The 285,832-nt window shown below is 38.3% G+C and overlaps 36 protein-coding genes across 54 annotated transcripts; 16 read left to right on the top strand and 20 right to left on the bottom strand.

The window, feature by feature from the left end:
* Positions 1–2,512: 2,512 nt before the first annotated feature.
* Positions 2,513–2,893, bottom strand: RB195_008707 (uncharacterized protein; the record flags this gene model as incomplete). Its single annotated transcript, XM_064195341.1, has 2 exons — positions 2,513–2,702; positions 2,796–2,893. The coding sequence occupies 2 exons, from the start codon at positions 2,891–2,893 to the stop codon at positions 2,513–2,515; spliced, it is 288 nt and encodes a 95-aa protein (XP_064046486.1).
* A 1,256-nt stretch (positions 2,894–4,149) lies between these two features.
* Positions 4,150–4,473, bottom strand: RB195_008708 (uncharacterized protein; the record flags this gene model as incomplete). Its single annotated transcript, XM_064195342.1, has 1 exon — positions 4,150–4,473. One exon carries the CDS (start codon positions 4,471–4,473, stop codon positions 4,150–4,152), a length of 324 nt encoding a protein of 107 aa, XP_064046487.1.
* Positions 4,474–8,326: 3,853 nt separating this feature from the next.
* RB195_008709 (uncharacterized protein) lies at positions 8,327–13,562 on the top strand (the record flags this gene model as incomplete). 2 transcript variants are annotated; one of them, XM_064195344.1, is made up of 11 exons in its annotated part: positions 8,327–8,416; positions 10,541–10,620; positions 10,740–10,896; positions 10,950–11,041; positions 11,201–11,261; positions 11,742–11,867; positions 11,984–12,130; positions 13,028–13,120; positions 13,231–13,285; positions 13,375–13,386; positions 13,452–13,483. In XM_064195344.1, the coding sequence occupies 11 exons, from the start codon at positions 8,327–8,329 to the stop codon at positions 13,481–13,483; spliced, it is 945 nt and encodes a 314-aa protein (XP_064046488.1). The 2 variants fall into 2 exon arrangements, with proteins under 2 accessions (XP_064046488.1, XP_064046489.1); XM_064195343.1 differs by lacking the exons at positions 8,327–8,416; positions 10,541–10,620 and having other exon boundaries at positions 10,741–10,896; positions 13,375–13,562.
* A 2,868-nt stretch (positions 13,563–16,430) lies between these two features.
* RB195_008710 (uncharacterized protein) lies at positions 16,431–19,076 on the bottom strand (the record flags this gene model as incomplete). Its single annotated transcript, XM_013448320.2, has 4 exons — positions 16,431–16,486; positions 17,023–17,119; positions 17,211–17,311; positions 18,986–19,076. The coding sequence occupies 4 exons, from the start codon at positions 19,074–19,076 to the stop codon at positions 16,431–16,433; spliced, it is 345 nt and encodes a 114-aa protein (XP_013303774.2).
* Positions 19,077–23,825: 4,749 nt separating this feature from the next.
* On the bottom strand, positions 23,826–31,756 carry RB195_008711 (uncharacterized protein; the record flags this gene model as incomplete). 2 transcript variants are annotated; one of them, XM_064195346.1, is made up of 7 exons in its annotated part: positions 23,826–23,878; positions 25,232–25,328; positions 25,417–25,508; positions 28,384–28,515; positions 31,181–31,344; positions 31,500–31,588; positions 31,727–31,756. In XM_064195346.1, the coding sequence occupies 7 exons, from the start codon at positions 31,754–31,756 to the stop codon at positions 23,826–23,828; spliced, it is 657 nt and encodes a 218-aa protein (XP_064046490.1). The 2 variants fall into 2 exon arrangements, with proteins under 2 accessions (XP_064046490.1, XP_064046491.1); XM_064195345.1 differs by lacking the exons at positions 31,181–31,344; positions 31,500–31,588; positions 31,727–31,756 and having other exon boundaries at positions 28,384–28,483.
* Positions 31,757–32,952: 1,196 nt separating this feature from the next.
* RB195_008712 (uncharacterized protein) lies at positions 32,953–34,951 on the bottom strand (the record flags this gene model as incomplete). 2 transcript variants are annotated; one of them, XM_064195347.1, is made up of 8 exons in its annotated part: positions 32,953–33,007; positions 33,120–33,207; positions 33,269–33,457; positions 33,573–33,661; positions 33,726–33,943; positions 34,054–34,208; positions 34,665–34,720; positions 34,797–34,951. In XM_064195347.1, 8 exons carry the CDS (start codon positions 34,949–34,951, stop codon positions 32,953–32,955), a joined length of 1,005 nt encoding a protein of 334 aa, XP_064046492.1. The 2 variants fall into 2 exon arrangements, with proteins under 2 accessions (XP_064046492.1, XP_064046493.1); XM_064195348.1 differs by having other exon boundaries at positions 34,797–34,834.
* Positions 34,952–44,546: 9,595 nt separating this feature from the next.
* On the bottom strand, positions 44,547–47,387 carry RB195_008713 (uncharacterized protein; the record flags this gene model as incomplete). The annotated part of the gene is made up of 1 exon (XM_064195349.1): positions 44,547–47,387. One exon carries the CDS (start codon positions 47,385–47,387, stop codon positions 44,547–44,549), a length of 2,841 nt encoding a protein of 946 aa, XP_064046495.1.
* Positions 44,547–47,873, bottom strand: RB195_008714 (uncharacterized protein; the record flags this gene model as incomplete). The annotated part of the gene is made up of 2 exons (XM_064195350.1): positions 44,547–47,734; positions 47,837–47,873. 2 exons carry the CDS (start codon positions 47,871–47,873, stop codon positions 44,547–44,549), a joined length of 3,225 nt encoding a protein of 1,074 aa, XP_064046494.1.
* A 1,783-nt stretch (positions 47,874–49,656) lies between these two features.
* Positions 49,657–71,910, bottom strand: RB195_008715 (uncharacterized protein; the record flags this gene model as incomplete). Of its 3 annotated transcripts, XM_064195351.1 has the most annotated exons (10): positions 49,657–49,836; positions 51,097–51,184; positions 51,311–51,411; positions 52,386–52,483; positions 52,560–52,763; positions 54,164–54,292; positions 68,622–68,816; positions 68,905–69,010; positions 70,134–70,259; positions 71,545–71,568. In XM_064195351.1, the coding sequence occupies 10 exons, from the start codon at positions 71,566–71,568 to the stop codon at positions 49,657–49,659; spliced, it is 1,251 nt and encodes a 416-aa protein (XP_064046496.1). The 3 variants fall into 3 exon arrangements, with proteins under 3 accessions (XP_064046496.1, XP_064046497.1, XP_064046498.1); XM_064195352.1 differs by lacking the exons at positions 68,622–68,816; positions 68,905–69,010; positions 70,134–70,259; positions 71,545–71,568 and adding an exon at positions 54,630–54,696; XM_064195353.1 differs by lacking the exons at positions 49,657–49,836; positions 51,097–51,184; positions 51,311–51,411; ... (1 more) ...; positions 52,560–52,763; positions 54,164–54,292 and adding an exon at positions 71,847–71,910 and having other exon boundaries at positions 68,614–68,816; positions 71,545–71,789.
* A 10,213-nt stretch (positions 71,911–82,123) lies between these two features.
* RB195_008716 (uncharacterized protein) lies at positions 82,124–86,879 on the bottom strand (the record flags this gene model as incomplete). The annotated part of the gene is made up of 6 exons (XM_013448316.2): positions 82,124–82,186; positions 82,275–82,400; positions 84,618–84,692; positions 84,755–84,874; positions 86,181–86,291; positions 86,760–86,879. 6 exons carry the CDS (start codon positions 86,877–86,879, stop codon positions 82,124–82,126), a joined length of 615 nt encoding a protein of 204 aa, XP_013303770.2.
* A 17,492-nt stretch (positions 86,880–104,371) lies between these two features.
* Positions 104,372–106,866, bottom strand: RB195_008717 (uncharacterized protein; the record flags this gene model as incomplete). Of its 2 annotated transcripts, XM_064195355.1 has the most annotated exons (7): positions 104,372–104,550; positions 105,191–105,298; positions 105,372–105,494; positions 105,715–105,817; positions 106,469–106,569; positions 106,659–106,778; positions 106,848–106,866. In XM_064195355.1, 7 exons carry the CDS (start codon positions 106,864–106,866, stop codon positions 104,372–104,374), a joined length of 753 nt encoding a protein of 250 aa, XP_064046499.1. The 2 variants fall into 2 exon arrangements, with proteins under 2 accessions (XP_064046499.1, XP_064046500.1); XM_064195354.1 differs by lacking the exons at positions 106,469–106,569; positions 106,659–106,778; positions 106,848–106,866 and having other exon boundaries at positions 105,715–105,763.
* Positions 106,867–108,658: 1,792 nt separating this feature from the next.
* RB195_008718 (uncharacterized protein) lies at positions 108,659–110,990 on the bottom strand (the record flags this gene model as incomplete). Its single annotated transcript, XM_064195356.1, has 7 exons — positions 108,659–108,820; positions 109,396–109,470; positions 109,598–109,696; positions 109,799–109,904; positions 110,554–110,639; positions 110,708–110,800; positions 110,871–110,990. 7 exons carry the CDS (start codon positions 110,988–110,990, stop codon positions 108,659–108,661), a joined length of 741 nt encoding a protein of 246 aa, XP_064046501.1.
* Positions 110,991–112,892: 1,902 nt separating this feature from the next.
* Positions 112,893–114,521, top strand: RB195_008719 (uncharacterized protein; the record flags this gene model as incomplete). The annotated part of the gene is made up of 7 exons (XM_064195357.1): positions 112,893–112,949; positions 113,010–113,148; positions 113,426–113,513; positions 113,849–113,933; positions 114,044–114,117; positions 114,271–114,379; positions 114,444–114,521. 7 exons carry the CDS (start codon positions 112,893–112,895, stop codon positions 114,519–114,521), a joined length of 630 nt encoding a protein of 209 aa, XP_064046502.1.
* A 2,838-nt stretch (positions 114,522–117,359) lies between these two features.
* Positions 117,360–120,260, top strand: RB195_008720 (uncharacterized protein; the record flags this gene model as incomplete). The annotated part of the gene is made up of 7 exons (XM_013448313.2): positions 117,360–117,416; positions 117,502–117,640; positions 118,516–118,603; positions 118,954–119,038; positions 119,139–119,212; positions 119,473–119,581; positions 120,183–120,260. The coding sequence occupies 7 exons, from the start codon at positions 117,360–117,362 to the stop codon at positions 120,258–120,260; spliced, it is 630 nt and encodes a 209-aa protein (XP_013303767.2).
* A 265-nt stretch (positions 120,261–120,525) lies between these two features.
* RB195_008721 (uncharacterized protein) lies at positions 120,526–126,337 on the top strand (the record flags this gene model as incomplete). The annotated part of the gene is made up of 14 exons (XM_064195358.1): positions 120,526–120,638; positions 121,165–121,215; positions 121,273–121,378; positions 121,644–121,759; positions 122,639–122,769; positions 122,857–122,932; positions 122,989–123,062; positions 123,140–123,292; positions 123,504–123,667; positions 123,722–123,856; positions 123,937–124,014; positions 124,130–124,222; positions 125,201–125,304; positions 126,271–126,337. 14 exons carry the CDS (start codon positions 120,526–120,528, stop codon positions 126,335–126,337), a joined length of 1,461 nt encoding a protein of 486 aa, XP_064046503.1.
* Positions 126,338–126,788: 451 nt separating this feature from the next.
* On the top strand, positions 126,789–131,601 carry RB195_008722 (uncharacterized protein; the record flags this gene model as incomplete). The annotated part of the gene is made up of 18 exons (XM_013448311.2): positions 126,789–126,983; positions 127,319–127,426; positions 127,485–127,614; positions 127,671–127,797; positions 127,859–127,956; positions 128,119–128,195; positions 128,266–128,376; positions 128,444–128,577; positions 128,642–128,712; positions 129,197–129,312; positions 129,840–129,997; positions 130,058–130,151; positions 130,256–130,369; positions 130,430–130,571; positions 130,891–130,982; positions 131,044–131,132; positions 131,188–131,295; positions 131,352–131,601. The coding sequence occupies 18 exons, from the start codon at positions 126,789–126,791 to the stop codon at positions 131,599–131,601; spliced, it is 2,214 nt and encodes a 737-aa protein (XP_013303765.2).
* A 1,517-nt stretch (positions 131,602–133,118) lies between these two features.
* RB195_008723 (uncharacterized protein) lies at positions 133,119–135,989 on the top strand (the record flags this gene model as incomplete). The annotated part of the gene is made up of 10 exons (XM_064195359.1): positions 133,119–133,158; positions 133,281–133,342; positions 133,661–133,759; positions 133,820–133,917; positions 133,974–134,139; positions 134,341–134,463; positions 135,275–135,395; positions 135,464–135,546; positions 135,608–135,773; positions 135,940–135,989. 10 exons carry the CDS (start codon positions 133,119–133,121, stop codon positions 135,987–135,989), a joined length of 1,008 nt encoding a protein of 335 aa, XP_064046504.1.
* Positions 135,990–136,215: 226 nt separating this feature from the next.
* Positions 136,216–138,318, top strand: RB195_008724 (uncharacterized protein; the record flags this gene model as incomplete). Of its 2 annotated transcripts, none has more annotated exons than XM_064195360.1 (6): positions 136,216–136,355; positions 136,408–136,538; positions 136,870–136,970; positions 137,056–137,217; positions 137,889–138,020; positions 138,109–138,318. In XM_064195360.1, 6 exons carry the CDS (start codon positions 136,216–136,218, stop codon positions 138,316–138,318), a joined length of 876 nt encoding a protein of 291 aa, XP_064046505.1. The 2 variants fall into 2 exon arrangements, with proteins under 2 accessions (XP_064046505.1, XP_064046506.1); XM_064195361.1 differs by having other exon boundaries at positions 136,342–136,355.
* Positions 138,319–141,143: 2,825 nt separating this feature from the next.
* RB195_008725 (uncharacterized protein) lies at positions 141,144–142,061 on the bottom strand (the record flags this gene model as incomplete). Its single annotated transcript, XM_064195362.1, has 3 exons — positions 141,144–141,163; positions 141,216–141,394; positions 142,042–142,061. 3 exons carry the CDS (start codon positions 142,059–142,061, stop codon positions 141,144–141,146), a joined length of 219 nt encoding a protein of 72 aa, XP_064046507.1.
* On the top strand, positions 141,263–141,481 carry RB195_008726 (uncharacterized protein; the record flags this gene model as incomplete). Its single annotated transcript, XM_064195363.1, has 1 exon — positions 141,263–141,481. One exon carries the CDS (start codon positions 141,263–141,265, stop codon positions 141,479–141,481), a length of 219 nt encoding a protein of 72 aa, XP_064046508.1.
* A 31-nt stretch (positions 142,062–142,092) lies between the features above and the next one.
* On the bottom strand, positions 142,093–148,286 carry RB195_008727 (uncharacterized protein; the record flags this gene model as incomplete). Its single annotated transcript, XM_013448309.2, has 16 exons — positions 142,093–142,245; positions 142,656–142,772; positions 142,899–143,048; positions 143,221–143,285; positions 143,349–143,503; positions 143,562–143,783; positions 143,843–143,964; positions 144,943–145,043; positions 145,096–145,219; positions 145,275–145,389; positions 145,444–145,612; positions 146,421–146,499; positions 146,567–146,660; positions 146,741–146,825; positions 146,880–146,958; positions 148,191–148,286. 16 exons carry the CDS (start codon positions 148,284–148,286, stop codon positions 142,093–142,095), a joined length of 1,926 nt encoding a protein of 641 aa, XP_013303763.2.
* A 538-nt stretch (positions 148,287–148,824) lies between these two features.
* RB195_008728 (uncharacterized protein) lies at positions 148,825–169,191 on the bottom strand (the record flags this gene model as incomplete). Of its 2 annotated transcripts, XM_064195365.1 has the most annotated exons (23): positions 148,825–148,914; positions 149,711–149,861; positions 149,952–150,148; positions 150,357–150,470; positions 150,540–150,677; positions 151,235–151,302; positions 151,402–151,543; positions 151,609–151,774; positions 151,839–151,969; positions 152,448–152,526; positions 152,582–152,719; positions 152,776–152,915; positions 153,171–153,351; positions 153,404–153,507; positions 166,010–166,092; positions 166,190–166,342; positions 166,394–167,690; positions 167,760–167,867; positions 168,270–168,368; positions 168,512–168,561; positions 168,803–168,885; positions 168,964–169,031; positions 169,114–169,191. In XM_064195365.1, 23 exons carry the CDS (start codon positions 169,189–169,191, stop codon positions 148,825–148,827), a joined length of 3,858 nt encoding a protein of 1,285 aa, XP_064046509.1. The 2 variants fall into 2 exon arrangements, with proteins under 2 accessions (XP_064046509.1, XP_064046510.1); XM_064195364.1 differs by having other exon boundaries at positions 166,190–167,690.
* A 1,529-nt stretch (positions 169,192–170,720) lies between these two features.
* RB195_008729 (uncharacterized protein) lies at positions 170,721–172,655 on the top strand (the record flags this gene model as incomplete). Its single annotated transcript, XM_064195366.1, has 3 exons — positions 170,721–170,877; positions 172,174–172,272; positions 172,459–172,655. The coding sequence occupies 3 exons, from the start codon at positions 170,721–170,723 to the stop codon at positions 172,653–172,655; spliced, it is 453 nt and encodes a 150-aa protein (XP_064046511.1).
* Positions 172,656–174,402: 1,747 nt separating this feature from the next.
* Positions 174,403–198,430, bottom strand: RB195_008730 (uncharacterized protein; the record flags this gene model as incomplete). Its single annotated transcript, XM_064195367.1, has 12 exons — positions 174,403–174,629; positions 174,691–174,839; positions 174,933–175,053; positions 175,124–175,259; positions 175,337–175,406; positions 176,164–176,281; positions 176,354–176,506; positions 177,477–177,621; positions 180,545–180,680; positions 190,452–190,514; positions 190,580–190,770; positions 198,365–198,430. The coding sequence occupies 12 exons, from the start codon at positions 198,428–198,430 to the stop codon at positions 174,403–174,405; spliced, it is 1,575 nt and encodes a 524-aa protein (XP_064046512.1).
* Positions 198,431–202,770: 4,340 nt separating this feature from the next.
* On the top strand, positions 202,771–203,007 carry RB195_008731 (uncharacterized protein; the record flags this gene model as incomplete). Its single annotated transcript, XM_064195368.1, has 1 exon — positions 202,771–203,007. The coding sequence occupies one exon, from the start codon at positions 202,771–202,773 to the stop codon at positions 203,005–203,007; it is 237 nt and encodes a 78-aa protein (XP_064046513.1).
* Positions 203,008–210,507: 7,500 nt separating this feature from the next.
* Positions 210,508–213,751, bottom strand: RB195_008732 (uncharacterized protein; the record flags this gene model as incomplete). Of its 2 annotated transcripts, XM_064195369.1 has the most annotated exons (4): positions 210,508–210,574; positions 210,673–210,845; positions 213,433–213,541; positions 213,624–213,751. In XM_064195369.1, the coding sequence occupies 4 exons, from the start codon at positions 213,749–213,751 to the stop codon at positions 210,508–210,510; spliced, it is 477 nt and encodes a 158-aa protein (XP_064046514.1). The 2 variants fall into 2 exon arrangements, with proteins under 2 accessions (XP_064046514.1, XP_013303758.1); XM_013448304.1 differs by lacking the exon at positions 213,624–213,751 and having other exon boundaries at positions 213,433–213,540.
* A 2,276-nt stretch (positions 213,752–216,027) lies between these two features.
* RB195_008733 (uncharacterized protein) lies at positions 216,028–226,155 on the top strand (the record flags this gene model as incomplete). Of its 3 annotated transcripts, none has more annotated exons than XM_064195372.1 (20): positions 216,028–216,078; positions 216,203–216,286; positions 216,343–216,423; positions 216,517–216,618; positions 216,675–216,743; positions 216,837–216,959; positions 218,538–218,600; positions 218,694–218,841; positions 218,898–218,984; positions 219,061–219,211; positions 219,752–219,952; positions 220,022–220,148; positions 223,726–223,837; positions 223,897–223,982; positions 224,110–224,292; positions 224,855–224,938; positions 225,036–225,161; positions 225,219–225,247; positions 225,301–225,329; positions 225,962–226,155. In XM_064195372.1, the coding sequence occupies 20 exons, from the start codon at positions 216,028–216,030 to the stop codon at positions 226,153–226,155; spliced, it is 2,130 nt and encodes a 709-aa protein (XP_064046515.1). The 3 variants fall into 3 exon arrangements, with proteins under 3 accessions (XP_064046515.1, XP_064046516.1, XP_064046517.1); XM_064195370.1 differs by lacking the exon at positions 225,962–226,155 and adding exons at positions 221,740–221,859; positions 222,195–222,272 and having other exon boundaries at positions 225,219–225,317; XM_064195371.1 differs by lacking the exons at positions 216,028–216,078; positions 216,203–216,286; positions 216,343–216,423; ... (14 more) ...; positions 225,219–225,247; positions 225,301–225,329 and adding an exon at positions 225,837–225,855.
* Positions 226,156–227,923: 1,768 nt separating this feature from the next.
* Positions 227,924–229,703, bottom strand: RB195_008734 (uncharacterized protein; the record flags this gene model as incomplete). Its single annotated transcript, XM_013448301.2, has 4 exons — positions 227,924–227,940; positions 228,008–228,139; positions 228,205–228,283; positions 229,626–229,703. The coding sequence occupies 4 exons, from the start codon at positions 229,701–229,703 to the stop codon at positions 227,924–227,926; spliced, it is 306 nt and encodes a 101-aa protein (XP_013303755.2).
* Positions 229,704–229,845: 142 nt separating this feature from the next.
* Positions 229,846–236,824, top strand: RB195_008735 (uncharacterized protein; the record flags this gene model as incomplete). Of its 2 annotated transcripts, none has more annotated exons than XM_064195374.1 (13): positions 229,846–230,019; positions 230,089–230,202; positions 231,905–231,989; positions 232,044–232,181; positions 232,255–232,397; positions 232,455–232,558; positions 233,380–233,487; positions 233,556–233,699; positions 233,773–233,874; positions 233,946–234,039; positions 234,231–234,334; positions 236,574–236,642; positions 236,752–236,824. In XM_064195374.1, 13 exons carry the CDS (start codon positions 229,846–229,848, stop codon positions 236,822–236,824), a joined length of 1,452 nt encoding a protein of 483 aa, XP_064046518.1. The 2 variants fall into 2 exon arrangements, with proteins under 2 accessions (XP_064046518.1, XP_064046519.1); XM_064195373.1 differs by having other exon boundaries at positions 232,255–232,325.
* A 2,199-nt stretch (positions 236,825–239,023) lies between these two features.
* RB195_008736 (uncharacterized protein) lies at positions 239,024–239,254 on the top strand (the record flags this gene model as incomplete). Its single annotated transcript, XM_064195375.1, has 1 exon — positions 239,024–239,254. The coding sequence occupies one exon, from the start codon at positions 239,024–239,026 to the stop codon at positions 239,252–239,254; it is 231 nt and encodes a 76-aa protein (XP_064046520.1).
* RB195_008737 (uncharacterized protein) lies at positions 239,096–250,927 on the bottom strand (the record flags this gene model as incomplete). Of its 5 annotated transcripts, XM_064195378.1 has the most annotated exons (19): positions 239,096–239,176; positions 239,497–239,575; positions 239,635–239,701; positions 240,101–240,253; positions 240,309–240,432; positions 240,534–240,626; positions 240,734–240,814; positions 245,429–245,588; positions 245,660–245,799; positions 245,852–245,956; positions 246,440–246,538; positions 246,644–246,814; positions 246,902–246,988; positions 247,594–247,643; positions 247,814–247,883; positions 248,016–248,132; positions 248,330–248,419; positions 248,480–248,534; positions 250,869–250,927. In XM_064195378.1, the coding sequence occupies 19 exons, from the start codon at positions 250,925–250,927 to the stop codon at positions 239,096–239,098; spliced, it is 1,881 nt and encodes a 626-aa protein (XP_064046521.1). The 5 variants fall into 5 exon arrangements, with proteins under 5 accessions (XP_064046521.1, XP_064046522.1, XP_013303754.2 ...); XM_064195379.1 differs by lacking the exons at positions 239,096–239,176; positions 239,497–239,575; positions 239,635–239,701; ... (2 more) ...; positions 240,534–240,626; positions 240,734–240,814 and adding an exon at positions 245,158–245,271; XM_064195376.1 differs by lacking the exons at positions 239,096–239,176; positions 239,497–239,575; positions 239,635–239,701; ... (2 more) ...; positions 240,534–240,626; positions 240,734–240,814 and adding an exon at positions 245,314–245,340.
* On the top strand, positions 242,332–244,679 carry RB195_008738 (uncharacterized protein; the record flags this gene model as incomplete). Its single annotated transcript, XM_064195380.1, has 7 exons — positions 242,332–242,436; positions 242,496–242,565; positions 242,628–242,734; positions 242,789–242,911; positions 243,684–243,784; positions 244,417–244,561; positions 244,617–244,679. 7 exons carry the CDS (start codon positions 242,332–242,334, stop codon positions 244,677–244,679), a joined length of 714 nt encoding a protein of 237 aa, XP_064046523.1.
* A 996-nt stretch (positions 250,928–251,923) lies between the features above and the next one.
* Positions 251,924–254,874, bottom strand: RB195_008739 (uncharacterized protein; the record flags this gene model as incomplete). The annotated part of the gene is made up of 5 exons (XM_013448298.2): positions 251,924–252,023; positions 253,180–253,360; positions 253,454–253,637; positions 254,621–254,704; positions 254,764–254,874. 5 exons carry the CDS (start codon positions 254,872–254,874, stop codon positions 251,924–251,926), a joined length of 660 nt encoding a protein of 219 aa, XP_013303752.1.
* Positions 254,875–257,932: 3,058 nt separating this feature from the next.
* RB195_008740 (uncharacterized protein) lies at positions 257,933–263,405 on the top strand (the record flags this gene model as incomplete). Of its 2 annotated transcripts, XM_064195382.1 has the most annotated exons (10): positions 257,933–257,938; positions 258,107–258,215; positions 260,351–260,480; positions 260,541–260,643; positions 260,704–260,814; positions 260,990–261,127; positions 261,183–261,256; positions 262,193–262,361; positions 262,424–262,525; positions 263,313–263,405. In XM_064195382.1, the coding sequence occupies 10 exons, from the start codon at positions 257,933–257,935 to the stop codon at positions 263,403–263,405; spliced, it is 1,035 nt and encodes a 344-aa protein (XP_064046526.1). The 2 variants fall into 2 exon arrangements, with proteins under 2 accessions (XP_064046526.1, XP_064046527.1); XM_064195381.1 differs by lacking the exon at positions 257,933–257,938 and having other exon boundaries at positions 258,200–258,215.
* Positions 263,406–267,668: 4,263 nt separating this feature from the next.
* On the top strand, positions 267,669–275,827 carry RB195_008741 (uncharacterized protein; the record flags this gene model as incomplete). Its single annotated transcript, XM_064195383.1, has 20 exons — positions 267,669–267,722; positions 269,042–269,258; positions 269,384–269,491; positions 269,550–269,644; positions 269,921–269,992; positions 270,044–270,082; positions 270,819–270,992; positions 271,076–271,152; positions 271,822–271,960; positions 272,029–272,142; positions 272,592–272,672; positions 272,741–272,836; positions 272,933–273,042; positions 273,622–273,678; positions 273,756–273,875; positions 274,492–274,627; positions 275,148–275,243; positions 275,420–275,474; positions 275,546–275,669; positions 275,734–275,827. 20 exons carry the CDS (start codon positions 267,669–267,671, stop codon positions 275,825–275,827), a joined length of 2,058 nt encoding a protein of 685 aa, XP_064046528.1.
* Positions 275,828–282,418: 6,591 nt separating this feature from the next.
* RB195_008742 (uncharacterized protein) lies at positions 282,419–285,600 on the bottom strand (the record flags this gene model as incomplete). Of its 2 annotated transcripts, XM_064195385.1 has the most annotated exons (7): positions 282,419–282,482; positions 282,555–282,664; positions 283,000–283,155; positions 283,788–283,850; positions 284,957–285,133; positions 285,247–285,425; positions 285,516–285,600. In XM_064195385.1, 7 exons carry the CDS (start codon positions 285,598–285,600, stop codon positions 282,419–282,421), a joined length of 834 nt encoding a protein of 277 aa, XP_064046530.1. The 2 variants fall into 2 exon arrangements, with proteins under 2 accessions (XP_064046530.1, XP_064046529.1); XM_064195384.1 differs by lacking the exon at positions 283,788–283,850.
* Positions 285,601–285,832: the final 232 nt, after the last annotated feature.

The following is a 285,832-nucleotide window of genomic DNA, read 5'->3' on the forward strand; positions in this document are numbered from 1 at the left end:
ACCTTTTTAACCTCGCCTCAACAGTGAGCCGCGCTTTTTTGGTCGCGTGGGACAACGCAGACCCGCACGGTTTTCAACGGTTATTTTCCGTGACTTCCCAATTTTTTAGTTTTTTGTACTTAATTGGTTTATTATCTTCGAATAATATAACACACAACATGGGCATGGAAAAAGGTTCTTGTCCTTTGAAAACAAGAAACAAATTCAAGCGTTAGTTGTAAATCACACTTTTTGTGCATTGTTCAGAAAAAGCCAATACAAAATTGGCTTTTTCATTCACTACAGATAATCCAGTAAGATTTTTGATCTCAGCGCCATATGTCATTAAATTTGAGAGCCTTTTCCTACTATTCTACTCCTACTCTTTTCTTCGACAATTACTGACAACATTTCCTTGTCCAAATAGAGCCCGTAAAAATCGATTGTCGAATAGAATTGATTTGTGACAGCTAACGACTGATCATGTGGCCCAAGCTGTTGAGAAAATTTCCAGTTATCATGAGTTCCTGCGCCGCTTAACCATTCGTCTGTTCGCTCTTACAATCGGGCACCGACAATTTCTCATTACTTCTCGAATCAGACTCATTATGATTTGTATGCAACTTGTATAGGTTCGATTTCTGTTTTGGTTTTTTTTTTTTTTGGTTTTGCTATCTGTGTTTTACAGTGTTATAGAACAGGCGCGGCACCAGTTTTGCTGGTGACTTTAACTTTTCAGCTAAATTTTCCGGGTAAAGTGTAGTTGGGGCCTAGAGGGCCCAATAAACTGCGCTCTTATTCTTGGAGGCTCTTCTCTTTTTCTCTTAGTATCTTTAGCCGGAAAAAACATAGTTGGACGGATGGGGGGACGACCTCGGTTCATCTTCTCATTGAAGTGTCGCATTATCATTTCATTATCATTATTATCATTTCTATGAACATGCGCTAATATTATACCGTTTTTATTCCAGATCTTCTCCGTCCTCGCAGCTATGACACGTCCAGAAGATGCATGGATGTATCGTACCTTATGGTTTGTAGTCAACGATGTTCTCTGTGCCAGTAATGCTCCAGTTTTACTAGCTTTAAACAAACCTACGAAGTGTATATATGCGAAAAATTGGGATGGAATCTAAGGAAATACACACAAAAGGCTCTTTGCTTAACAATATTTGATTGAGTTTCTTTTTTTGAACGTTTAGTTGTGAAACTGCGCCGCGATTGCAAGAGGGGCGGCGTCGAAACACAAGACGGCACGGTTCTAATAAGGAGTGAAATATGTGCTTGTCATTCTTCTCTAGCAATTTAAAGGAATTACCCCAAGAATCTGAGGTGGTATGGATTTCAGGTGGAGAATTCGTATACGGGATAGTAGATTATGGAGAGGGGTGTGGTTCCGTCCATTTCTTCCTAATTGCTGTAAAAAACGGCCCGCCGCACAAGGCTGGCGCGCTCCAATCGAACTCGTTGTAGAAAGTAGCGCGCCGGAACTCTCGAAGCCGTACGATTCCGTACACGAATACTCCACCTGAAACCCGTACCACCTCAGATTCATGAGGTGATGCTCTTAATTGAATTAAGGGTGGCCGGCCAATACATATCTTCTTGGTGCACGATGCCGCAACGAAAAATTGTTTCTGAGCTGGGTAGGGTGCAAGGGGAGGGAGAAAAGGCGGTAATCCTTTCAAAAATTGCGAGGAATTTTGCAACATAACTCTTCCCAGAAGTTTTTAGGATGAAGTAGCTTTGGGTCATTTTGATAGTGAACTTTGCGTTAGTGATAGTTTGAAATCTCTGAAGTTGAATTTCTCATAACTGGTGAAGTAGTCCGTAGTTTATTATTAATGACCGGAATTCATTTGTGGTGCCTGTCCATAATTGTCATTACATGCTTATTAGTCGATTTATGTCTCTGAATGAGTGCTCGTTGGTTTTCCTTTGATCTCGCTTCAATTAACCTGATCTATTGATCTTTCTAACGGTGAAATAAATCAGAGATTTTTATTCACTTCTCTTTTGTTTCTTTTTTTTTTTCGTTCTTCTCTGCCGAGAAGCTCTTCTTCTTTCAAGATTATTGTTAGGTAAGTTGAGTAAGAGGTTAATTGCGGGGAGTCACTTTGGTAATTCTCCATGTCAGTTGTCCTCACTGAACTCGGAAACTATTATTGGTTGTGCTTCTCCTTTGAAATGTAGTATTGAGGGTACAAATAAGTTGTAAGGGTTTTTTATAACCTTGAAGCTGTGTTTATAAAAATTGGCAAGATGTATTTTATTCAAAGTACTAAGGGCGGGTGTAGCGTAGCGGTTAGACGCTCCGCTTCTTGCACGATCGATCGGAGGTTCGAATTCCCCCTAGCGCTCACCAAGCCTTTCATCCCTCCGGGGTCTATAAATTTGAACGAGACTTGTCTGCGAGGATAAAAACGTATAGGCCAGTTACACGTTCATAAACCTTAAACAATTCTGAATTGAAGTGGATGTGGGGCGTATCCTAAGCGGATTGATTAACGCCAGAAACTTTATCCTTTAACTTTTATTCAAAGTACTGTCCATAATTAGCTACGAGTTTACTGCATGTTTTCGCCAGCATACGGATTCCGCGTCGGAAACGTTCCTCGTCTATTGAGGCGATCCAAGAATCGATCCAATTCTTGACTTCTTCGTGAGTAGTGAGTTGCTTTTCAGGGCCAGGCAACGAGTCATCGACCGGTGCATGTGATATTCTTAAGAAACAATGTCTTGGGAATACAGCGGGTGGAATAGAACATCTTATCACTTTCTCATGTCCTAGGGGGCGTTTGAAGTTTAATGCTCACCTCATTTGGATTAATTTTTGTTGGTGACGTTCCCCAGTGCTGGTTTCGTTAGGCTGAAGTAGCTCACAGTTAATCACTCCGAGCTGATTCCACCACATCCACAGCATTAGCTTCTTCCCATGAATATTCGCTTTGGCCGTTGAAGTTGATGTATGACCGGGCTTACCCCATGATTTTTTTTGGGTTGTCGTTGTGAATCAACCTTTCATCCCCCGTCATGATTCGATGCAAAAAATCCTTCCAATTTCCCTTCGGAGCGTTTGTTCGCACGTAAATAACGGCGTTCGACTTCTCTTGGCTTGAATTCATACAGAACCCATTTCCCTTGTTTTTGTACCATACCCATAATCTTTGTACGCTCTGAAATCGCTTTTTGAGTCACTCCCAAGCCCTCAGACAGCTCCTCGTGAGTTTGACATGAATCTTTGTCCAATAACGCTTCCACCTCGGCGCCTTCAAACTTTATTGGCCTCTCTTCGCGTCCTTTGTCGTTGGTTTCAAAAATCGCCACATTTTAAATCCCATGATCACAACTCATATATTTTTATTGATGGAGCATGTTCTCTATATCCTTCACACAGCAATCGATCTTCATCACCTGCATTTTTCTCCAAATTGAAACAAAAAAAAGTAGCGCTTCCCGCAAATTGTGTTTTGTTGATACAAAGGTTGACATGGTTAGAGTACAAACAAAGTGAATTGTTTACTCTCCTGCAAAATGACATAGACTGATTTTTAGAGAGAGATGACGATGCCTAAGATGAATTTAGCTTAAAGATGGTCCCCCCGCGATTAAGTGCTAATTACGCCATCTTCTGTGAGTCCCTGAAGTTTCTTTGAAACTCCAATAAAAATGGCACTGTTGGTGGATTCTCACTGTCAGTAATTCTTGCCTATTTGATTAATATGTGTTTAATTAATTATAAACATATCACTTACGAATATCCAGAACTATTAGGTTGGTGCAAAAGAAATGCAGGTTTTTCTACCCAAAATCTAAATTAATATAACTCAGATCTAACAAAATTTATTTAATCAAAGTAATCTCCATTACAATTAACGCACTTTGGCCAACGAGAAACGAGCTTCTTAATGCCAATATCATAAAAGTCTGGGGTTCTGGAAGCGATGAACTCATTGAAGGCAGTTTCTGCATCGTCTTGGTTTCTGAAGTGTTTCTCCCACAAGAAGTTATCAAGGTGCTTGAAAAAGTGAAGTTCAGTAGGCGAAATGTCTGGCGAGTATGGTGGATGATCCGGAGTTTCATAGTTCAACTCATGCAGCTTTTGCCGTGTGATCAATGAGACGTGAGGTCTAGCGTTGTCATGAAGTAGGATTGCTCCTTTTCTATTGATCAGTGCCGGGCATAAACTTCGCAGTTTCTGCTTCTCCTCCTTCCGAACTTGAGCTTCCTGGCAATATCTCGTGTGGTTTTGCATGGATCAGCTTCGACTGTCGCCCTCAATAAGTTGTTATCAAGTATTGGTGGACGGCTGCCATGTGGTTCGTCTTCGAGGCTGGTGTTGCCGGCACGAAACTTTTGGAACCAACGGTGTACTATGCATTCGTTGATACTTCTCTGGCCCCATACTTCGTTGATATTTCGAGCGGTTTGAGCGGCAGCTCGGCCCAGTTTGAACTCGTAGAAGTAAATTTGACGAAAATTGCGATTAGACATCTGAAAATAAAAATCAAATTATTTTTATAATAAGCGACTTGAATTAAATTCCATATACATATTTAAAAAATTCATATAATAAGCTTTCCAACAATGTATAATACCTCGTGAAAAAAGCCTTAGTTTATCAAAGAAGTAGTGATGAAACTAATAAAACAAAGAAACCTGCATTTTTTTTGCACCAACCTAATAAATAGAATAGAATACTTCAAGAATTTTCCAAATATGCTTGTATTTAGCCTGTCTATATGATCTCTATGAAATGTTTATTCCGTATCCATGCGACTATGCGAGTCCTTTTCTTCCTTTATTGGATTTATATATGGCTAACTTTTGCTTTTTATTTTCATTCGTTCCTCTCCATTGAAAAACCTCGCGAATGGAATACTCTTGTCTATCTTCTTAACATTGCGGTTTCTGTTCTTTCTGCTCTCTGAAGGGTATAGGTGAAATGGAAATCTATTCACCTCTAACACTTATAAACTTTAATTGTATGAAAAAAGCTTTCATTCAATGTCAAGACCGAACTCAGCTGAATACCTACAAGGAAGTAACGATTTAAAATGAAGTGAATGGGAACCAGAGTGACTGAGTTATAGTATCGCGTCTACGAGAAGGCTTTATTGAAATTCTTGTTCCCTAACATTGTGCTAACGTAAGTAGATGTTTATGCTGGAAGTCACAGATGTAGAAGTCACTCAGACCCACACTCCGCCAGCCTGTTATTTCAATTTACCAAAGAAAACGGAATGTTCTAAACACATTATGTTGCGGCGGCTCGATGGGAAAAGGAAAGCGATATGTTCATGAGTTTGCAAGTCTCTATCTTGTAAATACATTCATGATCGCTGAACACATCGCAGCACGAACATGATCACATGCGCAATCGCCGATTTTTCGTCTTTTTTTCTTTTCAATAGAATAAATGATTCGTTACATTATAGAACTAATTGGGAACCAGTGCAAGCATGAAACTTGCTCTGGCTTACATTTAATCCACGTCCTTTAGATAATGGATAAAATTTCTGGCGATAATCCGCTTCGCCCCCACGATCACTCCAATTTAGAATTGTTTGAGGTTCACGAACGTGTAACTGGCCCCATACAATGACTTGCAGTGGTTAGCCGATCTGTCAAGTCAGTGTTTTCATCCTCCCAGATAAGTCTGGTATCAATCTATCGACCCCGAAGGGATGAAAAGCTTGGTGAGCACTAGAGCAGGTTCGAACCTCTGATCAATCGTAGATAGAGCGGAACCTTTAACCGACTGCAGTGCAACCGCTCGGTGCGTTAAATGGACATCCCTATTCACCGGTCAAGATCATGATTTTTTAAACAAAGTTTAATATTTTCGCGAAAAATTGTCGGTTTGGAGGTGCTGCTAAGATCGTTCACACCCTCCAATTCAAAGGGTATGAGGAGTTTTCATCAATTACTGTAGTTGAAGAAGAGACCGTTGCATTAGTTACGACGCCTGCTCCCAATGGCCCTGCTCATACTAGATCCAACGAACATTCGCGCTTGGGAACGCTATATAATTTGGACGGTTTTATGATGAAAGTTGCCCGGATTTTGGGCAAAGTTGAGAGTATTATTATTTGATTCTATTAATCCGAACCGAAGTAGTTGAATGACCTAGAGAGAGAGTGAAATCCTTGGTAGCAACTTTATGTTTCTCTACGCTGAACTGCTAGAGATGGTTCGAACCATTTCTTTTTCCATTGTAAATTGGAATGACAAGCTGGCGAAATATGGGTCTGAGTGACTTCTACATAGGTTACTTCCAGCCTCCAGAATCTGCCTACTGCACTACATTGTTCGGAAGTATGAATTTCAATGGAACCTTCACGTAGAAGCAGTAACCTAGGTACTCACGCTTCCGTTCACTTCACCTTAAGTCGTTGCTTCCCTCCAGGCATATAATTGAATTCGGTCCTAACAGTGAATGAAAGCTTAGAACAGAAAAAAATAGTGAATATAAGTTAGAATTAAAAAGTTCCCCGTTTTCGTTTTAACTGGATCTCCATTTCATTAGATGGAGGGAAAGATTAGAAACCGCAATGTTAAGAAGGTGGACAAGAGTATTCCATTCGCGAGGCTTTTCAGTAAGGAGGAGTGATCAAGAACAAAGTGATAACGAAGAAGAACTATATATGGCTTCAATAGAGCAAGAAGAGGGGTCATATAGTTAGAAGGGTAGAAATATATCGTATAGATCACCACAGCAGGATAGTTCCCAGCATCTTTGAAGAGTTCTTAAAGTTCTCTTTTGTTTAGTTCTGGATAATTCACTAGTGGGCGAGTGTACCGCAGTCGGTTAGAGTTTCCGCTGTCTGCACGATCGGTGGGAGATTCGAATACGCCCTAGTGTTTACCGGGCTTTTCATCCCTCCGTGGTCGATAAATTGGTACTAGACATATCTGGGAGAATAAAAACACTACCCTGCAATTCATTGTATAGACCAGTTACACGCTCGTGAACCTCGAACGATTTTGATCGAAGTGAACGTGGGGGCGCGTCTCAAGCGGATTGATTAACGCCAGACACTTTATCCTTTCATTTTATTCATAATTGTTTATTATTGATTAAACACTAAAAAATAGTATGGTAACTCTTGTCATATTTTGATGCAATTAGAAACATAAGCATATTATTTAGTCTATCATAGAACATTCATTTCATTTAATTCATCTACATTGAAAATAGTTAGACTATTTTCAATGTAGATGAATTCTGTTTTCATATAATATTACTATTATAATACTCATTCGCTGGTACACTGAGCAACGACAAGTATGTGCAACCAGCCGCCGCACATCTGATGGAACAGTGCCTAACATTGCTTTCGATGTATACGGCTTCCGTTTTCACTACCTTGAACGATTATCGAAACACTGACTTAGGATGGTGTGAGACGTGACGGAATAAACATAGTATTGTTCCAATAAACCTCTATTTAGACCTCTGAAGACGGCAAAAAAGCCAAAGTGTCAGGCAGAAGGTTCCATCTAAAAACCTCGCAGGCACACTTACAAAACCTATAAGTACTGTCTAGAATATAATTAACAACTCTCTATTATCTGTACTCAATAAACAACCCATACATTTGAATTTCTTCCTAATTGCCGTAAAAACGGCCTGGAATGTGCGGCTTCGAGCGTTCTGGCGCGCTATTTTCTACAACGAGTTCGATTGGAGCGGGCCAGCCTTGTGCACACGCCGCACCTTCCGGGTCAATTAGGAAGAAATGGACGGAATCACCCCCCCCCCCCCCACCTCCTTTATCTGCGATCTCGTATACGAATACTCCACCTGAAATACATACCACCTCAGATTCGTGAGGTGATGCCTTTAGGTGCCCGATACACGCAAGTGCTGCTGCTACTAATTTTGACTATAATTTTGACTTTTTTTGATTTAACGAATCCTCACGTGATTTTGCCTCAATGTCACATTCTTTGCTCCACTTCTGCTGATTTTCATAAACGGAGTTGGCTATGCTGAAGGCAGGAAAATCAAAAGAATGCGAAGGAAATCAAAAATTTGGTAGTGCCCTTGGAAAAATAGCAAAGATTAGAAATATTGTTTTAAGACGAAAAAATGACAGAGTAAGTTTAAAAAATTGAAAATGTTAAAATTTTGTTACCGGTAGAAGATTACAGGCCTTTCTTTTGCTACGTCAGTCTTACTAATATTAGGAGAAATAAGTTCTCTACCTACTGCATCTTAAACACTGTAAACGCTGGTTAGCGTACGAAGAGATCCCAGTTAACGATAGTCCTTTCTTCGCACTCTGGACTTCGCGGCTTTCTTTTCTTTCCATGTGATATAGAATCTTCCTCGGAGGAGACGATGGTCCGATACCGTATAGAACTTGGGCACAACAGCGACATCCGTCAAACAAAACCTTTTACTGAAGGTGGTGTGGTCATTTTCAACATGGTACCCTGCATCGAGTGAGTTCCACGTCCGGTGCAGAGAAAAGCGCTTTTCTAATTGTGAGAATTTCCTTTGTGGGCTTAGTGTCATTATGAACTCGGAAATCCTCTCTAACCTGTTCAATCCACAGCAGGCCGTGGGTCTTGATGTGAAGTTCCTCAAGCGTTATTCTCGGGCCACTCCTGGCATTAAAATCATCATGACCTTGTATGGTATGATATTGTCTTCTCTCTAGAACTTCTCTAGGTCCATATAGAAAGCTTTGTCTTCTTCTTCTTCTTGTTCGTAGCTTGATGTTGAAGCGTAAGCGAAGAAGATAGTCAAAGCTGGTGTTGAACCACATCTTCTCATCCGCAGATGTCCGATTTAGGTCATAGGTTGCAAGATGTTATAAGCTAGAAAACCATAGAATCCTAGAATGTGCTGCCTGTTATCTGACCAAATAACTGTCGAATTATAGTAGTTCCACTGAAGACGTCTCAAGTTATTATTGTCTACCTTTCTCATCGTTTCTACGTTACCATCACTAGAAAACCTATGAGGACCTTATTTGAGTACGCAACACGACAAAAAAATAAACAGATACAACAAAAAAGATACAACTTTGACTTTTTATAAAAGGAGATTCAAACATACTGATAACTTACCATGATTGCCTTTTTCTTATGTATAACAGCTGTGAATCAGGAACAATTTCCACTGGTGCAATTAGCATAAATTTGGTTCTGAAACTGGAACGTGCAGTACACATCCTAACGCTACAACTACCGTTCAAGATCCACTCACTGTACACTCATTTACAAGTTTCGTTACGCCTTCTCTTGAACTATCTGGGTACGAAGCAGCTCTCAGCACCAGCATATACATCCTGACGAGGACGTGTAATTCTCCGTTCTACAATCACACATCAATAACTCTGAGAGCTATTAAAGGCATCACCTCACGAATCTGAGGTGGCATGGATTTCAGGTGGAGTATTCATATGCGGGATCGAAGATTATGGAGAGAAGGGTGATTCCGTCCATTTCTTCCCAATTGCCGTAAAAAACGGCCCAGACGATACGGCCTCGAGCGATCCGGCGCGCTGTTTTCCACAAGGAGTTCGATTGGAGCGCGCCAGCCTTGTGCACGCGCCGTATCTTCCTGGCCCTTGTTTTACGACAATTAGGAAGAAATGGACGGAATCACCCTTCTCTCCATAATCTTCGATCCCGCATATGAATGCTCCACCTGAAATCCATGCCACCTCAGATTCGTGAGGTGATGCCTTTAAGACAATCATCTTGGTTACCATTTTATGGGTGAAGATCTTTCAAGATGTGTTAAATAAAGGTTTAATTTTAATTTTTAATTCAATTTCAAAATAATTTTAGAAGATTTTCACCCTCAGCAATATGAGCGGGAAATACTTGAGATTGTCCGTGGTAGTCAGAGTCGTAACGCAGCCCGTATTCGTTTACAGTTGATGTGTCCGTTTCTGGCCGAAGCAGGTGATTCCAAAGGGATTATTATGAAAAACATGAAATGATGTGGACAGAACAGTACGCGAACAGTTTCACTGAAATAAATCCATGCAGAGTGGTCTATTGAAACAAAATAATTAAGTGTTGGAAAGTTTGCACCACCCCTGCAGATAAAGGAGATCTGTAAGATTATCGGCCTAACAAGGTGTACTGGTGCTCACCGAATTGAACCGATTTCATGCACTGCAACCCTTTTTTCCTGTATTCAGTACATTATTTGCTGAAGCAGCGCTCGGAACAAATTCATATCATCGGTAGGGGGTTGGTGATGAAGTTGTTCTACTGCTGAATTCTTCCATCACTAAGAATTGTGCCAGGACCAAACTCCGTTAGTATATTCGTGAGAGAATAAAGTCGTTAATATTGTCAAAAATGCTCATCTGGAAAAGTTTCACTTTGATGTTCTCGTGGATAACTAGTGCTGGTTTAGTATAAGATCCTCTATTTGATCACTCAGTCGGCCTAATGAACTGCAGGAGCGGTTTGTGGCTAAAACGCCAATTATCACTCAGACGGATAATCCCAATTATTTTTCGTACATGTTGCTGGAGGTTAAAAACTTTTAGAATTCTAGTTTCATTCATCCACTAAGTATATATTTCAGTTCCTCACATGTACAAGAGGTCAACTCTTCTCTTCATATTTGTATGAGTGTCATCAGACTGCCCTCCTGTCAAGCATCACGTAATTTTTCCCGAACTTTTTTTCTTCAAATTAGCTTTCCTTCAAGTCTTTATGTTTGAAGGAAGAAACTCCCTTTTCAGCACATTTTGAAGGATCGTCATTTATAACGTGCTGTTCAGGATGATCGTCCTACTTGGTTTCATACTTATTGCGCTATGTAGTTGCGAAGGGTCGAATTACACAGACGAATTCGCCAGGAAGTATATGTACATTCTGAGCGCTGCTGCGTACTCAGATGCTCCAAGCAAATGCATGGAGAGATTTGAAAATGCTACAGTGAGTGGACATGAAATGGTATCTGTTACGTTAGGATTCATTACACTTTCCAGGTTCACAATCAAACTTATGCTAACTGCACAGGAAATTGCTCAGGGTTCACAGCTGTTATACATGAGAAAAAAGCAATCGTTCTTAGTTTCCGGTATGTTGGAATATCCTTTTATGAAGAACCAAAGTCTTTTTGTTTAATTTTTTTGATGGACTGCACTCTCGAGTAAGTTCCCCACAAGTCCAATTTTTTTTCTTGATGGTAGTGTAGCATGCAGAAATGCTGAGAAAATATAATGTAAGACGTTTCCAGTGGAACTACCGACATGCAGCAGCTGTTTGCAGAGATTAAAGATAGCACATTCAAGGAATGGGTTGGTTTTTAGATTATAACTATTTAGGGCGTTGTAATTATGATGAGCAATTATGTTTGTAATGGTCCTGTACTTTATACGGGATTTTAAGAGTCCTGTAGGATTAATGTTTTGTAAGTGAAACTTATGTAGCATACAATGGGTTTTAATCTTTCACGAGTAACAAAATTTTGAAATTCCTAATCTACCAAACTTGTCACTGTGTCCAGTACACTTGAGCTCCACTCATGAACGTCAGCGGGACTCATCAGAGGTGCAGGGTGTGATTTTGAGGTAAATTAAGGTGGGATTCATAACACCAAATAATGTTTTTAAAATTATACAGTAGCTCGAGTGTGTAGCTTCACTTGAGTTATAAATGGACTGTGGTTTAAATAAACTGTAGCATTCCACACCACAATTAATTCCACAAGTTAAATTGGCATCAAAAATTTTCTGGAGGTGAAATACTGAATAGAAAGTCCTGTTGTAATGTTCCAGAGTAATTGGACTCATGGAGGCAGGGTATCCAAGTACTTCAGCGATGCCTTTTTGAGCCTCTGGGAGGGAGGTATGGAGAAAGATTTCGAAAATCTAACGACATATTATCAAAACTACGAGATTTGGGTGAGTTTATTGTGTTGATTTCTTTTTCCCTTTAAAAAGCGTTTGGTAAAGTACTGAGGAGTCCTCACAAGTAAATGCATATCTTTTTAAGCTGGCCACTCAAATAAAAGTTTTAGGTTACCGGTCACTCACTTGGTGGTGCTCTAGCTACATTAGCTGCATCCGTGGTGGCCGGAAAACATAACCGAACTAATGTGAAGCTGGTCACATTTGGTCAACCGAGGGTTGGCGACGAAACATTTGCAAAGAAACACAATGAAATGGTATGCCTAAACTTCATTAGTTTTACTGATTAATTTAATTAGTAAATCTCAAACGGATGATTATGAACGGATGAATAATAATTGAAGTGACCTCTGCAATAGTTTTGTGGAGACGCACAAAGAGATACTACAAGAAATAAACTCTTTCCGTTTGTGCGTCTTCCAGTACTTCAAATATCCCTCATTCGAAACCTGAGGTTGTAGAAAAAAAAGTAAGAAACGTTTCCTTTTTGGGTATTGGATTGCTCGAAAATGCGAATAATTGGGTTTTTGCTTGTGATCAAACGCTGGCAGCAGAATTTTCATCGAAAATATCTAAGCTATGGAGATAGGCAAGACTAGGATACATCACTAAACAGAAATTCTTCCTCTTCTAATCCCGCGAAACATACAACGAATTACAATTTTCGTCGACTGCGCTCTAACATTAAGCTAGGATGATGTGGAAGTCGTGCTAGATTGAATCTGAACATCTGAGAACCTGACGTCAGTACACATCAACTCCTTGACCAATGACGCTTGCTTAGGGCTACCTTATTCTGGAAGAGGAGGGACTAGAAGGAAATCAGGAAGTTCTCATTAATTCTCTCGACTGTCATTGTTTTATTTGAGCGAGAAAATCCATTTGAAGACATGTACCATAAAAACGAAAAAACAGTTTTCCTATTCAGAAAACACACAGAGAAGATGATTCAAATGATAGACGAAGAGAAACCTGCTTCTCTTGACCTCTTTCTCCAAAGCTAGGATGTCCATTCGAACTTCCCTCTAGGTTTCTCCTCTAACTGCATTAAACAGTGTGATTCGTGCTCTAGTAGGCCATGTTAGCACTTTCCTGACATTGAATTGGAGTTGAGAAGAATCCATACTTTCTTTTTGTATCTTCTTCAATCTCAGGTAAACTTCTCCTACCGAGTTATATACTGGAGTGACGTGGTCCCAACTGTCCCATGTTACTTCGTCCAAGGTTTTCGTCATCAAGGAATAGAGGTGTGACTCTCGTGTGCAATACATACACAATTACGATTTTCTGGAAAGAACTTCTTAATTGCATATTGATCACTGGAACAAGAACTAAAGTAAAATAAATAAAATTTTAGGTTTTCTACTCTGACATGGATTCAACTACCAACTCGAAGCACACCGTTTGTAAAAGTGAGTAAAGAATACTTTCTTTTTTTGAAATGTTGATGATCCACGCTGTTCTTTATTCAAGTTTTCACAATTCTTCAAACCTTTTTAAGGAGGAGAGAATTATGGGTGCAGCGGATTCATGCTTTATCGTACTGTTCGACATCACGTAAATTACTTTGGAAAATACGTGAGCTTCTATGGAATGGACGGATGCAATGATACAGTGCATGCAGGAAGAAGCATCGTGAAGTCTTCACTCTCTTGGGTTTATAACAGCTTCGAGAGTTGGTTCGGTTGAAACTGTACCTAATAAAGAAGGCAAAATGTGCTGTTCTTCTCAATCACACTATGTACAAGTTACCATTATCGCACTAACATCGGCAACATCGCTTCCGCTGTTCTCTCATTTGTGATCTCGGACCACTGGCATCGTTCAAGCTCTACATACAAAAATTTTATTTCCAGAATGGTTCTCTAACATTTAACGAAAAAAATCTGAAAACATTTATTAGAAAAAGGCATTTCTTGTGTTGAACTACCTTGTCCTAAGTGTCGATGATTATATGAAATACTAAATAATTTCAAAATCGATCCCCTCAATAATCAATCAATTATCTTCAAAATGTATCAGTTTTAGGTTCACCAACTAAAAATTAGTCTGTGTTATCCTTTAGTCATGAACAGGCTAGTTACGCGTTTGAAAACTTCAATTGATTCTTAATTTGAGTGAACGCGGTGGCGCATCCCAAGCGGATTGATTGACGCCAAGCACTTTATCCTTTAAGAATAACTGAAAAATAGCAAAAAGATAAGGCACTGACATCGCCTCAGGCGCTGTAAAGCTTCTAAAACCCATCGTCGTCCCTCAGCTTTAGGAAAAAGATAAGTTGGGAACTATTTTTACCTGAAGACATCGAATCCTTAAGAACCCGAGAGCTGCAGATTCAGATTTCAGAAATAAAATACCAACTTGCGACGTTTCATACTTCGTATTTGTCCAAGGAATCTCATAAAGACTCCGATACAATCATCTACTATTTTTTTAAGCCTTGTTGTTGTATTGCGATCAAATATTGAAGTTTTCTTCCTTTTTTGACCACTCAATCATTTCATGTGCACCTTCTTAATAGTAACTTTTCAAGGAACCGAAAAAAGTATACGGGAAATTACTAGACAAATATGTGAATCGCTGCGAATTTGTCGACTTCTCGATAAAGAAAGTGCTTCCTATTCATATCTATAGAAGGGACTTGCACAAACCAGCGTATTGGACCCACCTCCGCAAGATGTGTATTGTATCAAAAGAATTTAGCGTTTGAAAACATTATTTTGCATGAACTGTGTTGGTTAGAGATTTGTTTGATTATCGGCTTAGCCATCTGCATTTGAATTCGACTCACTAAACCATGTTAACACTTTATTCTTGTTCATTCTCAGAGTTTTAACCGATAATTGGTGTTGAGTTGGATTTTAATGAGTTGTTCGTTGACTTTCGCTCAGAGGCCACATCAATTTTTTTGTTCTAACGCTATGCACAGACACTACACTCTTGCTATCTTCTTTCTTTTCTTTCTCTTGTTACCTTCTTTCTTTACCTTAGACGCCATCTTTCTTCGCTAAGCGCTAAATCTCACTTTCACTAATGACTGATCTCTTTATTGCCAATTCTAGGTTACTGTAGATTGCATTTGTCTGGATCTCTCTAAAATCTTCTTTAGAATACGAAAGCTTCTTGCGAAGTACTGTGAGAATCCTGAAATGGCTGAGCTTCACCGACGATTCCAACCATCTCGCCTCCTCTTTTCGTCTATTCTGATATATTCCAACAATTTTATGTCAGAGAGTTAACTTTAAGATTTTCAGAAACTAACTGACCTCACATGGAGAAATTTTCCTAATGAAATCTCAGGAACGATCTCCTTTAGGTGCTGATTTGAACCATCACCTTTTCCTATTGTTATTTACATCCACTATTTTCCATCTTGGTTTGGCTTGGAAGAAATAAAACGATCCATCTTCCCATTTCTTAACCATTAATCTTGTTTCTCTTGTTTATATTGTTTACACTGTAGTTTGGAATTGTACGTGTTTAGTGCAGTAATATAGCATTAATAACGACTAATTTGTTCATAATGTTAATAAAAGTTTTAAAAAAAATTCGAGTGATCGCAGCCACGAGGGCCAGAATCACCTGATTGGTACCGTTTTCATTATATAAACGGATGAATGTTCTAGATGTTCCAGATTTTTCAACTAAAAGATTGCATTTTTGAACTAAATACTAAATATTAAGCAAAGGGACAAAATAATCAATAATAATCAGTACTAATACGGTTTTGTTTGCACATTTATGCAGGCCAAATGCAACTCAACAACATGGAGTAAATTTTTATCAAATATTGTCAGATAGAAGTGATATATCTTCCGCAAACGTACAAGTTCAATCTTCCTTGAATCGTGGCATAAAGATTTTATCACGCGGTGATCAAATAACATAACAGCAACGTGACCGTCACATCTATTCGGGCTTTTTTGGTTTCGATTTTGGATGTAGCATCTTGTGGAACGATGGATGAGGCACTTGAGAAGAGCGAATAAATAAATATTTTCGCTGCTAATCGGTCTCGATCCGGAAGTGCTTAGCAAACGGCTTAAAGGCATCACACCAATGAATGTGAGGTGGTACGGATTTTCAGGTGAAGCATTCATATACGGGGATCGTAGATAAATGAGAGGCGGGTGAGTTCGTCCATTTCTTGCTAATTGGCGTAAAAGACGGCCCGGAAGATGTGGCGTGTGCACACGGCTGGCGCGCTCTAATCGAACTCCTTGTAGAAAACAGCGCGCCGGAAGGCTCGATGCTGTATCCTTCAGGCCGATTTTTACGGCAATTAGGTAGAAATAGACGGAATCACCCCTCTCTCCATATTCTACGATCCCGTATACGAATACTCCACCTCAAATCCGTACCACCTCAGATTCGTGGGGTGATGCCTTTAAATGATAATCCAGCCACCAGCCGGAGGAAAAGCTAAAGAAGAAACTTCAGTTGTTGACAATTTGTATAAAATCACTTTATTGGTTTGAGCGAAGCATAAAAGCATTGGCAGTGGAATTCATAGTCGATGATTACTTCAACACTTCAACACAAGTTTATCAACGCAGTTCAGGCATATTTTGACACGCATAAAGAGAGTTTCCGAGTGCCGTCATCAGTATAACCTGTTCAGAATTTTTCCTTAAACATCATTTCTCAATCACAGTGATTGGAAAGGTTTCAAAAAGTTTCCGATCTTATCTTTAGGTCTCAGTTTCGTGCACTTCACACTCATTTTAATCCTTTTTCTGAATTTTAAGACTTCTTCTGATTTTTTCTGTGAAAGAGACATTTCGATCAGTTTGATCTAATCTAAGAAGAGAAAAATTGCAGTTTAAAAAGACGTTTTGAATTTTTCCTCAGATGAAAAACCAAGAAAATCGGATTGAAATCAATACATAATAAAACAGCACGGTTGCCGAAAAATATCTCCTCTCTCAGATTGGGAAGCTACTTTGTGGAAATAAAGGGGAACGATGAAGTTATCTCATCACAAAATTCGGGCCAGACATGGTTAAGGAAACCGGATCTTCTAATTGCGGAGAGCTTCAAAATTATGTGTGTCGTTATTTGACTACCGTGAAATCCCCTTAGGATTTAAAAAAAATACTTCAAATAGTCGGAAACTATTTGATTTTCTGGAATTTGTAGGAATCAGTACCTATTAACAGATACGTCTCATCACGATCAAGCCCAGTGCATTCACAACTCGAAGGTGACGTATAAAGCTCGTACGATTTCCCATATTCCATGTCACCCTTAAAGAAACTATCATACAAATCTGGAAAGAAAAAAACCAAAATTTTATAAGAATTACATGGGGTTGAAAAGAAAACGTTCATTAGTGACCTTATAGGTTTCTTCGATTTCCACTTTATATATGAAACGACCTTGCGGATAGGCGGGTGTACAACAAGCAGACGAAACTCTAGTCACTTTCGCTTGAACCGCTGCAAAAAAAAAAACGTGGATTTCCAATAACATTCTTGGATTGAGTTAGTGTACACAAAATTCTTCCTTACAGCTTATCCAATAATTATGCGTAGCTGCTTTGATAAGATGTTTTCTAATAGTGTAACTACGAAGTTTTTCAGATGGAGCCTTTATTTGCCTGACATTTCGGTCTTTCACCGTCTTCAGACGCCTAATTGGGAATATTTATTGAATCGAATTGAGTGGGCCAGCAATGGGTCAACGATTAGCACCAGTACTGGTGACCTGCTTCATGAGCAAATCTAAAGAACCTGTGCTGTCGCGTACACCAATAATGTATTGCAGATACATTGATGACTGACTATCGCATCATAACAGCAACACAGTCTGAAACGAACGAGTGTTTCCGAATAACATATATCATTCATACAAGTACATGTACGTAAGTTCGTCTTTCACAGCTTACTTTACCTATATATTTTCTAATATCCCTCATATAGTTATTGCTAGAAACATCAAATAGATTATTAAAATATATATTCAAAAAAAAAGCACGTAAAGAGCTTACCTGTGCTCATAGACGCAACGTACTTTGCTTCAATGTATTTACTAGATAAACAAGCCAAAGCCTAACTATAGAAACTATAAGATATATGACTCTACAACTGTACCCGAATTTATCCTAAACACTAGCTTTGAACGAAAGCAGTTACGCTTCTAATCCTTATAGGTCTATAATAATTTCATATTTAACCCATAATGAAAATGTATTCTGTACTTTTTTCTAGATGTGTGGATAGTTTACTGATTACAGATACTAGAGAGGGAGTTGTTAATTATATTCTAGATTATTATTATTCTTCTAATAATGTTCCTGCAAGGTTTTTAGATGGAGTCTTTTGCCTGGCAATTCGGCTTTTTCGCCGTCTTCAGAGGCCTAAATAGAGGACGACTGGAGTAATGCGACGTTTATTCCGTCACGTCTCACACCATCCTAAGTCAGTGTTTCGATAATCGTTCAAGGTAGTGAAAACGGAAGCCATGTACATTGAAAATAATCTTACGTACTGTTCCATCGGATGTGCAGCGGCTGGTTGCACATACATACTTGACACTGCTCAGTGTATCAGCGAATGAGTATTGCTGTGTGTGGATCACCAGCGACGATACAGATGATTTGATCTACACACAGAATATCAGGCAGTTATAAATGATTAAATCACAGAGCGGTATAACTGGCAAGAACTCATTCGTTATCGACAAGCATTCGTTTGTACAGTTCATTAAAAGGTTTGTATTAAGAAACCAAAGCGCCTCTAACGTCTTCCTTGTTTAAAAAAAAATCCATAAAATCGTATTACCAGTACGTAGTAATATAATTTCACATAATCGCATTTTGTACAGCTTTGATAAGAGCATATTACTCAATATGCACGCGTTTTCAGGAGGTCTCGAGAAAAACGTTTCCCATTTATGAGATCACACCACATCATTCCCTATGCGAGTAGCCAATGCATCAAATTAGCCGTATGAGGTCGGTTTCGTATTCTTTGAGAGAAATCTTTCGCCAACAGAAAACAAGTCTGCGAACGTTTTTTATTTCTGAAACGTTGGAATTATTGTGTTTCTTCGAAATGTTTGCGAATTTATATCATAGATTTTTGATGCAATAAAAAAAAAAACAATCTTACCAAAGCCATAGTAACGACAAACTCCACTTGACTTGCAGCTGCTTCTATAAGCTGAAGAGAGACAGATTACCAGAATTAGCAATCCTTTCATTCAGTTCTTTTTCACTACGAAAGTAGTGGATTCTAAACATAATAATTATAAACAGAGTCGTGGGAACGCATTCATCATGTTTCTGACCATTTACTCAAAGTTCAAGCTGATCAACAGGGAAACGGAACCGAATTTGTTGATTAGTAGAGAAATAGAAAAAAATTTTGAAAACCACATGGTTTGAGAATTTCAAAGGATGAAATTATCCACTGACACAGAGAGTTTATTAATGGTAAGTGGATCTAGAATGAAACAGAGGACTTACCAAGAAACCCTTATCATCGCTAGGTTTTTCTATCGAGTTTGGCTTAATATTCCGGATGCTGAGGGAAAAAAGTGCTTTGTTACACAGTAATGAAGGTATTCTTCCTAATACTATAAATATTATATATTACATGGCAGATATTACATTCACATATTTCTTACGATAACGCTAACCATTTGATCAAACTTATTTAGATATGTATATAGGAAAACTAGTACTACTTTTTAGTAATATTATATTAATTAGGTAAGTATGAAGTAATACTACTAAGTAAGTACTAGTATTAAGTAGTACGTATTAAGAAATACTACTTAGTAGTAATTAATAATAATAATAATAATAATAATAATAATAATAATAATAATAATAATAATAATAATAATAATAATAGTAATAATAATAATAATAATAAGGTGCTAATAATTGTACACTATTAAATATTGTATCTTATTATTCTATTAAATATTCCATCCGCTACCGACGAATCTGCGAAAAGTATTTCTAGTCGCTTTCTAGTCAATGGGATAATCAACTACAACTTTATCCGGTGATAATCTTAGATTTTGACTTTCTTAGATTCCAATTATGAATCTAGAATCTTCCAACCATTTTATAGAGTTTTCTTCTTTAGTCGTTACGTTCTTGCTTGAAGATTTATTCGTGGGCCTAGACCTAATATGAGGTATTACAGAGGATTCATATAGTCATTTGATTTAAAATTTAATTTTGACGGTATTCCCTTGTTATGACTGAACTCGGGGAATGTTCATCATAAGGATACAAATAAAACAAAGTAAAAAATGAAAAACCCTTGGTTGGCTAATTCTTCTTTCACTTGATGTTATTGAAAGAATGCAATTGACTTATTGATTAGATAAATCTACGGTTTGTCTGAAAAATAAGAGAGAGAAACTTTAATCAGGTCGGTTCAACTCTCATCCGAAAATCTAATCAGAATATATTTAATAAAGCAAAATTTGTACTCAACAGAACACTAAAATGATATTTTTGCTCTTTGCAAAGAGAAACGAAGTAAATCAAGCACTAAACGTGACTGTCAAACTAAGAATTACATCACTTTTGACACTGAGTGAAAGTAGATAATTTTTTTTTCGCTTGAAATAGAGTTTAGATCCATTTTTAGGGATTTAAGGTGAGATTCTCAACACAAATCCGTCCACGAGAGCCATGAGAAGATAAGCTGGATATTAATTTAGCTGAAGAGACCACGAGAAAAAAGACACGAAATTTTTTTCTGAAGGAGTTAGAGCGCTCTACGCGACAGGACTGGCCATGTCACCCTGCTCTCGGTCACTGAGTTATCGAGAGGAGAAAAATGTTATGGAAGGAGTAGGGCGAACTAAACACATGCGCCTATTTATACGTACATACATCGACGTTCTGGCCGTAACGTTGCAGTTCTTCTTAGAAAAAAAAGGCTGGCATTATTAAATCTTTTCAGTCCAGTCCAGTCAGGCACATGGAACACCAGCAACTCCAGCACTTTTCTGTTACAAATGGTGCCCTAATTCTAAGTCATGTAATTTATAAAGCAGAAAATACAGTCATTGCAATGCTATTTATTTGTTGCAAACACCATTACTTGCTAGTTTTAGTTTATAATAAATAGTAAAAGGGCGGGTGTGGTGCAGTCGGTTAGAGGTCTTTTTGTAACGACACGATCGATGGTTCGAAGCCGCCCTGCTGCAAACCAAGTCTTTCATACCTTGTCGATAGATTGGTACCAGACTTGTCTGGAAGGATAAAAACACTGACTTGACACTTCGGCTAGCCATCGCAAGTCATCGTATAGGCCAGTTACACGTTCGTAAACCTCAAACGATTCTGAATTGAAGTGAACTTGGGGGCGCATCCTAAGCGGATCGATTAACGCCAGACACTTTATCCTTTGTCCCTATTGGAACGAACTCAGACTAAGGTAAACATTGCCAAAATCGGTGGTTTTCAACAGTTCAGGACCACTTCTAAGGATTTCTCTGTTACCTAAATTAAAGAAGACATTATTGGAGGATGTTGATCACCTCGTACAGAAGAATCTGGCATGTACTGTCGAAACTATTCGGTTTATGTTGCAATAGAACGTAGGCGGTTGCATCCGATGCACCACGGCTTCCATGCGCGTGCCTTCATCCTGCAAATGTCCAGTCCAGACCTGAGGACAAGATCAGACGACGGTCCTACGGTGGTACAGATATTTGCGGTCTGTTTGCCGTAGGCACAACTGAGCACAGCACAGAAATTGTGGATCATTTACTTTACCACCTGTTCTCCTCAATGGTCACAATATCCGTTCCATTGGAACAAAGAAAAAAGATGGACGAATTTTTTCAAGAGCTGACGTCTGGGAAGTTTTCTGAACTGCAGAGTCCCGTGTCAGAATCTTCGCAATGACGTATAAAAATTTGTGAGGTGGCAGTCACGATTTGAGAAGAGGTTCATTTTTCGAACGGTTCCATACATCGTTTCATTCTTATAATCGAACTAAATTGAAAAGTGGTCTTTTTTGACTCATTATCTTGATAATGAGTCAAAACTCGTTTCTATCCGAATGTGTTACCCTCAAAACTTGTTGTTCGTTTTCCTTCACCTTGTTCCTTCGCTTATGATTCTGCCGAAGGAGAAAGGTTGTCCGTAAATCGAGCGCTCGAGCACTGAGCACTTAGAATCGGAATTCGGGACCGGATAACTCTATCCTTCTCATTCTCTTACCTTCTCAGCTTAGACTCTTCCACCTGAACTTCCCCTTTGACTCATTAGCCAACTTCTCATAGTGTTACTCTTTGCATTTCTTGAACTACTCTAAAATCCCGCAGATGGGTAGGCTTGACAAAATGAGCGCTATCAGTAAATTGTTTAACTTAGTTGTTTTTATTATACTGTTTTTTTTTGTTTAGAATAAAAAAAAAAAAGTTAAAAAAGTTAAGTTAAAAAACCATTGTCAAGAACAGAAAAAAGGGGAAAGGGTGGAGGTGACAAAAAAAGCATGCGTCTTCCCGCAAAAATAAAAACGGACTTATCTACGGGATTTCAGCGGAGTTAAAATAATTTGTAATTTACCATATTTGTAATTATAGAATATAGAAATCGTAATTTACCATTTCTTCCTACTTATTAAAACATAATCCTATTCGAGTGTGAACGTAAAGTCACAACGCGAATCTGAGAATTCTTTATGGACTTCGCCTAAAAGTCCATGCTCCATCTTAACTGGCGAGAAAAAAAAAACTGTCGCAGAATTTTTTTCGGTTATGATGAATCAGGCTAGGTTACTGTCTGCTTAACGATTTGCAGCCCTAAATGCGAAGGTTAAGCTGTCGGTTCAAAATAAAGATCGACTGTCAACTCGCGCTATTTCGTCCCTCCCTCATACTTGGTAATTTATGCGGCTCCAGTGTGATGTCCCTTCTATTTTTTGCTTTGTAGTTGTATTTCGAATAAATAAGAAAATTTTCTACCAGAATAATCGTCTTGTAAAATCCGTGATCCATTTTAACTTACGGAAAAAAGAACTGTTGCAGAACTTTTTTTTGGTTAAGATGTGAAATCGTTTATCGTCCACTTTTCCACTTTAATGTACGTTCCTGTAAAAGCAGTTTGTCAAGAAACCGAAGAAAGTACATGGGAAATTATAACATGTAGATATTTGCTGACAATGGGTACGAATTTTTCGTTTTCCAAATAAGGCAAATATTTCCGCTGAATCTCTATGAATAGAATCTGCATGAAGCATTCATCAGAACAGAATCTGCATCGAAAGTACAGAAACAAATTAATTGAAAGATAAAGTGTCTGGCGCGAATCAATCCGCTTGGGACCTACGCCAACACGTTCACTTCAATTCAGAATCGCTTGAGGTTAACGAACGTGTAACTGGCCTATACAACAACTTACGGGGGCTAGCCGATGTCCCCGGTCAGTGTTTTTATCCTCCCAGACAAGTACGGTACCAATACCACGATCCCGGAGGGATGAAAGGCTTGGTAAGCTAGAAGTGCTAGGGCGGATTCGAACCTCCGATCGATCGTACAGGAAGCGGAACCTTTTACCGACTGCGCTACTCCCGCCTAACAATAAAGGATGCAGGTAAGTAATGCTGAGGTCGACTGTATTGATCCTTTTGACACTGTTCGAATAGGATTCAGAAGGCAGCTGCAATCATTCGTATTTTCGTGTTCGTATTAGTATTTTCGCTGTTGTTCAGCTTCGATTTGGAAATGCTCAGCAAACTGTCAATATCGCGTTATATTTCTACGATTCACACTGACATGAAACTCTCTGGGATTTGCCTGACGAAGCACGTGAGAGGGGAAAACGCTGAAGAACATATAGGCGTAAACAATCTGCATAAAAATCACTTTACTTTGGTTTACGCGGAACAAGAAACCATTGGCAAAGAGACTCATAGTTAGTAGTTACAATTACTACTTTTAACACGAGTTTAACTATCTATCTCAGTCGATGATTCACAGAATACGGCACAGAGAAATCTGTTTTCGATCGTTGTCATCAGAAGTACCTAATCAAGATTTTTAAAAATATTATAACCCAGTTACAGTAATTACAAAGGAATCAAAAAGTTTCCGATCCTATCTTCCTGTCTCAACTTCGTACCGTTTACACTCACTTCATGTTTAACTTCAAACGTCGCCGAGGTATTCTCTGACAGAGGGGTTTTGATTTCATGCACAAATAAAAAATTTGCACTTTAAACAAAACCCTTAAAATTCTCCTCCATGGAAAATTTTTTCTAAGAAATCAAAATCAAATCAAAATCAGCTAGCACAATGGTACTAGGGTTATAGTTCTGTGAGTAAGTAAACGTTTTTCTCCGCACGTTCTCAGCACGGATGATAGTCGATGATAGTGATGGAAAGAGGTGTATCGTATGCTGAGACACCATGAACAAAAACACCTCGGTTACCAAACATTTCCTATTTCGAAAGATATAAATATGTTTCTGGGAATTAGAGGCATCACTCCACGAATCTGAGGTGGTACGGATTTCAGGTGGAGTACTCGTATACGGGATAGTAGATTATGGGGAAGGGTGATCCCGTCCATTTCTTCCTAATTGCCGTAAAAAACGGCCCGGAAGATACGACTTCGGGCGTTCCGGCGCGCTATTTCCTCCAAGGAGTTCGACTGGAGCGCGCCAGCCTTGTGTACGCGTCGCATCTTCCGAACTCCGGATTTTTTACGGCAATTAGGAAGAAATGGACAGAATCATCCTCCTCTCCAAGATCTACTATCCCTTATAAGAATACTCCACCTGAAATCTGCATCACCTCAGATTCGTGGGCCTTTGAAGGTAGCATACCAAGAGTCTGAATCTGAATAAGACCAAGAATCTAATATGGTTAGGGAATCTGCTGGAAAGCTAGAGATGCGGTCGTCCGCGATCGAGGATCAGTGGTGTCTTCTCAACATCTTATCCCAGTAAAACCAATGAATAAGCTGCTGAGAGGACCGGATCGTGTATATAGAGGAACGTTCTGACGTGTCTCGTAAGAACTAAAGCGCGCGAAGGTCCCACGCCGTTTTTTACGTTGATGAGAGAGAGAGATGAGCGGAACCACCCCGGATCCCCAATCTACAACCTCATCTCTAGTTTTTCCCGTGGTGATGAGCTTCACCACGTCAGATTCGTGATATGGTGCCTTTCGAGGAGAGCTCAAGTTACCTTGCGATACAATTCGAAGATTCTGTTGTGCATTATATATATATATATATATATATATATTTAAAAAACAGATTTTTTTCTTAAAGGGCTCTGAAATTATGTGATTCGTCATTTGATTACAATAAAATCCCCTCACAATTAGCGGAAAGTATCGGAAACTATTTGATGCCCTTGAATTCGTAGTGATACCTGCTAACAGATAAGTCTTTCCAACTGTAAGTCCAGCACAAGACGAATTTGGATATGACATGGAAAGATCATACGATTTTCCACGCATCATCTCACCCTGGAAATGTGATCTAAAATTGGTCAAGGACAAGAAAATCACAATTTTATCAGAACTTCAAAAATAGAAAAAGAAACTCAACACGAACCTTATAGATTTCTTTGGATACCACTTCATATTTGTAATAACCTTTGTCACCACCTCCTAAAGCCGTTTTACCAACCACATCCGCCCAAATTGCTGGAAATAATTGAACCTTTGCAATATTCGTGGATTAGGCTAGTGTTTACCAAAATCCTTCATACGTCTCTATGCTAACGTACTGACTATGTATAGTTGCTATCATGAAAAATTGCGATCCGTCATGCAAAGGAGTTCCAGAGACTTCAGAAGATCTTCAGAAACATTCAAAAATCTTCCCACGCATGAGATCACATCATCATCTTTTCTCAAAGCATTCATGAAAAAAAAACCAAGGGATTTTTTTCGTGTTTGTTATTTCTTTTTCCGGTATCAAGGGATCCACATCCTGCAAGGTGAACTTCAAATTGGTCGCTGGTTTCTGGAGTAATGCTGTCGTGAAGCATTGATTATCCATCATTTTGTACATCCAACAATCACTGGTTATTTTGCTGACACAAATTCGGTGCAACGGCATTTCTGCTGTGAAAACTAGCCGTTTTGTTGCAGAAACATTTGCTGTGGAGACAAGTGGAAACTTCTTCTGTCCGCTACGGGATAAATTAGCCCGCAGATAAATTTCTATTTGATAGCATTGTATCCAACCAGAGTACATTTCCGGCTGGAGCGTGTTTATCCAAATGGAAAGATTTTGTTGGATAGAAGCTGTGGATATGCCTATAATGATGATCCGCTCCACATTTCCATTTCACGCCCACTTTATTCGTTCATATCTCGGATGGAGGCCAGGTGTGGTGTAGTGGTTGGAGGTTCCGTTTCCTGTAGGTCGATCGGAGGTTCGAATCCGCCCTAGTGCTCACCAAGATTTCATCCCTCCGGGGTCGATAGATTGGTACCGGACTTGTCTGGGAGGACGAAAACACTGAATTGACACGTCGGCTTGCCCCCGCAAGTCATTGTATGAGACCAGTTACACGTTCGTGAACCTCAAACAATTCTGAATTGAAGTGATCGTGGGGGTGCATCCCAAGCGGATTAACGCCAGACAGTTTATTCTTCATCCTCTTATATCGGGCGGAGAACTGTGTATGAGAAAAAGTAGTACTTACACGGCCCGCGGGCCATCCCTTCCCAGCACAAGATGTTCCAAGCCGCGACGAGGTCCAGCTCAGCGCAGCGGTCCACGCAGCGACACGCACCCATCCTGGTGGTCCCCGGGGCGTACTGGGTCACAGGTTTTGTCCATCGTCTTCGGACCGGCCCACATTGCGAACATATTCCGCAGGTCGCGAGACGGGACTTCCCAGCGAGCCAAGACCGGCAAGGTGGCGCCGGTAAACCGGAGACATCCCAGGGCGTGGGAGGAGCCAACGGCCGCGGTGTCGCCCAGTCCCGCGCCAGAGCGCGGAGGCGGGCAGAGGCACAGACATGGTCCGCAGTGGCCGTGCCACGGCGCGATGCGCCCAGCGCCCATCCATAGTCTCCCAAGCGTTCCAGTCAAGACGTCCGAGGAACGAACGGGTTCCCGATTGGCCCGGTCCCCGCCCGCAGTGCGCTTCTAGAACGTTGTTATGAGTCCATTCCCGCGTCAATCAGCACGTTCGCCATGGTACGCCGAAAAGAGACGATGTCGTCCGCGAACGAAGGTTCGAAAGATCTTCCACAACACGGCCCCTTCCCAGAAGGATTTATCCATCCCCACAGCCGGCAAGCGCCGTCGTACCCCCCAAGGGAGGAGAGGCGAACCCAGCCACGCGGCAACAGCCCACAACACGCGTCCACCCACACCACCACAACAGTTCACGCGTCAAAGGCTTAAGTCCAAGTAACAAGGCAGGCGGCGGCAAACCCAACCCCGACACAGCGGGGGCCAAGCAGCACCCGGCGGACCAGCGTCGGCGGCACAGCCCAGAGCGGAACTAACACGCCGCACAACGGAGTCCGAGGCCCCGACCCAAACGGCGCAGGCACGGCGGGCCGAGGCAGCGCCAGTACAGAGCGGGGCACCAGCCAAAGCCTAAACAGGCCGGGGCGGCAGGCCCGAGCACACGGGCCGGGGGCCGCAGGGGGGCCAGGCGGGCCCCGGTCCACCACCAAGCCCCCCAGCAGGGCGCGGCGCGGCCCCCGCGGCGCTCCGCCTAAGCCCCGCCTTTCTTTTTTTTTTTTTTTTTTTTTTTTTTTTTTTTTTTTTTTTTTTTTTTTTTTTTTTTTTTTTGGTTTTTGGGGGGTTTTGGTTCGGTTTTTTTTTTTTTGGGGGGTTTTTTTTTTCTTTTTTTTTTTTTTCTTTTTTGTGCCTCCTTTGGGAGGGGGGGTCCTGGATACCTATTGTGGGAGACTTTTTTTCTCCTTCGTTGCCATTATTAGAAATTTATTTTATAAATTTGAGCTTTTTCAGCTTTTACCGTAGTCGTTTACTAATAAATTCTCGCGGAAGACTCACGAGAGAAAACAAATACGAATCTCATCATGGACATTGCGCTTAAGCAACAAACTAACGCTTGAAATTACAGTCGGGTCAAAACGACATGAAGCACGTACGCAATTGCGTACTCCGCTTCTCTCGACGCGCTTCGGTGGAGCGCAGCGGTTAGGAGCGTGGTGAAAACTTTGCTGACACCACCTACCGCTGCAGTTTGCGACGGTCCCACCTCGCTTCCGACTGCTGCCTCCACCGCAGCCCACCGCTTTCGAGCGCGTACGCAAATGCACCGCAACTACACTCGTGATTCATGTCGCTTTGACCCGGCTATAGCTTAATGCGGAGCGGCTCACACCAGTTTGAGAGGGAAACTTTGGAGCCTGAAATAAGCATCAGCGAACTTTTCATTCTAAATTTATTTATTTATTTTATTTATTTTTTATCTATTTGTTGGAAAAATTTACTATGTCCATGGTTAAGTCGTCAGAATCCTTGTGTTTCTTCTAATATTCCTTTTTGTAGGGAAATTTTTTCAGCAATTAAAAATAATCTTACCAAAATCATATTCACGAAAAACGTCACTGAACGTCTTTGGCATACAGCTGCCTCTATAAACTGATGAGAAACATATCATCAGAATCAGTAGTCCCTTCATTCGGATGTTTTTCAGCACAGAACCAGAGAATCCTGAACGTAATAAGGAGACAGAAAATAACGCTTTCACAATGTATTCGACCGTTTACTCGGAGCTCAAGACGGATTATCAGATCAGGCGCAAATATCGACTTGTGAAGAACAAACACGATGTGAATTTTATCCAAAAAAAGGTGGCAATTGCGTCTTGGGAAAAATTACCCGTAAGGGCCCAGGACCTTTTTTTTTGCAACGCGACTGCAGCCCATATGTTATTTTATCATCATTAAAATTCAGAATATAAAAGGTTTCTGAGATTTCCACGCAGTGTATAGCCTCTATAAGGCCAGAATTAATTACTCGAGAAGAAAAAGTGTCAAAAAAGTGGAAATATAGCCAAATCAAATTAAAAAAAACAAAAAACAAGAAAAAAAAACAACTGCAGTCCACAAATGTATTTGTTTATTTGTTTATTATTATTTCTGCATTATTTCTTATTATATTATATTATTGTATTATTTGTTCATTTTTTATTATTTATTACATCATTGTATTCTTTGTTCTCAACGTGTTAAGAGAAAAGAAAATTGCTTTGAAAATTTGAAAAAAAAAATGAAAAAATTGAAAATTGAAAAAATAGAAGATTGCTCAATGATTAGGAAGTATGACATTGATGTGAGATAAGATTTCCAGGGAAAATCTGTTGTGAAACTGCGAGTGCAGAGGGGTGCGAAATAAGCGTAGCTGATGAGACCGGGTAAAAAAAAACAGGGAATTTCTTTGAAAAGAAAATTGAAGAAAATTGACACGGTGGGCGGCGGGCCACAATGCCACCCTGCATGTGAATTGTTATGGTGAACTATGCAGCGTGTGTGCTATTTTTACATATATATCGACAATGCCGAACCAATAATTTTACAGTTCTACTAAAAAAAAGAGAAGGCTGCCGGAATTAACTGTCATAATTCTCATAATTCGGAAAGTTTGAACATCAATATCGGCCCACCTACGCGTCGGTCGCTTTCGCATGGATACCATTGCATCCGCTGTGGATAGCCGTTCTATGGCTACGTATAGAACAAAAACTATGGCTGAATAGCAGCGTATCACGAAATTGACGTAGTGTAGAAACTTGATGGAAAATAGAAAGTTTGGGGTGTAAATTACAAATATGCCATGAATTCTCCTTAATCATCCTAGGAGAACGATGTCGGAAAAACGGCGTTCGTTCCTACGAAAACGCATCACATTCGCTCGCCGACGCACCGCGTCCACGAGCGGGCGGTCGAGGATCAATGAAGTCCCCTCACCAGTTTCTTCAGGTAAATCAGCTCGCACAAAAGTGGAGAGGCTTATCTCGCAGGAACAAACGAGATTTCCCCCACCGTATTTCAGGAAGATTAGGGAAAATTGAGAATCCCAAAAAATCGGTGTAGGTGTTTGTTCCTGTGAGGTGTAGTAGCGTCAAAACGGCACGCAACACGGTCCAGCTGCGCTCGAAGCGGCGCAGTGCAAAAAGAGGTTCGAATCGACGTGAGATCATCGTGGACTGCACCGAAGAAAGACTACCAAGGCTACCTCGTCAATCCTAAGCGCTGCGCTATACCGCACCGCTTCGAGCGCAGCCATTTACGCAACTGCATCTGGCTTGATGCAGTTCTGACCGTACCGTATAGGTTGGATTCGACTTTTATTCCCACAATTTTTCCCGCTGCACATAATTATCTATGGATAGGTCGCTACAGTTCAGGCAAACAGGTTATGTTACGCTCATTTTATACTTTCTGTTTGTATTCCGATGTGGTGTTTGCGCTTCGTAGGCAGCATATTACGAAACTGACAATGTTGTTGTCTATTATATGAATATAAATCCATTATTATCCATAAATCCATCACGTAAATATTTATTTCGGGGTGTAAAGTGCGAGTATAGTACGGTGAAAACGACATGCAGCACGTACGAAATTGCGTACGCGGCCTCTCTTGAGGCGTTTCGGTGAAGCGTCGCGGTTGGGAGCGCGGTGAAACCCCTGCTGTCACCATCGCTGCAGTTTGCGACGGTCCCTCCCTGGTTCCAACTGCTGCCTTCAAACCGAGCCGTTTCGAGCGGGTACGCAAACCCACCGCAACTACACTCGTGATTCATGTCGTTTTACCACGATCCTGGAAAACGGCGTTTCCTTCTACAAGGTACGTGAAAAGGCACTACCCTCGTGTGCGCGCCGCATTCACGCACGAGCGGTCGAAAATCACTGGTCGAGTCTTCTTAGCAAACCATTCAAGTAAATCCAATGAATAAGCAGCTGATGGGACCGGAGCGAGTACAAGAATGACGTGTTCTAATGTACCCGGTAGGAACAAATCCCGTTCCCACGCCGCTTTTTTTTTAAAGGACGATTGGGCGGAACTGGCTGGAGCCACGTCCGTAATCTACATCTCGAACCCTCTATCTTCCATAAGGTTTTCACGCTACATCAATTTTGTGATATACTACCTTTAAAATATAGTTTCTAGCTTTTTTTTCTGACGAAGTTTGTATGTCTCTCTCTATTTTTCTAAATTCCACTGAGCTTCGAGCATATTCATGTAAGATGAAGCAGTTTATTGGCGCCACTTCACCCTATGTAGAACTTACAAAATTAACAGAGAACAGTTCAGCACCGTTCCTAAAGATTTGTGTGTTATCTAAAATGAAGCACCATCGGAGAATGCTGATTACCTTGTCCAGGCACTGACATCTGCCCGACCCGACATAGCCGAAACGACTTGATAATATTCTGCAAAATGGCGCAAACTGTTACCGTCCGTAAAAATGTGATTTCCAAACGCTTGCAGGCGACCGGGTACGTGCTGGTGCAGTGCAGCTTGTGACTTGTTCCAGACCTGAAGACGGACTTGAGCGAAGGTCCCAAAACGCAAACGCCTTATCCTGAGCACAACTGAGCTAAACTAAACAACTAACTAAACTTACACAACAACTTTCAGTTTGTTTTTATTCCTCTCGAATGAATCTTCTTCAGATGTTTGTTCATTGTTACTGTTGTTGTTCCTCATCTTGTTTGTTTGAACCCATCAAACACCCCTGCCAAATCGCGCGCTCGAAAATTCGATTTTTGGCGCCAAAATTCTGGAAAGAATAGCTTTCTTTCTTATCTCTTACACATCAAGCAGTGATACCATTGCTTTAACTTTTCCCTTGTTTCCAAACATTTCTAGCCAATTAATCTGTGTTTCCGAATCATAACATCAAGCTCGGCCCACCCACCTTCTTCTGTATAAAAGGGCTGCAGCTCATCACTGTTCCATTATTTTTTTCTCTTCTTTTTAACCTCGTAGTTGTAGTCTTGCATTGTCACTGATTTTTCTTGAAACATTATCAATTTAATTATCCAAGTTTGATGTTATGAAGAGGTGGCATTGCGTTTCTGTCAATCGTTGAACAATAGATCTGTGTGGGAGCGAGAGTCGATCATTGCATTATTACAGATCCCACGTAGAGTACAGTTGCCAACCTCTAAAACGTTACCGTACCGATCGAAAGTGTATTTCATGCATCTTCTCGGTCATAAGAGTCACGCTTAGTTTCTCCCGGATCGCATGATTGACGATGAAATGATTTAAAAGCATCATCCCACAAATCTAAGGTGGTACGGATTTCAGGTGGAATATTCGTATACGGGGTCGTAGATTGTGGAGAAGAGGGTGATTCCGTCCATTTCTTCCTAATTGTCGTAAAAACGGCCCGGAAGATGGGGCGCATGCACAAGAGTGGCGCGCACCAGTCGAACTCCTTGTAGAAATAGTGCGCCAGAACGCCCGAAGTCGTATCTTCCGGGCCGTTCTTTACGGCAATTAGGAAAAAATGGACGGAATCACCCCACTCTCCATATTCTACTATCCCGTATACGAGTACTCCACTTGAAATCCGTACCACCTCAGATTCGTGGAGTGATGCCCTTAACATGAATAAGACAAACAGTACCCATCTATTTGAGGTGACTACTCATTGACTGGATTATAAATATATAAGTTTTCATTACTTCGATATGGAACATAATATGTATCTCGATGTGGCAACATGCTAAATATAACCTGATTTAGAATAGAACTGGAAACAATGGTGCCGAATAAATAGTGATCATATAGTAATAAGATCTAAATCACCAAAACAGAAGACAATCAACAGGCAAACAACAGCAAGAAAGAACAACTCGAAAAAAAAAACATATCAAAAAGCATTGTTGCTTGCAAGGATTTCAGCATTTCACTGTTATCATTTCATTTAAGAAGTGAAGAAACTCAAGTATAAATGAAAAGCTGTTACAAACAACAAAATCATAGGTATGGCATTCGAATCCAGAACTCGACTTAAAAAAAAACAACGACAGTCATGAGGCTGTGAAAACAACGGACGACCGGAATCGAAGAATAATGTCAATAACATAAATTAATTAATAGAAACAATCAAAACTTCTCTTCAAGATAAACCAGCTAATCTGAGCATCGTCGATTAAGATTAACGTAGTAATGAGAGAGAGGCAGGCGTCTGGAAATATCCTAATGAAACAAGTTACAGTACACACCACTTCCATCTAGACGACAGTATTATCGAGTAGAGAAGGAGTGGAGAAACTGACGGATTAGAAAGGAAAACTTACTCAATAGTATCTAATCCAAGCTCTGATGAACACGTAGTTCTCGAGAAATTCTTAGAGCGTGGTGATATGTATTGATACATGGAGCCATCTAAAATGCACCAAATAAAGTATATTTCCAAGAAGAAGCTAAATGCTAACTCTTAAACTACCTTGATCAATGCTAGGTCCACTTGCTGCGCTACTAATTTTCCGTATGACATCATCGTGATAATTTCTGGAATCCTTTTGATTCGTTATGGAACTATGGGAGCCGACAACATTTCGAATAATTCCGGACAAACGTCGCACAACACTACTTTTGTTGGGCACTACTTCGTGGAATGACGATGTTATATGATCTACAAAAAAGTCAATTAGGAGAAAATAAGTGTCAAAATGTGTATAGTAAAGTCAGGTGTCAAATAATTGAAAAAGTATTCGAAAATGAATTTCTTGTATCTGACTGGAACCTACAATATAAGGGACTTCTCGTTTCGAATACCAAATCGTCTTGGATAGCAGGTGCAGAAGATGGTAGTCCTCGACGAATGCCATTTGTTTTACTAAATAGAATCCGGATAGAAACATTGTTTCAAGAAAAAAATCAGGGAAGAACATAAAACATACTGTGGAAGAGAGCCTGAGGCTACGCTCGGTTTTATCCTCGAATCACCTTTGCTCGTAGATGCTTTCCATTGCACATATCGAGGTGTTCCTCCTAATCGTGGGGTTGACGTTGCAGCTGGAGGAATTGATGAGGAGCTACAGGACAATGGCTGCGCTACAGCAATGAATTCGTGACCGTTATGACGATCAACACAACATTCAAGACATATAAGGCAATCCTAAAGCAATGTATAAACAAAAAACTACTGTAGTTGGAATATAAGAGAAAAAGAAAAATCACAGATAGAAGAAAAAGAGAAATCACAGATAGGATAATAAGGAAACGCACCAACGTACAGCCAATGGACACATGTTTGCCAATATCGCGAACACAACTAAGACAACGTCGCATTGTGCTCAATGGACGTCGTGAATCGCATTCGTCGCATCTTCGCGACTGTCCTTCCATCCATTCACGTCGCTGTCGTACACGTTCCACTACTTCTGGAAATGTTTTTGATACTGAATTTGTTTATGAAGCTAAAAAAAACTACATAATTCTTAAAGACGTTTGCAAGTATTCCCGTAATGCAAATCTTTGAGTTTTTAAGATAGAACGCAGAGTTTTAGGTAGAAATATTTTTGACAACTTCTACGTATGATTTAACCCATGCCAGGTTAAGGTCAGTGTCTAGTTCAAAACCAGTCATCTGCAGCATAATTTTTGATTTAAAATCATCTTTGAAAAATGCATTCTGCAATTTCAAAACGGGAAAACATCAACTAATGGGAAACTCTTGGATAAAAACAACTAATAAAGCATCCACATGCAGGAAACACTCATATTCTTCTCAGGAAAAAGTGTTTTTATAACGGTAAACTGTTCATACAAGAAGATCACGAGGTGCACATGAAAACTGAGTAAACTACTACCGCTAATGTGCAAAAAAAGAAGCCTACCTGCAAGAGTAACGTTTAAAATGAACGATGAATACTTCTTCTGACAAGACGGGCACCTGGAAAGAAAAGTGGATCGCTGAAAGGAAGCATCTGGCAATATAAGAAGAAATGAAAGAGGATTATCAAATATACCTCCGTCTTTTTCTTTGCTCATCCTTACTAAGACACATCAGACAAAACGTATGTGCACATGGAAGTGTATGAGGAGCACAAAATCGAAGATCGTACGTCGCACCACATTTGCAGTTCGGAATCAGTCCGCCAAGAGCATCAATTGAGGACCACATCTTTACACTACAAAGAAATAACTGGTCCTATACAGAAAACAATAAAGAAGACGAAGAAACAACTCATAGTTGTCACTAAAAACCACTTTGTATATAACTAAGGTTATGCGAAAAGCCTCTAAAAGAAAAGAAGAACAAAATTGTAGGAAGCGATTATTCCGAGAAAAAATAGGATTGAATATAATGACGTAATTTGTTCATGGCAGTAAACCTTTGAAAATCAAAAATGGAAACGGACAAACAAATCAATTTGAGACTAAAATAAAGGACCTAGAAATGCCGCTAGGAAAGGATCTGTGACTCATACTGCTAGTTACAAAACAAACACTAAAAACCCCATTCACCACCAGGAAGATAAGGAGCCATTGGAAACAATGATGTCAAATATTACTCGATTATATATGTGATGACATACGTTTTCTATGATTGGCACTCCCCAACACAATTAAAAAGGACGCCCGCCACATTATATTGATACCGAGAACAATAATCAATTAGTGGCGAATTGCCCGAAGTAATAGCAGTGGATAACATGAGAAAGAATTTATGGCAACTTCCCAAACGGTGGTGAAGATTAAAAAAAGCCGCCGACGAGAAGATAACGAATACTTTGACTTCAACACAAAAAGAGCTAAACGAACAGTTTCTTTCGAACAATCCAAAACGACTAAAGCGGACAGAAAGAAGATTCCAGAAAAAAAGACAGAAATCACGAAAAAAAAAACTCACAGTCATAAGTGAAATCGGAACCTCCAGCAACAGTCAGGATTTGAAAAAGGTTGGTGGCAACAATTAACAGTTGAACGCAAAAGAAATTTGAATATCCGTCTGAAATGATGGTGTTAAAAAAGAAGAAACCATAGTGATTTCTACAGTATGCGGCGGATAAAAAGACCATCCAAGTGCTAGGATTTTTCTAGAAAGTACTCAGAATACTTAGAGGACACTGAATATATACTAATTTCAGGGAATGGAAAACATGGCTAGAAATCCTATCCACAACTATTCTTCATCTTTTCGTCGTTCGTGAATCGTCTAGATTTTCTCTTCATCTTTTCATCGTTCGTGAATCTTCGAAAATTTACTACTTGCTTAACTTACTTTATTTATTTAATCATGTGTTAAGTACACCACAAAGTGCGCATACGAACACCATAAAAGGTAGTAATGTTAGAGAAATGAACGAACGAAAAGAAAGAGAACAGGGGAAAGAAATTTAAAAAGAAAAAAACATTTACTTATCTGTTACACTCAACAGGGTTCCAAAAAGGATGTGGCAAGGACAAATACAAAACAAATACAGTAAATAAGTAGTGAAAAGAAAGAAGAAAGAATGCTAACTAGCAGGAAACAGTTCTGTATACGATTTCGCTTTAGGGATTTAATACTTATTTAAAAGAAGGGAGGGTAGTTAGATATCTGACAGCTGAGGAGTTGTCAAAGCAGGGATTAGATATTAGTGGCATTCATTCTTATCAACCATTAAGTTGCCCTCCTCCATAGAGGTCATAGCTGTGGGACCGACAGTTGGGTACACTGGATCACTCTTGTGCCAGATAGAAGCATTAATGTTATAAGATTGCCAAGAGAAGAGTTGCCAGGGAAATACCACTCCTGCTGAAGCAAATTTTTCAAGCCCAAGGCTTTAGGGGGTGAAATTTAGTTGGGGGGGGGGCACTCTCTGGCGCCCTTCGAAATAAATATTCAGATCACTCGGGTCCCTAAGGCATAAGTATAAGTCTTAGAGTATCTATGACATGTAAACTAAAGTAAGTAAGAGAAAAAAGTAAGTTAGAGCGTCGGGAAATGAGGGCGCAATTCCCCCTCCCCCAACTACATTTTACCCGGCTTTAGGAAATAGTGGAACAATCTCATCTTTATTAATGAAGTATAAAGTAAACAGTTTGAAGTTTAAACATAAAACGTTGGTAAAACAAAACACAATCTAACTGCTAGAAGAAATTTTTAAAAAGCTTTCAAAGAAAAAGCTCAAGATCGATAAAGCGAAGGTACACAGATAAAAAATAGAAGTAGATTAAAATAAAGACTAAGAGAGTAGTAGATAGAGTAAGATTAAGACACGGCAAAAGTGTACATACGAAACACAATAAAAGGAAAGAATAAAGGAAAAAATGAATGAAAAGAAAGAAGACAAAGGAAAAAAAAAACAAAGATCTCAATGAAAAAAAGTAAGCGCAAGATCGATCGAAAGCGAATGTGTACAAATAGAAAATCGGAGTAGATTAGAGATTTGACATGAAAACCTCGAATATTTTAGCAAGTAGTGGAAAACTGAGGATGGAATCCATGGAAATAGGTGAGCACGTAGCCCAGATAGCAGATCACGTTCACAGACTGGTCACCGTGATGTCACCTCGGGACCACGTTGTTATCGAAATTCTTTCCTCTACCGAAACTTCTACTGTAATGAGGTTAAAGCGGAGTTAAGTTCAAAGCTTCCATTGATGATTCCAAACGATGATCATCAATTTGGCTTCTTAGTAGTAGTCAGTAATATTTTTGAATGAAACTTCTAGAAATCTCCATAGTTTCAAATAGAACTTATTCGAAACAAAAGTTACAAAACAATCATTTATATAAAAGCACCCTCTCCAGCTATTTCTTCTATGATCCTAATAGATATATAACATATAATATAACTATATAACTTGAAAAAGTCTAGGACTACACATAACAGCACATAAGTTAGTGTATTTCCTAGAAATAGTCTTTTATGAGTTTACTATTTCACAAAGTAAGAAACAACGTATGTTCACGATCAATAATAACAAGAACCGAAGGGCAAAAGGCAACTGAAGGGATGCTCAAGAACATAGACATGATGAATTCCTCACTAAAATCAATATTCAAAAATCTTGACTGCGTTAACTCGTCGGCTGAGCAAGCGTCGCTAACCCCGGCTCGTACAAATATCCAGAGGACAAGGAGATCTGACCTCCTGGTCAAGGATGCGTCTGCGAGCAGAGTTCGCTTGACCCACCATCGATTACAAGGGTTTCCAGTCCTCCTCCACTGTCTAATCTATTTTTTTGTTGGCTCTTGCTATGTTCTTTATTAGAGGATCTTTATTTTGTTTGATCTTGAATATATATGTGCAATTCTAGTAGTACTAAAACGGTAGTATCCTGTTATTTCTTTTAAAAAAGTGTTAAAATATGCTAAATATGTTGAGTTTTGTTCCCGAGTTAACAAAGTTACTTGAAACTATTAATAGATTAATTGGATTTCTGTTAAAAGTTAAAATATAAAGATAAAGTGAACAGTAAAGTAAATAGTAAGTATAAGTATAAAGTAAATATAAAGTTATAACCGTATTTCAATAACTTGAACTAACTAACGAATAACTTACTAACTAATTTTTGACCTCTATGTTCCGACCTCGGAACTCCATAACTAATAATGCAATGTTGATAGTTTATATTATTCGATATTCGCCTCCTTGCCGACCATATGGCAAGGAGGCGGCACGTTTGTGGCACTCGTGGATCCTCTGGCCGAGAGAGCCGACTTGTCTGTTCTGTGTTCTTTTATTATTCTATAATAAACATTTGTAATATACCACTGAACCACTACATCTGCATTCTTCTGGGATACAATTCCCATATTATCATATTGTCGTTAGCTAACAAACTCACACGCACAATTTTCTGGTGCATCGGCCGGGAAAAGGCATTTCTCCTTGACCATTTGGGGGTTTATACAATACTGAAGGACCCTGTGCAGTTTGAGCAGCGAAAGCAGATCCACTACCAACATAAAACGAGCAATCCTCCCGCAGGATTGATGCTACCTTTTTGAGCGCATCGTATTCAGGACCACTCAATTGTGGAAAGTACGCAATTATGTTGCGTTTCCCCGTCGTTCCCTACAAACGCCGTCACAACTAATGGTCAACTCCCTACTCGTCTCCGCCAACCCAACTACAAGCTCACCGCTCGTCAACTCAGGCTTACGCTGGATTCGACACACATTTTCTCTCGTAATGTATTGAGGTATTTTTTGCTGTGTCGCCGGAGTGTTCGGACCTCGGAACTCCATAACTAATAATGCAATGTTGATAGTTTATATTATTCGACATTCGCCTCCTTGCCGACCATATGGCAAGGAGGCGGCACGTTTGTGGCACTCGTGGATCCTCTGGCCGAGAGAGCCGACTTGTCTGTTCTGTGTTCTTTTATTATTCTATAATAAACATTTGTAATATACCACTGAACCACTACATCTGCATTCTTCTGGAATACAATTCCCATATTATCATATTGTCGTGAGCTAACAAACTCACGCGCACACTCTAGGCTTTCTTTCCGTGCAAGTACATGAGGTCGGTAAAGTTGAAATCGAATTTCTGATCGTTATTCGTGGTCGTTTATATTGGGATCAAAACGACATGAACCTCGGTGCAATTGCGTAAGCTTCTCCTCTCAAGGCGGCACGTTGGAGCCAACGGTCGGAATCGAGGTGGGACCATCATCAGCTGCAGCCATGAGTGGTGCTTCCAAGGTTATCCTCTCGATTCCGACCGCTACGCTTTACCGCACCGAGTTTCATTTCGTTGTTATCCGACTATATGTATTTACTGTTCAAAGTGGTCCATACATTTTCGGTTTTCCCTTGCACTCTCCGGCCATTTGAAGATTTTAGCCAGCTGCAGTGTTAAACTGGTTAACTGAACTTCGGTCTTCAATTTGAGGTTAAATATGGGGACTTTGCTAGTTTCACCACCAATTAATGCAGTAATTAATCACATACAATTGTTTAAAAGATTTTATAGAAAGAGCCGAAAGCTATTGTTTCATCACGGTCATGTTCATCTTCATCATCATACCGATGATGGTCACTTATAGTGACATCACTGCAACTCGGGCATTAGTTGCGGGCATTTTTATAGTAGCTCTTGATTGATGTGTGTTAGCTACACCCTACACAATCTTGGTCATTTTAACTCTTCTTACTCCATTCTGATTATCAGATATAAACCGATGGCCTTGCCGTTTCTGCGTGACTGTTACAAAATATACTTTTTGATTTTTCTGAAGTTCCTAATTATGCCTCTTCCCTCGAGTGCCACCACCAAAACATCGCATCAAACGAGTCACTTCCTTATGGTCCTCATTATGCACAGTCACCCGCAATTAAGGTGCAGTCAGTCTGTGGATTGGTAATAGTGTTCCTTTTAAAAGTAAGTAAGCACGCACTCCCCTAGATATAAGGACTGATGCGGATGGTGAGCACTGAAATGCAGTAGAGAGATAAAGCGTTGTCACCCCCCTATTCCACACTGGACCTGCAGATATTTCGCCACATACACCACTGTGGTCACCCTTTTGTGGGCAACATGCCTGCTCCTCTACTTGGTGGGTTTTTATAAAATCGTTCGCTACTCTTCTTTGCTTTACTGATTTTGTTCAGATCCGGCTGCCGCTTCGGCTCTGTAGTAGTATCAGATCCAGATTATCTTACATATTCAATATAAAATGTTCATTCAAGTGCATAATAATACTATGGTTAGAATTATAATAATAGTACAATAATAATAATTAATACTACTATGTCATCAATACTATTAATTTTTTTACCAATTGTATGCGAAACTGATCTTAAGCAAGCAATTTGAAACTACACTATGGTATATAGAAGTGTGGATAATTTGAAATGGGTGGAGTAATATTATAATTCTAATGCAACCACCTCAAGGTAGAACCATAGTGTACTGTTAGTGACTACCGGGTGAATAAGCGTTGATGTTTCAAAACATGAGGTCACCGCAGCAGCATTGCGAAATCCATCCTAAAGTCATAAGACGTACAACTAGCTGAAATATCGTTCCCAGAGACGAGGGCGTCACAGTAGAGGTTATTGGTGCCAAGCAGCAGCACAGAAGTAGGCTGCTGAACACATTGTTTCATATCTATTTTCTTCTTTCTTGTTTAACGTTTTCCTTCACTCCTCTTAGTTTCATTTCATTTTTCCCTTATTCCTACCTATAGACTAGTTCTTGTAGATGTATGCAATTGTGTTTTGAATAGGCCGTATCTTCAACACTTGATGCATTGTTTTCAGATTTTCATTATGAATCACGATTCCGGAGTATTAATGATGTATCCTGCTGAACTAAAGAAAAATATCGGACGTCCTCACTTGCTGTGGAGTTGGTGAGGATTCGTTGTTGAGGGTTGTTAGGGCTGCCAACGCTTGAAATTGCAGCTGCAATAGCAGTCAGATTCTTGATTGTGATTTGTTGCTGCACATGAAAAACAAATAGAGAGGCCTTGCATTGGGCCTTCACTAGGAGAAGACAACGAAGCGTCCAATAAATTTGTTTTCAAAGTGTTTCGTGTAGCAAAATCTCTATCTCTGTCAGATAGGAAGTTATCTATAGCAGTGTTATGTTCCGTAATTATTCAAATTATATTTTTATGTTGGTTGTAGTTATACTAGTACTAGTGTTGTTTTAAGTAAGAAAAATGACAAACTCCGATGTTCTCTACGAAGTGATGGGATGCCCATCGAATTCCTCGACTGGTTACTCAGTGGTGGGTTCATTTAAAGTTTCAGCAAATCGGTTTCTAAGAAGCCAATGGAATGGTTTGCATAGGAAACTTTCTATATGATTTCAAGCTGGTCGCGACATTTTTTTGTCGCGTTCCTACCAGTGCTAAAGGTGGACCTTTTTGCAAACGCCGTTATGATCCGGAAGTATCCTTGTCAGTATCGTGTATTGGTGTATATAGAATGTTATGTATTAGTTGCATGTTGTCACTGTAATTTGTCGTTTCATAATGTAAGCTCTCTCGATTTCGTAAGTTTGAACTTGAATTGTAGTGGGCAGTCATGTGCGCACCAGTCACGTGAGCGGCAGCCATGTGACATCAGGCGGGAAATCCGTCTATGCAAAGAACTCGCTCACAGTTACTCGGTTGGTCTAGTCAGGTGTGTATCATATATTTTGGTAAAAGCCTCATTCGACTGTGAGTGGCTGCGGGTTCCAACCTCAACATCCTGCCATTTCATCGCGTCTGGATCGAATTCGTCAGGATATGGGAGGTGTACTCCTTTTTAAAGCCGGATTTGACAGATACCTGGAAATGCTGAGTCCAGTAATGCCCTCGCCGTTGTCTTGTATTGTTTGATGTGAATGAAGTAAAGCTTTCTACAGAACGTATGCTGTATCAAGTGCAATTTACGCCCTTAAGCACATCCCACACTCATTCGGCATCTGCGCTGAATGCACCTCGCGTCGCTATGCACTCTATCTTCTGGGAGATAATTCTAAATAATGTGTTTAGTTGGAAACCTATCAATAGAGTGAAGAGTACATATTCGCTCTAAAATTCTTCAGTCTATGCAAAGATAACTCGCTTCACTTGCAAATGTGCGTAAATTTTTCAGGAAGGGGGGAGGAGCACGTTATCGTTGGCATGCTCCCCCCGGTACCCTTAATCATTACTGGACAGCATGGGAATTTGCGCGAGCAACTGCGCGTGCTCGTCCCCTTCTATCTCATCGGAACAAAGAATGCCCCTAACACGGTAATATTTTCTGATAAAACGTGAAGGTTCTGTGGCAAATTCTCTACTCTATTTGCGTATTCTATCCATTTTTTGATTCCTTGCAAAGTAATGGGCTTGGAACTGAAAACATTCATTTTTTAATGACTAAACTTGGATGCCAATTTCGAGTTTTCGCCATGCTCTAACTATACGTTCTCGCTCTGTTTCTCGGTGATTCCTTTCAGGACTGCCTCCTTATTTCAAAGCTTATTGCGTTTGTAAAGTTACAAAACAAGTAAATTAGCAAGATTCTATTCTCGTACATTATTTTATTTTATACGGTAATTACCAATGAATATTTCTTCTTTTTCTCATTGTTGCAGTGAATGCCTGGGATGAAAATATTCGACTTTGCAATACAATACAATACGATGCAAAGTGATCTGAGATACGTCAAGTTTGCTGGTTCAAGTTTGGAAAGGAGGCTTGCAATCACTCTTCAATCACTATTTAATTATTGTGTTCAGATAAACTAAGCAGAAATTTTGAAATTCCTCACTAATATTAAATTCAAAAACTTAAATCTAGGTTTTCAGATATTTGAGAATTTGAAAAAAACAAGCAAACATACGAGGGATGGAAACTTTTTTATGCTCGGAGTAAATCTTATGTTTTTAAAATCGTTTCTACTTTGCTCTTTCTGGTCCAAGATCTCATTCATACTCTCATTTCACTTTTAAAGCACTCGATTGTTGGTACTGCGTTAAATTTCGAAGTTAACTGAACATTCTTGTGCGTTTGATTTTCTACGTTGCTTGAAGAAAACTAGTCTTGAAGAAAATTCACATTTCATTGGATGTGGATCATTCATAGCTAGCTTAAAAATGTCGCTGCGACACTGCTTTTGATCTTTTGCGGTTTTCGAGCTCTTCTAGTACATCTATACTCAATTAGTTATGTAGAATCAATTTTTTTGCATGAGTTATTTGGTGTAAGCGGCAGCTGTCGTCTTTTTTGCTCCAGCTACCGTATCATCGGACGCGACGCGATAGATCAGATGCAGATTTCTTCTCGAAGCCTAGTGACTTCATTACGTTATTGCATCTTTTTAATTGACGTTTCTAGAACTTTACGATTTTTCACAATATTTGTCGGTATTCTTAGAGGTCTTGGACTTTTTCTGACTTATTTTCCTTATTTTTAAGAGACTCACTGGCGAATAATCTTTCAATACCCCTAGTTCACTATATGCTCTTTATGAAGTTACTCTACTTCCTCTCTTTATGTAGTTACTCTATATAGTCTCTTTGTCATGTAAAACGAGAGGGTTGTCGCTAAACTACCTCTTTGCGTTTCCAGCATGAAATTCTAACGAACCCCTTCGCCGTTTTCATTCCGGAGTACAAAAAGCATTCAGAAGAATGAAAAACTGTCTGGAGCAGTTGAGAGTGGACTGAGGTGAAATTTTCGGGAATTCTCGACCCTTTTCACTTACTAGAGGTTTACTTTTGCTTTAGATATGGCCCGGAACGAGCATCTTGTATGATTTTAGCAGTTACATGTCTATATAACCACAGCAATATACTTTAATGAGCCTCACGTTGATTTCGAACGTAGATCTCAGGGCGAATGTGAAGGTTCAGGTGGTAGCGGACTGTCTGTCTGTAGAGCATGAACTTTTGGTTTTATAGCTAGAGGTGCCAATACTTGTACTACTCTCTGTCTACTTGGCGACACCAGCGCAAGTTCGCTAAAATCCTGCATGTCTGTATACCGCGCACCGCTTGCTGGACGCGTAGCGGTCGTCCGGTACAACACAGCTACAGCTGTCTATATATGCGTGTAAATTGATCTAGTATGTCACATAATTTCAGATAACATTTGAAGATTGCTCAAGAGTGAAATTTTCGAGAATTCTTTCTTTCATTTTCCTTCTCAAAGTGGAATAATTAACTTTTACTGATGGTATTTCACTTTTTTTTTTTGAAGAAGAAGAGGTTCCGTTGTACAAAGACAGGGCCATCGTCCCATCGTGGTCCTTTTTTAGTTCTTCCGAGGAAGTTTGCATTTGCAAATCACCTTGATCACCTTGACTCCCGTTGGTCTTCGAACCGGTCGAGCGGGCGCCAGTAATTCTTCCATTTGTCCCGGTCGCGTGCCAGAGTAGCCCAGTGGTTCCTCCTTTCGCGTGGGACACGAAGAGCATCGTAATTTTCTTTGAAGGACTTCGTGAAGAAATCTGACCATCGGGTCGGCGGTCTTCCTGTATTGCGCTTAATATCGCGGGGAATCCAGTCGCTCACGGCTCTGGTCCAACGGTTGTCGTTAAAGCGCATCACGTGTCCGGCCCACCTTATTTTACTTTCCTTGGCAAACGCGGCGGCGTCTCTGATCTTCGATCGCTGACGTAGGAGAGAACTTCGAATCCCGTCTCTCACTTGCTTGAAACGGGATACTCCTAGCATCACTCTCTCAATTGCGCGTTCAATGACGCTCACCGCGTTTTCTTCCTGCTTGCGAAGTGCCCAGGTTTCTGAGGCATAGGTCAAAGCAGGAAGTACGGTGGTGTTGAAGAGGTGAGCACGGAGCCGGGTGTTCTTGGTCTTCTTCACTACGTCCTCGATGCTCTTGTACGCTCCCCAAGCCGCTCTTCTCCTCCTGCCCAGCTCGGGGGCCAGGTCGTTCATCATGTTCAATTCCCGACCCAGATAGACGTAGCTGGTGCATTCGGATATGTTCGTTCCGTTGAGCGCGAATGGGGCATCCGAGATCCATCCGTTCCGCATGAACATCGTCTTTTGAAGATTCAGCTCAAGACCGATGCATCCACATGTTTCGGCGAATTCGGTCAGCATTCGTTCCGCTTGGCTGATGCTAGGTGTTATCAGTACGATGTCATCAGCAAAGCGCAAATGGTGTAGCTGCCGACCATCGATCTTCACTCCCATGTCGTCCCATTCCAACTTTCGCATTGCGTTCTCGAGGGTGGCTGTGAATATTTTGGGTGAGATTGTATCACCCTGTCGAACCCCCCTCTTCACGTCAATGATGATATTCTTGTAGAATGGCGAGATTCCGGTCGTGAAGTTACTGTACAACTCTCGAAGCACCTTTATGTACTGAGTGGGAACGCCTTGGTTGTCCAAGGCTTCCACGACCGCTTCCGTCTCAACTGAGTCAAAGGCCTTCTTCAAGTCGATGAAAGTGAGACAGAGCGGCATCTTGTACTCTCGTGATACCTCGATGAGTCTCGAAACAGTGTGAATATGGTCGATCGTGCTGAATCCTTTTCGAAACCCTGCTTGCTCGCATGGTTGTCCTTCATCCAAGACCTTTTCAATCCTATTAAGGATCACTCTTGTGAAGAGCTTGTAGATGACGGACAGTAAGCAGATTGGGCGATAGTTGCCGATGTCATGTGGATCTCCCTTTTTATACAGCAACACGGTCTTGCTGGTCTTCCACTGTTTAGGGACCTTGCATTCCGACAGGTAACGTGTGAAGATCCTCGCCAGGGTGTTGATGAGTACTGGCGGAAGGTTCTTCAGGTGTTCTGGTTTTATTCTGTCGGGACCGGCTGCCGTACGATTTCTCACCGACATGATAGCATGTCGTATTTCGGACGGGAGAACCGCTGGAATGACATGTCCATCTTCCCTCAGATGGTGAGGAGGCAAGTGGGCACGGCTGTCGAAGAGATCAGAGTAGAAGTCGTAGATGATTTTCTCCATTCCCCTTCTCGATGCAATGGTTGTTCCCTTCGGGTTCCGGAGAGCTGTCATCCTTGTCTTGCGACTGGCGAAGTCTCGGCGGGCATAGCGGATGCTTTTTCCCGCCTCTGCTGCTTCAGCCAGCACTTCTGCTCTTCTCTCTTTAAGGTCTTTCTTTATCGCCTCTCTGCAAAGCCTTGCGAGCTCGGACGTAAGCTCTTGGTTCCCTGCGGCTCGTGCTGCTCCACGCTGGCGTATCAGCTCAAGAGTTTCAAGAGACAGGCGTCTCTTGGTTGTTTTAATACTCTCAGCCTTCTTCGCGCAGTCATGAAGGTGTTTGACAAGCCGGTCGTATTCCTCGTCGATGTTGTCCATTGCGGAATCTTCCCAAAAGCCGGCTAACGTAGCGAAGAGATCCCAGTTGATGGTAGTTCTGGGATCTCTCTTGCTGAACTTGGCGGCTTTCTCTGCTCTCCGCGTGAAAGAAAATCTTCCTCGGAGGAGGCGATGGTCCGATCCCGTATAGAACTTTGGTACAACAGCGACATCCGTCAGGCAGAACCTTTTATTGACGATGATGTGGTCTATCTCATTACGGTACCCTCCACCGGGTGACTCCCACGTCCAGCGTAGAGAGGAGGGCTTCTGGAATTGCGAGTTCCCATGGATGGTCTTAGTCGTCATGATGAACTCGGAAAGCCTCTCCCCCTGGTCATTCCATTGTAGGCCGTGGGTCCCGATGTGAAGTTCCTCCGGCGTTCTTCTTGGGCCAACTTTGGCGTTGAAGTCGCCAATTATGACCTTGTAAAAGGCATGATCTTCTCGGTAGAACTTCTCCAGGTCCATATAGAAAGCTTCGACTTCTTCTTCTTCGTAGCTTGATGTTGGAGCGTAAGCGACGAAGATAGTCAAAGCCGGTGTGGGACCACATCTTCTCATCCGCAGACGTCCGATTCGGGTCGTGAGTTGTTCGAAAGAGTCGATGTTCTGTGCCATACTCGTGTTGACGAGGACGCCAACTCCACCAACACCTCTACTGTCGCATGTTCCTAAGAACAGTTCTTCTCCAGTTTCAAATACAGCGTTGAGAGAGTGACGTCGTCTCGTCTCGGTCAGTCCGATGACGTCGTACTTGATCTTCTTGGCTTGCACCATCAGATCTTCGATGGCCGCTTCCGATGCAAGCGTGCGTGCGTTATAAGTACAGATCGTCATCCTAGTCCTTTTCCGTTTCGGTAGCCTACATGACTCCTGCAACCCCGTCCTACCTGGCGCTACCGTACCAGGCTTTCTACCGGAGTCAGGAGACTCTTTTCTATTACTGTTTTTTGCATGAAATTTAAAACCCACGGGCAGGTTGCAAGCCTCTAGTCCCATGGGTTTTTGGGAGAACTTCCGTTCTCCCAGAGTGGACATGTGGAGCTTATTTGTTGGAGGCGACTCCAAACCGCCTCCCTTGCACCTCCCAGTCAATTGATTGCAGGCTTTTGGCCGGACCGACGTGCGGGATACAATGATTTTACGAGTCAGTCCTGGCACAGCAGAAGCAGGGAGTCCATCCCCTGAATCCACCTGCGTCTCTGGGCAAGCACAAGGTCGCTTTTGGTCCGCGGTTAGCCCCCTATCCGCCACCTGGGGACGCGCCACGTAGCCTCGCGACTAACCGGCTGTGATCCCTCTAGTGAGGGAGATCCGTGGCATTTGCAAATATTTAATACTAATTCGAATACTTTATTGAATCTCCGCATCTTTTGAAAAGAAAGTTCCTTTTCTTTAAAGGCAGCGCATTACGATTCTGACATGGTGTGGAATCCACTGCGAAAGAAAGTTCTCGTAGAGTTCGGATAGTCGATTGCGGAGCCAAACTCGATTCCGTTCATCCTTTCCCATCATCGTAAAAACTAATTCGTCATCGTCACAAAAACGGTGAGGAAGGCACCGTTCCTGTACGTACGCACATTGGGGCCCGTTCTAACGTACCTCGTAGGAATTAAAGCTGTTCCCACGTCGTTTTTCTTTTTTTAGGGGAAGACGAGTGGAACCACACAGGGTTCCACAATCGACTACTCGAACTTTTCATGCTTTTGCTTTCGCACCGCGTTATAATGGTGATACGGTGCCTTTAATTGTGGTAAATTGAAGAAAGGTTTTCAGGAAGGAAACGCTTTAGGATGTCAGTAAGGAGTATTGAGAATTTATAAGTTAAGAAAGAGATTTAATTTTGTGAAATAAATGTTTGAGCACTGCAGAAAGATTTTGCTATTCTTATGTTGTGCTTCTTAGTGGTATAAACTCCAAAAGAAAAGAAAGTGGCCATGATCCAAGGGATCCAGGATGGAGAGGTCCGACTATGCAGAAATGCTTCAGTACTGTAGAATGCTTGCGAGTTCTGCTAGGATCCCTCTCTCTCCTCCTCACCGGTTGCTCCCCTCTGAAATATTCACACTGAAAATGAATGGGAATAGGAACTTGATGACAGCACAAACAAATACAATTCGATAAACAAATGTTTATTTGGGAAACACATACAAATATATTAAATTAACCACCACAGATAAACACATCACATCGGATCACAATTTCGGATCATAGGTCCTACAAATCATCATAATAATAATAATATTAAATCATACATAATTATAGTTTATACAGGTAAAGCACTTGGGCGGATCAGTTATTTAAGAAAATTTTTTTTTAAAGTTTTAAGAATAATAAAAGAATTTTTCAGTCATCTTTTCAATGACCATTTCAGCGAAAAAAGAAACAACAAGATCATGCAGAGAAGAAAATCGATAATATCGATCAAAATTGATCGGATGGTTTGCACTTTGAGAAACATCTTAGAACGGAAAGAACGAACGAACGCTAGCGCGTCTAGATGGACCGACAGGGACACAAAACACGATCAGCTACGTATAATGAAACTATTATAGGTATTGATGTTAAAGTTTGCTTCATAAGGGATACTGTATGAAATCTCAACAGGCGGTGAGAGTTTCCTCTACGTCTCTAACGGTTCTCCAACCTCTCTCTCTCTGTAATTCACTGAAACAGGCTATTCGGACCGCATTTAAATGGTTGAAAAAAGAAATTCCCCGGCGTAGGGCGTGAACTGGGCGGAAAATGCGGGTGGTTCCGGTTTTTGTCGGGATTTTTGAGGTTTTCCCCCTCGGAGACTGTTGAGGTAGAGAAAAAAAATGAACTCTAACTACAGTATTTCTTTAACAGAGGGCTGCACTGCGATTTGGCTCTATATATAGAGATGAGAGACGCAGACACAAAATTGAATAATTCTTTTTTTCTAAAATCAAACTCAATCCAATTTTACTGGGACAATTGCAAAAATATATGGAAGCTCGATTCGGATCCAGGCAGCAACAATCCCTTCGTCGCCTCGTGAGTAACAATTTTTAAATGGATCACTTAATTTACTAACAAACAAAAAACACTCCGTCTGAATAACACAAGTGTGATCTACTAGCGCTTAAGCATCTACGGAGACCTTAGATGTGTTCTCCTTTAACTCCTTTTTCGTTTCTGGAACAGTTTTCAACGGGGTTTTCGGTGACGCGACACGAATCTCTTCGCTGAGGGCGTTCGGGCTTTCCGGATCCTCAAACGCATCCGAGCTAGCCGAATCGATCCCGGAGTCGAATGGAGAGTCCTGGAAAGTGTTGATGATGGTAGTTAGTGTACGGTAGTTGTTCGAATGGTTCAGGATCGAAAGAGTGTCATGCCACTCGGAAATTTTCCTCTAAAATGTCTAAGCTATACAGTTACAGCTCATGATGTTACGGTATAACTTTAGAAATTTGGACCTTAGGACGAGCAGGCATCAGCTATGACCACCAAATGCTTCCTCGACTGAGCTATTCCAACTATCATCACTATGAGATGAATCGAGTGAAAATGAGAAGAAGAGAGAATCATTTTTCTGGGGGGGGAACCTTTTTTCGAGAGAGAATCTTCTTTTTTTTCTTTGATAATTGAGTTACTGCTTGAGGCTGCCATCAAACTAATCTGATTCTCTGAAGTTTTATTGGATTGAGATATAATATAGCATATTTATATATGATTTTATTTTTACGGTTTCATATATTTTTAGTATTTTCTAACATTTTTCTTTGACATATTGTTATATATATATATATATATATATATATATATATTTGCTTCTATATATACAATATATATTTTGTATTTATCTGTATGTATCATTTATCTGTACGAGACAGCTATCGAACAAAATCGTTGAGAAACCTGAATTAAGAGAACTAATTTTTCCATATTTGCATATGTTTGTGTTCTTTCATCACAAATTTTGTTTTTTTTTAGTATCTTTTCTTTCTGAGATAGAAGGATTATTTATTTATTGGAATCGAAATTACTTCGTAAAGTTAAATTATCTAATTTTGATAAATATCAATCAAATAAATAACCTGTTAGGATGAAGGCAAAAAAAAAATTCATTTGCTCCTCTTTCATCGAAAACTAACTTCCATTCTTCTGCACAGGGGTAATAACTGTCCTAGCAAATATTTCAAGTCAAATCTCTGTCATTCATCAATAATAATTCGACTAATTTAATTATTTACTAAATTTAATTACAATAATTTACTTGATAATGGTGATAATTTACTAATTTTTCAAAATTAAAATTATGATAACTTAGAAGAAACTGGAGAGTTTATTGAACAACTCTATGCAGAGATTTTTCTTTCAGAAACTACTCTCTTTTCACTTTTTTCTTGACCACTTTTTTCCCAAAAAATGCAATCGTTGTTCATTTATTTTTGTGAATTTTTCTTAATTATAACTCCTAACTCCTCTACTATAATTCTAACTTATGATCATTCTTTGTTTTACTGTGAGATAATTGCTGAGGGAGGTGTTCCTAACGATTGCTAAAGAACTAAAACAGCACCTGTAACGCATCCTTTGGGACGTCTACGAACTGATAAACAAGACGTTGTCCATCGACTTTTTGTAGAATTCCGCGTTGATAGTAGTATCTAAATTATTAAATTTAAACACAATTGATTTGTAGCTTTGATCTCCTTGTCGGGAAATTAAATTCGTGAATCAAAAATTTGTAAAATCAAAATAAAAAAAGAAAATTCAAATCCTAATGATCTCACCTTAGCGCTCTTCCCATTGTTTCATAATTCATTCCCGGTTTGTTTTTGTGCATTCCCCATAGTCTTGAAACTGCTTTCGAGTCCACAAGTTTAAAAACACCCTGAAAAATATTTCACCCCTTGTTGTTGTTGTTGTTATTTGCGTCTACAATTTGTACAAATTTCTATGTAAAGGCATTAAGCGCTGCCCTTATTTGCTTCACTTCCCGCCCACCACTAAACAGCAAGCGCAAAGTACGCGTGGGGATCTTGGTAACAAAATATTGTAGTTGTTTTAATTGAGCGTTCTAGTCTTCTGAACAAACCTATTTATTTATTTATTTATTTATTGAAGTTGTCCGTGAAATGGTACAATCTCATCGATGCTTGACTCATACTAAACAGTGTGCTCTTCTTTTTTTTGCGTAATTTTGCTTACTCTTTATTTTTTTTTAATTTCTTTCACTTATTTGCTTGCAGCATAACTACTCCTCGATACCTCTCATCTCCATAGAGAAAGTAAATCTAGAAATATTCAGTTATTCTGTTTTGAAGTAGGTTGGAGTTACCTTTCCTTTATTTCAGTGAAAGAAAGAAAAAAAACAGATAAAGAATGGACAAAAAAGCCAGAAAAAGTAGGTGGGAGCGCTGAGAGGAAGGGATAAACTAGGATGGTCCTGAGGAGATCCGTTAATTTTCTACAATTAAACTCGTGGCGAACCACCACTGTATCTCCCGCTGAAGGACGATACTGGTGATTTATTAGAATTACCGTACTCTTTGGATGAGTTCTCTCATAAAACTATGTTTATGCATGAACTAAAATGAACAAAAATAGTATTTCTGGTGGCACCATGCGAGCTGCAATGTGGACTTTTTTTCTAAAATTTAATAATTGGCAATAATAATAACTTTAAAATTTAAAATTTAAATTCTAAAAAAGCAGTTCACATGAGGTGAAGATGAAGTGAGCAGACTCCACGCGCTATTTAGCGGATAGCTGATAATCCCTCAGAGGGAAAAGACACCTTTTGGATAGCTTTTCATTTTATTTATTATTTTTTGCGTTATTATTTTATTGTGGAATGCTCCTCACCTTGGACTGATCGATCCATTTGATAAATTTTGGGCAGTATTCTTTGTCCTGTAGAAGACGCAGTAGAAATTCCCATAGATACGTGACTTGTCCGGAAACTGAAGGGGAGTTTTTTTCTCTTCACAAACGGAAATAAATCCAGAAATTTCTCGCCAAAGAAGAACTTTTCTTTACCTTCCTTGCTTCTTCTTCTTTGAGCGAGCAGATGTGATGGAGGAGGCACGGGTTCACTATATCTACGTGATTCCAACATATACGGCAATGAGAAGAACGCGGATTTTGAAGTGATTGTCGACGGAAGGTTTTCCTTCTGGAACATATTGCAGGGAGCGGCGGTAGCAGTGGCTCCAACGAGTGGTTGTGGAGGCAGTCCACATACTGAAAAATAGAAATAAATTAAATTTATTAGAATAAATTTCTCAACTACCCCATTCACTACCACTACCACATTTCTTATTTTCATCGCAAATATTTCAAAAATATTTGAAAAAACTGACCAGGAGGTTAGTGATTTAATTTTTGATATAGTAAGAGGTTTATAGATATAAATTTCTATATTTTGTTCCACTTTATTCCTATAGGCGGGTATGGCGCAGTCGGTTAGAGGTCCGTTGTAGCCATACGGTCGAGGGTTCGAAACCGCCCCAGTGCAAACCAGCCTTTCATCCCTGCGGGGTCGATAAATTGGTACCAGACTTGTCTGGAAGGATAAAAACACTGACTTGATCATCGGCTGACCCCCAAGTCATTGTTTGGGCCAACACGCGTTCCAAAACCTCAACGATTACGAATTACAGGAAAAACGCGTCGGCGCATCCCGAGTGGATTGAGACGCCAGTGACTTTATCCTTCATCCTTTTTATTCCTATTTCTTTCTATATTTTATTTCCCTTTATCTCCATTTCTTTCTTTTTTCTTTATTTCTATATTTTATTTCTATTTCCTTAGTGGTCTTTGCTTGCGGACCAGCTCTTCCCCATTTAAAATAATACAGCTGGTTAGAAACACGTCCCAGGAATCACTTTGTTCATTTTCGGCAAACTGGACAATTGCGAAAAATTTGCGAAAAATCCCATTGACCAGGAGGATTCGGATCAATCCAGAAATCCAGCGATATTTGGGAGTGTACAGTGTTCACCACGTACAGTACCATTTAGGTATATTTCGTAGAGTTATTTGTGTGAACAGTCCCATTTAAACTAAGGTTTACGGGATGTTTTGGAAGTAGTTTACGGATTTTCACAGTAGAAGTCAGAGCCGATCAAAGTAAATGAGCGAATCCTAGACCTCATCGGTAGTCTCATCCGGGAGTAACTAGATATTCAAAGCGGTTATCGGCAGACGAAACGCAGCTGGATTTCACGTATCGTAAGACTTTTGTCTGTTCCTTTAGAAATACAATATTACCATGGACTAGGAGTAATTTTTAAAGTAATTTAGCAGTACAGTAATTTTGTCAGCTTGTTTTATATGTAATTAGTTTTTTTGTTTTCTATAATTAATAATTTAATAATAGTGACAAATTTTTTTTTATAATATTTCATTAATTAATTTAATTCAGAGCGATTGTTTCCGTATTATTAATCCAACTATTCAAAATTCTACGAGATAGAGTATGGACGGGTATGTCGGATGACTTGGGGTATCCAAGAATTTGGCAAATTTTCAAAAACATTCCGGAAAAGAGAATTATAAGTGCACACTCTACAGCGTATTTCTGAATTCGTGGCAAATTTGTCGCTGCAATAAATATTATTTTTTTGATAAAATCCTCATACCTGTGGTTAGTAGAGATGTTGGAGGTTGTAATGCAGTAGGCGCTATAGGAATAGGAGTTGGAAGATCTCTTGGCGGTGCTGGCCATGGCAACAACGGTGACGATAGCCAGGGGGTTAGAAGACGACTGTCTGGAAAAGAAAAGATCATATAATAAAGATTTCTTTGGTTTTATGGCACACCATATAAATAAACATGAAAAATGAAACTGAAATCATGTGAAATAGAATAGAAGAAAAAGAAAAGAAAAAGAAAAAAACGCGATCAAGGGAAGATTTCAAAGGAATGAGAATTTTCATTAATTTTTTAGTACTTTAGCAGTGCAGTTTTAAAGCAGAAGGAAACAAAGGTAACTTTTTTTTCGTCCAGCCACTTCAGAGTTAACACAAATGAAGTGCTTTCATTGAGCGATGGATTGTGCCTGAGGCGTTTTTCCGTCGAATTCTCTGCCACATGTCTCTGCCGAACTTCTGTGATGTCTGGGAACACCTGGCCTTGCTTGGCCAGACCAAGGACCAACGGAAACGCCCGACATTCGCCCCGTCTTGGATGGGCGCTAACAGCGACAAATTGCAAATAATTCTGAGGAATACCTAAGGAATCAATTTTGAAATGGATGCAAAATAATTAGGTTAAAAATAAATAGATAAAATAAAACAAATAAATGGAGAAAAATTAAAAAAAAATAAAAAAAATAAGTGGTGTGATAGGAAAGCAGGGAATTCCCCGCTATTCCTCAATCTTTGTCTGGAACGAACAATTTTTTTTTGCTTCGTCGAAATTCTAAGAATGGAAATATACTGTGGCTCGCAGATTGTTAAATGGAAAATTCATCATGGTTTATGGGCGGACGCTTCCGGGATGCTTCCACCTGCTAAAATTTTTTGGATGTGTGTTTTGCAAGTATTTAGGAGGAAAATGCGATCAGCGTTATAAATTGAGAAATATAAATAAATAGAAAAAATAGGAAATACAATTAAAATTATAATAAAAAATGAATAATAATAATAAAATAAATGAATTATAATAAAAAATAAGAAATATAAATTGAGAGCGTGATCGTAGGAGTACCTTTACGGAAGTGAAAGAAAGGATTCGAAGTTCACTCCTTCGTCAGCAAAGATCAGAGATCCAACCAGAGATGCCAAGGAAAGTCAGATAAGGTGAACCGGACACGTGATGCGTTCCCGTAGATCAAATCGTTGGGTCACAGCCGGGAGCACTTGGATACCGCGCGATATCGAAAGCACCGCACGAGCACCCCATGGTCAGTCTTCTTTACGAAGTTCTTCAGGGGGAAAATACGATGATCCTTTGGTTCTGCGGGAGAAGCGAAGCCATTCGGGAACGCTTGCACGTGAACGGGACACATGGAAGTGTTACCGGTCTCCTCTCGGATAAATCGACGAACAACAGATCACAGGTGATATAGAGGTGATTTTTTGAAGGGTACAAACACAGATATACCGTTTTTTCTGTAGATCACAGTGACAGGTTTCATCATTTTTCCATTAATGAGTTTGTTTTTGCCATTACTATCAGGGACTATGCCGCCGGCACCGTATCATGGCTGATGTAACATAGAACGATCCTCTAAAGGCATCACCCCACGAATCCACGAGGTGGTACGGATTTCAGGTGGAGAGTTCCTATACGGGCTCATAGATTATGGAGAGAAGGGTGATTCCGCCCATTTCTCCCTAATTCCCGTAGAAAAAACGGCCCCGAAAGATGCGACGCGTTCACAAGGCTGGCGCGCTCCAATCGAACTCGTTGTAGAAGGTGGCGCGCCGGAACGCTCGAAGACGTATTTTCCGGGCCGTTTTCTACGGGGATTAGCAAGAAGTGGACGGAATCATCCAGCTCTCCATAATCTACGATTCAGTACACGAATGCTCCACCTGAAATCCGTACCACCTTGTGGATTCGCGGGGTGACGCCTTTAAGCGAATGATTCCACTAGATGAGGAATAGCATGTGTGAAAAGCACGTGCACGTAGAAATTTTCCTTTTCAAGGTTTATTCTCAAATAAAAACTTTCTTCAAAGCCATTCTGGTAAAGCTAACGCATAGCTTCCCAGGCACGGATTTATAGTCCACGTTGAGTCGTGCGAACTGACAAGAACTCTTCGGCGTCCGCGCTGAACACAAAGGTAAACGTGATCCGCCGCATACGGCTGAAGAAAATATCACGAAACAGGGCGCAGGCGAACGAGGAAAAAGTTGTTTAGTCAATTCAACTATTTTTATTTGGGCCATAGCCTACAGTAAGCGAATATGTCAAATATATGTAGATATAGGGAATAGAGCTAAGTTCAAGGTCCCATTTCAGGGGAAGGGAAAAAGTTCAGAATTGAGGGAAAAAGTTCAGAATTCTGGGAGAAAGTTCAAGGTCAGTAGTGCTGATCGCTTCCCACGCAGGAAGCTACTCATAAGTGAAAGAAACAAATGATATTTCGTTAATTTCGAACTTAAAAGGATTTTTCTCGAAATTTGAAAGGTATGGATATTTGGACTCAACTTCAGTTTTTTCTAAATGTATCTAAATTTTTCTAAATTTTTCTAGTTTGTCTAATCTAATTTTTCTTTTGAATTTTATAAATTTTGGAGGTTTTTCCATTTTTCTGGAAGAAATTTTCTTTTTTCTTCATTTTCTGGAGGTTTTTGCATCTTTCTATTTATACTTAGCTATTTAGACTTATTTAAACGTATTAGACAGATTTTTCCAAGCGCATGGGTTTAAATTTGGCCAAATTCTCCTACAGCTAACTAAATACTAGTACCCCAGAACAAGATACTAAATAAATAAAAAATACGCCAGAATAAAATGCTAAATACTAAATACTAAGAGAAATTCTTCAGATTTATCAAAATCTTTAAATTTATCAAATTATTTGATTCCATTACTTGAATCCGTGAATAATTGAATAACAGTGCTTTTTTCTGGTTATTTTTGACGGTTTTCTCAAAAATTCAATTCCTGTAGTGAACCACACATCTGGGCGAAACACAAACTCCCCTTGTTTTCCCATGTCGTGTCCCAAACAAAATCCCTTTCACCTGGTCGTAGAGACAAGCATCCTAGAGACGAAAAAAGAACACACACACACACACGCACAGTATCGGTGTGGTGCAGGAAAACGGTGTGCAGTCCGAAAACATACGGGAGACGGTGAGACGAACTGCCTGACCGGTTCCACGACCGGAAATACACACATTGCCGCCACCGTTCCAGAAACAGCCTGGTACAGCAAGTTTGATGGCCGGTCGGTCGGTCGGTCAGTGCTTGTGCGGTGGTGGTGTTGGTGGAAATGTTTGTGAGTCATTGAATTTAACGAAAGCGTGTCGGGAAAAGCCGCTGGTGGATGGATCAGAGAGGATCTATGGAACCTATGTGCATCCAGAGCACCTAAGGATAAATAGTGAGCTTTTATTCCAGAAAAAAGTCATTGGATTTAACGGAAGCGATCGGGAAAAGCTGATGGTTCAGTGAGGACCCGTGGAACTATGATCAACGAGGACCTATGGAACCCATGTGCATCCAGAGCACCTAGGGATAAATAGTGGGCTTTTATTCCACAAAAGAGTCATTGGATTTAATGAAAACGATCGGAAAAAGCCGATGGATCAGGGAGAAACTGTGAAAATGTGCATTCAAAGCACGTAGTGATAAATAGTGGTCTTCTATTCCAGAAAAAAAAATTAATGTCCACTCTCGACTTTTACGGATTTCCCGAGTTCCGATGCATTTCATTCGAAATTCAATCCACCACCAACCAACAAAATTTCCCACTGTAATCATTCCGAGAATTCTTCAAGATTAAAAGACTATGGGAAAAACTTCTAAATCAAATTAAATTTTTGTGAAAACGTTGAGATGCTTCATTGAGTTTCCTTTTCGCGCATATCCTTAAACAACCGTTACCTAAACATGCTTAAAATATTTTTTAAAAAGTTATTTCTCTAAATGTTTCCTTGTTTTTTCTCCTGCTTTTTTTGAAATATCATGTATTAATATATTAATTCAAATATTCATATTTTAAGGATTTCTAGTGTTTTTCTCAGGAAATACCCCGTGTTCGGAACCCTTTCCTTACTGCTTGGAGCTTTAATCTTCTTAGGAAACGTCTTAGGAAAGAAAAAAAGGAAAAATCACAACTGACTGGAACCTAGACTTCCCTTCACGATTCACCTCCGCCTTTCTTTCATCCTCCATTCATCTTCTCACCTCAAAATTACCTCGTGAACGTGGAACGACGAGAGGAATTGAGTTTTCCAGAAAATGTCCAAAAACAACCAGAAAAAAGGAAGATTTCAACCGCGTTGCCTATTGACGAACGTTAGCTTCCCCGTCCCCGTCACTTCTCCACGGCAGCAACCTACGAGGCTGGGTTCCGCGTGCACCGCGCAATATCCGCAGTCCTTTCCGCCCGCGCGCATTCTCCGCAATACAAACGGTCGAGGAGAAGGCGCGGCAAACACGTGCGATCACGACCCTCGGCTCGACAAACGACACCACTTATTCACATGAGCGAGGCGCCCGGTTCTCGTCGTTCCGACGTTCACGAGAGGTAATTTTGAGGTGAGAAGATGAATGGAGGGTGAAAGGACGAGGTACGAGGGTGACTCGTGCGGGGAAGTCTACGTTCCAGTCAGTCAGATTTTACTGGCTGCTTTTCCTGCTTATGGACAAGACATGGTAATGATGATGAATAATATGTAAATATGTTTTTTTTTGAAATGTAATGATGATTAATGTGTAAATATGTTTTTTTAAGTAATAAATAAATAAACAAATAAATAAATAATAATATGAAATAATATCAATAAAATAAAAATAAATATATTAATACAATATAATAATGTAATGATGGTCAACGTGTAAATATGTTTTTAAAAAAAATCATTACATATAGAATAAAATATTTAACGTTATTTAATAGTGGAGTTCTCCTCTGTATTTTGCCATAGGTTTTTGTTCTTAATGAAAACGGAAGAAGGAGATAGTTGGCATTGCAATTTGATTTCGCATTGATCTTTCAAAATCAATCAATTAGCGATGATCGGCTGGTAGATCAAGGAACCGCAGAAGTAAGCTGTCCATGTCTTAAGATGATGCTGCGTGTGATCCATGAGAAAATAATCCATGCAGGGCGTCTGTGTGTGATCACATGGGCTTAGAGCGCTGTTCAGGTACTTTGGGACCCACATTGAGACAGAACAAGGTTATACAAACTTAATAATAATATAAAATAATATTAATGAAACAAAAATAAATATATTAATAAAATGTAATAATAATAATATAATTTAATAATTTAATTAATAAGAAATTCAATAAATTCTTGCCGAAAGTCACCTGAGACTAAAATAAGAAGAGGAAATAAATAAATAATAGGAAAATAATAAATAAATAACAAATAATAAATAATAAACACTAGAAATAATAAGAATAAGTGAGAAAAAATCCAATTCAAGAATAAGGACAACGTGACAGTAATTTAGCTCAAGAACTATTCAACAACTCCCTGTTTTTAAATTTGTAGAGAATGTTAAATCACAATTTTTCGAAAATTTTCGTAATTTTGCATCTGCTTGACCAAAAATGCGAATGGAAAATCGTGACGGTGTTTATTACGAAACGAGTAGACTTCAAAAAAAAAAGTTCGAGTACCAGTCGTGGAAATTGTTTGATCAGAAATTTTTATTTTGAAATTTTTTCGAATTTCAATTTTGAAGTCTTTCTTAGCGCCTCTGTCAGCAGTAATTTTCTCTTATCTTTGCGATGCATCAAAAATTTAGTTTAACTGTACTTTTTTTTGAATTCCTTTCTAAAAATATATATTTCTATATTTCTTCCGTTCTCCCCTCAGTTTCTGATCTTCACAATATTAGAAGTACTTTAAGTAGTATATTTACTATTAAGAAAACTGTCCTTCAGAGAAATCACGACAGTTGAGCAGAGCTGTAGCATTTTTCCCAATTTTATTCCTATTTCGTTTCCCTTATGGTGAGGAACGATGTTGAGGAATATTTCCGCTGGCGACTCTAGGAATCAGTCAAAGAGAAGCGACAAATAAGGCAACAAGCCGAGTTATTCCTCCTTTTTTTAAGGTCGTTGAGAAAAAGTAAATTCTTCTCCAGAGAAAAAAAAAACGCCATTTCTATTTGGTAGTTCCACGTTGAAAAGAAATTGATTGGATCAAATACAAGAAGAAAAAAATCACAATTTTAGTCTACTCTGCCTGTAAGTTAATATCTACGTTGTTTTAAAATCAACTCTCTGGGAAAACGCTTCGTTAGTAGCTTTGAGTCCAAACAAAACGGTACTTTTGTTTTAAAAATTGATTCCAATCCAATATTTTGTCGTAAATTGAAGGTAGAATTTTACTCCATCAGACGCTTCAATTTTTTTTCGTCCTATTAAGTAAGTTCAAGTAAATTATTAAGTAAATTAATTCACAATTTACTCTTGAATTATTCTAATTAATATTATTACTTTTCTTTTTTTGTAAGCTATGTGATCGATAAGGTGAGGATTGAGGAATGTAATGGTTCGAAAAAACAGGAATCAGCAATTATTCTGAGGTAGATAAGTATTCTCACTTATTCTTATTATTCTTAGCATTTATTATTTATTATTTGTTTTTTATTTATTATTTTCTTATTACTTATTTATTTCTTCTTCTTATTTTAGTCACAAAGTTATACCAGCTAGGTCCCACAATACATCACTTATAAGGTTAGGAAGAACTAATTGAGGTCCCAGAAAACATCACACATAGGTTCAGGAAGAGCAAGTTGCGCAGATTTTTCCAGAGAACTCTAAATTTGTAGATTTCTTCACTAAGCTTATCACTGATACTCTCTATAGCAGATGTGAGCGGGATTCAGAACTTCCCGACCAACTACTGCTAAGGATCCCTGTACTACAATAGCACGTTAGCGGATCCTACTAAACCCGTAGCTTTCCAGGAACTTCGGCTGAAGCAACCGGTGTCGGGCGATGCGGCGGCGCGGCGGCGGCACCACCTTCAGCTATTCATACCTCCGCCAACTTTCACCTCGTTGAAACGCACAGCAAATAGTCAACGACGCAGCTCGTCGTCGCTGGTCGTCTTCAAGCGCCAAAAAAACCCAACGAGGGGAACTGTGCGTGCGACGGACGTGTGCGTAGCGCCAAGCTCCGTCTGCTGTCCAGTATGTGAATCGCGCGCGAGCGCGCGCGGATCACCTCGACAAATAGCTCGATTGAGACTTGTTTAACTCCAGAACTCCGGAATGAATGTGAAGAAGAAAATATCGAGGATCCGAGGCGATGGCTACACTTCTATTCCACGAGGAATGGAAAAACGGGTGTTGAACGTTTAGTATGCAAGCTTTTACGGGTTTCCATTCGTGCATATTTATACAATATTTATATATATATATATTATATTTATATTTCATTTTTATTACATTCATTTATATTTTTTTTATTTTTATATTTATTTATATAAACACTAGAAATAATAGGTCGATAAGAAATTTTTTGTATTTGAACCAAAACAACCTGCTTTATTTTTCACCCGCATCAGTCAAATGAGTCTAATGAGTATAATAATATATTTTACTTCTTAATAATTTTTAATTTTAATATATTAAGTTACTTAGTGGCTTGTACCATATTATTTATTTATATTTTATACGTATATTTATTTATCATTTATTATTCATCTTCTAATGAGTCTACCAATTTATTTTAATTTAGTTTAAATTTAAATTAAATAGTATATTTCTATGCTAATTTAGTCAATTATTTTAGAAAAAAAGAAAAAAGTTTGAGATATTTTTGTAAAGCGGGATTAAGTGACAAGATGATTGAAATGCGTAATGAACCAACTCAATTTTATTTGAATTAAAATTTCAACAACAAGAAAACTGCTAGACGTCAAATTAATTAATTGATTATTAAAAAAATGAAAATAACAATAGTAAATAAATAATACGCTAAATATTGGTGGTCAGTTTTAAGCGTTCTACACGCTCACTGGGCACATTTCTACGATCAACCTAGTCCATTATTTTTGAAGAAAAAAAGAAAAAAATTTGAGACATTTATAAGGCGAAATTTTTCCCTCTACAAATTTAAAATCTGAAAATTGCATTCGAGGTAGCTTTCTATGCGGTGACGCTGCTTTCTAAAAATAACCTTTGTTTTGTGATTTCCCTTTTTTTGCGTGCAAATAAATAAAAATATAAATGAATAATAAATGTAAAGATTGTAAACAAATAATATATGTTAATGTGTTAATATACTATGTTCACTATTTTTTTTTTCTTTGAAGAAAATTCTAAAAAAAAAATAATTGGAGGAGCACAGTTTGATGCATGGGACCTTTTTTTGGCGTAATTTCTAGGAAGTTTGGGAGTTCCAGAAATTTCTTCGCAGTAATTTATATACTCTGAATTTTTCAGCTCCATCGAAGCAAAATAAATATATATCTACATTAAATATTTTCAAAAAAAAATGTTTAAACTACAAAGCCGTTGGAAAAACGAAAATATGTATTATCAATGTAAGTATTGTTTTCTGTGTTATTCCTTTAATCTACGATACAGTAATTCTATAAAAAGTTCGGGAAAAGTAACTTTACTAAAATAAGACTTTAATAAAATAACTGGATTCCTCTAATCTACAATACGACAATTTTGTAAAAATTAAAAAGATTCTGAAGAGTTCCAGTGATCTTCGGAAATAGAAATGGAAGCAAATTTTCCTCGAAAATTTCTCACTGTATTTTTTTTGTGACCCTAGAAGGCGATGTGAAACAGCGGTGTTCACCACCACTATACACATGGATCGTGGATCATGTGTGATCCCGCACCCCGGTCCTGGTGGACACACGGAGAGTTCACATCGAATTATCTTCGCGGAAACATATTTACTGTTGCGCCTAGCGCGTGATAATCGCACATCGTCGTTACGTAACGCTGCGCTTGCGTGTTCCATTTTATGCAAATACGGAACGAACGGAATTATCAGAAAATATTACAAAAGGATGGATGAGATGAAATTGAAAGTCGTACAGCAGTGTTGTCTTCGGAACTTCGCTCATGTTCGAGGTATCCGGATATTCCGGCAGATGATAATATGAATTCCAATGATCTACATTTCTGTGTAGACTTTGGAAGAAATTTCCAAGGATTCAGGAAAGGTCAAAAATGTATTTCAAATGTTTATTTGTATTCATTCCTATTGTTTATTTCTATTCATTTTATTTCCTATTTCTATTGTTTATTTGTATTCTTCATTCGTTGCCTCTTACTCTGGGCACGTCTTTGAGCGTAATAAATAAATAAATAAGTAAATAAATAAATAAATAAATAATCGAATAAATAAATAAATAAATAATCGAATAAATAAATAAATAAATAAAAATGTTTTGAAATTATCTGTTCACAATGTGGGAAACCAGAATAAACATTGAAAAAATTCGCGAAAAAGGTTCTCCCATCGGCTAAGGGACCAGATTCGAGGAAAAAAATTGTCCTTAAAAACTTTCTCTTTCATTTCGGGCCCCGTTTATGTCTCGAATAAATTGAGTAACGACTAAGCTGAATAAATCGAATGTTTGAATGATTCATTGAGTGAATGAATGTTCATGTTTATTTCATCAATTTTGGTTGAAGATAACGTGACGAATGCGGGACGTATTCTTTCTGGAAGTTGATGAATTTTTTTTTCGCAAAAAAATCCACTAAGATCAGATCTGCACTGTAGAAAGATATTTGGCATGGACGCCAAGAAATATTGCAATTTTCTGGATTCCTTCTGTGCCACACCGGTCCAAAGATATTGTAGGAATGAGATAGAAAGACTCAGTGCTGTCGAAACCCCAAGTTTTAATAATTGATGAAAATAACCGTGATTGATAAGGGTAAAAGTAAACATAAACATAAGTTTAGAACAATCATTTAATCAATATTAAATTACATTTCTTGCATTCGATCAATCAATCAATTTCCATCACTTAACCCTGCTTATTCTCATTCTACTCTTTTCTCGTTGCTGGATTTTCTATTGTTGATTTGTATTCATTCCTTGCCTCTTACTCTGGGAACGCCTTTGAGCGTAATAAATAAATAAACAAATAAATTGATTAATTAATTTAAACACTCGATTTATTAGTGATTTCCTCCCTCTCTTTAGTAGTCTTCCTTAGTAGCCTACCTACCCTACCATGCTCTTCCCTCATCCCCTCCGAGTCGCATCCCCTCCGGGAGTCCGGGATCTCGGCTACACACATACAAATCTCCTCGACGATGCGACAAAAAGTACTTGGCGACTATAGTGGCGGCAGATCCGCGATGCATTGGCGACGACTGGAGCGGCTGGGGCCGGAGCCTCATCCGGTCGTCGCCCTCCGCGCTCACATACACACACACACACGGAGAGGATCTCGGCTCGTATTGCTAATCGTGCGTGCGCATCCGTTGATCGTTTCAATAGCCAGGTGAAACCGGGCGCATCGCTCCAGGAAGCACGACAACCGTCGAGCCTCATCCTCCTCATCCCGGTCGTCGTTCCTCGTCAACTCACCTCACGGGGCCACCCTCTTGAGAACCAGTTTCACGCATGCATACGATCAGGGTGACAACGGACGTGAACGACGGGTCAAACCATTCCGGACTTCGGCACGATGACAGCCAGCACGGCGGCTAGTGAGTGAATAGCCCGGCGAGTGTTGTAGCCAATAGAAGTGCGGACTCTTTTGTTGTCCAGGAAAATTTCCTTTATTCGTGGAGTCAAAGATGGTCCGTTTAGTGCAAAGCGCTTTTCTAGCAAATTTACGTTCTCCCACAGCTGGCAATGACCTGTTTCTTGCAGTATTTGGTTAATTAATTTGTACCATATCTTGGAAAAGTGTTGGTAGGAAATGTCAGGATATTCCGACCGCTTCGCCGTTCCACACTTTCACAAATTGGTACACATATTCAACCAAGAAAAGAAGAATTTAACCTATTTAATTAAAGAAGGTTCTTTTGCAGTAAATAAAAAAGAAACGAATAAATATAGAAGCAAGGTTTTTTTCTTAGGAATGAATAGGTAGTGTTCGTTGAGAATTTTTTCACAGAAAATTCTTTATTGAACGAAGAGGTTTTTCCTAATTCCTAAATTTTTGATAGCGCATCTTAATGTTAGCAGACGTTTCGGAGATGGATTAAAGTTTTTTTTTCCTAAATCCTACACAATTCCTAGATCCTCATTGGGTCATTTTACAAATAATAAGTCAGTAGAGAGATTTTTTTTTCATAAGCAAGCGAACGTTTAGAAAGTGAGAGTCTCTATGAGAATATGTTCAATACAAAAATGGAGAATACTGCAGATATTGTTATTTGTCGAATAATTTAGTTTGGTGCATTTTGTTTGTTGTTTATTTATTTATATTTTATTTAAGCATATTTCAGTGCTTATTTTCAAAATAAATTCGTCTTATTTTTTTTAGAAATGAAGGAAGTACACAGAAATAATTAGATAATTATCTAAGGAATAACATAACATGGTCTTGTACTTATTTTTACCAAGAAAAAGACTATAAGCGAATTTTCAAGGATGTATCAGGATAAAACTAAGGTGAAAAATAAAATCCAAAAGAAAGGATTTACTTCGGATCCGAAAAGTCACCCGGGAAATTAGAAAATTCTTTTCACAGACGAGAAATCACACATCACAGGGAATTTTTCCAGCCACATTCTCCATTCCAGCATAGATTCTATCAATTCCACCCCCAGGGAAAACATGTACTAGCAGTTATTTCCGTACAACAACTGGAAACGCGTATCGGGATGGCTCCTGAATTGCTTATTCAAAGCAAACATCATCGGTCCCCCCCCCCGTCCCTCTCCCCGCTCAGCTACGGCCGGCGGACGAACGGACGGTTAGCGGACGAGCGCGTACGCGCGTAGCCAGCCACATGCGACACACAGGCGGACGGCACAGGACGGACGGATCGTGCGCGGAAAGGGAATTCCGTGGGCGTTGTGTTTATTTTTCATGTCCTCAGCCACCACATCTTCAGCTGATTAGCGGTTCAGAATTTTCCTGAAACATCCAGCTACTTGGCTGGAAGGACTTTCTGGGACCTAAAAAATCGACGGGGGTCCCACTAAGTCATAAATTTCAGCCGATCACGACAAGGACAGTAGTGCGTGATCGAAATGGAGCGCCGAGCTCAGCTCTGCTGAATATATTCCCATAAAAACAATTTTCACGAATAAATATCAGTCTCGACGTGATTGGTGTCTGTGTGTGTAAGAGTTTCACGATTGGAAAAGGCAGAAAACCTAAACAGACACACACAGAGAAGGGGGAGGTGGGACGACTAAAAGCAAACAACCGAACAGACGGAATGGCCGACGGCGGCCGCGCGTTCGTTCAGCATCACCATCAGATATTGCTCTGTGTTGCTCAGCACACACACACACACACACGCGAAATTCACAAAAGTACGATTTTCCCGAGAGGTTATTTTTGGAAAACCTTCACGTTCACACAAATTTTTCCTCCAACGATTAGATACCACGTACTTCGGATACGATAGAAAAAAATTCCGAAAGAAAAAAATTGGAAAATTAGAGAAATTGCGAAAAAATAATATTTAAGCGGGAAAAATCCGTATAAAGAAATTTGAATTTCGTTCCCGTTAAAAATTCTCGCTGAATCCTACTTCATCAATTCAAACTTATTAGTTGTTAGATTATTATTATTATTAATATTATTATTATTATCTATTTTTTTTCGTTATTTTTAGATGTAATGAACTGTAATCTGATTCATTAATAATTGGTATACTGTAGCTGATGCTTCTAATAGCTCTAATAATACAATAATAATATTGACATTGAAGAATACTATTACAGTAATATGTATGTGACTTTTTCGTTGCCTGGAATCTTAAAACGTCGAAGAATTTTGCTTTAGGATCCACCTGTTTTCATTCTACGAATAAACAAATTGCTTATTGAAATTAGAAAATCCCAGAAGAAGAGTAATAAACCCTGTTTTAGATCCAGAATCATGCTATTACTAGAAAAAACATTGGCAAATGTGTGTAAATGTATAGAATCGAATGAAAATAATAAATGAATAAATAATAGATGAACAAATGTCACAACTATTCAGGAAAATCGTGTTTTTTTTTTTGTAAATTTCAAACAAATCATAACGATTAAAATTTAAGTAGTAATAGGATCTGATATCTGAGTGAATTATTATTCAAAAATTTTAGTCTTTTATCTGAGATTGAGAGATTTAGCCCGGAGAAATTCGTTGTATTGAATGCGGAATAATTAGGAAAGATTTGTAGGGAAAATTTTCTGCCGTGGAACTCAGAGTAGAACAGTATGACAATGACAATGACAATGACGCTGACAATGACGTCGTTCGACATCATCATCAAATGAAAGGAAAAGAATTAGGTGCTCTGGTGGATGTAGTATAGATAACTGCCATTATTTTAATAATAATAATAATTTAAAAAAAGTCAAAACTCTTTCCAAATGATAAAAAAAAACACGAATCCACGTGACTGTTTAGTCTATTTAAAAAAGGATGAATGTATTTGAGAGAGAAAAGAAGATGGAGAGAGAGGGAGAGCGTGACACACATAGAACAACAACACAAAAAACAAATAGAAATGATTAGTGATGATGAAGACTAATAAGCAGTGAGGAAAATCCCTTTCAAACCAGGCACGAAAGTCAAGAAAAGCAGGAAGGAGGGATTCTCTGCTCCTGACAAGTAAATAGGAAGTTTCCCAGAAGTTCTGGAGGATTTTTCCGGCGTGGAAAAGATATGACAGTTTCATGAGAGTTATCTTAAAGGAACAAAACCCCGTGAGTCATAAGGAGCTTGCTGAATTTTCATTTTTCTCCGCGCTTTCCCCGGGATCTTCTTTCCCGGGTCTCTTCGTCCCGCATACCTCCTCAATTGATAGGGATATCCTCAATGAGGACATTCTCGGAATGTGTGCAACATTTCTAAGACCTCAAAAACTGGATTTCCAAAAAAAAATCGAAAATTTGTATAGCTGCTTGTTCAGAAAAAAAAAGGATAGTGACTCGTGGTTTCACCAGTCATTATCGATTTCCCTGGATAAAGGATAAAAAATCCGAAGTTGAAAGAGAAAATTCGCTGCAATTGTTCAGAACGAGGAGAAAATACGCGCGAAAATGTTAAGTATGCCACAGTATCGGAGTCAAAGTAGAAAGTTAGTTAGATTTTAAAAAAATTTGTGAATTTTCAAGGACATTTTTCTCAAGAAAAAAATGTTAATTATGTTCAAGAATAGTTGGAGTAGAAAACAATTAGATTTTAAGAAAATTTTTTCGGATTTTCAAGAAAATTCATTCGGAAAATAAAGTTAGAACGGGGAAAATTCTGCATGGTACACGAGTGCGCTCAGAAATTTCACTCACCGTTAATCCATGGCCATAGAAACGGTGATATGGGAAGATTTTGATTTGTGGCGGTCGGATGATGTAGAGGCGTTTGTTTCTGTGAATTCGAGGACATTGCGGAAGTGATTACGGATGCTTGAGCATGTAGTACGGTAGTTGGTGCATCCATATGCATATGTTCCGTGGAATCCATTGAATGATCAAGTCCGATCCCTTTAAATGTTCGTTATTCGACGGATGGACACGGTTCTACTTCTGTAGTATTGTACTTCGCTAAACTACCGTATTCTTGAGCCCGTACCTGAATCAGGACTGGATGTGTCATTATTCATATGTGAAGCGAGTACTCGTTGTCTTTCTAGTAAACGTTGTAGTAGACTGATCGAGTCAACTGTTGATGTGGTAGGCTGAAAAAGATCGAGGATCCGTGATGATATGAGGAAAATAGAGGAGGCGGCGAGAAGAATGGAATGGAATGAATGAAGGAAGAGATATGGATCTGCATATAAAAGGATAATTCCTAATCAGAGGAATTCAACAAAGAGTAAGTAACTTTTCAATTTCCTTAAATCTCAATTTTTCTAACTTTTAGTTTTTAGTTTCAATTTTTAAGATTTAGATCTCTGTACGCTCATTAGGGAAAAAAGTAGATAACCTTTTCAGATCCAGAAATAAACCTCCTGGTATAGAGCTCAAATCCGGTTTTTTTCAGTTTAAATAATGAAAGTATAACGAATCGTTTGAATTTAAGCATTACAAAGAACTTTGCTTATTGATTTTTCTAATTAAAAATATCATATTTATGTTTACATTTATTTATATCTTTATATTCATACTTTTGACGAAAGAAATCATTGGGATAAGAAATGAGATCACTGGATGAGTCAGGTGGTAAAAATCAGACAGATATGGAGGTGACTGAGTAAAATTTAGATAAGTTGGGTGGAAAAAATCGAAAAATCTTGAAAACATAATGAATTTCGATTTCTTTTTCGATAAGAAACATGAAAAATTACCGTCAGAAAGCAGAGAACACAGGTAGAAAGTGGTAGAAGTGAAATAATAAATAAAGACAATAAATATTCGGGAATTAGAGCGGTAGAGTAGATCAAAATTCGTCTAAGAAGTTCTTAAATGCGTGCAGAAGCTGATGGAAAAACCAAACCTTGCAATAAAGCACCGCCAGAAACAAATAGAAATTGAGAGAAAGAAGAATTAGTAGTTCAATGAGAAATTCCACTAATTTCCTGGATTGGATTCGAGAATTTTTGCCCGAAGAAAGCATTATTCAAAGATCTGAGGAACTTTGGAACAAAGAGCACCAAACTACAAACACAAGCACATAGAGTGAGCGATACGTTCGACGGGAATCATCCAGGAAGTGATCGACGCGACTTATCAGAACTTCCCGGGGGTCGGGTGAGGGGTCGAAGTACCGCCCGAAGAAACGCGTCAGGAACTTATCTAACAGTCGAGAGGTGGTTCAGATTTAATGCGAGGGTCTCGTGACCGTGTCAGCATGTCACTCACCTTGTCCTCGATGAGGTTTGCAGCACTCCACAGTATCGCCGGAGCACTTGTTCGTCGACCATCGGCGTACTTTGGTTGTGGTCGTTCGATTTTAAACGTATCCTTCACGTCCACTTTTAAATGATCCTAGAACGATTAATTTTGAAAGATTGATTTTGAAAGAGGTTAGACGTTTTTCTTGTAGAGAAAGTTTCTTTGGGATTTTCTATTCTGGAGCTTTTCCGAGATTCTCTGGGATTTTCTATTCTGAAGCTTTTTAGAGGGAAATTTTTCTTGAAATCCAGAGATCCGACGTTCTCAATGAATTAGTAGTTGTAAATTTCCAGAAAACAAAACGAAATTTCCAGAAATAAATAAAGAATCCAGAAACAACAATGAATTAATAATTAGAGGGGAATTTTTCTTCAGATCCACAGATCTGAGGTTCCCAATGAATTCTGCCTGAAGGGTGTTGGGATTCTTTTGGAATTTTCTATTTTAAAGCGTTTCCGAGATTCTCTAGGATTTTTTACCCAGCAGCTCTCCAGAGAGACTTTTTTTTTTGAAATTCAGAGATTTCAAGATTCCCCATGATATTCGTAAATAATTCTACAAAACCCCTGTTAGAACCATTTTAAAGTACATTAAACGAAATTTTTGTAGGATCTGAATACAATCTTGGTAGAGGCCCACTCCAACGATGTGCCCCCACAAACACTCGGAATATGTCCCCGAGAAAAAAATCCCAGGATGTTGTTCATTTGTGGTGAAAAAGCACGAGTACCTTGTACAAACATTGTGGAATGGAGAACAATAGAAATTGAAGATGCGAAAATTTTCAAGAAATCTTCAGTCAGGAGAAAAATAGAAGATTTTCCCAACAAAAACGAAAAAAATCCGGTCACTATTCAAAATTTGTGTTCAAAATAATGGAAATTTCTACTATAATGAGACCTTTTATGTGTAGGGTCACAATTAGATGAGGAACATGGTGCTAGGAAAGGTTAAGGTGTAATGAAGGCGCTAGATTATTCCTGGACTTTAAATGACGTCATTATGAACTACTCAAATGGTAAAATTTCCCTCTGGAAACTTTTTGAAGAAATTTTTATGGATTCGAATACGAAAACTGTTACGAATTTTCAATTTTTTCATGTGTTGGCGTTTTTAAACAGAAGGAAGAAATCAAGGAGAAGTCCAACAGTTCCAGGCTAACTTGCTCTGGACCTAAAGTTGCCCCTGTAAGGGAACTCCTAGGAATTCAAGGACAGGACAGGACATAGCAAAAGAATATGAAGTAGGGTTAAACGTGGGCACAAAGGTTGCATAGGATAAATTGGAACAAAAGAAACGAATCCATAGAATTTTTGGAGAAATTATCCTTGTATAAAATTAATGCGACAAAATCAACACGAACTCGTCAGGAACTCACCTGCTCATCGCAACGCGGACCCATCGTGCCGGCTAATGTCTGCGGATCACGACACACCTGTATCATAATATGATTGCGGCGGCGGTACACGCGTTCAGCGGTGGCGTCGACGGCGGCGGTGACGGCGGTGGCGGCGCTAGTGCGGAAGAGGCGACGAACCGTCTCGGGCTCCTCGTCGTCGCTGAGACCACCACCACCATCGCCACCGTGCCTCCTCACGCTGGCGCCGCCCACGTTCGTGACCACTGACCGTTGTCTGCGCTCTCCGGCCACGGCGCACTCTTTTCACACTTCTCCAGCACCGTAGCCAGGAATCACGACACCTCCACACCGAACAGCAGCAAATACTCGCCGCTGCAACAACATAGCCCGTCCTCCCCACCTCCGGCGCTTCATATCCGGGCTATGGAGACGGGCGCGAGCAGGAAAAAAATTCGGCCCATAGGCTAACGCGTCGGAGAGATTGGTGGAGACGTTGTGAGGGATGTGTTTCCGGTTTCGACACTGTATAGGCTTATGAACCGTTTTCTATTATCTATATTTCATTCTCCTTCCTCCCTCTCCGTCCAATATCTTTTTTTCCGGAAAGAAGGCAGAGTCTATCTTTATTAGTTTAGTTTATTGAAATTGTCTGCTTTTGCAGAAATTCAACATGGTTGAAATTTTCTCTTTTTTTCGCAACATACTGCTATTTTTGTGGAAATCGTTCAAAAATAGCCTTAAGCTCCACCTATGAAAAGACGGTAGGATCGTTTTTTTTTTCTTAATTCAAGGAGAAATGCAGGGATTTTCCGCGAATGACCGCAGAACCTTCGGATACACATTGAAAGTGTTCAATGTGTCATTGCTCATTTTATTTTTTACTTTCCAATGGAGGAATTCCTAAACAAAATTTGTAATGATAAGTCAAAAATTACTTCTTCCCTTCAGGGAACCGTTGTCTAAAGAGGAAATGAAATACCTCTTAGAAAAATTACTAGAAAATCTCTTATAACCTCTGCAAAATAAAAGCTCTTGTTCAAAGTTCAAAGATTCCCAGCGATTGATTCGAGTGAAGCTTACTTCTTATTTTTTAAATCGAATTTTTCATTAAATTATTTTTATTTTCATCAATTCTTTTATTATTCTCAGTAGAACTGCTAAGAATATGCGACCGACGACGTAAATTTGCGAAACTGCTTTGGGGAAATAGGTTTCAGGTTTCAATCAAGTCTAAAGAAAAAGGGTTTTGAGCTGTATTCGAACATGGAATCGAATCTGGAATCATTCGAAACATGGATTGTTCGCTGAAGATTGCTAAAAACGGAGACCCTTAAAAACCGAGAAGAAGAAAATCCAAAAAATTCTACCACAAAAATGAATCGATTATTTGAGATTGAAGTGAGTAGAAAACAATTTTGAAGTTAATTACGTGTGTATTTTTTAGAATTAATTAGATTTGATTTCAGCTTGGGAATTTGTAGATGAAAAACATGTTTTATTCATTTGTGTCTTATTTTTTTCTACCCTCAGTACGATCCCTCTTCCTTCCCTTGGCCCTGGAAAGGCCAGAGACACACAACAGAGAGAATGTAGGATTAAAATTGTACTTCCTATCATCAAAATCTGTAGATTAGAATTGTGTAGTTATTTTCATAAAAAAATCCAAATAAAATCCCAAAATAAAATCAATCCTATTAAATCTATATAATCTTAATCTTATAAAATAAATTTTAATAGTTATTCTTGAATTCTTTCCTTTTATCCGTATTTCTTGGTTTCTTCCATACATGCATCTTTTTCTTGTTTTATTCTTCTTTACTAAAAGTATTTTTATTTCAACAGGTGCGACAACTATGCGTTAGCAAAGACATTTTTTCATTTTCATTTCGTGGACGCAAATCAATTAAATTAAAGCAAATTTATTATATTTATGTATATTTATTTTATTATTTATATATTATATAAATAATAAAATAAATATACAAAGGAAATGTTATCCTCTACCACTCCTTCTGCTCAGAGTACTGGCATAAGTATATTTATTTGAACATTTTCCCACAGCTCTGTCAAAGAATACCATTTTTGAATTTTCTTTTTTTTCTCTTTTTTTTGCTTATGTAGCGCTATATTAATAGGTAAAGCTAATCTAAAAGAGATCCATTCATCTCAGAATCATAATCAGTATTTATATTTATTTATTTATAGTTATCAGTATTTATTATATTAAATTTACTATTATATTTCACGGTCTTCAATCTTCAAATCTTTTCTGTAACTGTTTCCAGAATCGCGCGGAACGATCACACGTTTCTCATCTGTGGGTGATTTTTCACAGGAAGTGAGCTTAACCCAACCCCTACCCCTCCCCCTCCTCCCTCCTCCCTCCCGGTAAGGTTATTATTAGTACGATTAGTATCTTTGAGAGGTCAAAAATTCGCCCATTCCTTTTTTTTTGCCCATAGTCCACTTTAAAGCATTTGAGTGATCAAAATTATTGGAGCCTCCACCTGCAAATGCTGGAAAATTTTGCAAGATCACTTGTCAAACCGGGTACATTACCACGAAGTCAAAAGAACGTACTAAAACAATTGTTGTCAATCGGAGATTTTTTAAAAAAATTTTAAAAATTATTTTCCCGGTGTCTTGGTGCTTTGCCGAAAAATCTTAAAATCTGAAAAATAAAGTTAAAAAAAATCTCATCCTCCTTTCTCTTGTCAATAAACTGCTGCACTGTTGCATTTTGTTTTCAAAAAAAGGAAAAAAAACATTTTGTCCAGATTTCTCCTAGCTTTAATTCCTATCAAAATAACTTTTACAACGTTTTTTTACAGTTAAATCCAGGTAGCCTCGATTCATTGATTGTTTAATGTTTTTACAAAAATTGGGATAGTGAAGAAATAAGAACAAAAGAACAGTAAAGCATAAAATATTTGAGCCAATATAAAAATAATAATAGAAGTAGTAATAATAGTATTAATATAGTAGATATAAGATGCAAAACATTGAATAAATCACATAGTTTATAAATTTTCGAAAATTTTCCTATTTCTTGAACACAGATTGCGGATCTGGTCTATACTAAATTGAGAGGAACGAGCCCATCCTCAAAAAAAAAGAACCTAAAAAAAATTCTTGTCTCATTCAGTTGGTTTTGCTTACATGTCTATTTTATTACATAAACACAGTGATCTTAGAATTAAAATAAATTTTTTTCAAAGAAACTAAGATGTACATATTTATCGGACTTCTTAAACTGCTTTATTTCGCTTTTTTCAATTTTTGTAGAGGAAATTAAATGGAAGATCCAAGAATACGTATTCACAATGAAATTTCGTGGAAAAGGATCTACTCTTTGCTCTCATGAGGGAAGCTTTTGTTTTCTGCTATGTATCTACGCGGTATAAATTTTGTATAAATTTTCTGACTTTCATCTTCTTTTCGATGATAAATAAGTGCATCTTGATGTGAATATTGATCATATCGAGGTGAAGGAATAAGAACATTGAAACCACTGAAAAGGAAAAATCTACTAATTCTGCCCTATCTGTTTGCCTGAGGCAATTTTTATCAAGTCCGGTGAATTTCTATCAGAGGTGAATTTTCGTTTTTTTTTTCTCGGAAAAACAAAGAATGAATTAATGTGATTAAAAGGACGCGGAACCTGAATTCTGTTACGTCATTCATTGACGTTTTTTCAATTTTCATCATTTTTTTTTACTTTTTCATTGACGTGGTTAAATAACTTTTTCGGGATAGTGAGCTCCAGAAAATACTCATGAGTACTAAGCCGATGCTGACATTTGTTCTGGAGCATAAAATATCTCTACCCTCATCCTAACGCCTCCGAACTATACGATCTATTGAAAACGTCAAACCAAACAAGTAATTTTTCTCTTTGTATTCTCAATGCATCAACTTTAGCCTATTTTCAATTTTGATTTTTTCATGAAAATCTGGGAAGAAGGTTATTTTCTACGACTTCTTCGACTTTTTCATGAAAATCTGGAAAAATTATTTTCTACGACTCTTTCTACTCAGAGTACTGGCATAAGTGTATTTATTTGAACGTTTTCCCACAGCTCTGTCAAAGAATACCAATTTTGAATTTTCTTTTTTTTTTCTTTTTTTTTTTTGCTTATGTAGCGCTATATTAATAGGTAAAGCTAATCAAAAAGAGATCCATTCATCTCAGAATCATAATATTACTAATGAAAGAAATTCCTCCTAAAATTCCATTAATAAGTACCCCTTTATTTTTTTGCAGAAAGACACAATCCTTTTTGCCGCATCCTCCGGATCCCCCCCCCCATGCCTCCTGTTTTTTTGTTTTTTTCCTTGACAATGGTTTTCTTACGAGGTTTTTTCTCATCAAATTTTAAACAACAAATTATTATAACAAAAACAACTAACCTAAACAATTAACTGATAGCGATGATGGTGCTGATGGCGCTCACTTTCTCGAGCGGACTTATCTGAGCCTGGGGATTTAGGACAGTGTACTAAAATGTACTAAAATCATCTACTAAATTAAGAGAAAAGTTTTGAAATGTGAGCTGAATTTCAGATTTCTTCAATTTCGCGTAAAAGAATTATATGTAGGCCGATTGTCCTTGATGTCCTATAATCACCAGGATTCCCAAGTAAGTTACAAAAAGTATGCAGGTAGAGAAAAAGTGCATGAGAAAATTGCCACAGAAAGGAACGCTGGCGACTGCATTCTTCGGCTATCAGAAAGGAACGATATGATTACAGAAGGAGAAAGATGAAAGAAAAAGATGAAAGAGAAAGATGTGGCTAACGATCAAATCACAATTTTCAAATGGATTTGCAGTTTAGAGTCCGCTGTAGCTTCCTGACTACATACCTCGATCTTAAACGATGCATTTCTGGGATGTAATCCACAAAGCGTAATTCAAGATTAAAGTTTTTTTTTAAAAGAAAAGTCGCCTAAACCAGACTTATTTGTTACCTTTTTATTCAATTTTTATTTTACCTTTTTATTTTCTTTCACCTTATATCTTTTTTTTGCATTTACGTTGCTTTCAACTGTGATAATCATAAAGCTATAACTTGAAACAATTTTTTAAATTAATTTTTTCCCTAATTATTCTTTAGTTAGTCGCTTTGAGATGAACGCTAAAGGCTGAAGATCGTAACATCGTACTCTAGCTGGTCGTAATACCGTACTGAGGCGCCCATTTTTTCTATTTCCCGGTTAAAAAAAGAAAAAAAAAGAAAAAGAATCGTTTTGCTCTACTTCTCCTCCTTAGGACAATATGTAGTTGAGCCTTACTTTTCATATTCATATGCCTTATGGATGATTTATTTTTAAAAAATAGATATATTTTAGTTATCATCATTTATTTAATATTTTAAAATAATAGAATAAAAGAAAAGATAAAATGAAATAAATAAAAGATTCAGCGGAACTTATAACTTGAATCACTCACAGCTGTTAAATGACATTTGGCTTACTGTATAAAAATAAAATATCGGTACTGGGCTCTTTTTCTTTGCGTTCTGCATGTGTGAGAAAGTTTAGTTTGTTATACAATTATTTTATATTTATATTTTTATATTTATATTGTTATATTCATATTTATATTTATGTGATTTACATTTTAGTTAGTTTTACTTAATTATAATTATTTTTTAGTTCGGGGAAATTTACCCATTGTTGAGAGAGCGAAGAAAAAAACGACGGAAAAGCAGATGACCCAGTTTTTATCGAATTTTCTCAGAATTTTTCAAACTTATCAATTTCGTAATTTTCCGTAACTTCTCGGATGCTTTAAGACCAAGAAAATCCCGAACATTCAAGGATTTCCCAAGAGGTCTCGATACGTGGACGTGATACGGTATTCAGAAGATTTGAACTTCTCTCGTTCATTGTTTGTTTTTCTACAAACGTTTTCTCATCGTCCTAAGCCGGAACTCAAATGGATTGAGAAGTTTTCTTGTTTTTATTATAATTACTACATTATTTCAGGGTAACCGTAGTAGTAGTTGTTTTTAGGAGCACATTTTTGATTTTTTTTCCAAATATGGAATTTTCATCTGCGTACTTCATAGGTGTCATGACATCTAGGAATGTCTGTCAGAGGTGTCATGACACCTCTGACATATGGATGTTGTCCGATGAGCTCGTCGTACGTCATACTCGATGTTGTCCTGGTTCTTCCATGGAATCGCCAGTCGATTTGACATTTCCGATCGACATTTACCTGACGAATGTCATTGATATGCGATCGTCAACATACCTAGCAGACCATTTGGTGACTGGAACCAAATTCAAAATATTGACGTATCTTATGTTCATAAATTTTCTTTTGAATGCTTTCATCCAGAAATATCTTATCCTATACCTTTCATTTCTTAAAGGAAAAGTTAGCCAGAATTATTTATTTTGAAAATTTTTCCGGAATAAAGGTGAATCTCGGTTCTGCTCAAACAAAATAGTGTAATTTCATACGGATATTATCAGTGGATTCCATCCTGATAAATATTTATTTCATTTCTATTTTATTTTTGTTTTTTTTTTCATATTTTATTTATTTTTGATGTTTTTCATCAACCACTGTATAGGACTTTTTTTTCGGGGACCAATTTTTGGCCAATGCTAATTTTTGGAGATAAAAAAATCTGTTAACTGTGATTGCTGTGACGTATAATCGCTACTTTGTATGAATCCCTTTGAAAAAAATCCGGAGAATCAAGAAAACACAAAGGGTCTGAAATATGCTTCAGTGAAAAAAAAATCCATAAGAATAACGATATTCACGGTCTCAGATAGGAAGAACATGATTTTCGTGAAGAGCACATTCAGCAAACCACAGTACACTGGGGAAATCCTATTTTTTGAGTTTGGAACGCTCAAACTCAAAGGTTCCTGAGAGGGATCTCCGGATGGAAAGGAGGATATGGTATATGCACTCTTTCAGAAACCTCAAAGTCCTCAAAATCCTGGAAGTCTTCATCGTAAGGCATTTAACTCCCGTAGCTTCGTTCAAATACTTAGTGTTTAGTTCAGCGAAAGTCTCGGAAGGAAATTCTCGTTCTTTTCTTCCGGAAATTCTGAATTCCTTGTTTTTTTTCAGAATCGTACTCTGTTCCCAATTCCTGTGAAACTTTCTATCCTGGAAGAGACACTTAAGCATGACGCTCAGAGTTATACTTCTTAGCAGGTCTCAGTCCAATATTTTCAACTTTAGAACCGCTAGAATCATTTTGAATAAACCCGTAAAAATTAGGTTTTTTTTTCGCAAAGAAGAAGTTTCAAATTAGATAAATAATAAAAATAATAAGTACTGATAATAAGAAGCAAAATAATAACCCTTTTGAGAAAAATCGATATGGCTAACGGAATCGAAACTATTCTTTGTACATAAAATGGGAATGATTTTTATGATCAGCACCTTCAGCAAGTCAATATACAAATGGGACTCCTATCTCGAATTCGGACCATTCAAATTCAGATTTCTGAAGAGCATATGCCTAGGGAAAAGAGCAGTCCTCGCTGGGACCTCAAAATTGCCCAGTCATCAACGTAGGACTCCTGGACAGTGTAGCATAGATAAGATACGAAGGAATATTCATCCAAAGAAACTCTTGAAAGAATTTTCTCGTTTTTTTCCCTGAAATCCTGAATTTTAGAATTTTTCAGATTCGTATGTTTTTTCCGGATTCTGTAAATTTTCCTATCTTCCATCAGAGACGTATGCTTGAGGCTCAGAGTTGTCGGCCTGATTTCTTTTCTTTTTTCTTTCAGTTTCATAGCCGGCCTGATTTAGACACTAGTTTCAGATGCTGAACTTCAGAACCGGTAGGATCAGTTGTGAGAAATTTCCGAATCGGTACGCAAAATCCATCCTTATGAAATCTTATTCTTATAAACTCGATTTTAAGCGCGTTAAGTGGATTAGGGGTGAATTTTTCGGAGACGTTGGCGGGGAAGGGGAGGGGGAGGGCATCGTGACGGCGATTCATGCTGCGGCTACGCGATTCGCTTTGCAAATAGCAAACATAGTTTGTGTGTGTGCATGGTACCCGCATGGGTCCATTGCGCATAGTTTCCATCTCTTTTTCCTGGTAGTATCCTGGTGTCCTGGTAGGAGAGGAATGGGAAGGAAGAAGGAGGGGTGAAAACTTTAGAACTCAACACACACACCTGGACCTGGGGGCTATGGCCTTCCGTACACTACGTTTATTACGGACGTACACACACACACACGTGAACTCGGTACGTTACACTACGCCACGGAACGTAGCAGAAGTATCGATAAAAATTGGCGACGGCGCCACGATCATCCTCTCCGTTTTTTCCCTCCGGATGGTTTGTGATCACCCTCCTCGATCGGCGGTGGATATTAAACGGGAACGATATAAACGAACGAAAATCGACGGTAGACGACGACGACGACGTCACTGCCGGCCGCTCTCTCTCTCTCTCTCTCTCTCGTCTACGAGAACCATAAACGATGAGTACCGCGGTACGATAAAAGCACCTGAACGGCGCCAAACTCCGAACAGAGGGATGACACGGAGGGAAATTACGGCTCGTATCGTAGTTTTAAGGATTGAGAGAGTCGTCGAGGTAGTATTGCAAATAGGGGAGAATATCCTGAATTTCCAACCACAAAACAACAATTTTCACGTTTACGGTCGGTTTTCAATGTGCGTATTTTTTTTTCTTCTCAACTTAAATTGCTAATATTTTATTATTAGTCATTATTATTATTAAAATTATTATTATTAAGTATTTAATTATTTTATTAACATCTTTTTATATTTGTTTTACTTTATTTTATTATTATATTAGCAAATATTTTATTATTATATTATTATTTTATTTTTATAATTATTATTGATATTGATTTTTTGAGACCAAAATTCCAAATATTTTCTTCTATGAGGGTTTAGGTAGTAGTGTGCAGGTAGGAGATTATCCAGAATTCTTTAAAGGATAAAAGTGAAAGTGTTGAGGATACGGTAATTTTTAATGTGCGTAATTTTTGTTGTCAAGTAATTGGAGGGAATAAATTCCAAATATTTTCTTTTATTTTAATAAACTGAGAAGGTTAAAGTAGTAGTGTAGGTAGGAGAATATCCTGAATTCTATGAGGGATAAAGGATAAAGTGTTTGGCGCGAATATCTTTTATTTGAACATTTTCCCCCTCAGTACTATCGAAGAATATCATTTTTGAATTTCTTTTTTTCTTTTTAAGATATATTAATTTGAGAAAATGATAGTGTTTGCGTTAATCAATCCGCTTGGGACCCGCGCTACCACGTTCACTTCAATTCAGAATCGTTTGAGGTTTACGAACATGTATCTGGCCTATACAATGACTTGTGGGGCTAGGCGATGTGTCAAGTCAGCGTTTTTATCCTCCAAGACAAATCTGGTACCAATTCATCGACCCCGCGGGGATGAAGGGCTTGGTGAGCACTAGGGCGGATTCGAACCTCTGATCGATTCTGCAGTGATAGCGGAACCTCTTGCCGACTACGCTATACCCGTCCCTTATTTTAAATATTGCATTTTAAATGTAAACATTTTCCTTCCGTCTACAGTAACAGATAATCGTGAGATATCCAGATTAATTATACCAATATACCCGTTTCCCGAACTCCTACTGCTGTATGTATGTATGATAATTTGTTTAAATTTAAATTTTTCTTTATTTTCTATTTATTTTCATCCTCTTTTGCGCCCAACCATTATTGTGACACCTGTACAAATAGACTAGCAATAAAACATCAACAACCCTCCTATTTTTGAAGAGGAGGTCACATTTTTGAAGCGTATGTCAGCATAGGTGTGTTGTGTAGTCAAGGATGTGTGATCTATATTGATCCATCGATATATCACACACATATGTACGTCATTTCTTTCCTCTGTTGGGGGTCTTGTTTCGATATTTTCGCTTATTCGGGTTTTTTTTTACAATTATTTATCACCTATTCATCTTATTCTTATCTCTTATTTTTCCTAATTATTCAATTATTCTATTAGTCATATTCTTTCTCTTATTCCTTTTGATTCTTTATTCTTATGGCTAATTCCACAGCGTTTCGGGAGCAAATCCAGTGAGTGATCATCTTTTTCACTGTTATTTTATTTTATTATCATTCTTCTTGATAACTGTGCATATACGAGCTCTTTTTTTCTAGTAATTACAATGTAGTAGAGATAATTCTCACTTTATTCGCCAATCTTTCATCCCTGCCAAATTCCTTTTTTTTTTTGTTTACGTCACAAAAAAATAACAACAAACATATGTGTGCTAAATATGTGGAAACATCAAAATGCTACATTTCTGGATTTTTGCAAATTTTCACCTGCATGATTCACACGAATAACAACGAATTTACGCGGGTACTACGGTAGGTGCTGGGAAGACTTCAATCACGCATTGAAAATCAAGTTTTCTGTGGAAGTGGCTCTGCAAAATTGAATCACTTCCAGTTTTTCTCCAGATTCGGGAAAAAAGTAAAAAAGAGAGCCATTACAGCACCTTTGAAACACGGATTACGGTGAGATCTACATCGATGAAAAAAAGAAAGTTCAAAAAGAAATTTCTTCCCGAAAAAAAATCAAATTAAAGCCGATCGCATATCGCAGTCAGGCATTGTCACTCCTAAACTGTCTCTTGTGACCTGAAATGAAATCTTCTCTTGTATCGATTTATGGATTGATTGAATTGAAGACGATCCGAACTCTGTCTCCGTCTATGTACATACTTACCGTCGATACCAGTCTCCAAGCTTCTGATCCGCATTTATCCAGAATTATTGGATGAGAACAGCGAAGATACCCGTCCATCGCTCGACACATCTCGGCCAGATACGCTTCAGTTGAACCGGAATTCAGCTGGAATACGGGATGGTGTAGGAGCAGACAGCGGGCAGAGAGTATGGAAAAATCCTTGTAGGTATGATTTATTTATTTATTTATTTTTACCTAAATAATGCGTATCATCTAAAGAATGTATTTAAGAAGTGAATAAATTAAAATAAGAACCATGTAAGCACTAAAAAGTACGATGCACTGAAATCCAAAAGTAATCTTTTAAAATTTTCCATAATCCAGGGGTGTACACACAAGAAACAGTTTCCATCATCATCATTCAATTTTGTGCAGCTACGGTGGCATACTGTAAGTGCGACATTTTCGAGATTTGCCAAAAATTCTTTCTAAAAAAGTTACTTTGAGTACTGTTGACGAATTTCGGAATTTGGGTCACCCAGTAATGGATATTTTGCTGAAATTCTGCAGAATTCCGTTTTTTTTAAAATTGTTTTACTTGTTCTACAAACTACGTACGAGAAGGGCTGAGTTAGAGTGGACGATACCTCAGAAGCTCAGAACGATTACTGTAGTTGAGAAAAAGTGACGTTACCATAACGAAAAGGTGTCTAATTTCGACTTGAAAAGTCTAAATATAAAATTTTATTGTTATAAGAAAGATAATGCGGAAAAAAATCAATTGCGAAAATTTCTAACAAGATTTGAGTATGTTTTTTTTTCGACGAAAATTCCTGTGAAGACATTAAGTCAAGTCTTAAAGCAGTTTTCTAATCGTCATGATTGGTCAGGAATTAGATCCACAACTGGAAATTTATTTCATTCTTAAAAAAATTTCAGTTACTTTTTGCTACTTTTTCATTAACATAAAGGAATATGCTCTATCTGATGCTGTTGATCTTCACTGTTACTCGGGCGAATCTTGAAACTTCACAATATATAAAGGACGATGAGGAGTTAATTTCCTCTACCGTGGATTTTTATTTGAGGGATTTGATCAAAAAGAACTTTTCAAAGGAGAATTTGAATGGATTCATCTTTTGTTGCGATCGAAGTAGGTTATCCACAACACGCTACTTTTAAAACTTTCAGATACATACTTAATTAGGCTGGTCTCCACCAATCATGGACGCTCCGATCGTATCGTTTTCACTCATTTTTTCACTCACATTCCAACATATTGGGAATTTTGTGAGCAATGGTGTCAACGAGATCCTTAACACCGAGTGTTATCCAGGTGAGACTCTACCTGGTCGGTGCAATTTGCGAAAAAATCAAACCATGTTGGTGTCGGTCCCAATCGAGGACGTTCTGGATCTACTGAAATCCACCTCAACGCGTCTTAAGTCTATTTTTTTTGTCACTTTTCCTCAAATGATGAGTGACCTATCCATATTTTGTTTTCGATATGCATTTTCTTGGGTTGAGAGGATAAGAAATAAATTAAGAACGTAAACTCAGAATAGATATTCAGTGTGTCCATTAAGCTGTGGAAAAACATTACTCCAGTGCTCAGGAGGTGTCAGTAGTTGCTCCAGCACTACTGTGGATAACGTGCTGCACGTGCCAGCAACTCGGCTCGTCAACGTAGCGCAGGGAAATCCCATCAGACGCCTTTGCAATCAGAATTGCTAGAGGGCAAACATCATTCATTCCTTAGCGAAAATGTTCGCGACAACGAAATCACTCAGAGATTCCCCTAAATTTTGCAGCAATGAATCGAGAGTACGGTAGCTGACTGATCTCTCACCTAACCAAGGTCGGATCAACCATATAAATCCATTAAATCACGGTCCATGGGCCTCAAAATATTTATTTATTTTAATAGAATTAGTTAGATTAAAATATAAAAAAAAGATTAAAATATAAAATAATAATAAATAAAATATAAAATAGCTAAGCCTTTAAAGAAAGCGCGGCTCACCGGCAAGCCGTACATTTCCAACGGTAATTTTTCGTGACATCCTAATTTTTTAAAGGTTTTTTTTGTACTAAATTAGCTTATTCTAATTTATTATTAATATTTTTTGTTCAAATACAACCTTTAAAAGTTAATTGGCGCTGAAAATGCAAAAAACAAATCGCGCTGCGGTCAAGTGTCAATGGTTTAATACATGGGATCCACGGTTCTGGGACCGTAGGTTACCGTAAGACAAATCCGAAAGCGATAGAAGAGTTGCAGGAATCATTGCGCCTATATCCTGATCATTTCTGTGGATATGTCCAGGTCACCACAGATGTGGAGCTGAAAGAGTTTGGCTTGAACCCTGCGCCATCGCTCACCTTAGTTTCTTGCGCTTCGCTTATCGCTTGAGTGGCTGCTGTTTTACAGTTGATATAGGATTTTTCGGCTTCAACCTGGAAAACGAATTTTCCCGAGAATGAGCGGAACTCAACGAAACCCCCACGTGCGGTCCTACCCGAGCAAAGCAAGCGGCATGTTGTTCGAATAACGGTTGACCGGCACCGCACATATAACCGTAACTGGCGTCCACAGCATCCACCGACAGGGAGTCACAGGTGATTGGAGAGACACAACTCTGAAGACGAAAATATGAATAAAAAAATAAAAAGAAGAGTAGAAAATATGAATAAATATAATAAATATGAATCCAAATATAATTTTGAAAAAAACAAGGTGAAAATACTAAGCAACTAAAATAAATTATTAAGTAGTAAATAGTAAAATAAAATATATGATAATATAGGTGTAATATGGAGGAAAATTATAGTTTGATTGATTTATTTTTTATTTTAATTTTATTTTAATTCATTTACTAGTTATTTTTATAATCTATTATATTTATTACTGTCTATATCATATTATTGTTGGTTACAATATTTTTTTACTTTCAATTTACGAAGTAGAGTCAAAGTTGAATTTCATTCAACCATGCCTGCGCTCCTCAGGGCGTGTTCCTTTAATTTAGAAAATTTAGGGATTTAAAAGTTTCTCCTAGAATCAATGATCAATTAATGAGAAATTTGGAGTTACAAAATTAGAAAAAAAAACCTGTAGAATGTTAATAAAAGCTCTTGCGACCTATTTTTTATAAATGAAACTTGAAATTTTAAAATGAATAAAAATGATTATATCGAATGTGAATAAGATAAGATGATAGTGTACTATTATTTCTTATTTATATTGTATCATTAATTTTTACAGATTTTTTCTTTCCAATTTACGAAGCAGTCGTTTCAAGGTAGCGTACAAAGCGAAGAATTCCCTATTTCATTTAGTCCCGAGGTACACGGTACCGGAAGAAAAAAAAATGATTTTTGTGTTTTTTTTTCTTTCATCTGAGGCATACAAAGGTTAAGTGCGGAAAAGAATTTGAATTATCCTGAAATTCACCAATCCATTATTTCTTTGCAGAAATTGTCGCCATCGGCTAATGCATCAATTGATTATGGTAGGTCACACGGTTTCGATCGATAACTACCCATCATGGTTATAAAAAAAGGACAAACAAACAGCGATTTTTTTCGGGAACCCTGTAAACAACTCATCTAAATCCATGCACAGGTTCAACAACCCAGTATAAATAAGGAAATGGATAATAAAAATAGTAGTATAAGGGATAATGAAAGCTATCCAATAGCGGATGCACTATTTCCCGCCCCCTTGTTTAGCCGACTCTTATTACGATTTATTCTCATCCTTATTATTTTATCTTTTTTTTTTCTTATGTGACTCTTATTTCCTGACTTTGATTAACCCCTACTATCGCACTTATTACGTGACTCTAATTGCTAAGATTATTATTATTTCATTATTTTATTAGCATTATTAATAAATCTAGTTTTGCTTGCATCTCTTATGGATCGCCATGGAAAACCCCTTACCTTAAATTCAATGAAAATTGAGCACAATTTTTTAAAGACATCTCCTCCTTGTAATGGGAACTGCATCGCACCAGTATCTGCTTGCAGTTTAGCGGCGTACTCAAGCATTGGCTGGAATAAAAATTTATTGGAGAGAAACAGAGCTTTTTTCCACCATGAAAATTGAAACAATTCATAAAACTCACAAGTTTTTCCGATTTCTCCCATGCATTCACACATGTGAATAAAGTATTCTTAATATTCAGAGACGGCAGAAATAAGGAAGCAAATAAGTTATTGAAGATGTTTCAAAATTCTCTTTTTTTCGCCAAAACATAGCCAATCGCAGAAGCGTTGTGCCACGCCCCATTGAATTCCAATCAATAAGGTTGTAATTTCCTTAGAGACCTTTTAAAAAATTTTATGAAGTTACCAAGAATTTTTCAAAACGTGTTCTTTTACGTTTCTTCCTAGGTTCCCAGATAGAAGACCAGATCCTCGATTATTTTGTGTTCAGGATGAAAATCATCCAATACTCGTTATGTTCGAGAAGCGCATTCTCGCTCGCTACTATGTGGTAGTTGTCGTTGTGGGACCAACCTGTAGACATTCGTTCACCTTCCTCTCATCCTCCACACCACATCGTTCCCCTTCTTCGGTAAGCGCCAGACGAAAGAAACTGAAGAAGACTACCGAAAAAAGCAGTACGTTTGCTGACATGCTCTAGTAGATATCCATCTGAAAAATTTCACTGGTTAGAGACGCAGAGGAAGTCAATCGATAGACAGCTCGGTTCAAAAAAAAACACGCTTAGGAAACAACACAAGGAAAATTGAGGGTTAAGAAAACTTTGAAGTGAGTCTAATCTTTTATGCCAAACATAATATAAAAATAAAATAATAAGATAATAATAATAATAATAATAATAATAATAATAATAATAACAATAATAATAATAGTAATAATAATAGAACAATAAGATAATAGTTTCTCCGTAGCATTAGGAGCCTACTATGATCCGTTTTAAAAGTCATTGTTAAGTACTATACATAGTACCCTGATTCAGGTATAATGCTTTTGCCCAGTGAGGCCGGATATACGACACCCTGATTCAGGGTAGAGTTTTATTACTACAAGCTAATTGGATTCTTTCCAAGTAATGACCGAGCGGTGCTTGGCGCTGCGGCTCCATGCGTTCATTTTCCGATGCAATGCATGTGACATGTGTACGAATCCATTAACTTTGCTATATTTATCCACGGCAGTCCTTCAAATATTAATTAATTATTGATTATTATTAGCGGAAAAAAGTACTAATACGCACTAGATAAATAACGTCTACAAGAACATTTCTCATTCTGGCGTGTCCAGAATTTCTTTGAATCTCCTTAAGTGAAAATTCCACGAAAAGGCCACGACTCCCGTTCACTGACATTAAATTGTTGATTTTTAAATTTTAAATAATTAATAAATAATTTTTCAAAACCAGCTCTGACCAGAACGACGGAATTTTGACAGATTTTCCTGATTTTTTCTTTTTCCTTTATGTTTCGTTTTTCAACTCAAATTTCGAAGAAAAAATTCAAAATTTCGAAGATTTCGTTCATTTCTTTCAAATTTTTGAATGCATGACGTCATTTCTTTTTCCTTTTGTGTTTTCTTTTTTCTTCCGCTGCACTATTTTCCTATGTGAATAAATAAATAAATAATTCCCGTATGATGAATATGCTCACTAATTAGCTCTGAGGGAAAAAAAAATTGTAGACACGAGATTTGAAAAGAAGTCGAGGAAGCGAATCCTAAGAATCCAGCTTAGCTAAGCTTGAACATACTGTGAGAAATGTGAAATTTTCCCGGAACAGCACTGAGAGAAGAGTTATTATTTGAAAAAAGAAAGCAATAAAGAGAATTCTACACATCAAAAGTAAGCAACATCGTGCTGCATAAAACAAATAGAACAGCATTATTAATGCAATTCGAACGTGCTGCTCTAATTCTCTATGAGTTTTTTTTTCTCCTTTACTTTTTTTTTGAAAGTATTAAAGCCTTCATAGCTTTTATTTTTTTTAATTAATTTTTCTTCTACTTTTTTTTTGAAAGTATTAGAGCCTTATTATTAGAGAAATTATTAGCCAGGAGAAAATTCTGTGAGGATAAGGAGAGTGCTGGATTAGTATCCTAAACGATACCGTATGTCTCTGGAAAACGTATATAACTGAAAATTCATCTGAAAATTATCCTGTGTTGCCTGTACGTTTCTCTGAAAATTTCATACAAGTGTTGCAAATAGTCAAAAAAAGAGAACCTCCCAGAGAATTACGGTAGACAGGAGGACTTGGGCATGTTAGTGTAGATAACAAAGCATTCTGACAGAAATCCGAATTCATCCACGAGCTATTTTTTCTCCAAGGATACGGTTATCCACAAACCTTTTGGTTTACCTCCTTTGAAAAAAATAGATATTCAAGCAATGGATCTTATATTTTATTTTAGAGATAATCAACATTATTTCCATGGAAAAATTATTACTGTATTAAAACAGAATTTATTGCCGGAAAAAATGTCCTAGAAAAAAATTATTAAAATTAATTATTAATTAACCCATTGAAAACTTATTATTATATTAAAAACAATTGGTTGCCGAAAAAAAATGTCTGGAAAATGGACGAGTTTGGACGTTATCGTGCTAGCTAAAATGAGTCTTTAACCGAACTCTGACTGCTTTGTATTTTTCCGATTTTAAATGCAGAGAATATTTCACTTCATGCATTACAAAACTTGATGGATTTAAGAAAATCTGTTAAACTTCTTTTCAGCGCATTTAATGTTTGCCATGAAGTAGAAAAAGGTACGTGAAATGGATTTTTCTCTCACAAAGAAAGCTGTCACGTGATTCGTATTTGTATTCTAACGTTTTTCAAAGATACATTTCAATTGAAGCATCATAGAACATGGTTTTGCGAAAAAAAAAGAACAGGAATAATTTATAGTGAGAAAAGTGAGGTTTTTCCCAAAAGTTGGTCTCAACTGAACTCTTGATCTTGATCTTGGTCTGAACTTAACTATTGTAATATAAAACCTTGAAATCAAAGGATTTCCGGCGAGTTTTGCTCTTCTTCCTGTATTTTTTTGTTTCTGTCCTATATTTGTCAAGGATTTTCAATGACAATGACATCTCAAAACGAGTTATTGACTCCTCAAACAGTTAAGTTCCCGAATAACTTCTGCTTGAAAGTTTAAAAAAGCTAAAAAGTCCCGTTTCTCCAGGAAAACCAAAAATCCTCTTGGGAATATTCCCAAAAGGAATTCTTTCGATCAACATTTAAGGACATTGAAGAGAGAAAAACGATGGAAAGATTGACAAGATTTTGGGGTCATGGGAAAAAAGCTATTTTTGGAAATTCATTCCGGGATTAGTAAGGAAATTCTATTTTAGAATTAGACCTATTTCTTCTATTTTCATTTTTGGAAGATTTTTTTTGTATGCTCATCGAAGGAACGAGTTTTCTTCATTCTAATTCATTCGAATTTCGGGAAAATGTCCTGATTCACATAAGTTTATTCTTTATTTCGATTCATTGTGGTTTTTTATTAGTTTTTTTCCAAAATAATGAAACAATAGAGGTAAAAGCACTCAATTGGAGGAAGAAAGGAAAACCATATTACGAGGGTCAGCGAGACGGTAGTTATCCGCAGAGAAGCAGCAGAGAATCATACAGTTTCAACAGAATTTCCCAAGGATAACGTGAACGAGGAAATCCTGACGATTTTCACAGTACACATACGGCCGAGGATGATGATTAGGCGGCTACAAATTCACCACAAGTGGCTGCGCTTGAAGTCTTCGTGAGAAGAGTTACTGCCGAGGGATGAGGGGACGGCCACAATTAGATCAGCGGCCACTTATTGGGGATGTCGCCTCTGTCGCCGAAACCGAAAGCCATCAAAACGACACCTAAAACCTAAAGTCGAGCACATTTCGTTACAGTATTCCTGGCATGGCTCGGAAAAAGTACTCTTAAAAAGTGAACGTTCAGTACTTGAGCCGGAAACAAAATTGATTTTAATTTACAATTATTTGTTGTCAGTATTTTAATAAGGTAGTATTATTTTGTTACTACTATTTTACTAGGGTAATATTAATTTGTTACTACTATTTTACTAGGGTATTATTATTTTGTTACTATTTTTATTAGGGAGGGTGTAACGCAGTCGGTTGAGAGGTCCACTGTAGCCGCGAACAGTCGATGGTTCGAAACCGCTCTGGTGCCAACCAACCCTTCCATCCTTCTTGGTTGGATGAATTGGTACCAGACTCCTCTGCGAGGATAAAATCATTGACTTGGCGCATCGGCTAGCCCCCGTAACTCATTGTAAGGCTGCACACCCGCTCATAAACCTCAAACGAGGTATGAGTTCGAGTCGAACGCATAGGCGCATCTCCACAGGGATTGATCAACATCATGCACTTTTATTTATTTTTAGATTTTATTCTTATTTGTTATTTATTATTATTATTCTTTAGATCTATAGTCACTAGATGGGACATTTTCGGTGAGCACGGATTAGGGCAGATTGCTAATCACAACTGCACATCTAACGAGTTCTACGGTTCAAAGCACTATTACGAGAATATAGGCCGAAAATTTGACACATAAAAAACGAGATCATTGAATATTGATCGTTTTCGAATCAATTGAGATCAATACTGGTAACTGTTTCACTTTCGTATCTCACATCTAATTCTCAATGATATCAAAACATTCCCCTGCGGAACTTTCGAGAACTTCAGAAAAAACATTCTGTAGAAAACATTAAAACTCATCAAGCTCCTTATCAGAACATAACCGGAAAATGAAGTGATTTTCGAGAAAAAAAAAGTAATTCGTACAAATACTACGCTCAAGCAAAATTGTAGTTGAATTAATCCCAACAAAATTTCAACGAATATATCCCTAGGATAACTGGAACAATATAAAACATGTCTAAAATATAAAATATAAAATAATATATATGTATAAATATATATAATATGTAAAATAATAAATATAAGATAATAATATATGTCTAAGGGCTTTATGAATCAAAGAACAATTAGGACAAAAAAAATCGATAAGATAAAATAGTTAAAAATAAACTGACTCAAAGTTCCAAAATATTTTCGAATATTAAGTTTTTAAAAAAAAACAAAGTTAGTGGCTGGAACATTCCTACTCAGCAGGATAGCCTAGAAAACCGATCCTTGATCACAAGCGCAGTGGCCATGCGCCAAGCTGAGTCAGGCGATCACTGAGGCTCAAAGGCGTAAATCGACAAAATGAGCAGAAATTAACAAATTTCTGGAACTGCATTACTCGAGTAGCTTTGACTCCATTCGATCGTCCATTTATTCTATTCATTTGTGAACTAATGTTCGATGCACCAATCAAAAGAAAAGAAATGCCAAACAACCTTATGTTGCAATCAAAGCGGGGATGTTTTTTCTGGCGGAATTTTTTTTTTTACAAACTGAAGAACCGTTCACACGCATAGTTCACATATTTATTTATCCGTATTATCGAAAAGTTGATGAATCTGTTGCTAGTGATCCTTAATATTCAATAATAAGAGCAAAGATTGCATATGAATTGGAAAAATATGTTTTTTTTTCCAGTGAATGGTCCCAGTGTGAATTTTTCAAAATTTTTCAAAAAAGAAAATAGTGCTCAAAAGACCTTTTCTAATATGAAAATAAAAATGAAAAATGATTTAAGAAGTAAAATATATTTTTATATCAAGTACTGAATGCCAGAAGTAAAGTGTTTCTTCCAGAGTTAGTAGTCCAAGTAACTGGACTATTGGATTACATGACAGCTTGAAGTCTGTTGAGATTTTATGCATAAACATAAAAGTAAGCAAATGGCACTGAACAAATAAATGAATAAAAATAATGTTAATACTACTATAATAATACAAAAAATAGTAATAATGCAATTAATAGCAATATTATAATAGATAGCGGCTCGGGTGTAGCGCAGTCGGTTAGAGGTTCCGCTTCCTGCACGATCGATCGGAGGTTCGAATCCGCCGTAGTGCTCACCAAGCCTTTCATCCCTCCGGAATCGATAATTTGGTACCAGACTTACGTGAGAGGATAAAAACACTGACCTGACTCATCGGTTAGCCCCAGCAGGTAGTTGTACAGGCCAGTTACATGTTCGTAAACCTCAAACGATTCTGAATTGAAGTGAATGTGGTAGCGCGGGTCTCAAGCGGATTGATTAACGCCAGACTTTATCTTTTATTATAGTATTTAGTAGATGTTGATCTGCTAAGAGTGTTCAGAAGAACTAAAAAAAAAACTAGATAATATACTAAAAAAATAAAAATAAAATAAAATATACTAAAAAACACTAGATAATATACTAAAAAAAAATTAAAAAAATAAAATATACTAAAAAACACTAGATAAAACCCTTCCCTCTTTCCCGTCAGGATACGAAGGAAGTGCCAAAATTTCATTATAAGCAGTGATTAAAGTCGAATCATCCGGTCATTTCTAAAATTTGACACCAATACGTACCTACAATTTTTTTTCTTCCGTTCAATTTCCTACAAAACTGTAGAACTTAAAGGCAGGGCATGAGGAGCGAAAATAATTTGTGGACGAGTGCAGCCTGATGGGATCACTGCTAGAAGTATGAGAGCTCATCTATGCCGTGGTGGATTCCATCAAGACCGACAACGTACGACATACGTATTGATCTTAGATGCATTCGAATTGCCGATCATTATACAATAATAGTGATATTTGTAGCATAATAGTAGAAATACAATATAATATAAATATAGTATAATAGTAATATCCTTGAGGGATTTTTTTTAGGAGAACGGAAGCAAAAGAAGACAGACAGATGCATTCGAACCACCGATATGTGACATCCGTTTTTTTCTCTTGTTTTTTTTTAAATTTTTTTTTGAGAATGGAACCAAAAAAAAGAGCAGCCGTAACGTATCGAACATTGAGCATCAGTGATTCTGGCGCTCTTTTGTGGCCACGTAAGATATTCCCAAACGGATCCAGAGAATTATTATCAATTATTCGTTTAGCTTTGTTTTCCACCATGCTTTTTCCCGTAGTGCGGTAACCTTTTTAAAGTGTTTATACTTCAATTTGTGGATTTATAGAGCATGCATAGATGAAATAGAAGGGAAATATAATAAATTATACGGCTTGACTTCGACCAAGAGAAATAAGATAAATTAGAAATAAGAAATTAGATAAGCTAAAGCGCACTTTCACTCTCCAACTCTTTGGAAATTTTCAAAAGTTCCATGTTACTGAGGTTATTATCACACTTTTTGCTGTGCTTTCAGATCTTTGGAGACTAAAGACGTTAAAAAGCTAAAAACGATGCAAAGACGTTAAAGATTATGAATGGATCAATACCTATGTTTTCAGTATGGTTTGAGTAAAAGTTTTTTTAAAAAAGCTAAAGCGCACTTTCACTCTCCAACTCTTTGGAAATTAGGATATTTGACGTATCTCAGGTCACCAAGTCATCCCAAATCATTTCAAGGTCAACAGGTTACGCTACTGTCTCCATTGTGTTCTTATGACTCCTTTTGTTTTTTTTTCTCAGAAAATCTTCTCAAAAAAATCTTCAATATATCACGAAGTGGTTTTTGGTGACCAACACTACCACACTGTGAGCACTCAGCTGTGAAATAAATTTGAAAAAATAGGAAACTTTGAAAGTAAGGACTCAAAAAAGAGAACTTGGTACGGGTGATGGTTATACTAAGAAATAAGTACGTTTATCGCTGATATATTTTTCATTAAAAACATATCTTGAGGTTATTAGAGTATAGAAAAATAGAGGAAAATAAAGCCATTGGATAAACTTAAAAATCAGTTAATACCAGGAAAAATTGCGAAAATCCTCGAACAACAGAATCTGACCAACTACCCTGAATCCTCTGTGTAATCAAATAATTGAGAAGATTTGGAAGGAGAAAAAAAAGAGAAATTGTTGTGTAATGCGGCCCGTGGAGCAAGAAATTCCAGGAATTGAATTCTGTTCGATCGAATGTATCAGCAATAATTAATGGGATTACACTTTAACTAGCATGTTTACAGTATGGAGAAAAACGTTCGGGCATGGATTTTTTTGAGAACACACATGTTGTTCTCAGCAAATCTTCTTTAAACACTTTCATATGCGGCATATGCGTATCCACGGTGATCCTATTAATTTCATTTCACTCGAATCCAATAAATTAAATTAAAAAATTAATCCAATAAATAATTTTTTTTAAAGAATAAGCAATATTAATATTGGGAATGTAATAGGGGAATAGTGATAGTAATAACTAATAGAATAACTCTTTTATTATTTTATTACTACTCTTTCATTACTACTATTGCTTTTATTACAAGTATTAATAGGTTACCAAAAAAAATTATATAAATTAATTATAGCATATAAAAATTATTAATTATTACAATTATTATATTATTAAAATAATTAAAATTTATATATTAAAAAATTTTTATAAAAAATTATTATTTACTACAAGCATTAATAGGCCACAAAAAAATTATATAAACTAATTATAGTATACAAAAATCATTGATTATTATAATTATTATCTTATTAAAATACTTACAATAAATATATTTAAAAAAAAATTATCATAAAAATTATTATTTATTACAATTATTGATAGGCTATAAAAAAATAAATTGCATATTAATTCACAAGAGGTGTTCTCTCCAAGATTTCCTCGATGCTTCTTCTCCGATCCATCATCGAATGGATTTTCGCTCATTCAGTAGCGGTTGAAATATGTAGTTATGTGAGTTCTTGGATATTTCACTCCAAAAGCTTTTTTTTTCTTTTTGATTGCATCTCAGAAACAACTGGAACGTCGAAAGTTTAACAAAGTTACGGATTAGTTCCGGCACATGAAAATATCCAGATACCAACTGTTTCTTAAACATAATAACTAATTGCCGTAAGGCAAAATTTTCTAATTTAGCTCGATCACAAAGATTTTGCAAAACTCTACTTATTAATATTTTATTATTTATTTTACTTCTAATTTCCGAATCGGACAGATGTTTTCTTTTTTCGTCTTCTTCTCTTTACCTCTATCACTGGTGTATGTGAATAAATTAATAGATAAATAAATGAAGAAATGAAGAAATAAATAAATAAATACAAGGGCGACTCCGGATTAAATTGCTAGATTAAAGGTTGAGAGCACCATGCATCATTAAAAAAATAACAAACATGACGACAGGATGGAGAACCAATGAATTTTTTGTATCCAGAAGTTTCCAGAGTTTTATAAAGTGGAACAAAATCCAAAATTGTCGAATTCGAAACACGTGAGACATAGATAATAAACGGATTTTCTGAAAATTTTCTGGAAAATCTGGATTTCTGAAAAATTTCTGGAAAACAAAATTTATAGAAGCTCCCTAAGAGGTCCTAAGCTTACGTCTGGATTGACACGCAACTCTGCCCTGAAGTCAGCAATTCTCGGAACAGCCTGTTTTTTTTTCTGCCATAACAACATTTATTTCATCCTCGACTAAGGTTTAAAGTCAGTACTTCTACGTCAAAGGTGGAATGACGGATTGCATCTTGAGATTACAGGATTTTTTTTTTGTAAATTGCTCTGGGCTTCTCTGGAAAGGAATAGCATCCACAACTGTGATTGCTCATTTTTCATTTTTTTTTCACTTCTCCTATTTTAAGATATTTATCCTTTATTTATTCTTATTTTTTTAGGATTCTATTTTGTTCCACTCATTGTGAACTTGTAACACAAATTAATTATTATAAACATAAATATACAAAAAATAATAAATAATAACAAATGGTAATAGATAATATGATAATAAGTATATGATATATATTATAAATTAATCAACTTAATAGAAAACAGAACAAATAAATAATAATAGAATTATAAATTAATTAACTTGCAACACAAATCAATTATTATAAATATAAATATATAAAAATAATAAATAATAATAAATAGCAATAGATAACATGATAATAAGTATATAATATATGTTAGAAAGTAACTGATTTTGTTATAAAAATATTAGATAATAATAAATAGCAGTAGATAATGTGATAATAAGTATATAATATATATTATAAATTAATTAACTTAAAAGGTGAGTAACGTGTTAGGTATTTGAAATCCACGGAGGAATTCCCGAATTCCAGGATTTCTGGTCCAGTTCTACCCCATCCCATCCCATTTAACAAAGACTTTTCATTTGTTCCATGAAATTGCCATTCATTTAATGGATTAGTGTGGATGGATGGGTGGAAAAAGTTGAGGATCCGGGAACCTGACATACCACCAACCACCAGCCTCTGCTGAATGAATTAGCAGGGAGGAAAAAAAAAGAGGGAAGAAATCAATAGGGCATAATAAACGATGCAGTCAGTGACGAGAGAAAGTCAGTTTTTTGGCGGCGGTGATGGTTTTTGATGACGACGACGACGGCGGCGGCAGGGTTTGAGGTCTCTCTTTTCGGCAATCTCCAATCCTCCTCCTCCTCCCCCCAATCCTAACAACACGAACGGACGGATTCATGCCGCATCAAAACAACGTTGTCGAATCAACGAATGCGGAGATGAGGTATGAGGGGAAAAACATCAAATATGAGTGAACCATTGCGAAAATTGCGGCATTTTATGATTACATGGTTTCGGCTTCTGCTGGATTAATTCCTAAATTCACTAGGAATTCGATTCAGGAACTTTGCTACTGAACTTCAGGAAAGGAAAAAAAGTGGATATTCCAAAATACAGTCGTTAATCCCTTCCTAAGATTCCGGGTTAATTCAGAAGAAGAGAATTCACACTAGGAATTTTTCGCTTTTGAATTTTAGGGAAAAAAAGGTAGGTGGATGTTACAAAACTCAATCGCAAACCCATTCCTATGATTCTGGATCAATTCAGAAGTAGAGAATTCAGTAGAAATTTTTCGCTTTTGAATTCTACGATGAAAAAAAAGAAGCGGATGTTACAAAACACAGACGCAAATCCATTCCAAAGATTCTGGATTAATTTAGAAGTAGGGGGTTTCACTAGAAATTTTTCACTTTTGAATTCCACAATGAAAAAACAGAAGCGGATCTTGCAAAACACAGCCGCAAATCCGTTCCTAAGAAAATTACATGGATAACAAACGAACGGGAAACGGAGACGGGGAGACGGGGAGTCTGTGAATTGAATCACGAATAATCAGATCGGAGAAAATCAAGCAGAGTTCGTGCGTGCATCGCATGAATTTGCACTGCAGCAGCAGCAGCAGCAGCAGCAGAGCGGGACATCGCCCCGTCCTAGCGCGCTTCCAGTAGAAAACGCGTCCAAGAAATTGTTCAGTTAAGCATGGAACTCTTCAGGCGAAAAAGTACACCTCTTCTTCGTGCTCAAAACAAAGTTGTTTTGTTACCAACTGGGAAAGGAAAGGTACGTATTAGTTGAGGAGGTTCCGAGCTTTTTTCTCTGGAAATTAGTGAAATTTTTCATTCAATTGAGCTTGAATTCGGTTTTAGTTGATTAATTGAATTTTTAGTTAGTTTACATTCTCTAAAGTCTTCCTCTGAGCAAAAATTACTGAAACTATTTCTTATTAATTTTTTCTAATAATTATTTTATTATAATATTATTATTAATTTTTATTTTATTTCAATATTTTATTTTTTTATTATTTTTCATTATTTTACTTTGTTACTCTGTTTTATTATTTATTTTATTTTATTTTTTTATAATTTATTTTATAACATATAATATATATCACATATAACACATACATATAATATATAACTATTTTTATTAATTTTATAATTTGTTTCTTGTTTTGTTTACTGTTAATTTGTTTATTTCAACTCTTATTGTTTATATTTCAATAGATGAAAATTTGCTAGAACAGAAAACTCATCTTTCTACCTATTTTATTCTCGCCTCCTCATCTTCCCCCGCTTCAAAAATTATTCCCACCCACTGCAGCCTCTGCCTGTTTCTATGAATTATTCGTTCATCCGGCGGGCTTGGGATATAAATTCACCTTCTGGATATGGATATCCACGATTTTCGTTTCTCAACGCTGGAAATCGTCCATGTAAGAAGTTGTGACATTTGTTGTAGACAAATGGACTGCTCTTCCTTTTTCTTATTCAAACCCCTCCAACAACCCCGCCTCCAATTTCAAAACTCCTACTTTTCGCGCGTCAGTAACTTTGAATCTGCTTGCACTGAATGTGTCCTGTAGTTTCGAGAACTTAGGCTTTGTGCGGCGGCGACATCGCAGTGGGACCCTGGGACCCTGGCACCCACCATTCGGCACAATAGCAGCAATACAGGTCATTCTTCGGGGTCAGAGAATTTGTGGATGTAGTTTTTTTACAAAACAAATTAATTGTTAATATTCTCGATTTTGCACTACATGAAAATTCTTCATAAATTCCATTTGTTGATCCTGCATTATAAAGACAAATGCGGAACAATTTTTTTTCATTTCCACAAAAAAAGTCCCCTGGGATCATCAAAACACTCGATATGAGCAATGATGTAAACATTTCTGCAAATCAAGTGAGAAAAATCTGGCAGAGTATTTTTTCGGGAATAAGGGAGTAGCCTTGGAAGAGCTTCCGCATTTCACAAATTGGAGTTTTTGGCTTACCTAAACCTCTCAAAACTATGGAAACGATAATAAGCCTATAAAAACTTATAAATACACATATCTCTCTTATAAAAAATACTATAATATACGAAAAATAAAATATGCAAAACAATACAATAAAAAATGAAAAATATATACTATACAAATACTCATAAAATAATATAAAGCATTATTTTTTGGAAAAAAATCAAACATTTGAAAAATATTGCAAGAAAGCGCCGAGTTATGAAGGAAACGAAAAAAAGTTGTTAACAAAAGGTTTTTCGAGGAATAGAAAGAATTTCTTTCCCAATTATTTTCGTAAAGAATTTCTTAAAAGTAAGCTGTGTTCATTCTTTTAATTAGCATCCAAAAATTGTTGGAACATTCTCATTTCAACCTCAAAGGACCAGGTCGCACTTCCTTTATTTTCTTTCGTTTTTTCACACAACCACCTACATTTATCTACTGCTACTCATTTACGATTTATCCCTAATCAAAATTAGCGATTCCACAGTAGTTTTTTTTTCTTAGCTTTTTCACGATTCAAAAACGTGACACAGAAAAAAAGAAATGAAATGAAAAAAATCCATGTTATTTCTTCGGAAAATTTTCTCTAAATTCGTCTAAATATCGCACCAGAAGCACTTAAGGCACTCTTCTAAAATCCGAAACACTTCAACTATCCAAGAAATCGCAACATTCTTCAAATAACCGAGGAAAAAACTGCAGAAAAAAGTAAACAAATTCATCAACAACAGCACAATTGGAATTTGGGATTCGATGAAGTGGGTTGGATGGCAGAAAAAAAGGGGAAAAACAAGATTACCCTGGTTGAAGCAGCGATAAACCGGGCAGTCTCGTAATGTGTCACTGGCAGATGCGGTTAATTGCCAGTGGAATTCACATGCGATTCACTCTGACGGGACTCGTTTCTCTTATTTGTCTGTGAATCCCTCGAAAAAGGAAGCATTTCGAACTCAATGGGTGAATTTTGAGGATTCGAAACAAGGTGAATCAGGAGGAGAAGGAATCAGGAGAAAAAATTGACTCAATTCTTCTGGAGGAAAGAAGGGAATCCTCCCGAAGAATTCACTCAAAGAAATGAGTAGGAATCAGTGAAACGAAGTGAAATTACGAAAAAATTCGAAAAATATGAGGTAGAGGGAGAGCAGATCCATACATGAGGCAATTCTATTGCTTACCGCGCTATGTGTCCAAGCATCATTCATGCTCGATTGAGTTAGTATTAAGTGAGGGACGTAGTAGATAACAAAGCCCCGTAATTGGCGCATGTCCGTCCGTGGCCGGGATCAACCGGATGCGCGAACCGCGAGCGCAGAGCAGCAGCGCCGCACCCAGGGGCCGTAGAGAAGCGCTCGGATTTCACGCCGTAGACACGGATAGATGGAGGGAGTGTAGTAATGAGGCAAGAAGCACTTTTGAGTATTTCTATACACGGATTCAAGGAAAATAATAAATAAATATGAGAGAAATTCACTTCCAAGGCATTATAGGTCCGGATAAAAGTAGAACAAAAGAAAACGTTCGATCTTCGATCAATGCGATCACATCGTGAGTGTCCAGAGCTCCTTCCTTCCATTCTCGGTTTCGAGAACGAGAATAAGAAAATAATAAATATTGAGAATTAGGAGGATTTCCTTCTGTGGTATTATCGCTTGGGATAACAAAAAAAAATGTTCGCGTGGATTGATGCGAAGATCCAGAGCTTCTTCCTTCTAGTAGTACTTATTTTGTAAATTGAAAAGGAAGATTTTGAGAAAATTATTTATTTATTTATTTATTTATTACGCTCAAAGGCTCGCTATATATGTATGTAATAATTTAGGAAATATTAGTTAATAATATTAAATACAGTGCTTTGTGTTTGTCAGGGTGTTACAACTACAGTTTATTTAGAAAAAATAAGAAGTTGGAAAAATTATTGTTTTTGTCTATTTTTTGTCTATTTTTTTTAAAATCAAGCTAAAGACGAAATTTACGGAAAATGCGTAAGAGATTTATTTTATTTCATCCGGATTCCCATTCATATTCCCATTGCTGATTGAAGCCAGTAACTGTTAAATTGTGACCAGGTACGTAAGTTTTTTTTTTGGCCTACATGGACGAGTTTATCTCGACAATTCTCGTTGTCTTCTCTAAATCAGTATACATCACTCGTATTGGAGGAAATTCCATGGACTTTTGTGGATCGATGATATCGTAAACTTGTACAATGAATTAGTTCGACACGCATTTCTCTACAAAAATCAACGAGATCGAACATTGTTGTTGCTAGGGATCGATTTACGATACTTTATCCATACATTCTGGATTTTTATGGTTTTCCTGGCTTCAAAAAGATGCGTAGGCAGATTCTAAGAACTGAAGCACAAATGAAAATTTCCATTATTTTAATGAGTATAAATGTGATCTCTAATCCATGTGTGTCATCACAGCATAACATCCTTTAATTCAGGGAATAGATTTTCAGAAAAAAAAATCCCTCTTCTTTCCACATTCATGGAAAAATTTTATTTTAATGTCTACGTAAATGTACTGCTGGGTCATGCATTAGTCAAGAGATCAACAAATATTCATGTAATCGATCCGATCACCAGTCTACATCCGGCTTTGCATTCTCGGTTTGCTGATTTTTTTCCAAGCACTGGGTTTGCTTCCAGCTCAACTATTTCTTTACACTGCTCACTATACTTATTTGAATGTTGTTGTTTGTTTGTTTGAACTTCAACCTTTGGCAACACAAACACAAACGTCTCATTTCCTTTCTAAGAAGTTGTCAACTAATATTTTTGAAATTGTCCAAACAAAAATCCTTCTTTTCCAGAGTCTTCTCCACATTGGTGTTCTTCAATCTAATCTTTGAATCCAACGAAATATTTGTAATTCGAAGTGCGAAAGTTCGAATTTCCTTGAATCTTGGCATAGAGATTGCAACTTGTCGATAGTCGAATTCAAGCAACAGCCAAGATTGTTAACAAAATTTATTACGGCTAACGTTTCGGCGTTGTCGCCTTCGTCAGAGCCTGGAAAGTCAGATCATTTGCAATATTATTACGGCCAAATTTAGGCTTTTTTGGTTTTTGTTTACGGGTGTGATATCTTAGGGGGATGATGACTTGTTCTGGATGAGGCATTTGAGAGGATATACTGCAAATGTTCTTACTTTCCAGGCTCTGACGAGGGCGACAACGTCGAAACATTAGCCGTAATAAATTTTATTTGTAATTCGTATTATTTGCACTTGGGCTAAAGCAGTTCTGCTCCTGAGTAGTGTTGAATGCAATACTCTCTTATCACAAAATAAAAAAAAAGACTTACGCTTCAAACTGGTCAACAAAATAGTTTCCAGACGCATACATGAGATGTGCTCGTGTGCTTCGCAAATAATTTTGGCGTTACTTGACTTTATCGAGTACCAAGACCGGGACCACGTTCATCAAACATTTTCCTGCACCGTTAACAACTCAGTTGGTTACTGAGGCAACCGATTATAATTCTATGGATAAGTTCTAATGGAAGTTACCACTGTTACCCAAGATTTATATAGTTCGGTCAAACACGACATGAATGCACGGATAGTTGCGTACTCGAAGTACTCGGGCGGTCGTACTCGAAGCGGCGCGGTAGAGCGTAGCGGTTAGGATCGTGTAAGGATCCACGCTACCGCCACTCACCTCTGCAGTTCGCAATGGTCCCACCTCGATTCCAACCGCTGTCTCCACCGCATCGCTGCCGAGTGCGGCCGCTTGCGCAACGGTCCGTGTTTCATGTCGTTTTGACCCAACTATATAGTCAGGTCAAAACGACATGAATCACGAGTGTGGTTGCGGTGCATTTGCGTACGCGCTCGAAACGGCAGCAGTTGGAATCGAATTGTTATCGTCGCAAACTGCAGCGATAGGTGGTGCCAGCAAGGGTTTCACCACGCTCCTAGCCGCTACGCTCCATCGAAGCGCCTCGAGAGAAGCTGCGTACGCAATTGCGTACGTGCTTCATGTCGTCTTGACCCGACTATAGTCGCTGAGCTGAGTGCAGAGTTCCATCAGAGCTGAGAGTAGCTGAGAGCCGCGTACGCGGGCGAGAATCGCCATCATCGCAAAATTGGAGAAAGTATGATAGAAGTGTAGTATGATTAAACAATCTGAAGCTCTGCGCTCAAGTTGCGTTTAGGCCTCGGATAGCAGACTGACTGGAGCTAGCGAGGGTCCCAACCCATAACCGTTGTCTTCACCGCGTCGCCTCAGGTGAAACCGCTTATTCAGCAGTACACTGAACTTCAGGTCGATTTCACCCAACCTATCTAGCAATTTTTAGATAATCAAGTAGGGAATTGCAGAAAGTTCGCCTCGTTCGTAATTTCCTGCTCCATCATCATTGACTACGGTACCTGCAGGGCGGTTGCACCACTTGTCCTTTTATGGTTACTGTCAAGCGTTAGCGACGGTTGTGCTAAGGCTCCCTTAGCTGCTCCAACCCCTCTTCCCTATCCGCTCAACTTCGTATTGCAGTCGTATCCGTATTCCTTTGTTCTGGAAAAGAAGAATTAACCAAGTAAAACTTATGAGAAGCTCAATAACCCTCCATTAAGCCCTCGATATCTTTGGAGATGATGTAGTCGAGGTTATCGTGAATTTCACGGCACTTCACTGTGTCTGGATGCCATCGGTCCTCTTCATGTCTTCTTTCTTTCGTTTTTTTTAAAGATATTTTATGAGTACATAGATGGTAACACGTACGTGTAGAAATTAACTCCTCATTTGCTCGTCTTGCAAAGTTTTTTTATGTTTACTATGCCCTGTATTTACTTATTTGTTTATTTCATTTGTTCATTTTTATTTTTGTTTTATTTCTTCCTTATTTTTTTTTGTGTTACATCGCTTTTCTGCTCTTGGGATGGAAGCTCTGCCTGCCCTCTTCGATCTCAGTCTGTAACGCTGACTTCAGAACTCTTCACTTTTCCCGTACAGAAATCAATGTTTACTTTGTGACGAGGCGTAAGCTGTTCGTTTTTTTTATGGATTTGGATTTCTCCCCTCAACTTTCGCGAGATAGATTATTCGTTAATTTTGTATGCTAAAAAAATAAGCATATAATAACAATGTGTTATTTATGTACCTATTATTTACTTATACTTATGATTATTATTATTATTTGTTATTCATTTATATTTATTTATTCTAATGTTATTTAATTATGCCATTTGTGTTTGTGTTTGCCCACGTGACGCCAATGTTCGACTGGAAGATGTGTGAGTGTAATGGGAGCACATGTGTTGAACAGAAAAACAGCTCGAGTTGGTGCGGATGCGTCGCGACCGATCGCATAAACATAAGGTCGATTGTATGCATTTCGATCCCTCCCACCCTAGTATGGCATAAGTTCTCTCTGAACGTTAATTTATACTCGCGTCCAAGCAAAAATCTCCAAATATTTATTAAATATTTAAACATTTTAACTATTTATACAAGACAAATGTACAGATAAACAATACTAATACCAGTGACAACTATCTAAACAAAAAAGTTGTTTATTATTGGTTTTTGCTCGTCACCATCCTCTTCGATGGTCCAATTCCCGAGCTTTCGATCGCAAATGTAGACATTTGTTTGTGGATGACACAAAAATATGCAATCATTTGACATTCTAACCTCTTGACCAATTGGCAGGAATCGATCCGCTATGAAACAGCCTGAAATTCAGTTATGGCTCACAACTTTGTTAAACACAGGTCATGATGAAAAATTGACATAACTTCAGTCTACTTCTTAAACAAGAGCTAAAAAAATCCAAAAGGTCCTAACGCTATCTCTTCTGCTGGTGGGCAGAAACGGCGCGTATGCCTGCTCGCGTAGACGTGGGGCGTTATAAGGTGCCTCGTAGTCCGAAACGTGCGGTAAGAACGTTTCTCATATGGTTTTTTTCCGCATAATCAAGGAGAATTGATGTTATTGCGCTCATGTCTACATCTTACTTGAACTGCAATTCTAATCCCATCTATTCGTGTAGATATACTAATGCTATGGTGTTGTTCTTCTGCAGAGTTCTCGGTTTGGGAAAAGGATCTCGCGTGAGGATTTCTCACTTTCTTTAGTACGAAAATGGCTTGTTAACCCATTACACAACGCGCTATGAAGAGCCAAACATTCTGTATAAAACTTTGGGCGTAAAATTCTAGTGAGCTCTGATGTTTCTTGTTTCTGTTTTATGGCACACCTATGGGTTTTTTTTTTCAAATAAATAGATGAACACTCTCAACTTAGTGGTATGCTGCATTAAAGATGACTTTTTCGCTAAAAAAAAAGATCAGGAAAAAATAAGTATGAACGTACCCATCTTCTTCAAATGTCCATACATACATGACATCTTCGCCGCTCTGCTATCATCAGTCCAATTTGAGAGATGAGCGTACGTCTGATTGTCCATTTTACATGACATTTCTGGAAAATTTCTTGTGTACGCCACCGATGTGCCTTGGACATGTGGGGTGGATTCGAGTAGAAAACGGTTTACCGTCACGTTCTACAGATAACAGCTCTAGATTCCCGTCGTCATCTTGCGTGCATTTGAAATACTTCCCAGCATTCAATTCTATGATGTCGTCGAAGCGAAGTCCAACGTTACCAATTGCGCATCCTGAAAATTTTGTGGAGACATTTTCTGTCTGGAGAAAGAGCAATGTTTTCGGAGAAATTAAAAGCACTGGGAAGATTAAACTTGTGAAAAAACACTGCCAGTGTCAGTGACCGGTTATACAAATTTAAAAATCTTGAAAACATTCTAAACTTAATTCGATCCTTCATTCAGGCGAAAATTTGGGCTAAAATCAACTTGGTATAACTAGTAATTAACTAACCAATCACATTACTTTCGTAGTAGCTGAAGTGGGGTCGGAAACATTCCATCAGTCGACCAGACAGCTGCGTAGCATTCTCGTTCCATTTTACTTTAGTGAATTTCTGTAAGAAGCTTCTTCTCTTGTTGTTATAGGGATCCAGATAGAGGAGATACACAGAATATTCCAGGATATCGCATCACACAGTAACCTCAGCCGGATTCAAATGGAATCAGCCATTCAATCAACAAAACGGATATGTAAGATTGCAGGTATGGATTGAGAGCAGAGAATGAAACACTCATATTTTTCCTACACTCGCTATTATTTTCTTCCTCTTTTTTTTTTGCTATCTCGCTGAAATGTTGTGTTGTAAAGGTTATTCACTAAACCCGGCTGATTTGAAAGGAAAGAAGGTTTCTTGTTACACGAAATGTCGGCCATCAAATCTCGTTAACGTACCACCTTTTTCTCGAATGTCTTCAAATTCTTGGGTTTTCAAAAATTGGCATATTAGAATTATCAGCTATCAGAAGAGAATAGTAAAAAGAAAGTATGCTAAGAATGATTTGAATAGGAATAAGAATGATTTGAATGGTCAATGAACAAGGAGAGGATGATGGTCAAGCAAAGAATGTACACGTTTTGCTGCGGACACGTCGCGGTTAGTCGGCTGAACATAAATGCAAGCGGCTAAACATGGAATCTTTAGAATCCTCGCGTAAAAAAAAACACTGGAATTTCTGCGCAGCATCATCAAATCTCGTTAACGTACCACTCTTTTCCTGAATGTTTTGTCCGCTTTTTCATTTCTCAACGGTTCAATCCAAATCTCATCTTCTCCATAGATAGTTTCGTTGAAATAGCATCCAGCGGCTGGAAAATGGTTTTTTTTAATGATGTTTCCGTAAAGTACTGTTAGCTAGTAAGCATCATTGTAAGTGAAATGTAAGAATAAAGCTAACCTCTTTCCACAACCTTTTTCAGCGCTCCTCCATAGATGTTACAGTGTAGGATCACAGTACCATTGCTAAGTTTACGCATTTCTCCGAGCTGCATTCGTTGCCCATGACCATCCACACATGCTGAACAGACAGTGGTACGCGTTTTGTGTATTCACAGCCGGTATATGGCAGACATCATCGTGTACGTACCGATCGCTTCATAGCTCATAACACCGTCCTCATTTTCCGCGCATGAAAATACGAAATCCTTGTCCGCAAAAGTGTCACCAACTTTCAGAACGTCACCATCATCTTTGTTTGTCGGAACACATCCTAACGAAAAGAAAAAACGCATCCAGAATAATTCAGAATAAGGCGAGTTTCACACAATTTCACATAATCTATTTACCTAACGGTACAATTTTCGCTTTAGAATTTCTTCCTTCGTAGATATATTGGAATTTCACGAAATTTTTAACCCATGTCTTCTTTAAAACATATGGTCGAGTAAAATTTCGATCAAAAATAGGTACAGCCGCTACGATTATTGTAACGGAGAAGAAGTAGAGTAGTAACAGTGCAGATAGAATGTGTTGCTTCATTTGGAAGAGTGGAATTAGAGAGGGAACAACGATGGTCAGCCCCGTTATTTATAATGTCCAGTTGATCATCATGGTTTCGAGATTATTTACGCAGCCGTCAAATGTTGGCTTAAATTATCCGCGATTATCTGGACTATGTACGCTATATAGCAGCATATCAACGTTCAAAAGTCGAATTTTAGCTTAAACTAAACGAATACTGGCAGCGCGACAAATAATGGACAGCAGAAATTCGTCTATGGTCCAGAAATGTTTCGTTTTCGTTGGTTCGTGTTTTTTGAAGAACTGATTCAATTTCAGCGATTTGCATTCTATTCTTTCTCAAACAGTTATTCTAAGATAAACATCATTAGACTTACACTTCTGTGTTTGGTATTTCTTCGATTTTCCAGCATTTCTTTTAACGACAATTCCAACCGGCGAAAATAAGTCTTGGAAGCCCGGATTAGCTAGGACGAGATGATGAATAAGGTGATTTCCACGGCGTCAGTCAATAAAACAATATTTGATAGCTTCGTGCAGGGTTGTTCGGCAAGCAATGTGAAGTAAACGATAATATTTAAGTGTTAAGAGCTCAAGTTTTCTTGCCCCTGATAGATTCATTGTGCTTCTGAGGGAATTTCGTAGCAACTTCAGGTCATGCGTTGTAATTTTCTGGATGACTGAGGTGGAGATTTTTATGTTTGAATTTGAAAAATTGTACTTTTTGCGGGTGGTGACCAGAAACCTCACTCACTGTTCTCCGGTGGAGGATGTTCCAATCTATTTTAGATTTTGAATTTTTCGAAACAATCCATGAAAGAAAAATCTGCATGAAGCCAGGTATCTATTCTTGCGATGGAAAGACATAAAGGCAATCTGCATTTGTTTGCACAGAAGAAAAAAATTCGTATTTGTTGCAAAACATATGAGAGGTGAAGTACGTTAGGACGGAAAGTTCGCTGAGTTGTGGGCGCGTCGCGGTTCTCCATGCGAACACATGTATCGGCGACAACACCACTGTATGCATCCAACGAAAAATGCTAATGGTCTCCGGTCTTGAAACCTCGTCGATGTCCCAATTTCTCTGTTTATGGTTTAGAACTAATTTATGTCGTTTTTTTCAGAGAAGGCCCTTCGCAGAAAAATCACACAACAGATGCAATGTGGATTATTACATATAACATAAATGAATTGCAATGCTATGCACAATGACTCAAGAATGCCTTAGGATACCGATTAGAGTTGCACTTGTCTTGAAGAAGACCACTCCTGTGCCTCTGGGATCGTTACATTATCTCAATAGATATATTTTCTCAACAAAACACTCGATGTACACTAAATCTTTATCAATCTGGACAACCTGAAGTGAGAAAACAGTAGTATCTCCGTATACCTCCATACCTAATAAACCTAGACCTTTGATGGCACTTTTTATGACTATCGAAAAAACTTTTTGGCTAAAAGATAAAGTGCTATCCCAGCACCCGTTAAGCCCAGCACACTCGCAACTTGTTTTCGAGTCTCATCTCGTTCCTTTTTTCTCTTTTCTTCCATCATTTGTTCAAAAGTGGGTATCGGATACTTGCGTTGTTGCTTTTCCTGGAAAAAAGTGGTTGTACTGTACCATAAGAAAAAAAGGAGCATTATAAATGTGTAAAATTAAAGAAACGTTATATCTTGAGAGCAATCTCTTTAATCCATGATTTTGAATAGTTAATGAGAAAGCTTGTCGGTAGTTTCAGGTACTTTCTCTAACCCACACGTAGAAAACCATAAAAACTGCTCTGACAACCAAAAAAAAAACGATATTTCAAAAAAAAAAAACACTTGAGGTTTCAACCCTTGAAAACTGGTGAGGATTGGGATGACTCGAATAATGAGACATCAGCCCAACTTAAGAAAAATTATGTTTCACTTGGAAAAGAGGGAAGAAATAAGAGAGCAAAACTATTGTTGGTTACTCAACTATATAGGACCATCGTACATAAATAACACATTGAACTAGAGTTGTCTGAATTAGAGTGACTACACTTCAAAATATGGTACAAGCTGCTAGTAACGAGATATTGTGAAAACGATAATAGAAAACATGAATTTTCCACGTAACGAAGTAAAAGAACGTGCAGACCCAAAATCGAAACAATAGCAAACAACAAAAAAAAAGTGAGCTTAACCTGCTCTCTTTGTATTTCCCGCAATAACTCTTCTTCCTCTCTCTGGATTGTTCGACTATCTCTATGCATTGATCCCTAAATAAAAGTATAAAAGTTGAAATTTCCTTCTAATCTAAGTCTCATCATGTTAAGCTGAATTAATATCTGATAAATATTTAATTGAGTTGAATTTCAATTCAGAAGAAGAAGAAGAAGGACGAACCTTGGGCGGCTCGTATTCACTTTTAAATTCGCGTTTCTTGCCACCGAATTCAGCATAGAACTCCTCAGGCATTTCAAAATGAGAGTGATACTGTTTCCTCTGCCTATAATCATATAACTGCACTTACTACGGAGAGAAAATATAATTGCATTAACTCTCCAAAGAAAAAGAAAAACAGTTCAAAATACCAGAGATGGTAACTTGCCTGTACTTCTTTTGAAAATGCTCAAAACTTCTGAAGTCAATATCAAGATCAGTGTATTGTTTTGGCGGTTCCGAGGTGGAAGGTCGTCGTTGATAGGAGCTCCTGGGAAAGAATAGCATAATTTATAGTCGGCTCAAAACGACATGAAACACGGACGTTTGCGCAAGCAGCTGCGCTCAAAGCGGAGCGATGGAGCGTAGCGATTGGGATCGTGTAAGGATCCACACACCTCTGCAGTTCGCCATGGTCCCACCTCGATTCCAACCGCTGTCTCCACCGCACCGCTTCCGTGCGCGGCGCAACGGTCCGTGCTTCATGTCGTTTTGACCCGACTATACATCCTATTTTCTTACCTAAATGAAATATCGTAATCGTACTATCCCCCTATATTACCACTAAAGAACTCTAGGCAAAACTAAACACATGAAAAGAAAATAGAACTACATATGCACTTCTAAACGTACAGCAAAACATTTTGAGAAACCACCGTGAGCCATACTGATAAAAGAAAAGCACTTGTGTAAGCCATATGCTCTCTAATAACAAAGAAATTTGAATCGAGCTTTCACGTACAAGCAAATATTGCAGATTCATGTCAAATCTTACAAAATAGGTTAAGGTCCCACAGTCTGCATGCCCCACCACATATTTAAAACACAACGCTGGATGAAATTAATGCAGTCATATTACAACCAATCACAGTGAGAGATTAAAACATCACTTTATCGTGCAAACCTGGAAAAAAACCAACCCCAAGTTTGAAGATCTTCGTATTCGGTTCAAGTCATAAGCCCGTCGCTTTTCCTCTGATCCTAGAACTTCATATGCGAGTGAAACCTCAAAAGATCCAGGAAACAACGCATCTCATTATGTGATAATATTTTTCAAAAGGTAAAATATCTTACCTGATGAAACTTCGCTGCTGCTTCTTCTTTGTTGTCCCGATTACGATCTGGATGGTACTGTTTCGATAATTTGTAATAGGCAGATTTTATCTCCTGCAAAATTCTACCTTTCAAGCAAGATTTTTTATCGCCATAATCAGATTTCAAAGCAAATTGAAAGTACCTTTAGGCTGGCTCCAGGGCTGAGTCCGAGAACGGCATAATGATCAACATTTGAATTTGAGGAAAACACACGACTAGAGGAAGAGAAGGACCCGGCGGAAACAAGAAATCGACGTGACATTAGAACACCAATCAATCAACTACTCAGCAGTTAAATTTCCATGAAATACCGGCCTGAAAATCTTGCAAACAATAAGAAGATCGAAGAACGAGAAAACTTTAGAACTATCCACTACACGCCCGACATTCAAAGCAACGTAAAATTACAACTTTTGGGGAACATTTGTTTTCTAAATCAGTGAGTGTGGTATGTGTAGTACGGAATAAAGTATGATCCAGACGCAAGCCAGACATTTTAACGACGGGTTCATGAACAAATATTAATAGTAAAGTGAAATGTAAAGAAATCGAAAGGGAGGCAACAGTTAAAACTGAGAATTGTTATTATGTAGAACAGAAACAAGCTAACTTACATACGCAGAATGACAATTTTCTGCTGTATCACTATGAAATTCAAAACGGATGTTTCACTGTAAAATATTGGAGGTGAAATGACAATTTTCTAAGTATCTGACACTCAAAGAATTAAACTGTGTCTCCAGATATTATAATGATGACTACAAGATGTTCACTCCAGGATTTCTGAAAGGAGAACATCGCATATTTTTCTAAAGATGAGTAAATTCATCGCTTTTTTGAGAACTGATCAAATGGACGAGTTCAGCTGATTAGTCTTGTACGTAAATAACAACATGACGCTCCGCCTGCTTGTGATGTCACTATGCACACTATGCTTACGCATAGAGTAAAGAAGAAGAAAAAGGGAAACACAATGAAAACGATTTGTAGGCATCTTATAGAAATTGTTTAAGATGTAAAATAATCAGCTTGATCAGCTCAACTTGTGATTGAGAAGCAAACAGACATACAGTATTCACAGTTATACAGTTATAAATGAGGAAAAAAACGAAGGTACAACGCCAATGTTATATCAGAATAACTTGCCTTCTAAACATTCAAAGCAGTAGGCTATCCAAGCCAAAACTGGAGCATATCACAGATCAGTCATACAACAAACTGAAGCCGAAATTAGAATGGATCCACTTACATGCACTCCTAGTAAGGAGTAGCAAACAGAACAGAGGTATTAGGTAGGTGGGTGTTTTCTTACTTTATTCTATATTACAGTAAATATAAGTAAGGCTCAGAATAGCACTGATTCGTGACTACTCATAGCTTTGCCTGAAAGGTTTTGATTCATGAAGTGTGCTAACAGGATCCGGTTTTCCGGAACAATCACGGTAGGATCTAGTATCAAGACTAAGATAGAAATCAAAGTGATCAATATATAGCACTTAATTCACAGCTAATAATTTGAATAGACCTAACTTCTAAAACTTGGAGAAAAATTAAGACAAACTAGTTGTTCCATATTGCTTAGCTACGATGGCCGATCATCGGAGGTCACTTTTCCTAGATCACAGTAACCATACGATCAAACTTTCCGGAAAAATGTTTAACCGAGCCTGGTAAGCTATTTTTTTTACGTACAGACGATTATGCAGGCCTCCGAGCAAGTCCAAGATCTTTCATTCACGCTGGTGCCAATGGGGCGGGGGTAGGAGTGTACAAGGTTTCGGAGGTCCGAGACCACCCACTGCGACCGCATGTGGGTTTCTGGTTGTTGTTTCTGGTTGCCGCGGCGGCAATAATTCCTCATTCCTTGCACTGCTTCATTTACTTCTAAACCAATCACTCATTTCTAATGAACATATCTCAATGAAATAATCTTGTGATAAAATGTACTTCTTGTTTGAGGAAAAGTTCTTTTACTATTGAAAATAGGACTTTGTATTTTTTTCCGAGAATATCCTGATTTTTGGTTATGCGAATCTCTTGAATTTCTTGTTCAGTCGAAGTTTTATGCAGCACCTTATACTTACACATATTACCCAATTGTGACCTCCATGAAGCTCAGAAAAGTCAATAGCCATTGGCATAAATAAAACTATTTCAGGTGACAATGGCACTCAAATCTGTTGGGTTGCTAAACAAGGGTATATTTGGCCGTGTTCCAAAAGTAACACTTTACTTTCTCTAATTTCTTCCTCTACTACTATGTGTATTATGTGGTGTTTAGGTAGCGGTCACAAGTGGAGCTCTTCAACAAACACGAAATAGTTATAAATACATTGGAGCGGTTGAAGAAACAGATGGAAGCTTTCGTGGGGACCTCAATCTTGGATTTCATACTCTTTTCTTTACAGAATTGTTCCGAGGTATGGTGTCTCCAAGTCCTTCTTCTTAAGGCATGTAAAACAAAAAAATCTTCAAAATGAAAGATGAAAATAGAAGCAGAAGAAGAAGAACGTAAATAAAGGGGTACAGATTCAAGGAAATGAGAGATAGTATATGCACCAAAGTCGTCCATTTATAAAAAGTGATCCTAGTGTGGCCTGCTCCTGTCAAGGGTCTACCGTTGTGTTTACATTTATACATCTTTCCTTCATCCTTTTATTCAGATCATTATATAGAAGATCTTTTAATTTCGTCTAGGCTTCGGTGTTATGCTTGGTCACGTCTTCATGGAACCCGCAACTATTAACTATCCTTTCGAGAAAGGTCCTATTAGCTCTCGATTCAGGTATTTGTCCATCTTTTCATCTTTCTTAATCTTCGCTTTTTCTATCCCTAAAGAATAATCGTGGATTGGAACTCTGTCCATTTACTTATTTTACTGTTTAGTCATCAAATGTATTAATTTCTGTTTCTTGTTTTGTGAATCTTTCGGTCGTTTTTTTTTCTCGCAAAACTATACATAGTTGTGTTTTGAACGTTGTCTTCATTTTATACCATGTTTGTATTTGTTTCTTTTTTGTCTTTAGTTTCTTATAGATGCTTCTTTATTTCTTGTCTATATGAAACAAAAGACAAATACTGTTCTAGAAAATGTTTTCTCATGTAAATGAGTATTTTTAGAGGAGAACACGCTCTTCGGCGTTATCCCTCTGGTGAAGAACGATGCATTGCTTGCAAGCTGTGCGAGGCTATTTGCCCTGCACAGGTTTGTTCATCCCTTCATTTTATCTTTTTTTTTTGTCAGGAATACGTTTCCTTTCTTGATCTGGTTATTTTGGATGTTCTTCCCCAAACTTTTGGCATTACCCTCTTCAGGCAATAACCATCGAGGCCGAAACACGTCCCGATGGCAGTAGACGCACCACTCGTTACGATATCGATATGACAAAGTACTTTTTTTCATTCCTGTCTTCTTCAAGACTCAATATTACATAATAATAATAATAATAATAACATTAACGATTAAGTAAATATTGTTCAATATTTTTGTCTTCTTCATATACTTCTCTTCAACTTTTTTTTATAAACATAATGTTTGATAGGTGCATCTACTGCGGTCTTTGTCAAGAGGCATGCCCGGTTGACGCAATCGTTGAAGGCCCAAATTTCGAATATTCAACGGAAACTCACCAAGAATTGCTCTACAATAAGGTTTCTTAAGAAAAATGACCATTCTCTGTTCATGTTCTCCTTTGATTGTGAATTTTTCTTTAAGGAAAAGCTGCTATTCAATGGTGATCGCTGGGAACCAGAGCTTGCTGCTAACGTTCAAGCAGAATATTTGTATCGATAAAACTTTTGACAGCTGATGAACAGAGTAGTTCTGCATTTCAGCAACATTAAAATTAATGTAGTAGTGGAGATAACGAGGATTCTTATTAGAGATCACAGTGATGATAAAGTTACTTTAAAAAAATTGATTTCCATATAAAAAGGTGTTTCGTACGCTTGCATACTTTTACATGATGTCATTCTAATGTTGAATTGTTTTTTTTTCGCACCATTTTAATTTTCGCTTTCATACTGTTCTTGAACAAAAGTACAGGAACAGTTTATTGCGACACTTCGGTTGGGAAGGAGCTATATAATGGAATTTGAGAAGGAACGCATGTGGAGGATACTAAATCTTCAAACACGAGAACAATTAAGTAAGTGGTTTGAATTTTCAGTAAGTCCTCGTTTCCTATCAGTTACTGTCAGAGGAATTAGGAGATGAACATGATTAAGAGTCTGCTCCAATGAAGTGGTACTTTATTTTATATAATATTTTCCTCATATTGTCTGGCACTACGACATGTTTGTAATACAAAAGAGCTCGATTATTCTTATGCTTACCCATGTTCCAGATCTATTCCCCAGCTAACCTATGAAAAATCTGGAATTTAACGAAAAAATATAATCTAAATGAAAAAGATTAAGAGAACAGCCATCAGTTCCTTTATCGCGTTTTCTGAAGAATTATCATTGAAGTATATGAGTCAGAAAGTAAGGAATCTGTTAAGCTCCAGTTCTGTCAACTTTTCGGAATGCTATAATACGTGTGTACCGATGACATGAAAATTTCGAAATAGGGAAGTGGCAGCGAAAAAAGGAAAGGCTAGAGCTCAATCATGTAATAATATTAAAGTGTTAAAAAGTGGAAAAATTTAAGTAAATCATCAAAAAGATCTTCTTCGACATCGTCTTGTTACTTCGAGATATGTAGGAAGTTAGATGACTCACCTTGCACTTTTTGGCGTTAGAGCACTCTCAAACAAATGACAGAACGTGCGACACAGTTATTTTTGGCATCCAAAATATACTCAGATTGAATTCTTCAGCTGCTTACCTGAAAAATCACATATTAAATAGACCTAAATACGACAAAAGTAAAGAAATGAAGATCAATTGCTTTGCTATACTCCTACGTAGCAGTACGTAAAAAAATCGCGCGGCGCGGTTGCTAACGCGGGTTTAGAGTTGCCGTAGCGCACGATATGCTGTTATTCGATATTTGCTGATGGAATTCGTACTTCTGTCTTTTTCATCTGTCTTTAGAAGTAATCATGAGCGATTCTGTGTATGGCTTCACACGACCTGTACACATACAGCAAAAATCGATGAGTTGACGTGGTCGCCACATAGCCATTGCAGCTCATGAGGATTGAGTTTATTTACGTTTAAAATTGAAGTTATTTATCGTATTCCGGATTTAACTCAACCCTATTTCCTCGCATCAGTTGTTCCTCTTTTTAGTCGTAGTTATTTTGACTAGCTTATTTTGCTTTGACGCATTCAGTATCATAGCCTGTATGGATTTCATTGGTTTTTTTTTTCATTTTGTGGAGATTCTTTTTGATGATGCACTTTGTCCTTATTCATTTTTCTCTTCTTAAGGGTAAGTGTGTTATATTTTAAAATTATTATTTTAAAATTTGTCGTACTAGCGAGTTCCACAACTTTTTCCACCATAACTATCTTGTTTTGCAGGTATTTGAAAATCCAGTAAGTTAGAAAAGGATGTCAAACTTCCAAAACTTGCTATTCGAAAATCTCCATGCTTTTAGAGAGTTAATGCACGTTTTTTTCACTATTACTCAACTGTTCATCTTTATCATTTGCTCTTTTATTCGAATTTTAGATTAAAATGTGTTTCCAGGAAATTTCCATTATGTTTTGCCACAGTTCGTTATTCCTTAGTGCACAACGTTATCTTCGTTTATCCAGCGCAAATTTTAGAAATTTCATATAATACTGAATGGATGTAAACGAACGAAAATAAGTAAATGAAACTAATTTACCTTTGCGCGACTCCTTGGTCCCGTTAAATTTGTTACAATCTCGATCTCAACGGTATTACCTCGTTGGAAATACTACAAATTTCTAATACACATTTCAAATTCCTAAAATATAGCTAGAATAATATTGTGTGAATATTTTAAGTAAATATATACGATCGTCGAAATTTTTGGTTGAAATTGACCCTGATTTTGAAGTTGTCTAGACATGTTCGGACTCGTTCTTTTCTTGTAAACATTTCATTTGCCACGTAAACACGCTAATTCTGTGCTATATGGATGCATTCCTCTGCCGAGGGTCTATCAATGAAAGTGGAAGGGATAGAGGCGTGGGACCAACAATTTCCTTCAATCTTTGCCTACGGTAGGGTCCCAGTCGGACTGCGGAGCAATGACAATGTACAACCACCTACGCAGTTTCATCGAAATAGAGGTCGTTTTGACCCGATTTTTTGAAAAAGTTATTGTGTCGGTTCGATTTGCAAACCACGGTAGTCAAATAGTCCCATCGACATCCTGGATATGTCGTTATATGGGGAATACTGTTGACGAAAGGCTTCATAGATGAAAATTGTACTGTAAACTGTTAATATAATCCCAGAATCATCATAGACGGAGAAAACAAAACTTTTCTGAATGATCGTCTGACACGTCCTTACTCAGGGTCCTAGTTAAAAATCAATTCACTAGTGGAAATTATAAATATATCTTGTAAATTTACTTTCACGATTGTTCTTCGTAAAATTCTACATGTTATATATTGGAAAGAGTGCATGTTTTATATACCCTGCACTTTTATTCTCTCAATGGATGCACATGTGTTGTCTTCCAATGGATTTTTTTTGCAGGAGGCCATGGCGCTGAAATCTGCTGCCCTACTCCCTAAGGGTTTATTTGGCCGCCTTCCAAAGGTGAACCAATTGAAAGCTTTTTTGTTTAAATCATTTCAAAACTTCAATTTATGGACTTATTCTTTTTTATTTTTTCCTTCTTTAGGTAGCGGCCACCAGCGGTAATATTCAGCAGACGCGTAGGAATTACAAGTATGTTGGAATGGTTGCCGAGACGGATGGGACTTTCAAGGGGGATCTCAATTACGGCCTTCACACAATATTTTTCACTGAACTATTTCGAGGTTAGTTATTTTAAATTCACAGTTTAAATTTTCTGCATTCCCTCCGCAGTTCATGGATGCAGAATTTAATTCTGACTGTTGACACAACACATTTTTATTTTTAGCTTCGTATACATTTACAAATTCCTTAATTTATAAACCGTATATAACGTTTAATTCAGCTTTCTGTTGGTGCCTAAGAGAGCATCATTATGTTTAAGCATATCTATGTTTTTTGTCCAAAATCTATTCAAGTTTTCGGAAGTTTTCGTTTTGCATATGACGAGACTTTGTTTTATTGGGGTTTTTGGTGTTGAGGTCAAGAAATATACACAAAGGCTCAAGGATAATCTTAAAGCTCCTCAAATAATGATATTTCTAAGCTGTGGCATTTTCATAGGCTATGAACGAAAACAGCTCAGTTCCTCTTTCATCCGGTCATCCGACCTCGCCGACGCTCGAAGATGTGAAGTTGCCTAAATTTGATCCTTGCTTACGTCATTAGCTGCCGGTCGATAGTATGAGACTGCAGTGCGGCGGACAACGAAACAAAAAGCATGACAGAGAGCATATAGAGTATCTACTAATATATGTGACCATTTGGATGCGTCTTTTCATAATTTAGCGATCTGAAGCTGGACGGAGATTCAGCTCGATACTCTTGAACATGAGGCTAAACTTTAGTTACAGTGCCGCTGTTTCTTCATTTTTGATAAACATGACTTGACTAAGTAATTACCAATTAAGTGAGTCGCTGTGTAGCCCATTTTTCTTTTCCGCAAAAAAAAAAAAACCGACTAATTTCCTTCATTGAGAAGTAACTTTTAGTCTCTTGTATCAGTTCACAACAAATTGGTTGCTGAGGCGATTTGACACAATAAATTTTTTTTCTTAAGGATTCGGTGTTATGCTTGGACACTTCTTCATGGAACCAGCCACTATTAACTATCCGTTTGAGAAAGGACCCCTAAGCTCTCGTTTCAGGTATTATCAGGTTTACGGCATTTAAAAAAATAATGTGTTGTTCCAGTAGTTTTACTCGAGGAAGAGTATCGTGTGAAACAAACGTGTATTTGTTTTAACTCAAAAAAGTGGAATTGGAGCAGGTAGATTAGGGGGTAAGAGAAATTACGTGTATACCTGTGTTTTCACACTTTGAACTAATCGCATTAGGTTTCATTCTGGATTGTTTTCCGCAAATGCACGTAAGATTTTCTTTTTTCTCGATTAAAATCACTATTCAATTCTATCTGTAACTCCAGCTTAGCTGCGCCTTTTATGGTATCGTTTTATAGTTGATTAACCTCATTCGATTTATTTCCTCTTTCACCTAGAGGAGAGCACGCTCTTCGTCGTTACCCATCAGGAGAGGAACGCTGTATCGCTTGCAAATTATGTGAAGCAATTTGTCCGGCACAGGTTAGTTGTACTTTACAAATATGTGCCTTATGTTTCCTTGAAAAATATCACCTTTAACAAATATTTGACTCCTTGTTGAGTCTTTTCATTAATTGTTAAGGCAATCACGATCGAAGCCGAACCTCGACCGGATGGAAGTAGACGGACCACTCGCTACGATCTCGACACGAACAAGTAAGATTGGCTTGATTCTGTCATTATGAACATCTTTAAATTAGATCACGTGGTGATCTAATTCGGGAGCTGGGACATTGGGTAGAGCCCCAGCCCAAGCTCATTTCTTAGAGTCTAAACTTTGATAGTTTTGTTCTCGAATGATCATGGCTCGCAAGTCCTGCGCTCAGATCTTATCCCGGTCTACGGTCCAGCGCATCTAAAGTAGCACATAAATCCATGTTTTATATCTATTTTTCAATATATTCACCGAATTTCAGATGTATCTTCTGTGGACTTTGTCAAGAGGCATGCCCGGTTGATGCTATTGTCGAAGGACCAAATTTTGAGTATTCAACTGAAACTCATGAGGAGTTGATCTACAATAAGGTGGTTATATCAAAGTATTATAGTATAGCATGTTAGTATATCATCGTGTTGTTTATGTTCCGTAATCATGGTAGTCTCAATACGGAACTACAAATTATTTTATGTGGATTTTTACTTCAATTTTAGCGAAATCTACTAATTTTTGCTTTTGAGACATGTTTATTTTATTCTTTCGAATACCGGAATCAGTGTTGGCGGAAACTGTTCTTAAATTCGTTCATTATTTTTATTTGTGGTACAGACATAAATGTACTTGCGCCTGACCATCCTTTTGTTCATTTTCTTAATGCCTAATCTCAAACATTTCCACGTATGCATGATTAGAGGGGTATTATGCTGAAACGTCAATGCCACGTCTTCTTTTGCTAGTGTTCAAGTGATTTTGCTGATTTGTAACAGTTGTGTGCATCCTTACGCACAGCTAGCTTTTTTGTTCATAGTCGCAGCTTTCCTCATATATCTCTGTACGGAAACAACATAAGAGGTGGGGTCATGTTTTAGAAAACAAGCTCAGAAAAGGTGCTAAGAGTGTCGAATTGTAAGGCTCTAGTACTGGTGGAACACTTGTAGTTTTTAAGTACAATCTTCTTTATATTTGCAGGAAAAGCTTCTCTTCAATGGTGATCGCTGGGAACCAGAGCTGGCTGCAAATCTTCAAGCGGAATACTTATATCGATAAAAGAAGAATATTGTTTCAGTGTGGTTCTAAACGTAGTTTATTAGTCGTATCTGCCAATCATATTACAAATTAGATTTTGAAGTGGTCACGTAACATAGTTACTTGATTATTATAGCTTTTAGAATATTATAGTTGCAATAAAGTCACTGCTATTCCTCCTTGTTATGGATTTCACATGTTTCCAACATGTCTATATCTACATATTTTTAAATTTTCCAACGCATTGATTTCCTTAAATTTTGTCTTTGAGTGTGCAGGATCAGTCATGACAGTGGTGAACTCTGTTGAGGATTTGCCGGAAGATGTGAAAGAAATGATGGCACGCACTCGAAAAAATCCCATTTCAGTGTTTCTGGAGATGTATATGCAGATATTCAAGTAAATTTTCATCTTTAAAGTTACTGGAGTGTTACAGTCGAGTCAAAATAACCTGAAATCGTGTGTACTTGCACGAACAGCAGCGCTCGATTAGGGACGACGAAGCCAGAGGCTGCTATCAAAATGGGACCTTACTCATTTTCGCAGTACGCTTGTGGCAAGCCACAGCCACTTTGAGCGCTGCCGCGTGTGCAATTGCTTCAGGTTTCAGGTTGTCTTGACCAGACTATATGATACGTCCAAGAAATATTTCTCTTGCGATTTCTGCTCCTACTGTTCATAAGGGATGCGTATACTGCAAAAGGTGAAGCGAAAGTTAACCGCTATGCTGTCGTCTGTTTACTCAGTCTATTTTACATACTATCTGTAGCCTAGACGATGCAGCCTGGGCGCACCCCGGTACTGCAAGTCCCAGTATCTGCGCGAACTTTCGCATTTGCATGATTGGAAGTATTATAGCAAACGGACCGAAGTCTTCGAAATGACATGACACTCAATCTATGGTCCTATTTTAAACTTGTTTTAGGGAAGCTCCGAAAGTATTTGTCCAAAATCTACCTGGAGACGTAAAGGGATCGTAAGTTTCAATTTTTGTTGTGGTCCATAGATGTTCATCACATTATCTTTGATATAGGTTCTTCTTTGTTACGTCTGTCCGAATCGGAAATGTCGAAGTGAAAGGCTTACCACATCGTACGAAGAAAGTTGCGAAGTTGGACTGTTTTGTTAAAGGGATCAAGGTGCAGTCTATAATTACAGTATAGCAAAAACGACATGAAGCAGTTGCGTAAGTGGTTGCGCTCGAAGCGATGCGATGGAGCGTAGCGGTTAGGATCGAGTGAGAAAACCTGCTACCACCCATTGCTGCAGGTCACTATAGTTTCAACCGTTATCTCCACCCCGCCGCTGCGATGGCAACTGCTTACACAACTGCACCGTGCTTCATGTGGTTTGACCCGGCTATGCTTCCGCTCTTCACTCTACCAGTCATCACACAGTTTGCAGGTTTTGTGTGAACAATTTACTGTGGAGATCGCAAAATCATCGCAGGAATTGGAATTCAAGCAAGAGAGCACATTTTTCGAGTTGCTACGCAAGCATACATACTCCAAGTTCTATCAGTACGTTTTTACTAACTTCATCTGCTGCATGGATGTAATACTTTTGTAAATATGAAGTTACATGCGAAAAAGTGTTCGACAGGATAGACGCGGATATTTCTCAACAAAACTAAAGCTGTTTCTCATTTCTTTACATCTATTTTTGTTTGTTGCAATCAACTCGTGAAATGCATGTATGTGGTTGGTAATAAGTTCTAATGTCTTCCCCGATTTTTTATGCTCACGAAAAAGCACGCAATTTATTGTTGTTATCGTTCGTCTCTTATCATTCTTAGTTTCGCTACTATTCCGACTTCTCTTCCATGTGCAACCTGTTATCGCCGAGTCGTTTATTTTTCAGTGTAACGATTGTCCCTAGCGTTAAGGAGTGATTTATTAAGTTTAAAAGACTTTCAAGGGAGTTGTGCTGTGAAATCCGTAATTGAGTTCTCTTCTTTTTCGTCTCACACCACACTAAACACCTAAACATTTGTGCGGGTAAAATGTAGTTGAAAGGGGGAGAGGCACTCAGTGGCGTCCTTATTTCTCGAAGTAATTAATAAAATCAGTCGTGGCCGCAATTCCTAAGCTTTAGTCTTAGAGGATCTATGACATGTAAACTAAAGTTACTGAGAGAGAAAAGCAAGTTAGAGCGTCGGGAAATAAGGGCGCTCCTGAGTGCCCACCTATCCTTTCCCAACTACATTTTTCTCATGGGTGCTTGGTCCCAGAGCCTAGAATTTAAAGAATTGCGAAGAAAAAGTAAACAATGAACGTTGGCTGCGCTTCCTATCAGCTTAATGTGCACTTCGTGCTGACATCGGTACATATAGCAACATTAGTATACATTACAACTTATGGTGCATTTTTTCTTCAAATATCCACCACCTTACTTTGTAGGCTTAGCTCCGAGCGTCCAGAAACTATTCTATCCGAAAAGGTCATAGCAAGCATATTCCTGATTACTAGAAGTGATGCGGGAAGCCGTGCTGAGATAATTTCGTTAGCTACTGGAAACAAAGGTTTAAGAGGTCAGTTTTTCTGGATTTTCTACTTGCATTTCATTTCACTGTTTTTCTTTCTAGATTTCATTCTAAATGTTTTGAGTACAATTTGAGGTGACTTGCTGAGTCTTCATGGTTGTAGCGTTAACGATTGTCACGCTGAAATCATAGCACGGAGAGGACTTTTACGGTGAATTTCAGTGACATATTGGATAAATTAACTCACCAAAAGTCTTCTATGTTTAGTTTCCTATATGCTCAAGTCATTTTGTTCACAAAAACTCCTGCACAATCAATATTTGTCAAGAACACTGAAACAAGTAAGGCTACTATTTATTCTGATCTCTATTGCAATCGATGTTTTATCGCTTTACCATTGTAATCTAAACCATTGAAGAGAAGCTTGCTGTGCGAAAAGGGCTCTCGTTTCACATGTTTGTCAATACCGCTCCTTGTGGAGATGCTCGTGTGTACTCTTTCAACGATGCTGGTCTGGTAAATGCCAATGAAGCAGAAACCAATAGCCTTCTACGATTTAAAGTAGAGAACGGTGAGCTTATTTAACCCGTGAAATGATTCCTTTCTCAATTTATACATCACTAAACTCTTCGTTCATTAAAATCAGGAACGTTTACTTTTCGTTTTTCTTCTTTTTTTTTCTTGTGTGAATTTCTTTTGCTATACAATGCTTACGTTTTATTATTTCTCTACAGTAGTCTAAGCCATTTTTCACTTTTTATCCATCTACGTCTGCATTTCAGGAATGGGTACTGTCTTGGGTCGATTCCCGGAAACTCTCGCTCCACAAACCATTGATGGTATTGCTGGTGGAGAACGAGTGCGAACGATGTCCTGCAGTGACAAAATGATGCGCTGGAATGTTTTGGGAATTCAAGGAGGATTGCTCTCTCTAATTCTCGATCCTGTTCGTTTTTTTTTCGTTTTTTTTACATACTAGTTGTTGGAAATCCATGTTTAGATCTACTTGTCCTCTGTGGCCGTAGCAGACAAGGCTGATGGGAAACGCATGGAAAGAGCACTGTTTGGACGACTTGAAGGTTTCCAGCCCAAAGCTCCCTTCCATCTAAACAAGCCATTCATTGGTAAATGTCAGGTAAAAAAAAAACTATAAATTGTCTTTGATTCTGTTACTTCGTACTTTGCTTAGTAAACCAAGCCGGGTTCCAATTTTAGGGTGATGCTTCGTCACGCGAATCTACAGCTGGTTCACCTATATCGGTAAACTGGAACATAGCAGACGATTCTATGGAGGTAAGCGTGTCGACCACATCGCGGAGGCCGTGACTGCTCCTCTATAGATTTTGGCAATGATATTTTTTTAATGTTTGAACTGTTCGGTTTTATCGCCTATATCTTACAACTGTAGGTTTTACGAACTACTTTTGGCCGTATAGATGCCCATACACCAGAGGAGGTTTCCCGCTTGTCGAAGAAAGAAATGGCTATGCTGTTTAAGAAGGTGCGTCTTCAGCGTTCGGTTTCTTTTTGATTTTTTCGTTATTAATAGTAGGTTGGCGCCGATAAGTAGCTTAGCGTATTCTGCATTGTTTTGAACTTGGTTATCAACTAACCATTCTTGATTTCGAACTCGACTAATTTTTCCCATAAAGGCAGCATACCACTAATCTTGAGTGATACGAATTTCAAGTGGAGTATCCGTATACGGGGTCGTAGATTATGGAGACTGGGGTGGTTCCGCTCCCTGAAGCACTGCAAGCAACCGGCTCCTGAGTGCTGTTTTGTACGATGCCTTCTATTGCAGCTCGCCACCCTTGCACGCTTGGTGTCCCTTACTGCTTATCGCGGAAGTCCGAATTGATTTTCGACGAATCGCAGGGCGGAGGCGGCGCAAGGGGTGGAGAGTTGCAATTGTTTGCGTTGTACAAAACAGCATTCTGAAGGCGGCTGTTTGCAGTGGTGCAGGGAGAGATGAACGGAACTACCCCCGTCTCTATAATCTACGACCCCGTATACGGTACTCCACCTATATCCGCACCACCTCAGATTCGTGGTATGCTGCCTTTAATTTTAATTTTAACTAATTTTCACCCCAAATTAAAATTCAGAGTATTTATATCTCAAACATGTATTTGGACTATTGTTGTCGTTGCTCTTTTTTTTGCCGGTCTATCCTAGTTTTTCTTTCCTTCAGTAATCTCCAGAATTGCTTGATAATTTCTGGGAAAATCTAAATAGTCTTTATCTCCTGAATCCCTCCCTATTCCTTCATCTCTCCTTCCTTTTTTTCCAAATCCCATAGCCATATTTTTTAAGACTGATCACGAGTAATATTGGCGCTTTTTTATACTGAACTTTCTAAGAGTTGCTTTGTAAAAACTTGGATCAGTTTCAAAACTCATCGAACCTCATTAGAGAGCCAGCCCATACTCGTTAACATAGGTAGCCAGAAGGTGTTACGAAGTGAAGTCAATTTCAGGTTTGCAGTAGCATTGGACTTCCTGTACCTGAGGGCTACACTTATGAAAATATAAAGGTTCACTGCAAACAACATCAGGAAGGGAAGTTAGCCCTAGAGAATTGGTGGGTTATCTGTCATTAAATATTTTCTTCTAGAATTCTGGTTCTATGGACCACGAAAACAGTGCCGCTATTTTGCTTTTTTCTTTTCCTTTTTTTCATTGCAATATTTAGTCATACTGATCAGCCGACTTCGTCGGCCTCTCGCGCTGATAATATTATTTTTTTGGCTTAGATACTAGGCGACGAAAGAATACGTGTTTACAAAACATTTATCAACCAAATCACAGAGAACACCATAAATTATCTTTAGAAGTACTGAACGTTTCGAAGTTATTTGACATGCGTAGAAATTGTTATATGCACGTGCACATGGATCTCCTGACAAGTTTCCACCGTCTATCCAGCAAAGATAGATAAATATCAATGATATTCTCGTATACATTCACATGGAAATTCTATCGCATTCCATAAGCTTCAGATGGTATATTTGCGGCGAAAATATAGAAAAATTGTGTGAATATCATTTGTGTGTGCTATATATGTATATTGATGATGAGCATAATCGATTACCCCACGAGGCCATCTGTCGTTGACTCGGGCAGTAGTCACGTCTTTACTGTCTTGGCTGATCTCTCATCACCGGTGTTTCAATTCTCTTGAACGTGTTAGTCTTTCCCTTCATTCGTCATTTAATGCAAATGGCAAATTTAATTGCGCAATCCATATCGAAATTTCGATTGTGTGATGCACGATCCAATATTATGGCCGTAGACGGTAGGTGTGAAGACCCGCCGGTTTAATCACGCAAGTATGAGGTACCTTTGACCTTTGAGTGTCCATAGGAATTCGCACCGAGCGTTTCCGCTTCATAGTAGTAGATTTGTATTTATGTTAATCAATAAAAAATAATAAATAACGTAATTAATAAATTTTGTATGTAATTTTGGGCGGAACCCTCGACCTTCGAGTTGATTTTCATTTCGCCGATCTTCTCTCTATCTATCTTTCTAACGTTTTTTCTTTCAGGCTGCGTGAGCAGAAGTTAGGAATGTGGCAGTCGAAACCCGAGGAAGTATCGATGTTTGTCGTTTGATCTTGTAGAGCTGCGATCTTAAATCTGCCAGCATTTACGATTACGAGAAAGCAGCTAATTTTTGACCTCCGTCGTATTTATTTGAGATCTTTGTTCTTGTTGTTGTTTTAACTAAACACTATACACAATCCTCTCAGATCTCCTACACCTCTATGTGTGTTTATAATCGAAAAATCTGCTTATTATGTTTACCTCGATTCATTCAGTTACTTATATAATGTTCGTAGTTGTTGGTTTTTCTAACATGTGCCACACGATTGTTGTTGTTGTATCGCTCAAGCACTGTGTTGTATTTGTGGCAGTAAAACTTGTAGTAGTCTCTGTAGTTTCTTCACAGGCGTTAAATGCGCTTTAATTCTGATTATTTACGAAAAAAAGAATTCGTTTCAAACTTTTGTAAGTTATAGAGTGTTCGCCATTTGCTGAGATATCCCTAATTTTTAGAGTGTGAATGACGAGTCGCCTTGATCCTGCTGAGGATGACGGTGTCACATTATCCATAGATGATTCAAGCACTTCTGGACAGGGTTCTGAGCCAGTATCACGGCGTCGGCTTGCATTTCGACCACCAACTGAAAATCAGGTGCCCAACACCAGTGTGAATCGTTCTGATCCCGCGAGTGGCGAATGTTCGACGAGTGCAGGAGTACGTGAGCATTTGTTTCTGGAAATTTCGATTTAGTTTTTGTTTTTTTATGCACCAATCATGGTTCGTGCAGCGAAGAAGGAAAAACTTTTGTTAGAAACTCATCCATTAAAAATAGGTTGAGATGTTTGCTTCGAATTTTCTGTCCTATTTACGAAGAAAAAAAAGGTTGATACAGTTTATTATTGAAGGAACTATTTAATTTTCTCATTTTCGATATTTTTCTAATCTTCGATTATGTGTAGTTTTTTGACTTTTTTGGAATTAACTGGACCAAACACTATATTGCGTATTCGTTATGTATTCAAGTCCTCGTTCTTACACACATGATTCAGCCATCTAAACCGAGCACGTCTGCTCTTAATGAAGAAGAGCGCCTTCCTAGAAAGTCGAAGACGTGGAGTCATGATGAGATCATGGTCTTCTACGAGGGGCTGAAACAGGTTGGATCTTTGGGAAACCTAATATTGTTCACTGATTTGTTGGAATACATGTTTGCAGTGCGGAAAAGATTTCGATGGCGTTATGCGCATCATGGCAAAACGGAAAGTGGATAAGAACAAGGAACAGACAAAAAACTACTATTTCAACTTACTTAAACACGTAAAACAATCTATTTCCTTGGATGAAGGTAGTGAACAGTTCTTATGACATTAGAATTTTTGCAATTCGGTTATTTTATTCAAGATTCAATGGGCGATATAGGACGTGATGCTAAAGAGTTATTCATAACTATAAATGCTTGTGAATGGAGAAGACGTACGCGCAATAACCAATATATACCGGAACGAATGAAGGAGTTGATATTTCACGGGTTAGCCAAAGATACCACTTTTTTCTTTGTCATTTTGCAAGGCACAGTACTTTCGTTTCAGCAGCACAACTATGCCCTTTCGTGATAAATTCAAGAAGAAAAGTGTTCCCGTGAAAATCAAGACACCACCTTGTCCTTCATTGCTGAAGTTCTTTTATAGTAGGTTTTTCACAGAAATTTTTTCAAACACCCGTCTTACGGTCCATTCATCGTTATTTCTGTAATTCTATCCGCGTCTGTCTTCTTTTCGTTTATCTCTCTTTACGAATGTTTCATTTGTATTTCTGTGGGTGTGTATATATTGAAAAAACTGCATTACAGATAACCAAGATGACAAGTTTCCCTCTGAAATCGTAGTCTCCTTGAAGCCGATGACATACGTTGATGCGTCTTACGTGGTAAAGTACAAGTTACTCGAATTTGTCTTCCAAATATTACTCCTGTGCTTAAAATAGCTAATTTGTTTAGGTTAGCTGTGAACAGAACCCTTTGCTCCGAATTCGACTGAGCACAAATGATCGTATCTCGAGGATTTTTCAACTGTTGCGTCATAAATGGGCGTCATCACTGAGCAAACTGGTAATGTTACGACCCATACTGCACTGGCCAAATATCTCATTATTGTATCTGATTTATTTCATTCTAGGATGCGAACGGAAGCAGAAGATCATCTGGTCCTCGACCTGAAATCCGTTTATTTGCTGGAAAAGACACCGAAGTGGGACGTGTGATTCTTAGCCCAGCCGAACAAGCGCCAGCACTGGGACTGTCTTTGAACAAGTACGCGGCTGGTCAAATTTCTTTTTTATCTATAGGTGTTCAAAAAATTGTTCCAAATTGACAGGTTGAGAAAAGAACGAGAAGATCGTGAAACTCTAAAATCAAAAAGGTCTAGGAGCGCACCGTTCAATACAGGTAATGTCTTGACTTTATTTTGACTCTTGTATTTTTCTTTTAAAAAAAAAGATGACATACGCTCTAATACAGAGGAGTGTGTGGGCCATTGAGATTAAAATAATGTCTTTAGAATGTTGTTGAGGTAAAAATAAAATGTAACGAGATAGAGAGTCACCACTAACCACTCGTCCAGGGTTTCTTTATACGTCGAAAATGGTGAAAGGGAGGGACTATTCTTGTCAAGATCACGATAGATTAAAAACCAAAAATGATAGTTTATAGAAAACGGTAGAGCAAAACTGTTTTGTTTAATTTATCAATTTTGTCCACATTTTGTGTATATACCGGATGTATATGTATTACTTCCATTGTGTTCCTGTCAAGAAAGTACCCTAAAAATTCTTTAAGACGGAGAAGAGAAAATGCTCTGAAATTTCCTTAAAAAAGAGCAGTTTTTTCTCAGGCGTTCAATCACTTTGGACATTTAAAATTTCTTCTTTAGAACCTTCTTATTCGGTGAGGATGTCGCGTAGTTTCGTCTTGAATGAAGAAGTGTTCAAAACTGGATTATGCGAGGAGAATGTGCAAGATGCGATCGTGGCAGAGATATACTGTTTGGTTAGTTGTAATTTAATCACCGTTTGGTCAAAAATCATCAGCTTTCTGGGTTTTTTAAAACGTTTTCTGCTTCTTCTCCCTACTAATGCAAAGTTCTGCCTATTTTTCTCATGAAAGATAACGGAACGAGACAGTGTGACTGACTGGTATCCTCCGCTTGTAACAATTCAAAATTATTCACAGGATTATTGAAGTTTACTTCTGATTCCTGTTATTACTGGTCGCTTATATATTCAGTCATGTGATTTCATTATTCTTATATTGCCGTTTTCTCTTTTTTTATGCAATGCCCTCACATGAACACACCATTTTTCTATTACCACTCCTCCATTACCGTATTGCGTCACCGTTATTCTGCAAAGGACATTTCTAAGTGCTGAGTTTCATGGTATAGTTAAGTCGTTCGTCGTCGAACTGTACCTTAATTCCTTAACATATGCTTTGATATATCTAAATCCAACCCAGAATTTCCCATGTTACGGAAAACTTCACTTTCACCACCTATGACGTTAAACTATAGATTTTAGTGCGGAATGACCCCGATTGTCGAGTTGGTGTATAGCATCAAGACGACTCCGATATACCGAGAAACGTGGCGTGTGCTTGTTTCCTTACTTGAGCGGGACTACGGAGAGGCACTTTTAGACACGGCACGAAAACGACCTGCAGAAACAACTGAACGAAAGTGTGTTAATTTTCAAGCATTTTCGATTATTGTTGGGAAATGGTCGGAATGATGTTACAGAGATGAACCTCCATCAAAAGTACGCCCTGTGAAGAACTCGAAAGCGAAGATGACGCCCCAAAGCAGCATGGGCTCCCCGCCGATTCAAGAGGAGGTTCGCTTAAATTTTAATAAATTTTTCATGCAACATAAGTACATAAATTGGACATGCTCACGATTTTAATGAGAAATGCTCAATTCTGCACTGAAATGTTCTAGGATCCACAAACACCAGTAGTTGTCCAGCCAGTTCTCTCTGAAAGTTCCGTTGTTCTTGAAGAATACGACAATTTTGCAGAACAGTACAATGCGCTTAGAGCGAAGAAAACAAATGTGTGACTTTTATATTTTGTACGATTTTAATCACTAATGAGTTAGCGTTCCTTCTTATAGAATCGTCGATCCTCATCAAGAGCTGCTGCAAGTTCATCTTCTCAGAAGCAAATAACGTCATTTATCGCTCCAAAAGCGGCTACGACAGCACTCCGAGTGGAGACAACGGGCGCAACTGCAGACATTATGCTCGGCAACCAAGGTTATTTCATGGTGTTTTGTTGAGCTTCTTAAAAATACTTTTATTCTTCATGCACTGGGGCAAATGTTACTACCATGTGATAAACTCCCATACTCCTAAACTTGTGAGAACACATAAATGGCTGCCGATATGAGACTTCAAATTGCTCCGAAAAAATCTTACTAGTCATTTCTAGTCTTCTTTTTGTAAAAAAGAAATTTTCATGAATTCTTCAAATACCACATTATCATTTTCAAAACAAAAAAAAAACATAAAAGGTCAATAGAACCAGATTAAGCTTCGGTGGGACCGTTGTGTAAAATTATTATCTAATTTACAGTGAGCCAGTACAAAGCCCGTTGTGCTGTTGAACGTGCAAAGAATCAAAGTCGAGGAGACAGCGTAGAAAAGGCCGCAACGGACTTCTCCGAGGTAGGACCTATTTTTCTGGATTATTTAAAATGTTTTTGAGATAAAAGAAAGTCTTATTTAGTTATGTCCAACATCGTTTGCTCATGATTTCTTGAGTTCTCTTCGTACACCCGAGAAGACTCCTGCCAAGAGCAAACAGGAAGAGGACAGGTGCTTCATTACTCTCCGTAATAGGAAGAATATTCTACATTATATTTCCGTTTAGGTCTGAGATCATGAATCGGCTTTTTGGAGGAGAATTATCAATGTCGCCAACAAGGGCAAGCGAACATACATTTTCATCTTTTAGACCACATACTGAAGACACTTCAAGGTGGGAGACTGAAAATAACTACAAAATATGCCCGTTTCGAGTTTGGTGCTTTTCAGTAGATGTGACCTTATGGAACGAGCACTAAGCGAAGCTTCACTAACCCCATCGAAAATGAAGGCGTACGCAGTTTCACAACACGGCAGCGGAACACTTCCGGATGACGTGCGATCATCAATGGTCGAAATGATGAATCAGGACAGCAGAGACTACGTGAAACAGTTCGAACAACTTGCCAACACCATAGCAGCCCCTCGAAATCGTGGACGAGGCGAAAGAACACCTGACAGAAGAAAAAGGAAGAGATAATTACATATAATTACATTTTACACATATGTTATGTCATAAGTCAAATGATACTCAATCTAATAAACGAGTTGTGCATATGTATTGAGTAGAAAGAACATAAGAATAAACGCTTTCAAGACTGATGTGCAATAAAATAAACATCTAGGAAACCATCCAAAAAAGATTTTTAAAGAATAAGGAAAGATGAAAATGTACTTGAACTCTACGATGCCAAGATTCGAAGCAGTTGAAGTTTGGACTTAGTCAGTGAACATATAGTTTGTCAGTTTAACCCAACTTTCACTATATCTGGTACATAATGAGGTTGTGGCTTAGTTATTTTGCGTTGGTTTTTTAAAGTTTCAGATCTCATTAACGGTAATTTCCTGCTGCGACCCTCGCTATGAATGAGTTCTCGCTTGAGAGAATTATTGTTAGAACTTAATATGTTGTGTTCCAAGTGGAAATAATGCGTGCAAAGTCAAATGATACGTTTTTTCTTATCCTACGCGATATTTCAGCTACTGAGAACATTTAGCGATTGCTCCCTATCTTCAGAGGGCCTAGAGTACGTGGCCTAGAATGACGTGAACACTGAATCACCATCGTTGCAACCCTGAAATCAGGGTTTTTAAAATCCAGCACATCCAAATCCTCAGGTACAAGATTAGGAGAGCCCGAATCCGACTTGCTTTTTTCGCCTTATGGCCTTGATGCTGGATAAACAACATGGTTAAGAAATGTTCTAGTAAAAGGTGAAACTAATAAAGGTTTACACATCATCAATAACCTAATCGATAACCTTGGAAGTGTTGGAGCAAAACTGGCCCTTTGGTCTATGAACCCTTCTTTTCGATTCTTTTTCAGAGTGTTAACGTTTAGTCATAACTTCTCTGTAATCGAGTATAAATGCCAGTGCTGTTACCTCTGGCTCTCTATCTGGAAAATACAACTTTGAACTACGGAGTAATAACCCGGGAGAGGGGGAGGGAGGGTAAGATGCAGTTTGGGTAGGGAACACTCAGTGGTGCTCTTATTTCTGAAAGTAAATTACTAAATCAATCAGGGCTTTAAGACCTAAGCATTAGCCCTGGAGAATCTATAACATGTAACCTAAAATTACTAAGAGAAAAAAAGAGAAGAAAAATAAAAAGAGAAAAAAAGAAGGAAAAAAACAGAAATAAGGGGGAAGCCACTCCCAGCTACATTACCCTAATCGGGTAGTACTAGCGGAGCATCTAGACGCCACACGTGAACTACGTGAATCCAGCCGAAAATCCCACTTCTAGTGCTGGAGAGAGCAGCTGAAGTTTCTATGCTCTAATAATAACACTATTAAAGGATGCATAACAGAGGATGCACGGTGAGCTTTGCTGGCTGGTTGGTGTGGAGGAAGAAATTGCTCTACTTTTTTTTTACTCTTCAGTTGCGTTGCTTCTCAGTTTTTCTTTGTGAAAAATGACATAGAAACTACATTGAATGGTTTTATTTCTTGGTTCAGGTTGCAGATATTTCCGTAGAAAACCTCATTTCTTGACATGATGGGTGGAGATGACTTTAAGGTGCCAATGTTGCCAAGTAAGCATTTTTTTAATTACTAGAATTCTTACTCGAGCACGAGTAGTGGCTATTTCTTCTTCTTTACTACCTGTTTTTTTGTCGCAGGTTTATTATAACCTCAATTTATTCGTCTTTTGCAGATAGGATGGCGCTGGTAAGCACAGAGAACAAAAATGAACCACAGCGAACATCGAAACTTCAGGTAGTTTATTGATTGTTCTAGGGTTTCCCTTTTACTAGTACTTCCAAAATTCCCTCTTATTATTCTTTAGGAGGATTTGTTTGTGTGTTTATGTTCAGGACTAGTTCTTAGTAGTGGTTACAGGCGAATCCTGGAGCTTTGGAATTTTAGCGGACTCGAACTTCTCTTATTTTCGATTCCTTAAATTCAAAAATGTTTGAAGCTGTCTAACTCATGTACATTTTGATCAATAAAGAACCATGAGCAGCGCAGGATTGTGTGTCCTCCCATCGGACTGTTTTTAAGTTATTGTATGTATCTCATTATGTGCTTTTTAAGGCTCCAATCATGCTGCTCACTGGACATGAGGAAGAGATTTTTGCTGCACGTTTTAGTACAGATGGAACCTGTCTTGCAACTGCAGGGTTCGATCAAAAAGTGATTTTAGCTACTGAGCTGTTGTTCTTCTAAACAGTTTTGGAACTTTGGTCGTTCTAGATCTTTCTTTGGAATGTTTACGGTGAATGTGAGAATTTTTCTCTTCTACGAGGTCATACAGGAGCTGTTATGGACGTTCATTTCAATACAGATTCAAGGTTTGCTCAGAATCAGAGAAATGGATAGTGACATGCACCCAGTTCTTTTCATTTAGCTTATTGGTATCAGCGGCAACAGATAAAACTGTGCGGGTTTGGGATATGGAAACTGGAGCATGTCGACGAAAGTTCAAGTCGCATATTGACATAGTAAACTCTTGTCATCCTTCACGCCGCGGACCACAACTCATCTGTTCTGCTGGTGATGATGGCCTGGTGAAAGTGGGTTCACCTTCAGCAAATAAATTTATCCGAATTTTCACTTTTTTTGTCCGTTCAATTCGTATATGCCTAATTATCTTTTTATTCTATCACGATACTGTATGTAAGAGAATTGCCTCGAGTTCTTCCGGACGTGACTAGGGTTCCTAGTCGGATTATATATGCAAGGCAGGTTTTAAAAAAGCCAAAGTTTCATTTCAGGTGCACGACATTCGACTAAAAGATGCTGTAAAAACATATGAGAATAGGTTTCAACAATTGGCCGTCACATTTAATGACACATCGGACGAAATCTTTGTGGGCAGCATTGACAGTGATATTTATGTAAGTCCTTCATTATGTTGAGTATTTTTATCGAGTTGATTATTTCTATACAATAGTTTGAGGAACTGCGACATTCTCTTAAAAAAAGGATTCTATTTGCTTTTATTTCAATACTTTTTGAGCGATTTTCTCGGATTTATGTGTATTTATGTGTCACTGCTGAAGGGGACGACCCTTTTGTTGTTTTGTCGCCGCGCTAACAATAAGCATTCAATATTGCACTACCTTTATTAGATGAAAAAAAGCAGCTCATCCGTTCGAAGGCTAACCGTGTAATAGCTCCCTCTGGTTGCAGTCTCATTCGAAAAACTTAAAAAGTAATACTCTGCCGTCTCTTTCAGCACTTTTTTTTCTAAGTATCGATCTCCAACGTGAGACCCCTACTTCCATTTTACAATAAACTGTACATTAATGTTACATTTTATACGATGTTAGAAGAACTGCAATTTTTATTTTACTAAGAGGCTGTAGCTTTGAACTTTGGAGAATAATAGGCGGACTCAGTGCATTCTGATTTAAGTAGTTTCGAGGGTATTCACATGATGTTTGGTACTGAGAAAACATTATAGCCAGTATTTTTAACAAAATTGTGTGTAGTAAGACCCTTGGAACACATGCCCGGATTTGCACACTACACTCTAATGTGAAAATCCGGGCATGCCGTGCCTTGTAGAAATGTAGCAACGACTAGCTTCGAAGTAATGTTACTGGGACTAAGCTTTCAGAGATTTTTCTCTCAATACTTAATATAATATTTAATATTTTTTTTCTTTTCAACTATCGACTAATCTGTATTAGCTGTATTGTTTAGTGCTGGGATATGCGACGTGATGATATCTCTTATGTAATGCAAGGACACAAAGACATCATTACTGGATTAGCTTTAAGTCCAAATGGCAACTACCTCCTATCTAATAGTATGGATTGCTCAGGTTTGTTTAGTGCTAAGAAATTTATGCTGTTCGTGATTACGTTAAGTCGAAGATTTTATAAATTTCAGCAAAAATGTGGGATGTGAGGCCTTTTGCTCCGCAGGAGCGGTGTCTTAAATCCTTCTATGGTCATCAGCACAACTTTGAAAAGGTTTGTATAAATTTATGGCTAATTAAATATTCAAGACGTATCAGAATCCTTTCATCTGTAGAATTTGCTGAAATGTGGATGGTCCGGTGATGGCAAGAGAATCACTGCCGGTTCTAGCGATCGATTTGTTTACGTGTGGGATGTCGGCTCTCGTCATATACTTTACAAACTTCCTGGTCACTTGGGTTCCGTTAATGCCACGGACTTACATCCTTTAGAACCGATATGTGAGTTGAACCATCCAGTTTTATAAGATTCTTTAGAATATTAATCTCCAAAACTGTTTCGATTTAAAATAGCAAAAAGAAATGAATCCACTTCCATATATGGGTTTCCATTTCAACTTCTAATTTATTTTTAACTGCAAATTTGTACAGAACATCCTTCTTTCAGTGTTATCAGCAGGAAGCGATAAGCGGATATTCTTGGGCGAAATCGCGTAGTTGTTTGTATAGTTGGAATGATCTCGAATTGTTAAGTACTAAATTAAATCGGTTGTTTTGTTTTCTGATTTGTATTCATGATTGTTCAAAAGTGGTTGATCCCGAATAAATATTCTTTCATAATTTCTGTGGCTGAAAATAAGATCCGATCATTGCGAATGCTCATTTTTTGGTGAGTAATCTGCACATGATTTCACACATTTTTGCAGTTTTTTTTTCAGACGAAATGTGTGAAATAGTTCGTCAACGGATATGTAAAATATACGTTTCGCTTTCAAATTGTATCTTCAAAAACTTAGCGTTTGAAGAATATCTTCTTAGAAATCATGATTTGAAAAAAGACGGAGATGCAATGCTGCTTTGGAGGTGAGCTGCAAACTTTTAGGAAATCAGTTTGAATTTTTCGAATGTGTTGCAGCAATAAGCCTGCCGTTGTCATAGGGCGACATCAAAATCCATGGCTGGAAGCAAATATTCCCTTTTTACATGAATATGGGATCGACTTAGCACGACGTCACAGTGGTGGTGGAACTGTATACCACGACCAAGGTTCAGTTTGAAGAAGCCAATTGATTTCCAATCCTTTCTGTTCTATTTTCAAATATTTCTTCTTTTATTATTTTTTCCGAACCTATCGTAATAAAGCTGCGATTAGGAGAAATTCAATCGGAAGACGAACTGTTGCTTATGTTAGAGCGATTCTGTAAGAGATTAGAACTCTAATATGAAAATATCAGAAGAAATTTCGCCTTATTGAGGAAGAAGAGTCTCCTTTTTTTTAAAGGAAACCTTTAAAAGTTTTCGTAAACGAAGATATTCACGTATGGGGAACACTCAATTTTTCAAGTGCTTTTCTTTTCCGAACTACTACATTTTGCAGGAAATCTGAACATATCACTGCTTACAACACGAAAGGCTCACTGTAGAAAGAAGAATCTAGAGTTTCTAGCTAAAGTGATCAATAACCGCTTTGCAGTGAACGTTGGTTTTCGTTTCTTACCGTTATTTCATAATTGCTTCCCATCCTAAAAATAAATTCTTACCTCCTGGATTTAAATAAATGTAGGTTGTTCCCACCAATCGGGATGATATGGAGCTTCAACCGGGTTCACGAAAGTGCTCAGGAACAGCTGCTCGGATAACCACCGCACGAGCTTATCATCATCTCACTTTACTTGTTGAAGCTGATCTCATGGTTCTATCCGCTTCACTGCGATCTCCTTATAAGGTATTAATTTTTTCTTACAATTCTCATACGTATTGAAATCTTTCTCGGTTTAAAAATCTCAAAATTAACGATGACTGAGTTCATTGAATGCTCGTTAGAGTTGAATGATACTGGTTCTTTTTTCTCTCTCATCTCTCGTTTGTTCCTATATGGTTTTCAGCATCAAATGGTAGTTTAAGGTTAATAAGTCAAAAATCCAGAGATTTTGAACTGAGGCTCCATTTATTCAAAAGCTACTACAAAATTTGAATTCGGGTGCTGTGAAAAGATTAAAGCCAGCATGCCACGAATCTGACCACTTCCTAAGGTTTGTCTTCCTAAGGAGAAATCTAGAGATAGGATTGTAAATTGCGGTATTCGGGGTGGTTCCACTCATCTTTCTTAATGGTCATGAAAAACGCCGTGGAAGATGCGCAACTTGCACCTAGAGGAGTGTTCTAATGTGCCTCGTATGAATCAAAGCGATTCCCACGACGTTTTCACGACAATCAGGGAGAGATAAGCGGAACCACCCGGATTCCGCAGTCTACAACCTCTTCTCTACCTTCCTCCAGAGATTCGTAGTATGGACCCTTTAACCGACTCTTTTACAGAAAGCGTGATTATATAATGTAAATAAGTGTTGAAAGTGTGAAACAGTTGACTCTGTCAGCTCTCATCCGTTCCTTTAGAATTCTATAAACACCAATGCCAGCCGAAGTGTACGAGCTGCAGCTGTTGGTTTCCTGAAACAAGATGATCCGTCTGTAGAAGTCGATTTAGTGCGAGAAATTGTGATACAGCGGTTTTCTGAGCAATTTGAAGTAAGTTTTTTTGTAATAGTATGAACATTTTATGCAAGAAAAATGTCTCATTTTGAATAAAATGAATAAACAGATGTTCTTCATTCAGGAAAGTTCCGTCACTACAGTCGATGTTGATGAAGAGTCGAAGAAAAATGAGCATGTTGCCAAGAATTTATCCGATCTCAAAGACTGGAATTGGATTTTTGGAAAAACTCCTAAATTCTGGTTTGAAAACGGCAACAGGAAGCAGTACGTTGAAGCGGGTGTTATAAAGGAGTGTTCGTTAGGACATGTAGGAGAACGATTCGAACTCTAAGCATGAATCCATTCTAAAGGTTGTTAAGACATTGTAGCGTATTCCAAAAACTCACTATATGCTCACAGATTTACTTACACATGTATGAAGTAATCGCAGATAACTTATAGCCATATTGTCGTAGGGTTTGAATATTTGCCTTCAGGAATATGTTTTGTTACTGCTATGATTTGTAACTTCAATTTTATTTGCTGGGATGTTTTATACAGAATATTTGGTCTCCATCTATAAACTTTAACATGTTGTTACATATAGTCAAAGAACTTTATCTCGTACGAATGTAGGGTTTTTAAAAGTCACAGAACTTCAGAATAAATCCTTATAGATTGTTCACGTACTACAGAGAAAAAGTTCCCTAACATCTATTCTCTGCTAATATAAACTTTAATTCAAATGTTTCAGTAAGGCAAATAATATGAGGATATTAGGACAATGATATTTTGTGATGATCAGATTTCGTCAGTATCGCAACAATGCTCCATAAAAGAACATATAGTAGAGTATAACAACATATAGAGTCAAAGCGAAATGAAACACGGTGGAGCTGTGTAAGCGACTGCGCTCGAAGCGGTACAGTGACGCGGAGAGGAGCGTAGCGGTTAGGATCGAGTGAGGACCCGTGCTAACCCCGTTCATTGCTGCAGTTCGCGATGGTCCCACCTCGATTCCGTCCGCTATATCCACCGCGCCGCTTCGAGCGCAACCGCTTACGCAGCTGCGCCGTGCTTCATGTCGTTTTGACCCGACCATATATGAAGTAAGGTAAGAACGATATGAACGAACGGTGCAGTAGGCGAGAGAGAGGATCTAGGTTATCACCATTCGTCGCTACTGTTTGCGATGGTCCCACCTCGACATCAAAACAGCATCAGTGATAACTAACTGCCTGACCACAGGTCAGATATGGGTGTGGTCAGCTAGCTAGGTCTTTGAAAACCTCAGTTATCATTAAAATAACTTCAGTGGAGATGACGTGAATCGTCCAATGTCTGCGTTTTTTTTTTCTTCATCACACTAGAGGGATGTTTTTCCATTCATATATATTTTATATATATATATATATATATATATATATATATATATATATATATATATATATATATATATATATATATATATATATATATATATATATATATATATATATATATATATATATATATATATATATATATATTGGCCGAGGCAGCGAACTAAGCACGCAAGACAAAGTGGCAAATATATCTGAAATAATTCTTATTCTGATATTTCCTCATGGCGTATCCGTGATCGTTGAGGTTTAAAGGCATCATCCCACGAATCTGAGGTGGTGCAGATTTCAGGTGGAGTATTCGTATACGGGATGGGAGACTACGGAGAGGGGGGTGATTCCGTCCATTTCTTCTTAATTGCCGTAAAAAACGGCCCGGAAGATACGGCTTCAGGCGTTTTGGCGCACTATTTTCTACAAGGAGTTCGACTGGAGCGCTCCAGCAATGTGCGGCGCTGCATATTCCTGGCCGTTTTTTACGGCAATTAGGAAGAAATGGACGGAATCAGCCCCCTCTCCGTAGTCTCCCATCCCGTTTACGAATACTCCACCTGAAATCTGCACCACCTCAGATTCGTGGGGTGATGCCTTTAACTGAGTCGACACGAGGCTGTTACTATCCTTTATTCGAGGCTTTCGGCAATGTCGCCCCTCATTCAGAGCCTGAAAGGGTGAAATCGAACGTGATTTATTCGGTCAAATGACTTATTAGCCCAATAAAGAAAGTCCTAAAATTACTGTTGGGCCTCATATCTGCTGAAATGATTTATTTTCGTAACAACTATTTATAAAAATTGAATGTATATATGCAGTTGACATTCTTCATCAACTCAGGACCATCCTTAGACGGATTCACACTCTGATTACACGTATTGTTTCTTGTTTATACATTAAAAATAGTAATGTATTCCTTTCCGTGTGTCGTTATTCTACCAGGATCCCTTCTAGAGTATCAGTATTAAACTGATGACTTACTTCATAATCATGAAAAAGATATTTTGAAGAATGATTCACCGGTGGGTCACACACACACACACACACACACACGGTCGCTCTATGGTCAACGATGCGTGCGCCATCGTTGAATCATGCACGCATAAATCCACGAAGAATGAATAATATGCTTCCAAATAACGTCGGTGAAGCAAGAGCTGTTGCTATGGAGTCTCAGTTGCGCTTCATAAAAAAAGGTGGACCGATCGCTTATACGATTTTCACCGTTTTTTTTTCCACGATCCAGATCATATTAGGACACTTCTACTTCTTCGTGTACATTTTTGAAAAAAAATCCACTGCTTCATGTTGCAAATCTAACTTTATTCTTCAATATAAATATTCATCACATATTTTCTTCCACAGAAAATCTCAGAAAAAAAAAACGGAAAGAAGACATGGGAAAAAACATGTATTGGTGATGTGCGAAATGCACATCTTCATATCGCACGAATATCACGAACCATAGACGAAAGCCATACCATGCTTAACGATAAGCGAAATACAATGACAATGAGAAACAACAAAGGAAAAAAAAAGAAAATATTATACCTCTCAAGAAATACTCTATTATTCAAAATTACATGTAATTACATACTCTAAGGATCATCGGACATGAAATAGTGAATGAAGAAAAAAAAACAAAGAAAATTGAGAACAAGAGAAATCAAACAAAGAAGAAATGTTCAGCAGAAAAGGAGAGTTAGATATCAGATCACCATTGTAGGAAGAAGTTGTACGAGAAGAATGAAAAACACTAGAAACCAGGATGATGATGATGAAGATGATTGAATAAGTGACCTCATTCATCAATGTACTCGCCTAGAAATAACCTAGAAATAATCATAGAAATCCGAAAAATGAAAGTCTCTACCCAATATAAGCAGGTGATTTCTGAGATTTCTGAGATTTATAGTGTGAATGGATGATGATGGTGATGATAATGGTAATGATGATGATGACCACGATGATGATGATGATGATGATGATGATGATGATGATGATGATGATGACGATGATAAGGATGGATTGTGCAGAAGACAAACACCGGATCTAGGAGAAAAAAAGGGGAATCATACACAAAAATTAGGTGAACATAAAAAAAGTAGGATGAGGGAACAAAAACTACGTCAAAGCTAAATGAATAAAAAAAAAAAACAAAAAAAAAGTTCAAAAATAGTCTATGCCAGGCTTTGTATGATTTTGAGTAGATTCAAAGTACAGCATGAGATGGTATGAGCAGTTTTGGCATACGGTTGACGTACACAGTATATTTATGGGATCAAGGAGATTGCATACAATAATAAAAGACCGTTATCGATTTTTTTCGGGTACCCTTAAATGATGTATACAGTAAGGAATCATCTATGCAAATTTTTTGGCAACACTATTGAGTACGTTTTGGGGGACGACAGAAAGTGAAGACGAGAATTAGACACAGGAATACGGTAGCACTACTAATGTTTTAACTGCGAAACTCCCGCTTTATAAATATCACAAAGACTGAAGAACTGAGAGAAGAATGTTTGAAATGAACAAAAAAAAACAAAGAAATTACTAAGGGGTGAAGTTTCGCTGAGGATCACAGTCGGGTGGTGGCTATACAAGATGAGGTGTTACGGTAAAATTGTGGCGAAATCATGATGTTTATTACATTTTATACGATGTTGACACGATGAGATAAGGCTATAGATACTTACAAACGATACTTGCATCCCATATGGAATTGCACTGCCTTTCGGATCAAAAGATCATGCGACCAATTGCTTGTGTTGCTTGTTAGGGATGTAGTGTCCGTTGTGGACACCTTTCAAACGCATCAATTCTTGGCATGCAGATCGGAATGCGCCATGGATATGAGTGAGTGAGCGCGATGGCGCTACTGATAAACTTCGCTCCAACATCTGAAAGAAAGTAGAACTCTTCTCTTTGACTATTTTATAAATAATATCTCATAACTACAAAGAAAATAGAAAAATGGAAACGGGTTGGAAGTCTTTCAGATAGCGACTACTAGATTGAAAAGTAACAACTCAATAAAAGTTAATAAAGCGGCTGAACTGGAATCTCAACGTAATCCAAAATTCGAGGGAAGGTACGTAGTCAAGAAATAACGAATGATAGGATTAATCTCGTTTCAATAGCAGGACTGCGTAACCTCCGTAGAACTGATAAAAAGTTTCAAATTGAAAAAAAAATGAAACAAAAATGAATATTCGAATAAGTCAAAAAGAAAATTATATAGAAATGTAATCTTGGCTACTGTTAATATAATCGGTATGATCAAAAGGTAAATTCGAACAGAAAAAATCACCGTCGAAAGCTGAGATGAAATCTGAACGCCGCGTGGAAATGACCGATCGAATTGTATAACTGCAGGATCTAACGGATAGGATGCAGGAACTAATACACGTAGAGGCGGGCATAGTAACTAAAAAACACGTACACAGTAATGAATGTACAGTTGTTCGTTTCTCTAATACGCCGGAAATTCAATTACGATCACTCTAAAGTGTACTACTGAACTGAATAGTCCTTAAAAAGTAGCATAACTCACCAAGTCCGAATCAAAACAGATAACTGCATCTGGACTGTGGCTGGAAGCTGGGAGACAGTCTGTGTCGACTCGCCACGGCAGCTCACTTAACTCTCTGGATGCAGCAACTGACATTCGCCAAGGTTGGCGGGTGTCGAATAGACAGTCAATCTGTGCGTATTGAAGGCATTTTACGATAAGCAAAATGCCTACTAGGCAGAATAAAAAAAAGATAAAGATAGACGAAAACGGTAGTAAAGATGAACAGAGTAAGTGCAGTAAATGTACAAAAGAAAAACCATAGTATATATAGGAATAATGGCAAAAAAAATTTCAATCGAACCTTTATCCGAATACTTTCATCCTCAGACGAGTCTGCTGCCGTTTGTTCGTTTGATGCAGATTCGTCTAAAACAAATAAATAGAAATAATATAGGGACGTAGTATCTTGGTAAGAGACATATCACATACCAAGCTTTTCCACTTTTGCTTCAATTCCTGAGTCATTGAAATCCGATGGAGCTGGACGCTTCAACGATGAACTTGTAGCTACGGACGATTTTACAGCGCCCATATCTTCTGATTCGTCATCGGAATTGCCCAGATTCGCTAAGTGCTCAGGGACTCTGCAGAAAAAAACGTTGATTTGGTGGATAAAATGAAACGGGGATATGTTAATCTCACTTGATCATCATATGCCGTACTGATCGCCATGGATCTAGAGCAGCTTGCGGTGCTTGCTGTGATGTTGTTCGGAAATCGTCACCGCTTGGGGCAAAAATAGACGACTGTCCTTCGGCTTCAATTTGTCGCATTGTTTCTATGACTGGGTAGGTGAGGCTGGAACGTTCCACTATCGTGCGAACATTTCCAACAATTTTCTCCAGCAGAGATTGTGAGACTCGTCTAAATTAAACAATATCGATTAACATCATGCTAACTATTAACGTCTACGCATCGCATACCGTTTCCGATCGAGAATTTCCATTAGTCGGTCGAATCCGGTCGGTTTTGGGCTGTTATCCAAATCACAGCGATCTCCTATTCGTTTCAACTTTTCATAATATTGTTCTTTCAAGCTTTCGACCTAGAAAAATGATAGGCATATCCTTATTATCAAAGAAAAGGAGAAAAGTACAAACTGAGAAAGAAGAGAAATTTCAACATTTCGAAAACAAAAAAAAGAAGAATACGGACGGCACTTGGGCACATTTAATCACATCCACGCAAATTTTCAATTGAAATTGCGAAACTCTAGAGTAGAGATGGGAGCGAATATGCAGTCGTTAAAAAAAAAAGATGACGAGATAGCATTTTCGAATATGAAATATTGGGCTTTACATGATACCGTACTCATTATGAAATCTATCGTATTGCAACGTTTGAAACTCAAAACGTTGAAATGCACTTTACAAAAAAAAACTTTCTGTCTGGAAATAAATTGTAAGCTAGCACTTTGATGCACTGTAACACACAAGTGCTAGTGAATCCTATCTCCAGGGTGGTGGATATGTACAGGTTTGTGGCTCACGATCTTTTAATCCAACAGCACTTATTTAGGGTTAGAGTAATCAAAATTCGCAAATTCTTCTACAGAAAATACGATATCTCAGAAACAGGGATTCGTGAAGATATTGTATGGTGCCATATCTATAATATAACTGACAATTAGATAATCAGCAGATTTCCAACCAGAAAAACAAGACAAAAATTCTTCAGCTATTTATATAGACTGTATAATATGACTGTGAAACTGTTTGATTAAACTAACCATAGAAGAGGGGTCTCATAAAAGCGTAGCGAACTTTTTCTCTCAGATGCTCCTCTATTACAGCGATGTAAGCAAAACAAACAATCCGGTTTTCTTCAGAAAGAAATTTGTAATGCATGACAGAACAACGCCATTAGTTCACCTAATCAGACAGCTCGAAACCTTTCCCATGTTCGTGCTAATAGTTTCATGTTTAACATCTCCACTTTTACATTAAACTATCAATTAAATGCATTAAAGAAATCTAATCGAAGCTTCGAAACATCATGTGTGCATTTAAGAGGAATAACTCACAAGATCATTGTACTCCTTAGTATTTTCTTCCTGGCTAGGAACAGACGATGGCTGTTGGCTTCCTGGTCCGACACTGCCAGGCTGTACAGAGGAAGGATTTTCTGGAACCAACTCTTTCAGGAAGAAATTTAAAAAAAAATGCAGGCAACCTACGAGGTGTAGACGGCTGAATACAGGTTATGGGCGAATTTGACATAACACCAGGTCCGGGACCAACACTAGCCATATGAGGAGATCCTACAGCGATTTGGTGGCCAGCAGCAAAAGTTGAATGCACCTTAAATGAAAGTTTTAAAGTCTGTACTGAAACGTACAATAGTCACGGTACCCACCTGCGGGCTAGCTCCAGAAGTCATATGTCCTGACGATTGTGGTCCCATCGCCGCTCCACTCATCATTTGTTGAGGCACTGAGGTTGGACCGCCGGACATATGGCCTTGCATGCGCCTAGCCATAACAAGTATACGTTCGTAAACGATCATAAAATGCTGATTCGCTTACATTTGTTGCTGAGGCATAGGGACTGAAGATGTAGCGTTTGGCATGCCGGATGCACCGGGCATTGGACCGGCAGAGCTTGACATCACAGCACCAGGTTGCTGTTGTTGTGGATATACACCCGGAGCTCCTGGTCTTTGACCTGGTGCACCTACCACAACTCCACTTTGACCTGAAATTATCTTTACATAGCGTTAAGGAATTAGAATTAAAACATCCAAATATATTCTAACAACAGTTTGGGATAGATGGGTACAATTGTGATTTCGAACAAGTCCAATTCGACCAAATTTAACTATTTGAATAGATTATTATCATAATTGGATACGGTTTAAATGTTAGGTGTGCTCAATGAATCCCTACCAATTTTCACAAAAGAATAGATAAGAAAAACTGCAATATTTGATGCTGCGTCTATGAACTGAACTCCCACGCAATGGGAATGCCACGTTGCATGCAAAATTTCCGCATTGACATGATATCAAAGTGAAGGAGTTTAATTTTGAAAGTACTCGAGTCTTCAGCAGCTCAAACGAGTGTGGTGCTTTCAGTTAAACAGCGTTGTTTTAATAGTGAATGAATATTTTCAATAAAAGGATAGCAGATAAAGTTTCTGGTGTTAATCAATCCGTTTGGGACCCGCCACTACGTTCACCTCAATTCAGGGTCGTTTGAGGTTCACGAACGTGTAACTGGCCTATACAGTGACTTTTGGGGCTAGCCGATATGTAAGGTCAGTGTTTTTATCCTCCCAGACAAGTCTGGTACCAATTTATCGACCCCGGAGGGATGAGGCGCTTGGTGAGCACTAGGGCGGATTCGAACCTATGATCTATCGTGCAGACAGCGGAATCTCTTTTCGACTGCGCTACACCTCTCCAATATATTTTCGATGTAAAAAAAAACAATGTGGAAAGAGCACCAAACTGAGAGGAACTTTCTAAAAGTTATTTAAGTAAAAAAAAAGATAGGAAACGAACCCATCATCGGTTGATGTAGCATTGCACCCTGCCCATTCGATACCATTTTCGATTGTTGTTGTTGTTGCATAGCATTGAACTTAAGAAACAATAATAAACTATTGCCTCATACTATTGGGGGAGTATCTTACGAATTTGAAGATTACCTTGCGCACATATTGACTAAATATATGCTTTTTACGTTCTTGGCTTTGTTCCATATGAATATCTTGTTGCCACTGGGGTGGAAACCGAGACATACTGAAAAATATCAGTATTTCTTTGTGAGAAAAACAAATACTTACACTGTAATTTTTAACTATTTGTTACTAAAAACGTACTAATACTGGAACTGTTGCTGTTGTTGTTGCATCATCTGAGCTTGTTGCATTTGCGATGGATGACTGTACATGGGTTGCCCAGGAACTGGAAATATGCACTTTTGGGACGAAAAAATCGACAGAAAAATCGCAAAGTAACCTTGAGAATTCATCATTCCTGGAGGTGGTGGATACATTTGGCGCATACCAGGCGCTGCTTGTCCAGGTTGACCCATCACCTTCAAACGAAAGTAAGTTTTTAGCTATTCGTTTGGACAATATTGAGCAGTTTCTTTGTTTTTTTTTCGGTTTTCTCAAACACGATAACAATAACAGAAGAAATCAGCGAATTTCGTAAAATTAACTATATAGTTAGTGAATTTCTGAAAGAACTAGAAACAAACAGTCTCGAAAAACAATAATCCATTCAGTTCTGTCACATTTTCTAATCCTTTGTTTCAAATTTTGGGAAAAAGCGGATAGAAAAACTGAGGAAGCAGCATTCTAGTTCCATTTTTGTACAGCTTATCTATAGTTCGTTAAAATATCTAACCTGGAAACTAAAGCATAGCAAGCAAGCAACAAAAACAACAAATGTCGGGGCTAAATCTTGCTTCTGTCTGGAAGAAACCTTAAAATACTTAGATGTAACGCACTGCATTATTGTACTATTATTACAATAAAAATTCATACTTATTTAGTAGGAAGAGGCGATGAGCACTTAAAATGTGTCAAATTGTCAGAAATTTCTCCCCTATCACAAACATCGTTGCATCAAAGGTTCGAGGAATAAAATGTGTAAGAAGGATTTCTTGGAACTTTTATTCCACTTACAAAATTTTTACTAGAATTTTTAGCGTTCCGAGCTTCGGTTACATCTAATAAACATAGCAAATTCGCTGTTAAAAAGAAAAGAACAGAGGAAACAATATACATTGTTAATAAGTTTTTCCTTTGCTTACCTTCAATATTTTAACATTTTTTTCTTATTTTCGAAGAGTTACTTGGCTGCGGTTTTAGAGAGCAAGAGGTGTTTGCAGCTATGGTGAAACAGTGAATTTGAAATGAATTTTTACAGAAAATTTAATTGATCATAGCAAAAAGGCCTTCACTATGCCATTTCTTTCACTTTCTAATAACATTTTAATAACGTTTATGTGCACTCTTCCGCTCTATGTGAATATTTAATAGCTTTCATTCACGTTTTAATTCCAAAATATCTTCATAAGCACAAATTTACAGTACTCACATTACGTTTTAAGGGCTGTAATCAGAGAAATTTGATAGATTTCTTGAACTTAACTTTTCCAATTACCATCGGTTATCTCTTCACCTTTTCAGAAAAATCAAAAACAAAAAAAAGAAAACAAAAGCATCAGAAGACAGATGCCAAAAAGGATAAAAATTATTGGAAGAAAAGCAAAAAAAAAATGTGCGAAGATATGAGAAAGAATAAACAAACGCTGCTCACCATGCGTTGCTGCTGCATCATTTGCGCTTGTTGTTGTGTCGGCATTGGCGGCATCGCACCGGACGGCTGCTGGACGTATTGACCCGTGTAGTTCATCGTATCGTTTCCAGTCAAATAATTGTAACCCGTATATGTATAGATGAATAAGTTAACGTCGAGGAAAGGAGTCCGATTTTTCACCCGTCCCACACGTACGGGCAAAAGAGCGGTTAAGGATATGCGATGATTACGGGAATCAACGCAAACGAGTAATGCAGAGACCGCTGTTTTGGCTAAACCCCTGCAAATGAGATTAATCCATCAAGAAACAAAGAGAGAAAAAAAACTAGGGTAAAAAAATCACAAGAAATTATGTATCTCTGGGCATAAAACCCCACGTAACAAATATCGATCATGGATGAAATCGAAACCTTCTTCAATGAAGAACAACAATATAACAAACAACAACAGAAAACAACATTTAAATTGCCCAGGATAAAATCTAGCAAAATCTAAAACATACCTTCGAATAAAACGAAACTAATGGAACGAAACAAGCATCGAGCAGGAAAACTTTCAACAGATAACTAAGTAAAAATGCTCGAAAAAGTACAAGTCAAGTATTTCCTACACACATGCAAATATCTGATAATGATCATAGCATGTACTTGGAACCACCAACAGAAACCTGTTCAGATTTCACCTTCGAGATTTTCTTTTTCTTCGTTGTTTTCTCTCTGATTTCCTGTAAACATACTTGTTTTTTGTCTATTTGAAAGAGGAAATAGAACATTACCATTCAACAATTAACTACTTTTAAAGTATTTAAAACAAACTAGAATATTTTAAAAGGAATTGTCACAGTTCTGAGTATCACAGCAACACATTAGTAAAAATAATCGCTATTGCACTGCATAGAGTGTATGCATTCCTTTTTTCAGGCTTTTTTGGAACTTTACACATAAATGATAGCCTTGCAAATGTTGATTTTGCAAAAATATCGCGCATAAATATTCCCTGATTACTGAGGATCTTAAAGAAAAAGGAAGACAAGGAAGCGTCCCTCTGAAAACTTCCACCAACACCTAACATCTTCATCTCACACACGTACAACACCACCCATCATGATGTTCCCTTTAGCGGGCAACAAAAATGATCAAAATTAAGTATTCTAGGACGAAATTTCTCTTGATTTAATTTCTTTTATGATGCACATCCCAAAATCGCCCCTAGCTGAATAACTAAAAAAGAGGATAGGGAAAAGAGCATTATCGCGCGAATAGAACGGAAAAAAAGCGGAGCTAGATAGAGAATGTACCTTCGAAAACGGTAATGATGTAACCATAACCGTAAAATTACAGTCACATAGCAGCAACTGGTCTTCGGTTAAGCTTTGACGCGAGAATAAAGGTCAAAAAGTGTTTGCATTCGTATAATTTTATAACAACTCATAAATCTCACTTATGATCCAATCTTTTGGAAAGATAAGAGAACTCTTCTACGACGTTTAATAATGCTTTTAAAATATAATGATAACTGACATTTCTCACGGTTTCCTGCAGCTTGCTGAAGAATGCAGCACTCTTCAGCTTTTCACCTCCAGATGAGCTTGTGTCTTCGTCGACTTTCTTCTTTTTCTTCTTCTTCAGTCCCTCCATAGCTTTCTCTTCGCCGAACAGCTCTACCATAGCCCTGTGAACATGCAAGAAATTAGGGGGAAAAAAAGAAACAAGCATTAGTACTCGATTTTCGCTCTCTAACATAACCGGTTGCTAAGCTCACCTCTGTCGATTTTTCTTCTTCCTTCGTTGACGCAATTTATCGGTGCGATTGCGTTCATCATCACCTTTGAGATCACCTTTTTGTCGTTTCTTCATTTCTTCTGGCGCTAACAGTTGTGCATCTGTTGATGCGCTCATTCCCACTTCTTCCACTCTCAATGCTGCCATATTTGAAACAACACGGACTTCAGGTTTGACCTACAAGCGAGTATACCTTCCAATTGAATTGAAAACACAGTATCAAAGAACCAAAGTCTCCGAAAAACAAAAAAAAAGGAGAACGAAACAAACACATAGACGTTCAGAATTTCCATTCAAAATATTTAAAAAAAAATAGAAATATCACTCTAGCAACATAAAATCCAATAACATTGAGTAGTAAAGATAAAAAGAATAGATTTACAACCTCTGGTGGTGTATAATCAAAGTTCGACAACGCATCAATAAGTCGAAAAAGTTCACGCATTTGTTTATCGATCGCTGCATGTTCCTCGTTAACTTCGTTATTTGCTTTATTCTCCTAGAAACAATGGAAATTCATGTTCAAATCGTAGTAGAACTTTATTTCGACTGTGAATTAAACTCTCACCCCAACAGCTTTCTGATATTCTTTTTCGTAAACTTCTGCCAGAGATGTCTTGACCATTTCTCTCTCTTCTATAGCCTGATTTCTATACGGTTCACTTCGCTCTTCTATACGTTTCTTGCGCACCACATCGTCAAAGACCTTAAACACTGGTCATGAGATTCTTTATTTCTTTCTGAAATTAGTTATTTTCTCTTCGTTCTTCTCAAATTAGGATTGAAGCTGAACGACTGCTGTGAATTTCTTAAAGTTAAAAAAGCTTAGATGGAGAAAGTGTGGACAGGAGAGGATTTTGCTTTAAATGAGCAACTTTTAATGGTAAGTGTCCCGAAAAGAAGGGTTACTACCAGGAAAAAGGGAAAAATCCACATAGGAGAACATGTATTGTATGTTACTTCAAATAAAAAATCATACAAAAAAGACAGTTTGGTATGAATAGAAAAAATAACCATGTTGAATGAAATCCAAGTTTACTATAAAGATCGACGGCAAATATTTTAAATGAATGAGTGCGATTGGGAAAGTTTACAGAACCGTTTAAAAAAAAACGATCTAGGATCACGGTTTTGGTACATCAACATGAAGAAGAAACTGGCGACAAAACCCAAGAAAAAAAGAGAAGAAATCCTTCAAGAAACGAAACCATAAAGAAAACAGCTCTGGAAGAAGAAGGAAAAGAAATGCTGCACTTAACGTACCTTGTCTTTTATGCGTTGCTTTATCAATTCTTCTAATTTTTCAGTGAAAACTTCCGTAATCTCGGGTGCTAGACAAAAAAAAATCAAGTAATACTTGTTTACGCACACATAAAAGAGAAAAACGAAATAAAATGCATATAAATGTTTAGAAATGTAGATCAACTAACCCTTCTTAATTCCGTGATCAAATTGAAGATGAGTCTCGAGCAGTTCGTTCTCTCCTCTTTGCTGAGCTGTCACCTCCCCGCTCATTTCCCATGATCTTGGTGCAAGATTTTCAGCTTCAAGCTTTTTAATGGTTTCCTTCAACTAAAATACAAAGTCATATTTAGGCAATTGCTGAGAGTTCCAAAGAAATAAGCAGGTAAACCGACTCGTTTAAGACTTCTCTTCAATTTAGTCTCCTGTTGTTGAGGTTCTTCCGTGTCACCTAGTAATACTGGTGTCTGCTCTTCTTCCTCCATCAAACCATTTGCTTCGCCTTCTATTTCTGGCTCAGCCTCATCCATGGCGAATCGAAAAGTTTTAGACTTTTTAGCTCTAAATCAACTCAGGAATCAATAGGAATGACGGCTTAAATCCGTGGTAAGCTCCGTAAACATACGACTTGTCGGAGTCCTTTGTACGAGTCCTCTTTTTTAGCTTCTTCTCTTTGCCCTTAATGGGCTCTTCAGCGATGTCTTTTTTGCCGAAGAAATCCTCATAGCAGTAGTCCGCTGTCCCTGTCCACGAATCCTAGATATTGTTTAGGAATTCTCATATGTTCAGAAATTTTTCTTAGAGATATATGAATATGAATATGAATATGAATATATATATATATATATAACATACATATGAAAAAAACGATTGAATCTTAAAAAAAAATGCCAGCAATGTATAAATAAAAGTAGTTATTTATATACATTTGAAAAACGAAAGAAAATGGCTTAAATATCAGGAAAACAAGTTACATGAACGCATATAGTCCATCATTCGTGTCTTTAAATCATCGTTTCATACACAAAAATCGAGGTAAATCCACGTGAATTTCCTTCAACATAATTTGGTAGACCAACCATTGACTCAATAGAAGGACCTCGAGAAAAAAAAAGCGAAAAATTATCATGTTTTATCGAAATGTTGGATTTATCCAAAAAAGAGCAAAAGATAACACATATTGGATGAACGCAGATATAAGAGAACTAACTAATAAGTTGTACTCAAAACTCACGTCAGCAGTATCCAGAATATCAGTTTCTGCACCTTCCTGGCGATCCTGTTCATCAAGAAAAGCATTCATTTCAGCGAGACTTAAAAAAAGAACGATAAATGATACCTAGACCTGAATTGCTACAGAACCGTTACCTGAAGAATTTATCATCAACCACTGATTTTGGATACTTCTTACGAGGCGCTGTGTTCTCATCCTGTTCTGGTTCCTTCTCATTCTCCTCTTCGCGCATTTCATCCATCTCGCGTTCCAAGTCTTTCAAGTCCTCATCCCTTACAAAATGTTATCGATAACATGTAGATTTGCAAATAAAACGTAAAATTCTTACTTTAGGTTTAGCAAATCCACTTCTTCCTCCTCCTCGTCATTTTCATTCAACTCTTCGTCCTCATTCTCGTCTTGATCCTCAGACTCGTCCTCCGAACTCTCCGCCTCTTTGTGTAGTTTCAAATCGATATCGAAGAGTCCCTTCAAATGGGAACTTTTAGAAGAAATCTGTGACCAAGACATCACCACAAAAGAAGGAGAACATGTCATATTGTATTGACATAAAAACAGCTTTATCTTGTAAGAAGACGAAATTGACAACGATACGATCGAAAAATGAAGGATGCATTGTTCGTCATAACAGAAATAATAACAAAAAAAAGGAAAGGAAGAAATGAAACGGATAATAGAAAAAAGGAAACGAAAAAATGTTCAAAATATACCAGTAAAACTCACGAATCTCTTCCTGAATTCCTTACTGATCTGTTTGCTTCGGAATGCGATGAATTGCCATACCGTTTCAACGTCATTACTCAAAATTTCCGTAGGTAAGTCATTCTTACGAGTTTCTAGCTTACTAGCATACGTATATAGAGCAGAAATTGACCTCGCAAATTCTTTCTTATGATATTTTGGTCTGAAATAAATAAGTGATATTTGGAAAAAGCAGCCTAATCTGACTCGAATACCTTTTAAACAACTTCTTAAATGATTCCAGTTCAACGTATTTTTCGCCATCCTGACAACTCGGTTGGTCCTCTTCATCCTCTATAGTGGGTTCCGGCTCGGCGCTCTGTAAATACGATAGTTAAAAAGGTTGTTGAAATAGTGACGATCACTGACGTTATTGTGACTATCGAGATTCGGCGCTTTTTCGCTAAATTGCACAATTTACTGATAATCAGGCGAAGTATTAGTTTGATTATATCAGAGAGGCACAGAGAGAACAGGAGCAATTCCACACGTAATACTACATATAGCTCCATCGTCAGGAACAACGAATCGCCCTATCAAAAGTAAATGACGGCTAATGACGGCACAGCACACTTTATAAATAGCTATATTTCAGTAAACACAAGCTACTTAACTCGAAGATATCATTTCTGCTCAAAGTACGATCGTATATATACTGTCACAAGACTACATTTCTTGAGGGAACAACATCGCATTCTACTTTAACATTTGATTTTACAAGGAAAAGGAAAAAAAACCGGAAAATAAGCACAAAATAGAACAAGGAAACGTTAATCATTAACATTAACGCAGAAAAAAAAAGAAGAAAAATATTAGAAAACAAAGAAAACAAGATAATACAGTGGAAAATTTTCACGAAGAAAAAAGAAGTGTTTAAAGTGTGCATGAACACACATGTAAAACATATTATAAACGCATTTGTAACAAAGATTGAAATGTGTTGAATTGATAAAGACAACATTAGATCTATAATTTCGTATTTCCCCCCATTTTAAATTCTTATGTAATCCTGAAAGAAGGAAAAAAAAACGGCTATAGGAATGGGCAGCGGCAATAGTTGAGTTAGAACGTGACATTTACGAGCGCTTTCCAAATCAATTACCCAACAAACGAATTCAGAATGCTCACGTAAACGGCTTAGTTCCTGACGCGATTATATACGTTTACAGTGTTTCATTAATGGAGAAACACATCGAAAGAAAAAAATAAACTTTCCTCACTATTTAACTAGTGACTTTAACGATCATTAACTCCGTACTAAGGCAACGCATTCATGGATAACAGAGAGAATGTACAACTACGATTTGAGTGTTTTCCGAAGCTAAAACCGACCGGTGAATCATCTGGTGCTGTTAGGTTACTGTCGTTAACCGTTGAGTCATTAACCAAATCCAAAGCATTAGCTCATGATTTGTTTTTCTTCTCGTTGAGAAGTGAGTGTGTGATTTCCCTGGATATCACAGGATTCCAGGAGTACGGAATGAAAGTGAACCGTGATTAACAAGAAAAGTATAGAAATTTCATAGAAAACAGAACGAGTAGACTCCAAACGAAAATACCACCTTTGTAAAAAAAAGAAGAAAAAACAGCATTTCTCCTTACAACAAGTTCTAATTTCCGCAGTAATTCTTCGCAAAATTTCAATATTTAGAAGAATCATAAATTACTGACAATTGCCAACGCCGACAAAGATCGAAACACATTCCAAGAGTAGAACAGGCGAAATCAGAGTGTTTGTTTTCAGGATATTTTACCATAATCCGAAAGTGCAATAGCACTGTTTGCAAATCCAGCAAAACCCTATTCCGTCTCTATTTAGCTCCATAAAATTCCAGAAAAATATGACATTGTATTGTTGTCGATGTCACAACGCACGATTAAGTTACAATCGTGCGCCGTTTGCCCTCGAATGTCCTCTTAATTTCACGCCGAAAAACAAATAAACAATAACAGTTATGGCACGGCAACTGGGATTCAAATATCAGAGATTTCTGAGGTAACGTTCTAGGTTGAAGAAAAAAAAAACGAATGGGGATATTCGATCAGAACAACTCGTAAGATTCAAAAACTCAAAAAAACTAAGGCTAGGATTTCCGTCGTAGATTCAATAAAAACTACTCTAACATAGAGATGAAACAAAGAAAACAGTGGTTTCAAGTCAAAAACGATAATAACTTTGAAAATCCGCTATTTCTCTATCTTTTAAACACGCCAATAGGATCAAGAACTGGGAATACGGACTACTATACATTGTAGCAATAATATCAACAAAACATAAAATATTCACAACACTATTCACGATCAAGAAACTGAATAGAATGAAATAGAATAAAATATACACTATACGCTATCGCAAAACTGAATTTAGAGATTTCCATTACGATTTAAAAACGAAGAACAGTAGGAATACTCCAAATTAAAGAAAAAAACGTCATGAAAAGAGAATAGATGAAAATCGGAAGGAATAATAATAAAAATCACCATGCTAAATAAAAACAACGGGAAAGAAAACTGTAAAAAAAAAAACTATTCCCACCTAAAAAAAAACAACACGTTATTCACCTGTGCAACGACATATATTCAACAAAGTCCTCGTACTGGATCGTAACTAGCCGTAAAAAGACCTGTATCGGTCCCGTATTTGACGAATTTACGTGGTTCACGTTTTCGCGTTAGTCGCGTGTAATCCAAACTAATGAGGGAAATCGAGCGCCAGGAGTGTTCACGCTGGTAGGCCTCACATGTCTGTGTGTATGTATGTGTGAGTGCGTGTATGTGTGTGTGTGCGTTGTGGGCTGTGGCGTCGTTCGTCGATCGGCGCTCACCGCCGCCAGCAGCATCGTTGAAATGTCGAACGATCATCGGCCAATCGATCGCGCGTCAATCATTTTCCGATTAAGCTAACAAACGAACTTTCACTTATACAAAACTGTTCCTTATGGTAGCTATTAACGGGAATTCACGTAGGGAACCTGTTGATCCTAGCAATCTTAGGGCGTTAGCACTAACAATGTACCACGGATTGTATGTGACTTGACAGCCTTTTTCGCGGAAGTACATGCATGTACAAACTGTGCTGGTGAACAAACAACGTTTCACCAAGGAAGCTGTTGCTGCTAGGAGAACCCGCATGAGAGCAACTGTTGCGCGTACTGAACGCTTGAACTCCTGCACTTTTCCTACCAACCCCCGCCGATTCGGTTACAATCTTGAAATCTTTTCTCAGGAAAGAATCCAGAAAGAGTTTCTAGAAATATACGACAAACGGAAGTCGTGTATTGCATTTTTGCAAGAATTTGTTTCAAAAAGCAGCGTATAAAATGCGATGATTTATCACTTTTAACTGATCCGCAATGCACCAGGATCAGAGCGAACAGAGTGGTGGGAATGTGCGCGAAAAGTAGGATTTCCAATAGCCAGAGACGGTTATGAAGACAAGTAATGAATTCAAAACCCATCTATTGAATGAAAGTGTTGAATAAAACGAAAATAAATAAGGGACTAAAGATTGAGGAGAATACAAAGTAGGGACAAAAGAAATCCTAAACTATAAAAGAGAAAAACAGCGAGAAAAAAAGTATGGAACAAAAAAAACAGATGGTGGACCGAAGCAAAGAACAGCAAGAAGAAAGAGAAAAAAATGGCGATGAGAAACCTGTTCTCACTTAGAATCAAATAATTTAGTTCGAATAGCCACAAAAACTTTAAAAGCTCAAAAGTTTGACCTTATAACTTTTTTTTTGATCTAAGCGAAACATCAGAAAAAGGTTGAGACGCACTCTCACGCTCTCTAAAGCACTGTCCTCTGCTGCACTAGAAACACGGGTACTAGTTCCATTTTTTTAAAATGATTTATGGCGGAATGATTTTCTCTTAAAACAACGGAATACACTGAAACCTAGATATATCATAAATTTTGATATTAAGAAGAAACCTGAGAAAAGCGAAAGTTTCTTCCTTTTTCAAACGAGAACAAAAAAATCATAGGAAGAAGATAAAAGTCCTAGTACTCGCAGTTTTAAAATGGACATATATGTGTAAAATAACAGCTCCAGGTCGTGTTCCGTAACTAATGCCCACGCTTCATGACATTTTCTAGAAAGAAAAAATTATTTTCCCGAATGATTCATCGCCCAAACTCTCACGTCAGCAAAACAACAAAAACTGTTTTTTTCCTCTCTCTCTTTCGAGGCGATACGGTGTTATTGGTAAAGCAGGCAGAACAAGATAAACACATAACTCGAGGTTAAGTAAAAAAAAAAGATCTGAAAGTCATGAGAACCGGAAGATAAACAAAGTGCAGGATCTCACCTGACTCAACCTCAGTGATTTATGAACGCCTACTTTAATACATAGAATCTCTTATTCTTATGGCAGGCTAACGTGAATTTAATGCAGAAAAAAGACATCAAGATGTGAGATGTTACTAAACACGTAATTAACTCCCACTACAAAGAGAGTACTTGGGATACTAATGAACATAAACAGGAACTTCTGGAAAAAGGACAAGAGAACTTTTAAAATCATAGGATATGTTTTATGTTTTAAGAAAAAGGACTCAAGTGGAATTTTAGAAGATTTACGACTTAACCTTGAGTATAATAGGTTATAGGATAATCATTGAACCTAAAACCTGAAATTATAGAAAGAATCCATGAAAAACTGTCATAACTATAATCCATAACTGTAAAAAATAGAGCAGTCAAAAGGCATTTGCTTTTATAAAAAACTGCTTATAACTAGTATTTTTAAAACTGCGACCATATCTACTTGCCTATAAATTTTGAACGATAATTTATAGAAAGGAACGGATAATTTTAGGACAGAGCCTAATAAAAAGTATGTGGAGAATCACAGGATGAAGTCACACGTATTACGTCTTTGTCAACGGCCGATGTGTCAATACCAATCTACCCACAGCGGCAATCTACTCGTCCAGCTGCCAAAATGTTCGCTAAAAAGTCTAATTAAGTCGGCAAATACCGCTGAAAACGATCGTTACATTTCCCAATAACCATTCTCCTTCAATGTAGACGTCCTTCATCGAATCAGAAGAAATCTAGCCGGGAAAAAAAAACGCTATCGAAACAAATTCCTCAATTCTCACGCAATACTTACGCAAAACGACTCAATCAAACACTTATTCGCACATCGTAGAACTACTATAAAAACGAAAGAAACTGAAGCAAACATCTTGAAGGAACGCTAAAAGAGGTGTTCGTTTTATATCCTGAAACAAGTCCTCGTAAATAATTTCACTAACTTTCGACGCGTTACTAGGGCAACATTTTAGACCGGAATAACCGAAAAATTAGACATAATGGAAAACCGGAACCAAATTTTTCCTTCGAAAAAACGAAAAAGTAGCTACGTAGTTGAAGGGATGTGGGGATGGGCAGATATAGAAAAATTAGACTGCACTTTATATGAAATTCAATGAAAATGGCTATGATATCAGATCTGATTTGAAAGTATTGAAAATGTGTACTCCAACTGAATAAACATTCAAAAACACATTTGAGAATGAATAATTGTTCATCGAGTAGAAAAGCTGATTTCACTAGGGGAAAACAAACTACTTTTCCGTAATGGAAAAAAACGAAAAATTAGAACTGGGAAGAATAATTTAAAGACGAACAAATTTGAGTGGTAAAAAAAAAAAGATTTCTGCGGCAGCAAATCCATCCTGGAAGCGTTTGCTCCCATAGCGCACGGGTGCTGAAATATGTCCTTTCCAACGATGCAAAAGGTTGTTCTTTCACAGAATCAATATCTTCCTGCTAAGCCTATCCGCTAACGTATTTGTAGGTCATTGTTTTGGAACGTTACGACAAATAGATTACATCAAAGCGTATATTTTCATGTGAGGTCACTACTTCGTTCATATTCAGGCCTTAAAAACCACCGAAGGAACCACTACTGAAGGAAGATTCTTCATAAGAAAAAAATACTGCGCATGACGGAGTTGGAGAAAAATACTGCCCTATGAAATGTTCAAACGAGAAAAGTTCATGAGAAAAGGGTCTAAGTTTGAAGAGAAACACTTGAAATAAGTGAGAGAGACTAGGTATTAAGAGTAGTTTAGTAAACTACTTACTATGAAATAAAAACGGAACGTGAGTACCTACAGAAACTATGCAAAAAATAATCTATAAACGCAAATGAAATACTGTCTAGAGAACTTGAAACAGAGTAAACACAGAGAATAAAGAGTGAAGAAGAGTAGGCGAGAGTACACACATATTAATGGAATGATTCATTAATCAATTATCTTAATTATAAATCAATCTAAAAACATGGATTCCCTTGAAACCAGCATCACTGACAGAATTTGATTCCTCGAGGTCTCAAGGTTCCACCGAAACCCTACATAATCTCTAATGGAAAGTGAATGATTCGAAAATAGCAAGTGTTCAAGGTTGCTACTGGGAAAATTTCACTTCACTCGCTCAGGGCTGGAGAACTTTTGTGCGCGTTCGCAGCAATGTTGCGATCGAGACCCTCCCTCACTCAAATGCGTTTACTCACTATTTTCAGCGTTCTAAATTTTTGGATTGTTTCTTCACGAACAGAGATTTTTACCTGAATCTTGAAATTCTAAAGTCATAAAGTTTCTTTCTACGATGAAATCTACTCTTCTCCATCCTTGAAGGCTCCACGACAATCGGTGATCTTGTACGATCGTGCTCTTTTTTGCTCATTTTTCTAGCACCGACGGCTCAAATGGTATTCAAATGGCCGAGTATTTTCCCGGTACTAACGCAAAACAAGCTGCTTCCATAGGGATGAAAATAAAGCGCGGAGTGTGAAAATTTGAGGAAGAGCACAAAATTTTGGATACCCTGATTTTTGTTTATACTGACTTCAAAGTTTCGAATTCCAGTTTGAAAAAAAAATGAAATAAAAAACACGAAAACAGTGAAATAAAGGCTGAAAAAGAAATATAAGAAATTACATAAAGCCTTCATAGAATTGTACCATTTCCAAGAGAAATTTAAGAAAATAGTACAATTCAACAATTTTTCTCTCCGAATCTCACCCAACCGAATTTTCTCAAAAAAAAAAAAAAAAAAAGATTCTGACAATACTATTAGGGATAAGTATCTAAGTTTTAAAGCAGGACAGTGTTCGTAGGCAACAATCCAAAAAACAGACTATGCCCCGTAGTGCAACTCAACGGATTCATTGTAATTCTGGAAAATTTGCGCTGAGCACTTCGTTCCAGAACGTTTTCAACGCTTGCCATTTGCTATAGCGGACGTAAATCTTCAGAAATAATGCTTGCTGGCGTGTGATATGGATTAGGCCATGGTGCTTATTGCCAGGATGCTAAGTTAGATCAAAAATTAAAAAGCGAAGGAAATGCGTCAATGTATATGTATGTATGTATGTATGTTAACGCATGCAGCAGCTGGTGGTGGCTGCATAGAGACGCCCGGGCTTGTAGGCACGCAACTGGTTTCGTCGCTTGCGGCCTCCTCTCTTTCGCTTCGCGACACCATTCCCCTATTATCAAACGAACATCGTCTTACACGTATACCGTTTCCCAAATGGGACGAATTACCACGGCAATTCATCATCAAACTATCTAATTTTAATTAATATTACAAAAGTTTAATGTCCAGGCAAACACAGCAGGTAATCACTCAAAAGATGGGAAGAGAACGAAAGACTCCGCATCACGTGAAAGCGGATCAGGATTAGAAGGCAACGCGAGCACAAGAGGAGAATTCAACAATGCTGACGGCGGCAGATCCATGACTAACTAACGAATTTAGCGATTCGTGGCATGTGAGGGTGGATGCAGCGACTAAATTCCCTTCATGAGCCATCCTTAAGCTCATGCCTTGTAATCCGCCATGCAGAGCCAATGGTTACCATCAGGCTCTTTAATATTCTAATGAGAGGGTGCTAGTCCGATTATGACTAGTGGCAGCATATTTCCAAAAGATAATCGTCAAAAATCAAATCCAATCCGAGACTAGAAAACCTTAGACGTGCTCCCAAGAACAAAAAGTAATTCCCAATGAATACCTCCCTACAAAAGAAGAAGAGGTAGCTAAACATATATCTTTAAAAGTGCGCATAATTCTACTAATTTACAAAAAAAAAGTAGAAATGTATTCCGAAACAAACTATTTCTCATGGTGCATATCAATGAAAGCCGGAAAAGGCTCACTAATTTACAGGATGACTGAGTCAGAGAGACTTATATGGGTAGCGGAAATCTAGGGAAAATCTAGGGAGAACGCGAAAATGAAAGGCAGAATACACGCGACACCCCCTCCCCCCAAATTAAGAAAAAAACACTGATCTTTGAAATTACCATTCACGAAATCACCTCAATTCAAACTAAAACTTGCGTTTTCTGAAGAAAAAAGCACTACCGTTCGACTTTTTCGCTTTTTAAACATACTCTTAAGCATTGAACTCATTCGAAACCTCTTACTATCCCAAAAAAAAAGCGAATACATCAAGGAAAGGAATCATAATGTAAATCTCATAAATGCAACCGTACAAAAACTGGATATCCACAAATTCATCTCAGCTTAAAATAGCAAATGCTCAAAGACGGATTGCTTTATGAACAATTTCATGTATGAGAGGAACACCGACGAGAAAAAACATAGCAGCGCACACATGATCGGCTGTCGGCAAGAAATCCGAATTCGGTCGTGGATATTTTCACAAGCTCGAAATAGCTGTTACGAAGTGCGACAATGCAAACTTTCTCTACTGCCAAAAAACTACCCTATTACATTAGACGTAATGAGGAAGTGTTAAAGGATTGTAGTACAAAAGAAGCAATTCGATGTCTTGAAGGAAAATAAAGCATTAGATTATAAGGAAGGTGACGTGGAACACATTAAAGCATATGATCAGATAAAATGTATGTTGACCACTGAAACAATTTTCTAAAAAATAGTACGCTCAAAAAAAGGCAGCCAAAATGAGATAGACTCGACCGATAAACTCAATCTCTAGATATAGTTTCAAATGACAATTACAGAAAAATCAATAAACGGTTCCATATATGTAAAAAAAAAAAACAAAGAATACTTCTAACATAGTTTTATGAAAAGGAAAAAAGGAACGGGAAAAGGAATGCACACTTGCATACAAATACGGGAAGTAAATTTTAAAAAAAATACTAGTTAGGTTCAAGACCAAATCCAAAGCTGGGCAAGAAAGGGATACTCTTAAAACTCACTCCTCACCATTTATGATTAGTTTTTCTTATTTCATTTCATAAAGGTTTTCAAAAAAATTCAAATTTAGGAGTGACTCCTAAAGAAAAAATGTCAATTCCATGAAATTGAGAAGGAAAAGACATAAGACACAGACATAGACACATATTTTTGGAACCAGACCGTATAGTGCAAAAAGATAAACACATTTTGAACACCCTCTCCTCTAGGCGTATGAGCAAACACGACATGAAACGGTCTTTTCGCTACACAGGCGTGTCGTCGCCCTCTGTCTGCCAAACCCATCCTTCCCATCTATGAACTCCAGGAAAAACTGCGGCTATGTCTCTATCAGAACAAAACCATAGACGAATAACGGAAATAATCAGCGAAAAAGCGAGAAATTCTCCTTATTCCAGAATTCCGGATATGACTCTATCGCTTGCTCTGAGTCAGTATGGGAGGCGGGGGCGATCGAAATCGAGCCAACGTCTTGCGACGGCGCCTACAATCGTTGCTAGGATTGGGGTCAAGAGGCTAAATGACTGAACGCACGTGAACTATGGTTAGCCTTCGTGAAGATGCTCGTAAATTTCCCGCAAATCGTCTGAATTGTTCAAATAACTTGGATCTATTGCGTTCGTATTGCCGTTCAACGGGCGAGCGCTCCATTACCTCATCGTAGGAACAAATAGCGCGAGCCTAGCACGACTATCGCTTTTCCGCTGCTGTTCGATAACACTTGCACTCGAGGGTTCATTAATCGACGCTCGACTGCAGCTCACACATGCACAAAAACACCTGTGATATATGTACGTTGCCCGAGCGTGCGGTATCCTTTGACATGCAGCGATGAGGGAGGTGGCACCGGCACAATCGATTACATGCCTATATTGCCGCCAGGATTCCCCGAACAGCTCCCATCGGAGCCGAAATGATACGTGCGGGTTGGAGCTAAGTCCAAAGGATCACAGCATATCACTAAGATGTTGTAATTAGATGTGAGCGGTGCAATAATCAGCAGCACGTGATAAAGACGGTCACGACCTCATATTTGCGGAAGTTTATTAACTTGATGAGAGAGAGAGTTACGGGCCTCCAGAGATTATTAAGTGGATAATTACCACTTTACACTCTGAAGGTGAGGGAAATGAGCTCGTTGACTTTTTCTGAGATGCTACTTTGTAGAAAGAGGAAGTATCCAAAAAATTGCTACTGATGCTGAATGTCATTAGCTCATGACAAACTGACTACATTATTTAATTTTAAAAAAATTAAAATTTTAATTATTTTATTTAAACGATACAAATAAAGATAAAAATTGGGCACAAGATTTCAAAGAAAAAGTGGATAGCAAAAAATACATGGATATAGTGGGTTAGTGTTGTATATGGTAGCACCTCCACTACTTCCTTTACTGCAGTTATTTCACAGTTCTCTAGTCTTCTTTTAAAAAAAACCATGCACAATTCAGCCAATTCGCCAGATTCGAATTCAATTATCTCTTTCTTGACATAGAAAACAAACTATTACACTAGTTTAACAAATGAATTAACGTTTACACCACCTTGACTTCCCATCTCTTAATTGTTCCTGTAAAAGAACTGAACTATTGGTGCTCTTGTCTTCGTACTTTCTGATTTTCGATTTCCAAATGTCAATTAACCACTCTCTTCCAGTTTTTGTTATGTGCTTCTAATTTCCCTTTTTTTATTATCCATACCTGTTGATCTCATCTTCTATGACTTAAAGCAAATAAAAAAGTCGCTTGTGAAAATGGATTCTCATAGATATTTCTTTAAAGCACAATACACAGCATGTACGTCTAAAAACTTTAAAAAAATTAGCCTTTGTACTAAACAAAAGTAACATACACAAAAAAGTATCAGTATTTGAATAAAAATCAAATGCTTCGCGGAATAAAACATTATTTTTGGATATAACGATGTTAATGCTCAAGCCAAAAATGGCCATTTTCACACAATACGTAGAATTTACGTAATTTAATGCTGAATTATGCAATACTTCAAGGATAGGATGCCAGAAAGTTCAGTGCTCAAACAGAGAGTTGTATTAGATGAACACTAGTTTAAAACGAGTTCTTCACGATCAACTGTGCACAGCTATTAGTTACGGCAATTTTAAAGTGTTTTTTTTAATCATATGAGGTACATACTTCTACTTCATTAACCATTACTGCAATTTCATGAGTTGAAATCCTTCGAAATATTCAAAATCTAATAAATGAAGAATACTACAACATATAATGTGTTGTTAAATATCATAGAGAGGGCTTAGATTAATCACAAAAAAAAAAGAACTAAACGCTGACCTATTTACAACGCTATATCTAGTTTGTAAATGATGAGGCGTTAACTTCATTTCGAGTTCTCGAATAAGTGCTGCTGCATTATCGATGGGAACATTTTCGAATTTGTACAAACGAACATTTCAGTAGATAATGGAGTTAATCTATTCAACCCATACTAATATATGTTACATAAAATTTAACTTCTTTGTTGACTTTCTAAGACTTTGGGATAGTGCATCTTTACAGCCCACAGCCAACCATTTTTCTAGTTCCTTATTTCCACCTCGAACACTTCTGAACAAAAACTAATGCGAAATCCTGTGGATAAAAGGTGATGCGCATGAAAACATTAGTAGTGCCTACACTTCGATAATTGCTGTGACATTCACTTTTGTCCAAACATAAGTTCAAAGGGGTGCGCAATCCGATTTTTAGCTACTTTCTGGCGCCAAAAAAAATTCGAAGAAAAGCTCCGCAAAAGTAGTGGACTGAACTCGATTCTTTATATTAAACCTCATTTATACTCACTTTGGAAGTTTAAGAACATGCTAAAACGGTCTCATGTCCATCTTTAGCTACACTCTTTTCTTTTTGTTTCGGTAAGCTCATAAATATTTTAAACACGCGTCTTTAACGAACAATGTTGCATTGTTCGAGAGGTCGAACATATGAATATGGCTAGAAGGAAATGCGTCAGACTAATTCCTTAGCAATTCACCAAAACGTTCCACTGGAAATGATGAAAGAAAAATAGCGAAAGCAGTGGAATGAGGTGTACTGGAGTAGTAATAATTCTTACAAATTCAGCTATTCATTGGAAAGCTTAAGACAGGATAATTACATGCTTGAAAGCACGAAGAAAAATACTGCGCTTGCAAGGTACAAGAAACAGCCACGTCACTTAAATTCCTATACTAATGACGGCTTTCCATGCCTTCTAAAGAGAATACGTCAAACAAACAAAGAAAAACAACAACAAGAAAAGAAACTGAGGATTCGCAAAAGCAGTAAATCATGAGCAGTGGACTAATTCTTAAAAGCTTTTAAAAAATGCTTTCGTGATACCATCAACACCTGTTCATTCAAAAGACCTCATCGTTACGTTATGAACAAATGTGACAAATGCTTCACGTCTATGTAAATAACATAATGACGCAAGTCGCATAAAGCAAAAACGCCGACATAAATTTTGTACAGGAGCGGTAAAACTCCAGAAAAATACACTAAATTTATCAAAAACTCACCGACAAGAGAACAGCACCGAACTCTATGTCAGAACTAGGAAAAGTAATAAATTTAAGCTTTAGAAAAACTAAAGATACCTTCTTCGACGCCTTTTCTGATTTCTTCTTTAGTGGTTTCTTTACCGATTCCTCTCCTGGAACCGGCACTGAAGTGTCCGGCTCTTAAAAAAAAAAAAAAACTCATTAACAGGGCTTTCATCCGATCGTGGAAAGTACAAAATAAGCCAAACTGCTATCATAATATTGGCAATAACTTACCAAAGAGTCCCAAAGGAGATTTTTGGTGACCAGGCGAAGATTCAGCAATGACGTCATCGTGGTCCGCTTCGCTTCCGGGTTTCATAGGGCTTATCTTGCCTACTTGTGTAGTCGGCATATGCGTAACAGATTCATCCTCCGGAGCACATTCATCTGCGATGGTAGGAATAATATCCTTCACAGGAGACTTGCCGGAAATCGAACCGATTGATTTCTCCTTCCGCTGCGCTGGAGGCGAAACAAATCCATCAGTAGCGTCAGCATTTCTGGGTGATTTCCTCACGGGTGAACCAGTGAGCATTTCATCTGTGAGATTTTTCACCGGAGATGATACCTTCTCTGGTGATCTTTTCAGTGGAGATACAACACACTGTTCTTCATGGATATCCGTTTCTTCTACGCAAATAACGTCCCCAGGTGAGTCTTCCGTTACGGGTGACTTTTTCGTAGGCGAGCGCAGAAGATCTTTTTTCAAATCCACATCTTCTGCCTTAGTTGTTTTCACTGGAGTTGCCTCATCGGCGTGAGTAATAATCCTAGATAGAACGAGTTCCGCCTCGAAATTCAAATTCTCTGGCACAACTTCCTCTCCAGAAATCTTTTCCTCAATTCCTGATACATTGCCAGTTGGGCTAGATGGTTCTACCTCCATATCCAAACTTGATGAGGTTGTGGCTTTGACAGGTGATGTATTCGTGATGGGAGAATTCTTACCTGGGGATGCGCTAAGAGACTTTTGTTTGGGTGAACGAAATTGTTCCATCTCAAAGTCCAAGCTTTCTTTATCCGCAGTTTTCGTAGGTGATACTTCTTTCATCTTCACAGGAGATACTTCCTTTACTGGTGAATTTCGTATAGGACTACATAATCTCTCCTCTACGTCTATTTCTTCTGAAAGAGAGCCTTCTAGAGAAGGTACTTCCTTTGATGAGGATGCTTTTGATGGAGAACTATTCGGTGTTTTTGCCCCAATTACACTTTCAGAAGCGTCAACTTCTTCAGCTACGGCATCCTTAACAGGGGATTTCATCTTCGGGGAACTACAAACTTCCTCTACGTTCTCGAACTCCTGTCGATTGGGAGAAGCAATATCTTTTCGGCAAGGTTTCTTTGCAGACGATTTTCCGGTAGATGGACTGCTAAGATCATTTGCAGGTTGATCATTTTCCAATGAAGGGACCAAAGATTCATCTGACTTCGGGGACCGCTTCCTTGTAGGAGAAGCAATAATTTCATGCGTTTCTTTCTCAGGAACAACCATTTCTTCACCTGTACTTTCAGTAATCGATTCCTTCGTAGGTGACATATGTGCTTCTCGAGAAACGGGCGATTTAATTGGTGATTTTTCCACTTCTCGTTCCTCTACAGGATGTTCTGAACTTTGACTCTCATTGGGTGGTTCTTCCACAACAATATCCAATTCTACCACATCTTTCGGGGTACTTATACCAGCTCTTCTCATAGCTCTTGTAATCCTAGCTGGCGATGCAAGAGGAGCAGTCTAAAGCAGTATGATTCTTTAGACCACCCCACCAATTTTTCAACAACACATTCTTAAATTATGATTAACCTGGCTAGAAGATGATGAACCTCTTCTTCGTCTAGATGGCGTGGAAGGCGGTTTTGCACTAGTGACTGACGGTGTATTTGAAGCAGAAACACTCCTAGGTTCCGAATCCTAAAATAAAGACAGAAATATTGTGACAAGAATTGATATATAAAGCTTATAATATTTAATACTTCCAAGATATAAACGATAACTAATTAAAACTATGGAACAAATGCAGCCAACAGCAAGGAAGTGTACTTTCGAAGGCAAAGACGGAAAAGCGTCACCTTGATAAGCCCAGTAACAGCGGCAACAGTAAAACGAGAAAAAAAAGCTCTTGAGAACTTTTTAAAGCTAAGACAGTTGCAAATGTGTCTGCACGTCGAAAGCATCAACAACGAATGATTTTCACAGAATAAAAAAAAAACTCTGTACTCGCATTCTCAAACTATTATGGAAAGTTTGATTCGATAGTTACACTTGGGCTTACAAGAAGAAAAAAATTCAGTGCAATATAAGAAAGCGTACCACCTTTTGCTCATCCTGTTCCGCATTTTGCAGACCACTGCTGGTTTCATGCAAATCAACGGTGTTAGTTGGATTTCCGTCATCTTCTGCTTCAGATGTTCGCTGCAGAAACAGATACAACACATAAGCAGACGACTTCGCTTTTCATTGCATCATTTAGAGAGAAACGCTAACATAGTGAAGAGTGAAGCGAACAAAATGCAACAAAAAATATAAGTGGATAGTTGGTGGCAAGAAAAACGTACCTTCTTTCTTGATCTCCTACTAGGTGTCGAAGGCAACGGATTAGACGAAACTGTAACAATAATGGTGCATTAGAACATTAAAGCACTCGTAAATCTTCGTCAAAACTTCAAATTCTAATCAATGTACTTCATAATGTCCCCATATTGTCATTATATTCTAAGCAGAGAAAAAATTCAAGTTTCAGAATTTAAAGCAAGTTTAAATGTCACTCTTCCTGATAAAAAAAATATAAGGACGTTCTGTTAATCCTACACAAAACCGATGCTACTCCAACTAACATAAGAAAGTACCTGATGTGCTCCGCGATTCTGTGCTTCCTGGTGAGCCAGAATCAGTCTCTTCCAAACTTTCAGGGATTTTTGAACTGTCTGACCTAAATGACTGCAAGAATTCCAGAAACTACCGGTCAAAAACATGAGTAAGAAGAAAACATAGGAGAGAGGACTTTTACTTGTCTTCAGCAGCATGTGTTAGTCGAGATCGTCGTGTTGTGGTTTTCCTTCCCGATGAAGCTCTCCCCTTCAAAGAAACTGGCTAACAAGAAATTAGGGAATATGAAAGAGAAGAAAAAAAAAGTCAAATGAAGGCTGTTGTAACAAACCCGAGTACGGACAGGTGGAACTGCATCCACAGCTTCACCTTCTTCATTTTTCGATGATGACCGAGTCACACATACCATAACACAGCTAAAAAAATGTTTATAGAGAGCATAGGGGCAAAAGAAGGTGAACAGGAAAAACGCAGAGAGACGAGAACAGAACCAATACGCTTGAAAATGAGTGTCCAAAGGTCCGGCCCCGAAAATACCACTGACATTTTTACCGGACCTTAAAAAGTAGTAGTTCCCAAAGAAGTGAAGAACCAAAAGAAAGACTGAGATACAAAACTTGGTAGCTACACCAACGCTTGTGGACTCTACAGCATTTTAGCTTACGAGCCACCTTAAAACGAGATCATGCGCAATTCAAAACACAAGCGCTTGCGTTGTCACTGCGTATGGTTGTCATGATCCAACGGCAAAGGGGTACTCGTAAATTTAAAGGTAATGGTTGTATTGGTAGATAATCTGGAAGAATCCCAAAGTTCCAGCGTTATGACACAAATACTAATTAACGGACATAAATCCTAGCTTTTTTGCCCACCATAGCTAGGTGTGGCCTTAAGACATTCAGACTGATAAGGGAAGGGAAGTGCTCCTATGTAAAAACATACTCCTGGGTCCCATTTCTGCGGAAACAGTATCGTCTGCAGCAATAAAGTTAGAGACGACGTGAAGTTCCTGATAACAAGGTTTTTATTCGGTTAAAGTGCATCCATTTTCGTTTTCGTCAGGAAAAAGCTCTGAAAGTCCATTAATTTAGTTCGTACCGTAAGATCATTCGATAATATCCGATTCATTTACTAGAATTTTGGAAGAATTCTTAAGAACAGTCATCTAAAACTCGTCTCTGTCGAAACATAGTACGACCTGGACGTGTTTTTCGTACTGGAACAAAGCTCCACCTCTTTATTAGAGGTGAGAGGCGCTTGGTTATGTGTGTAGGAGCACTGCGTAGCACATATAAAATATTTCTAGCGAGAAATTTCCTTCTGGAGTCTTAGAGAAGGAACGAGAGCAAAGTAGAACGGTCACTATCGCGGATTAAACGCTCCACGCCAGCAGCTGCCTTGCAGCCGCTCGCCGTCGATCGAATCTTGGCTCGTTGCCATTTCGACTTTATCCCCCTGGATTTTTCGTGGTTTAGTTCATGGGATTTATTTATTTTTGTGACACTACTACTACTGTGACACTACTAGATGGTTATTTCCATACTGACACAGATTGCAGAAATATCAGATAGTTACAGTGCCACATTGGTATTACATCGCAGTTGCTATGATTCGGTCAATTCGTCATTCTTTCGAGTTCAAATTTGAATTATCTGATTTGAATCCACTCTCAATTGGAGATTTCAAACTCCAATTTGAATCTTATTTCCTGCTTTGCTGATTTCCGTCATCGAAGACTTATTACAAACCCGTAACTTTGGATTCTACTCACTTTCTGTTGCAATTACTCGGCAAGAACTGTTTCCTCGTGTGGACTGTTTTTACCTACCTTTGCATGTCCTTATTTTTTGCGTTGCTTCACTGTTCGCTGTTGGTATTTTTCTTCGTAGGAAACATTTTAAGCTTTTGGTATAGCTTTTAGTAACCTTAAATTTCAGAATGTATTCAGCCAACCGGTCTCATCGAGCCGAAACAAGAAATCGAACGAAGGATGAATTGCGGAAAGTTATTAGCTCTATAGAAAAAGTTAGAAAATGGGAGAAGAAATGGGTTCTTATAAAGGACACTTCCATCAAGATACAGAAATGGGTTCCTGGTGAGTTTTTCTTCGTTGCCCAATTTATTCTTATGTTTTTCCTTTTCACTCTCGCACTCTCGTGTACTGCAGAGGGTCAAAAATAAAGTAAATAGATAATAATAAAGCTGTTACCTGGAGTAGACAACAAAATATTCTAATTTCTGGTCCCGTTCCCTCGTAACATTTCCGAGAATTAATTGGAACTTTTGGATTTTCTTCTTCTCCTCGTAAGAGAAGAGGCAAGCAACACTAAGAATTAATTATTTATCCAACTCGACGAGCTAAAACCATGTCAGAAAGGCACTTGCATCCGAATCGTCCCCTCATTCGATTTGTTTAAAATTGGTTGATTTCTGGTGAGGCCTTATTTTGCAGTTATTTGCAGCAAACGATGGTAGATCACTGGTTGAAACATATTTAAATCGTTGGCAAAAATTTTCATGGGAGTATCACATAATTCAAAAAATAATCTTCTGCTCATGAAAAAACAGTGCGAAAATTGGCTCAAGGAGTTTACATGTGTAGATATTCGTTTGATTTTCTTTTAATTTTTCTTCTAAAGTTGAGTCGTAAACGTCATTTTTACCGGTCTTCCATAGCGAATCTTCGTTCAATCTATCTTGTACTCGAATTTGCTGAGCTATGAATCACAAAAATGCATTTGAAGGTCATTGTGTTCAAGTAGGCTGCAGCTAACCCAACCAGAAGGCGCTTATAGCGCAACAATTGCGCCCCGACATCAAGTGAGATGCTAAGGCAACGTCAGTTATTTGTTGTTGAAGAACTACGAGTATTTGAGAACCTCGGTTGTCCGTACATTCGAATAGCTCGAGAGAAAACGTTCGTTTGAACAACTTTGAATTTTTGAATTGAATTATTCGGTTAGAAAAAACGTATCAGTTTTTGAACAAATATTAGACGGGATTGACATCCATATGTCTTGGTGAATGAATGCTTAAGAATTCAAGCATTCCGATACTCGGATTCGAATGCTCTTAGAAATCAGAAGTCGATTGTCACTCATTCATTTGAATATTTTTAACAGCCTCGAATATTCGGTGTTAGAGCTCACTTCCTGAATATAATAGATTCTTTAAAACAGGAAAAAAGAAATCATCGAAATAAAATTCTCTCAGAGGCAGTAACAAATGAAAATGAGAAGGGAAGGCTCTAGTGTTGTGTCTTATATTTGTGAAAGATGCATTTGACGTACACAAGGATTTTAGGAAAAATAATTTACTTCTTTTTCTTTTTTTTCTTTTTCTTCTTTTTTTTCGAATTTTTCTTCTTTTTATTGGATTTTCTTTCATTCAGTGACGGCACAAATGAATATACCACCGCCAAAAATTTCGAAACCTACAGTGGATGAAGATGCGAGTAACACCATACAATCAACGGAAGAGAATTCTCAAGGTAAGATAATCCACCGTGACCTTCCGTTTTTGTGTTGTGGGTGTAAACGACACCAAGTAGGCTTCTGATCTATGCTTACAGTCAGTTCTTTGTGAATTCTTTGGTTTCCTTTTTTTTACGTTGATGTAATAACGTTGAGAAGTTCCGTAATTCACCTTTTTTTCTAATTTTACACTTTCAATTTAGATTCGAATACTGGCACCAACGCACCACGATTGGCTCGTTTTGGCGGGAACATCAACGACGATTCAAACACCGGTTTTTCCGAGGCCGGTTTTGATTCGGATTCGAATCAAACATTCGAACCACAGAACTATCAACCAAGTACCGAACACGCATCTACAGACTTCAGCGCTATGCGTGATGCTGAAATGGGCAATTAATGGCCCTCTGTGGAGCAGTCCTGCCTTGATCTCTACCATAATCTGTTTTATTCATGCGTTTTTTTGCACTATGTACAGTATTGATTGTTTTCTCAAGTTTTCATCAATTTATTAACAATTCAATCGATAAAAAAATACATTAGCAAAGAAACGATCCCTATATACAATTGAAACAGACAACAAGAAAAAAAAGAACAACGATCAAGTGACTTGAAATGTCTTGAAGGGCAGAGAAGGAGAGATTACGGTTGAGGGACAGGTTGATTCGAAAGGATACACATTAAATAAATAAATAGAAATAAAAGGACCTAAAAAAAGGTGCATTGCACTGTTTCACAGCTGGGAATGTGCCAGTATGGGTACGTCTAGCACACTGTCAATTTCTGAACCATCTTCTCAAGATATGAAAACTTTACGCTATTTTCTGGCCATTTTAAAAGAAGGTGGAGATGAGTACGTTTTATATGCGTATTTTTGGGCTTTTAGGATACGTCGTCCGGATATTTCCTGAGTCTGAATCCTCTTAAGGAAATTTTGCCGCAGATATCGATGTGCAAATAATTTGCATTGTGTCATTTTATTCTACCACGGCCGATATCTTCGCTACCACTTAGGGCAGGGTTGAATTGATCCCCAATGGGTATTAAAATCAGCGTACCACGAAATTGATGATGTCGGGATCTCCGCAGAAAATGATAGTGTTTGTGGGAATCTGAGAATCCGCAGGAAATGATAGTGCTCACTCTCAATCCCCCCATTAGCCTTGAAAAACAGCGTGGGAAACGGCCTCGTTTTTTCTTACGACGCACGTTGAAACGCGCCAAATAGGAAGAAAGAACGCTTGAACAGAGATTGAATAGAATTGAGGGAACCTCACTGATCTCTTTCCGCTTGGTCGTGGACGCGGCACGTGAGCAAGAGCGTTCTAACGTGGGTCGTAGGAAAGAACGACCAGTAAGGCTGTTTTTCAGAACCACTAGGGAATTGTGTATGATCATGCTCACATTCGTAATCTACACCCCGAACTTTTTTTAAATTTTATTTACTATTTTTTCTAATTTTTTAAATTTCCCTTGGAACTATTTTTACCTGGAAAGATCCCAATATCGTCAATTTTATGATACGCTACCTTTGAAATCAATTTAAAAAATACGCTATGCATATTCCGAGAAATGTTGCATATTTCTGGTCTATATTCCAGTTTTTTTGTACAACCCTTATTAGGACCGTCGTAAAACAGACAAATAAATCCCAGTGACACAGCAAATATAAAAAAAAAAACCGATGCATATCCTACGATTTGTGTTATAATTTTCTTCATTAGTATAATCCACGCTAATATTTCTATGAGTGCCGCAATCAAGTGACGCGACTCGTCGAGAAGTCTACCGCGTGCGGAGACGTGTGGGACGAGTTTTCGCGTGTTTCGCAACTTTCCTCCACGCGGACGCCGATAACGAAATAATATCTCTCGCCATAAATAAGGCACAACATCGTGAACATCGCTGTTAGTGTAACCCATGAGATAAACCCGCACGCATGCGATGCGTGCGCAACGTATTCGTAATTTATGGAGATTAGTCTTTAGAACAACTCAAGAAAAATAAATAACACACACACACACAACGGGCCATTTTCCCTTTGGGACCCGCTAATTTTTAAAATGAACACCCGGAAAAATGAAATGTTTCGCCTACAAATTGGAATGGTTCTATGGGTGAAAGCAGCGTATGTTGAGAAGTACATATTACAAAGTAAATAGGAAAACGAAAACAACGATTACGGTAGTTCCCATTGAATACGCTGAAACTATTAGGGAACTTGATTGTGGTGAAGCATGTCGCATCGATTGATTCTCACTTTCACAGAATGGCCAAAATTTTGAGATCGACACTGGATATCCTTCAGAAACCGGCAATCGATAATCGGTGGTGTTCATACGGTACACAAGATCACCACTTATGAAGTATAACTCTGAAAAACTAGCGTTTTGGAGGAATTGTGTAATTTTGCGTGACATTAAGTGTGTGCGCACCTTTATCGCGGGTAAATGCTGCCGTTGCACCGGCTGGAACGTGCTTCCAATTCAAACTTATACGTCGTGCATAGGAATCCTCCACCTTCCTGGTTCGCACGTCCAATTTCCAATATTCATGTTCACCCCAGAGATAAGTGGCCGGAGGACTGAACGAAAAATCCAAAAGAACTAAATCCTAAATTCCCTAAGGGCATTAGCGGTTTCAATGGAGTCTGGCGAGACTTAGACGTTGACCTTACTCGAAATAATGCCATCGATAAGCTAAGCGAATCCTCGGCACATCTTCTGGAATCCCCAAATGACCTAATGGTCTGGGTCCATGTAAAAGTCGCCTTTCAGAGAAAATCCAATACTGTTTTCCTGGAAATCCATGTTTTCCCACGTTTCACTCTTTGTTTCGCTTTCGTTGTTTCCCAGAAAGATATAATACCGGAAAAAATCCATATTTGTCCGTGAATCTCTACGGCTGCATCAATTCCTTCGGGAAGTCCTGGAAAAAGATCCGAGATCAGATTTGGTCCATAGAGAGTGTCGCCATCGTTCAATACACGCCATAGCCATTTGTTCTAAAGGGAAGATTTTCTCAAGGTGAAAATCGTAAAAATAGAATTTTTGTAGCCATGCCCATTCAAGAAGATTTCACCTTGAAAACTATAAATTCTCCACGATAGGTTGTTACAGCATCGGCTCCCGAAGAACATGGTTGTGGTGTCCTGAAATATTCGGGATCTATTGAATCGATGTCGAATTTCCTGCACATGAGACTAACTCTGTAGCTCTTTCACTCCCTTCCGATTAACTTAATTTAATTTAAATAATACAAAATTATCTAAATATTAACAGAACAAATTCTTTTTACTGTAACTTAAGGTTTTCGTTTCGGAAAATTTGATTACCATAAAAATTCCTATCGAAAGCATTCTAGCTGCCGTGCAAAACTTAGGTATCGATTGCTTACCATCAATACGGCATTTAAAATGTAAAAACGATGTGAAATGACTAAAAATTACTCTCAGCAGGATGAATACATAGATATCTGTGATAATTTCATAAAAATTGTATTCAAAGCTTTGGGGCGAAAACTGGTCCCCGCGCTACTTCTGCATCACTGCCTAGCGGTTCCTCTGTGGTTTTCTTGCCTCGAAAAAACATGGATCTCTTTAAATTATTGGTGTTCTACCTAATCTGTACCCTCATTGAACCACGAGAACTGGTCCTCGTATGTACCTATAGCCGCAAACGCTATCTTAAAGACTATTCTATTACTTTGCTTGAATTCATCACAAAACTATAAGTGATGGTACTATTCTGGTTATGATCGCAGCCATTCTTCTCGAAAAAGCGATAATTCGGCTGAGGACTAGTTCTCGCGTAACTTATAAGTGAATTTATGTACAACCAACAGCGCGTTGACAAGCATCACTGCAATTAGACATGTTTTCAAAATTTGTTCTAGAAGTATCGTCGTACTCGTCCGGCTCGTTCTCTTTTTCCTCCTCCGTCTCTTCACTTTCCTCATTGCGCCGCTCCTTGGATCCATGTTCATGCGTGATTTGCGTCGTTTGGATCCCTTTTCGAGCTGGCGGACCTAAACACGGATTTATCTCTCGTGAGAGTTGTTCGAACATTTGCTTAGGACAACTGTCACTTTTAGACGCACCATACATTGCTTGTATGGTCTTTATATCACGTGGTGTAAATCGTTGACCTTCGACAAGGATCGGATACATGATGCTGTTCACGTCGTTGAGCACATGCGGTAATCCGAGCGAATGTCCAATTTCATGGATTGCAGTGGCAAGGAGTAGGGGTGCTATAAGAAAAAATTAATAATTATTAAGTAGGAAGTAACAAAATTATTTTAAAAAATAAATATTAATAAATAATAAATAAATATTAGCTCCAATTAGTTCAGCAAAAGAAGACTGTTTTGAGTGCACGATATGAGCGGTTCTAGAAGTCCCACTGACATCAAGGAAAAAAAACGTTTTTAGAAATTTCCGTGGAATTCCTGATGCTATCCGCCGGAAAATTCATTAAATTAAAAAATACGTAGGCCTAAGTAATATCAATTAGGTCATTTCTGGACGAAATTTTCGGAATTTCTGGACGCACCGACTAGAAGCGAGGTCAATGTCCCAAGGAGAATTTTCTTGAACGCAATCTTTGTTCCAGACTTATTCGTTGCAATTCCTAATTCCTTAGACGTAGTCTATTCAAAAAGGTATGAAAAGCAACGTATCAGGAAATTTTTGATGTTGTGATTTCTGCACGAATAAATAATAGCGGAGGTGGCATCCGCGAGTGGTAAAGTATTCGCGTTCATCTCGCTTCACGAAAAAACATTCGTAGCAACCATCTATATCCTTCGCTGCCCAACGATACAACTTAGTACAGGTGATATATTGAGGGCAATCCGCAATGTGTCCGCGATTGTGCGCATGGGGTAACTTCTGATACTAAGCTAATTAATTTCATTAATATAACTGTCGTTGATTCATTTATTTCAGATGCTAGGTGCTTAAGTGCTAGGTGCTTAAGCGCATTATTATTTAGTTAATATTACTTGGCTAGCGGAAAAATTCTGCGAAAAGAAAAAAAAAACTGATTCTCAATATCGAATTCCGTTTTACGCTGCCTTTAATGATTCCTAAGGTTTGTTCGTTTTACATCGATGCCTTAGCGTTATGTAGGTAGCTCTAATTTTAACTTCGTTGAACAAATACACCACAGATTTTGAAATTTTAGCTTGTGTTATATTAATTACTATCAGAATCACTCACAGCTCCATGGGACATCGTCATTGAAATGAATATCACCGATAAGATTCGATGGATCGTCCTTCGGCTCAAAGGACGTGCTTCTCGGACGAAATGCATGTGCGAGCACAGATGACGTGAACGGATATTCGCATTGATGTGATCCCACCTGTATTCACATGGAATTACTGAAATAATTCTAACAATCTGGATATATCCTAAGAATTCTGAATAAATTCAAGTGATCTTCATCCGAGAAGGAAATTTGTTATATACGCCGTTGTACTTATGTTTATCCGGACAGCAGCGACGCGTGTTTAACTGGAGGACAGAAGGCTGAGATCGATATACAAGGACAGAAAATGTGTTCGTTACGCAAATTTATCGCGGATATCCGATCAGATATAAGCGTTTAAAGATATAGGACAATATTTAAGATTCAAAAAATCTAACGAAGACTTCCTATCAGCGCTTCGACGGTATATTTTGTGTTTTTTTTTCCTTGAAAGAGTTTGTATAAAGTAGGGAACCGTGGCAAAATTTGAGCCGTCTTTTTTCTCTTAGAAATTCCTCTCACGATTTTCTAGACTTTTCCGTAACGAATCGGTACGGAAGCACACTTTCTAAACGCTCCTTTGAACCAGGTTACCAGTTAATCTAGACCGGATCCAAAAGACGTCTCATACGCTTTGTTGCGGCAATTCTATGTTTTTAATATTTCAATCCCGTTCAAATAGGTAGTTTCAAACTTATTCATGAATATTTATACAAAAACTAGAGGGACCTCTGTGAAAATTTCATGATTTGTTGAAAATTCACATCTTTAACATCATTATTTTCAACTAGTTATGCTCATCACTCTCTTTAAACTTTTCTCTTTGCACTATTCGATCTAATCATTGTTTTTGACTATGGAATAGTTGACTATGAAAAACTTCTTGTTGACCGATTAGAAAACCTGCATCGCCCTGCTGAGAAACTCTTTCTTTTAATACTATTGCTCATAAAATTCAAAATTTTCCTCAAACGATATGAAACTTACCTAGTAGAAGAACAAAAATTTATTGCTTAAGACTCTGCTTTGAGTTTTTATCCCTATTATTGACTTATTTTACTTTTTCTGTTGTTGTGCTTAGAAAGTAATGGGTCTAGTATTTTTTACAGAGTTATTTTTTTTAAATCGTCCTTCTTTTTGCATAGAAACTTCATCGAGCAACACTATTTTTTGATTGCATTTATCATTTGTTGAATAAAGGTCATATTTTTGCAATGGAGCGCAGAATTAAGTTGATGGGCGAACGACCGGTTTGTTTTTCTCTTCAAGAACTTCTTTCACTTTCGCTGATTGCGAAGATTTGAAAAGAAATGTTCTGTAAATTGTGATTTCTCGCTCTGATATCCCTAATTAAGCTCCCTCCGAGAGTTTTTGTTGAGCAGAGCTCCAAGCTCTCTCTTAAAAAAATTCTCTTGCGACACTCGAAATGTTTGTAAGAAAAAAATTCGTATCTTCGCCGGTGTGCACTTCATTTCTCATATGTTAGTTTTTTTTCCCTTCAAACTCAAATTCTCACTTCAAAACATAAACGTTGCTGCGAAATAAACAATCTGACCATCGCTGAGTTTAGACGAGTGTAAAGAAGTGTTCGATCGAATTTTGTTTATATGTGGGCGGATATTTATAGCAGTATCGAATTTTTTCGGCTAAGTACAAGCTTTGGAAATTTGATACGAATTGATTCCTATTCGAAAATCTGACTCTCAGTGAATTTGTGAAGCTATCTTTATATTCGTGATAAAATTAGGGATTTTTTTTCAAAAATAAAGAATCTTATTTATATAGTTCCCTTCCTTCTTCCGCTGTGAGAAATCCATGACGATTCCTATAAAATTTTCATCCACCATTTCTGTTTCAGAAGCTGTTCATAACCATTCTCAATAAAATTAAACCGATCGACTCGTCCCTAAGAGAAAACACGGAGTTTCTTTTTCAAAAAAAAAAAAAAAAGAATTCAGGTGTAAAATGTACTAACTGAAACGAATTTGTACCGAAAGCTGCGAGTACATCTATTCCAAGTAAAATTTCATAGAAAATTTCATAGGAAATTTCACGCATGTGCTCAGAATTCATTCAAAAAAAATTTCCAGCATTCTTTTTAAATAATTCAAATGTACTTAAAATATTCTTCTTTTGTAATTTACATGTAATATTTAATTTTATTTGAATTGATGTATCTTTTCTCATGAAATTTTTCCTCCATGAAAATGTGACTACGCATAGTGTGACTACCCTTCTTAGCTGACCTCACCAGTGAGGTAAGCTCAACTCATGACTTATTTTTTGGAATTACTGGTTGACTGATAGAACAGCTGTTGAAGAAATGACAACTAGCGTGGATAGCAACTCGAAAAATTTCTTTACAGCATAGATTTGGACATGACGCAAGCAGAAATGCGTCATATGTTTATGAGAAAACTCCTACACTCTTGGTTCAGCTATTCAAAACCAATCAATAATCAGTGATTTGGTTCAAAATCCCTGTGTTTAGATGATTATCTGAGTTGATGAGATTAATGTGACAAAACACATGCAGTAGTTCCAATGCCAATTTTTAGAAGGCTTTTAGGATTTTTTTTCGAGTTTCATTCGATGATTTTCAAATCACTGAAATTATTCGGCTAACGCATTACAGTACCTCCAAGCAATAAGGTCAGATGACCGAAATGAGATGAACAGATTTCAAATGATTGTTCTGCTTTTTACTCAATTAAGTTAATTTAAGGTTTAAGTTAATTTTCAGAAAATCACTTTTTTTAGTCACTTTTTTTAAAGTAAATATTTGTTTACTATCTATTACGTCTTGTTAGCCTCGTTCTATAGAATTTTTCTAGATGTTAGGCAGAAAATCCAACTACAGTAATGCTTTGCATACTGTAGAAAGAGCGCTACGATCTTTTACGTAGTAGGATGAGTTACAAGCTGCTGGTTCTCTTTTTTTTTTGTTTTAACAGCATTTTCCGGAAATCTTCTTGCCCTTTAAATAATCTTCTCAATAATGTCTGAAATTCCAAAATCTGCAAATTTCCAGACCCACCCCGAATTTCATATTCATAATCGGATCCTGAGCCCGTCGAAACTCCAAATCCGCGTGTTTTTCCCATTCGGCTAGCGCCTTCTGAATTGTCGCGTCAACACTTCCCGCGTCGAGACGTCGTGACCATGAGGTGACCCTAGAACAACACATCGGGCTTTACAGTAATCCCGCCAAGGATTCGGCATTGCATTGCGGTGGCGGCATGTAAATATATGTGTGTATTGGAACGTCTGGTGGTCTGCCACGTCTGCTTCGCATCTGGTGGTGGTCGTGCGATGGCGGCGGCGATGGAAAAGCTGTGCAGCAATGCGCTTTGTCGTAAACTAAACTAACCGGCCAATATTGATTTGTTGGCCTCAGTCAGAGTCAGCTACTAGGAATTTTATCGAAGAAATCAGGAAACTGACGGGCAATTCTGGAACGCTTTAGGGAAAAAGCTCCCAACTTTTTAGAGAAACGAAGAAAAAAACTGTGAAAATCTATTGCTAAGACCTCTCAAGTAAGGGGTATTTTATGGATTACTTTATATTTATTATACTTTGGCGGATTTCGGATGTTTAGGAAAACAACACCCTCTCGTCGAAATCATCTGAAAATTTTCAACTTATAGAAATTACCTACATATATAAAGAAAGTAACTTAGTGGATTATTGAAAAAAAAGAAATCCAATAGAAGCTTTTTCCAAAAAAGCGGCAATATTTTAGATTCAAGAGGACATTTGTGTGGATTTTGTTTGTTTTTGATTTTCATCCTTTAGAGAATAATAGAAGACTTTTGATTTAGCCTTTCATTAAGCACCAACTAGCGCATTGGGCCGGTGTCGCCCCTTTTTTCCTATGTGCATTTGATTTTTTTCCGATGTGCATTTAGTTGAATTTAATTTTCTATGTGCATTAGATTTTCTCCTATGTGCATTTAATTGTCTCTTCTAGCAATTGGCTAGAAAATAACGGATTTTTCCTGGAAAGTCTTTGCTGCAGTGGTGAGTAATGTGCGAAAAAAATCTTGAACAACTGACTCCTATGCTTCCAGGAAAAGATTCGCTTGATTGACGGGAGGGAAAGCGAAGAGTTCTCGGATCGAACGAATCATAAGAGAAGCTCAGAAGATTTTGGTTCTCTTTAAATTGCATTAGGAAAGATTCCGGAAATGCCTTAGAAGATAAAAAATGACAAAGAAAAACGAAAAATTACTCAGATGACCTTGGGATTTTTCCGAAGATCAAAGAAGGATTATTCGTTAATGGAATGTTTCTGTGCCCCGTTTAGCCTGGTTTTGCTGGATTTTTGGGAAGAAAATTTCAAAGCGTTCGCTATGGGAGTGATTTTTTTCAGGGTTTCAGTCATGCGAAGACGCTGCATATTTATTGAGGAAATATTTTTTTTGAAAAAATCATCATCAGAAACTGGTGAAAGATTCAATGATGAAAAAAGTAAGAAATATAGTAAAGAGAAAACGAACAAGGTCAGCTCACCGCAGCTGTATTCCTGTACCGTAAAAAATCCCAAAATTCTCAGCCAATCAGCGGAGCGAAGGATACGATAGCTCGGCTCACTCAAGGAGGTTGTGATGACAGAAAACATCGAACAACCGACTGAGTAAGCGGAGTTCACGGTCCCAAAGTGAAGCTTTACGAGGGCGTGGCGATGGCTGGACCTCGGCGCGGCATCCAAAGACGCCCAGCTAGCGGAGGGAGAACTGCGAGAGAGGGAAGGGGAGGGGTTCGGGATGGTGGAGGTCGACAGCAACAGCGGAGTGAGGCATCGAAGCACGAGCGGATACGCAGCGGACAGTACGGTACCATCGACGAACAACAGACGTGCGAGTGTGTGCGAGCGCCAGGGCGCGCGTTTCTGGAAGTTTATAGAATTGGCCGGTACACAACGGCGACGGCAGCTGCTCGGCTGGTCAATCGGATGATCTAATGGGGAGTGGAGGAGAGGAGAAATTGATCCAGATAAATATTGTTGGATAGAGGTTTGATGGGTTGTGTGGGGACCGATGTGGGACCCGCTTTCTACAACAAACGGACATTTACCTGAGGGATCCCATTTCGAGGCTGGTGCCGATTTCAATCGATAAGATACAATCAAAAAGATTTTTCAGTGAGCACACATTTATTTGGTCTGGATTGACAGCTTCCGTGGGCAAAATTCACCACATTTCTATAGCGGAACTTCCAAATTTTTAAATAACAATCTGTGCTTATGCTGAAAAATCCAGAAGAAATTTTCCATTTTTTACTGGTAAGATTAGTAGTACTCAAGAGCAGAAAGATTCGAGTAATTTGCGACGTTCTTCCATGGACGAATTCCATTCTTTTAAGGAAACTCTTTAAAATTTTACTTTACTTACTAACTTTTTTTCACCTTACTTACTGACTACTTTACTTACTTTACTCTAGTCTTAACATTTTTCTTATGCTGCGGTAGTCCCGACACGGTGATTTGACAGAAAAACGAGAAAAGTGCCCCGAGACATACTAACGTTCATTTTACTAAGAAAAAAATGTGATAAGGATAGGAGGATGAATTTTTTGGTGTTCTCATAATTTCCCAAGAAATTCATGGATCGTGAATTGGACTGCGGATTTAACTTCAACGGACAGCGAAAAAGTGTGTTAAAGGAGGAAAAAACTCTTTTTGATGATGGAACATTCGAGAATCTCAATCATTACCGTAAACCTATGCTTCGTCACTCGTTTTTTTTTTCTTTTCCAGTACATAACACTGGATATCTTTAGTGCACAACGTGCGTGTTTTTCGCGTCTTCGCTTTGACATTTCCCAGCAATCGTCGTCTCTCTGTTTTCAGCATCATGCACTTGTGAAAATCGATACCGCCTCATCCTGATCAGGACGATGAGGACGAGTTGTTCGTAAGCAGCGTAAGTAGCCGAAGTGAATCCGGTGATGGTGGGCGTTTCGTGGAGTCACTCCATTGATTGTGTTGTACATCGTGGTCGGCGGTGTCGTGGTGTGCACCATACGAGAGGAGCAGATTAAGATTGCATCGAGAGGACCCCGATGTAGAAGCGTTACAACCAGAATCGTCTAGTAGTAAACAGCTGCGAAACAGCTGTGGATGCTGGGCGCAGTTTTTCCAGGCAAAACGCGCGGAGCAACAGATGACCCATCGTCACGCGGTCGACCCACGAAGAAACCTGGCGAAAACCTAACTCGATGAATTGGTGGGGAATTGCGAGAGCAGATGCTGGCGAATGCTGTTCCTTTAGATCCCGAAGGTGGGAAAGAGTGAATCCCAGGAATCCCAAGCCGGTTAGGGTTTCTCCTCACACTAACTACCTCCCGCAATAAAATTAGATTTAATTATAATAAGAATAGTTTACACTATTCTAACACTAAAAGGATAAAGGATAAAGTCACTGGCGTATCAATCCACTTGGGATGCTCCAACGCGTTTTACTGGAATTCGTAATCGTTGAGGTTTTGGAACGCGTGTTGGTCTGTACAATGACTTGCGAGGGCCAAGTCGATGTGTCAGGTCAGTGCTTTTATCCTCCCAGACAAGTCTGGTACCAATTTATCGACCCCGGAGGGATGAAAGGCTTGGTTTGCACTAGGGCGGTTTCGAACCATCGACCGTGTGGCTACAACGGACCTCTAACCGACTGCGCCACACCCAGCCCATTCTATCGCAATGTACTAATAATAATCAAGTCTTATTGGCTTTACTTTTAAGGGAATTGTAATTGAAAATATTATAAAACATTTTAAAATCATTTTTTCTAGACTTCCACTCCAAAGTGTGCTTCGATAGAAAATCCTCCAAGGACATAAAATTGGAATCGTCTGAAGTTTATGAGTTCGTATCAGGCCTAAAGCGTAAAGTGATCTACCGGCCTAAAGCGTAATGTGATCTACAGTGTCCAATTGATGTATGAAACTAGTCTTTTTTCTATCATTCCTGACAAATATGATACCAATTCATGTAGAAGAGCGGTGAACACTTTAGATGGTCTTCGGCGAAATTGAACCGTCGACTGTGCTGACTTAGTAATAACCGCTTCCCATTGTGCTAAGCGAGCTTCTGATTTTTCCTTATAATTTACAATTTGCTCCACTTTGTTTAATTCTATGTTCTTTTTTTGCATGTTATTAGATGGTTATTTAGCTTTTCACTTGTATCTTTTGCCTGATTCCACTATAACTCCGAAAGATCTGTGTTTTTAGCTTTTTCTAAAGAAAGTGTGCCTTAAACACATCTAAAAAAAACTGAGCGTAATACAGCTTCAAAAATAGAATGACAATGGTGCTCAGTCAAATGAAAGGGATCGTTTAGAAATATATTTATGAAAGTGTTGTGCCTTGCTAGAAAATCGACCTCACCTCTCGAAAAATCAAAAACTCGAAAAGTCAGCGATTGCAAAAAAAAAATTAGGGAGATAACTGTAATACGTTTGCGTGAACACAGATACCAAATCTTAAATAATGCTTGTAATTCATAGTAGTTAGTTGTTAATAAATGTTAAGATAATTAGTGGAAAATCACTGAGGTGCATTTTTTTACTCTCATACAAAAATCGTACGCACTTGAAACCGTAAGAAAACTATTTTTCACTTCAGTTGAGCATTTGTAAACCGCTGTAAATAATGATAAAATTGTGTTACCTTTTTACTTTCGCTTTTTCAATGCGTTGCTTTTCCAGCAGCAAAAATCTCCCAATAAAAAAAGATCCTATGTTCATTCTCCATTCATTCGGACAGAAACGTAAGATTTAGTTCTTTTTTGTTACATTTAGGGGTTTTATCCATCGCATTCATGAGAGTTATCCTCCATTTACCATGCTAGCAGAGTCAATTTCCACAAAAAATAGACTATTTTAATTTGCTGCGAGAGCAAAAGAGGATTGAAATGATAGCAAAAGGAGACCGATTTGAAGTATTCTGGAAGATTCTCAACGACATGAAAATGATGCGTTTCTTTCCTTTACCTAGCTTTATATTCTACCATCTTTCGAACGCAATTCGGTTATAGCCCGGTGGGGAAAAAAATAAGGGATTTTCGCTCTAGCAGACTTAGATTGGATCTACAGTACCGCTTCAACGCGGTGGGATGCGTGACTGTCTCCGCCTCTCTTTGGCTGCTGGCCAGCTACAGTATGCATTCTAGGACGATACGCACGTCGTTCGTTACTTGTGAATAGTGGAAAAATTTCCGCACGTAACCGCTTACGCGCTGAATCAACTTCCTATGACCGGACTAAACTCTTTTTATCACGATATTTATAATGTGACGCCTATATTGCAAGTTATTTTGTAAACAAATAAGACAGGTTTTCTGAAATTAATGGAAAAATACAGAATTCTATTCCATCCATCAGGTGCTATGAATTCAAGAAGGAGCAAAGTGCAAAAAAACCAAAAAACCAAGAAGGACAAAAAAAGCGACCAGAAAGAAAATTCCGCGCTGGGATTAGGTTTTTTCTCTGCTGAACTGCGCGTACCACTGAGCGCAACAGCTTCTGCACTCGGAAAACATTTTCTAACAATAGTCGACTACAAATAAACAACACTTACAATTTGTAGCATAAAATACATCCTATCGAAATGCAGATCTGCTATCACTCACGGATTCGGGAACAGATCTCGCCCCGGGGGACCTTTCGTCGTGTAAAACGACCCAATTTCACACGACAAGTGATCCATATCGCTGATAAAAGCGCCCTCGCTGGAAGATTTGGTTGCGACCCCAAGGTTCGAGGTCAAGGTCGATGGTTCGAAACTTCGTGGTGCAAACTAAGCCTTCCATCTTTCCAGGCTAGGAAAATTCGTGTCAGACTTTTTTGAGGAAATAAAAACACAGATTTGTTACATCGGTTCGCTTTTACAATTCATTGTATTCATTCATGAACTTGAAACGATCCTGAATTGATGTTGAATGCGTCCGAAACCGGTTGACCAAAGCTAAGTACTTTATCCAATATTTCCGAACCGATTAGGATCCTCTAAGATCCCCGGAATCATTTTCTTCTCAGGTTTTTATACGGGCAACAGACTTGACCCTGATGTTTTGGAGAAAGAAAGGAAGGACCCCCTAAATCCCTCACATCCTCCAACGCTGTAAATCCGAACTCGTTAAATCCAGGGCACCACGAATCTGACGTGGTGTGGGACGCTCCAAGAAAATCCAGCTACTTTTTTCATGTGAGACAAATGAATAGGCTGCTGAGGGGATCGGAACGTGTATATATAGAGAGGCGTTCTAACGTAACTCGTAGGGAATAAAGCGACTCCCACGCTGTTTTATTACGACGATTAGGGTGAGATGAGCAGACCCATTCGGGTCCTGCAGTCTACAACTCCATCTCTAGCTTTTCCTGAGGATTCCCTCACAACGTCAAATTTGTGGTGTGCTGTTTTCATAGCTATGCTCTGCCGTGCGCGCGAGATATGTTGAAGGACGGAAAACGAACGAAGGGGAGCGGAAATTTGCCAGTTTTCTGCGGCAAACAACACCAGGGCCGGTTTCCATACTTTTTCCCGCTAGTCAACCCAGATCTCTTTCGGATTTCTCTTGCTCCGTTGAAAAGGACTCTGAAGGCGTGAGGAACTGCTTCATTCGGAGGTAATGTGATGTTTTATGGCCCAACAATGGGTGCTTCCGAATAAGCACATAAATAAATGGAAAAACAATTAAACGAATAAGTAAACAAACAAACAAATAAACAAGCAAATAAATGGGGACCCAAACCTGTTTTAGTAATACAATTGAAACGGGAATTTTCTTTTGAATATTTGGGAAGAAGTAAAAAATATACCGTGCACTTTTTTTGTGAATATTTAGGAAAAAGCAAAAGAATGCATAATAAAATACATCTATGGCACAAAAAAAAAGAAAGAACATATGTTTTAGTAGGAAATTTATTGAATACTATATATAACGATGTTGGCAGTTCTCGTATTTTGAATGATGTTACCTTAAACCGTGAGTTTGTAAAAATGCGTCAACTATCGATTTTTTCGCTAAGGGTCGGTATAATTATGGAACAAAGACGACCACAGAACAGGGAATGTTCTTTTTAAAGTCTGGAGTATGTGTGCAAAATTGCGTTAAATGTGATGTATCTCATACAATCGCCAGTAGATACAATAGGATGGAAACGACATGAAGCACGGTGCAGTTGACTAGGCGGCAGCGCTCGAAACGGCACAGTGGAGCGTAGGGTTGGGACCGGGATGGGACCATCGCTGATTAGCAAAGAATGGTGTCAAGAAGGATCCTCCCTGGATGCACCGCTTCGAGCGCAACCGTTTATGCAACTGCACCGGGCTTCATTTTGTTTTGACCCCACTACAGCTACTACTATTACTCCACTATTAGTTGCACTCAAATCGAATACGGTATCTTTTTTTTGCAAAAAAAAAACGCGAAATTTATCTGCAAAGTTTTATGAAAGTGTTGTCTATAGCGGCCCCAGACATAATAAAATCGGAATAAAAGTATTACTGTTGTAATTCGAACGAGTTGTGCGACTAATTTGCAACCGCTATCCACGGATCCACAAATATAAACAGCAGGTATCCACCTGGTAGCACTGAACAGCAAAATCTACGACGGTGGCCAAACAGTAAACGCTCTACGCACTGCAGGGTGGTTGTCCCAAATTGTACCACACCGTGTCTACTGCTACAGTAACCTAGTATATTTGTACATTCCAGGATACTGTAGTTATATAGTTGTTTCTTTTTTCGGACAAAGCTTTACGCGTACTTCACATCCGGTACGAGCACATAAACGATGTAAGACTACTTTTAAAGGCATTACCCCACGAATCTGAGGTGATACGGATTTTAGGTGGAGTATTCGGCAGTATACGGCACAGTGGATTATGGAGAGGAGGGTGATACCGCTCATTTCTTCCTAATTGCCGTAAAAAATGGCTCGGAAGATGCGGCGCGTGCACAAGGCTGGCGCGCTCCAATCGAATTCCTTGTGGAAAATAGTGCTCCGGAACTCTCGAAGCCGTATCTTCCGGGCTATCCACCTTGCAGCCTTTTTTGTCTAAAGATTACATACATTAAGGATATATTCGCTTCATGGAGATTATTTCTCACCACCAAATTTTCATTGTGAAATTTCGTGATTAATTGTTGACGGTTTGCGGAGAAACGCTGGACTGTGCTATTGTCCCGGAACGCTCAGATTCCACGGTTTTAGTTTTTTCCATTTTTTTTTCATTTCACTTCGAAAATTGAGTTGCTGTACGGCTTTACGCGGCTAGATGACTTCACATCGAAGAATTTGTCGGGACGAGCACTTTGTATTTTTGGTGCCTATACATGTCGAGCAATGACATGTATAGGCACCAAAAATATATGTTACAGGAGGAAAAATTTCGTAATACAATTTTGTTTCGCTAGAAGCGGGTCATAAACGGGGAATATTAGTTCTAAATGAGTGATTGGCAACCCATGTTATGGAAAAACACTTTTGAAAAAAGTTAAGAAAAAAACAATCAAGTTATCCTGCAAAAAATCCTCTCTTAGAAATTTCTACCGTAAAATGGAAAGTTCCATGACTGACCACATCTTACCGAATCAGATCCTTTTTCGCTCTCTAACGTAAATACCATGGAACAGGAAAAAATGCGTATTTATTACTTTGAAAATTCTATTGCGGAAAAAAAACAATCGAGTTATTTTGAAGAAAATTGCTGCCAAAAAAGTTTCTATCGTAGAACGGGATCATTCAAGCTAATAACCATTGAAGTATCTAATACTGGATTCGATTCGTTCAGTTTTCATTTGAGAAAAAAAAAACATACAATAATTAACCTCCTTGGAACAATAGATTCGAATATTCGAAGTTTTGAAAGACATTCAATCGAATAAGTAATGTTCAGCGTCTATGATTCGAATATGCGACTGTTTACTTATGCAAGTAGCCTAATTTTGCTATCCATGCAATATTTTTATTGATCAAATAATTAATGGGAGCTGAAGCGCAGTCGGTAAGAAGTTTCGCTGCGGCTGTAGCACAATCGATCGGAGGTTCAAATCCGCCCTAGTGCCAACCAAGGCTTTCAACCCTCCGGGGTCGATAAATTGGTGCCAAACTTGTCTGGAAGGATAAAAACACTGACTTCACACATCGGCTATCCACCGCAAGTCATTGTATAGGCTGGACACTCATTCGTAAAATTAAGACGATCCTGAATTGATGTGAACGTCGTGGCGTATCCCGAGCGGATTGATTAAAGCCAGGTCTTTTCAAACTTATTTTCCTAGTTACTGTAGTAATATTTTGTAAACTCAATAAATACCTAATGATATCAAAAATTAATTTATGTAAACTGCGACGTTTTAATTTATTGATGATTTTTTTTTACAAATTTATTGACCAATATAAAAAGGTCCAATTTGTTTTTAAAAAATGTGAATTTATGGATTTTATTATAATTATGGGGCGGGTGTGGTCGGTTAGAGGTCCGTTATAGCCACACGGTCGAGGGTTCGAAACCGCCCCAGTGCTCACCAAGCTTTTCATCTTTCCGGGGTCGATAAATTGGTACCAGACTTGTCTGGGAGGATAAAAACGCTGACTTGACACATCGGCTAGCCACCGCAAGTCATTGTATGGGCCAGTTACACGTTCGCGAACTTCAAACGATTCTGAATTGGAGTGAACGTGGGGGTGCAGGTCCCAAAGGGATTGATGCGCTAGTGACTTTGACTTTATCTTTTATTGTAATCATGGGTAATTGATTTCGCGAAAAAAACGTGGATATTTTTCTGTGATTAGTCGTAAATGAAAAGAGAAAGGAAGAAAAAATTTAAAAAATTCAAATTATGTGTATTATCTATGTATGTATGCGCGCAGTAACCTCTTCAAATTACAGTTCTTATTCTATTTTTTCCTTCAAAATTCAAAAATAACAACTTACAGAAAGGTAAGCTTGTTCGATTTCCATCGAGGATGTGGTAGCGATCGTTTCTGTCGTGTCGACCTATAAAAATACGGTTCAGTTGGATCGTCCTTTAATAATAGTACGAAAATATAGCCGGCGATCACTTTTGCTGTATATCCTTAACTCCACAACGTGGTTTCGACATCAATGCAACGGTTTGTGGATCTAATTTCCCCGTTTGTGGTAAACCGAACATTCGTTGAAATTTTCGCAGCGCGTTCGACACAGCATCGCTTGTCAACTGTGAATCCGGTCCACCACTTGTTAAATAGCCGAATTGGCGAAGGTAGTCAACCTGAAATTTTTTTTGGATCATCCGAAAATGTATACAACGCTTGAACAAAACAACAACAACAACAATAACGCTTCTCTATGAATTTTTGGATAAGATCCGAAAAGTGAAAAAAAAACATTTCTCTTGGCTAACGCCTAAAAGCTAAGTATCTTTCTACACCCGGGTTTTCTTCCTTGTTATTTTTTCACATTTTTATTGTTGTTTGTTATCTTTTCTTTATCGTTTCTTTTATTGTTTTGTTATTTTTTTTTCCTTTCGGTTTCTTAGAGACAAATAGTTCTGGAGTAGCAATAGCAATATCATGGACCTCATAGATAGTTATTTTCGGCTAAAGAAAGGAAGCGATGTCATCAAATTCATCCAAAAATAAACCATAAACAATAATATAGAAGTAGTAAGTTAAGTACAAGTAGTAAATAATAAGCACTAATAGAGTGTTTTTAAGCGCAAAAAAATGATTTTCCAAAGAAAATATCTTTTTTCCTGGCGAGAAGGATTAACTCCAACTCTCCGGCAACGCTCTGCATGATCTCCAATGACGCTGACCTTCCTGACATCCGGACAACCGTCAGTGTTGCATGCTGTTCTTTCCTCCAACCTGCACAACTCCAACGGGTTACTGTAGTTCTGGAGACTCATTAAAAGTGTAAAATATATTTAAATGACGTTAACTGATTTGAAAATGCCGTTCAAAGATCCCTTCCAGAATACCGTGATCATTTTTGACCGTCTCATCGTTGATCGCTTCTATCTGATCAATATCAAGCAGCAGTCACCTCTGCCTTTATTGTTCATTCGACTCGACTAATCCGTTATCAACAAAAAATTCCCTCTATCAGCACTTAATTTTTCAATTTTTTTTTCTGAATTTATTTTTGCTATTTTCTTAGTTTCTGGCATGTGACATTTTCTCAGCACCTCTTATTTATATGCATATCTTAAGGCTTGAAAAGAAAAAAAAATCTCAACTTCAGTGGCTTTGCCTTCTTGATTAAATGCAAAAGAATCCCTATTTTCTTAGTTTTAATATTTCACCTTTTTTTCTTATTTTTACTATTTCTTTTTCTGTTACTGGCTCATTGGCCCTCTTGTTGACCTGCTAGTTTTATAATTCAATAGTTTTTTTTTCCAGAGAAAAAAGCCATAAACCCACATCAATGAGCATGATAAATAAATAATTAAATAAAACTTAAAGAAGATCACCATTACTCGGGTGTGATCGATGGTTCGAAACCGTCCTACGTCCACCAAACCTTTCAGTTCTCCGGGTCGATGGATTGTTATCAGAGCCGTCTGCGAGGACAACGCCACTGAGGACCTCTTACATTAACTCGCCACCGGAGGGCAATCGGTAGGCTGCAGTAATCGGTAGGCAATCGATAAGCTCATAAACTTGAAACGATTCTGAATTGAAGTGGAATGCGTCCCGAATGGATTGACCAACTCTCGGTACTTTATCCATTATCCTCAGTGATTGGAGAATCCTCCAAGATCTGCAGGATAGTTTTTTCCTCAGGAGTTTTTTTTTGCACACCCAAAATGGTTTCGTTTTAACAGATTGGCTAACTCCCGCAGGTCATCGTTTAGGCCAACACCCGCTCCTAACCTCATACGATTCTGAACTCAAATTGAATCCACTAGTGAATCCAAGGTAGATTGATTAGAAGCAAGGTATCACGAAATTGACGAGTTGAGAAAACCACAGGAAAACATAGAGTTTGGGTTGTGCATTACGAAGATGAGCGTGGTCCCACTCAATTCCTTCTAGTCATCCTAAAAAATCGGCATGGAGCCACCTTATTTCGTACGTGATACTTTAGAACGTGCACCTTTGTAAACGCTCCGCTCCCCTCAGCACCCTACTTATTGGCTGTACTTGTAAAGGATGGTGAGGAGACTTCATCGATCTTCGACCTCTCGCTTGTGGATGCGGCGCGTGCACAAGGACGGTCAAGTTGCAGCCGATTTCCTAGGAAAGAACGCCGTCCTCCACGTCGATCATGACTTATGATTATTATTATTATTTACTATTATGTAATTTTATCTTATGATTTTTCATGATTTATTCATTCCATTATCCGCTAAATTATATTCCGTAAGTGTTGTTTAGCCTTATTGTTGTTGAATTCCCAGATTTTCCGGGTCCTTTTGAATGTGGTGCAATTGCGGACAATACTACCACTTGAACTATTCCTGACACTGCTGCTATGTATAGTCGGGTCAATACGACATGAAACACGAGTGTAGTTGATGTGCATTTGCGTACGCGCTCGAAACGGCGCTGTGGAGGCAGCAGTTGGAACCGAGGTGGGCCCGTCGCCAACTGCAGCGATGGGTGGTGCCAGCAAGGATTTCACCACGCTCCTAGCCACTACGTCCCACCGAAGCGTCTCGAAAGAAGTCGCGTACGCAATTGCGTACGTGTTTCATGTCATTTTGACCCTACATTACAGTACATCACTGAAAGCTTGAACTCGTGAACTTCAATCATATTAATTCAGAGTTTTCTGCGATACACAACATAGCGGTAATGTCATATTTTCTGAATTTCATGTGGTAGTGTCTGCAATTGCACCACATTTGACTGAAGGCCCCGAAAAATCCGACTCTTTCTAATTTATGTCTATTCTAAAAGCTGCCGTTGTTTTTCCGCGGTGAAATGTTTAAAGTTTTGATGTCATAAATTTTATGATGAGTTATAAAAAAAACGAACAATTCATTACGCCTGTCAACGTGGCATATTCCTCGAAATTTCCTGAGAACAAGTGTAAACTGAAATGAGACAGAAGCCGTTGCTATTTTTCTCTTCTCAGAGAAAAAACGACGAATTTTTTCTTTGGGATCCTCTTGGATCGATGCTTTTTTACAAGTATTCTTTTCGAATTTTGGGAGAAAAGCAGGGAGCCATTATCACTGTCTCACTCCAAATTAATTGGAAGGAAAATTAATTAGATGAAAAATTCGTAGACAATCCGTGTGTAAAAAGAGGCATTGTCAATTTTTTTTCCAGAAATTCTAAATTGATTGTTGTTACGTTGTTGCTGCGTAGAAATCAGTTTATCAATGAACAAATCAGCGACGAGGGAAAGCAATGGAGGAAGGAGGAGATGCATCCGACGAAAAAATTCCGCACTTTTCCTGAATCCCTAGACATGACAGATGTGAAAAGTGTAGAAAGTTCTGACAGCTACTTAGTCATATAAAATTAATGACGAGTGAACGAAACGACGATTCGTAGAGTGCAACAAAGTACAGAAAAAAAAAACAAAAAAAAAAAAGGAACAAAAAAAAGTAGGAGAGAACATGAAAAGAGAAATGAGTTATCCACATCGCATTTTGAATAATCCACTCCTCGATTCACATGTTCTCATTCTTTTTTGTTCAATCAATTATTCAACGTATAATGCAATGTCTGGAATATTCAGCGAAACTTCCAAAGTAGCTCAACGGACAATTCCGTCATTTTCGGGGATCGATTATTTCTCTTGGGAAAAATAAGGGAGCCTGTAGAAATACATATTATACAAGTTTAGCCTAGTTGACACAAAATTAACTGAGAGCCTGGATGAAATTCTATTAATATTATTATTTATAGCCTTACTTATGGCTATTATGTGAAAAAAATACTCTTTCCCGTTTTTCCAAACTTTATCGCGCTACGAGATCCCTGTCTCAATTCATTTTCCAACCTAGCAAAAATAGAAATCAATTTTTGACATCAGAACGAGTCCAGAAAATCCAGTTAATCCTTGAGCATTTTCTGGACTAAATCAAAATTTAGTCCAGAAAATGCTCAAGGATTGGCACAGGTGATGTAGATGTGAGAAAATCTCCTAGAAGGAATGCCTGATTCAGGAAGCGTTGCAAAATATGACCTCATCAGTACAGCTTTTTAGCTTACTGCTGAAAAACAAGAAAAGAAGCAACTCAGAAATTTTCCATGAAACAAATTTCTTTAATCCATAAAGTATAGTTCGTTTGGGATTTTTGAATAGCCACATAGAAGAGTTAAGAGCTCAGACGCAAAAATAATTTCACTCTGAGCTAAGAATTGACAAAAAATTCGACTCCCTGGCATCGTACATTTGAGAAAAAAAAAACTTCTTTAAGGAATTCTAACACTAAAGGACAGCGGATTACGATAGAAATTCATATTTTTGGGCGTTTGTGAGAAAACAAAATTCTGCGGAAGCAATATTCATCGAAAAGAAAAACAAATTCTCAGTTATACGCAGTTAAACGGTATCACTTTAGAGATATGGAAATATGGAACAGTATGAATTATCCTCATAAATGTTCTGGACAAGTGACCATGTGACCCTGTCTGAAGTAATTTCCAGTGCTTTTCCCCCGAAATTATCAGAGAAAGATAAGAATTCTCCTCCATATTCACTTCGAACATTGTAGAGGAGGATACGTGGAAAAGGTCCCAGCGAGGAAAAAAAACCGCTCAACCCCTCCTGTGTCTTAGTTCTGAGTGTGTGTGCGCGTATGCACTATTACAACCTCTATGTGGTGCACCTGCAAACGCAAATCGTGCAAAATACGCAGCTGAACACGTGCACAGAGCCGAAGATATGTACGACAATAAAGTAGATTCTAGCATTTATTCTTTTTTTTTCTTTCTTTTTCTTTTTTTTTCGTACAGTAAAGACACTGATAAGTCAGGAGAAGGAAAATGTAAGAAAGTACAATATTTTCCCATAGTTTTATTATGAGAAGGAAAACTATTTGAAAAAAAATGTAAATAGTAACAGTAAAAAGACGGTAGAGTTTTTACCACACCCGCCAAAGGAATAACGGATCTAAAATAGCAAAAAATTAAAAAATACTGACAAAACAATATAATGTTAATATGTATTGAATAATAAAGAACTCTTGTAAGCCTTCAGCCTTTTTCGGTTACCTCTCTATCATCTCGCTCTTTTGAATTAGATCGACATGATAAAAAAAGGCTTTTTATGAATTTTTATCCAATTTTTCGATTAAAATACAATATAATTCACATTTTGATTTGTGAAAGTTTTATCATTTTCAAGTTTTTTGAAAATGTCCCCAATTACATAAGCAGATAAGTATTTTTGTGCATTTCATACAAGGATATTTCTAGAAATTTCCAGAAATGAACTGAAGAAAAAGAGCGTGGAATAAGAGAAACTCTCAACTAAAACCCAAACCAACGCAGGTCACCTTTTTAAATCTGTGCTTAATTTTATTGAATTTTGTAGTATCCAGAATTCCGCGGAGAAAGTTGCGTACAAGATTAACACGAGATTTTCCGCTACTCTTCTCTTCTCACCACTCTTCTGCAAACTCTTAAAGGGGGCAGCGTATCACGAAATTGACGCAGCATGGAAACCACAAGGAAACTCCAGAGCCGGGTTGAGGATAACGGAAACGAATGTTGCTGTTCCGCTCAATTCCCCCTGATCGTCAATCGAAAAAAAGCGTGGGAACGGCGTTTGCTCTTACGAGATACGTTAGAACACTTCCCCTTGTATACTTAGCAACCTGTTTGTTGGTTTTACTCGACGATGTTTGCTGAGGAGACCTCATCGATTTTCGGTCGCTCGCACGTGGATGCGGCGAGCGACCGAAAATCGGAAGCGTAAACAGGGCATTTTCGACTCTTAGACTCGCAAACTAAAAAAAAAAACGCAAACGCAGAAGAATCCTTCTAATATGCTCGGATCGTGAAAGAACTCTGGACAATAACCAGGAAAATTCGATGTCAGCCCATTGAAGCCGTCCAACATTGCCGCCCCAACCCCTATATAGTACGTATGCAACGGGGATTATTTCATTCAGAGGTAAAATTCAAATATGAGAAGAAATTTTATTTCTCTTCAAATTGAGGAAGAAATGGAACGGAGAAATCCGAAAAAAAAATCTGCATATGATTTTAATTCGAGAGAGAGAGAGTAAACTAAACTAATAAAATGAGAAAAAAAATTGAGCTCTTTTTTTTTTGATAAGAAGACGAATTAGTTCATCCGAAATTTAATATATTATTCATTTATTGTTTAATAATGTAAATAATGTTCTTTTATAACATTCAAAATAAATAGAATTTTATTCAAGAATATGTAGCAACGAACAGCGGAATTATCACAAATACCATTGTGTTGAGTTGATTCCAAGGAGAGCACTTGGAAAAGTGGAAAATAATGCAAAATAAAATTGAATGAGAAAGAAATTATCCTAAGATCCCATAAATAAAGACCGCATCACAAAGTGAGCGCTATCGGTATCCTCATCGCTGGTGGTAAATTGTTTGACGTAGTTCTTCTTTTTTTGTTATAATGTTTTATTGCTTGAAGTTTAGAAAAAAACTCGTTAGAAAACCATTGTCAAAAAAAAAGGCAGCATTAACAAAAAAACACTACATCTTTCCTCAAAAAGGAAAGCGAACTTTTCTATGAGATTTCAGGACAATTTAGAATCCAGATGGACATAGAAAATTAAGGAAAAGCGGATCTATACAGGAAATATAATAGAAAAAAAATAAGAGAGTACACATGTGAATAAACAAGAAACCTAAATAATAGTAAATAAATAAGAGACCTAAATAAGAAGCCAATCAAAGAAATTTTAAGACTACAAGGCTTCTGTTGTGTAGACATTTACTCACACTTGAACTTATCACGGATCTTCCTTAGAGGATCATCGTACTTATATAAAATTCTCGAAAAAAAAAGAAAAGAAAGGAAAAAAGAACGGATTATAGAAAAGGGATGTAACTGTGTTATTATTGAAAATAGAAAGGAAGTATTACCGAAGATATTTGAATAAAAGTAATGAGTTAGTTACTCAACTAGAACTAGTTAGTTCGAAAGTTCGAAAAGATTTCAGAAAAATTATTGAACTATAATTGGGAAAATTCCAAATGAGTCAAGAGTTTTAAAATTGCTCTATTTAAAAAATAGCAAGAAGAACGCCTTCCCTTCTTCCTGAATGCATTCAAATTTTTTCCTTCGAATCTATTCCTTTGCTCGGCAAAACTTTGACTGATTGCCTCTCGGGCACTCTCAGACCCCCCACTGAACGCTCAAATAGTGGAAAAAGTAGCGGGTGTAGCGCAACTGGTAAGAGGTTTGGCTACCAAAACTACTACGATCAGAGGCTCAAAATCGTCCCAGTTGAACGAAGATTTCATTCATCCAGATTCAATAAATTGGTACTGGACTTGTCAGCCAGGAAGGAAACACGGACTTGATCCATCCGCAATCGGATCAAATGCATTATTCTTGGTCCTTTAACATATTTGTTCTTCAAATGTCCTTGAACTCAACTTCTTTTTCCCTCCCTCTCTCTCTTGTAACTCGTAAGCATAGGGGACCCTTAGTGAAACAGTATACGAGTTTCTGAGCACTAAAACATGTGCCTTAAGATAAATGGCATCCCAAAGGAACTATTTACTGGCAGTAGAAAAAGAAAAGCTAATTCTGAGCGCGCCAGAAAAAAAAATGGAGGATACGAGAACATTAAATTCCTGGAAGTCTCTAGAAAAAGTTTAAGACCAAAAAAAACACAGGCAAAACGTTTTAAAACGTCATTAAATGAGCATGAAATAAGGAAATCCGTTAAATTTTACCTCATCCAGCGCCCAGCAGAGGCCTATGAATAGCAAATAGGCGGAAGCTAGTGTTGTTGCCGCCATCGCCAGAAATTCGGATCTTTCAGAGTCGGGCTTAAAGGTTAGAAATAACAATACGAGTAAATATATAATAACAAAATAACGGAAAATCTTATGAATCGCTGAAGGGGAAAAAAACGAGTGAGATTCCCGGAGAAAGCCAAGATAAGGCGGAGAAACAGTTGCTATCAATGATTTAAATAGTCACACAGTTCGGCTGAGTCATATAGACGGAAATGATTAAGCTCATTAAAGACGGGAAAACATCAAGGACATAAGTTCGACGAACTCCTGCAACTTATCGGAGAACGGAGCTGGACGACGTGGATGTGAGGAGCGGTCACCTCAGCCACCTCGCCGCAATCACCACCACCACCACCACTAAGGTGCGTCTAATCACTAATGTCCATACTCAGACGTTGAATGTGGCCATTTTTTTGACTCACAAATTTTTCAGAAAGAAAAAATGCACATAAAAAGACAAAAAAGCCATAGTGTTTTATTTAAGGTGATTTTTTTTCGCGGTCAGAGATTCAAGTGTTATGCCCTTAAAGGCGGAGAGCGTTTTTTTCCCCTGAAGTTCTAAACAGTGAAAAGAACAAGAGTAAATAAATTAAATATATAAATAATATATACATATCATTATGTATTATTATTATATATAAATACTGCGATAATCCCAATTTAAAAGTACAAAAATAACAGAATAGAAGACAAAATCTTGCAAAAAAAAACGAAACAAAATAAATGGATAAAAATACACAGAAAACAGTAACTGATCAACCTAGTACTTTCTACGGTAATTTCGATTAAAGTACTAAAGAAATTAAACAATATATAAAGAGAGTGGAATTTAAAAAATTAAAGAAAAACAATTTAAAATAAATACATTAAAAAAGTATAAATGAAAACCCAAAAAGATGAAAAAAATATTTTATAGGGTATTATAAATAAAGTAAGTATAGAAATAAGTATAGAAAATATTTTATAGGGTATGATTAAAAAATACATAAAGATGACCAAATTTGAAAAAAAAAATAGAAGAAAAACAAAACAAAATAAATGGTCAACGTTTATGAAGAAAAGCATAAACAGACAGCAAAGGAAATATTTTCAAATGATAATTTCAAAAAAAAAGAAGTTTTGTATAGAGATATCGTGTTGTACGTTGGAACAACACGTTCGTAGTCACTCCACGAACACTCACACACTCACACGATGATGATGGACTGACATCGGTCCGAAAACGTGTTGTAAAACGCGCCAAAGTCAGGCTGGGGGAAAAAAAGCTGGATGAGGATCCCAGCGCTGAATGAAGGAATGCCACGGCCGAGCAATGCCCGTTCGGCTACGGACATAGCGATGTCCGTGAACGATGAACACAAAAGAAGTAGCTGGAAGAAAATTAACGAAAACGTATCGATTCCCCGAGAGGAGTAGACATGGAGTTTTGGCTACATCCACAAAATCGTTACGTAGATATGATCGTACTAGACCCAACAAGGACATATAGCGTGGAATAAGTAAATAGGTGGAACAACTAGGTTCTTTCCGGAAAAAAAACTCGTTGAACCACGGAAAACCAGTCGAATGACCGTATTTCAATAAAAGAACGTTTCGCACGGAAAGAATAAACCAGGTTTCAAGAGGTTTCCATGAAAAAAAAGAAAAACCCACTTGGCCCATAGCTATTTCAACCTCTTTGAGTTTTAGAGGGAAAATCCAGATTTTTTTAAAGACATAAGAACATAAGAGTCTAATCCATTCCTTGCCGTGCCCACTCGGATGTCCTTGGAGTGAGATTAGAAGGTGTAGGAAAAATAAGAGAAAAAGAAAGGATGAAAATAACACTCTAGAGATAAAAATAATACTCTGGAGGTGAAAATTACAAAAAAAAAAACGACTTTCAGGGTAATTAAGACTCGACCCTCCTGCAATGTTCAATAAGAAAAAAACTTTACTCTCTCCTCCAATTTCCAGTTTTTGCAATAATCCTATCTTTCAAGGTTCTTGAAACTTTTTTTTTTGAGAGATGCTCTTAAAAACCTCTTCTTCAAAAAACACTTTCATTTTCTTTCACTACTAAGTTTTTCTGCACAAGAGGAAGAAAAAGTCGGTTCGAAAGAGATTCGCCAAAAAAAAAAAAAATAACTTGATGGATTTGCCATTACGAAAGTTTTTTCAATACTAAACCTAAACTTTGCGAGTTTATATTTCTTTAAAAAAAAGAGAAAAATCATCTATGAGGTGACTTCATTGAATAGTTTGCCGTTGAAAGATCATTGAGCAAATTTTCAGAGTGTAACGAAAAAATTGGAGAAGAAATGAATTTCTAGGATAAAGCAAAGGTGACGGATTTTAAGGGAATAATCCATTTTAAGGATCATATGAAATGATTCCTGTAGGTCAATCAACAAGTTTTCTTTTGGAAATTTTCATGCCTGTCTCAATGTACAGCGCCTTTTTCAATAGCTTCTATTATAGCTTCCAGCACATCAAAAATAGTGAAAATTTTAACTACTTATTTTTTCTTATCTCAATTTGTTTGTTCTTGTTGTTGAAATGTTGTTTTGCTCAGTATTCCACCTTTAAATTCATTTCTTCCACGATTTTTCATTACACTACGAAGATTTACTCACTGCTCCCTCAACAACAGACCAACGCTGGGTGTCATCTCATAAATTCAACGATTGCAAAGCAATAAAATTGCACAGAAGTGCAGAGAAAAAAAAAAACGAAAATTGAAGGTTGCGAAATTCTTTGCAAAAGCAAGTCAATGACGAAAATTTCGAGAAAAATTTCAATTTCATCACAAGAATTGACATTTTTAATTTTCCGTCTTTCCCAGCATTTTTCTAGATTTTAAAGAATTTTTTCAGCTTTTGTAAATCTTGACAACATCTTACCGCATCACTCCTGGGGTTTTTTTCTTTGATTTTTCAAATACGTTAATTTTTGGTTGGATAAGTTCATAGAATTTTGACGATAATTATTGACAAGCTGTGAAAATAAATGAAAGCCAATATGTCGTTTCTGTCGGAAAAGAAAAACACCAGAAAATTCTTGCACGCCTTTTTTCGCCGACGTCGCTGGAAAAGAGTTAATAACTCTTCCAGTTCCTAACCAAATTCCACCTAATTCGATCATCGATCATTTCAGGAAGTGACGATAAAGATTACAATTGACAACTATGATTTCTAGGATAATTTCCATGCAAAAGTTCATGGATGTGTAACCAGACATGGCCAGGTTTGGAAATACTAATATTTTGCATCTTTTCAAATCGAATGTTTATGTTTCCCCTTAGAAAAAAATTAGAAGGCAGTCATGGAGTTTTTTCATAAGAAATAATTGTTTTAACCGCTTATAATTCTTATAATGCTATCACAATATTACTTATGATTCTTTCCTAACTTAGTAAATAAGGATTTATTTCGATAAACTAATATCATTAATAATTAATAATAATTTATAATTAATATCTAATTTACTACTACTACTACTAATAATAATAATAATAATAATAATAATAATAATAATAATAATAATAACTCATAAAAAGTTTTTTGCAGCTTCGTACGCAAACCAAGCAGCGAAAAGACTAAAAAGCGTTGATTCGTCGATGAAAAAGCAAAGTTATCCAGCAAGATTCCACAGTGAAAAAAAAACTCTGGAAAAAAACACGTGAAGAAATTTCCCGAGAAGTCTGTGAAGAGGAAAAAACGACGCCATATCCGTAGTTTGCATGGAGGAACACTGTTGAGCGATGAGTGCGATTTAAATGCATTTCCCGCATCGAACGAAGGTCGTCGGTCGGTCGTTCGGTCGTTCGTTCGGTCGGTCGGTTTTTTCTATTGTATTCAGAGCGAACACATATGTGGCGAGGTGCGAGGTGCGAGGTGCGAGCACGTCCCGGCCGGCCGGCCGACTCTTCTGGATCATGTGGACGTCGGACATGTACCCATTCAAGGCGTGTGACGGGGGCATGTACTTAACACATTACCCGCACGGCACTACACCACAGGTGCGTTTTTACTCCGTAGAATCGAATATTTACGTGGTGCACTTGCGCCGGAAAATTGATTCTAAAAAAACGTCTCATATACTGAATGAGGAAAAAAAAAACTCCACGATGTTGGAAATGCTAGAAGCTTATATTTCACTAGGAAATAAACACAAATCTGTGTATCTGTGGGCGCGGAGAGCGCGCTGTTCCGAAGCGCTGAAGTGGTGTACGATAGCAAAAAAAATCGTTCAAGCGTTCATTTGATTGTATACACACAAGCACACATATATCTGGGGGAGGAGGGCAATAAAACCCCGGAGGGAACCGCAAATCGCAATCCTCCTCCCTCGATTACGAAATGCAAACCGATCCTCGTCCCTTCATCGTAGTCGCCGTTGTCACCGAGTCCGTTGAGCTGACCACAGACACACACAACGTGCCCCCCGTCGCCGTCCAAAGGTTACCTCCTCGTCCTCCTCCTCGTCCTCCTCCTCCTCCTCCTGCTCCGTCTGTTTTGATGGACACACAAAACGGTGACAAATGTTTGTTCCAGTCGATGATTTGTGTGAAAATAAAATCGGCTGACCGCTTTTAAAAGATGAAGTGTCGGTGAAAATTTAAATTTTCGGATAAACATGGTGGTAAAAGGTACATAAATAAGAAGACAAACAGAAGTATATAGGATATATTGATGTTAATAACATTAGATTTCATAATTATTCAATATTATCCGTGTGAAATATTGGAAGGAAATGGTTTCACTCATAAAACCGATTTTTCTCCAGCCAACGATTGCCTATAACTAGCAAAAACACCAGAATCGGACCAAAAAACCTTCCTCAGATTTCTTTTTCCCCACTTCAATTTGCTTTACAATTAGAAAAAATTGCTACCAAAACCAATCGGACCAACAAAAAAAAAACCTTTCCTTGACCTTATTCCCCACTTTTGTTATAAATAATTATTTTGAATTTGTTATATAAATTTGTTGTTGTTGTTGTTGGTTAATTTGCAATTCTCATACAATAACCATAAAGATCGGTCGGCATATTGTTAGATGAAGCTAAACAACAGATAAGGATTTTCTTCAGAAAAATAAAAAATTAAATAAATAGCATAAAATATAAACAAATGTTCTGTCTTAGATAAAATTCCTTATCGTTTATCTGAATCTTAATAGTCGTAAAAATATGATTCACTATTCACTTCATTATTTCTCCTGAATTTCTTTGAAATTTCGTTTTCGTTTAAGAATTTCCCTGACGATTTCACTCGATTCAAACAAAAGCAATCAACACATCTTCACTCCATTTCACTCAAATCATCCTCACTTTCAAAAATTTTCAATAATTTAGTCTAATTAAGTCCAGTACCTTGGTCCAAGTCCCCACAAAATGAAAGAAAAGTTGATGAAAAGGGTTCGCTAAGATTCTTTCAGAGGAGGAAGTGCAGATAAATATGCGTACAACGAGAACTTACACAAATACAGAAAAACCAACCGTATTTGATCAAATAAGCAGCTAAGAAAGAGATTTCCTCCCGAGAAGGGAGAGTTATCTATGTATTTACATGGCAACGTACTATTGAGAAATATCTCTGAGACTCACAACTCAATAACTCCGCCCAGTCGTTTTTTTTTTTGCCTCCACACTCACTAGGTCCCAATAATGTGGTTGCACCCTGCAGGGAACATGCAAATTTTATTAGCGACATTCGAAAAAAGCAGTATATTCAATAAATAGAATAGAACGTGGATGTTCACGGTTCAATGGTCAGGTAAAACGGTTCCCCTTCGTACCATCGCGGTTTTTATTTTAGGATTTTCACACATGAAAGGAATCCGCAGGAATTGTGAGATAGGATTTTCTATAGTCTAAATACTACTGGATTTTAATTGAAAATAAAATAATTGCATATACATTACGCACTTTCACCAAAACTCTTTCAAGGCAATAGAAATCAGGAGAAATATGTGATTATAAATTCAAGAAAAGTTCCGGAGAAAGAAAATTAATCTGATTTGTAAATTGATCTCATTCGGTATTTTGTGCAAAATTCTATTCCAATGAGATCATTTTAAAAATCAGATTAATTTGAAAACTTGCTTATTTAATATCATAACTGGACTATAAAACCATATAATTGATTCTATCTTGTCTACAGATTTCCTTCGATCCGTATCCAACTCCGTTTGTGCACCATGACATCCTAAATATTGGCTTTCCCTAGGAATTAGTGGAGATCCGTATAGTCAAATAATGATGATTGTTGATTTATGTTATTTAAATATTTACACATATAAATGAGGCAGCTAAAGGTGACGCAAGACAACTAGCACATGAGAAGAATGCAAGGAAAATGTAATAGACGCTTTTAAAAGATTCTAGATAAAACCTCTTGAGAGATACTATGACAAGAGAGGTAAAAAAATCCAGGGAAAAAAGAGTTTACAACTGGAGTTTGCATGAAGCGTTGTGAGTACGAATTTTCAGAAATCTCTGATATTACAAGAAAACAGCAGACCTCTAAGAGCTTTCTCGTTTTCTCGCAATGTCCGAAAATTCTGGAAATTAAGGCTTAGTATAATGTCGGATGCTCAAATCCTTATAGATTCCGACAATCTTGGAATGGTGTGATTTTATTGTTGTTTTCGGAGCGAGGTGATAAACGGGAAATTTTCTAGAAGCTTCTTTATAGGAAGATTTTATCGCTATTTAGGAAGCTGAAGTTTTGAATGATGTAGGAGTAAAAAAAATGTGAATAATTGCTACAACTAACTATAGGAAAAGCTATACACCATCGTTAACTCTGGAAAAACACTGAAATCCCTGAAAGACAGGAAACGAACGGCAATCTAGAGAGCTGACACCTTTGGTTGCTGGTTACCGGTTACTGGCAGTACTTATGTCTGCTCGAGCAGCCGCAACACATCCGCAGCAACTCGCTCACGCCTAAGTATTAATCTAGACTACAACTTGCGACTTCAGTGCCTCAAAAGAAACCTCATTTTGACACTTCTCGACCTCTTCACCATAATTATTCCCTTACGTTGAAGAAAAGGTCCTAAAAAACTAAAGTTGAGTTGAAAAGAATCATTAGTGGTGTAAAAGGATCAGGCAACCCAAAAAAGAAACGACAGACTTATTCATGCAGTGTCGTTTTTTATATTTATTTTTCTGACATTTGCTCTTAAATATCCGGTTCCATTCGGACTTCTTTTTCTTTCTTTCTCCTCTCCCTTCCTTCTTTCTCCTCTCTTTCTGTCTTCCTTGGGCTGTTCCCGTTCTTCTAAAACTTCTACTTCCTCAAATTATCATCGCAGATAACATTAATTCATTAATCAGTGTTCTTTGATGGGAACGAATACGAAAATTTCTTTCAAGAATAAAACGAGCAAAAATCACTTTAACCGATCCAATTGCCATAAAAATTTTGATATCAAATGAAATGTTACGAAATTCTCCTATGAATCTGTTCAAAAAAAAGACAGCGCCAGTCTTCCCTGACAATAAATTGAGTTCCGGTTTTAGTAAGGTTTGTAATTTTTTTTGTTCGTAAGATTCTCTGAATCAGACAAATTGTGTTCCATTTTTTAATCTTTATTTTCTGGTGCACCGTTAATGTATGTGAATAAATAAATAAATAAATTTGTCGAAATGAGTATGTAAAATGAGTTTTGTCGAAAAAATCAACGAAATTTCACCGAGGATCTCTCCAAGAATATCGCCGTAAGCAATAAACCAAGTGAAGTCAACGATACGAGCCATAAGCGCCGTGCAGAGACCAATTAGTCGTCGTACATCTGGCATTACTCTGTACAATGCCTACTAAGCTCATAAATCTTGTGATGTTAATTGGATGAATGTAGGGAAAATTTAGCGACAACAAAAAGATTCTCTTCCAGATTTGTTCACGTAATAGAATGAATTGTATCTTCCCCTAAAATAATGCTTTTGCCAACTCTTATAAATTAAAATAGGAATAAAAAAAGGATTTATTAGTTTAAATGGAATACATCTTAGAGCTTTAAAATTCTTCTACGTTAGTTTTAGAAAAAAAATACTAAAAAAAACTAAAGAATCCTGCTTTATTTCTGGATGATCCTATATTATGTTAAGCGCGAGAGCAAAGCTATTATAGATTTCTACTAAAGTCACAGCACTAGTCACCGACGTAAGAAATTCATAAGTAAGTGAAAAGTTGTTTTTTTTTTCTTCTTTCAAAAGTCACATCATACAAGCTCCAGACTATCCACCAAACTCGTAAACGTAGGTCAGAACCGTAAAGTCGTACCTTTAGCTTCGAAAAAAAATCAAAGAACGACATTTTTATGACGTTGTCTGCAACTAACCGTGAGTCCCATGCTTGATAATTACCATATTAATGGATGAAATCAAGGATAGGAATTTCCTTCGTTCGTATCGATCGATATGGAATAAGCCGCCATTTTCATTGATACAGTGGGCCGTTCCAAAATTAATACGGTTTTCTGTACTTTTTTCACAAAACTGAAACAAACGAAGTTCTTTTTCCTATTTAAAACATACTCTCCTTTACTTCCTACTCACCTGCCCCATAAACCAACTAATATTACTAGTATTGTTGTTAGACTTCATGCAGACATTCTCTACCTCCCCCTCATCCCCCCCCCCCCCCCTCTCTCTCTCTCTCTTCTACTCTATAAATAATGCAATTAAAAAAACAGCATTATCCAATCATGTTGGATGACTTAGTATTCCGTAACACAAGGCAGAAGAGCGAAAAAAGCAAAATCATATAGTGGGGTCAAAACGACATGAAGCACGGTGCAATTGCGTAAGCGGCTGCGCTCGAAGCGATGCGGTGGAGACAGCGGTTGGAATCGACGTTAGACCATGCCGACTTGCAGAGATGGGTAGCGGTGGCGAGGATCCTTACACGATCCAACCGCTACGCTCCGCAACCGCACCGCTTCGAGCGCAGCCGCTTACGCAACTGCACCGTGCTTCATGTCGTTTTGACCCAGCTAGAGCTTGCTCAGTCCAATCAGAAACTGATCCCTTTTTTTGAGTTTTGAAGGCAACACACTCATTACTACGGTAAGAGCAAAATTATCCTGATTCCGATTCACTTGCGACCTTACGTAATCGATTACAATCGAGATGGGACTTTCGTCAGCTTCAATGGGACTGCTGGGATGAGTACGAGTCCCGCTACGCCACGTACGCAGCGCAGACATCTATATAATTGCACAAGGTTTCACCTATGTGACTGTATGACTCATGGAGACATCTGCTTGTCGTTACCATCTTATTCATCTCAATATAGATGAAAGGGGAGCAGAAGGGGATTATGACATTCGTATCCTCGGATGCAGCTTCTTCAAGGAATACCAGATGGTGGTGACGTTTGCTACGCTTAATCCCTTGTCTACTACAAACATTCTGTGCATTGACGTCACACAGGACGTCAAAACTCGACACATTTCAAACATATACCTACAATTTTGCTGTCTGAACCGTGAAATACTGGTTCGCAAGACCTAAGAGTCTCGGATTAATTCCTAGTGTCCTAAAATAATCTAACACTAACCAAATATGGAGGATAGTGAAAATGAATGAAAATTAAATTATGAGCACATCACCATGACGCAGGATCCGCTATATATGAAGTCATCTCATAAATAATATTGTTTTTCAATCGATAAATAAATAAACTCAAATCTGAAGTGCACCGTCAGACAAAAATAGTAGAAAAAGATGGAAAACAGTGTATCCTAGACCTGGATAAGATTTTTTGTTTGTCTTAATTTTGAGGAATAGAGCAATTATAGAATGGAATGATCCACTAGGATGATGTTTCTGGATGTTCTGATATCTTCTGGATCCATTATGGTCGTCCATGTTCTTATCGCGACTCCTTCCTTACCGATTGTATCGTTATACTATCCATAACGTTACGGTTAAAAGCATCACCCCACGAATCTGGGGTGGTACGGATTTCCGGTGGAGTATTCGTATACGGGATCGTGGATTTTGGAGAGGTGGGTGATTCCGTCCATTTCTTCTTAATTGCCGTAAAAAACGGCTCGGAAGACACGGTTTCGAGCGTTCCGGGGGCCCTATTTTCTACAACGACTTCGATTGGAGCGCGCCAGCCCTGCGCACGCGCCGCATCTTCCGGGCCGTTTTTTACGGCAATTAGGAAGAAATGGACGGAATCACCCCCTCTCCATGATCTGTTATCCCGTGTACAAATACTCCACTTCAAATCCGCACCACCTCAGATTCGTGGGGTGATGCCTTTAAGGTTTGTAATAGTGTACCTACGACGGGTTTCTTTCGTTGGAACTTTTTATTTGCTTGACATTTCGGCTTGTATGTTTATATATGGTTTTTACATTATTACAAAACATAGACAGAATATGCCGAGGTTTCAAGACGAAGAGAACGTTCGAACTGCTACTGTTAAGCTTAAGATAAATGTCTTCGGATTCTCTGGACACTTTTCTTTTTCTCCTTAACCTTTTTTTGACTCGATGCATTGAATATTATAGCATGATGCTGAACGATAAATCACATCTATCTTTGACTTTACAGGTTCCATGCGAAATATGACTGAATTCCGAAACGTTGACCTCAATAAAGTGACTCAGAGCAGGTTAAATTTACCATCTGTTCAGGATAGTTATAACCCTCAATAGGCGACTGTAGAGCGAATGCAATTTGAATCTTTTGGATGGGTTCTGAGTCAGAAGTAACCTCATCGTCAATGACGATGAAAAAAAATGAAAAATGAAAACCTGGGAGCAGTGCTCGTTTCCAGAAGTAAAATGTTCAAATTTGCACTTTCGATTAAACATGATCAATCTTTTTCAGTCCGGTTACGGTGGATTACTGTGTAATTCCGACCCCTAATAACACCAAGAAGATCGAAAAAAAACATGGAATCACTGAAGAAATTGTCAAAACTGTTTAAATAAGTCCAAGAAACAATATAGTGAAATGTGATGAGCAACTTTTGCTGTCAACGTGCTGCGGTTCAACCGATGACTCAACAAATAGTAAAACGTAGAAAATGTAGGTGCAATATTGGTGCTACGACAAAAAAAAAATGACTGAATCATGACGGTGATAACGCTTCCTGGCGAGAACAACATACGGCGGACGTACGGAGGTGGAATCCATAACAATATAATTGTTGTCGTAGTGGTGTATAGTAACTCGTCATAGAGATAACCGTTAAACTTTGACTACAGTACTTTTTTAAGCTGACCCAACATATTATACTGAGGACATTTAGAATCTATCGTTACATATCAGGATTCTAGCAGGTTTTCTGGAACAAAAATAATGTTTCAATGGAAAAAATAGCATGACTCACATGAGATCCTCTATCACAGACTCCAAATTGACTGTCACATCGAATAACAACTAATAAATGTGTCAAAAGTTTTTCTCAAAGCGTTAATAAACTCGGAAAGTGACTCAGAAGTGGTCGAAACTGATATCAAACTTGAAACTCACCTGATATCTGAAAAAGTTCCCTGACAAATCGTTTCGCATAACTTAAGGGAAACAAATTAAACGACCCATCACTACAGACTTAATTCTGCTAAATATTTACGAAAATTCCCGCTGAATTTCAAATATTCGCGCAATTAATGTGCAAAATCTCAATATCGTAAATGTCATCATTGAAATGCAAACAATACCGTCATCATAAAATCCTTTTAGCTTTCAAATTTCAAAAATTTCTCCACATCAACAAAATCCATCAATCAATGAACAACTTGGAACGTTAACGAGAACATCCACTCTAATTGCCTTTGTCCTCTTTGCACTCTGTATAGACATCTGTCAAACGACCCGACGCACTGTACACGACCTCTCCCAAATTCGTCCACATAATTTATCGACGCGATGCGCTTGCGCCGCATTCAAACTTCTAGTTTTTTCTCTTCCTCGACTAGCCTTGGATTTCAAAAGCAAACTACTATTTATTAGAAGAAACGCAACAATAACTGTAACTTGTGCACGTATAAAAGTGAAGATGATAACGAAAAAATAACCGGGATAATTGGATAGAATTGGCACCCAAGTTGGGGTTGCGAACTTCACGCAAAGGTTCTACCATTGTAGGCAATATCGCCGGCTCCGATGTCGACGAACTCGATGTACATTCTAAAAGGAAACTAGGCATAAACGCACATCTACATAAAAATCTCAGCTATCAACTAAGAGACTGAAAACGAGCAAAGCCTGGGGAATAAAACCGGTACCTGTTCCCTTCGATTTCCAGATGATCCTTGATTAAGGCGAACAGTGCCTTAGCGTGGCTATTATTCTGCGAGCCACCAACACCTCCAATCGATTTGAGACTACCAACAGCGCATGGATCGTCTGTTCCAGCGAATGTCATGCTCTGATCAGCGACCACATGGACACATACGTACTAAACACTTGTACTTAGAATGTACGATGAAGACTAATGAAGTGCAATTCTTCAGCAACGAAAGAAAAGGAACAGATTGAGGAGAGTTTCGAAAAAAAATCTCATAGTTAAGGCAACCGAGGTGTTTTGTGTTCGATACTGTTAAAACACTTCATTTTTCGGAATTTCAGCTAACATGGATAACAAGCGGGGACATGTATCTGAGTAGGTTATGCATTCTCATAAAAAAAATTCCTTGTTATAATCATGAAGAAAACATGAGAAAACACCTCAGATTCGTTCCTTCTAAAAATTATAATTGACTCTTAGCAAACATTAAATAGGTAACACTAAACTAGGAAGGATTCGAGCGACTCAATAATCTCCCCACATACCTTGTGCGTCTACATATCAAAGGACAATCGTTACTTACAACGCGAATCACAACACCCATTCGCATCCGTTTTGGTCATTTTTTGCTTACTACCATAACCCATCACTCACTGAACGCAAGAAGTTTCAAATGTCAACTCAAGTTACGGTGGCACAAATGCATGCTCCAACCATCAATCAATGAGTCGTATGACCGGACAATTTCCCACGATCCATGAGAAAAAAGTACTCAATATGAGGAAGATAGGGCACTATAAAACACGGGGTGAATAGGCTGTCATTGTGTACAAAAGATGTGGAACAAGGGGAATATATTTAAAGTATATAAATTATTGATCCAGCAACGGTATTTTTAGGAAGATATTTCTTGTTTAATAACTAATAGGAAGAAAGCAGAATCTTTGGGACATGGGCTGAATCATGGGCATCATTCATAAGACAGATTTGATTCGAATTTCTGATAGGACCAGGCGGAAACGGAAAAGGAATTTACAAATTTTAATAAAAGTGTGATCATGAAGTGTAGTTAACGAGATCAGGTTCACACATGTACTGAACTATTTATTTTCCTAATAAAGGAGAAAAATGGTCCCAAGAAAGTCCCTTCAAGAAACTACTCTTTCAGCGTTTCAGTATATAAACAATAGTTCCACCGAGCACATTGATTACACTGTCCCCTAATCCTTCTCCGCAAATTCTGCCACTGCCAGTCAAGACACAAAAGAAAATTGGTATCGGAGCTACAGTCGGTGTCAGCCGGCTGTCCTATTTGGCCTCTCATAGCTAATTAACAAAAAGGATGAAACTGGATCCGAGAGAGTTTTTCAATACCATGCCGGAACTCTTTGTATATACCTACTAAATCTGCCATATTAACTATTCATCAACGAATCTGTTAGATCTTCAAGCTTAGAAAACATTTCTAGTTCTAGTGAAGTATACCAGCAATAAAACTTTCTATACGTGTGATTTGCAAGTAAAATTATAGAAATTTTAGTCAGTACCGTCTACTACCGGTAGCATTCGCGAGTAATTATGCTTTCTAAACCCTTGTGCTTTCCAAGAACAACAATCTTAAATGTTTGGTGTTTTCTGTACTAGTGAATGAACATAAACGAACAGCATAGCTGTGCGTCTCCGAACCCTTAGTTGATTTTAAAAAAAACCATAGTTCTACGGAAATTGGGGAGGCAAATATTTGTGCTGCGCTGCTATGAAAATAGTTTGCTGAGTAGCGAATTGAAATTTGTCCTTGGAAACGAACTACGATATATAGGATGAGAGAAAACATGCAGTTTTTTTTTCGCAAAAACTCTTAATTACGTGCGTACAGTAAATATAACAACCTAATCCATCGCTAACAACTACTCTCACTACAGCGGTAAAGTGCAGGAACGACAATGGCGTCCTTCGAACAAGAAAGCTTCGAGAATGTTCCCGATCGATTCCGGCTACTGTGACCGAGTGAGGAGTGATAGATGGGAATTTCTAACAATGGATCATCGCGTATTCTCTGCAAACAGTCCTAAAAGAAAAGGAAAAAAGCGCTTGGTTAGCGAACGAATCCGGAAATTCACTCGAAAGAAACGTGAAGGTTCCATCCGCTAAGATTTTTGACGGAAGTTCTCGAAGTAGTGTGAAGGTTTCGCTCGAGAAAAGTGCAGCAAGAAAAGTAACTTCCAAAATAATGATGGATTTAGAATGACAATGATACTGCATACAATTTAGCAACGAATATATTAAGGAATATAATTTCGTACTCAGGATCCACTACGATTACGTTGAACAGGTCCAAATTGTTCCCTGAAATTGCGGATAATTAAGCGGAGTTCCATACTTTTAAAAGAGATGAAAGAGAAGTTGATGAGGTTCCTCACAAACCAGCTTTTAATATGTGAGATCTCGCCAACTTCATTCCTTTATCTCACTTTGGACTACAACAATTTTAATCCCGCCTAAAATTTTTTTCTTTGCGATTACAATCCGAGCAGAGGTGTTCGCATTTTTTTTTCTGTTTAGGTTGCAGATGGATCGATTCAAAAGGGAAAAATGTTCTTTGCCGCACTGCTCCTACCCATAAGTCTTACTGGCAGTGGTAGATAAATAGAAATAGATAAGCAAATTTTAGAGAGAACAAAACTAGCGGCACTCTTAACGGCATCACGTCATCTAGGGATCTAGAGATCTAAAAAAATCAAATTGAAGAAACACATACGCTTTCAGGTTTATGTAGGATACGTGCGACAAGCGACGAGATCTGCTTCAACAGTTCCGGTGTGACTTTGGATTGGCTGACGTTGGTGCTAAGTTGGAAGACAGGCATCCTGAAATAAGCTACCAGTAGATGTAGCTAGCGAGATTATCTGACGAGGACCGATGGCGGAAAATACGAAGCATAACGGCCACCGATACGCTGTAAGCACCCAGCCGAAGACGAGAGCAGAACGGAACGAACGAACGACCGAGGGGAACGGCGGAGGACGGGCAATCCGCCGTTTTTCCTCGGCGTTCGCTGACGATTCGACGCATCGCATGTCGTCGCGTACGCAGCCAAATTCCACCCTTGTCCGCGTATCGACCGTGCTCGCGTCGTCGGATTCGCCTTCTGCCGTGCAAGTTCTGACAATGTACGGAGGGATCCTGATCGTTGGGAGGATTCTGGACGTTGTCAGTGTCGTCGAGTCTTTGTCGGATACCTCTCTTTCTATCCACAACCTACAAATGACGTTATTATTTTTGTTCATTGAAAATCGCTTGTTTCTAACTTTTATGGACAAAGTCCTGCATCTTTCTTTCAGAAATATGAGTCAGGAGATTATTTTTCTTATTACCAGGCTATAAATCCTATAGCTCTGACTGTAGAAATGCTCTACTTTGTTTGATTTTGAATAGAATTTCCGTTTTGTAAGTTCGTGAGGGAAAACTTTTATCTAATTACTCCTAACTCACCTTCCGATAGTCAAACTCTATTTTTCTAGTAACCGAACATTTTCCTGGCTTTCCTTATTCCTTCATTGTTGAATTATTCTTTTTACTCTGAAACTATCAGAGTAAAAAGCCGTGAGTCCTACTTAAGGCTGTGCACCGCTTCTTTTATGAGTGTTCATTAATGCGTCAAATTTTGATCGATAGTTTCTAACAATCCCCTGCAATCTGTTCGAGATGTTCTGACATCGTATCATTATCATTTCTGTTTTGAAGTTAGGAAGATACGGTAGAAAAAAGTTGTAATCCGTAACGAGTAGGATTTTCTACGTACAGTACTTAATAGGATCCAATAATACTAATTGATTCTATTATCAATTCAGCAATTTTCATAGTTCAACTCCCTTCGCTGTTCTCGTTTCCGTTTTCAAAATATTCAATGTTTTTATTGCTGCGCAGTGTTTTAAAAGCTTTGGAATGTTTGCTATTAAACGTTTACTCGGTTGACTTGAATTCTTATAGCTACTTCCGATTTCCTCCGAATTTCACCATAATGACGTTTGTAACCTTTTTTTTCGATTTAGCTGACCAATGACGTTAGTAGTAAATGCTTTTCGATAAAATGTAGTTGGGTGGTGGTGGGAGAGGGGGAGGAGGCCACTCAACCGCATTCATATTTCTGGAAGTTAAATCAGTTGGATCCTTAAGATCTAAGCCCTAGTATTAGAGGATCTATGATGTGTAAGCTAAAGTTATTAAGAGGAAAAAAGACTTTAGAGCATGCAGAAATAAGAGCGCGACTGAGTGCCCCCCTCCCCTAACTACATTTTCCCCATCCTCTATACATTTAGTCCAAAACTTCGTCTTCAGTTAGTTTTTCTTTTTCTAAGCAGAGCATTTGAATGCATCCTTCTGACAGCTTGTGCCGCTCTGTACGAATCTCTGTTTGATGAAAGTACGTGTTATTTCTATACTTTCCAGTTTTTCTTCTCTAGGATACGTGCCTTTTATTCTTAAATCATTTTCACCCCGATAATTTACTAATCAAACGCGACAAATTGTATCTTCTTCTCTAACCCATATGCTACTGCGTTGGTTCGGTTTAGACGAGGAAGTTTAACAGTAGAATTAAGTCATTCCCGTTTTCATCGTTCGTACTAACTTTTTCTTTTTCAGTAGTAAAATCTGTCATTAGTCAGTATTCTTTTTACCCTGTAAGAAATCAAGTTCTGTTTTTTTTGGCTTAGAATTTATCTGATGGTGACTTTTCTGGTCTACGCATTACGTATATTTAAGGGTTTGTTATATATCATTATTTTATTATTTACACCTTATTTTATCATTTATATCAATAGTTACACTCAATCGTAATTAATTATAGTTTATTACGACCTGGTACAATTTTAGACACAAGTCTCCTTTCCATCGTTTCAATCCGACATTTTCAGCGAATTCTAAAGTTGTTTCCCAGCTAGCTTATTGATATTTGCAGGAAAACAAAACCTCCTCCGTATACATAATCATATGCTTTACAAATCTCCGATCGCGTTTTCCTTCATTTCATTCAAAATTCGGCATATTTTACAATTGAAGTTACAGATTCAATCCGACTTCCACAGTTGCTCGCGGTATTTACACGGTTCTACTCTCGACGACATTGTTCGTTTCTGATTTATAAACTGTAAGTTCTGTGTTCAGGACCTAATTCTTTTCTCGTATAAGTGTTTTTTCTTCTTTGTTTGATTGTTGATCTATGTTTGCGCTGACGTACGTTGCAGATTAATGTATTTTCTTTTCTTTTTTTTCAGAGAAAAAGTTAGCTGCGAATTCGCTGCATGCATTATAATTATTGGTGGTCTAGTCCACGTTTAAAGAACAGGTCATCATGGCGGAGAAGCGCAAGCTCCTTGCCGAGATTGATAAATGTTTCAAAAAGGTAGTCGTCTTTCTTCCATATATTTTTTCGTAGATGATTACAAGTATTTTTATGCTCCTACACTTTCTTTCCTTTTTCTTTCGTATTGGAGATAGGGTGATGGCCTCTAAAATTCCCTATTTAGATTGATGAGGGTGTAGAGCTGTTTGAGGAGACGATGATGAAGATGCAAGAAGCGAATAGTGATAACCAACGGGAAAAATATCAGGTACTTCTTCAAATTCATGCTGATATCTTCCCTTAACATCTTCGCAAATATTTCAGGATGACTTGAAAAAAGAAATTAAAAAGTTGCAGCGGTTAAGAGACCAAGTGAAGGGATGGCAGAACTGCTCTGAAATAAAGGTCTGCTTTTTATTTTTGTTCTGCCTTATTTTATTACTACGATGCACTTTTATCACTTCCTTCAAATCCACGTTACATACTCTTTTATTATAGGATAAAGACAAGTTAACCCATTATCGCAAATTGATAGAACAACGGATGGAGCAGTTTAAGGACATAGAGCGGGAAAACAAGACGAAACCGCACAGCAAGCAGGTGATAATGTTCTCACATTCCTTTGTGATGATTCGAATTTGAATTTCTTCTGTTAGGGCCTGAGTGCAGAAGAAAAATTAGACCCACGAGAGAAAGAAAAGGTGGAAACGATCGAGTGGCTGCAAGTCTGTTTTTCCCCGAACTTTTTTTTTCTGAAAACTTGTTTTCTGTTCATCTCTTTCTTAAGAAGTTCTGACATGAGTTTCGCTAATGTTTAGAGTCAAATCCGTGAGCTTAGCGACGAAGCAGATCGTACAGAATCGCAGATCGAATCGATATCATCTGTGGATGCTGGAAAACGACGAGGGAAGAAAGAAGACGGAAAGAAGGGCGAAAAAGAGGTACTTTATCAAAGTTTCTCTTCGTTTCCTCAGATTCTAGTTTGTTTTGATTAGTGAGGGCCATTGTAAATGTTCTTGTCTAATATGTATCTCGGAGGCCACTGTTAAAGTGCAGATTTTTAGGGGAAAACTAAATTATTTGATTTAGATTCAGTAAATTCGAATTGTGTGGCGTAATTATATGACGAAGTGTTTACTTGTGTAACCAATTCAGTATTAGCTGTCTTTTCATAAACAGTTCTACGCAAGCGTCGTTCATATCCACGCTGCCATTCCATTTTTATTTGTTCTTCTGCCCGACCCGTTCTGTTCCTGTTCTATTCCAGTTCTCCTCTTTCATACTGTTTATCTTAGTAGTTCTGAACCCCAACACTCGCTGTGTTAGTATCCAACAGCAAGTATTGCTCCATTCCCGCGTGCAGCGCTCTCGATCGCTGCTGTTGCCCCATTTTGACGCATTTCCAAATTATCTCGAAAGTAATCGTTTCACATTCACCTCACCTGTCAAATCAATAGTGTTCCAAAGTCAGCTGTGTATGTACAGTTCATTCGCTTCCAAATGTAATACTCGGCAAAGATGTACGTGGTGAGCTATTTTACTTGGTAATTTTTTTCCCAAATGTTGACAAATAACTTGTGATTTTTGTCAACTTTTGCTACCTTTCTGTAGTTTTTCTGTGGAATTGTGGGTTCAATTGATTGTTCGTCTGGCTCTTTTATGTAGTGTTTTGCTGCAGATTAATTCTTATTTTTTTGGAAAATAATTATCCATTGTTGCTGGGACGTTTTTACACTTACTGAAGCTATAGTACGGGTATATCAGACATGTAATGTTTAGAATAATCGGATTAAAGGTTTTTTTTTTAGAGATTTTGACTTTGAGTTGATTCCTGTAAGTTCCAGTAATTTCTGATTTTTCTTCGGAAGTCCCTTTTGGACTCGATCAGTTATGATTCTCAAGAAAAAAAAAAACGCGTGGGATGTAATTCCTGATCTTTTTTATAGGAATGTCGCCATGCTGATTTTCCAGTTTTTAAATACAGACTATTGACGATTGCTTATAATTGTTGTGATAGTTTTTATTCCATAGCTACACCTGCATGTTTATGCGTTGCATATTTTGGGACTTTTCCTGTCCAGAAAACTGTTCAAACCAGCAGCTGAATCGAAAATCATGCGATATAAATCTGTGAATTTAAGGAACTAATTACACTTGCTTCAAAAGATTCTAAGATTTAGGTCAAGTCCGAAGGGTGAGTTATAATATAGTGCATTATAATCAGATTTTTAAATCAGAATTGGGTAATGGATGCGGGTATCTACTTGTCTTCTTTTTGAGGTAGTGAGTTGATGAGGATTGGATAGGTAGGATCAGCCGTGGATATGTGATCAATAGATTGATTTGCTTGCGTAGAAATTACCCTCATATGTGCAAGTGGTTATAGCAGTGCACTAAATTGGATTTGTTTATGAGATATGCAGAAATTTTCTTATCTTCAGAAGTATTTGCTATTGAATGGGACATCAAAACTCGTCTTTTTTCGATTTACGGAAGATACTGTGAATTTTTTCTTGTAGAAGCGCATGGAGGAGTTGAAACGTCACCTCGACCGAATGAAATTTCATATGGGTAAATTGGAGGTGAGCTTTTTTCTAACGTTCTCCTCTTCTGCTTGCTCATATTAAAACGCATCGCCACCTTTTTTGTTTGACATATGTCTCGTCGATCCTTAGGTCTGCATGCGAATGGTGAACAATGAGTCTCTGGAGTCGAAACGAGTGATGGATGTGTTGAAAGACCCGTTGGAAATGTATGTGGATGCGCTAGTGGATCCGGATTATGAAGGCGATACGGATCATTTGGAAAATCTGGATCCGGAAGGTTCATTGTATCAGTTTTCTTAAGTCTATACTACGAATAATTTCATTCGACTTTAGACGCTTACGAGGAGTTGAATTTGGGAGCGCTGAGTGCACAAATTGGCGGGATTCAAATCGGTTCGCTGGATGAAGAGAAAGAAAATGGTAGGAAAAGAACAATTATTTCGTCGAAGTCTCTGTAACTTTCTCTATTCTCCATTGATTTCTTTCTATATTTCAGGTCATGATAACGGTTCTGCAAATGAAGGATCTGGCATTGATGAAGGGAATTCACGAAGCGGTGGATCTCGACACGGCAGTCAAGACACTCCGGCCAGTCCTGCTCCACGTAGGACAGTCGCCGCTGCTTCTGTTCCCGTCACACCAGCAAAGTTGGCCAAGTTTATCCTCATTAGATTATTGGTCCAGAGTAGACTTAGGCATAGCAGATGGACCATCTACCAATAAACATTTCTAATATTTTTGTTATTTTTGATGTTTCTGAGGACTATTTTACTATCTCCAGTGCTACACTTATTCGTTACAATACGGTTGGGACATGTTTCCCATTTTTGGAGTCGGTTACGCGCTCATCACCTTATACGCCTTACATATCTTTTATTAGCGCCAGTGTTTCAGAAAAAAAAAATTGAAATGATGTCAGCGCAGTTATTTTCAGTCATAAGTGGGGTGATTCCTACGTTATGCAATTTTGCAAATGTTCCTGTTAAATTACATCCGCTAAGTCCTCTAAGCTAATATTTCCTACGGTCATATTCGTGTAGTAATGATTCTTAATACACTAGAAATATAGCTTGAGTGACATTTTCGACTGTGCTTTCGAAAAGACTTTTTCTTGGTGCCTACGCTAATAACTTTTGCTTTTTTTTTGCATGTCGCTTGCCAAGTTTTCTTCAAAAATTGTGATACAGAGACGGCTCCACGGAAGCTGGTCAAGTGAGCTCATTGAGCGGAGTGAATCAGGCCACACCTCCGCCTCCTCCTCCTGGAATTCCGTACAATAGCGTAGCTGCCGGACGTATAACAGCTTCGTCGTCCTTAACGAACACAAGCGGTCCTACGACATCACCGCCTGCGAATGTCGTCAACGCGAAGACTACGGTAATTGCAACGTGAGTGATATAAATTCAGTTTTCTTCTTTTTTTCTCCTTCTTCTGCGAATCAACGCGAATGCTTTCAGGCGACCAAGTGCGAATAGCAGTGGAGGAGTTCAACTGGTTCAGCTAGTCACATCCACTTCAACGCAACAAAATTCAGCGTCTATTCAAGATGACGATGCAGGATCGACGATTTCAAGCCAAAATGAGGTGAGCGAAAGCTTTCAAATACATTTGCGTGCTTCCTATTACCTTCTTATTCTTCTAGTCTGTTTGAATGCATTAGATTTATCACATGCTTTTACGTTACCTCTATTTAAGTAATAATTGCGGCACTGGAACAAAGTATGTAAGATTTCTTTTACGATGTAGATATTTCCCATTCATTATCTTTTCGTTCGTAAGTTCTTTTCTCAAAAGATGTTTTCAAACAATCCATGCTGAACTAATGATTCTCACACTGCTAAGAATCAGATGCAATAAACGTAGGAACCTCACGTTCTCATGAGAATGGGAAGTTTTCGTTGAATCTCCTTTTTTGTGACACACAGTCTCATGTGCACTTGCTTGCACGTGATGAATTGTTTTAGGAAGTAGTCTTAGCAACCGCAACATCAACGGCTATCACGTTTGGTCTAGGTAAGGAAGTTGAGGAAATCTTTCTTCCAAACTTTGATCGTAGAACTACTATCGTTCCATTTTTTTTTACGTTTAAAGGCATCACTCCACGAATCTGAGGTGGTACGGATTTCTGGTGGAGTATTCGTTTATTGTGGATTGTAGATTATTGAGAGAAGGGTGATTCCGTTCGTTTCTTCCTAACTGCCGTAGAAAACGGCCGTAAGATACGGCTTCGAGCGTTCCGGCGCACTATTTTCTACAATGAGTTCGATTTGAGCGCGCAAGCCTTGTGCGCGCGCCGCATCTTCCGGACCGTTTTTTTTACGGGAATTAGGAAGAAATAGACGGAATCACACACCTCTTCATAATCTACTATCCCGTATACGAATACTCCACATGAAATCCGTACCACCTCAGGTTCGTGGGGTGATGTCTTAAAAAAAACTTCCCTCAAATCTGCGCGTTAGAAAAGCTTGGTTTCTACTAGTATATGAATGCGGAATCTTATACTACTATTTATCATTTGTGCTGCCGTAACTGTTGTCTAAGCGTCAGCAAAGAACTGGTTCACTATGCCAGCTGGAGTCATTCAATCTTATGCCTGCATGTGACATGCGATGTGTAGGACAATTTGGTCTCGAGTCTCTGTTTATGTTGCCAGGAATTGGTTAGCTTCTATTTCTCATGTTGTATAGAGCTATGACTATTCTTACTGTTTCTTTGTAATCCTCTCAATCCCATAATTCAACTCACTCTACTTTCTAAGATATAAAAAGTGAAACGAGGAAATGGGCACTCAGGAATTGACCTTGCAAATGTCTCGTTGCATCTTTTTTGAGAACCACCGAGACGTCCTTTTATGTCAAGTTTTTATGATCTTTCTGTTTTTCACACCTTATTCAATGAGTTGTCATTTCTACCGGTGTTTACCAACTTATTCCAAACAGCTTTGGTGCACAGTTTTATTTCTTATACTTCTGCAGGCTCCTGTATGAAGTAGCCTTTCTACCGCTCTATTTTTTTTTATTTGTCGACATTTTCTGAGATGGTAAACTGATAGAGTTCCTACGAATTTTGATCCAGTGCCGTAAGAAACGTATATAACATGTGAATTTCTTCTCCGTAACAGTTTCTTTCCTCTTGCCTTGTTTTTCTCGACCTTGTCTAGATAGGGGTTCAGGGTGGTGCCACATCGACTGCCGATAACGTGGTAAATAAAGCGGATGAGTCACGCACATCAACAGTTCCGCAACCGGGTGCTACCAAACCGTTAGCAACTGCCAATGGCACAGCAGCTGAGGTGCTTCCCTCTAGCAATTAGTACTAGTCTAGCTGAAAGTGGGGTCGAAAATAGTGCGGAGAGCATATTTTAGAAACCAAACACATTTCGACCCCACGGCACTAGCTTAGATGAAAACGTATCGTGATGTCTTTGGTTTGATAGAACAGGCTGTAGCAGACATAGTTGACTTAGTCACAAGTCATATGCTGCTATCGGCCGTTTCCTTCAGTTTGACGCATGCTATGCGATAGTGAATGTGCGCTAGCAGTAGTGGTGATGTGATTGTGAAGCTTGATTTAGTCTAGGCTTTCGTTCAATGATTATATGAGAAAAATTCACCTGAAAATTTCAAGAATCCATCGTTGTACACGCCAACAGAGACAACTGCACAGCAGTTCGCGTTCACCAACAAACTGTACGCGGCCAATGAGGTACGCCTCCGTGTCGAACCTGTCTGTAGTTAGAAAATGAGGTCTTCCATTCTTCTTTGAAGTACTTTCGTTCTATAATACAATTTTGAACTATTAGTGACTATTCCAAAGTGGAAATCAACTTCAATTTTCAACTTTTTAAATTATTGCTATTTTTGAAAGGTAGTATGTTTCCTTCGATTCTACCACTATTTACACCATTTTGATTTTAAAATGAAGCAGTTTGAAACAAGATACGAATATACAACTAAATTCTACACAGTTTTTTTGTTTAAGCTTTGTTTAGATTTAAAGTTGCTGAAATTGTATGTTTTCTATTTAGGATTTCAGGTTTTTAATAACATATTTAACTGTGCTCTTTTTGGAATTCTCATGCTTCATATAGTGTTATGGTTACGTAAATGTTGTTAATTGCGTATTCATGTCATATCAAGATGATTTCGGAGCCTTTTCACATTGAAATCCCGAATATTCAAATTGTAACTTTCTCAACATTACGTCTTCGCTTTCAAAGCTGCCAATATGAAAAGGGTATAAGTTGTGACACCATTTTTTTTCTTGTCAGTTTTAGACTTTTGTCAACAAACGGCACGGCAAGGAGTCGTCGATAACGCCCGAACACGTATCAGATAACATTTTCTTTTGCAATACTCGGCCTAATCGCTTCCTAACCTGCGTCATAAAAAGGTTCTGATCTGTAGTTAACTATCATTGATGTTCACTCCTTTTTTCCTTGATTTCTGAAATTAGATTTTCACACAAAAATTATCTGCTTATTTTGCTAAATGATGATATGAGAATTAAATAAAATTATAATGTTTTACCTTTTTTTCGAAAACATTCTACATAAGCTGTCTCTATTTGCTGGTGTTGCAGGAGTTAAAGTCTAGATACGGGTTTCCAAATTATAACAATGGGGCTGTCGTATTCCAGAGAATGGGTTTACGTTTCTTCCTGTTATTTCATTCAAGAAATGAAAATAAAGAATACAACGCGCCACTTGTTTCCCGGTTTGGACTTTTGCCTGTAGAAAACGTTCTCCGACGTGCGCTTCTTTCAATCTAGTTTATGACGCCATAAATTCGGTAATTGTTAACTGCGTCATCCTTGGTGTCTGGGTATCTCTTATGCGACAATTCTTTGAATAATCTCAATGGCCGCTATATATATGTATAATGCGTCACTAGGAGCATTTAGAAGAAAAACTCCGTTTAAGCTGATTCGATTACACCATATTTTTGTCATATTTTAGTGCCGAGTTCGCTATTTTCAATATTGCTTAGCCCGAATCCTTCAGAATAGTTTTTGGAATAAAAAAGTCTTTTTTCGTACATTTGAATGCGTCTTGAATTGTGTGGATTTAGTTGGCGGTTTGTCTTGTAACTTGATCGTTCTATGTTTTCTGTCGTTCTATAGACTTCCCAGTGTCTTTTCTCGATTCGATTTCGTTTAGGCATCGGCAGCTCTGAGTGCAGACGGTAGCACGGCGTCTGCAATGGCAGACGTCGTGGAGGGAGTACAGAGGATTCCTGGCGAATCTGGAAGTCCTCGTCGTTCCGGTGATGGTATGTGTTAGAGTGAATCTATTCTTATAGTAGTAATTGATTTTTGCTTTTCGTTCCAGTAGGGCTTGACGCTGCGGATGATACTCTACGGGTACTTCGTTTATCGCAGCAAAATCAACAACCAGTCAACACAGAACCGCAACGAGTGAGCACAGTTTTTCTAAGCTGTTTTTTCCTACTCCCTTGTCTTTTGTTTCCCGTTCGAGTTTTCTTAAGATTTTGAGTGTTTTTGATTTTTTTTCTTGGATTACACATCTGTAGACTTTATTTAGGCACACATTCCTGCTTGGTTGGGCGCTTCTCCATTAGGTCGTACACAAACTACAAGTGAAATGGAAATGCAACTAGCTGCCTTGGAAGCCTCACTTGCACGAACTCCTTTGCCGATGGACAGCGAACGGCCGCGAACGTACTTGCCGAAAATCCCATGTCCGTGCGCTTCTTACTATCCTCAGGTACTACTACCACCTTTCTTTCATGTCTTTACATCTTACATGTGATTTCTTTACCTTGTTTTTATGTGTTTAATACCAATTAGTACTGATATTAGTGATATCCATACTAATAATATGGTATGGACTTCATATTCGACCTTTCTTGATATCTTAAGCATAAGCACTTGCAATTCTTCTGATGGAGAAATTCACTTGTTGTTTCCGCAACTGTATTTTGAGTGGATACATTTGTACAATATTCTGAGCCTCGAATTTTCCAACGTTGCTTGCCGTCAAATTGTGTTTTGTACAAGTTTGCTAAATTGTGGCACATTTAACTTTTGCCCTTTTCTTTGGTGCTCGTCAAAATTTTTATCTACAGAGAGCGTCAAACATAATATTGTGTAGGAATGTAGTTGGACTTTGCTTTCTCATTTTTTTCGACTTGGTTAGCTAAGAACTACAAATTCAAATGTTGAAAAAACTAAAATCGAACTAAAGCTTTTTCGTGCAGTAGTCGAGTGACATTGGATTGATTTGCTGCTTAGAGTTCATGTGGATCGATATGAGACAATTTCTTCAGGTATCGGCACAAAACGTTGACACTCTCGAGTATTACTTGAGGTTGAGTCCAGAGACGTTGTTTTTCATCTTCTACTACATGGAGGTTTGTAAAATTTGTTAACATGTTTATTATTTCATTCTTCCTATCTTATGTAGATGCGTTTGTTCACGAATTTTTATTCGATATTTTTGATTTTAAGGGTACAAGAGCGCAATTATTAGCGGCAAAGGCATTGAAAAAGTTGTCTTGGCGCTTTCATACAAAGTATCTCACATGGTTTCAACGGCATGAGGAACCGAAACAAATAACGGACGATTTTGAACAGGTGATCTTCACTTCCTGCACTAAAAATAGTCGAAGTTTATATAGAACGTTGTTTCAGGGCACTTATGTGTACTTCGATTATGAAAAGTGGTCACAACGAAAAAAGGAATCGTTCACATTTGAATATCGGTACCTTGAAGACAAGGATTTCGAGTGAAGCCAGGACAAAGTGGGTTAATTCGCTTGTTTTTCTCATCTTTTTTTTTTTTGTTGTTCTCCTTGTTTTTTTTTTTTTGAGATTTTCTTTGTTGCTGCCCAATTGTCATATGAAATGTGGTGTGGAACAAGATAGTTTTGGAGTTCAACTGTAGTGAATGTATAAGTTTTGAGAGTTTCCTGGGGGAAAATCGAAACCGAAGTGCAAACCTTTGGCAGTGGCTAGAATGTTTTCTGCTCTGAGAGAGAGTTGGACGTGTTCCGAGAACCCATCATCACTTCTTTATAGGTATCTTCTAGTGCCTAATTAGTCCCGTATTTTTTTTTTTGATACTCTAGAACTCATTGACGTGTGTTTGAATTTATAACGGAAGTAGTTAGGATAACCCTTTGAGCCCCAACAAGACACATGCTCTATCCCTATGAGATCAAACGAGAGAAGAATCCTCCCTTTTTATGTTAGTTAGAAAGAGAATAGGATGAGAAAACTTTGGAAATTTGGCCACGTTTTCGCTGTTGCATGTTAAATCTCTTGATTGGTACAAGAATTTTTGTTCCGATGTATCCACTACTTTTTTCTTCTCACTATTACTTCTGGTTTTTTTTTTGTTCTGAGGTCATTAAAACGAATTCACTCTGTTTCAGGATTTGCTGTCATGGGTTCCACTGTACAATACCTCCTGTCTCTTCATTTGTTATCTCCAATCTCCCTCATCATGTGGTCATCTCGAAGTCGTGTGTTCTCCATCGAAACGTCGTCGTCATCAACGTCATCATCTTCATCATCTCCAGTGTGCTATCATCCAGTGCTGGCCGTTCGTCTCTCATGTTCTAACTAGTGTCCTTTTTTTCACTTCTTGCACGCATCGTAGTGGTGTTTCGTTTCTTCTCATCAACTGGTCATTTCCCCCCTTTCCGAATCAGTTAGTTATTCTTCTGGAGCAGTATTCACGGTGTTGGGGTATTTTTCGTTCTCGCCTTTGGTGTAGCGTTTTTTAGATAGTTTTTGCTCGTAAGTAGTTGTTAATCTTGTATGTGATGGGCACCGTCTTCTTTGGTATTGGGAGAGTCCCCGGATATCTCTGTTCCGGTACGGAAATAACCGAGGTATGCGGTCGTAGGTTGTTAGGTGGTTATAAAGCGTTCCCCCAGATAGTAGGTTAGGGCAAGGGTACGCAAAAGAAATTTGTTTCTAGTGGGGTTTCGTAATTCATTGGTGCTCCTTGTTTTATTGTTCCTGTTTTTTTTTCCACACTGTGATTTTGAATAAGGCAGCTTATTCGGTCTCCAACGTTCTTTTCCCATCACCTGCCCAACTCTATAGACTGGCATGAACAGTTCCTCACCCTGTGCAAAACTGCGCGCTAGTAAAACGAAACTCGGTTTTGTTTAGTACTCCTGTATTACGTAGTCTCTCGTTACGGTTCACAGTAAGATCTTCTCCTGTGATTCTTTCGTTGTTCTACTCTTCTCCTCAACTCGTTTCTTCTGCTCCTCTTTCTTTTTCGAAACAATGCTTTTCTTTTCTTTTAGTCAAAACAACTCCTTAAATTCGTTGTTCCTTCTTCCCTTTTTTTTTGATTTTCGGCAAGGATGTTGGGTGAGACGTGGGGGCTGTGTCCATCCACCCGTCGCCTACTCGTGCCCCCTCTTCATACAGACAACACATTCGAGATGAGGCAAACGCCGCTATTACGAACCTCTGGCTGCATGCGATCCTCACTTTACACACACAAACTATCCATCCTCCTCTTCTCCTTGATTCTTTCTTGTTACCATTTTCTATTGGAGATTTTTATTTGTAAAAATAAATTTCTTATTGTTCACTGTTAGTTTTCTTCGACATTTTTACAAATCAGGATGTATTGTGACTTTGTTATTTAACATTTCATACAAAAAACGAGAACTAGTAACTAAACTCGGACAAAAAATGAGAACTTGAAATTGTAACTGTTGTACCGTAATGGTCGATCCGTGTCGGAAAAAGTTCTAAAAAATAGATCTATGGCCACGAAAAGTCATCAGTTGCGGTGCATTACTTGTAATTCAATTGTGTTGGTTATGCTAATTTAATAATTTTAATCTAATTTATTGCTCAATATGGGAAAGGAGTAGATTTTCTGTGGTGGTGTCTTGGTACTCGGCGCTAGTAGCCGAGTATATTACGCATGGATCAACAGGTTTTTGTTCCGGAGACGGTAAGGACGAGGGAAGGGGGAAACAAAATGGGTTTCCAGTACAAAAGACATTTTATAAATCCAACTACACATTTATCTCAGCTTTTGACCTTCAGACCAGAGTTTCACCTTCAACTCCTGTAGCCATTGTGAGAGTTAGAAATTCTGTAACAGTTCCAGTCCACGGTGCCTGTCGAAATCTCCGACACTCGTTTAATTGACGTTTTTTTTTTTTGAGAATCTTATGTGTTGTTTTTTTTTCTTGCTTATTTTCAGGATTTCTTTTTATAGAAAGCTATTTATAGAATCGTAGAACTAATAGAAATGTCAGTAGCAGTGAAACTACACAGAAATCATGCTCATGCTACACTTTACACAATTTACACATGCAGACATTATCATTGGAGAGCAGAGGAAATCCATGACGTCTTCACATAGCGAAATATCCTGAATGAAAAAGTAAATGAAGCTAACAGCTACAATTAAATTACCGTATTTTTCACATTATACGGACCAATAGTAGAAATAACAGTGACGCCAACGATAGCGATAGCGGTAGCTTTGTATGCATATGCTTTCCATAATTTCTTTCGACGTACTTCACCGGCACAACGTTGGAATTCTTGTGACGACATGTCCAACACTTCTAAAATGTAAGAATCAGATCTTCTGGATCGTAACTGGTGCCGAATAGAGGAAGAAGGGACGAACGAGCGCGGCTGGCTAGATCCTCTAGTCTTTCACTTCTTTCCGATAATTTTTCGATATTTGATCGCATCATGCCCATTACCTGAAGGAAAACGAATTTTTGTACGAGAAAACCACACCGTGAAGATTATTTGGTCTTTGGTTCTTATGATATGGTTACTCTCACTTATGCGCTGCTGAATTGGAGGAGAGAGAAAAATTAAGAAAGGTCAATTTTTAGATGCAGAGATCTCTACAGTTCTACAACGAAAACGATTTGAGTAGTGGTGCAATGGCGTAAACGATGACATTCGTGGTGGGACCCTCAGCAATCCCAATTGGGACATGGTCAGCAGATGAGCAGGGAACTAACAGGGCGGCCACATCGGGCGCAACTGTGTACATAATTGCACTACGAGTCAGACGGCTTTCACCCGACTGTACAGTAGAGTCACAACGACATAAATCACGCTGCACTTGCGTAAGCGGCTGCGCTCGAAGCGAAGCGCAACTGCGTCTTGTTTCATATCGTTTTGACCCTACTATGACTGCTACTGTACTGCACCGATATAAGCTCGTAATCACGGAAATGGTACAGTATGGCAATGTCTATAGTCCGGTTAAAATGACATGAAGTACGGTGCATTTGCGTACGCGCGGAGAAACGGCGAGGTGGAGGCAGCAGTTGGAACCGAGCTGGGAGCTTTGCAAACTGCAGCGATGGTTGGTGCCAGCAAGGGTTTCACCACGTCCCTAGCGGCTACGCTCCACCGCACTGCCTCAAGAGAAGATGCGTACGCAATTGCGTATGTGCTTCATTTCGTTTTGACTCTAATGTATGCGGCCGCTATCGCTTAAAGGCAGCATACCACGACTCTGAGGTGGTGCGGATTTCAGGTGGAATATTTGTACACGGGATAGTAGATTATGGAGAGAGGTGTGATTCCGTCCATTTCTTCCTAATTGCCGTAAAAAAACGGCCCGGAAGATGCGCGCGTGCACAAGGCTAGCGCGCTCCAATCGAACTCATTGTGGAAAATAGTGCGCCAGAACGCTCGAAGCCGTATCGTCCGGGCCGTTTTCTACGGCAATTAGGAAGAAATGGACGGAATCACTCTTCTCTCAGTAATCTACGATCCCGTACACGAATACTCCACCGGAAATCCGTACCACTCCAGATTCGTGGGGTGATGCCTTTAAATACGAATCACTGACCCGAATTTGGTTCTTCGGGTGAAGATACGGCTGCGAATCGTAAAGCTTTTTCTGGTTAAGCGTGCATAAGCAGGGAAACACATCATTTAATTCAGTGGTACTCGCTAATGGAAGAATTCTTCTATGACCACATGTACATGCTCAGAAAGTGGAATCCTCGATCTCACTGGTGCGGTTTTCAGGATTTATGCTTTCATTGAAGCCTTTTTAGGTGATAGGATGTCGCTAACCTCATCGAGTTGACGTCGGGTCTGCATGATCTTGTCGTCACAACCGATCTTCGAAACGGGATAGTTGAAATTCTCCATCGTTCGACAAATGAACCATGGTTCCGTACTTGTTTATCACAGATTCACTATTTACTTTCTTCTAAACTGTAATATCATGTTTATACGAAAAAACATGAGGTTACTCATTCACTAACATCTCGACCATCAAGTGGTCGCTCACATGTCCACTACTGACATCACGGGTTTGGGTTCACCCCCGACCTCACCGCCAACACCGCTTCATCGCTCACGGACCGTACAATCTCGAGTTAGCGGTCGGCGAATGTTTTTCGAATTTGACACACCGGAAGCGTTTATCTCTCCGCAATTATTCGCCGTAAATCCAAGTGGAAATGTGAGCGCATAATTTTCTTCCGAGTATCATAATTACAAGTCGATATAGAGCTTTCATATGTTGTTGTAGATGATTTATTCGGTTAAAATCGAAATGAAATTAACACTTGATCCAGAAACACAGGAAGTAGTTATGGTAATTGCAAGTCGATTGATTTGTCGCTGTTCAATCCATACTGGGAAGGTGAGAGTCGGTTGTGGATATTTTTGCTAATTACACACTAAAAAGCGATCCATTAGCGTCTATTTCTAATTCTATCCAGAAAGTAAGGGTTTTATATCCTGCTTTTCTAACTGTAATATTCAAAAACGGTTTGGAGATCGTACCAAAACGAGAGAAAGAACCAACGGAAGGTAAGGGAAACTCGTCCATAGAAGTTATTCGTGAATCCTTCGATGGGATCCCGTTCCAGTGGTGACGCTGGAGCAGAATGAATTATTGGAAGCGATAATGATTAGACATTGATTGACCATCAAAATTACCTTGATCGTGTACGCGTCGTGAAAGTCGGTCGTTCTCATGCCTAACGAACGATTCCGGCTATCGAAGCCTAGGAATATCGTGCGCAAATCGGAGCGCGTTCCATCCTAGGGTCCGCGATATACTTGGGTCAAAATGATCTGAAGTTAGGTACAGCTTCCACGCAATTCGGTGAAAAGTTATAAAGGTTATAATCCTTGTGGAAACATATTGTCACCACAAACATCGAATGGAACTGACGAAGGTCCCACCTCGATTGCGGCCGGTGTGCTGCAGTGGTTCCGTGATGCTTCCGACAGATTTACAGAAGGCTCTAGCGCAGTTCACCCTCAGTTCATCGGATACGCTTGATATCGTGGAATTCCACTAGTTTTCTCCTCAACATTAGCGATTTTCCAGAAACCAAAGCAAAATTGAGCGATGCCTATAGGTATGTGTCGACATCACCGATGTCACTTCGCATTCTGCAAGTTTATTTTGCTGCACAAGAAAATTTCATGAATATTATAAAATTTTATGGGTAGGTACAACCGGTGAGAGGCGGTAGCAGAAAGAGCCGACTAGAATCATCCAAGACTTCGTTTTCAAACACCTTTCGTCAAATTCCAAAGGTGGTGGATGTAGTCCAGTGGTAAGAGGTCCCACAGTACCAATTGATTGCTCGATGCCAGATTGAGACAACAAAGTCCTTCGTGCCCCAGCGTCAATAAATTGGTGTAGATGGCTCAAAACGGCGTGAAGCACGGACAGTTGCATAAGCGGCTGCGCTCGAAGCAGCGCGGTGGAGCGTAGCGGTTTGGATCGTGTGGGGATCCTCGCTACCGCCACCCATCGCTGAAGTACGTCACGGTCTCACCTCGATTCCAATCGCTGTCTCCATCACACTGCTTCAAGCACAGCTGCTTAAAGGCATCACCTAATCTGGGGTGGTGCGGGTTAACGGTGGGTTATGCCTATACGGAATCATAGATAAAAACCCGCACATAGATTCCTTCTCTAGATTCGTGAGGTGATGCTTTTAAGCAACTGTCCGTGCTTCACGTCGTTTTGACCTAGAGTATATTAGAGGTTTCTGGAAGAATAAAAACAACGGGCTAATAGATGGTCAGCTGGTCTCAGCAAGTAATTGTACACACTAGATATGCGTTCTTAAACCTCAATCCATTCTGAATTGAAGTTTAAGCTATCGTTGCCTCCTTGATCCTTACGTTTTTCCCCTCAAAATGATCCGTTATTGTCTCTTCAAGAATTCATCGACGGTACACCTTTTCCAATTATACTCGTGTTAATTATTGTATTGTACTTACACGGTATTATCGATTACTCAATGAATTTCTTCATAAAAAAAATGCTAATGGTTTAGCAAAATTTCCGTTTTTTTCCCAGATGTGTTTTTTTTTTTCAGAGCACTACTTATGTAATCGACTACGACATCACTGCTGATGAACTACGACAATCCAGCGATATGTATTTACTAACTGATAACATAGGTAGGTTACAGTGGTTCTTTGGGTAGCATCGTGGATCATGGATTATTGTTTCAGCCGTACTAATCACATATAATCCGGAAAACTATCATTTCTCACAGTATGTTCTGGCACTAAATGATAAAACAGAAAAAGCAGTGTTAACAATGAAGAGAACAATTACAATGCCGGCGTTAAATTCCAGCCTGACAATAGGTGCGGTGATCACGTGATTTTCAAACAGCGATTTCCTTGAAATTTCCCGGAAAATGCTTTTTTTCATTTTCAGGAACGGGTCTTTTAAGTGACGGATACATACTCGTTACGGGATACAGCGGACCAGACGAGCACGAACGACGTGTAATTGCTTTACTGATCGCTGCTGATCCGTACAGAGCCTCTTTAATCCATAACAAAAGTTTGACGGAAATGGTCTAAACTGGGGTTTCTGTTCCAGTTTTTCAGCGTTCTGTAAACTAATCACTTCAGGTCCGGCAATTTGAGCGATTTTTGCAACGTGCCTATCCGGAATTACGAGTGCTTGCACCTGGAATTTTTGCCGAAAAAGATGGATTGATTTTTCTGTTGAAGAGGTCAGTGCCGTTAATGACGAAACACTAAAACTTAAATAGATGGGAATTACAATGGAAGAGGAGAACCCGAGTTCACAGAAGCGGATGCTAACCTCATAAGCTACGTTCCACCATGAGCACCGCCGCTCACGGTGGCGTGTCTTCGAGCACAGCCGCTCATCGTGGCATAGGTACGATAGGGAGGAACTGGACGCTCCTCGGATGAAGAGGGTCTAGCTGATGAGGTGCAGCTCAAAAGATGAGAATTTCTTCGCCAACTGTTTAAAGGTGAAGGCGGTCCTTTCGCCAACCGTCCAAAAATGAAGGGGTCCCTTCGCCAACCGTCCAAAAGTGTGAAGGTCCTTCTCCCAATCGTCCAAAAATTAAGTGGATGGTGGCACCGGCTCCGACTATCGCATCTGTGCATCGAGATCTCATTTCGAACCGAGTCTGACATGGAAAATTGTAGCGCGGAATTGACGTTATTTCACAAAAAAAAAGTTTCATTCACACAAATGATCGATTTGGGAGATGTATAGTCGCGTCAGAATGACATGAAGCACGGTGCATTTGCGTACGCGCTCGAAACGGCACGGTGGAGGCAGCACTTGGAACCGAGGTGGGACCATTGCAAACTGCAGCGATGAGTGGTGCCAGCAACGGTTCCAATACGCTTCTGACCGCTACGCTTCACCGCACCGCCTCGCGAGAAGCAGCGTACGCAATTGCGTACATGTTTCATGTCGTCCTGATCCTACTGTAGTTAGAAATGTAAGGATTAATTTTTGAGACAGCAATAACTAATAGTAACCTGCAAGTTAACGAAGTTAATCCGATTTTAGCATTGAATACGATCTTTTTGAAACATCGCTAATCGGAAGAGCATATTTCACTCCGCGAGGAAATCGAGTTCGTTGCCAAATTATACCCGTTGACAATAGCTCCGTGCTGTGAGTTTATAAAAATGAAATATAAAGGAGACGAAGAGGGAAACAACATACAAAAATATGGGATTCAGATTTTCTCGTCTTTTATGCATTCGCCATGTTCGCCAACTGTGTCATCGTGATGACAATATCTGGATGACAATAATCAGTTCGGATTTCGCCCAGCTGAGCACTTGGCGATGGCGTTTCTATCTAAGCGCTTTGCTCTACATCATGTAGGTCAAAAATGTGAACTAATCAATAGTTCTATGTCCCCTCAACCACCCCAATCGAGGAAAATTCGTTTAGAAAAACAATTACGTTAGTGTTGAGAATAGTTTTATGGCTACGACGTATTGATCGTGGAGTTTCGCTACTTCTTTACATAAAATTACTTCGTTGGCTGTATGGGTAAGAACATTGTGATTGATCTAAATTGATTTATTGATTCATGAAACCCCTGGAGATTGATGATTTTCTAGACCATCGATGATCCCAGTGACTGCACCACCACCTACTTTTAGTATGTATGGGCTGAATATGAAGTCATTGAAATTTAGGAAGGTCCCAATCAAGGTATGATGTTTTCAAAATGAAAATAAAAGTAGAGATGTGACCTCTTACTGCAACAACTTCGTGTTTTTAAAATTAAAAACTTTCTAGGAAAAAAATTTCTGGACACTTTAGTATACTATACAGTCCAGCTCGACTAGTTAATTACGTAAATATATGTGAGGAAAAAATTTAAAAAAGATCCACTTTTCCAGCCAAAACTCTACTCGATGGAAAACGCATTTGTAAGCTACCCGTTGGCTATCGATTGTGACAAAAGTGGAGGAGTGATTACTGCAGAACTTGGATCATCACTCAAGTAATATCCTGATCTATGTAGAGTTTAAATCCAGTAGTCATTTTCTACAACTGTCCGGTGACATCATTACAATCTCTCAGAAACGACGGCAAAAATCTCATTTAATTTCTTTACGAAACCAAAAATTATAGATCTGAGAAAAAAAAAACATGAAGGGCATATATTCAGGTTTTCCTGTTATCCCAACGAGGTTTTGGTGCAACTTTTTTATTGACCTGACATTTCGACAACTTCGTCTTTATCAAAGGCTTGAAAATGGCTCGAGGTCCTATATAGAATAGTGCATAGTGTACTTAAAACGATATCGAGGCTTCACAAGGTGAGAGGAGAACTTTTATGGGACATGCACAGTATCGAAGACCTCGAACCATTTTCAGACCTTTGATAAAGACGAAGTTGTCGACGCGTCGGTCCAATAATAAATTTTCACCAAAACCTCGCTGGCATAACAAGAAAACATGAATACAGTTCCCAACGTCAAAGTTTCAAGAAGAGAGAACTTGGAAATTATAAAGAACAGGTTTCCTGAGCTCACGAAGGTGATTAGTGCATCGGAATAGGCGGATGATTGATATGATACGACAGTTTCTTCATAGACGATCTAGAATGGTTGTGCAGCCAGGTCCAGCCTGGCAGCAGTGGATATTTGAGTGACCCGGGTCTATTAGGAGCTAATAACCGATTTATTTTGATCTATTGTCCTTGTTTACACCAAAGTAAGGAAAAAAATAAAATACAAAAATAAATACAAATATAAATACAAATAAACTGAGGACATCCTTTGGTCCGAAAGCGGTTAGACCGTGAAAACAAGCAACAGAATCAAATTTAATCGAGACGAAAAGGAACATTTATAAATCCTATCTAAAAGATGAAGAGCACGGCATCGATCAATCCATACAAGGATGCGCCTATGTATTTGAACTCAATCAATCCAGAGTCGACTACTCACAGTCAAACCTGCTACTGAATGCGCTATAGTCGTGTCAAAACGACATGAAGCACGGGAATTTGCACAAGCGGCTGCGCTCGAAGCGGAGTGGTGGAGCATAGCGGTTGGGATCGTGTAAGGATCCTCGCTACCGCCACCCATCTCTGCACTTTGTCATGGTCCCACCTCGGTTCCAACTGCTGTCTCCACTGCTCCACTTCCCAGCGCGGCCGCTTACGCAACTTCATGTCGTTTTGACTCAACTGTACACCCACTCTAGGCATGTGGGGCCCAGCTGACAATCACAATAAGGAACTATCTTAGAGCTCAATGAATGCATCGGAGCTTAGTGTGCGACCATCCCAAAAAGAAGATTCGCTGCAAGCATGGCGTCTCTTTCTTGTTCTTCATAGAAAACTGATTATTACGATACATTTAACAACATAAAGACTGTGAAACAATGCGGGTGAGCGCAGTCGGTAAGAGGTCCGACTGTTACTGCGCGATCGATCGATGGTTCGGAACTGCCCTGATGCCAACTAAGGTTTTCATCCCTCCGGCGTCGATAAATTGATACCAGACTTGTCTGCGAGGATAAGAACACTGACTTTATACATAGGTTGATCCCTGCAAGTCATTGTATAGGCCAATACGCGTTAAAAACCTCAACGATTACGCCTGAGAACTTTAAGAGACAGAATGTTTACAGAATCCCGCTTCTCTTTTCTGGATCAGAGCATCTCAGTGAAAAAGATGAAAAAGGCCACATGATGAGGGAATTCCTTAGGAGATTAAAGGATAAATAATAAAGTTTCTGGCGTTGATCAATCCGCTTGGGATGCGCCCCCACGTTCACTTCAATTCAGGATCGTTTGAGGTTTACGAACGTGTATCTGGCCTACACAATGACTTTCGGTGGCTAGCCGATGTCTCAAGTCAGTGTTTTATCCTCCCAGGCAAGTCTGGTACCAATTTATCGAGCCCTGAGGAATGAACGGCTTGGTGAGCACTAGGGCGGATTCGAACCTTCGATCGATTGTGCAGGAAGTGGAACCTCTAACCGCTGCACTACACCCGCCCCCTTAGGAGATTATTTAGTTAAATATGTTGAGAGTAGATGCCTACTCCATTTAGGGAAAATCAATTCTTAATGCGAAGAAATAATAGGAATAGTTTCTATTACCTCTTTCCTGTGTCTCGACTTCTCTTTCTGAACAAAAAGACAATAATTCCTGAAATATACATTTATATGCAATTATCAGATAGATTGAATACTAAACCCTAGTTTTTCTTCCCTTCGAATTCCAGGATAAACTATTTCCCAAGCCAGAACACTCCTTCAAGTTTGTGCAAGCTCGCAGAACACTCCGTTTACAGGTAAGATTTGGGCGCTGGGAATGATTCCCAAAAAATATTATTTCATCTGGTAACTGCATTTTTAAGTTAAATTACTACCGTACCGAAGAGTAACAAGTTTAATTTGCAGGAATTTCCCTGCTTTTGAGAAAAGTCCGCTCTTCCGTCGCTCTGTCGGGCAGCGGAACTGGGAGCTGCTGTGAGGGGAACATTTGTTCCGGAGCTACTTCATAAAGTTTCTTTACTTTCTGTGCTGCTGTGATTGTACTTGTACTATGTACTGCGATGTAATGATATCAAGCCAAAATTACTACTATTCTGATCTGCCACTAAGGACAAAGTTTGTGGAAGGGAATTGAGGTAGATCTCCTATTAATAAAATGTTTTGAAGTATAGGGATATCTGCACATAAGTAGACATAAATGAACAGTTAGTGGATTGAGTTAATAAGAAAATTTGAAAATGAATTTGGCGGCGAGCTTGTTAAATTTTGTTGAGGTTGGGTAGTTTTATCCCATCCAGAATATAGCAATAGTGAGATGTTTACTCCCCTCATTTTCTTCACTAAACACAAGATAACCGGCTGACGTTTATCCATAACACACTAATACAGTTAGGAGGTTAAAAGTATAAGTGAACAATCACGCACGACCCCCTCTTGGTTGTTCCTTCGGGCGCCTTGCCTGTTGCAGCACCACCCTCCAGAACGGTCCCGCCGCTCTTCGTTTTGGGTGACCCTTGCTGTATCAATCGCTACGGCGTCACTCGCCTTGAGTCGCTTAGAGTCGAATCCACCCCTTCAAGATGTTACACTCTCGACCGTACAGTACCAGTGCATTGGGGCTTGCCCTCAGGTAGAACGAGATGTCCAGTCACTTGCAGCCGAACCTCAGTTCTTCGCAAAGAGGTATAGCACTAAGCTTGACGAACTGACAGGCTCCCCATGACTGTGAGTGAGCTCTAAATAGAGTGGCTTCCAGCGTGATATCAGAGAGAGAGAGACCAAGAGAGGTCTCTGCTGGAGTATCCGTGCAGTGAACACATCACTCTATCTCGTTGGTCGACGTCTTTGAGAATGTTTCTTCTCTTTTGATCCACTGCAAGGCTCTTTTACTCCGTCTGTCATCGGTTCTGCATAATTTGAGCGATCCATCTAGGCTTTATTTCCAATGCATTATGGTGCATCGTGGAGACGGGACGCTCCTCTTAACTCGGAGCTGCAAAAGCCGGCTAGGTGTTGTGTGTGCCGTTTAAGCTGTAGAGGACATCACTCAACAGCTCTGTGAGCAATAAGTACTTAGATGTGGCATGTTTCCGCTGCGCAACAAAGCGCTGGAGGTGAAGTCGAAAAGGTGAGCCCGAAGCTTTTCGTCCGTCATCACTGCCGGGTGTGAATGCCGCCACAGTTCTCTCATACTTCTATTCAGCTCGTCCTGCAAGACGTCTCCCGTATTTATGGAGCATCCGAAGTACACAAATGGTGAAGTTTCCACGATTTGAGAGCCTTCATGTTCTATTCCTCTGTTCTCGTAGCAGATTTCTTTCCTGAACTGGGTCTTCCTGTATATTCTCAATCCTATCCTCTATCTTGGTCCGTTTAATTCCTTTCGCTCTGCTACCTCTCAGAAACAACGATAGTGTTAAACGAAGTTTTGAGCGGAATATTCCATCAACATGTATAGCTCTCTCTCTTGCCAAGCAGACGACTCCATTATCCATTCAATGTAGCCGTAAAAAGCCTCACGATATGATACCGTTTTGTCGCACCCCTTTGCAACCGCTATGGCTTAGAGGAGGTGAAAGAGGTGTATCAGGAAAATTCCTGATGTTGAATTTTCTTCAGTAGTAGGTAGTAATAGTTCAGAACGACTTTGTCCTTGGAAATGTCCACATCATAGACGTTCCACTGCTATGTTATCAGGCTGAACCATAGATGCAATAGTCGGAGTCGGTGCTCTGACCCACACTTCTGAATGGTTGGAGAAGGGACCTCCTTCACTTTTAAACGGTTGGTAAAAGAACCCCCTTCAGTTGAGGTGCACCCCATAAGCTAAACCCCCTTCACCTGAGGAGGGTCCGGTTTCTCCCTATTGCACCTATGGGTTGAAAAAAGACATGAACGAACGACTTCAAAAAAGGGCTCGACAAAACGGTTTGTTATTCTGCCGCGAGACTACCGTTTAACATGGAAAAAGAGCAGGTAACTCTCAAAAAGCAGAGGGAATCAGAATTCATACCTTAGATGTGCAAAGTCTTGGGTATTGAAGGCTAGGTAACGGAACAAGAGCCTTCAAAATATCAGCACAATAATTTTAAAAAGTAGGAAATTTCAGTTTTAATAATGCAAATTGCCTTTCAACTGCGTGCCTTTCAACTGGTGTACGTTGTTATGACTGACAAAAATGAGGGGAGCAGATTACTGCAATATCCTATCATTAAGAAGTCTTAAAATAGAAAGAGGTGAGCGTAGCGCATTAGAAAAAGTCCTCGCAGCGTCTGTCGAGTTGACAGATCAACAATTTCGAAGGCGTATCAATCATCTCACCCTCCGGGGTCTAAAAATTGATACCAGAAATAACTGTGATGATAAGGACACTAGAATAAAACGACGGCTGTTCCCCTTAAGTCAATAGAACACATGAGCGTCTATTAAGCACTACGATTCCGATATGAAGTCGAAAGCATTGGCGTATTCCAAATAGATTAATCGATACCAAACAGTATAATTTATCTTAAAGAAAACATTATATGCAGGGGTAAAATTGAGGTAGTGAGTGATAAGAACCGGATAAATGACAAAGAACATTTACATACGCGTAAAAGAAAACTCTTACAATTTACTATTTTTAGAATGCTGCGAAAAATTTTCAAATACTATGCTGCGATCGAGTTGTATACGATCGCTGCTCAGCCAATCCGCTTTCAAATCCACCAATGGTTGCTCGCAGCACCATCTGTAGAGAAGTATGATTACTGATTCATATGCTGAAAAGTATTAATCTGCTTAAATCACCTGTAGGACACGTCCAGGTCTCCTTTCGTCGCCTCAGGATCGCTCGCATGTCTTATCAGGAGAGCACCTGAAGAATGAGAGTTAAATAGACAAAAAAAAAAAAAAAAACAAAATTACCCAACTAATCCACGGTTATTTTTCATTTACCAAATATTTTCTTTTTCGATAATCCTAAAATCGTGTAAAGAAATATATGAAGGTCGTGATCATATGGACTCAGTCATTTTCGTTTTTCTGAGGAATACTCATGTTTCCAATGCAAAACACAACTACTCAGCTACTGCTACTCAAGTACGCAATGCTTGTTGTATTCACAGTCGACGATGACTGTATACCGGATTTGAATCATCTACCAAAGGATTTCTTTGATCTATAGCAATCATAATTAGCATCTAGCTCAAGAACTCGGAGCTTGGTCATATTCCTTGCAAATATAAATAATCCGAGGTACAAGAAAATCTATTACCTGCCCAAATCCTTGCTATTCCAAAAGCAATCTGCCTTGCACATGCATCCACACGAATAGAATCATCAGTTACAGTTGCTTTAGCAAGAATTGCACCAAGTTGATTGATGGCTTTTCGGATTGCAGAAATTGGCTCATTCAATTCGGATACGCCTAAAACATAGTATTTTTCTTGGTAAAAAATGGGAATTTTTCGGTAGGAGCAAACCATTGGAAGGTAGCAAAGAAGTTACGCGTTTCTCGAATAGACTGTAGACATTTTTGCTGGTTGCAAGCACACGAAGTACATCTAATGAAAGAACGTTCGTCGTTCCTTCCCAAATTGGAGTAACCTGGAATAGAAATATCTAATATTTTAATTATGCGAGCAGTGAGGTAGCAAAGATAAGGAATTAGAGTAGGAATCTGAACAAATCGACAAAATGAATATCACCTGTGCGTCACGAAGAGCAGCCGGTAATCCAGTATCTTCGATATAACCCTGTCCTCCAAAACACTCCATTGCTTCAGAGATTAGAGGAACGCACTATGACGAATGATAATAACAAACACACTAATATCAACTAGATAAATAAATTCAAAGAAGAGAACTTAAGCTTGCTGGTTGATGAAAGAGGTGGCTTGATATCTTACCACTTTCCCTGTGTACAGCTTCACTATCGGTGTAATCAACCGAAGCATAACAACTTCCATCTCATTCGGGCTTCCAGATTCCTGAAAATTTACGTATAGATAAAAGTCGGATACTAAAGAGCCTAAACTACTAGAAAATGAAGGTTCAACAAAAACTTTTATTTTCACTTTCTTCTAGAAAAATTTTCCTTTCAGTAACATCACAAATTTCAGCAAACGGCGAATAAGCTGTCCGAAAACCCGGTTACGTTGCCTTACACTCTTCCTTTCTACTGCTCCCCTCAACACCTTGGGCCCCGTTGTTGTTCAAACTAGACGAACGAGAGTCAGTAATATTCCCATTTGTCCCGATCGCGTGTCAAAGTCGTCCAGTGGTTTCTCCTTTCGCGCAGGACACGAACAGTATCAAATTTTTCTTTGAAGGACTTTGTTAAGAAGTCTGACGATGGCGTCGTCGGTCTTCCTGTAGTCCGCTTAGTATCGCGTGGAACCCCCTCGTTGAAGGCTCTGGTCCAACGCAACTTGAAAGCCTTTGCCTGAAGCGCAATCACGTGTCCAGTCCGCTTTATTTTGCCTTCTTTAACAGAGGTAGGACAGAACTTCGAACCCCGTCTATCAACTGCGTGTAGAGAGATACTCTTACGATAGAGTGTTCAATATGTTCGATAGAGTGTGTCCAGATTCCTGAAGCATAAGTAAAGACAGGAAGAACTGTGGTGTTGAGAAGTGAGCACGGAGCGTGGTGTTCCTAGTCTTCTTCACTACATCCTCGATGCTCTTGTACGATACCCAAGACGCTCGTTTCCTCCTGGCTTGCTCGGATAACATCTAGCATCAGCCAAGCGGAACGAATGGTAACCGAAACATGTAGGTGACTCATTCTTCGGCTGAATCTGAGAAGACGATGTTATACGAAGCGGATGACTCTCTGAAGCCCTATTCATGCTCAGCGGAACAATCATATGCATCGAATGCACCAGCTACGACTGTCTGGGTCGGGAAATAAACATGAAAGACACCTCCAGCTTTCGCATTCCGTTCTCGAGAACGGCCGTCAATATTTTAAGTGACATTGTATCACCCTGTCGGACCCCTCTCTACACCTCAATAATGACATTCTTGTAGAATGGCAAATCTACGGCCGTGAAGTTATTGTACAACTCTCGATTTACCTTTATGTACTATGTAGCGAAGCCTTAGCTGTCCAAGGCTTCCACAGATCGTTTCTGTCTCAACTTAGTCAAAGACTTTCTTTAAGGCGATGAAGGCAAGACAAAGCGGGATCTTGTACTCCCTTCATAACTTCAGGAATAGATGGAGGTGTGGAAGGTAATTATAACATTTGTCTCGCCTATTCTCCTCTAATACAAAAAATTGAAATTCACTTTGATAAATTGCTATTAGTCCTGCTTCATCCCACTCAGCAATCTTATGTTCCAGTGGTCAAGATATTAGAATTACAAATCCAATTTCCATTCCATGAACTGGTAAATGGATTATCTACGATAGCGCACAGACGTACACACAGAACGTGCCAATCAGCCCTGATTTTCTCTTTATCATTGTTTTATTCAAAATCACTCAACGTGTTTCTCAGTATGGTTTGGTCGTTGTGGTTGGAGTCAGTCAGAGCTTACCGGAGCCTTCTATCGTGCCTAACTGTACTGTCGCTTCCTCTTTGTTCATTCATCATGGTATATCAGGTAGGTTGAAAATAATCATTTTTTCCACGACAATCACTTCAAAAACCGTACTTTTTCAGTTAATATGTTGCCTTAAAAGAAATCACTTGAAAGGAGATGGTACACCCACTGAACAGAAATCTAGAAGAGGTGATGAAACAAGTGGAAAGTAGAAATGTTTCGAGTGAAAGCAAAAGAAAAAACTGTTCTAGGGTACTACGTACGAAAAAATAGAACTCCTACTGAAATCAAAGCTGCAAAGGAATTAGAGTCATGGAAAAACAGTATTTCGGATATTTCAACTTGTGACATTATTAATGTACGAGTTTTCCTTGGCCATTTTGTGTAACTTTTCGTGAAACATCGCCTTCAGCCGCCTTCTTACGACTGTGGAATGGGTGACGCCGGTATAGAGGCTAAAATTCGACATAGGACATTAAATTGGTATCCAGAACTAAGACTTCAGCCACGGTCAATAACCAGAAAAAACTATGCAGTAAGTTGATTTTATCTTTCTGGCTGTGCTGCAAAAAGTTTCAGTAACGAAAGATGGATGGGTGTGTTGTCTCCTGCATTTTTAAAGAAATAATCAGATAAAAACTGCGAAAAGTGTAGTTGATAAAAAAAAGATAAGTGATTTGATGATACGACATGTTGTTACATCTGAGAATGAAGAAGCTACGCGAGGCTTACGGTGAACGGTCGTGACAGCAAAGTTTGCTGATACATAGCTTCAAAAACTCCCCAGTGAAACCCGCAACAGGTGCTGTCCCCAACGCCACTCTCACTGGCTATCAAATATGTCATAGAGTTCCGGGGCCGCCTCTACGACTAACGATGGCGACCATCAACAACAGTGACGGGGCTCATCATTGTCCATAGACTACAATAAATAAATAGCCACCGCAGTCGGCTGGTGCCATCGTAGAAAACTATCTCACAATCTTCAAAATAAAACACGGATTTACGCAAATGACTGGCGAATGCGCGATGCTCGATAAATTTGCATTTGCTTTCCTCGCCAAAAAAGTGTTATGGAATAAATGGAAACTTTTTTTTCCAAATTGCTATGCCTTTAAGCGTACCCGAATAACCCAACCCACGAGGCATATATGTTAGATTTCCGCTTAGATGGCAATGTACCATATGTTCAAGAATTTCAGAAAGTTTGTAAAGTTAGCGCATTTCAATCGCCACTTCGCCAAAGGATAAACATCTAATTGTTGCAGGAGGTACAAAAGTTAAATAATAATGTACATAAATTGCAGAAATTTGATCGCTCTCTGATCACCAAACATCCACCCCACGAAGGTGTTGCAAGTGCGCTCACTCCACAAGCAATGCAGGAAAGGAAAGCAAAGTATAAGGAGTACGGAAACACTTATAGTTATCCATACAACTGCATAATCATGGGTTAAAGGCATCATCCCACGAATCCGGAGTGGTACGTATTTCCGGTGGAGTATTCGTATACGGGACCGTAGATTATTAAGAGAAGGGTGATTCCGTTCATTTCTTCCTAATTGTTGTAGAAAACAGCCCGGAAGATACCGCTTCGAGCGTTCCGGCGCACTACTTTCTACAAGGAGTTCGATTGGAATGTGCCAGAACCCTCGAAGCCGTATCTTCCGGGCCGTTTTTTACGGCAAGAAGTGGACAGAATCACCCACCTTTCTATAATCTACGATCCCGTATACGAATACTCCACCTGAAATCCGTACAACCTCAGATTCGTGGGGTGATGCCTTTAACTATGGAAGAGTTAAAAAGACATGAAGAACGGTGCAGTTGCGTAAGCGGTTGCGTTCGAAGGGTACGGTAAAGCGCAACAGTAAGGATGGAGTGAGGACACCCGCCACCACCGTTCACTGCTGCAGTTCCCGATGGTCGCACCACGATTCCAACCGCTGCGCTCCACCGCACCGCTTCGAGTGCAACTGCTTATGCAACTGGACCGTGCTTCGTGTCGTTTTTACCCGACTAGATCTACTTTTTTTTCAGCAAACATATCACGTGGGAATCTGATTGTCCTGTGTTCATTGTCTACGGATACGATGTATGTCGTGGAGAATTAGACTACGATGAAAACACAATGGACGATCTAAGTTACAGAGAAGCGGAAGAAATCGAGAAAAGCGTAGATAAAGTACCGTTGCTTATGTATTATTTTTAGGAACATTACAATCGATTGATCAATTTAGGCGCTGTTGCCGAGGACTCCGAATAAAGAAAATTCGAAGTCAAGCAGTGCGAAGAAAAATTGAAATTTAGAGAACGAAATAGATTGTCATGTCTGCTTCAATTAGTACTTATTGTTACTCCGTTATTGTAAAACGTAATCGAATAAAGTATGTACTTAAGGACAAAAATGGCTCGAAGGCATCAACACAGATCCGTGGGGTGATCCCTTTAAATCACCCCACGAATCTGGCGTATTGTGGATTTTCGTTGGAGTATAACTAAATCGGATTATGAAGATACGATTATGAATACAGGGATGGTTCCGCTCATTTCTTACTGAACCCTTGCACCCCTCCCCCGCCTGCGATTCGTCGAATGAAACTAATTGCCTATCGGAGCGTCCGAATGGATTTTCGACGAATTACGGGCGGGGAACAAGGGTAGCGCGTTGCAATAGAGGACGTCGTAAGGAACTTTTTCCGATTTTTTCCTTCTTTTCTTTTTTATCTGTCTATCTTTCTTTCCATCTATCTTTCTTTTTCTTCTTCCGAAGCCGTCTGTTTACAGTGATGCAGGGAGAGGTGAGCAAGATCCCACTCCTTCTATGCAATCTACGCCTCTGTATACTCTTTGGCTGTCGGAAATCCATACCACTTCATCCTTGTGGGGTGATGCCTTTAATGGCAATAAAAAATCAGATGCATTGAAACATAACAGCTAACGGGCAAAGGCAGCAGGCTTAGACTGGAAGAGCAGAAAAAAACGCTCAAAAAATAAACTTCATCACTTTCTTTTCCTTTTTCTTGAAAAAACGAGAACATCTATGACATACCGACATCCCCATCAACTGTGCAGCCTCCATCAGAAGAAGGAAGCAACCTCTAGTCTCCACTTCCATCTTAGCTAGAGTCGCAGTATGAAGCGGCCATTTAGCCTGTGTCTGACCAAATACCTCGCGCCGTGTCGAATAGTCTCGAGCTAAGGATATCATTCTAGAATCAAGAGATCCGTCAAAACCAGTGCTTTTCCTGGAATCCATGAATTTCACACGAAAGATCTTCACCTTCTCATACCAGACACCGACGCTACGGCATTGTGAATCCTCGTGATGTTAAGCATGTTTGAAATATTTGCGACACCTCTTCCGGGTTCACCAATACAGTGAGCTAAAGTCCCGTCGAGTAGCAGCTCAGCTGTAGGTAACTGAATCGGAAGCAGTAAGTCTACATGAGAGACTACGCAGCGGTAAGCTTACCTGTTTAGTCCCGAATTTGTTCTTAAGCCGTATCATCTGGATTCCATTCAGCTGACCATCCTGATTTCGAATTCTTAGAAGGAATAGTGAAAGTCCGCGAGAACCCTAAAACATGGTAAAAGTGACAGTTTTTCTTTTGTTAGTATCCCATAGCACTTTTATATTTCAATTTAATACTGGACGTTTGTTTATAAAAAAACATACAGACAAACAGATGGATTAACCTTTCCAAACCATTAAATATGCAAACCTTTAGGCAATTCTAACGATTTAAGAGAAATTCTACCAAATTTCCACTTCCAATTTCCGCAACAAATTTTCAGTCCAACTATTCAGAGCACAGGATTTGAGCTTGCATAAATGAAGGACAGAGAGGTTACGAAAAAGCAAGTTTGTACCCAAACGGATAAATTCCTATGAAAAAAGTAGCATCAACAACATCATTATCAAAATCACTTCGAAAGAACTATCAAATTCTGATCGCGTCATTGGGATAAGTTATTTATCGCAGCAATCACTCAGATTAACCAAAAAAAAAAAACAAAAACAAAAAAAAGAAAGACCACGAGCGGAATATTCTAAGCTTACCTTCTGGACGTTCCCATTCTTTTCAACAATCCTGGCTAATGTGAGCGCAATATCTGCATCTATAGCCGAACTGAACCATTTATAACCGTAGAGGCGGTACTAAAATTGTTTTACATTAAGAAATACAATCAGTGCAATGTGCTGCAATTTCACTTCATCGGATCCGTAACCGGAGAAAAGACAAAGATCTACAACGTGATATACTTGGTCACCACCAATGTGCTCAGCATAGGTGTCACATCCTCCTGCAACATCGCTGCCACCTCTTTTCTCGGTCATCCATTGTCCAGAAGTCCATGCTTTCTTTCCATCGGTGGATAACAATCGATCAATTGATTCCTTGGTCAGATCGTGCTTATCGTAGAGGCCCAGAGCCTGAAAGAATTGAATTTCAGGACAAACGCCCCTTGTAAACGATTAAGGACTGTAAACAATAAGTGATTAGCTTTCGGTTTCAATCACCTTCAGTGTTTTCACCGCACCGTCGGTCATAGCCATAGGACAAGTGGTCAAGCCAGCCGACGGAGAGAATAAGTAGAGTTTTGCAATCTTAATTAACATGTAAAATAACCTAAAATAAACTTTTACGTACAATGGCTGTGATAAAAGTTCTGAAATGTGAACACAAGTGCTATTCTTCAGCTATTGGCTCTAAACCACATCTTACAATTATTTTTTAAGCTTAGTCTTTGCAAAGAGCTTCGTATTAACTTGCTTTTTCATTGTAAATTTGAACTACTCGTGCTACACGGTAGAGTTCAAAAGGCTCGAAAAAACATAGAAGAAAAGGGAAAGAAAGAAGATAGCTACAGCTGTGTATAGACACCCAAGAAGCTTTATCTACATCCTAGTAATTCTGTGATCCTTTCAAAGTCCACAGTTCTCTAAGTTTCCCGCAACTCAGAGAGTTCTTCGAGCTGACCTAATAGAGATATAATCAGCTGAGCTGCTAACTAGCAGAAAACCAAGCTGCAGTCACCTGCGTATCATGAATTGATGGATTTGATAAGGACTATTCAAAATTTGTTAGTCTCACAGTCATTCCAAAACTGACCACAGAAAAATGAAGTGTTTGCAAGTGTACAATGCGCAAAAGTTGCCGCAAAACACTTATTTTCCACTTCAAGCAGAGTAGAGCAAAAATAAATGAGCACCTGGTGAATACGTCTTGTGACAGAATCCGTCTTGTCATCATAGCCGATCGCTAAAAAGCTTTCTTTTTCCTTCTCTTTTGAAATGTAAAAAACTCAGAAGATATAGGGTTTTGCATTTGGAGACAGAAAATTTAAAAAAAAAGAGGAACAAAATTGGAACAGAACCACATACAAAGAAAGAAAAAAGGATTGAGAATCAAAAGAAAAAAAGAAAACCTACAAATGAGTCCTTCTTCAGCACAGATTTCCTTCAGACGGTACCACTCAGGGCATACTATCAGTTCATCCACCTTTAAATAGTAGTTTTTGGTTTAATGGGAAGATTTCCAAATCAACTTCCAAATTTCTTTATAAAGTAATTGTTTTTCACAGTCACTCAATCGCTAATGACGTAATCAACAAAACATTAAAATGAAACCTACTCTTCGTCCCCAAGCATCATGTTGTTCCAGTCGAGGCTGATTCAGCTCACATTGTCTTCCAAGAGCATCGATTTCGGCGACAATACGATCACCAAATTTAGATAACTCCTTCGTCACCTTGAAGAAAAATGTCACCATTTTTTGTTACTTGACCATTGAAATTTAATTAGGAACCCTACTTTGCTGAAGCTTCGGAAATCAGAGCCCACAAAAATTCTACCAAAAAAATGTTTCACCATAGAAACAATGGTAGAATTCAAACATCGAAATTAAAATGGTCAAATATCCGAATTAAATGTAAATCAATTTGTTACCCGTTCAAAGTTTGTCGGTGGTATAAGACGTCGAAGTGTTCTTTTCAACATAGGATCATCATTAAAGGGATTGTGTAGAGTGGGCGGGATCTAAAGTGGTATGTGTCAGGACCAACAGAAAGTATAGTATACAGAACTAACGGGGCATACCTGATTGAAGTCACCAATTTTAGCATGTCGATACGCGCTAGCTCCCGAAGACACCCTTAAGCGTGAAAGTTCAGTCGAAACATGAATCTACACGAAAAAAAACCGCTAATTATCTGTGGAAAAGCTGTAGAATTATCACAATCCATAGCCTATCCAGGAAAACCAATTCCCTTGCTTCCAAATGCTTTAGTGTTCATTTGTCATGTATTCGATCTTTCACTCATACGAGGACATAGCCCTTCTATTACATTTGATCGCTCTTTGTGTTTATAAGCATTTAATGGCCGTTCAATCTAGCCGGATTGACGTTTATTCATGAATTGACGCAATTTTATTTAATGAACAAATATCAATCTGCATCAGCATAAATCCTGTAGCGATTTTAAACAGAAAATTAAGAATGTATGACGTCTGGGAATAAAATGAGTCCCGTGTCTAGTATGGCGTTTTTGATAAATAATATCGTTGGTATTTTGTCCATTACTTTTACGAATGAATCATGTCTTTCAACAACCATTTTCAACTAATTATTTAATGTTTCTGTTTAATTTTTTGTGCATTTTTTTGTTGACAGGACTGCTATCCACTTGATACATCCATTTATTTAATTCCTACATTTCCTTCCTTACTTGTAGATATAGCTCACAACGTAATTGTCACGAAACTACCCCTAGAACGACTTCTCTTTCGAAGTATGCAAAAGTTAGGTTTGAGATTCGGGTTTGGTCCCGCAAAGAATGCTGCCGGGGCAAGGTTTTTGTGCTGACAAGCATAACAGAGCCATTCATCTCATGTCTATCAGATCGCCGTTGACGAGGGTGCAAAGCAGGCTATACATCAATACATAATTTACCTAGAATATAATGATGAGATGAAGTGAAAATAGGATTTTTTGGCAAGTTTCAAAATCTCTATTCTATTTGTTTTTGTTCTTCCTTTTCTACTGCAGTATTTCCATATTTACTTCAGATTGTATGGTCCTAACTTTAATTTAATTTTAAAACAGCAAACACTATTCATTTTTAGGCCACCTCATTTCCTGCCTATCTATCAATTCTCCAAAACCTCAAGGCGATATTCTTTGAACAATAGCCATGCATTAATTATAATGACATATCCTCAAATCCTGTATTTGTCCGTCCTTTTAATGTAGTATAGGCAGACACGTACGGACATATAAGAGTGAAGGGAATCGGGTTGTCTTCGGCATCCTGAGGCATTTATACGAAATTTCCTTCCTCGAAAATACATCTCACAATCTCACTACCCATTAAAATGATGGAGGTATAAACAATATGAAAAACAATGTCATACTCCGCATTAAGAGCCTGGACTCAAAAAAGTTGTCCTTGGAATACACGACAATTTAGTTTTTCAGAAGGTGCATACCGTAAAAAAAGTCATTGTATAAGCACTGACAAAATTAAGGGCTTTGAAGTGCAGTGGTTATTCTGAGATGCGAGCTAGAAAATTATTCTATTCGTCCCAACATGTTTTACCTCGAAACAAAACAGCTAATTTAAATCCGTGTAAAATGCTGTACATGCCAAAATACTGTACAATTCCACATTGTAAGAATGATTTTTGGCTCCTTCATAAAGTTGCACTATCAAGGGGTCTCTGCTGCTAGGTTTTTCTTCTTTTCGAGGACAAATGCTGTGAAACTAAAACAGATGTTGGAGCTGGAGTGCGTTTGTCCGGACAAAATTACCCACCAAAACTTATATCGCTATTCTCAGATAAGTAAGTAGCATCTTTCTGGAAATTCCGGATCGCGCATTGAATGACATTTCTTACATCTAAACTTTTCCACTGCCTGCTACAGAAGCAGCTCACTTAGCTTTACAACTGACAAAATGACCATTTTGCTTACAATAGAACAGGAGCGATGCATAAAAACGAGCAAAAATTCTAATAATTGATTCATGCTTTCCCTGAGGTGCTATCTCCACTGAAGGGTGCCGGGCATACGTATAACAATTGCATAAGATTTTGTTGTAATTTATTTCGGAGCAAATCAACGAAACGTTCAGTGGCATTTCCCTGACAATAGAAATGCTGCACCTACACCAACAATGTCATATCTTTCATTTGCAAACCTACTCTACCTCATTTGACATCAAACTCAATCAGAAATTCCGAAAGAAAAGATTATAAATGTATTAGAGATAAATTATGCTCCTTTAGTTCAAATTGCAGATACTGTACTGTACAGATGCTGTACAAAAACTTGGTTTACTTAGAATAGCAATATATTAGGTGATGCTCGGTCAAAATTCTAACAAATATTTGAAGAAAGACTCAAATAAGAAAACGTAAACAATCGGGATCAGCACCATTAAAAATTAAACTCGCAGCGGATAACATAACAACAAAACGAGTAGTTCACCTTACAAAGCTTCTAAGTAACGAAGATGATGTGAGTGGCGTAACGACCATTGCTGGCATGAACAGCAACTGATAATGTGACCAAAGTCCACGAAATGTTTACTTCACCGGTGTTTTTGAGCATTCATATTCCTAAATCATGACGTCACACTTCATGACATCCAAACTTTCTTATTGTAGGGATTCTCAGCAAATTAGTCGATAATTCTTCGTCAGAACCACTCGCAAAAGAGTAAATTTCAAAACAAACCCTAAAAATGCAGAATCCAGCATGAATACTTATGAAAAAAAGCATTTTATTTCCCCACGATTTCAATTTTTATTTCTCAAAAAACTCCCCACTCAGTTAAATGGTGAGTGAGAGCAAACCGGAAATTGTGTCGCCGCGATTTACAACAAATGATCAATCGATAGCGAAGCATGCGGGTCGTCGCCTACCGCTACCAACTCACTCAAAATACGGACAGCAAATCAGAATCCTTTCACTTTATAGTGTATAAACATCTGACTTTTCATAAAATCCAAACATTGCAAAATAACAGAATTAATCGAGGGTACAGCACTGGCATTGATACAAATCGAATGAAAATCAAACTAGTACATAGAATCTATTAAAAAATACCTCAAGTAAAAAGTCAACAAATACTAGAATATTACAAATAATACTGTTGCAAGGCGCGTCACTTACCACAGACAAATGGGCTACTCAATGTGAAAAAAAATGTAAAAAATAGAAGTTAAAAAAAGCATAAAAGTAGACCACCGAAATGAGAAATAAGAATCGGTAGGCATCGTACAAGAACTTATCACAGTTAATACCGGCATGACAGGAAGAATATAATGCAATTCACGTTCACCCAAAAAAGAGAAGAAAATCACTCTAATAAGAGTTTACCAGAACTTAAACAGTACCATAATACTCACTGATGAAATTGCATGAGATTACAACTCGTTACAGTCGAAATAGCTACGAAAAAAAGCAAAGATCTCATGAAAGAAAAGATTTTTTCACCAAAAGACTTAGGAAGAAGTAAAATGCGTAATCTTCGTTGAATCTCATGTTCGTCCACAGCATGCATTGATAGTATTTTGAGCTCTTTCCACAAGATTTATAGGTTGACTACCAGTAGTTGCATCGGATTTGTAGCTACTATACCTAAATGTATCCATACAGAATTGGACTGAAAGTGAATATCATTTCTGATGGAAAAGAAAAAAAGAGGTGCAGTCTTCATGAAGAAAATGTAATATAATACGAATACGAAAAAGGAGGGGACTGAGCGACAAATATCTTCCAGTCGTAGCACTCTAAGAAAGAGTACGTTTTAAGCCATCAAGCTACAAAAGGCTACTTTTCCAGCGAAAATATCTCCGCTAAAGGTAAAGATAACTGAAATATTAAACAAAAAAGGACGAAGTTATTGCTAACAAGTCACTTGGAATGCGTCAACGCGTTTTTTTTTTTGCTGCGATTCGTAGTCGTTGAGGTTTTGGGACGCGTGTTGCCTTGTACAATGGCTCCCGGGGACCACCCGATGGTCAAGAAAATGTTTTCAACCTCACATACAATTTGTACCAGTTTATCGACCCCAAAAGATGAAAGGTTTGGCAGGCATTAGGGCGGTTTTGAACAGATCGATGGTGCAGCCACAGCGGACCTTTTACCGACTGCGCTACACCTAACCCCAATATTAAGCAAATGGTCAATTGAAATGAAGAATATAAAACAAACTTGTATCCGTAACCAATCAAAGAAATTTGCCTCCAAAATCTGACAAAAAAAGCACAGTATGAATGAGAAAAAACACATAAGAATTTGAAGAGGATTTGAAGCGCACTCGAAAGTTTGTGAGCAATACGTGACTCGCATAAAACATCTCTCAAGTAATCCACGTATGACTCATCGAATCCCAGTAAAAACGTATTCTTTCGAAAAGGAAGAGCGGTGCATACAGTACTCGATCAAACAGAGTTCTAGTTGACTTTAGGGATAAAGTCAAAAGCCGTATTGAGAGAGTGAGAAAAACTATAAAGGAGATTTGCTGACATATTACTTTACGATGTGAGATTTCTTTGAAAAAAGAAAAAGCGTTGAAAAGAAAGAAAAAAGAAGAAAGAAAGGACAAAAAGAAGACTCACTCGAGTCTGTCACTATAATCAGTAAATTGAAGATTATTTTGAACTTTAGAAAAAAAAGAAAAAACTATTGCTCTGTTATAAAAGGACATCTAACTCTCTTTACAAATAACTCAGAACAAATACAAATAAATATAAAAGACCGTTCAAACAACAAAGAAAAAAAAAGTGATTACCTTTGATCCGTAGCTTTCATATCATTCGTTAACCGTCGCGCAACATGCTCGAAAAGATTGTCAACATTTGTCGCATCCAAAGCCGAAGTCTCCAAGAAGTAATCGAATCCATTAACTTCAGAGAAATCCTGACCTATTCGCTCAGGAACTTCACGTTCATCACCTTTATCTACTTTATTCCCTGAAAACATATAGGATAATCATTTTATCCATTTTACGCAATGATATTAAACTGAGTCAACGATGGAAGAAAAGTATCTGAACAAAAGCTCACCTACTAAAATTTTGAGTACTTTTCTATTAGCATACGATTCTATTTCTGCTAGCCATTCTGGCAAACAGTCAAACGATGGTTGACAAGCGACGTCGTATACGAGGACAATGGCGTGCGCGCTCCGGTAGTAACTTTGCGTAATGGATCGAAAACGTTCCTGACCAGCTGTATCCCAAATTTGCAACTGAAAAGTAGCAGTATAATAGCATTCTGCGGTGATGAAAACCAGGTTTCGATAAAGGAGTATGAAAATACTGATAAAATAATGTTTACATGACATTGACGTTTAGCGAGATCGCTACTTCAAAATATCAACAATTTAGATAAGGAAAGAATAAAACACCAATATTTTTCAAGGACATCTTCGATACAGCGAACAGACATGGTGGAACTGAAAATTGAAGAAATACAGTGAACTTACGCATTCAGAGTGAGAGAATTATTTCTACAGTAGCAATAACTGTGGTTTAATGGTTATTCAATAAAATCAATATTCAATAAAACAACTGCTTTTCCAAGCGCATCATCGTCAAAACCAATTTTCCTTTGTTTTAATCCCAAGTTCCAGCTGCTGGATACCTATTCTTTCTTGGATGAAACCGAGAAAAATAATCAATAATTATGCAATAATTGTAATATTCATTACGTTCTGATATATTCCCCGACAAAAGTGCCCCTCTTTCGCAACAGGTAACAGCGGATGTCATGGGAAACTAGGACGTGGAAACTACTATTAAGCTTAATCATCAGCTCAGAAACCGGTTTTAAGATTAACCTAATGTTATTTGAGAAGTATTAAAGCTCAACAGTTCCTGAATAAGCATGAGAAAAATAAAAGAGCTAGTTCTGAACGGATCTGTATACGAAATACTTCAACCGGAAAATAAACAACGAATCCAAGATTAGTGCATAAAATATAGCGACTTTATAGGGTCATAGTAGTTCATTAAAGATACAAGGATGAAGAAGTTGCCCATTTGAGGAAAGAAATTTAGAATCACTCACAAATGAAGATGAATGATCACAGATGAATGAGGAGGAAAATAGATTAAGTCGATAAAGTAAGAGATGCGAAAGCAAGTACATTCTCTTTTTTTCGCACGATTCTCTTGAAATACATAAATATAAAGCCTAAAGTATGCGAATATACATGTAAAATATGCTCACCTTAATTTTATCATTGTCCACTTTAACTGTTTTAATCATAAAATCCACACCAATCGTTGCGCTTTGACCGGGAGGAAATATACCCTGAATTAAAGAAGAAAGAACTCACCTAATCCTAAATAAAAGCACAATAGTTGTAGTACCTGTGTAAATTTCCGTACAAGACACGTTTTTCCGACTCCAGCATTTCCAACCAACACCACTTTGAATAAGTATTTGTAGTCTTCCATCGATTGAGCTACAACAGACGCCATCACAGTGTGTGCTTATGGAATAGCAATGAAACCGCCGTTATCATCACGAATCAATATTCGAAGTCCGAAAAACGAAAACAGCCAAAGGATTCAGCTGGTGGGCGCTGAACTGTTTTTGTGCAACCAAGCACATGCAACACGTCAACGCATATTCACTGGCGTGAAAATCGTGTCGGGCGTAATCGTAGACGAGGAGTTCATATATACTTCATTTTACTTCGCTTTTACGTTCATATCGTATTGCATAGTGGGTAATTTTTGATAGGTTCTACCTTTTAAAAGAGACATAAATCTATCCCAAAGCGAAATAAAAGAGCTATTTTGCGAGGAATTAGTCCTTTACAACGGAAAAAAACCTAATGGAATATGGGATGTACGCAACACATGTGGGTTTAAAGTAATGATAATGTTTAAAGTAATGAATGGCGATCACCGTCTTTCTCATCCAAAAAAGAATAGAATTTTTCCAAAAATACAGTGATATTATAAGGACGGAATAATCCATTAAAGAGACACGGACGAAGAAGTTGCGTATTGGATGAAAGAAGTTTAGAATAACTCACAAATAAAGATGAATGAGAAGGAAAATAGAATGGAATTGGAATTTTCTAAAAAAAAAAAGGCCTAGGGCGTACATTCAGTGGAGGAAATAATGAGGGAGAAGTTCCGTGAACGTATGATAGAGTGCGCAATTATGTGGTTGGAAAAGAGGTCAAACCCCGTGGTGATAATAGCGGATTATCGTTCGCAGATATACTGACGATTTGGGGTTCGAAAAAAACTCTAACACATAGGGCATGAACGGTTACACTATGTTGGTGAAGTTGGCACGCTGCCAACTGGGTGCTAGCGATGAGCGAGAAATCGCCACCCAGCACGTTGCTCTACCATGGATCTATACTCTCTTAGATAATAAATAGAATTTAAATATTTGTAGAAAATGTAGCAAAGTGATCGTTTCCCACACGAAAATACGTATGGGTAAAAATTAATTAATTTAATTAATTCCCGCCTCAAATCTATTTTCGCACGGAATTTCGCGTATAGTTCCCGTCATATCTGTTGTCTAGACGACCGCAACGCATCCGCAGCAACTCGCGCACTTTCCCCGCCTGTCAGAACTTTCTTTCCCCAGCCTTTTGATTTACTTCCTCATCAAATCCATATTCCTTTATTTCGGGAAAACCAAAGAATCAGTAATGTGTTTCACGAAACTTTTCTTTAAATTCAGCGCTCACAACTTCGATGTGTTTAAAATCCAGAAGAATCCTTCATTCAATGAAATTAGCGGGCAGTTGTTACCTAATAACTGACAATATAAAATCATGAAATATATATATATATATATATATATATATATATATATATATATATATATATGAAAGTGAATATAATATACTAAATATATAAATGTAATATAATAATGCCACTGAACGAAGAAAACTTTAACAGTGATATGGACCATGGGTTTGTTGTAATTAAGCATACAGTACTTACAAAATATTTTTTCTTTTCGTCACCTGCGATGCGAATACGCTGTGACTGCGCTGACGGATGCGCCCGTAGGTGCGATAGGGTGGAACCGGACCCTCCTCAGGTGAAGAAGATCTACCTCATAGGGCGCAGCTCAAGCGACAAGGATCCCTTTGTCATCCGTCCAAAAGTGAAGGCGGTTGGAGCACCGGCTCCGACTATCGCATCTATGGAAACGACTTACTTAGAACGAGCAATGAACCAATGAAAATCTCAGAAATGAAATCTGTAAAGCATGAATTGTGTCGCATACACAACACTACATTTTTCTGGATTTTTTTTCTTGGATTAACGATGTCTACACAGACTCGTTAGGTTTTCCTGTTCCGAAACATCATGACTCCCAATGGAATAATTATGCAGAAGAGAAGCCACAAAAGCACATGAACAAAAAGAAACAAGAGGAAGGAACGGAAAATATTGGACATCGAGTTAGAGGAAATGAGAAAATAGCTAAGGAGTAAATTCCTGTCAGAAAAACTTAATTTGTGGCGCAATATGACATAACTTGATGCGTTTGAATAGAGGCGGTGTATGAGCGCAGTGTAATTGGTGTTTGGTTCCAGCTAGGGGGCGGAGTTTAGGGAATTCCCCACCGTGCCTACAGCAGGTTCGCGCCAAAAAGAATTGGATGCCACATGAAGATCGGGAATTTTTGACTAGGTTTCGCTACAGTCGCTTCGAAAAAATAACTTAACTAAAACAAAACATAACTAACTAAAACTAACATAACTAGAAAAAAAAAAACGAAAAAATAACACAACTGCACCGCAGGTACTTCGCAAGTGATGCCTCTCCATCAAATGCTACAGTAGGGTCAGAACGATATGAAGGGCGATGCAGTTGCGTAAGCGGCTGCGCTCGAAGCGGCGCGGTGCAAATGGCGTTTAGAACTAAGGTAGGACCGTAGCGAACTGACGCGAGGGCTAGTGTCTGCGAGTGTCCCGCCGCGATCCTAACCGCTACGCTCCGCCGCACCGCTCCCCACGCAATTGCACAGTGCTCCATGTCGTTCGAACTCGACTATAGAATTATTTTGATCGACTACGTGGACGTAATTACACGACTAGAGGAAGTTTCGCCTTGTCACATCCAGCTTATAGTTTATTTAATGTTACCTAGTGTGTTTAGCACTCTCAAATACGAATTCCCACAATCCTGTAAGTTTACGCCTTGCGGGGAGAAGTGACGGATGGGAATGTGTCTACGACAACATATACTTTGTTAATTATGGATTTCCTTTTCGTGGAATAATGGAGAACGATGAAGAGAAACTAAAAGATGGCTAATTCACAACTATTAAAGTGCAATATCGAGCAGCTCGTTTCGACATTACAAAAAAATTATTGGAAAAATTTAAAGGTTTCATGCACTATTAAAGGACCGAAGGTATGAGCGAGGGGATGGTCCTGGTCAAAACTGTTATTTAACCAACAAAAAAAAACTGACTCGTTCAAGAGGCGCAGAGATACAGATTTTCATACTTTTTTTTTTGAAGAAATCTTAAACAATCCGAGGGGATTTGATGGAGGTTAGTATTGAAGTTGATATTATTTCTACTAGATACTATTAGGAGCAGAATTTCCCAGAATTTTTATGTATTTTTCTTCTATGCGCTTGATATCCTGTATTTCAATGTGTCATTGTTTGAACAGGATTCTAATTCTCGAATTTAAAAAGTAAATATGATCGAAAACAGGTGTGTAAACTATGCCATGGGATGATGTGGAATCGGTCATTGTTCCACTATTCGCACATCTTTATCGGCAAGCGGTCGAACGTTTTCTATGGAATGCAGGGTACGGATGGTGAGTTTCGGTGGGATTTTTCGATTTCTGGTACACCGTAGCGATCCGAACGCATGAACATAAGCAAGTAATCAAATTTAAGTACCCATCGTCCAGATTTTCGGTTTTTTTTCGGACGAGTTCCTAGGCGACAGAAGGGAAAACCCATTAAGTAATGAAACTTTTTCGTCGACAGTAGCCTAGAAGATGTACTAGGAGAAAATGTCATCACACAGGATGGATGGATGGCTAGTAGTTGACAAAATTCAAACGAAACATAACCAGAAGAATGACAAGCATGGGATCATTCCTTGACACCCAACGGGCAATGGATTAACCCGTGACATTGACAGCCGAGCCAGCGGACACATGTGTCTCTCCGGGGAAAAGTGCTGGACATTTATGGAATGTTTCCTGTCTCCTTTCATGGATAGCTAATGCATGGAAAAAATTTGATCAATGAGGGACACTGGGGCGAAGAAATGATATCCACCGATTCCCATTATAAATATACATCGCGCTATCAATCTGGACCCGTAAGGAAACCTTTGTTCTGTCTTTTTACAACATACTTTCTCTTGATTCAGTTATCGAGAAAGTGTAATGAAAGAATAGAGAGACAGAGAGAGAGATAAGGTTGAGAGAAGAAAAGAAAGAAAGAAAGAGAAAATCCATGTATATCGAGAAGGACATGGATAAACTACGCGATTTACAAGTGGATGGGATAAGGTAGTCCTACTTTGATATCACTTATCCCAAAGTGGAGCTTCGGTCCCAACTGGAAGATCTTGGAGAGATCTCTGTTGTTGCGATGGAGAGCATAATTCTACCAAAGATTAAACCTCGCGCGACACGCGTCCGATTTAAAGGCATCGCCCCACGAATCTGAGGTGGTGCAGATTTCAGGTGGAGTATTCGTATACGGGTTAGTAGATTACGGAGAGGAGGGTGATTCCGTCCATTTCTTGCTAATTGCCGTAAAAAACGGCCCGGAAGATGCGGCGCGTGCACAAGGCTGGCGCGCTCCAGTCGAACCTCTTGTACAAAATGGTGCGCCAAAACGAGTGAAGCCGTATCTTCCGGGCCGTTTTTTACGGCAATTAGGAAGAAATGGACGGAATCACCCCCCTCTCCGTAGTCTCCCATCCTGTATACGAATACTCCACCTGAAATCTGCACCACCTCAGATTCGTGGGGTGATGCCTTTAAACGAGGGAATTGCAACAGTTAATACAGGCACAAAATAAACAATGCATTGCAACAAAAGGTTTCAGTGATAATTTTGTCCTTCCTACCTAGCGAATAATAGTGAACATAGGCGCCGCCTCCTATGTTTGCGCGCGGAAAACTGCGATGCGCGCGCTCTGGAGCATTGTAAAGGTCAAAGGGACATATGGTAGACAGGGTAAGTTCTATCCGCGACCGCTTGGAGAAAGCGGGAGGTTGGAAAGTGCATGTTAGGCAAGTGGACTGCGATGATTGTTACGGCCGCGTCGCGGTCATTTTCTCCAACATAACCGCTGCCAACTATAGAATGGTTTTGGAAACGTTTTACGTTTGAGCAAAAACCTTGCACTTCTATTGTCCTTTTATACTTCGTCCTCCTGATGATTTCGTTTTCAGTCAAACTTTCATGTTGTGTCTGCAGGGCTAAAATGTGTTACTTGTTGGTTACACTATGTGATATCATCGGTGTGTTCGACAACCACGAGCGACACCGTCGCACCAACTGTTGTTTAGATGTTTATGGCAGTTGAATAAGTAGTTGCACTCGAAGCGGTGCGATGGTGCTAACAATTGAGATCGAGGTGGAACGGGACCCTTGCTAGCTCCAGTCATCTCTACAATCCGAATGGAGCTAGCGATGGTCCCATCACGATCACAGGCGCTTACTCTACCCGCTTACGCAAGTGGACCGCGCTTCAAGTCACTTTCACGCATGTACACCTCATTTCAGCCGTATTCGAGTTCCAACCTGAATTTAAGGGAAACAAGATGAACCAACAAGTTTTCACAACCCTCAGATCAACAGACCCTTTACTGCTTAGTATGATAGTCGCCTAGTGTCGCTCTTTTTTCCGCAACTATACAGCGTAGCCTGAATCAACATTACGGTACCATGAAAACAAAGGCGGTAGTACCTGTTTCTTTTGCAGTAAACACCCAACTTTCGGTCGCACAAGTGCGACAACTGAAAGAACATGTGGAATTGGCTGGACGGCGGTTACGAAGACTCGTAAATGAAACGAGGAAAAATGAAGAGAGACTCAACCACATGCGTAGAAGGTGAAAATTTCTCCGAGTTGTACGGAGATTTCCTGGAAATTCGAAAATATAGCTATTTAGGCAGAAGACATTAGAATCCGATTTGGTGAGACGTTTAGAAATTGAAAAATCCGGTACACCGGGTGTCGACGGTGAGGTTCTGCGAGAACTGGAAAAACCATTAGTGAGCTACAGTAAATTGACCGTACAACGATTGAGTTACAGTACTCCGCCCATTTTAAAGGACTATGAAATCGAAACCGCACAACAATTCCAAACCAGAATGGCACATGTACGACATCTTATGGCTGAACTGCTTGTTAGAACAAATCTTAACGAATGGGCTGCTCAAACGGTAAGAATTTAGAGGAGGTGGAGAAAGCGGTTGGATTCCAGGTGGGACCATCGCAAACTGCAACGAAGAATGGTCGCTCGATTCTAACCGCTACGCTACACCCGCATCGCTTCGAGCGCAGTCGCTTACGCCACTGCACTGCGTATCATGTCGTTTTAACCCTACTATATTTCAGGAATTGGCAGAACAAGAAAGTGAGGTGACAGCGAAAATTCGAGATGCTTGTAAGGCTAGAAATATGCTGAGAGAAGCATTACTGGAGAGCAAAACAAAAGCTGAAGAAGCGATGGCGGAGAGAAAGGACCGATATGAGGTTGGAAATATAGGTTTTGTCGAAATTCCGTGAAAATTTTATCATCTGCATTCAGGAACTTCAAACACTGGAGGCTCATCTCGAGGTTTGCACAGCCGAAGTGTGGTTAGCAACTACGGAAAAGAACAGGTAGGGTAATTTCTTCGTTGTTACTGTCTGCAGTTGAAGTCTAAGGCGAAGTTCGTATTTTTATTGATGTTTTGCTTAAAGTAAAAGTATTCCTAATTTTCATAGACTTTATTCCATGATCCTACATACAAAACAGAACTTTGTAGACGCAGACTTCTACAGTGAACTTTGTGAACGGGAGTTTACGACAATTATCAAACTCTTAGTGCATTTGCGTATAATAACAACGTATTTGAAGGCATCACTCCACGAATCTGAGGTGGTACGGATTTCAGGTGGAGCATTCGTATGCGGGATCGTAGATTGTTGATGCCTTCAAACCACGGATACACTGAGGATAAAAAAGTGGAGCAGATTTCTGGAAAGGTGCAGAATGAAGGCACCTAATGATGAGAAATGATGCAATGTATCATAATGCGGGGATAAAATATCCATAGTCCGATCAGAACAACAGAATGTTATGGCACGATGCTGTTACATAAGCGGCTGTGCTAGACATGGGAAGGGGTGGAGAAGGGCTGGAGAAAGAAAAAGGAAGGAGAAAGCGGCTAGAATCGATGTGGGACCATGGGCGAACTGCAGCGATGGATGGTGATGGTAGGGATCCCACATGAATTCCTAACCGCTACGTTCCACCACACCTCTTTGAGCGCAGTCGCTTACGCAACTCCAAGATGCTTCTTGGCGTTTTAGCCCTATTATAATTATCGGTTTGTACGCTCTGAAGACCAGTTCTCGCAATGCTAAACTGAAAAAAAATCTGAAGGAGAATGTGATGGCTATTAAACATGATCGATCACAGTTTAATTTCGAAAAATCGGTCATACAGAATTCTGGGGAGTGCAATTACACTAAAAATTTGATATTTGCAGCTTTAGTTTGCAGTTTGCAACTGCGTACATTTTTGTGTTTGTATGCAGATTTCCGCCATTTTAGGCTTAGCGATCGTTTTGCAATTTTATCCAAAGAACCGCAAACGACGCCATGCGAAAGAGCGAAGCGAACACGAGAGGAAAAAGAAAAAGAAAAAGAACAGGAAAAAGAAAAAGAACAGGGAACAGAAACGGAAAACAATATTGATATAAACCTTGAGCCAAAGCCAAAAGTTCGTTTTTACCACATGTTTTGTGGAGTTTTCTAGAATCAGAGATCAAAGATCGTTTCCAGTCAAATGGCATTACCCCACGAAGTGAATCGATTGGATCGGTGACCGCTGAAAGGGAAGGTTGCTCGGGCCGTTCAACGTCTAAGTCAACCACTCGGTCTGAGGTTGGTCCCATAAGGTTTACCAGGTTTTAGAGAGGCGATCTAGTAAATCAGATAGTAAGTAGAAGACGCAGCACAAAGTTGGTTATTGCTGCGGAAGTACCGCAGCTTTGTTTGGTTCAGCTGTGATGTTTTCTCTTCGATATACTGTACATTTTTGAGAGAATCCCGAGCCCTCTCCAGCTAAAAAAATGCATTCTACATTATCTGAGAGTGCTAACTGCACAGACAGCAAACTGCATAAATTTTGGTGTGTCCTGAAGCATCGTAGCAAAAAATGCACATCAGTCATTGAACATTAAGTATGACGGAACTTCCAGGAAATCTACAATTGTTCATTTAGTAATGATATTCACTTAATTCATGGAAGTTCCTAATGAAATAGAAACCTCGGGAAAAACGAGCTGAGGGGTGGGGTAGGGGTAGTCCAAAAAGTGGTCGTAATATAATATAATAGTATTCCAGGAAGAGAGGAAGTACCTAACCTGACTATTAGCGTTTAGGAATATATTATTAATGGGCTAAGATGTCGAGAAATGTGCTTAGAGAGTTTTTTCGAATACATTTCGTGTCGCCCCCAACTCTCTTTTCCCAGAAATCCTTTGCTGGAAAACACATATGAAATGGCCGGCTCTGGAGATCCAAGAAACTCTCAGTAATTCAAATTTTTTCAAGAGTAATCCTTCCGTTATGTCAAAAAAATTGCTTTCATTTTGCTTTTTTTTTCTTTTTTTTTTGCATTTTTAGAAGCTGTTTCCCCGTGAAATTCTAGAATTCACCTCCATTTCAGGATCAAGATGGTATCACCCTTCCTGTGAATATAATGAACACAATCCGAAAAGCGATTCAGGACACAATGGGATTGGATGTGAAATTCGAGTAGAATGTTAGGTTAAGTGCTTCTCATTGCACTTTATCCTCCCTGTTCCCACTTCCCACTTTCGTGCCTGGAACTCCTCTGAAATTAGATTTTCAAGTATTTTCGTGCCTGGAACACCTCTGAAATTATTTATCTCTCCAAGTATTTCATGCTAGGAATCCATCAAAACGCTTCGTCTTTTCTTAGAAACTCCAGCACTTCTCCCAGTAATGTGAACAAATCAAACAAACAAATGTGAACAAAATAAATCCGTAGTCCTCAATACTACCTTATTAGCTTCTCAACGTTTTTATAACTGCTCCTCATATAATCCGGATATATTTTCCAGGATTTCCATTTGGAATTTTCTCATCAGAAGAAAATTTTATAAATGATAATTGTTGTGAATATATGAACTTTTACTATGAAAATAAAGTTTTCTTTTGGTTTCTGTGTCATTTAGAGCGGCATGAAGTATTTACGAGTATGGGCGGTGTAGCGAATAATCCCCTTTGCCTGATATAATGAACGAATCAGCTAACTCTTGCGGAATATGGACGGATATTGTACGGCGATGCCTCAACCACTTCGAAACACAATTTAATAGCGATGTTTTTCCTCTTCCCCCCACACACACACAATTCAATACGCTTTCTAAATTGACGGCTGTTTTTTCTTGTTGAAAATTGACGTGAGGAGAACTTCGCTCACCATATGTTCGGTCCCACACTTATACAATATTACCTACATTTTATTTTTCTTTGGAAATCTTACCTGTGAGTGGTTTATCCACAGAACTTATCATTACAGTTTACTCATACTCATTTTATTTTACATTTATCGTTTATCGTACTCATTTGCTTTTTTCATTTTTTATCATACTCATTTTATTTTGCATTTATCGTTTACGTTTATTTTATCTATATACACCATATATTATATTACATACATATATTTTATTGTGTTTTTCTTATATGTTATAGATTTTTCATTATACTCATCCCAGACTTATCATCGCATTTTACTTTTATGTTATTTACATTATTTTTCATTTATTTTATTTTATTTACATCATTATATTCACAACTACTATTTGTTTCATTGTTTTTTTAGTGAACTTTTATCTAATATTGCTATTACATTTTTTTCTTGAAGTTTTTTTTAAATAAATTTCCTTTGACGTTCGTACCTATGAACGAATTATCGAGAAAACGAGTTTTCACTAGAAGCCCCCTTACCTCACGTTTCCTCATCTCCTTCCTCGCCTTTTTTTTCCCATATTTCATCTCTTGAGTGTAATTACTTTTTCTTCGGTTAGGAGAAATTTTCTACCTCTACATGCCGACGTTAGTCGAGTTCCAAAAAAAGCTTCGCATTTTGAATCCGAAAATTTTTTTCTTTGAAATTTCGAAGATTTATCAAACCATCCACATTTCCGGTGTTGATGAAAAACTCATTTGTTGAGGTCTAGTTTTGACTTTTAAGTTTAAGTTTAAGTCTATATAAGCTGGTTATTCGATTATACAGCGTTCTGATCGTGGGAAAAGGAACTCATATGTGGGATTTCTCATTTCCGTCAACAGACCGTAGGAATGGGCAAAAACACCACCTTTGCTTTGTAGAGATTATGTTTAGAATTCTGGTGACCTCCTTCCTTTTTTTGTTGTTGTTTATGGCACACATGTGTGTGTTTTGAAATAAACAAACAAAACCTTAAAGATATTATATTATATGTATATTTTATTTTGATATATTTCATTGTATATATTACTGGTACTATACATTATTACATTATATTACTTTATTATATATTATTTGTGTTATAATATTTTGTATTGTATTTATAATATAATTTATTTTATAATAGTTTTTAATAATTTATTTTTGTATTTATATTTCCATTATTTTTGCCGTAATTTCCCATTTCTTACACTTTCCATTATTGAGTTATGATGTTAGAGTGTTGTGATCCTGTGCTATATCATTTTCGTCGTTTTGTATAAATTAATTTATTCATATATTTCTATTTCTATTTATTTTATTACCCTATTATCATTTATTTTACTTAATTATCTTTTTTTTTGAAAATATTTCCCCACGTAACGTGCTATTATTAATTTACAAAATTTTGGAAATTGTTTGTAGAATAGATTCTGAGGTAGTTGAATAACATTTTCCAATTATTACTTGTGCAAAACATATGTATAATTCATTAGGTTGAGGTCCTCCATGGAAAAAAATTATTTTTATTTACGACGCTACTAACCAGTTAACAGCCAATAACGGGCTTCTATGATCATCCTTGTTTTCTAAACAGAACAGGTCTCGTGATCTTCGTTCTAGGACCAATCGAAGGAAGCATTGTTCCATGTATTTTTGGTGTTTTCAGTGGTTCTTTTCTTATTTCCGTTGATTTCTTTAAGTGGCTATAATATAATAGCTAGTGGTTTGTACTTTTTAGCTAATTTTAGTTTTTTTTCCTCGAAAATTTTAGTTTCATATTAAAGGGAAATCGAGGGCTTAAGATAGGAAATAAGTGTAATTGCGTCTCGTTATTTACATCGTAGACAAAAACTACTGTAATGCATAGTTGGTGTAGTTTAGATAACTAGACCTAGATTCCTCTTTCATTTATTTTTTCTCTTTACTTCTTTCCCCTTCATTTGTTTCCTTCATATATTTCATTCTATTTTTTCATTTCTCGTCGTTTCCTCTTGCTAAGCGTTTGAAAAATCCTAGATTTCATTTGACAGATCCTCCAGAATGTGCGGGAATTGATTTTATACTAGTGAAGAACAGAAAATATTTCCTTAACGTTGAGAACATTCCTTATTCAGGGATAATTGGGAAATGTTAACTTTTCGGATAGAGAGGTTTCGATTTATTTTTGTTTTTTTTTCTGGAGAGAGAGGGGGGGAGGGGGAGTCACTAGTAGCGGAACAAAGGATTTTATTAGATGAACCATTGTTGTGAAGCCCGGTGAACACCTGAAGTAAGCTGTTTATCGCTATTTACACGTTGTTTCCTTAGTAACGTTTGATTATAGTGATTTATTCTGTGTTAATACCTTAGCAAATCTCTTTCTTCAACTTAATATATTTAATACTTAATACTTTAGCTTATTGAATGCGTCACCAGGTGTTTTAAGCACTTTTCGGGATGAAGGGATGGAAGTGTTGAGAGAATTTCTGTAGCAGGGCATTCCAGCCAGCAGATTCTACTATATTTTATTCATTGTAAACAATAACAACTGAAATAGCTATGTTTATTGTGAATTTTTCTGGATGTAGTAATCAAAAAGTACTTTAGAACTCTTGAAATCATTGTTTATTGCGAATTTTTTTTTTGGACATAGTAATTGAAAAGTGCTTTAAAACTCTGGAAATCACTTGTCGTAGCAGATCCCATTTCTGGTTCATACTTGGAATTTTAGAATTTTATTGATTGATTGACGCTACGCTACATCTTACGCCCGTCTTCACAACGATGTGCGCAGAGAATCACAATGAAACGAACGTAATTTGCTCGACCCTGTGTTTTCTGGAAGAATTCACCGTTTTCTACTGTGAAATATTCCTGTCGGGACCCTCAACACACGCTCAACACATTCGAATGAACATCTGTCCTTTTTATAGCAAGAATCTTCCCTTTATAATGGAATACTGCAAGAAAAATGCAGTAAATAAGCAATAAGCTGTAGCGATAGCAAAAAATTACGGAATTTTCCTAAACGAAAGTTTTTTTTACAATCTATAGGTTATCTATTCTAGTCTACTTTTATTTTTATTTATTTTTGTTTCTTAAATATCTTATTTAGAAGCTTATATGTAGCTGGAGCTTCTTGAGTGTTAATTAGACGTGGTTATGGCTGAGAGCACCAGCTTTCATATTCTGAAATTTGCGAATAAAATCTTCCAAGAATTGTAGGAATGCAAATTTTGAAGCCCATATGAAAATCAACGGAATTCAAAAACGTTAGGCAAATGGAAGCTGACGTGAAGATAATTAACTCCAACGGCTCTCAATTTTTCTCTTAAGATGAGATTTCTTTCGGATGAACTTTACGCACGGTGGATTTATGACTCGTACACCGTTGTCATACCAGCTAATCCGCTTTAATTCTCGCCCCGTCGTCCGCTTTCCTTATGATCTCCGCTCTAGCTACGTAGCGTTTACTAGCCTCATATATACATCGATATAGTGAGAATTCTCAGTGAACATTCGCCTTATCGCCTCGGTGTCCCAGCCAGCTACCTATTTTGACATTTTGAGCCTGAACATCTATCGATGGATTCGATCTCACTATTAGGTCCACCAAATCAACCAAAAGTACTTAATCAGGTTTGTTTTTTTTTGTTTTTTTCAATGTTTTTTGTTCTTTTTTGCAGTTTTTTAAGTCTCACTACAACGGATTTCTTCGGAGAACTTCTAGTTTACGTATCTTAAATTTGTATTATGAAGATCATATGATTCCTACTAATAGTCTTGTCATATTTCATGTATTTTTTTTTGGTGTTTTTGTTGTCTACTTGAAAATATTGAAATGGTAAACTTCTTTTCAACTGGCCGCGGACCTGACCATTGGTGCATTTGCGGTAAGTGGGTGCGCTCGCGATGAGACCCTCTTCACTTCCGCTCTAGGTGGTGGAGTTGCGTGAAGATTCCTACGCATTGCTACCGCAATTACACTACAAGTCGGTGCATTTTTTTTCTCTAAACGGTTGTTTGCCTATAAGCGGGCAAAAATCCCGAAACATTTGCTGAATTATAGTTACGGTCTCTATGTGGATGCTAACTACTTGAAAGTGCCCAGCATGTTTTTTTTTTGTTTCTTTTTCTGACTTTATAGGTGTAACATCGTTCGCTCAATGATAGAATCAAGTGCCAACAAGCAAAAAAAAAACTTTTGGGTTGTTTAAAATCAATAGTTCACGAAATTGACGTTGTTACACAGAAACAAAACATCATCCATCTATGATCCATTCTTGGCCCAAATCCTGTGAATGATTCAATGAATGCGAATGAATGCGAATGAATGTGAATGAATGTGAATGTGAATGAATATGAATCAGCTGTGAACGTGAAAGGTCATGGTTTCACGCTTGGTACTGTCTTTTGTATTGCGCATGCTAAAACCACGCCGTACCGATCAATATTCATACTTTGAACTACAGCTGCTGTTTTCATTCGATGCTGAGTTACCACTGAAGCAGCAAATACCTTTATTGAATTTGCTTTATGTAGAAGTAGCTTTTTCGAGAATTTTCAGAATGAGAAAATGAAAAGGAAGTTTTCTTAAGAAAAACAATCGATAAAGTTTTGCTCTTGGGCAATTTCGTGTTTCTATCGGTGAAATTTCTGCCCTCTTTGATTTATGTGGCTAATAAAAGGAATTTCTCAAATTTCCCAGGAATGAATGCTCTAAAAGTTGGCCTCATTTGGTTCTAAATGAGTAAATTCTGTTTAGCGGTTAAATAGATACGACTCTGCGCTCATCATGGTTGTATGTCATGCTCCATGGTCATCTTGAAAGGGGATAAACATCCCCTATGATGAGTGACGGTTGGAAGTATGTACGAATTATAAATGAATGATGATATTTGAGCATGCATCAAACATCAATAAAGTTTGGTAAGGAAAAAAAAAACCTGAAATTTCAGGAAGATTTCGATATACGATTCAATTTTGTTCGTCACCGAAAACGAAGAACTAATCGCGAGGTCTTACGCAGATTTATCGTCGAGAATTTCCGCGATTATCCTGACTTCAGCGGTCTCATTCCCTTTCTCGCATGGATCAAAAGCTATGACGTGAAAACTAATGGGTTTCGAGATTTTGCTGGATCGTTGCTTATAGCGGCGTTACTGATTCCACAAGGTGAGGAGCAAAGTGTAGGATTTCTTATGAAAATATGACAAGTTCTATAGCTGTGGGACCTACCTACCGTACAATGCGGACACGGATTTTTTTAAAGGAAATGCTTTTATCCGAGCTTTTTACAGGACTTGCAAACGGTCTGTTGGTGTCAGACGTGTTCTCCGGAATTTTCTCCGTCCTTCTTCCGCATTTGATCTATCCGATCTTAGGATCAGGACGGCATTGCTCACTAGGTTACCTGTTTATTCCTGGGTAACCGTTCCGTTTGAGTTACGGTGCTTTTCGTTCCAGGAACATTTTCGTTGACATCATTTCTTATTTATACTTCGGTGAAATATACAGGTTCTTCTATATCGACAATCACTTTTTGTTGTGGGGTTTTTCAGGTATGTTTGATCAAACCCTGAAGATCTAAACTGTTGTTGAGTGTTTTTTCTTCAATTGTTTATAAAATTCTGTTTTCGCACGACATTCCTAAGCGTTATTCTTTCTTCCTTGTTGTTGTTGTTATTAAGTCTTTGTTAGAAAATGTGTTCAGTTAAGGAAATATTTGTACTTTATGGTTGCTTGAGAGGTTATAGTTGAATTTTCCAAAAATTGAGTACAAACACTTAGTTTTACCAGGGAAAAAAATGGAAAAGAAAAGATTACGTGTATTCCAGCTGCTTCACTTCCTTCTCCCTCTCGAATTCCTCCTCTCTTTCGCATCATCAAATCTTCTCATCGGCTTCAACGTAGGCGTTTCGATTAGGATCGTCTGGCATTTTATTCCTAGCATTTTCAAGTTTTCCGGGGACGACTGTGAGGAGATAATCAACAATTTGGTGAGTTGTAGAAATCCTTACTTTCTATGTAATTCTACTGGGGACATCCATGTTTCTGAGAGGGAGAAAAGGGGGAAAAGTAGGAACGAAAAGAGAAGGGAAAAAGAAAAACTTTTTCCTACTTTTCTTCTTGTTATTTCGTTTATTATAAATCTATAAGATACGGCAGAAAATCTTTTTTTTCTCTTGATAGTAATTTCTTTGAGGGGAAGGTTCCATATAGATTTTTCTGATTCCTAAAGAAATTTCCGGAATTTTATTGCTTTTTGCTTCACGTATGCTGCTCTAGAATGATCGTAATTGCATATGCTTCGTGAATTCCCTTGCAATTTCCCCTTGAAACGTATCGGAAGTCATTTGCAATGTACGTTCGATAGGAAATTCGCTATTAATTCCGTGTCAGAATCACGTGATGTGCAATGATTGCTTTTTCTTTGAAGGAAAAACCATGAATGCTGTAACTTAAAGTGGAGGGAATTATTAGGTTCTCTTGTAAATGCAAATATGCAATGTGTAATTTCATTTTTTACCTCTAACGGCAAGTGGGAACTATTCATCGTTGAAGAGAATTACGAGAAGTTTTACCAGGTAGAACTATGGATGAAAATGAATATGAACGAAACTAGAGACTATAAATAGTTCCGACCTCCCGTTAGAGTTGAAATGTAATGAAGTATAATATTCTGTTAACGTATGTCATTTTGAAAGAAATCGATTGACGCTCGGAAATTTCCAGAATCTCACATGTCTCGAATGCGTTGGTTCAGCCATCTCATGTATGCAGTCGGTGAATATCAGCTCATCAGTGATTTTTATCGTTCTACTCATTATTTTGCTAGTTTTCAAATGGAAGCTGAATGCAACGTTAACCGATAGGATTGGGACCACAATTCCTCATGAATTGATTTTGGTAAGCTTGGCTCCAAAGCAATTGTTCTTCGAATTCTTATAGGTGGATTTAGGAGATTCTCTGTTAATAAATTCAATTTATAGATGTTGATCATTGCTGTTCTCTCCTATTTCCTCGAGATTCCAAAATCGGACTTATTGGGAAAATCCTTGGACTCAAAGTAAGACTTTCTCAGTAGCATTTTGAAGACTGATCAAACATTTGCTAAAAGATAACTATCCCTGCACTCAATGTAATAAATTTAATAGATCTATTTAAATATAATTCAGTATATAATAGACTAATAGATCAATTTTTCTGCAGGTCTTTTCAGTCTACTCGTTTATTTAACCATTTATTCACATAGCGTTTAACTACATAGATATATACATTTGTTTTCTTTATTCACTCATTCTCCAAATGATCACCCGCTCACCCATCAGTTTTTCATCACTCCGATCGATCCATTCACTTTTTTGATGTGGCGATTATTTGATCTATTATTCATTTATCGTCACATCTTTTGCTAACTTTGTCACTTTTTTGTCATTCCTTTTCCCTCACTCCCTTTCTTTTCTCTGGCTTACTGTCCACCTCTTCTTCTATGTTCTTCTGTTGATTTCTCCCTCTCCTTGAACGTTTCCATATCACTAAACCTTCATAACCTTCATAACCTTGGGTTGTGAAAGAAACTAATTTGCTAAGGAATTTCTCAAAAGCATCAGCTTTAGTTAATTATCTTGAACTTGACTTGAAAGTTTATGAAAAGCTCTTGTTGAATGATTAAAATAAGTGTTTGGTCGGTTGACAAATGCAGTGTTTGGTTACGGTAGAGTAATTTTCTTTTCAGAGCCTTCATCTTCTCTCCTCCATCGCTTTCAAGCGCTCAAATGCTCTTAGATTCATTTGCAGTTTTTCTCTACTCTTTTAGTTGTCATATCAGAATGGTTTGCTCTGCTGAGAAATCGCATAAAGTCATCGTAAAGCAGGTGGATCTTCCTCTAATAGCATGAAAATCATTTTGAACCACTACGATATGCATTGTCCTCGCTTTCAGGAGTCCCTTTGTTTCTCCTTGATTTCTTTGATCTCCAGTCCATTTGGGTTACTTCCTCCGCTGAATGCTAAGGAGAACTCGCAAAGTTGTAATGAAACGAAAAAATTTAGCCTGGTAAGTGCTTCATGGTTATTAATTTGCCGCTTGATCTACTGGCTCCTAATCGTTCCTTATTGTCTAGCCTTATTGTTCTTCCTTCACAAATTCCTTGACATTCCCTTTGTTTATCGATTTTTCTGTACATTTCATCGTGGCAGAGGACAGCAAATTAATTTTGTAACCAAATGTGTTTCTACTTCACAGTAACGATAATTTCTTCGAGATTGACTGATTATTGAGAATACAAGCTAATGCAAGTTCTGTTATGTCGTTAAATGACAATATACAAGAGTAACGTTCCCTTTCTAGTCTTTCGCGTTTTTTTTTTTTGTGTTTTTTATTCATCGTAGTCTGCATCTGTCAGAAAGTCAGAAGATCGACCTGGCACGTCTCCTTCTGACATATTCTTGGCAGTTCGGCACTAAAGTTATTGTACAAAAAATCCTTGATGATTTACATCTTAGCTCAGCAATCTCCTGTCCACAATTTGGCTAACACCTTTGCTGTACTTTGGACAATTAAGCGTCCTACGATTGATTCCTGAGGTGACCGCTCTTTATTATCTTTTTCAACCCGTTTTTTTTTTTTTGAAGAAACTCTCTTAGTGTTTCAGAGCGCTGTTGCCGCCTTGGTCATAGCATCAGTCTTTGATCTCTTTATTGATTTAAGGTATTTGCGAGTCCTATATTCATCACATATTTTCGATGCGGTGAGTTCTCTTCTTTCCTGTACTCAGAAAGATGATTTTTTTGAAATGTTTTTGTATTGGTTATTACTTCTCCTACCGTACCACTCCAAATTTTAGATAATAGCCACACTTGGCCTACTGTCTACGTTGTTTATTCCAAATTTGTGTGTGGCTTTTCTAGTTTCAGTCGCTTGTGCATTGATCTCCATAGCCCTGAGGACACAGAGGTACGTGTCTTAGGTACAAATTCCACAAGCTTTGCTGTTCGTAATTCCTTAAAACATGCGTGTTATTTTTTCTAATTCTTGATCCGTTAATAACGCAAAGTCTTTTTCCGGTGCAGCTATTCACAATTCAGTCAAAGCTCTTTGGGCATTTGGATGAACAGATCGCATCAGAACTCGCTCCAACTTAAATTTTGTTGAACACATACAATTTTGGGAACTTTGTTCTTATCTGATGCTAAAAACAAAACAGTTCATTCCAACTACCATGTTATTGCTTCACTTGCACTAGGTTGGAGTTGAAGGCGTTCGGATGAATTCTGAACAGTTCCGATCGCTTCTGCACCTCTTAACTTGCAGATTTTTCGGATTTTATCGTTTTAACTATATTTATGTGCGACAACACATCTACCTCGCTCTCTTATTCTTTTTGACATATATTTCTTTCCTTTATTTTTCCCTCTCTCTTATTTTTTTCTGAAGAGAGTGTTCCTTTATTTTGTTAACAAAAAGAAAAATTTCCATGTATTCTGTCCCAGAGAAGGAACAGTACGTAGTGAAAGACTCTTTGAAATGTTTCAGGCCACAATGTGATGTTATAGTACGTGTGTCAGATAACTACTTCGCGGAGGAAAAGAGGTTTGTTAACATTTCACTTTGAATGCTTTACAACCATTCGATTTAGGTTTTTTTTTTTCTTCGGAAAACTGGTTTAGATATGAGGGCGAGTGCCCGGACACTCCCTTACGGGTACTGCGAGTGAGTTCACCATTGGTTTTTATCAACTGCAACGCGGTTCGTAAGGCCATAGAAGCACAAGCCGTGGCGGTTAAGAAGTAAGTGGTTTCTTTCAATAGTGATAGTATAAATTCAATAACGATTTACTTGTAACGATTCGTTGTTCGCATGAATTCAAATTGTTGACTGCTGCAGCCATCGCTGCTGCGACAGCAGTGATGCCACACATGATGGTTTCGATGGGCATGAAATTATTCTCCGGAATGTTAGAAATCCTACTGTTTCGCGCAGTTTTCAGCAAGCCACAGTTATGTCTGAAATTCTCGTAACGGACGTAACGCTTCAAGGGCGTTACGCTTTTTTCCTCCATTTTTCTAAAAAATTTAGATTTTCCCCAGTTGAGATTGGATTTTCAATGATTTTGCATTTTCAACTTATCTTTTTGAGTTAGTCATCTTTACTACGATAGTTCCTGTGAAAAGGCGAGAAAAACCTTTCTGGTTCTTTTAATCTAGAATTGTCGCCCTATATTTTCATATTTTCCATATTTTCACTTTATTCTAGCTTTTTTTTCGAATCATTTTACTAATTTAATTACTAGCAGCAAATCTTAAAAAAAAAAGTCGCATGTGAAAGATGGCGGATGGAATCAATAAACTTTTCGATTCAAAGCTCTACGTAGCTCGTACCTCACATCATTTGGAAAATTTCCAGACTTATTGGTGTTGGCGCCAGTCGCAGTCCATCCGTACGAAGTCACGCTATTGCATATCGACGAGAAAGCTTAGCAGCTCGGAGTAATACCAACTTGACGAACATCATTATTACTCAAGATACGGATATTTCACAAGTACGTTTAGCGTCTCTGAATGTAATGGCAGATGCGGTGTCATTATTACTGCTTGAATATTCGAAGAAGTTTTTATCCAAAATTACTGAACATTCGTGGAAACCAAATGTTTTGCTATCATAATATCACATAGATGTGTAGTAATGACCAAAATTGTTGACAATCATCGACAGCTAGTTCATTCACATCCTGAAGATATGTTGTCCTAGTGTTGTTTTTGTTTTATTTCTGTTTTCCATAGTTGATTTTATAGAAGCACGAATTTTTTCCAATTTATTTTTTTCTATACGTACCGAGGAGTTTCGTGACTATACATCTTTCTACGATGTCTTTTCTATGTTGATCCAATCCATGAAGCTAAGATATATTTCTTTTGAAAGTTCTGTACGTATCGTAAACTGTTCTGTTGTATATCTGTTGTACCTCACTTAACAATATTGCCCGCAGAACTCCCTTCACTCGTTCTCACTTTGTTCGTCTAGTAGCGACAATCGCCCTACTTCTTATCGAGACTCTTCAGGTTCCTCCACCGGACTCTACTGTGCTGAGATTCATTATTCTCGATTGCACTGGAATGGCGTACGTTGATCCAGAGGCTTTAGCGATGCTTTCCCAAGTATGTTTTCTTCTGAACGAAGGATAATTAGCTGAATTATGACTAATTACGAGCTTGTGGAAGTCGCTGAAGTACAAAGATCGCAGGCGCGATTATAAGCGCGATTATTCAAGGGCGACATAAGTGAATTTTTGAGCGAATTGCTACACAACAACTTCCCTACCGTTTCCTTTCAGATCTACTCTGATCTTCGAGCTGACAATATCAAACTGCTGTTTTCTGGAGTGAATTGTAAGTAAAGCAAACATTTTGCTTAGATTTTTTGTTCACATCCTACCTAGTTTTTGTTTTGCGAATTTCAGCGAATGTTCGTGATTTTCTGGAAATTTCAATGTTTTATTCGTGTATACCACGTGGACATTTCTTTCCGACACTTCACGATGCGTTGATGGCTGTTCGGATAATGAATTCCCCATTTCATACGAGGTTAGCTCCTTCTTTTTGTTGTTTTTGGAATTTTCCAGAATATATTCTATTTTTGATGTTTTAGCGTGTCTATGAACGGTTATCGTGATGTGATCGCTTTGTCGACCACTCCATCGCACCAGGATTTACTGTACAGGCTGTCTCCGGAGCCAGTTTGAAATGAGAAGACATCGATAATGTCACGACAGCAGAAAAATCCATTGAGAGGAACAGCCAGAGGATAATACTGGAAAAATGGCTCTGTATCTTCATTGTAAAGGTGATGCAAACTTGTAAATAAAACAAATGAATAAAGTTTTTGAGGACTCAACAATTCCTTGTTCAAATATTCACAAATATGTGCATCTATTACATTTATATTTTGTTTTTCTGTTTATATTTGAAGAGTTATTCGAGGTAAAGGTGAAAGAGGGAGGTATTATTTATAGATGAGCAATTTGTTTCGATTGTGTCATAGAATGTGAGAAGTTTGACTTGATGTCAGTTTGTCGCTTGTGTCCGCTTCTCCTTTACATTCTATCCGGAAACTATCTTAGAGTGGAAAGTGCAAAACAGAAAAATGTAAAAAAAAACCTGCGTTTGTAAAAGAACGGAGTTATTGATTGATGGATGTACGTGGACCTTTCTGGGCGATCGGTTATGATCAGACAATCAACGATCATCAAGCGTTTTGAGGTAATTTCTGGTGAAATGGAACGAACAGATAAATAACAGTAGTAATAAGCAATAATAATAACAAATAAAAACTAGAAACAAATAATCTTCGTTAGAATGAAACTTGTTCTTGCCACTTTTGCTGTTACATTACTACTTCTACAATTGTTTGTTTTTTTTTTGAACTTCTGCTTACGCAGTGCAAAATGTTTCGCGTGTAGTTTTGCGGAGATCCATATTGCTCATGCGTGGGCGATTTGAACGACGATTTGCACAATGAATCCCGTCAAAATTAATGTTCCAAATCGTCCATCAACAAGTTCAGTCCGCCGTTCTCCTCTCTTTTTTTTTGCAACCACACTTCCGTTGTAAGTTCAAGCGTGTGCGTAAGATGTCATTCCAAGGTCAATGTTTGCAATTCACTGCCAAAGTCCAGTGACGGAAATCAGCCTTTAGGAAAAAGTGCACTTGAATTGGTAATTTTGAACAACATCCTCGCCTTTCCTCGGTGTTTTCGGTGAAGAAATCAATGAAAATGAATGAATAAATACAGGAAAATTCGTAAAATCGCCACAACCGATAAAATATGATAAATCAGTGATAAAAGCACTGTAATCCCAATAAAATATGACCACTATACGTAGAAAATATATATTTTACTATCACCACTCATAAATGACCACACTGGGGAATTTCAGACCAGATTCTATGAGACAAACACAGATACACTGTGAGATTCTAGAGAAACAATCAAATCTCGGGTGTCTTCCTCTGTTTCTGCATTTACGTACGTGGCCGCGTGGCCACGGTAACACATTTTTCCTCTTCTAGCAGCGAATTACCGCCATTTTCATAAGATTGTTGTACAGCTCATCGTATTTCCACGGGATTGCTTATTTTCATGGTTTTATAGAATACAGAATAACAGTCGTAATTAAGTGGTCGATCAGTAAGTAATCAATAATAGTCGGGTAGAACATAATGAATCATATGATATACGTGTATAAATATGCAATGCGGTGCAATATCTCTCACAATGACAAACAAACGACAATTAAAAGGCAACGATTACCTGGCCAGACCGCCGCCTGGTTATGTATAGTAAAGTGAAATATCATTTAAACACCTACGTGGGCGCCTCTATATCAATTTGGCTGATTGCCAAATGAGGGCAGCATACCACAAAATGACGATATTGGAATCTTTCCACGCGATAGATAATGCTAGAGGTTTGGATCACAGGTATGAATGCGATCACGCCGACTTCCCTCTAATCGATCCGAAAAACAGCGTGGCATTCGGCCGCACTGAGCAAATATTCCTACGAGGCACCTTGAAACAACCTTTGCATACGCTTCGGCTTCCTCGGCTAATTATTTGTTGGTTTTACTTGAAGAGGTTGCTCGGAATTTCACCAATTTTCGTCCCCTCGTTCGCAGAGGTGGCGCGCGTGCATGCATGGCACGTCATAAGGTGCCTCGTAGCGAAATTCGTGCGGAAGTTTCCCACGCTGCTTTTCATGACATTTGGGAAGAATTGAGAGCGATCAAGCTCGTACTCGTGATCTGCACCTCTAGCCCTATCGTTTCGTGCACAGATCCCAGCAACGCTATTTCGTGGTGTGCAGCGTTTAATAATTTTCATCGATCAAATAGAATTTTCTGAAGAATATTCTGGAAACTTGGCTTCTTTTTTCTTTGTCTGTTCTACGGTCAGTTTTTTGATAGTAACAGTGGAAATGGTATCGTTGAAAAATTGAAAATGAAATTGAAAAAGTGAAAATTGAAAACATCGAAAGTACAGATCACTAATTCTTCGTGCATAGTGCAAAAATCGCGACGGAAACGTGCAGAAAACTTTTCTCTGAAATCACCGGCAGGTAGATAGTCTCAAACTTTAAATGATTGCAACTTTTGCAAGTTCTAAATCAATCAGAACGTGTAAAGGAATTCTTCTAGAATTATTTGATGTCCGAATACAGTAAGGAATGATATTGTACTATGTCGTCGGTGCCCTATTGTGTGTATGTGTGTGTATGGGGCGATGATCACCACCTATAGAGAACGCGTTACGTTGCAGATACAAGGTCGAACGGCAAAACGGTCGGATGTACGACTTCAGGTTTTTTCCTCAATGCCGCTCGTCCAAACATCGCTCGCCACAGCTAGCAGACAGCTGGCGACAGTTCGGCTGGCAGCAGTTCGGCTGGCAGCAATTCTACCCATACATCCGAGAGTGATTTATTGGGTGGATGATCCCTAGGATGTTAAAAAAAGGAAAAGAAAATGAAAAGAAAAAGAGAGAGGAAAGGAGAGAGAAAGAGCGACGATCAAAAGGAACAAGCGAGCGAGCGAGCGCTGATCGGCGCTCTGTCGCTCGCTTGCCTCGCACCTCATCCATCATAGGACCTTCATAGTTATTCTATCAGCTATCAACACGGATAAAAGTTTCATCCGCTGCAAAAAGCGCAACCAACAATCAGGCCATCCGACAAATTCCTGGCGTGCTTGATTCCTTATCGTTGTTTTCGATGAAATGCGGAACTATTCGATAGTATCTTTCCTCTGAGAATTCAATTACTTATCCAGGAAAAGTGTGAACATTTGTGAATTGAAACAAATTTTTGAAAACGAAACGAAATTTAAAACAACAAGAAACTGTGAACAGTGAAAAGTTTCACCCTCAAAAACTCACCCTTCTCGAGCAGAGAATACGAAACATTTCATAGCCACTTAAACCCGACTTTCAGAAAAAAAAAACCCGAATGAACCGGTGCTAGAAGAAAAGTTAGCGAGAGAAATGGAGATTTTCTAAATGAATTTCATTTGAAAAAAATGTGGAAAACTTCAGAAATCTAATTCAATTATCTTCAGCTAATTCAAATCTAATGATAGATAAGATCGAGAAAAAAGAAGGAAAATGGCGAGTTGTGGATTTATTGACGAAAAGAAGACATCGAAAGAGAAAAAGCTAATTGATGTGCAAGGACATACCAAATTTTTCTCGCCGAAGTTCCGATTTAATCTTGATTCATGGTGCTTAATCGAAAAAAAAAAACAATAAAGAGGAAGATTGACGAGGAAAAAAAATTACACAGACGTTTGTTCGATGATCTTTCAGGATAGACCTGGAACATTTTCGACGAATAATAGGATATCTCAAAGTGAAACCATAAAACGAACATTTTTCATGAAAATTGTGCATGTACGGGCACAGAATCCCCAAAAATCCGAGGAAATCCACGAGAGAAAAAGCCAAAAAATATCCAAAAATAAAGGAGCCCTGTGTTCAAAGAGTTGGGAACATCGTCTTTTTTTCTTGATCTACTGCTAACGAAATGAATATTCGCTCATGGTTTTCTTTTGGTTTCAAGGAAATTTTTCCCTACTGTAGTTCTCCTTGAACTCCTTAGTGTTCTTAGATGGAACCGATTTTTTTCGTCGAAGAACTATATGGGACTAGTACTCGTATTTACGACGAACATTTTACGATGCTCAACGTGTCCCAATGAGTTGATCTGTGTCCTGATCTGTCGATCGATCGTATGACCAATAAGTGATCGTTGTACTTTTTCTAAATACGACATGTCTACTGACCTTTTCATTTTGTTTACAATATTCCTTATGAATCATCTTTGATTCATTCTCCAGAATTTTCCTCGAAGGTTCTGGATTGATTGCTAGTCATTAGTGAACTCGTTTATTAACGTTGTTTTTTGCTCTTCTTCAAATTTTCGTCTCATTTTTCGTTTTAAATGATTTTTCGTACTGTAAGTTCTTGTCCTAAGCTATCCTTGCATTTGTTTTCCAAAAATAAAAAATCTCGAAAAAAAAGTAGTCTGCATTTACTTCAAAAATGGTCAGTTTTGTAATAATTAGTACTGTAGTAGTTAGTTTAGCTTTCTAATAGTTAGTTTAGTTACAGTAAAGAATTGCTGATGGCTCTTCTTTCCCAATTCTTTATAAATAGATTTTGAATATTATAATTGCAAAATCAAATTGTGTTCTGTAAATTACATCCGATATTATTTCAGTATTTACGTACGTATTTATTCAATATTTTTAGTATTTTGAGAGAAAGAGTATTTAAATCTAAAAGAGGATAACAGTTTTCAATTATTAGTGAACAATCCGTATTGAATTTCATAGAACTGGACCAAATTCTGGAAGCAATCCTTTGTAGAATTTGCAACTATGCAACTGTCGTTGAATTTGAAAGATTTGCAAAGATAAAGTTTTTGTAAATTTGGTGACCGTCCGTTTCGTAGCGAAGTACATCATTCGTTTTACGATCTTACGACCTTTTTTCGGCCCCATCTTACTAGTTTACTACCAATTTACAACCACCGACGACCATGTTATCGGAAGAGTAAGTGCACTTTTGTATAAATGGTAGCAATGATTCATAGTTGGTAGCGGTAACGAGTAATCATTAGTTTTCGGTCTTAAAAGCATCACTCCACGAATCCGAGGTGGTACGTATTTCAGGTGAAATATTCGTATGCGGGATGGGAGACTACGGAGAGGGGGATGATTCCGTCCATTTCTTCCTAATTCCTGTAAAAAACGGCCCGGAAGATACGGCGCGTGCACACGGCTGGCGCGCTCCAATCGAACTTCTTGTAGAAAATAGTATGCCAGAACACCTGCAGCCGCATCTTCCGGGCCGTTTTTTACGGGAATTAGGAAAGAATGGACGGAATCATCCCCTCTCCATAATCTACCTGAAATCCGTACCATCCCAGATTCGTGGTATGCTGCCATTAATTTCATAAGGTCATCTACTTTAGACTTTTTTCTACCCAAACCTCTGAAACTTTTAAATACATCGACTCCACGACATATTTGAGGACTTGATGAACTGGATGAACTGTGGGTTTGTATAATATCGAACTTCTTTTTTGAAACCACGAATTTCTCAAGTAAATCATTACTTGAGCAATTGAAAAAAAAATCGATTTTCAATGAATCTCTGCATAGTCTCCGATGATCTCCGATTCAAAGTTAGTATTCAGTGTAGTCGGCTAAGTTGGCGGCTGAAAAAGTAGGCATGGGGTTTATCGGCTCAGTTGTGGAGAGGTTTGGTCGTTTAAATTGTAAATTGAATCGCCTATTTCAGAATTCTCTGAATTTTCTGAAGAGGGCAATTTTGTCGAAACGTTAGCCAATAAAATTATTTAACAACCTCATGTACAGCTCATTAAAAATCAATACGATTGCCTAAACATTCGAAATACACTCTCTATTCATGTAGCAAGAATGATGTTTGCATGCTGTTTGCAGTATTTTGCAATTTATGTGTAAAGAAAAGGGCAAGAAGAACGTAACGTAACTTGGAACGGGGAACCGAATATGAGTTCAATTTGTATCCGAGGTGTTTCTGGAATCTGAAGAGATCTGGAAGGTTCGATTGATCCTTGCAAAGGTGAGCATTTTTATTTTGTTCTTGTTTGCTCTTTACATCATTTTAACTTGAATTTTTATGCATTTTCAAATATTTTTATTTTTATTTCATTTTTCTCATTATTAGTATTTGCAAAGTCCACTACAACTACATACATGCTTGTAAGGTGTATCTGATCGTTTAAAAAGACTCGACCTAAACGAAAATTAAAAGAAATTTTGTTGAAATCTGGATAAAATGACGTAGCTCAGTGACTACGGTATTTTTTATTTTATTTTCTCTTCATTTCCTCATTGGAGTTCTCAACTAAATACTGTTTGTAATTCACCAAAAAATCCGTTCGATCTAATCGTTGAACAAATATTTTCTGGATAAAAATTTATTCATTATTGTTCCAAACAAAAACATCTCATCATCAATCATCGACGATTCATCGTCGAACCCGCATAAAAATGACTGGCGTCTCTAATACATATATAAATAAAGAAAAAATAAATAAATGCAGAAAAAAATGATACAAATTAAGCAACTCCTAAATGGAGGCAATGGTGTATCATGGTGTATTATGGTGTATGTATGTATGATGTGCAATTTTGCGTATTTATAACACAGCAGCGTCGAGTCAACTCGGAACTGAATTTGTTGGCCGAAGTCATCGTGAGAATCCTTCAGTTCTCACGATCCGATGCGTATCACCCGTGTTGTCGACGAGCACCGGCCGAGGCGACGAAGGTGGTGGTGGCGGCGGCGGCGACACTGAACACGTCAGAGCGATCAGCCTAAGCTCATGCAACGATATCGGTCACATTATTCGTAGTACTACTGTACTGTTCTTGTTCGTTTGGCATGTAGCAGAGTCCTTGGAAGCATGCCGGTGCCGACGCGGGGCAATCCGAACAGCGTCCCTTGTTCCCGCTCGCCCACGTGAATGCGGGTACCTATAAAGTATGGTGTAAGGTGTGAGTTACATGGGTTAGGATACTGTAGAGCAAGTACTGTATTCGAGTGCATATTCCCTTGTAGTTAGTATCACATCCGATCATTATTAAGGATTCATCCTATATTAGCTGCATAGAGATTAGTATATTCACAGCAAACCAATATGTGAGGCATAAAGCTGGACATGCACTAGGGTCACTACGGCGGGATTAGCTTCCGGCTTGGGTCCCATGCGAATTACGTCGTCGCAACGTCCGGCGTCGACGTGATCCGCATAGCACCACCACCTGCTCATCGAAGGCGCACGGCACCACATACTGGGGGGAGCACCAACCGCATAAAGCTGTCCTGATCCTGTGACGAATACCGTGTTTCCTTGTGGATTATAGTGACAGACGAAAACATTTCGATGTCCACGTCCGAACAATCCTTGTACGTCACGACATCGTGCAAAACCACATCCGACCAGATTCGTTTTCGCCCAAACCACCTGGAGAAAAAAATACAGTGTTGGAGGATTTATGGAACGATTTTTTTTTCCTTTTCCTGAGAAAATATGGAATATGGCTTTATCTTTACGGTATATGGCGCAAAATTCTTCGCGATCGCGTTCCCTAATCGATCCCGATCGTATTTCTATCACTAAATCACACTGTTCGAGCGTACTTTGCACGAGATTTGCAACTTCCTACGCCGGGCGCAACCTATCATTCTGCTCGATTTTTCATCTATCAAGGTTATCCTGGTGTTTCTCGGAATAAACAGCTGGATTAGGACACATTTCAGGTGAGCTGATTGAATCTCAGTGAACCTGAGCTGAACAACAGAAATAAGACAGTAAACGGGAATTTATCGGATGGGGGCCGCCGGTTTTGTTGCGAGAAGACAACGAGAAACGAAAAAAAAAACGAGCCGATCGCGCCGGAAGTTGGCAATCAATCAAACAAGGCCAGGATAGGATAGGATTAAGAAAAGAAAACAGAATCGCGTCCGAAAAACAGTTTGCACCGATGATGATGATGATGATACGCTTTGTTGCAGAATTTTATTAGCATAGCACAGGATCAGAATCGTGGATAGCGCGGATATGAAAAAGATTGTGGATAAATGGTACTCATTCACCTGCACGTAATGTCCACAACAATGTTTATAAGCGTGATTGCATCCGCATCGTGGATTATGAACCTGGAAAGGAAATTTTCAGGAAAATTCATTCATTGATGGAAAATTCAACCACGCTGGAACTGGTTCCCGAAACATTCGTGACGTATGTATTTCTTTGAAAACGCATAGACATGAAAAACTGAGGGGCTGAATTGGAACCAGCGAATTTTCTGGAAGAACACCTACTGCTTCTGTGATGAAAGCGATGTTAGAAAAGTCTCTTGAAACGTCTGGCAGAAATTCATCTATTTATTATTTATTTTATTTATGTTATTTTTTTCATTTACTAGATCTTACAAAAACACTCGAATGGAATCGTTGAATTTTCCAGTACGAGATTTTTTCATATTCTGTTTCTTTCAATTCCTACATGCGATTTTTTCAACATTTTTTTTCAATTTTTCAAAAATTTTATTCATGTTTATTTTGAGGCTTTAGTCTTTTAATTCTAATTTTTTTAGCTCTATCTTTCGTTATTTCCGAGAGAATATTTCGTGGAATATTTTCGATAAACATCGTTTTTTCTGCGCATAAAAAATAAAGTAGGAGATCTCTTTAAAGGACAACAAAATCAAAAAAAAAAAAAACCTATTTGGCCGATATTATTGCAAAATTTTGCTTTTTCTGGCGTTTAAGTGAGGAAATAATCGAAATTCCTTAGTGATTCTTCTCGAAAACACCAATGCTTCCTTAGTCAGGGAAAAATCAGCCGGATTCACAACCTATAGGTAGTAAAACGGATTTTTTTAGATTTTTTTTTCTAAAAAAAAATCTCCTTTTTTCATTTTTTTTTTAAATTTTTCTAAATTATTTCTAAAATCTTTTGAAGTTTTCTAAAAAGGATTTTTCTAAAAATTTCCTAAACATTTTAAGTCTACTGTGAAACATCAAGACTCTATGGTACATTATTTAGAGAATACTATTACTTCAACTTTTAACGCTGAATTTAATTTCAAAACGCTGTTACTTTGAAATTCTTCGGATTCCTCAGTCCGAGTCGAGTGTCCGAGTCGAGTGGGATAATTCGATTTTTTTCCTCTCGTCAATTAAAAAGTTTTTAATTTGTTCGACTGCATAACTACATGAGATGATTATCGTGGGCGTGAATAACGGCCTGTACGGCTCACCTCATTGAACCATATTGAGATCGCATCCGAATAGTTACTGTACGGTGCGGCCCAAATATTTTCCCCAACATTCACACGTCCACGGGAATGTCGAAAATCGCAAGTGTTCGCATGTTGTTGGGCGCTTGCCGCTAACTCGTCCGACCAGTACAACATATTCATATCGGATGCAGGGACCTAAATCAGACCTCTGAGTCCTTAGGAAGGAAGTAAAATTCTGGAAAAAAAAACCATAAAACCAAAAAAAATCCAGAAAAATCCACAAATACCCCCTAAGAAACGGCGCCTACCATTCGTCGATAGCGATTATGCTCATAGGTGATCCATTTTCTCATGAAATCATTCGGTGGATCAGGTGTGACCAACAGATTATTACTGTAATATGGGAATTGTCGAAGAAAATACGCTCGTTTTTCTCGTTGAATCCCATTATTTTCTTCCGGTGTCGTTTCAGCAGAGGAGGTAGGTCCTACAACAGAGAATACGGTGGCTTTTCGTCCCTGGCATGTGAATAAATGAAGTGAACGAAAATCCAATGATAAATACTAACAACACCTACCCGAATGAGAAACCTGAGCGCTGTTCAGGAACGGAACGTTGTATGCAATGATCCCCGGTACGAAGAGAAGCAATAAGTGGAACATCTCTAGAAATAAATGGGAAACTGCAAACTGTCATAAAATTCACAAAACAGTCACAAAATGAACGAGTACAGCGCTGAGCAACAAGGAGAAAAAAGTATCTGGAAAAACTTTGTCATTTTTTATTGGGATGTATTCTGAAGCAGAGAAAAAGAGTATACATGAATTTCGAGAAGAGCTGTCATGAGAAAAATTGAATTCTAGGAAGAAAAAGCTGAAAATAAGTGTACGATTT

This window comes from Necator americanus, chromosome III (genome assembly GCF_031761385.1).
Source record: "Necator americanus strain Aroian chromosome III, whole genome shotgun sequence".
NCBI lineage: Eukaryota > Metazoa > Nematoda > Chromadorea > Rhabditida > Ancylostomatidae > Necator > Necator americanus.